The 288358-nt window shown below is 42.8% G+C and overlaps 3 protein-coding genes, 1 non-coding gene and 1 pseudogene across 15 annotated transcripts; 4 read left to right on the top strand and 1 right to left on the bottom strand.

Moving 5' to 3' along the window:
- The first annotated feature begins 18989 nt into the window (after positions 1–18989).
- GNAL (G protein subunit alpha L) lies at positions 18990–189253 on the top strand. Its single transcript, XM_003406387.3, has 12 exons — positions 18990–19131; positions 19435–19507; positions 20237–20291; positions 20440–20559; positions 123397–123494; positions 164988–165042; positions 167032–167105; positions 169328–169386; positions 169779–169899; positions 171930–172060; positions 185423–185490; positions 189107–189253. Exons 1-12 carry the CDS (start codon positions 18990–18992, stop codon positions 189251–189253), a joined length of 1143 nt encoding a protein of 380 aa, XP_003406435.1.
- On the top strand, positions 71445–72261 carry LOC104845546 (MICOS complex subunit MIC10-like; annotated as a pseudogene).
- CHMP1B (charged multivesicular body protein 1B) lies at positions 155566–158209 on the top strand. Its single transcript, XM_010586858.3, has one exon. It carries the CDS (start codon positions 155677–155679, stop codon positions 156274–156276), a length of 600 nt encoding a protein of 199 aa, XP_010585160.2. The 5' UTR covers positions 155566–155676; the 3' UTR covers positions 156277–158209.
- LOC111749651 (U6 spliceosomal RNA) lies at positions 176768–176874 on the top strand. Its single transcript, XR_002784852.1, has one exon. It is a non-coding gene; the product is annotated as a U6 spliceosomal RNA (small nuclear RNA).
- Positions 189254–189576: 323 nt separating the features above from the next.
- MPPE1 (metallophosphoesterase 1) lies at positions 189577–220137 on the bottom strand. Of its 12 annotated transcripts, XM_064294738.1 has the most exons (13): positions 219530–219601; positions 218941–219081; positions 209686–209803; positions 208994–209075; positions 200904–201297; positions 199186–199294; positions 196604–196707; positions 195711–195785; positions 193858–193966; positions 193646–193717; positions 193443–193565; positions 192739–192945; positions 189581–192363 (listed from the first exon to the last, which is right to left on the bottom strand). In XM_064294738.1, exons 5-13 carry the CDS (start codon positions 201182–201184, stop codon positions 192181–192183), a joined length of 1263 nt encoding a protein of 420 aa, XP_064150808.1. In that variant the 5' UTR covers positions 201185–201297; positions 208994–209075; positions 209686–209803; positions 218941–219081; positions 219530–219601; the 3' UTR covers positions 189581–192180. The 12 variants fall into 12 exon arrangements, with proteins under 12 accessions (XP_023399766.2, XP_064150808.1, XP_023399757.2 ...); XM_023543989.2 differs by lacking the exon at positions 209686–209803; XM_023543990.2 differs by lacking the exons at positions 209686–209803; positions 218941–219081; positions 219530–219601 and adding an exon at positions 220035–220137.
- Between the last annotated feature and the right edge of the window lie 68221 nt (positions 220138–288358).

Below are 288358 nucleotides of genomic sequence, written 5' to 3' on the forward strand. Positions count from 1 at the left end.
CTAGCATAGCAGTGTTCCAGGCTTATTTTGTAGCTAGCCTGGTTCCTTTTAATGGTTAATAACAGTAAAGGCTAAGATCTGGGCACTAGGTGTGGTGGTTGTTCCTGAGGTGTCTTTACTTCTTGGCCTTTTCAGCAGACAGAGCTAGGAAAATATGCATGTATGTACACGTATACCTAGAAATATACATACGTACACAAATACACACATTTGTGCACATAAACATGAATATATACAAACCTATTTTAGAACGGAGCATCAGGATTGGAGGAAGACTCGTTAACAACCTGCGTTATGCAGATGACCCAACCTTGCTTGCTGAAAGTGAAGAGGACTTGAAACAATGATGAAGATCAAAGACCACAGCCTTCAGTATGGATTACACCTCAACATAAAGGAAACAAAAGTCCTCACAACTGGACTAGTAAGCCACATCATGATAAATGGAGAAAAGAGTGAAGCTGTCAAAGATTTCATTTTACTTGGATCCACAAACAACACCCATGGAAGTAGCAGTCAAGAAATCAAAAGACGCGTTGCATTGGGCAAATCTGCTGCAAAAAACCTCTTTGAAGTGTTGAAAAGAAAGATGTCATCTTGAAGGCTAAGGTACACCTGACTGAAGCCGTGGCATTTTTGATCACATCATATGCATGTGAAAGCTGGACAACAAATAAAGAAGACCGAAGAATTGACACCATTGAATTGTGGTGTTGGCCAAGAATACTGAATACATCATGGACTGCCAAAAGAACAAACAAATCCGTCTCGGAAGAAGTACAACCAGAATGCTCCTTAGAGGCAAGGATGATGAGAGTGCGTCTTACATACTTTGGATATGTCATCAGGAGGGATCAGTCCCTGGAGAAGGACATCATACTTGGTAAAATAGAATGTCAGCAGAAAAGAGGAAGACCCTCAACGAGATGTATTGACTCAGTGGCTGCAACAATGGGCTGAAGCTTAACAACGATTGTAAGGATGGCACAGGACTGGGCAGTGTTTTGTCCTGTGGTACATAGGGCCGCTATGAGTCGGAAATGACCCAATGGCACCTAATAACAACGTTTTTAGATATCATGACTTCATACTGATTTCTGCAATCCCAGGCCACCCCCATAGGGGTTTTTCTGGCCTTCCTGTATTGCATACTATATGTTCCTTTTTCCTTGGAGAATCCTGACTCTCAATAAGACCATCAACACATTTCTTCATTTTCTTAATGCCTGTAATACACCTAAAATTGTTTGGGATTTGCCTGTAATTAGAGAATTCCTTTTGAATATCAATCTTTAATTTATCTGTAGTTAACTCCATCAAACGGTTCCTACGTAACGATACATATAAACAACTAATAAGCTATATCTCCTTTGTTCCTTGTTAACAGCCCTCCCAGTTTTAGGATAAGCCATTTCAGTTTTTGTGAAAAATGTACATCCCATCTGTGATAGAACTAGTTTATGTTCTGTTTAATTTCATGTATAATTTAATATCTATTATAAGGAAAACTGTTGCTTTAAATTCTGTAACTAAGCCGAAGTCTTAAAAAAAAAAAAAAAAAAACAGTTACTAAGGCAACTGGACTAAGCGGTAATTAATTCATCAGTCATTATATGCGGATTAATCTGTATATCAAAGCTAGAAAGGAGGTAGGCTTGTTCGGTTTTCCTTTTGGAATTAGTGGAAGATAGAGTGGTGAGATTTTTTTTAATCTGGAGGGGACCTTTGCATTCTTCCTGGAAAGAGCCTCACTCTGAAATCAGACAGGTAAGGGAACAAATCCCCACTCCACAACTTTCCGGCCTGCGTGACCTTCAGACCCACCATGGTCTTATTGCAAGGTGTGGGTAATAATGTCCCTGCTGTAGGGTGCTTTTTTTTAAAGATTTAAGGTGAAGGGTGACTTACAAATGTGAGAATAAATTTCTCTAGGAAAGGAAATTATTTCTTTTTCTTTGCTTTTAGGACTAGCCGACCCCATACCCGTGTGCTCCTCCCGGGCCCTCTGCAGAGCTCTCCGAGGGACTCCGCCCCGTTCACTGGATCGCGCTTCGCGCTTCCCTTCTTCACTAACAGTCGCCCCCTAGCGGCCTCTGGCTCATGGCGGCCCTGTGTGTGTCAGAACAGGACTGTGCTCCACCAGGTCTCACTGACTGATTTTTCAGAATGAGATTGCCAGGGCTTTCTGCTGAGATACCTCTGGATGGGCTCCAGCCTCCAGCCCTTCAGTTGGCACCACCCAAGGTTTCATCTCCCTTTCTGCTAGACTATTAAATTGCTTAAGATCAGGGACAATGTCTCCTTTGTCCTTGTAGTCTCAAGGCCCAGCAACTTACCAAATATGTAAAAATCCAAACCCATTGCCGTTAAGTCGATTCCATCTCATAGCGACCCCGTAGGACAGAGTAGAACTGCCCTATAGGAGCGGCTGGTGGATTTGAACTGCTGACCTTTTGATTAACAGCAGAGCTCTTAAACCAACCACTGTACCACCAGGGCCCCTATCAGATATCTAAAAAAAAATAGGAGACGTTTAAAAAAATGACTTATGATGAATGAAAAATGGGCTGCTTTAAAGAAAGTATCCTTGGAGCCCTGGTGGCGCAGTGACTAAGCGCTCAGCTGCTAACCAAAAGGTTGGCAGTTCTAATCCACCAGTGACTCCTTTGAAGTGTTTTGGGGCAGTCCTACTCTGTCCCATAAGGTCGCTATGAGTCAGAATCCACTCCATTGTAACAGGTATTTTTGGTTTTTAGAAAGCATCCTTAGCCTCCACCTTTCTTCAGGCCCTAAATTGCCACCTGCTGGTAAAAAAAAGTACTTGCAGTAAGTGTTTCTCAGAACAATATCGTTTCACTTAACTATAACCAGAAAAGTCAGAACAAACACCCTGAAACCACAAATGTGTGCCGTCACCCCCCAGAAGATTTATGTCTTCCGACATAGTTATGCTGAAGATTTCGCATGTGTATTTCCAGAAGAAATACAACCAGCCTGCTCCTTAGAAGCGAAGGCGGTGAGACTTCAGCTCAGTCACTTTGGATACATTTTCAGGAAAGACCAATTGCTAGAAAAGGACGTCATGGTTGGTGAAGTTGGAAGTCAGTGACAACGAGGCAAACCCTCAATGAGATGGGCCCCAGTGGACGCCAGTGTACCAAGGATCATGAAGCTGGTATAGGACCAGGCAACAAACATTTCTTTCTGTTACACATGGGGTCGCCATGAGTGGGCGCAAACTTGACAGCAGTTAACAACGGTATGGCTCGTTGTCTTTATGTCTCCAGGCAGCAACTAGTACCTTGCTCAGCCTCACGTAGGTAGGTCTTAGCAAATCCTTGTTGAATATACTCTAATTAATTGCCTGTGTGTCTGCCTAGTAGAAAATCAGGAGTTCCTCAAGGACACCAACATGCTGCCTCATATGAAGGACAAATGAATACTCGTTTCTCAAATTAGTTTTGAATGATAAGAATAATTGTGCATTTATTGAGAGCTTATTACTTGCCAGGCACTATGATAAGATGAATTGATTCATAGACTTCTCACCACCACCCTATGAGGTGAATGCCATCTTTCTTATCAGTTTACAGGGAAGGAAACTGAGAGTAACGTAGCAAAAGGGTTTAAACCCAGACATTCTTACTCAACAGCCTGTGCTCTTAACCACCATACTACACACTTCATGTGAGAGGCTGTATCTTGAGAGAGATTGCCACACCAAGGATGTATATTTCCTGTGACATATCACTGGCTCACCCTACCTCTGAGAATGAATTCTCACTGTTTGCCCATCTTCCTACTATGCAATTCCAGTTCCCTCTTCTGTGCTTTTACTTACGCAGTTTTTCCTCAGCCGAGAAGTGCTGCTTCTCTCCGCATGCCCTGACCCCACCATTCTTCAAGACACACCTCAGATTCCTTCTCCTGATGAAACTTTTCCCAGTTCCTTGGATCCTCGTATATCCCTTTAATCCCTACCACATTGTTCAGCCCTTGGTTACACACACACTGCTATACCTTGCCCTCTGGATGATTGGAGTATATTAGTCTCATTTTTCTAACTGCTCAAGAATGTAAGAATTTGTTATCATTTTTTTGTAATACATCTCTATAGATGATGACCTATGGGTTGAAATACACATGTGTTCAATTATATGAATCTATTTTTTTTTATGTTGTATAGAGGGGGCATTGGTGGTTCAGTGGTAGAATTCTTGCCTTCCTTGCAGGAGACATGGGTTCAAATCCCGGTTGATGCACCTCATGTGGAGCCACTATCCATCTGTCCATAGAAGCTTGGGTGTTGCTAGGATGCTGAACAGGTTCAGATTAAGATAGAGTAGGAAGAAAGGCTTGGTGATCTACTTCTAAAAATCAGCCAATGAAAACCCTGTGGAGCACAATGGTTCAATCCATAACTGATCATGAGGATGGCACAGGGCCAGACACATTTCTTCCATTGTGCACAGAGAAACCACAAGTCCGGGAGTGGGGGGGGGGAGGCAACTTAAAGGCAACTAAGAACAACAAAAATGTTGTGTAAACATTGCATTCTGTTAACTGCCTTTCCTTACAGCATACTGTTACATGATTTGCTTAAAATAAGAAAACAGTTGTGAGGCAGGCAAGCATCACTGAAGTCCAACATTGAATCTCTGTTTTAATAGGATTCATGCTACTACGCCTCTTGCAACTCTAATATGCCACAAAGTCATCTCACTGATACCAAGAAAATATTTTTAACTAAAAATATTTTAATTAATATTTTAATATTTTTAATGCGTACCACATTGCTTGCCTTTCTTTTTGCTCCAAATCAAGAGTCTCTGTGGGGTCTGATTCACTTTATAAGAAAGTACGTTAGTGAATTTAGTTACGTGGGCACTAGAAGACTCATGATATATAGAACCACCTTGTCTTAGGCTGGGTTCTCTAGAGAAGCAAACCCAGTGAAATGTGTGTGTGTGTGTGTACCCATATATATAGAGAGAGATTTCTCTCAAGGAAATGGCTCACATGCTTGTAGAGGCTGGCAAATTCCAAGTCTGTAAGTCAGGCGTCAGGCTGGAGGCTTCTCCTGACTCACATAGCTGCAGCGGCTGACGAATCCAAGATCAGCAAGAATACAGCAGGCCGCTGGCTCAAGTCCCAAGAACTGGAGGTCAGATGATGATGAACCAGATGCAAGATCCAGAGTGAGCAAAAGCCAGGTAGCTTTGCCAGAACATCTAAATATATCGATGCAGACTGTACCCCCGAAGGAAACCCCCCTTACAACTGATTGGCTGATCACACCAATCACATCATGGAGGTGATTACATTATATCACAAAATAGAGGATAACTACATCATTACATAACTTCTAAGTGACATTATTATATAACTGCCAAACTACATCATTACATAACAGCCAAACCACTGAGAATAATGGCCTAGTTGACATACAACCTTAACTATCATAGTCCACCCCTTGTCAACTTGACACCTGTGCAAAATAAAGCAAACCAAACCCATTGCTGTTGAGTTGATTCCAACTCAAAGCAACCGTATAGGACAGAGTAGAACTGCCCCAAAGCATTTCTGAGGAGTGGCTGGTGGATTCGAACTGCTGACATTTTGGTTAGCAGCTGAGCACTTAACCACTGTGCCACCAGAACGCCTGTACACATCTCCTTAAGCCATACACAGTCTCTAAATAAAGACAGTTACAAAGTCATACTTGTGTCTAAAAAGATACAACTAATGTGCATCCAACAGAAAATGTACTACCTCCATTTACATCTTGTGTTTTATAAGTAAACAAAAATATTTGATGCACACATACAAGGAAGAAATACTCATAACAGTTACACTCCTTGTTTCTGCAACTGGTCACATGGTCGTAGCTGGTGTTTAGAACTGCCTTCTTCCACCACGGATTCCATATTCCCTTTACCCTCCACAAGCACTGGTTGTGGGTCTTTGCCTGGTAGGGTGACCCAAACCTTCATTTCTAAAGGGTATAGGCCATTAGTAGTGTCGTGCATTGAATTATGTTCCCCCCAGAATGTGTGTATCAATTTGGAGGGGCCAAATTCCCGGTATTTTGTGACTTTCCTGTATGTTGTAAATCCTGCCTCTCTGATGTTAATGAGGGGGGATGGGCGGCAGTTGTGTTATTGAGACAGGACTCAAATCTACAAAATTGGATTGTGTCTTGAGGCAATCTCTTGAGATATAAAAGAGAGAAGCGGGGGTGGGGACACCTCATACCACCAAGAAGGCAGTGCCAGGGCCTGAGTGCGTCCTTTGGACCTGGGTCCCTGCGCAGGGAAGCTCCCAGTCTGGGGAAAGACTGATAAGCAGGTGGACAGAGAGAGAAAGCCTTCCCCTGGAGCTTTCTTCCCCTGAATTTGGACTTCCAGCCTATTAGACTGTGAGAAAATGAATGTCTCTTTGTTAAAGCCATCCACTTGTGGTATTGCTGTTATGGCAGCACTAGATAACTAAGACAAGTAGTTGTGTTAGAATTGGATTGCTGCGGTTTTCCATTGACTTTAATCACAGGGCATGGTAGTAAGTATTCTGGACATACTTTTCTTTACTTCTATTATAAAACATCAATCTGATTTCTCTTTGGTAATAAGGATCAATCACACCAGCCAGCGCAGAAACTCGCTTTGCCTGTTGATCCAGAGGCACAAAGGGCCCAAAGTGGCCAGGTAGCGTTCTTAACTTCCAATTCAGTGGAATCAGTGTTGTCTCTCCTGGTGGGAGCATTCCTCCCTTTGGAAATAAGACCTCTAGACTCACAGTGCATAGGTTCGAAGGGACAGGAAGCAAAAATTTTGCTAGTGGGTCACTCGAGATAATAGTGAGTGGTGCCCCTCCCGTTTCCACTCATTGATTCTTAGACCCATGAATCCTGGGTATGGGAGAAATAGTACCATATATTGCATGCCGATTTAGAGCATATACAGCCTTCTGGAGAACATCGTCCCAACCCAAGGTACTGCCATCTAGTTGGCACTGTCATTGTGTCTTTAGAAGACCATCCCATCATTCTATCAAGCCAGCTGCTTCAGAAGATGGGAAGCATGGTGGGACCAGTGAATTTCATGAGCATGGGCCCATTGGCTCACCTCATTTGTTGTGAAGTGAGTTCCTTGATCTGAGGTGATGCTGTGTGGGACACCATGATGGTAGATAAGGCATTCTGTAAGTCCATAGATGGCAGTTTTGGCAGAAGTATCACATGAAGGGAAGGCAAATCCGTATCCACAGTAAGTGTCTATTCCAGTAAGAACAAAGCGCTGCCCTTTCCATGATGGAAGTGGTCCAATGTAATCAATCTGCCAACAGGTTGCTGGCTGATCACCTCAAGGACTGGTGCCATATCCGGGACTCAGCATTGGTCTCTGCTGCTTGGGCACTCAGCAGTGGCTGCAGCCGAGTTGGCCTTGATGAGTGGAAGTCCATGTTGCTGAGCCCAGGCATAACCTCCATCCCTGCCACCACAGCCACTTTGTTCATGAGCCCATTGGGCAATGGCAGGAGTGGCTGGGGAAAAAGGATGACTGGTTTCCACAGAATGCATCACCCTATCCACTTAATTGTTAAAATCCTCCCCTGCTGAGGTCACCCTTGGGTAAGCATTCACATGAGACAATATCTCCACTTCTTTGTCACATTTGGAGAGACCTAACCACATGCCTCTTCCCCATACATCCTTGTCTCCAATTTTCCAATTAGGTTCCTTTCAAGTTCCTGACCATCCAACCAAACCATTGGCCACAGCCCATGAATCACTATACAATCACACATTTCGTCATTTCTCCTTCCAAGAAAAGTGAACAACCAGGTGCACTTCTCAAAGTCTTGTGCATTAGAAGGATTTCCTTTTACCACTGTCCTTCAGGGAGGTCCCAGAAAGGGGCTGTAGTGCTGCTGCTGTCCACTTTCAAGTGATGCCTGCATATAGTGTAGAGCCACTTGTAAACCAGGCATGAGTTTTCTCTTCCTCAGTCAACGGATCATAGGGAACTCCCCATGAGGCCATAGGTGCAGACTAGGAGAGGGCAGGTAATGTGATAGGAGTGGAGGCCATGGGAATTTGGGCCACTTCCTCATGCAACTTATTTGTGCCTTCAGGTCCTCCTCAGGCCCAATCTTGTATATACCCCCTCCATTTAATGATGGAGTGCTGCTGTGCACATCTGACTTTATGGCTCTGTGGGTCAGACAATGCCCAGTTCATGAAGGGCAGCTTAGACTGCATGGTGGCTTGGTGACCCATGGTTAAGCATTCAGTCTCTGCCACGGCCAAGTAACAAGCCAAAAGCTGTTTCTCAAAAGGTGAGTCATTATCTGCAGAGGATGACAGGGCTTAGCTGCAAAATCCTAATGGTTTGTGCTGTGATTCACCGATAGGGGCCAGCCAAAGACTCCAAAGAGCATCTCTGTCTGCATCTGACACTTCAAGTACCACAGCAGCTTGCACAGCAGCCTGAACCTGTTGCAGAGCCTTCTCTTGTTCTAGGCCCTACTCAAAAGTAGCAGCTTTTCAAGTCACTTGATAAATAGGCCAGAGTAGCACACCCAAATGAGGGATATGTTGTCTCCAATATCCAAAGAGACCCACAAGGCACTGTGCCTTCTTTTTAGTTCACTTGAGAAGGAATATCTTGTCATGCTCTACACCAAGGGACCCCTAGAAATTTCACTGAGATGGAAGGTGCCTGAATTTCTGTGGGATTAATTTCCCACACTCTAGCAGACAAATGTTTTACCAATAAGTCCAGAGTCATTGACACTTCTTCCTTACTAGGTCCAATCAGAATCTCATCAATGTAATGGACTACTGTGACATCTTGTGGAAAGGAAAGGTGATCAAGCTCTCTGCTGACTAAATTATGACATAGGGCTTTAGAGTTGATATACACCTAAGGCAGGCCAGTGAGGGTGTATTGCTGGCCTTGCCAGCTGAATTAAAACATAACCGGAATTGAGAAAAAAAAGGCATTGGCCACATCAGTAGCTGCATACCAGATACCAGGAGATGTATTAATTTGCTTGAGCAATGAAACTACATCTGGAACAGCAGCTGTAACTGGAGTCACCACCTGCTTATGTTTATGATAATCCATTGTCATTCTCCAAGATCCATCTGTTTTTTATGCACAGGCCAAATAAGCGAGTCGAATGGGGAAGTTGTGGGAATTACCACCCCTGGATCCTTCAAATCCTTGATGGTGGCAGTAATCTCTGCAATCCCCCCGGGAATGCCATGTTGCTTTTGGTTTACTATTTTCCTAGGTAGGGGCAATTCTAATGGCTTCCACTTGGCTTTTCCTACTATAATAGCCCTTACTCCACTTGTCAGGGGTCCATTGTGGGAGTTCTTCCAGTTACTAAATATATCTGTTCCATTTATGCATTCTGGAACTGGGGCAGTCACTACAGGATGGGTTTCAGGACCCACTGGACCCACTGTGAGATGAACCTGAGCTAAGACTCCCTTAGTAGCCTGACCTCCATACACCCCTACTCTGACTGGTGAACCACAGTGATGTTTTGGGTCTCCTGGAATTAGTGTCATATTAGAGCCAGTATCCAGTAATCCCCTAAAAGTCTGATTATTTCCTTTTCCCCAGTGAACAGTCACTCTGTAAATCCCTTTGGGGAAGGCTGGGAGAAAGATTAACAGTATACATTTTTAGTAGTCTAGTGCAGTCATTCCTCAAGTGGACCCGGCCTCCCTCATTCAAGGGGTTGTGGGTCTGTTAACTGGCTCAAGTCTGGGAACTGATTGAGGGCCGTGTCTTAGTTATCTAGTGCTGCTATAACAGAAATATCACAAGTGGATGGCTTTAACAAACAGAAATTTATTCTCTCACAGCCTAGGAGGCCAGAAGTATGAATTCAGAGTGCCAGCTCCCAGGGAAGGATTTCTGTCTGTGTTGATTCTAGGGGAAGGTTCTTTTCATCAGTCTTCCCCTGGCGTAGGAGCTTCTCAGTGCAGGGACTCTAGGTCCAAATGATGCACTCTGCTCTCAGCGCTTCTTTCTTGGTAGTATGAGGTCCCTATCTTTCTGCTCCCTTCTCTCTCCTTTTATCTCTTTTAAGATAAAAGGTGATACAGGACACACTCCAGGGAAACTCCCTTTATATCAGATCAGGGATGTGACCTCAGTAAGGGTTTTACATCCCACCCTAATCCTCTTTAACATAACCTAATCTTGCTCTAACCACAGACAGAGATACAAAGAGGAAAATTACATCAAATCACAAACTGGAGGATAACCACAGAATACAGGGACTCATGGCCTAGCCAAGTTGACACATATTTTGGGAAGGCATATTTCAATTCATGACAGGCTATGACTTTCTAGTCTGGTGATTCAAGTTAGACTGTCATTCACTTAACCTAGAATTCTTCCGCTTGTTCAGATCAAGTAAATATTTAGCAGATTTAACTTCATCTTTCACTCCTAGGAACACCATGACTAAATAGCCAATGCCATAAGTCCATATGAGTCAGACTATTCTGATTACTGCTGTGACTCTGCTGTCCATTACGGTAACCATGCCAACCTTGTCTTTGTCGATTAAGTGCAGCCGCTTGGCCCCTACTACCACGGGGTCCAGTCAGCCCCACTGTAGTTAGGTGTCTTAATTCAATTAGGGCATTTACCACTGTCGAATCTGATTTACATAAAACAGCAATCACAGCAGTCTTCAAGGAGGCTGGAGCTCCCTTCACAAATTTGTTCCTCACAGTTGTGATAAAAGGTGTGTCCTTTGGGCACTCTGTGGGTTGGTCTATGAGTCTAACCTAATAAATCCACTCTAACATGCCAGTTTCCCTAAGCCTTTCTTGATTTACTGTAGGCCACCGCATTATCCATGCTTCAGCAAACCAACCAAATAAACTATTAGCTCCTTTCTGAACTTCCTGAGCTGAAACATTGAATGAAGAATCTGTGTTTGGTAGGCCCATATCTATAAACTCAGACTGATCCAATATTATGTTCCTTGCACCATTATCTCACAGCCTTTGTAGCCATTCCTATATATATCTCCCAGGTTTCTGTTTGTACATATTAGAAAAGTCAAGAAGTTCTTTTGGAGTGTAGCATACCTCCTTCTGGGTCACACTTTGCACTTCACCTTTTGGGGCTTTCCTGGACTTAAGTCTAGCTATGGTTCTAGAAGCAAAAATGGGTGGTGGGGATGTATTCTGAGAACATTCAGCAATGTCTTGTAAGGCATATGACTCAGGCAATGTCCCATGTGAGGACTCAGATGCTGCCCCAGGCTGTCTCAGGCAAAGGCTCTTCAGACACAGCTTGGTTAATTTCACGAGGTGGTGGTGGAGGAGCTAATGATTTTACTGGGGAGGGTGGCTTAGCAAACAAAGATGGAATAATCTCTTCCTGTGGGAGTGAGAGGGTTGGCTGTGTTGGCAGGAGTGATTCGGTGGAATTTAGGGGTTCGGCTTCCTGATTATCTGCCCGTATGTCCCCATCCCAAGTTTCAGGATCCTATTTCTTTTCAGTCGATATTCTCACTTTAACTTCAGACAGCATTCAAGGTTGGGAATCCAATTCACATTGTAATTCAGCCACTCTTATGATAAGACTATGGGTTTGGTTTTTGGCAGTATCAACTCTGCTACCACAAGACATAGGGTTTCTTTCAGGGCACAAGTGGCAACTTTGAGGTCATTTATGCTGTGCTTGAGTTGTGAGTCTGAAGCCCTGAGCTTATCTCTTTCTTTCACCGTTATGTCTAACAAAGATCAACCAACCAGCTTCCTTATACTTCTAGTTCTGACATAATTGTAGAAAAGTATCAAACATGCAACCACTCAGAGCCTTGCTTCTTTTCAATACTTGATTAATTGGTGGCAATTTCTATTGCCACATCATGCCATGGATTAGCAGTGCCCTCTTTAGTACTGAAGCAGATTTATTAATATCTTTAAGACTAAGCAGATTTGAGACCCAGTTTAGAAAACTCATCCTTACTATATATGTGTGTATATGTATGTATGTGTGTATGTATATATATATATATATATATGTATATATGTATATATGGAGCCCTGGTGGCACAGTGGTTAAGAGCTATGGCAAGCTATGGATGCTAACCAAAAGGTCAGCAGTTTATATATATATATAAAGAGAGAGAGAGAGAGAAAGATTTATCACAAAGAAACGGCTCACACCTCTGTAGAAGTTGGCAAGTAAGTCCCAAGTCCATGGGTCAGGCCTCAGGCTGGAGGCTTCTCCTGACTCATGTAGTGGCAGAGGCTGATGAACCCAAGATCAGCGGGTCAGATGGCAGGCTGCTGGCTCACAGGCTGCAGAGGCCGATGAATCCCAAGATTAGCAGTTGATATAGCAGGCCACTGGCTCTAGTCCCAAGAACCGGAGGTGAGATGATGACAAGCCAAATGCAGCCTCCAGAGAGAAAAAGCCAGCGAGCTTTGCCAGAACGTCCGTATATATTGATGCTGACCACACCCTGAGTAAACTCCTCTTATATCTGATTGACTTGACCACATCATGGAGGTGATTACCTTATATCACAAAATGGAGAATACATAATTATATAACTGCCAAATTACATCATTATGTAATTGCCAAACTACATCATTACATGACAGCCAATCTACATTATTACATAACTGCCAAACAACTGAGAATCATGGCCCAGCCAAGTGAACACACAACCTTAACCATCACACACCTGTAAGTGCTGAAACTATTTTTTACCATAAAATATTCCTTAAGATTTTTTTTTTTCTGATATTTGATCATTAGTAATGAAATACATTTCCTTGACACGGGTTGACTATTTTTGAAACTTCACATCAGTATTAAAACCTACCAATTAAACGTGTACTTGGGTATTTGCTACGGTACAGTATTTTGCTAGGCTATTTGAGGTTAAAAGGAGGGCAGTGGCGGCTCGGGGGAAGAATTCTCGCCTCCCCTGCAGGAGACTCGGGCTGGATTTCCAGCAGATGCACCACGTGTGCGGCTGTAGCCATCTGTCACTGGAGGCTTATGTGTTGCTAGGATGCCGAACAGATTTCAGTGGAGCTTCCAGACTAAGACAGACTATTTCTGCTTCCAGTCTACTTCTGAAAATCAGCCAACAAAAACTCTGTGGATCACAACAGTCTGGCCTGATCGCCGCTGATCATTAGGATGACACAGGACCAGGCAGCGTTTAGTTCTGTTGTACGTGGGGTTGCCATGGGTCGAGGCCAGCCTGACCGCTGTTAACAACAAGATTTCAGGTTAAAGTGCAGAATTACATAGGTGGGGATGCCAACTTAACTGTTGCAAATGTGGCCTCCTGCTTTTCCTTTAACTTCTTGTTTGATCTCTGGTTTTTAAGTGTGTCTTAAATGCAGTTCTGATGTGTGCGTTTTCTACTGCTATACACTAACAATTCAGAGACCTGCCTTTGCTGACCACCCCTGCCTCATAACCTTGCCCAGTTTGATGGCCTTCACTTATTTTTGAACTGTAATATATTCAGTGGCATCACTGTGGGGTGTGGGGGGTGCAGAATGTACTGGGTGACACTGTCAGGTGGGTGACACTGTCAGGTGGGTGACACCAAAATGAAACACTGCATACTGAAACACTGCAGTGTTTCAACAAAAATTTATTATTTTTTGTAAAAAATACCCCTGTAGTTAGTTATAACAACAACCAAAAGTTTTGTAAACCCAGCTTACGTGTATCAATACACCTACAAACCTAAATAAACATCTTTGCTAATTTACTTTTTGCACCTTCTGATGTGCTCCAATCCGAGCTGTCATTATTATCCAATTACAGTGACGCTTCCAATCACGTGGTTTCATCTGCCTGCACTACAAGCACATGCTGTTGTTTTCGTTGCTGCTGGTGTTTTTATAGTCTCTGACTTTGTCAAAATTGCTGGTGTTTTACCTACAATAGGGTGGTAATTAGCATGGGGGGTGACACCATGATTTACCACACTGGGTGACACCAGTTCTAGTGATGCCACCGAATACATTGGTGGTTTCATTCTGTTTGCAGATTTCACTTGTTCTGCTTTACAGCTTTTTGTATTTTTGATATTTTTTAAACATATTTGGTAGCAAATTTTAATATAATAATTAAACTCTTACCTATGACACTGAGTGGAGTATTCTAACAGGGATATATCAGGCCTGAGTTTTGGGCAAAGGGTAGAGTCAGAGACAATCTGCCTTTCCTCCTGATCCATTGTCAGGCTGGTGTTGAGAGCTGTTGTTAGTTAATCAAGGCAGCATCGCTGTCCTTTATGGAAGGCATTTCTGAAGGCTCTTTAATGTTACTTTGGTTGAAGTAATATTTCCTGGATTGAATTGTGTCCCCCCAAAATATGTGTCAACTTGGTTAGGCCATGATTCCCGGTATTGTGTGGTTGTTCTCCATTTTGTGAACTGATTATCCTCTATTTTTTGTGTTGTAAATCCTGAACTCTGTGTGTTAATGATGCAGGATTAGGTTATGTTAATGAGGATTAGGTTATCTTCATTATGTTAATTAGGCAGGATGCATCATTCTTGCTTAAGTCACAGCGTTTATTTTATAAGAGATGAGAGAGAAGGGAGCAGAGAGGGACCTCCTACACCAGGAGCCAGGAGCGGAGCACATTCTTTGGACATGGGATCTCTGTGCTGAGAACCTTCCAGACCCAGGGGAAGACTGATGCCAAGACACATGGAGATCTTCAGTGCTGGACCCACAGATGCTGAAGGAGACAAGGACCTTCCCCCAAAGCCGACAGAGACAGAGACAAGACTTTCCCTAGAGCTGGCACCCTGAACTCAGACTTCTAGGCTCCTAAACTGTGAGAGAATAAATTTCTTTTTGTTAAAGTCACCTACTTGTGGTATTTCTACTATAGCAGCAGTAGATAACTAAGATAGAGTAGGTCCCTGGGTAGCACAAAGAGTTTACCCTCAGTTACTAACGGAAAGGTTGGTAGTTTAGATCCACCCAGCCGTGCTGTGGAACAAAGTCCTAGTGATCTACTTCCATAAAATCACATCCATTGAAAACTCTATGGAGGGAAATTCTACTCTGAAACTTAAAGGGTTGCCATGAGTCAGAATCGAATCAAAGGCATCAGGTTTTTTGGTTGGTTGAAAGCGTAAGAAAAAAGGGGATAAATTATTTCAGTAAATTCTGGAATATTTACTAGCAGAGTATTGTGTATAAAAGGGGGGGAAATTTTCAAAATTTCCCTGCTCTTTTTAAAAAATGGAAAACATTTACCACGCTATTTTTAACATGTATTGTAATTAAGTCATTGAGTGGTTTCTGCTGCTAAAAATAGAAAATAGTCTACAGAGATTATTTCTAGGAGGCACTGAGAAGGAAAAAAGATAAAAATTGTTGTTATGCGTGAGCCCATTGTTCCAGCTACTGTGTCAGTTCATCTCGTTGAGGGTCTTCCTCTTTTTCCCTAACCCTCTACCTTACCAAGCCTGATGTCCTTCTCCACAGACTGGGCCCTTCTAATAACATGTCCAAAGTACATGAGATGCTTCTAAGGAGGTGTACTCCTTCCAAGGCAAATTTGTTCTTTCTTCTGGCAGTCCACGGTGTAGTCAATGTTTCACCGGCGCCATAGTTCAGAGGCATCAGTTCTTCTCTGGTCTTCCTTATTCATTGTCCAGCTTTCGCATGTACATGAGATGACTGAAAATACCATAGCTTGGGTCAGGTGCACCTAAGTCCTCAAAGCGACATTTTTGCTTTATTAATTTACTGGGTATATTAAGGTATGTTTTTCATTATACCTGTTTATCCTGCTGAAATTCCAAATATAAAAATTACCTTTAACCTTAACTGCAGATCTGAACAGGCAGACGTCTTCTGCTCCTTTTTTACAGTAACTGAGTATCAGTGTGACTTCTGGGGTCTAACTTCATTCTCCCTTTATAAGTTTTCATGGAATTTGTTTTGTCCTCTTTTCTTCCCCTCAACAACTTATAGAAATCTTGGCAGAAAGATTTTTGACAAATTCTCATAAATATCCTGCTACGCTGCTTTTTTAATATCCTTTTCTCTCACCTGCCGAGTGCCCATCAGGCAGAGTGCAGGCTGGGTTGATATCGCCATGTGTGAATCTAAGTGTTACCACAGTCATGTGGTGAGAGGTGTGATAACCCTGCTGAGCAGTCTTCCACAAAGCTGCAGATTTTAACCTAGCTCAGGGTAGAGTATGACAAGGTATGTTTGCTTCTGCCTATGTCAGAAGAGTAATTTATTGCTTTTGTTTTTAAAATGTATTTGCATTTTCAAAATAGCACTAAATTGGACAAATATTTTATGAACCTAACACTTGATTATGAAATTCCTTTCATGAGCCTCCACACCTGAGCAGGATGTATCGTTGGCTTTCTGGAGTTCACTCACCCATTTGGGAAACATTCGCAGAGCACCTTCTGCCCCCAGGCTCTGACCTGGGCACAGGTCTGCGTTCAAGGACAGCCCAGCCCTCTAGGAGCCCACAGTCCAGCCATGTTCTGACAGAGCAGTGAGCAGATTGCTACTGCATGAGTGATGGCTGAGATGGTGGGGTGCACTGCGGCACTAAGAAGGGGTGCCCAACCGCAGCTGTGGAGGGAGTGGGGGTCAGCTGGGGGCTGGAAAGGTCACTGAGAACTAGACAAGTGAAGAAGGGGCAAGGCTGTCCTCTAGAGAGGAGCAGTGTGTACTGCGCCCCAAGTTGGATCTAGGTATTCAGGATAACTGCAAGTAGTGGGGCGGTGGGGGAATGCAGGCACTGGAAAGAGGAGAGACGTGAGAGCTGAAGCTGGGAGATGGACAGTCACCCAGTCTTGAAGGACCATGCCTGGGGGGTGTCTAGATGGCGGGGACAGTGAAGTGGCTGGATTTGTAGTGTCACTGGCAACACTGTGCAGGGCTGGGCCACTGCTGACATCCCGGTTAGAAGTAGTGAGCTTAGGCCAGACGGAGGCAGGCGGGTGGAAGGGACAGGACAGATACTTAGGAATAAACCCAACAGGGCACGTATCTGGGTTTGTCAGAGAAAACGGAGTCTAGAATGACACCCTAGTTCTGGTTTGAAAATTGCAGCCCTGTTTCAGAGAGAGCAGAGAGAAGGGGCAGGTTGAAGGTGGGGGAGTGGAGGGTGAGCTCAGCCAGGGCAAGCTGGACTTCAGATCCCTCTGCAATGTGGTGGCAGAGGTGTGTGTGGCAGCAGTGCAGTGGACAGGAGAGTGAGCTGGGCTGGAAATCTGAGGTGGACGTAGTAAGGCTGTGAGGAGTGGGAGTGCACAGCCCACCAGGAGAGCTGTGCTGGGAAGAAAGGCTGTAGAACCAGAGGGGCTGGAGATCCACTGGCCAGACAGGGAACCGGACAGTTGTGGAATCTCAGCTAGGCGCCAGGGCCTCTCCACAGAGGTCAGGTGGGTGAGGACCACAGCTCACTGACAAGCCTAGCCCCTGGGAGAGGATCTGCAGTATCTGGTGTGGGTCCAAGCCAGGCTGCCTGGTGGAGGTGTGAACAGCAGGTTAGGAAATGCAGGCCAGCGCGGACGACCTTTCCGTCTCCGCTGCCTGGCAGCTGAGCCAGCATTGAAGGCGTTTGTTTGCTGGAGGAAAACAAGGCAGTCTGAAGACAGAGGGGATAACAGGAGGCAGGAGAGGAGCAGCCAGAGGTGGGCTGTGAGGGACCACTCCCCTAGCACAGGTGGAGGGACATCTGGCCGCGGGGAGTTTTGGGTAAGAGAGTTCCTAGGGCTGTGTGGTCTCTGAGAAGGCCGAAGCCAGGCCACATACTGAACGCGAGGAAAGAGGCTGACGTTTGGAGAAAAGCCGAGGGATTAGAAGGAAAACAGCGCTGGAAGGTGGGCAGTGCGGAGTGCCCGCGGAGCGCAGGGACCATTCATTTGTGCAACAGCAATCCACACGGAGGAGCGACTTCTCCTCTGCTCAGCGTCCGCGACTTCGGAGTCATCTTCTTGGTCCTCCCCGGGATTCCAGCAGAGGGAAATCAAAGTGCCTGGCCGAGGCGGCCCGTGCCGTCGACCGGTCTAGGGCTGGTGGTGGCCTTCACGGGACTGGCCGCCCAGTAGTAACGACTGCGGACAGGCATCAACCTGTTGCTGGCGCGGCCGTCCACCAAAATGCCACGTTCGAGGCCACAGTGACTTCTAGAAAGAAATGGAGCTGTTCAGAGAACTGCAAAGGAAAAGCGGGGGCTGGAGGTGAAGACAGGAGGCTCAGGGAGGCGGTGGCGTGGGTGAGCTGGAATTGTCAAGAAAATTACCAGAACAAAGGCTGACTGGCAAACCTTTTACAGATCCTCCTCCCTCATAGAATATGCATGACCCGCGCGCGCCCTCACCTGCCCGTGCCGAGGCGGCCGCGAGGCGCAGGCCCAGGCAGCGCCCGGAACGCAGCGGACCCCTGCAGCACCCGGGTCAGTGCCATCACCCGGGGCCCGACAGGCGCGCGGGGTGGGCGGCCGTCCGGCGGCAGGGACGCGCGGCGGGCAACCCTGGCGCTCCAGTTCACAGCCGGAGGAGGCGGTGCCGAGTCGGGCTGGGGGCGGCACGGGGCGCGCGGGGCGGCACGGGGCGGGCGGGGCGCGCGGGGCGGAGAAAGCGGCCGCCCCCTTGCTGCACAGAGCCCGGCGCGCTTGCCTGCGTCTCCATCGCTGTGCCCTGTCTGTAACGGTCCAGCACGTTTATTAAAAATTCTCCTTCTGAAGCGTGTTCCCTGGGCATCTTCCTTCCATTCCGCGGTCGGGAGTTTGCGGCCGGGACGGGGAGGGCGGGGAGGGGACGCCTGCGGCGATCCAAAAGCGCCCAGAGACCGAAGCATCTCTTTCAGCAGCGAGTAGAAAGGAGCCGCTGCGGGGACCCACAGGTCTCCACCGATCTGCTGCACTTTGCACGAGTTCCTAACTGTGCCTGACGTCCGACGGAGCGGGCAGATATGGGGTGTCTGGGCAACAACAAGACGACAGAAGACCAGGGTGTCGATGAGAAGGAGCGGCGGGAGGCCAACAAAAAGATTGAGAAGCAGCTGCAGAAAGAGCGACTCGCTTATAAAGCGACCCACCGACTGCTGCTGCTGGGTAAGGCGGGGGTGCCAGCCGGCCCCGCTCCCAGGGCGCAGCACAGGCACCCGGAGCGCAGCGCCGGTACCTGGAGCCGGACCGGAACCTGAGAGGGGCGGGACGGGGAGGGGAGGGACAGCTCGGAACCAGCCACGGCAACCAGGGGCAAGTCCCCCAAACCAAGAATTAGCTCCGACAATGTATGTACAGTGTGTCAGTAGCCCCAAATCGGGGTAGCATAACTGCTCGGTTTGGGTTGGCAGGGAGAGATGGCGACGGTATGGAGATACAGATTGCAGCGTTCTTTTTGTTCCTTTGCAGGGGCAGGTGAGTCTGGGAAAAGCACTATCGTCAAACAAATGAGGATTCTGCACGTCAATGGATTTAATCCAGAGTAAGGAATGATTTTGCTTCCTAACTGCATACAAACTTTGTGACTTTTCTCCACATCCTTCCCAGACAGAAGGGCTTTCTCGAAACAGTTAATTTCACAATTGAATAGACCTTTGTTGGGGTGGGGTGGAGAGTTCTTGTTGGATTTGGTATATTTAGACAGATCCTTTTTTGGTAGTGTCTAGTTCCCCCTCGAAAATAAAAAAAAAACACTTGTTTAACAAAATATAATTTATTAGATATACTTGGGGTATTGGTCTTGCTCTGAGCACTTTTCTAATACCTCAACATATACTTTTTCATATAATATCATTTGTTTGCATTTATTTAAATTCATAGCTATCAACATATGGATAGATTCAAATAAAATATATTTGCAAGTGTTACTGTATAGTTGTTTTTATAGGCAATATTCATAACAGTTTCACCATGTTTGTGTGTAAACTGTGTGGTTGTTTAAAACTGTAGGTTATAATGTGTGCATTCAACTTTTTTAAGCTGCGCTCAAAATAGAACCTGTGAAAATATGCTCGGGAAATAAATGAGTACAAACTGGAAAAGGCGATGGTTTCCTCTCCCAGGTAAAAACTTTGCAGATGCTGACGTGGGGGTCGTATTGACCTCCTGTGAAGCCACTGTAGCCGGTTCCTGCAGCTAGAGATTAAGATCCCACTCAGCTGATTCAGGTCAATGCTAAAGATAAATTAATAACAATTCTCCTTTAATACAGGGAGAAGAAACAGAAAATTCTGGACATCCGGAAAAATGTGAAAGATGCTATCGTGGTAAGGACTTTTATTTTTAATGTTTGTTTACTAAAAAAGTTAAGTAGTTTGCTCTAGAACTGTTCAGACAGAAATTACATATTTTAGATTATCATACAGAAAGCCTAAATGTTATCTAAATATGTATTTTCTCTTTATTCCATTTTAGACAATTGTTTCGGCAATGAGCACTATAATACCCCCTGTTCCGCTGGCCAACCCTGAGAACCAATTTCGATCAGACTATATCAAGAGCATCGCCCCTATCACTGACTTTGAATATTCCCAGGTAAGTAAACCCTTACAGAAATATTTTAAATGGTGAAAAACAGAACTTCTGATGAAGTTGCTTACTGAGAATCAGTGCTAATACTAATTCATTATTAGTGTCCCTTGAAATCCAGCTCTCTGAATGCTTAAGTGAAATGCTTCTTCCATGCCAAAATATTTCACTTGTGAAAAAGACTAAGAGCAATAGGATTGTAGGAAATGCTTTTGTGAATGTGTTGGTGAGGTTGATAATCAGTTTCACAGATGACAAAAGAGTAGAAATTACAGGAGTGGAGAAAAATACCTATGTTGTATAATTGCCTCCATGGGAATAATACAAAGAACAGAACTGGTTTATTCAGGCCATGTACACCCTTCAGTCAAATAAGAGAATGGTGCTATAAATAGTAACATGGACCTCTTTGTAATGTTTGTTCTATAATGATAAAAATGCAGTTTTATTCACACCTGTGTTATTTAGGACCATTTTCCTAATCACTTTGATGGCAGTATTGCTTAGGCAAAAGGGATATATATGTATATGTTTTCTCCTCAGTGGTGGATTTTTTTTTTAACATTGCTATTTAGTAGCTTGATAAAGCATGTATATTTCTTAGAAAATTATTTTGTTACAGTTGTGCCAAAAGATACTTGTACACGTGTATGTGTGCACCTGTCATTGCCTTTGTTTCAGAGTTGTTATTGCCTAGCATAATGGCTTTGGGACATTTTCCACTCTCAGACTCCTGTCTGTGAAGGAAAGTTTATGTGCCAACAGGCAGACGCTGTCCCCGCTCGGACGGAAGAGGGGTCACCGCCTGCTCACCTTGCTCTCTGCAGCAGCCCAGGGTTGTCCAGTGGGCTCTGTATTGGGGTGACGGATAAAGAATTACTATTTATAGAAAGCTTTCGTTCGCATCTTCTAATGTGGTTTTGCTTCTGTTACGCGTTCCAGTGGAGCTAGAACTTCTAATTTCTAGAATATCTGAAAAGCAGGGGTAAGGGGTAGCAAGCTGGCTAGAAGAGGGGCCCAGGCGTCTGGCTTGACGTGATGTTGTCCCAGTGGGTGAATTGTTTTCACTAGCGTTGGAGCCCTGGTGGCGCTGTGGTTAAGAGCTCAGCCGCTAACCAAAAGGTCAGCAGTTCGAATGCACCAGCCACTCCTTGGAAACCCTACAGGGCAGTTCTACGCTCTCCTGTAGGGTTACTATGAGTCAGAATCCGCTTGACGGCAATGGGCTTTTTTTTTTTTTTTTTTTGGTGTTTAACTGGAGTGACCTGGAGGAGGGTAAAGAGATAACTTGGAGGCCAGGGAAGGGAGGATGGGCAAAACACAGCCCCACCACACCCTGCAGTGTCTACAACAGAGCTGGGAGGTGTCCTCCAGCACTGTGTAATATTTTACATACTGGAGAAGCCACCTGAAACTGCAGAGCCCTAACTGCAAGCAGGAATGACAGCCCCATTCAGTTTCACATTGGGACATTTATACAACATGTATCTGAGCAAACATGTTATGTTTGCTCAAAAATCACCTTAAAACATCTCACATGTGGTTCTGATATAGAAAAAGTTATTCTTAGCATACAGCGAGAAATTAGAATTAAGATGTATTAATGAGTCCCATAGGAGCTCCAGTGGTACAGGGGTTGAGCGCTTGACTGCTAACCAGAAGGTCTGTGATGCAAACCTACCAGCTGCTCTGCAGGAGGAAGATGTGGCAGCCTGCTTCCATAAAGATTTATAGCCTTGAAAACCCTGTGGGGCAGTTGTACTCCGTCTTACAGGGTTGCTCTGAGTCAGAATCGACTCAATGGCAACTGCTTTTTTTTTTTTAATTAGTCTCGTATCGTCTTTTGTTCACGACAGATTCACAGGTGATAAGGAATGCCATATTCAGTCCAAAATTCTGAAACAGTAGGTAACTCCCATCAGTTTATTACCTAAAGAATCTAAAACATCTTTTTTGTGAAAGTGGTTTTCGAGCTTAATCGTGAATTTTTTTAATAAAAAATAAAACTCAAGAAACCATTTCCTTTGGATGCACATATTTTCATAGATATGTTAAGGCTACTTAAAAAGGATTATCAGAAACTACAATTAATTATCAGTAAAATAAAAGAAAATTGGGAACCAGCAGATACAAATATGACAATAATGCTTTTTCAGAGGTAATACTTTTTTTTTAGTTTTATTGGTATTTTTTAAGCCTAATCGTCTGTTGTCTTATGTACCTATGTTCGTGTCAAATGAGAATGTGTTTCATTTGTCACATAGCCTAGAGTTACTTAAATAAGAAATTTAATGTCTAAATGTAATCTTCCTTCTGAAATGCTATTTCTTATTTTAACATGCACACAATTTTCAGTGACTTTTATCCTATGGTGCGCTTAAATGTTCTTGTCACTTGTATTATTAGGTGACATTATTATAATCTCATAATAATAGTATAGTTATATCATAGCATTATTGTTGTTGTTAGTTGCTGTCAAGTTGATTCTGACTCATGGCAACCCTGTGCTTGCAGAGTAGAACTGCTCCACAGGGCTTTCAAAGCTGTGACCTTTTGGAAGCAGATTGCCAGGCCCATCTTTTAAGACAACTCGGTATAGCATTTAACTGTTTAAGCCACCCAGGGGCTCCTACAGCTGTATAGATATATCTATAGATATAGAGGAAACGCTTGTGGCATAGTGGTTAAATGCTACAGCTGCTAATCAAAAGATGATCAGTTTGAATCCACCCCGCGCTCCTTGGAAACTATGGGGCAGTTTTGCTCTCCTATAGGGTCGCTATGAGTCAGAATCAACTCAGTGGCAGCAGGTTTTTTTTTTTTTTTAATAGATATAGATATACCTTGGAAAAAATATACATGTACACATACACATGTATATATGTATCCAAGAGAACTGAAAATATATGTTCACACAAAAACTTGTAGATGGGTAGATTTGAACCGCCAACCTTTCAGCTAATAGTTCAGCACGTAACTGTTTGTGCCACCCAGGATATGATAATAATATGGGAACTATATTGTATAGTATAATGATGTAATTATCATGATTGGATTTACATTTTTCTTATCGTCACTAAGAATGATGACAAGACAAATTTGACTATATACTAGTGACATAGGTACATTTGGAAAAATTAATTTTTATTTAAAAGAAATGTAAGTTTTCTGTTAATATCATAAAAATAGAGCTAAATCAAGTATTTTAATAGTAAACATATTATAATGCTAATTTACTAAATACAGTACTTCTTTGAGATTGATTTCTTAAGAAAATGTTTGAATATCACAATCCAATTCTTTGAGGGTCCTAAGTTTATTTTCCTATAGATATAAAATAACTTTTGAACCCAGTATATCTTAACATTAAAATTTAATTTCAGAGTTCTTCAATTTAAGAAAGGAAAAATTAGAAAAATATTAATTTAGAATTTGAAATAAGATAGTTCATTGTGAAAAAGTCTAAATTTAAGAATTCACTTGACGGATACCAGGCATGTGGTAGATACGTGCCCTGTCTGGGCAGAGGGGCGGCACGTGGGGGCATCCCCCAGGACCTCAGATCTGCGTGGCCCTGGCGGCCAGCTGGGGCCTGAGGCCAGCACTGCCTGTCGTTTGCCAGGTGAGCTGACACAGATGATTTCGTCGCTGTCTGTCTTTTCATCCGTAACCGGGCCGATCCCAGCTTCATGAGGTGGTTACGAGGAAGAAGCATGTTAATACCTACAGCAAAGCCTGGCCCCGGAGGTGCTTGATGAAGTCCTAATCACTGTTCTGTGGGGGAAAGCAGAGTGGGCAAGCAGCCTCCCCACCCTCTTGCCCCCGTGCTGACTCTGCCCACCCAGGCCTCCCCTAGTCCATCTGCCCAAGACCCCAGGGGTCTGAGTTGAATGCCAGCCAACCACATAGGCCGCTCCCTCTGGTTCACTCCCACCCGATCCCACACTATGCCCCTGTCTCAAAATCCATTATAGAAATATCTTCTGGTCCATGCCTAAGAGCTGAAGTCCCTAATACCTCCAGCATTCCTGGTGGGAGCACCCCAGTTATCTGAAAGGGAGGCCACGCCATTGACTGCCCCCCGGCTGGAGTCTTGCAGTCTCTTTGCCTCTCAGAGCACAAGCCCCAGGTGAGGGCTCTGCCAGGCATCTGGGCTGGCTGACTTGGACCTGATCTCCATCAGCAGCAGCCCCTGTTTTGGGCCCTCTTCCTCCTCCTCTCCTTGTTTTCAGTCAGGTGTTCTTACAGTGACCTTGGTCATCCTCGTTTCCCCCATCCTGGCCGATCCTTGTCCCACCCTTCTGACATTATGATCTACCTACCACAGGTGCTCTGAGGCTGCCTAGAGCTAACCTGGATTGGCTGGATCTTTTCTTAGTTTGGGTTTTTTTTTTTTTTTTTTTGCTTGCTCCCTGGGGCTTGAGTGTCTGCCCCAATTTTGCCACGAATTCTGGCATATTTCTGGCTAATTCTTTGAACCCAGTACTCCCCCCAGCATACCCTTGCTTCCTGCCATCTAGCAATGGAGAGGTGAGCCATATCCTAAAACCCTACCCCCAAGGGGGGCTGACACTGGGGCACTTCACATTTCGGGTAATAAGTGGCTTCTCAGGAAGGTTATCAGCATTTTGAATTTTGCAAATAAAATAAATGTCCTAGGATATGTTCTCTGGTTTAAAAAAAATTGTGGGAAAGACTCTTTTTAAAGTGAACAGTATTTTTTTTTTCTCATTTGCACATCTGGTTTCTTATCGTTTCTTTCTTTTTGAGGTTTCCTGGAAGTGAAGAGTGCCTGTATTTAGACTCAAAACTGCCATATTGGTTCTACAGGGCATTGTAAAAGTAATGTTTTAAAGATTCGCACATTGGTGTGTGTTGGAAACACACTGCTATAGAGGCCCTAGAGGCATTTTAGTCTGATGGCCACTGAGGACCTGCAACGACAGGAGTTTAGCCAATTCTGAATCATGGCTACCCTGTAGGATGGAGTAGAATGGCCCCATAGGGTTTCCAAGGCTGTAATCTTTACAGAAGCAGGCTGCCACACCTTTCTCCCACAGAGCGCCTGGTAGGTTTGAACCGCCAACCTGGTTAGCAGCCGAGTGCTTAACCCCTGCGCCACCACGGCTCCTTGGTTTTCATGACAAAACCAAAAACCCAAACCCATTGCCATCAAGCGAATTCTGACTTATAGGGGTCTCTATGGGTCAGTTTTCACAACAATAGTCTGTAAATAACAGCCTGAATGGGATTGACGATCTTCCAGGCTTTGATTCCTAAACTAAGGATGAACGTGCTGTTGTGGACCGAGCAAGAAAGTCAGGCTGACTTGTGAGAGGGCCCTTTAGCCCCTTACAAGCTTCTTCAGTACTCAGTCCACAGATTTACTGAGTGTCTGCAGACAGCGAGGTGGCTGAGGAACAGTGCTTTCTTTCAAAGTGCTTACTGTCTGCAGAGGACTTACAAACCAAGCAAGGTGATGCCTCGATAGTGCTACATTACAGGTGTTTACAGGAGCTTTGGGAGCACAGAGAAGGGCCACCACCCAACCAGCTTCATCCTGAGCTGAATCTTACTTGGGTGAAGAGAAGAAGTGGGCGTAGAGATGTGTACAAGCCCTTGCAGGGGGAGGACACCTCCCATGAGGGCTGAGTGCAGGTAGGGATCGACCATGGATGCAGAGTGGGCCAGATTCAAAAGGGCCTGTATGCCTGGCCCGGGAGTGAGGACCACTCCTTCAGGGCGATGGAGGGGGCACTCAGGTATCAGCCAGGCAGCAACACATGCAATTTCTCTTGGAAAGATGACTCCTGGCTTCCTAATGAGGCTGCTCTTGTTATCTGCCGCTGGAATGGTGCTCTGGGAGTTTGTCTTTGGACAAAGGACATTTTCTCTGCCAGTAACCTGCTTCCAGGCCTCATGTGGCCAGTGTCAAACTATTAGGGGGGACGAAACTCCATTGGGAGTTACTACCATGCTTATTATGCTGCACATCTGGTATACTAAAAGGAAGTTTTATCATTATAATAAAGTATTTTGAGTTAGATAAATCAGCCATACTAGAGCATCGATAAAGATACTTTATTTTAAATTCTTCTTTTTTCCTTTGAAATATTATCATAATGGCATTATTAATAAATGTTAACTTTTTATTTTTACTTTATTAACTTAGAAAAAAATGCAAGAATAATAAAAACTCCCGTATATTCTTCACCCAGATTCATCCATAGCTAACATTTGCCACATTCACTATCTCAGTCTGTCTATACTGGCACATTTTTTTTTTTTTTTAATTTTTATTGTGCTTTAAGCGAAAGTTTACAAATCAAGTCAGTCTCTCACATATCAACTTATATACACCTTACTATATACTCCCATTTACTCTCCCCCTAATGAGTCAGCCTGCTCCTTCCTTCAAGTCTCTCCTTTCGTGACCATTTTGCCAGTTTCTAGCCCCCTCTACCCTCCCATCTCCCCTCCAGACAGGAGATGCCAACATAGTCTCAAGCATCCACCTGATGCAAGTAGCTCACTCCTCATCAGCATCTCTCTCCAATCCATTGTCCAGTCCAATCCATGTCTGACGACTAGTCTTTGGTAATGGTTCCTATCCTGGGCCAACAGAAGGTTTGGGGACCATGACTGCCAGGGTCCTTCGAGTCTCAGTCAGACCATTAAGTCTGGTCTTTTTATGAGAATTTGGGGTCTGCATCCCACTGTTCTCCTGCTCCCTCAGGGGTTCTCTGTTGTGTTCCCTGTCGGGGCAGTCATCAGTTGTGGCCAGGCACCATCTAGTTCTTCCGGTCTCAGGATGATGTAGTCTCTAGTTCATGTAGCCCTTTCTGTCTCTTGGGCTCATAATTACCTTGTATCCTTGGTGTTCTTCATTCTCCTTTGCTCCAGGTGGCTTGACACCCATTGATGCATCTTAGATGGACTCTTGCTAGCATTTAAGACCCCAGATGCCATGCTTCAAAGTGGGATACAGAATGTTTTCTTAATAGATTTTATTTTGCCAATTGACTTAGATGTCCCCTGAAGCCACAGTCCCCAAACTCCTGCCTCTACTTTGCTGTCCTTCGAAGCATTTAGTTTATTCAGGAAACTTCTTTGCTTTTGGTTTAGTCCAGTTGCGGCATGTTTTTTTAATGAATCAATTCAGAGTCGGTTATAGACGTAATGCCACTTTGTCTGTAAATACTTCAGTGTGTATTTCCTAAGAAAAAAGAGATCTACCTATATAACCGCAGTACAGTTATGGGAATTACTAACATTAATACAATACTGTATGTAATTTTTTTATATGTAATCTACAAACCTTTTTCAGATTTCACCAATTGTCCCAATAATATAGTTAAATAATAGTGCCAAAAACGAGGATGATATTTCTGATCAGTGACCCAATTCAGCATCCCGCACCACATTTAACTCTTCTTTCTCCTTTACCCTAGAGCAGCTCCTCAGCCTTCCTTTCTCCTGTATGACATTGGCCTGACATCTGCTTTGTAGAACGCCCTCATGATTAGCTTTGGTTCACAGACTTTGGTAGGAATAGCATGAAGGGATATGGTGCCTTCTCACTGTACCTGTTACATTAATGCTGATCGTTTCGTTAAGGTGGGGCTGCAAGGCTTCTCCACCGTTAGGGAACCTTTTTCCCTTTGTAATTCATATGTAAGTTTGAGGAATATAATTTAAGACAATAAACATCCTGTTCTTATCAGAACTTTTACACATTAGTTGTAGCACACTAATATGTTTATCCATGATAAATACTTAAGGGAAAAAGCTATTGCCCAATTCTTCTGACTATTTTTAAATGCTATAATGAAAATAAAATGGAGTGTGTGTCAGTCGTGATGCTGCTTTACATGCCATCAAAAGTGTATCATTCCATACTCCAAAAAAAGCCTGTGGAAGATTAACTGTCCCATCTTCATCGGCACACCAGGAAACTGGAACTTGATACAGAACAACTTTACCTCGTAGGAAATAAAACTTAAGGATCACAAAGTAACTAAGGCAACATACTTTTTTAACTCCTTGAATGAGATGTCATCAAAACTTCAGATCCTTTGAAGACATGAGTCTTAACAAAAAAGACTTCTCTTCAAAGTTCACTTGAATTTGAGTGTTGAGGACATCTGTTGCCTGGTTCACCAAAGGAGACGCTCACTTCTAAGGACACTTGCTCTTTTCTGAACAAGTGGCATTAAAAATATCTTAGTATGAGAACATTTTGTTTTTATCATTTCTAGTTTTATGTAATTCCGAGAGAAAACATTTTGAACTCTTCAGCTCTCTCTTGGAAAGTAGTAGAAGCAGTAGTGTGAGTAGGCTATTTTTATGCGAAATTAAGACTTAAATGAGTCAACACTTGCGGTTTGTGACAACAGTCACTCAGGTTTCAAGAGACAGAGATGAATTTGCTCCTGAGAGGTTTCTTTCAAGCATTGCCTCTATTTATTTTTAGTTTTGCATGAGAATGTCATCCATGAAAGTGTTTTATGCTTACTTCACCCCTTAAAACAATTCCTCACTTCCTTTATCGTGTCGATTATTATGGCAGATAGATTGATTTCAATCAACTCTGTGCATAAATTCTTACTGAACAGAGAGATTTCATTTTTCCAGTTCTGTTTCTTTTTGTTTAAATAGAAAATATCTGTATGTGGTGTAAAACCTGACCATATAAAAGACTGGAACGAAGACACTCCCTTTTGCTCCCAAGCCCAAGCCCACCAGTTCCCATCCCCGGGGGGCCAGCCAGTGTGGCACCACAACTAGCAGAGTCCTTAAAGACAAATCTTTTTAACATATTTTTTATCTCCTACTCTCTTTTACTCGGTACGAGTCAGTTATAAAGTGTCATTGCATGTAATCTTATTAGTATAGTGACATTATCTAGCCTGAATTGCCAAGTAAATATTTATCAAATAAAATTTGACATTAAAATCAATGTTATGGAAACTGTTTCACTGCTGAGACAAAATGCCAGCATACTTAATGATGGCAGTGTGGACTGTTTGTAGCAGGCAGGATGATGGCAGTGTGCACTGTTTGTAGCAGGCAGGATGATGGCAGTGTGGACTGTTTGTAGCAGGCAGGATGAGGGCAGTGTGGACTGTTTGTAGCGGGCAGGGTGATGGCAGTGTGGACTGTTTGTGGCAGGCAGGATGATGGCAGTGTGGACTGTTTGTGGCAGGCAGGATGATGACAGTGTGGACTGTTTGTAGCAGGCAGGATGATGGCAGTGTGGACTGTTTGTAGCAGGCAGGGTGATGGCAGTGTGGACTGTAGCAGGCAGGATGATGGCAGTGTGGACTGTAGCAGGCAGGGTGATGGCAGTGTGGACTGTTTGTAGCAGGCAGGATGATGGCAGTGTGGACTGTTTGTAGCAGGCAGGGTGATGGCAGTGTGGACTGTTTGTAGCGGGCAGGGTGATGGCAGTGTGGACTGTTTGTGGCAGGCAGGATGATGGCAGTGTGGACTGTTTGTGGCAGGCAGGATGATGACAGTGTGGACTGTTTGTAGCAGCCAGGATGATGGCAGTGTGGACTGTTTGTAGCAGGCAGGATGATGGCAGTGTGGACTGTAGCAGGCAGGGTGATGGCAGTGTGGACTGTTTGTAGCAGGCAGGATGATGGCAGTGTGGACTGTTTGTAGCAGGCAGGGTGATGGCAGTGTGGACTGTAGCAGGCAGGATGATGGCAGTGTGGGCTGTAGCAGGCAGGGTGATGGCAGTGTGGACTGTTTGTGGCAGGCAGGATGATGGCAGTGTGGACTGTTTGTAGCAGGCAGGGTGATGGCAGTGTGGACTGTTTGTAGCAGGCAGGACGATGGCAGTGTGGACTGTTTGTAGCAGGCAGGGTGATGGCAGTGTGGACTGTTTGTAGCAGGCAGGGTGATGGCAGTGTGGACTGTTTGTAGCAGGCAGGCTGATGGCAGTGTGGACTGTTTGTAGCAGGCAGGACGATGGCAGTGTGGACTGTTTGTAGCAGGCAGGACGATGGCAGTGTGGACTGTCTGTAGCAGGCAGGGTGATGGCAGTGTGGACTGTCTGTGGCAGGCAGGATGATGGTAGTGAGGACTGTCTGTGGCAGGCAGGATGATGGCAGTGTGGACTGTCTGTGGCAGGCAGGACGATGGCAGTGTGGACTATCCATAGCAGGCAGGATGATGGCAGTGTGGACTGTCTGTGGCAGGCAGGATGATGGCAGTGTGGACTGTTTGTAGCAGGCAGGACGATGGCAGTGTGGACTGTTTGTAGCAGGCAGGGTGGTGGCAGTGTGGACTGTCTGTGGCAGGCAGAATGATGGTAGTGTGGACTGTCTGTGGCAGGCAGGATGATGGCAGTGTGGACTGTCTGTGGCAGGCAGGACGATGGCAGTGTGGACTGTCCATAGCAGGCAGGATGATGGCAGTGTGGACTGTCTGTAGCAGGCAGGGTGATGGCAGTGTGGACTGTCGGTAGCAGGCAGGACGATGGCAATGTGGACTGTCTGTAGCAGGCAGGATGATGGCAGTGTGGACTGTCTGTAGCAGGCAGGACGATGGCAGTGTGGACTGTTTGTAGCAGGCAGGACGATGGCAGTGTGGACTGTTTGTAGCAGGCAGGACGATGGCAGTGTGGACTGTCTGTGGCAGGCAGGACGATGGCAGTGTGGACTGTCTGTAGCAGGAAGGATGATGGCAGTGTGGACTGTTTGTAGCAGGCAGGGTGATGGCAGTGTGGACTGTTCGTGGCAGGCAGGATGATGGCAGTGTGGACTGTTCGTGGCAGGCAGGATGATGGCAGTGTGGACTGTTTGTAGCAGGCAGGACGATGGCAGTGTGGACTGTTGGTAGCAGGCAGGACGATGGCAGTGTGGACTGTTTGTGGCAGGCAGGGTGATGGCAGTGTGGACTGTTTGTAGCAGGCAGGATGATGGCAGTGTGGACTGTTTGTGGCAGGCAGGCTGATGGCAGTGTGGACTGTTTGTGGCAGGCAGGACGATGGCAGTGTGGACTGTTTGTGGCAGGCAGGACCATGGCAGTGTGGACTGTTTGTGGCAGGCAGGACCATGGCAGTGTGGACTGTTTGTAGCAGGCAGGACCATGGCAGTGTGGACTGTTTGTAGCAGGCAGGACGATGGCAGTGTGGACTGTTTGTAGCAGGCAGGACGATGGCAGTGTGGACTGTTTGTAGCAGGCAGGGTGATGGCAGTGTGGACTGTTTGTGGCAGGCAGGCTGATGGCAGTGTGGACTGTTTGTAGCGGGCAGGATGATGGCAGTGTGGACTGTTTGTGGCAGGCAGGATGATGGCAGTGTGGACTGTTTGTGGCAGGCAGGGTGATGGCAGTGTGGACTGTTTGTAGCAGGCAGGCTGATGGCAGTGTGGACTGTTTGTAGCAGCCAGGATGATGGCAGTGTGGACTGTTTGTAGCAGGCAGGCTGATGGCAGTGTGGACTGTTTGTGGCAGGCAGGACGATGGCAGTGTGGACTGTTTGTAGCAGGCAGGACGATGGCAGTGTGGACTGTTTGTAGCAGGCAGGCTGATGGCAGTGTGGACTGTTTGTAGCAGGCAGGCTGATGGCAGTGTGGACTGTTTGTAGCAGGCAGGGTGATGGCAGTGTGGACTGTTTGTGGCAGGCAGGATGATGGCAGTGTGGACTGTTTGTGGCAGGCAGGATGATGGCAGTGTGGACTGTTTGTGGCAGGCAGGACGATGGCAGTGTGGACTGTTTGTAGCAAGCACGACGATGGCAGTGTGGACTGTTTGTGGCAGGCAGGACGATGGCAGTGTGGACTGTTTGTAGCAGGCAGGACGATGGCAGTGTGGACTGTTTGTGGCAGGCAGGACGATGGCAGTGTGGACTGTAGCAGGCAGGATGATGGCAGTGTGGACTGTTTGTAACAGGCAGGATGATGGCAGTGTGGACTGTTTGTGGCAGGCAGGATGATGGCAGTGTGGACTGTTTGTGGCAGGCAGGATGATGGCAGTGTGGACTGTTTGTAGCAGGCAGGATGATGGCAGTGTGGACTGTTTGTGGCAAGCAGGATGATGGCAGTGTGCACTGTTAGTAGCAGTCAGGATGATGGCAGTGTGGACTGTTTGTAGCGGGCAGAATGATGGCAGTGTGGACTGTTTGTGGCAGGCAGGATGATGGCAGTGTGGACTGTTTGTAGCAGGCAGGATGATGGCAGTGTGAACTGTTTGTAGCGGGCAGGATGATGGCAGTGTGGACTGTTTGTAGCAGGCAGGATGATGGCAGTGTGGACTGTAGCAGGCAGGATGATGGCAGTGTGGACTGTAGCAGGCAGGGTGATGGCAGTGTGGACTGTTTGTAGCAGGCAGGGTGATGGCAGTGTGGACTGTTTGTAGCAGGCAGGGTGATGGCAGTGTGGACTGTTTGTGGCAGGCAGGATGATGGCAGTGTGGACTGTAGCAGGCAGGATGATGGCAGTGTGGACTGTTTGTAGCAGGCAGGATGATGGCAGTGTGGACTGTTTGTAGCAGGCAGGATGATGGCAGTGTGGACTAGCAGGCAGGATGATGGCAGTGTGGACTGTTTGTGGCAGGCAGGATGATGGCAGTGTGGACTGTAGCAGGCAGGATGATGGCAGTGTGGACTGTTTGTGGCAGTCACTGATGATGGCAGTGTGGACTGTTTGTAGCGGGCAGGATGATGGCAGTGTGGACTGTTTGTGGCAGGCAGGATGATGGCAGTGTGGACTGTTTGTAGCAGGCAGGATGATGGCAGTGTGGACTGTAGCAGGCAGGATGATGGCAGTGTGGACTGTTTGTGGCAGTCACTGATGATGGCAGTGTGGACTGTTTGTAGCGGGCAGGATGATGGCAGTGTGGACTGTAGCAGGCAGGATGATGGCAGTGTGGACTGTAGCAGGCAGGATGATGGCAGTGTGGACTGTTTGTGGCAGTCACTGATGATGGCAGTGTGGACTGTTTGTAGCAGGCAGGATGATGGCAGTGTGGACTAGCAGGCAGGATGATGGCAGTGTGGACTGTTTGTAGCAGGCAGGATGATGGCAGTGTGGACTAGCAGGCAGGATGATGGCAGTGTGGACTGTTTGTAGCAGGCAGGATGATGGCAGTGTGGACTGTTTGTGGCAGTCACTGATGATGGCAGTGTGGACTGTTTGTAGCGGGCAGGATGATGGCAGTGTGGACTGTTTGTGGCAGGCAGGATGATGGCAGTGTGGACTGTTTGTGGCAGGCAGGATGATGGCAGTGTGGACTGTAGCAGGCAGGATGATGGCAGTGTGGACTAGCAGGCAGGATGATGGCAGTGTGGACTGTTTGTAGCAGGCAGGATGATGGCAGTGTGGACTAGCAGGCAGGTTGATGGCAGTGTGGACTGTTTGTAGCAGGCAGGATGATGGCAGTGTGGACTAGCAGGCAGGATGATGGCAGTGTGGACTGTTTGTAGCAGGCAGGATGATGGCAGTGTGGACTAGCAGGCAGGATGATGGCAGTGTGGACTGTTTGTAGCAGGCAGGATGATGGCAGTGTGGACTAGCAGGCAGGATGATGGCAGTGTGGACTAGCAGGCAGGATGATGGCAGTGTGGACTGTTTGTAGCAGGCAGGATGATGGCAGTGTGGACTGTAGCAGGCAGGATGATGGCAGTGTGGACTGTAGCAGGCAGGATGATGGCAGTGTGGACTGTTTGTGGCAGTCACTGATGATGGCAGTGTGGACTGTTTGTAGCAGGCAGGATGATGGCAGTGTGGACTAGCAGGCAGGATGATGGCAGTGTGGACTGTTTGTAGCAGGCAGGATGATGGCAGTGTGGACTAGCAGGCAGGATGATGGCAGTGTGGACTGTAGCAGGCAGGATGATGGCAGTGTGGACTGTTTGTGGCAGTCACTGATGATGGCAGTGTGGACTGTTTGTGGCAGGCAGGATGATGGCAGTGTGGACTGTTTGTGGCAGGCAGGATGATGGCAGTGTGGACTGTAGCAGGCAGGATGATGGCAGTGTGGACTAGCAGGCAGGATGATGGCAGTGTGGACTGTTTGTAGCAGGCAGGATGATGGCAGTGTGGACTAGCAGGCAGGATGATGGCAGTGTGGACTGTTTGTAGCAGGCAGGATGATGGCAGTGTGGACTAGCAGGCAGGATGATGGCAGTGTGGACTGTAGCAGGCAGGATGATGGCAGTGTGGACTGTTTGTGGCAGTCACTGATGATGGCAGTGTGGACTGTTTGTAGCGGGCAGGATGATGGCAGTGTGGACTGTTCGTGGCAGGCAGGATGATGGCAGTGTGGACTGTTCGTGGCAGGCAGGATGATGGCAGTGTGGACTGTTTGTAGCAGGCAGGACGATGGCAGTGTGGACTGTTGGTAGCAGGCAGGACGATGGCAGTGTGGACTGTTTGTGGCAGTCACTGATGATGGCAGTGTGGACTGTTTGTAGCGGGCAGGATGATGGCAGTGTGGACTGTTTGTGGCAGGCAGGATGATGGCAGTGTGGACTGTTTGTAGCAGGCAGGATGATGGCAGTGTGGACTGTTTGTGGCAGTCACTGATGATGGCAGTGTGGACTGTTTGTAGCGGGCAGGATGATGGCAGTGTGGACTGTTTGTAGCAGGCAGGATGATGGCAGTGTGGACTGTTTGTAGCAGGCAGGATGATGGCAGCGTGGACTGTTTGTAGCGGGCAGGATGATGGCAGTGTGGACTGTTTGTAGCAGGCAGGATGATGGCAGTGTGGACTGTTTGTAGCAGGCAGGATGATGGCAGTGTGGACTGTTTGTAGCAGGCAGGCTGATGGCAGTGTGGAATGTTTGAAGTAGCCACCCATTAAGTCTGAATGCTCTCCAGTATGGAGGCTGCAGACCTCCTCACTCTGAGGAGGATCACAAAGGTGCCGTTGACCCGTGCAGATGAGCCACTCAGAGCACTTGGAGAGCATTTTGACCCTCCGGTTCAGTCTGGCAGGTCTTTGGGATGATTCTGGGGTCCATGCTACAGGTCCTCTTTCTCACTTTGCAGTGTGCTCTAAGAGACCGCACACAAGGTTCCTGTTGATTCTGTACCCGTTGTCTATCCTTCCCTCCTGGCTTTAAGCCATTCTCTTCCTACCACTCGTATTCTTTTTTCACAGATCTGCTTTGAGTTTCTACCCAAGAAAGACCTGTAGTTTCCCTCCTGGGTGATATGCTTACCTGTGCACCACATCCTTGGCCCCCTTTTCTGCCAGCCCATGCTCTACCTCCTTTAAAACCCATCCCCCTGCTTCTTTTCCTCTACCTGAAGAACCAAAATCCCCAATAACACACTATGTATGCTGTATTTAAGTATTGTCCTTATTTAAATATTCATTTGCAGAAGGTTACTCTCAAGCACTTAGTAACCATTCACTTAATGCTGATTGATTAAAATGACTAAGGAAACATGTTATTTGTCCCTTTTTAAGTCCCTCCAATTAACAAGGCTAGACTCACTTAGAAAGCAGATTTGTGTGTCATAATTTGAAATGTTTGTTTTTTATTCTTTTATTCTGAAAGTTCACATGGTGATTAATCATGATAAACTTTGCTACTAACCGTGCATTTATTGCAGTTAGGACCCTCCTCATTGCTTGCCACGGCATTTAGCGTGTAGTTATGCTGAACACATGTGTGTTAAAATCAAGTCTTCACACATGCCCAACACAGTGCTTAGGATAATGAGTTATACAGAGAGAATAAGTTGTGATTGTTGGCCTCAAGAAACTTATGACTCAGTAAAAGAGACCAGATGAATATGTAACGTAGAGTTAATGAACACTAGGCATCATGTAATTTAATGCTAACTTACGTGGTAAAGACTGGAAATTCTGTAGCCATTTAGAGAGAAGATGACAGTTGATGTGGTGGATCTTCCTGGGTGCATAAAGTTTTCATAAGCTAAGCAGCAAGAACTAAGGATCATGTGGGAAGAAACCAGCTTAGCTAGAGAAGAAGGTGGATGTTGGGAAGTAGATTGAGACTTAAGAGGTGGGACATAGACCACCCAATCCAATCGAAATGTTTTTATTCATTAAAGGGGAGTGGGGGGGGGCACACTGCAGGTTTGGAATATGGACTGGCAGGCCCTCGAATTGCTCTCGGACTCACCTTGTAGAACACCATCCTCATCACAAAGGCAGGATCCATTCTCTAGGATAGCAGCCTCATTTCATGTCTGAGGGAACAGTAAGCTTTGGCTAGAATTCAGGATGGACCCTTATTCTACAAACTCAATTTCACAGTGTTAGAAAAACAGAGAATGTCATTTTTACCTTAAATTGTTAGTTTGCTACAGACATACATAATTGTTGCTGTTGTTAGGTGCTGTCAAGTCTGTTCCAACTCATAGCGAGCTCGTGTACAACAGAATATAATATTGTCCAGTCCTGCACCATCCTTACAATCATTGTTATGCTTGAGCCCATCGTTACAGCTACTGTGTCAATCTGCTTAATTGAGGGTCTTCCTCTTTTTCACTGACCCTCTACTTTACCAAGCAAGATGTCCTTCTCCAGGGACTGGTCCCTTCTAATAACATGTCCAAAGTATGTGAGATAAAGTCTCACCATCTGTGCTTCTAAGGAGCATTCTGGCTATACTTCTTCCAAGATAAATGTGTTCATTCTTCTGGCCAAACCAAAAAATAAAACCAAACCCAGTGCCGTTGAGTCGATTCCGACTCATAGCGACCCCGTAAGACAGAGTAGAACTGCCCCATAGGACTTCCAAGGAGCGCCTGGCGGATTCAAACTGCCGACTCTTTGGTTAGCAGCTGTAGCACTTAACCACTATGTCACCAGGGTTTCCTGGTTTTCCAGGTTTCTTCTGGCAGTCCATGGGATATTCAATATTCTTCACCAATACCATAAATCAAAGGCATCCATTCTTCTTCGATCTTCCTTATTCATTGTCCAGCTTTCGAATGCATGTGAGACGATTGAAAACACCATGGCTTGAGTTAGGGACACCTCAGTCCTTAAAGTGACTTCTTTACTTTTTTTAAACAATTTAAAGAGGTACGTTGCAACAGATTTGCCCAATGCAGTGTGTCATTTGATTTTTCAACAGCTGCTTTTATGGGCGTTGATTGTGAATCCAAGTAAAACGAAATCCTTGACAATTTCAATATTTTCTCCATTTATCATGATGTTGCTTATTGATCCAGTTGTGAGGATTTTTGTTTTCTTTGTGTTCCAATCCACCAGGCGCTCCTCGGAAACCCTATGGGGCAGTTCTACTCTGTCCTACAGGGTCGCTATGAGTCGGAAACAACTTAACAGCACTGGGTTTGGTTATGTTTTTTTGTGTGTGTGTTGAGGTGTAATCCATGCTAAAGGCTGTAGTCGTTGATCTTTATCAATAAGTGCTTCAAGTCCCCTTTGCTTTCGGCAAGTAAGGTTGTATTATCTGCACCTCTCAGGTTTAATGAGCCTTTCTCCAATCCTGATGCCACGTCTTCTTCATATAGTACAGTTTCTCAGATTATTTGCTCAGCATACAGGTGGTATACATACATAATTACTTAGTGTTAAACTCATTGTTAGTAGTGAAAAATATGTTCAGGTTGTCTTTTTTTTTTTTTTTCCTTTTATAAATTATAAATTTAGGGCAAAAATAGATATTTGTTGCTTCATTCATTTCCATTTGAACTTTCTCGTTCCAAGTTGAGGTAAAAAGAAACTTAACAAAACTTTGTTCATCCTATTTATTTATCAATATACACTTATGAAACACACACACACACACATACACACGAAGGCTGAATCATATGCAAAATGTTACTTAAATCATGAGCAGTGTTTTTTAAAAATTACCAAATTCCAACACTTAATTCAATGATTATTCTTCAAAAAATATCTAAAAAGAGTGAAAGATTTTTTTTTATAGCAAAAGCTATTTTCAGAATCATTTCTAAAAAAGAAAAAGGGAAGGCAGATATTTTCCTTGACTGTTCTCTCCTACTACCACGAGCCATCAGATATGAGAATGGTATTCAGTTTCTAAACTGAGTTTTATTATCCATTGTTCTTTTTTTCCTGTGCTTTTAGGTAAAGGTTTACAGGGCAAACGAGTTTCCTGTTCAATAGTTTGTACACAAATTGTTCCGTGACATAGGTTGCACTCCCCACACTGTATCAGCACTCTCCCCATTACCACCCTGAATCTCCCATCTCCATTCGTCCAGTTTTTCTGCCTTCTCATCTTTGTTTTTGGGCATATGTTGTCCTTTTGGTCTCATGTAGATGATTGTTCTAAGGAGCATTTTCCTCATGTGTATTATTATTGTTTATAGGCCTGTCTTTTGTTTGACTGAAAGGTGATCCCTGGGAATGGGTTAAGTTCCGAGTTAGAAGGGTGTCCAAGGACTGAAGTTTTAGAGATTCCTACAGTCTCTCTCAGACCAGTAAACCTGATCTTTTGTGTGCATTTGAATTTTCTTCTACATTTTTTCCCCATTCTAACCGGGACCTTCTTTGGTGATGTGGGTCAGAGCAGTCAGTGGTGGTAGCAGGGCACCAAATAGTTTTTGTTCTCAGGCTGATGGAGGCTATGGTCCATTAGTCCTTTGAACTGATTGTTTCCCTGAGTGGTTTTCTTCACTCTCCTTTGCTCCAGATAGAAAGATACCAATAGTTGTATCTTACATGGCCACTCACAAGCTTTTAAGACCCAAAAGCCACTCATCAAAGTAGCCATTCATTGTTCTTCATTGGTTTCTAGAACCATATATGCAATCACAGTCAGAGGAGTAATTTTTAACCAGCATATTTCTGGAAAAATGGCAATTGTTATTTGAATTTTCATTTTTATAAAAATTAATGTTAAATGTTTTGTGGGTTATTATCAGGTTGTATTTCTTTTTATCCATATCAGTGTATTCATTATCATAAGGAATACCTTTTGCAAGAATACTATGAGTAATCGATTTGAGGAATTATTGGAAGGCCCCTCTCTCCTTTTTCTCAAGTTTCTACTCCTAACACAAGTCCGTCAGACTTCAGACATTATCAGAATGTTGTATTGCTCTATGTATTAAATGATGGCGTATCATTTCAAGATATTTGGGTTTAAATTTCTGAAGGTTGTTTTTAATAGTTCTTAAATCATTGTATTTTTGTTTTTTTTGTTAAACTGTATAATTGGCTACCAAAGAAACTAAAGTGTCAGCAACTAGCATCTTTAATTGCCTGAAAGAATTATGCCAATAAAGATTATCATCAGTGTTTCTTATTTCTTCTTTTAAAATGCTATAATTAATATGTAGTACATCATGTCATGTGAATTTCTATAATTTATTGGAAGTTGATATACTTCAAATGAACTGTTACCAGCTTTGTGTGAATAGGTATTAAATCCAATTAAAAAAAAACAGTTACCTGGTATGTGCCAACGATTGTGTTAAGCATTGGAAATACCAAGATGAATTTGTGTCACATGCTCACAAGAGTTCTAACAGGGAACCCAGAGCTAAATTGTTACAGTAGGTTGTAACATAGGTGCTAACATACCCTCTGAGAGCAGGTAGTTACACTTTCCCTGAAAACGTAAGCTTTGACCTCATCGGTGGAGAATGAATGCATTCACCATGTAGACCAGAGGCAGAGGGAGGGTGGCACAGCCAGAGGATCAAAACCAAAAAGCCAAACCTGTTGGTGTTGAGTCGATTGCAACTCCTGGTGACCCATGTGTTACAGAGTATAACTGAGCTCCATAGGGTTTCATGGCTGTAGTCTTTATGGAAGCAGATCTCCAGGCCTTTCTTTCAGAAGTAGACGAGAACAAACTGTGCTACCCAGGGACCCACCAGAGGAATGCCAGGTGCAAAATGTGTCACTTCAGAGGGGTTTTTCTCAGAACCCCTTAATCTTTATGGAGAATTCAGAAAGGAGCAGCGCCCTGCAGAAAATCATGGAGAGACGTTCGTAGAGTCATGCTCTATGAAGCCAATTTTTAGGTAATTCAACTGGAGCCTTTGAGACTTACTGCAGTGTGAAAGTTTATGGTGTGAATTCAGTATGAATTTTGAGGTAGAAATAAGCAAAAGCACCAGCACAGAATACAGGAGAGAGTCACAAGAAATTCAGGAGATTTTGGGGCTTTAGTAAAAAGATTGCTTTAAATTATCCTAGTTGATTTTATTGATGGTAAATTTGAAACTACTTAGTATTTAAGTCAAATTACCATCCATGCTTCTCTTGTAGCTGTCTTTACCAAGAAATTGGGGAAGCTGAATCTTTGCAGGTTTTCTGCTTCAAGTACCTCCTCTTGACCCATCTGTTAGCTCTAGCCACTCCTGTTGCAGTGGATCCTGGGGTCATACACAGTAGGACTTTTCCACCTCATTTGGCCATGCCTCCTTTACCTACAGTCTCGCGGTGACTTCTTAGTCTTAGCGTTTCAACTGAAAGTAGACTCAATGTGTCTGGTCCCAGACTTGCTTTACAGACGAGCAGGCTGCGGCACCGGAAGTGGAAGAGCCTTGTCTAGGGCTGTCCAGTAGCCACAGGCCAGGTCAGGACTAGAACCCCGGGTCTCCTAATGCCTCGTCTAGTTCCCTTGTGTCATTTTTACCCATGTATGGCTCACATCCACCTTTATGCAGAGGAGTTTTACTATCTGTGAGGTTGAACTATAAGAAATTGTCAACATTTGGCTGTTTTTTATTTGCAATATGACAGTTCCATGTGGTTCACCTTAGAATTCCATGTCCCTCGTCAACTTTTTGTGACGGTCCCTGAATCCCTGTTTCTGGGAGACTGCCTTGCATCTGTGTGAGGTGTCGGCAGGGGCCAGCCCTGCTGTCACCACTGTAGCTGCACTCGCCTTCCCTTCTGGTGTCACAGGTCCTGTCTCCTTTGACCTGCCTGTCTGCTTTACTTTGATCCCCTAAGGTCTACTTGGACCCCTTGCCTCTGACCCTCTACCTCTGAGGTGTTTCTCCTCGCACCCTTATCCTCCTCATACATTTGTGCGCAAACCTTTAAACAAGACATTTCTCCTGGGCAGCCTGCCCACCTGTGAGATGAGAGGAGATGAATTCTACCCAAGCCACACACTGACCACAGGCATCGTCTGATCTCCCGCCCATGCGTCCACCTGCTGGGTGGCCGCTGCCGTCCACTTGCCCCGCCCACTCCCGGAGTTTACTCGGTGTCTGTGCTGCTCCAGTGCTTGGTAATTAAAAGTTACGCACTTCCGGTGGCTGAGCACATTGACGTGTTTGCTTATCTACAGTTGTAATGACTATAAGTCTAAAATGGTCTGTTGAAGGGTTTTGTGTGGCATCGCCCTCAAAGATATTCAGCATATGTTGGGGGAGGGAGATAAACAGGATGACACTCTATGTGACCCGCCTGTGCTTGATATTGTTTCTTGGGGATTTTTGTTTAAAAGAAAGGAAACAAAATAGTGCCAAAAATCTAGTGGTTTCACACATATAATTATATCGAAATAATTATATCTGCGTAATTTTGGTGGCTAGAGTAAAGTTTAACATTATAGTTAAGAGTACAAGTTTTATAGTTCTAGCCTCAGCCCTACCTCTTACTATCTTTATACCTCGAGTTAGTTAATTAATACCTCTAGGCTCAGTTTTCTCATCTATAAAATGGGGTAATGATAATAACTGCCTATCACATGAAGTTGTTACGAGAATTAAATACAATAATTTAAAAATTATTGTAAAAATTAAAAATATTTCAAGTGCTTAGCACTGTGCCTGGCACACTGTAAAATGTCCAATAAATGTTAGCTTTCGTCACTGTCGCCACTTTAACATGATGTTAATAAAGGTGTGTGTACTGCCTTCTTAGGTTTGGCCAACTCAGTCTCACTCTGCAGTCCCGGTTCAGCCAGGAGCAAGCCCAGCTGTGAGTACAGGATAGGGTTCAAGCTGGGTCAGATTCTGGGTCAGGCCACGGTGTTGGAGGGTCTTGCTCCACTATCTGTGCCTCTTCAAGGCTTGGGGTTGCGTGGAAGAGTCCGAAGTACCATATTCTCCAGAAATGTTTTCAATTCGGGTATCTCTGAAGGCCTCGTGACAAGCATTCAGAAACTAATACTGATTTAGTATCATAATGCTATGTGTTCAGAATACTATAGATGCCTGCTCCTTGTCGTGAGAACTAGATCAGAGGCATTAAACAGAGAGATATTAATCTTCTCAGCAGCATCTTCATTTGAACTGTGCAGGTGGAATGTAAAGAGGATGTTGATGAAAAGAGGTTTCAAATCTTAGTAAGGATCATGAGATAAGAGAATAGTTTATCTTTATGTCTATAATATAATTAGCACCGTAAATTGCTGTACTTCATGCCTTTCGTCATGCTCTTCTCTGCAAGTCATTTAGTCAGAATCGAGTGGATAAGCTGGGTGGACGCCCACGTATGGTAGAAGGTTGCCAAGGATTCCAGCCTCCTCAGAGAGTAGACACACAGCATGCATCCCCACTGCACACTTCAGAGGGATGAGCACACTAATCCTCCAGCACCCCATTAGGTGGAGATGAGAGTGTTCTGTCTCCTAGAAGAGGAAGCCACAGTGCAGAGATGAAGCTCAGAGAACTAGTGGAGGCAGGTAGCGGTTTTGAGCCCATTTTCCGACTCTGGGGCCTGCTCTTCATCCCCTGGCTGTGCAGCATCTGAGCACGGACTCTATACCTTCTTGACAGCTGGTCAGGGTGCCTAAAATTTCTGCTACTGGATTTTTCCCCACAGTACTATGTTGCCTCCAAACATGGGTTATTCAGGAAGGGGCTCTCACACTACATGTATACTGTGAATAGTGACTGTTGAGGCAAGAAGGAGTGACAGTTGTTTGATGACCTGCCTCAAGAGTTGAAAAATTTTTCTTTTGGTCTCTTATGATCTCCACCCCTGAAACAGATGGCCATAGTGGAAGATCAAAGAATAGTTAATGTCTTTGGAATATACAAACCATGACCCATTCATGGTTTTATAGATGAGGTTTGCTTGTATGTTCATGTTAAGTCCCATTTATTTCTCCTATTTTACTTCTTTCTTCCAAAATGGTTTTGGCTGCAGACTGAGTAAGTATCCTTAGAGCATCAGAAGTCTTCAGAGTCTGGAATGAAATCTGCAGAGGCATGTGGTGTTACAGAAGAAACGCTGTAAGCCTGAGTTCTGCCTTCTCTCCCCTTGTTGTGTACTCATGGTGAAACCTTGGGAAATGTTACCCAGTATCTGGGGCTGTAGCTGCATCATCTGTAAAAATGAATGCTAGGCAAAATAATCTCTGCAAAGGACATTCTAGCTCCACCAACCAGCATAATTATGGCAATACTATTATTTGATAAATGCAGTGAGTGCATTGCTGAAAATTTGTACATAAAGTAAAAATCCCTCTTCTCAAGAACCTATTTTGCCACAGAAGAAGATATTCTTTGATGGTTACTAGGGTGGGGAGGGAAGAAAGGGGTATTCACTAATTAGATAGTAAATAAGAAGTATTTTAGGTGAAGGGAAGACAACACACAATACAGGAGAGGTCAGCACAACTGAACTAAAAAAACCAAAAGCAAAGAAGTTTCCTGAATACAGCTGAATGCTTTGAAGGTCAGAGCAGCAGGGGCAGGAGTCTGGGGACCATGGTTTCAGGGGACATCTAGGTCAACTGGCATAATAAAATCTATTAAGAAAACATTCTGCATCCCACTTTGGTGAGTGGCATCTGGGGTCTTAAACGCTAGCAAGCAGCCATCTAAGATGCATCAATTGGTATCAACCCACCTGGAGCAAAGGAGAATGAAGAACACCAAAGACAAGGTAATTACAAGCCCAAGAGACAGAAAGACCCAAAACCAAACCCAGTGCCATCGAGTCGATTCTGACTCATAGTGACCCTATAGGACAGAGAACTGCCCCATAGAGTTTCCAAGGAGCACCTGGTGAATTCGAACTGCCAACCCTTTGGTTAGCAACTGTGGCATTTAACCACTATGCCACCAGGGTTTCCAAGAGAGACAGAAAGGGACACATAAATCAGAGACTACATCAGCCTGGGACCAAAAGAACTAGATAGTGCCCAGCTACAACCGATGACTGCCCTGACAGGGAACACAACAGAGAATCCCTCATGGAGCAGGAGAGCAGTGGGATGCAGACCTCAAATTCTCATAAAAAGACCAGATGTAATGGTCTGACTGACCCCAGACCTTCTAACGCCCAAGACTGGAACCATTCCCAAAGCCACCTCTTCAAACAGGGTTTGGACTGGACTATGGGATAGAATATGATACTGGTGAGGAGTGAGCTTCATGGCTCAAGTAGACACATAAGACTGTGGGCAGCTCCTGTCTGGAGGGGAGATGAGAAGGCAGAGGGGGTCAAAAGCTGGCTGAATGGACACAGGGAATACAGGGTGGAGAGCAACTAGGAGTACATCACAAGGTGTATATAAATTTTTATATGAGAGACTGACTTGGTTTGTAAACTTTCACTTAAAGCACAATAAAAATTAAAAAGAAAATACACACACACACACACACACAAAATAACCTGTTTTGCTGTTAGTTCCCATCGCTGTAGGGAGATACATTCTAGTAGGAACAGTTGGAGACTGCTGAAAGGACCAGAAACAGTATAGAGAGGCAAAAGAGGGGCCAGTTCCTCCTAGTCCCATCACAGTGGCATGTGGAGTAGAGAAAAACATACTGTGGTTTGGAAGATGGGCCTCCTATAGGTCCAGATAGAATACAGGAGATCACAAGCAATAGTGGTGGTAGAAGCAACTTTCTTGTTGACCAAATGTGTGCCTTCCTCCTAGTTGTCATTGCACCTAAAGTTTCTATTCTTAGTTTTCTTCCCACAGGTTGCAATGTCATTTCCAAACGTGTTATTTGGAAAGGATATTTCACAACTGCACATTACGTGCATTTTGTGATAGTGACTGTTGAGCTAGGGTGGAATCACAGTTGTTTGATTACCTGCCATAAGACTGATGGATAGACTTTCTTACAGAGGAGAGGAGCCTGCTGACGGGAGCTTGTGCGGCAGTGGTTAACCTTTACGGAGCAGCCAGAAAAGGGGTTTGCCCCTGACCTGAACTTGTAGGATGTTCTTTCAATCTGCTGTGATCATTGTCCATAACATCCTCGACGATTCTGTAAGGAATCAGACCTAGTAGTATGCTCCATTCCTTTAGGAGTTAAAACGCGATTAGATGAAAATGGAAGCGTGGTAGTTAACCGGATCCTCCGCTCATTGGAGCAGAATTTCTAGAACACTTACTTTGTTCTAGGAGTGGACTAGAAACTGGAGTACCACAGTGAGGAAGGTGCAGGCCCACCCCGGTGACACCATTTAGAGACCAGCCTCATGCAGAAAGTCAGCCGTTTTCACTTGAATATGCTTGCATTTTATGCATTTCCTTGCATCACCCTATAAAAATGTAGTGGTACAGTCATTAACAAACTCCGTATGGACGATATTAACCTGGGGTTATTTTTTCCACTCACAGCAAGAAGACTCCTGCAGCTTGCTGAGCCAGTGAGAGGCGTCTTTAGTGGTGTGTTGTTTTAGTAGTATATATGCCATCAGAACATGGTACTACCTTTTTACAGCTTTTGGTTTTATACTCTTTTTCTTTCTTCTCATCTCAGCCCTGGTGGCGCAGTGGTTAAGAGCTTGGCTGCTAACCAAAAGGTCGACAGTTCCAATCCACCAGCTGCTCCTTGGAAACCCTACGGGGCAGTTCTACTCTGTCCTATAGGGTCGCTATGAGTCAAATCAACTCGATAGCAGTGGGTTTGGTTTTTTCGGTTTTTCAGGTGGTTTGCGTTACAGTTCTCAGATGTAATATAAAAATGTCTCCGTTATAGTTTCTTTCTTTTTTTTAAAGCTCTTTGTATGCAGTGTCACTTAAAGCCATTCTATAGGCATGTGAAACTGATCCCTTGTGTGCTGTGTGCTGTTTTTATATATTTAGTTGCTGATAAATAAGGCCTTCTTTCAAAGTGAATATCTCAAGTTTTTATTATGTCATATATATATTATACATATATATGATATATATATACACACACACATATATTTTTGATCAAATTTAGAACCTGCTAACTCTGGATCCTTAAATATTTTAAGGTCTTCAAAAAGTAAATGCTTACAGTTTGATTGCAGGAGCATCTCTGGCTCATTAAAAGTGTTTCAGCTATAGACTGGCGGATGGGTCCTCTGTCTGAAATAGTTTCTCAGAGTTATTCCACACAGCCCCAGTGAAGTGTGATGTAATGAAATACTTTGGAGCGTGGCCAGACACGGTCTCTTATCCAATCTGCCTTTCAGTTTTCCCATCTGGAAAATGGGAGTGTTAGTACCTACCTAGTGGAGTTGCTGTGAGGAATTAATTAGATCGCATGTGTGAAAAGGCTTGGTAAGTTAAAAAACACAATAAATGTGAATTATTATTGTTATTACCAGTGGCCAAGTTCAAATATTAGAGCTAGAAAGGGACTTGAATTACAGTGAAACACTGAAGACTTTGATATACACATTCTTGATCACTGTACCCCTAACCCCATCAGGACCTAAGTCACATTAAGGTATAAATGACTGATAATGTTTATCTGACTGATAATACGGTCACCCTACCAGGTGTATTTGCGTTTTAATGGACTCCAAGCCTCTGATGGAAGGATGGATGTTCTACAAGTTAAATTTTAAATATTAACCAGTAAAGGAGGACAGTTAGGACATAAAATGTTTTATGGCTGTTTCAAATTAAGACTTCGAATATAGGGAAAATATGTTTTATTTTCCTTGTCTGCATTTATACTATATGTGTCTTTTCAACAAGCCATATCTGTAGTAACTGCAAATAAAGCATTCCCAAACTTACAAATAAGAAATTGGACCAAAAATCCTAACCACTGACCTACAGTTCTGAACAACTCTTAAGGTTCTTTTGTATTAAGCTAGGAGATCTGAGCCTTGGATTGAGAGGTCCTTGATTAAAACAGTTAGAATATCTGAAATTGGGACATAACAGGGCTCCATATCTTAAAATAGATGTGCACAATTAATGAGAAGGCGTTTCTCCTCCCATACACCTCCACACCTTCAAAACTGTATTATTAAAGTGTTGCTACGTCTATAATCTGTAACATTTTAGAGTGGAGGATATACAGTGTTTTGTAGGAAATTAAACATCATATTGCTTCAGGAAGAGAGAAGAGAAATTGTAGACATTTCCTCGGCTAATTGCAGAATTCTTATAAATGGCCTTTTTTGTAATGAACAAATTACTGACTGACAATAAACCTTCTCTTTGTGAGAATGATAAACTTCCGTGGGTATTGAATCATTATATTTATATTTATAAAATAACAGTTAGAGGGGCTGAAAAACAGTATTGGGTAAGTATCCCGTGAAAAGGAAATTCTAAATTGCATATACTAGAATCATCATTACCAGGTCTTTGTTTATTCCACCACATTCAGGGAGAACCTAGGAGATGCCACTGCCAGAAGGGTGGGGGTTACAATGGATTTCAAAATCGAATTTGTTTAAGTGAACTAAATGTTATCATTAGGAATGTATAACAAGAAACACTTTCAAGAATACTCACAGTGGCGCTGTTTTAAAAAACAAAACACTGCAAGCAACCAAAGTGCTCATTAATAGGAAAATGGATACCCGAGATGTGGCCTATTCACGAAGCGAGATACGATACCGATACCGCAGTGAAATGAATGTATCACAGCTACGGGCAACACCACAGATGGATCTCAGTGTCTGAACGTTGAGTGAAGTACTCAAGCCTTGAAAGATTGTATATAATAGAACAGCCTTTTATAAAGTTCAAAAAAATGTAAAATTAAATACTGTATAAGTATACATATGTTTGTGATAAGCTTTTTAAAAACAGAACAGTATGATAATCCCAGCGTTCAGGCTGGTAAGCAGAAGGGGAGGTGGAAAAGTGTATAGGTAAATGTCAGTTAAGGACAGTGTCTAGTTGGGGGAAGGAAGGTGGCTTATGGGTATTTGTTATATTACTGAGCAAGTAAATAATAAAAGAAGACAGAGCAAGGACCCGGGAGGACCAGGTGTCGTCCACTCCGTTCACCTGCAGTCCACATGAAAAAGAAATTAGCATTTTCTGATTTGTTAACGTAAACACAGAGCTTCTTTGTGCCACATCCTCTTTTGAGGGAAAAATGTACATATTGAAAGGGCTATGTAAGCATAGTGAGTAAAAAAGAGAAGTGCAAATCTCAAGAGTTTTATTCAAGATTTGTATTTATTGGGATGGATATCCTGCTTTAAAATTTGCTGCCGAAAATTATTCAGTTTATTACCTCCATGAAGACATACTCTGATAATGCAAAGAACATAGTAGAAATGAATAAACATTTGTGAAATCAGTTAGCACTATTAACGAGATGGATTGACACAGTGGCTGCAACAGTGGATTCAAACATAGCAACAATTGTGAGGATGGCGCCAGACTGGCAGTGTTTCCTTCTCTTGTGCGTGGGGTCTCTATGAGTTGGAATTGACTACAACATTACTTTGGAAATTTCGTATCACATTCCAGCAGTTATTTTTTTTTTTTTTTAATGTGCTTTAGGTGAAAGTTTGCAGCTCAACTTAATTTCTCGTACAAAAATTTTTACACACATATTGGTATGTGAAATTAGTTGCAATTTCTACAGTGTGACAGCACACTTCCCGTTTCCACCTTGGGTTTCTTGTGTCCTTTCGACCAGTTCCTGTCCCGTCTTGCCTTCTCCTCCTGCCTCAGGACAGGAGCCGCCTATTTGGTCTCATGTGTCTGATTGAACTAAGAAGCACACTCTTCATGAGTATTACTTTTGGGGAATGGTTTTAGTTCTGGGTTAACAGTGTCCGGGGGCCATAGTTTGAGAGGTTTCCTCCAGTCTCAGGCCATTAAGTCTGATCCTTTTACATGAATTTGAGTTCTGCTCTGTACTTTTCTTCCACTTTGTCAGGGCCTGTCCTCTGTGTTCCCTGTCAGGGCAGTCGTTGATGGTAGCCAGGCACCATCTTGTTCTTCTGGTTTCAGGCTGTTGGAGTCTCTGGTTTATGTGGACCCTTAGTCTCTTGGACTAATATTTTCCTTGTGTCTTTGGTGTTCTTTGTTCTCTTTTGCTCCAAGTGGGTTGGGACCAGTTGATGCATCTTAGATGGCGAGCTTTAAGACCCCAAACGCCACTCACCAAAGTGGGACGCAGAACATTTTCTTAATAAACTTCATTATCCCAGTTGACCTAGATGTCCTCTGAAACTATGGTCCCCAGGCCCCAGCCCCTGCTACTCTATCCCTCAAAGTGTTTGGTTGTGTTCAGGAAGCTTCATAGCTTTTGCTTTCATCCAGTTGTGCTGATTTCCCCTGTATTCTGTGTCGTCTTTCCCTTCACCTAAGATTAATCTTGTCTAGTTTTTTTAGTATCTAGTTAGTGCATTCCCCTTTACCTCCCTCCCCACCATTGTAACCATCAAAGAATGTTTTCTTCTGTGTTTAAACCTTTTCTTGAGTTCTTGTAATATTGGTCTCATACAATATTTGTCCTTTTGCAGCTGACTAATTTCACTCAGCATAATGCCTTCCAGATTCATCCATGTTATGAGACGTTTCTTGGGTTCATCATTGTTTATCATTGCTTCAAATTCTGTTGTGTGTATGTAACACAATTTGTTTATCCATTCATCCATTAATGGCCACCTAAGTTATTTCCATCTTTTTGCTATTGTGCACAGTGCTGCAATGAACATGGGTGTGCATGAATCTATTCATGCGACAGCTCTTATTTCTCTAGGATATATTCCAAGGAGTGGGATTGCTGGATCACATGGTAGTTTTATTTCTAGCTTTTAAAAAAAAAAAAAGCTTTTTAAGGAAGTGCCAAATCATTTTCCAAAGTGGTTGTACCATTTTACAATCCCACCAGCAGTGTGTAAGTGTTCCAGTCTCTCCACAGCCTCTCTAGCATTTACGATTTTGTGTTTTTTGGATCAACGCCAGCCTTGTTGGGGTGAGATGGTATTTCGTTGTAGTTTTGATTTGCATTTCTCTAATGGCTAATGGTCATGAGCATTTCCTCATGTATCTGTTGTCTTCTTTGGTGAAGTATCTGTTCATATCCTTTGCCTATTTTTTAACTGGGTTATTTGTCTTTTTGTTGTTGAGGTGTTGCAGTATCTTATAGATTTTAGAGATTAGACCTTGATCGGATGTGTGGTAGCCAAAATTTTTTTCCCAGTCCATAGGTTGTCTTTTTACTTTTTTGGTGAAGTCTTTTGGTGAACATAAGTGTTTGATTTTTAGGAGCTCCCAGTTATCTAGTTTCTCTTTTGGTGTTTGTACTTTGTTAGTTATGGTTTGTATACTATTTATGCTATGTATTAGGGCTCCTAGCATTGTGCCTATTTTTTCTTCCATGATCTTTATCATTTTAGATTTTATGTTTAGGTCTTTGATCCATTTTGAGTTAGTTTTTGTACATGGTATGAGTTATGGGTCTTGTTTCATTTTTTTGCAGATGGATATCCAGCTGGAAACCCTGGTGGAGTAGTGGTTAAGTGCTATGGCTGCTAACCAAAGGGTCGGCAGTTCAAATTCACCAGGCGCTCCTTGGAAACCCTATGCGGGCAGTTCTATTCTGTCCTATAGGGTCACTGTGAGCCGGAGTCAACTCGATGGCACTCGGTTTGATTTTTTCTTGGTTTGGATATCCAGTTATGCCAGCACCGTTTGTTAAAGAGACTGTCTTTTCCCCGTTTAATGGACTTTGGGCCTCTGTCAAATATCAGCTGCTCATAAAAAGACCAGCTGCTCATAGGTGGATGAATTTTCATCTGGGTTCTCAATTCTGTTCCATTGGTCTATGAATCTGTTGCTTTACCAGTACAAGGTTGTGGCAATATAATAAAAAACCAAAACCCGTTGCTGTCTAGTCGATTCTGACTCATAGCAACCCTATAGGACAGAGTAAAACTGCCCCATAGGGTTTCCAAGGAGCACCTGATGGATTTGAACTGTTGACCTTTTGGTTAGCAGTCGTAGCTCTTAACCACTATACCACCAGGGCTTCCATGGCAGTATAATAGGTTCTAAAATCAGGTAGTGTGAGGCCTTCCACTTTGTTCTTCTTCCTCATAATGCTTTACTTATCTGGGGCCTCTTCCCTTTCCATATGAAGTTGGTGATTTGTTTCTCCATCTTGTTAAAAAATGCCATTGGAGTTTGGACTGGGGTTGCATTTTATCTGTAGATCACTTTGGGTAGAATTGACGTTTTCACAATGTTGAGTCTTCCTATCCATGAGCAAGGTATGTTTTTCCACTTATGTTGGTCTCTTGGTTTCTTGCAGTAGTTTTCTTTGTATAGGTCTTTTAAGTCTCTGGTTAGGTTTATCCCTAACCAGAGACTTAAAAGGGGCCTATTGTAAATGGTATTGATTCGGTGATTTCCTCTTTGAAGTTCTCTTTGTTGGTGTAGAGGAATCCAACTGATTTTTGTATGTTTATCGTGTATTCTGATACTTTGCTGAAATCTTTTATTAGTTCCAGTAGGGTTTTTTTTTGTGTGGATTCTTTGGGGTTTTCTATGTTTAAGATCATATCATCTGCGAATAGGGATACTTTTACTTCTTCCTTACCACTTTGGATGCCCTTTATTTCTTTTTCTTGATGTATTGCTCTGGCTAGGACCTCCAGCACAATGTTGATTGAGAGTGGTGATAAAGGGCATCCTTGTCTGGTTCCTGTTCTCAAGGAGCATGCTTTCAGACTCTCTCTATTTACAATGATGTTGGCTGTTGGCTTTGTATAAATGACCTTTATTGTGTTGAGGAATTTCCCTTCTCTTCTATTTTGCTGAGAGTTTTTATCATGAATGGGTGTTGGACTTTGTCAAATGCCTTTACTGCTTCAATTGATAAGATCATGTGGTGCTTATCTTTTACTTATGTGATGGATTACATTGATTGTTTTTCTAATGCTGAACCATCCCTGCGTACCTGATATGAATCCCACTTGGTTATGATGAATTATTATTTTTTTTATTTGTTGTTGAATTCTATTGGCTAGAATTTTGTTCAGCATTTTTGTGTTTATGTTCATGAGGGCTATTGGTCTATAGTTTTCTTTTTTTGTGGTGTCTTTACCTAGCCTTAGTATCAGGGTTATGCTGGCTTCATAGAATGAGTTTGGGAGCATTTCATCCTTTTCTATGCTCTGAAATACCTTTCATAGTATTGGTATTCGCTCTTCTCTGAAAGTTTTGTAGCATTCTCCAGTGAAGCCATCAGGGCCAGGACTTTTTGTTGTTGTTGTTGGGAGGTTTTTTTTTTTTAAATCACCTCTTCAATCTTTTCTTCTGTTATAGGTTTATTTAGTTTTTCTACCTCTGTGTTAGTTTAAGGTAGGTAGTGTGTTTCTAGAAATTTGTCCATTTCCTCTAGGTTTTCAAATTTGTTGGAGTATTATTTTTCATAGTATTCTGTTATGATCCTTTTAATTTCAGTTAGGTCTGTTGTGATATCACTTATCTCATTTCTTATTCAGGTTATTTACTTTCTCTTCTGTTTTTCTTTTGTCTTTTTGGCCCATGGTTTATCAATTTTGTTAATTTTTTCAAAGAACCAGCTTTTGGTCTTTTTGAGTCTTTCAATTGTTTTTGTATTCTCTATTTCATTTATTTCTACTCTAATCTTTATTATTTCCTTTCTTTTGGTGCCTGAGAACTTATTTTGCTGCCCTCTTTCTATTTGTTTGAGCTGTGGGGTTAATGTTTTGATTTTGGCCCTTTCTTCTTTTTGGGTGTGTGCTTTTATTGCTATAAATTGACCTCTGAGCACTTCTAGTAGTTATTCTTGCAATTAATCAGACTGTAATTCCAGGGATGGGGCATCTCCCATTTCTTTTGTATTATAATTCAGGTTATTTATAAAGTATTTGTTGACTACCTTACATTTGGAACCCTGGTGGCATGGTGGTTAAGAGTTCAGCTGCCAACCAAAAGGTCAGCAGTTCAAATCCACCAGCTGCTCCTTGGAAACCCTTTGGGACAATTCTACTCTGAATCAGAATCGACTTGCCAGCAGTGGGTACCTTACATTCAGTATAAATGGGTGTGGAAGGAAGGCTGCTCCCTGGAGCCAGGCTACCTGATTTCAGATTCCAGGTCTGCCCTCACAAGTGGCAGCACTTCAGTGTGCCTCAGTTCGTTCCCCTGTAAAATGGACATAGTAATGGTACCTACCTCACAGAGTTGTTATAAGGGTTAAATGAGCTACCGTATGTAAGATAAGGAGCCTGGTGGTGTAAGGATTCAGCATTCAGCTGCTGACCAAAAGGTCAGCAGTTGTAACCCACTGAGTGTCTCCACAGGAGAAGGACCTGGCGATCTGCTCCAGTAAAGATCACAGCGCCTACAAAACTCTATGGGGCAGTTCTACTCTGTCACATGGAAATGCTTGAATTGAAATCAACCCAATGGCACCTAACAACAACAACATAAGGAACATGTTAGGCTCCATGTTTGCATGTAGTAAGTACTCTGTACTAGCTAGTGGAAGAAAAATGTTTTTAAATCAAACTTTTTTGTTGTGTTTGGAAAGCTGAGATTATCTACTGATATCAAAGTGACTGTTTCAATGCATGAAACTGTCACCAGTACTTTGTAATGAAAAAATTCTGTCAACCAGCACTGACCAAATATAAGGGAGGAGGTGGCAGACCTTGAAGAGCCACTCTGCACCTGCTCTCTTGGGGACCGTCCCTCCCACTTGCCCGAGGCCACCAAGTGATGGCGTTACCTGAGGGGGGCCTGCACCTGCCTCCCCCGGCCCACAGTAGGCCCTGCTGGTGCTGGGCAGCTGTGCCTCCCCCTCATGGGGACCAGGCTCACTTGTCCATGGTCCCCCTCATGCTGATAAGGACCACTTGTTCTTCCAGAGCCTTCTCTGCAACTCTTTTCTAGGTCAGTGGGGGAGGTATCCATTCCAACAGGTGTGGCTCCCAATCCAGCTGATTGCTTCTGGATCTCCCGTCTCCTTCAGTGAGGCCTGAACATGGGACTGAGTCCACCCACATGGTCCTTCTCTGTCTTCGCAGGATCCAGACAACCATGTCCTTGGTGTGTGCAGCAGGTGTGACTGAGGAGACTTTGCCTCCACATCTCTATAAAGACACCCCTGAGTCTAACACTCTTGGCCCTCTGCTTTTTAAACATGTTCTCCTTGATACCTTTGCTTAAAAAGAGCTATGTGATCATGTATGGCTCAAGCAGGAACAGATGGTGTCATTTTGTTCTTTTTGTTTTCTTTTATGCCTGCACTTTTTAAGGCATTTTGTAATGCACTGAAAACATACAAATTAGCGTTTTTACTTCTGAGCCAGGAAATTGGCACTGACCCGTGTGTATTTAAAAAGACCACATTATTGATCCTGGGCAGTATACTTAAAGAAGCATTCTCTTTCAGCCTCAGTGGAATGAAAAAAAGCAAACCCCTGATTTCCTGAGCCTTAGATGAAGGGACTCCCTATGCATGTTCTGCTGGATTACAAGGGAACTGTGTGGGCTGGTGATCCTGTGCAGGAGAGAGTCAGAAAAGTGGGAGGAAACATGTGAATCATGGTGTACAAAGAAGTCAAGTTTAGAAAAGGGGAATAAACAAAGAATTACTTAGTCACTGCTATTTAAAACTGGAAATCAGAAGACAATTAACACAACAGTGTTTGAAGAGAGAAAGTTTCAGATACTATACTAACATCTTCAGTTTCTCCCAAATCTGGATTCCTGTGATTCATACTTTTTGTCAGTCTCACTCTCAGGTTTCACCCCCTGGTTCCCAGCCCTTGAAGGAAGCCCTGTCCCCAGCCCCAGTCAGTCAAGTCGTCTACACAGTGTTATACAGCCTTTGCCCCACTGGAATTTGGGAATGAATCTGGAAAGCTGAAGGTTGAGAGGGTGCAATGAAAGGGAAGATAAAGCTGAGACAGGCAGATCTGGGTTCTTCACCGTTTCCTATAGTATCAGCTGCTCGGAGAATCGCTGGAATCTGCAGGTGATATTTGTGCCAGTAGACGTGTGTGGGACACTGTAAACTGGTTCATAAGCACGCATGCCTTGAAGCCTCCCAAGGTCCTTGGAGAGCATCTCTCAGCCTTTTTAAGGGTTTTGTTTTTTTCCTCTCTCTAGCCCTGGTGTGTGGTAACCAAGAGCTCGGCTGCTAACCAAAAGTCGGCAGTTCGAATCCATCAGCTGCCCCTTGGAAACCCTATGGGACAGTTCTACTGCTCTGAATTGGAATCGACTTGACAGCAATAGGGTTTTTTTGGGTAGCATATGGTGAGCTATTTTACATAAAGGAAATCATTGCTGGTGAATTTTCAAGTGAGTTGCCATTGCACTTTTTTTTTTTTTTTTTTTGGTAACGTGTCTTTCCTAGATTGACACGAAGTTGCTGTATGAGCCCAGAAGGGATAATTCTGATCAGAGACCCTCTCCAGCAAAATATCAAAAAGTGTTTCGGCTCCAAATGGGTTACATCACAAGCTCTTCTAGCTCAGTTCTGTGTCAAGCTGTTATTGAAGGGCTTTAAAGATTTCCACCCACTTTCTTCCCACTCTCCTGGCAAATGAAAGACACATGAATTCCTCTCTCAAGAGAGAAAATTATTAAAGTGAAAGAAAATGACTGTTCCCTGTTCTAGAAAGAAGAGAGAGGCTGACTAGTGGGCCTACCGCTCCCTTGTCATCCCTTACCTGTGAAGGAGCGCTGTTAGAAGCTGGGTGAAGAGCTGACTCCAAGGAAGCAGGGGAAGGGGATGTTTGTCCCACCTGCCTTCTCTATGCTTATTTCAGCTTATAAATCAGTGAACTGAAATGCAATGCACATTGCAAAACAAAGTATAAGCTAGCACTGGAGGAAGTAACAATGGTTAATAGGGTTATGTCCTCACAGAGCCGTTCACTCAATGCTCCAGAATAGCCAGAATACAGAGAAGGACATGAAAGGGGAATATAAGCTCAGCTTATTTTTTCCATCTCTTTGAGCAGTAAATCGCCCACGGGATGAATCCATGTTGGGGAGGCAGGCATACATAAACAGTAGTGTTAGCTGACAACTCTTACACGTGGCCAAAGAAGTGGAACGTGATGGATTTTTATAAATTTCACTCAAGTCCTTTTATATTTTATGAATGTCATTTCATAATTCAATTCATCTTTATATCCCACGTTAATGAAACTATTTGCTCAACAACGCTCACTTAGCTATAGAAAGGGGTGCAGCATTGGAAAGGTTTTTAAAAGAATCCCTGTCTAGGGTTTATGGCCTAAATAGAATGATAGGGTCAAAACTGATGAAAAGCTAAAGATCAGGAGATCATAGAATTTAACTAAGTCCTTGTTTAAAATTGTTCTACTTCCATAAACAAACATAAAGGAAAATAAGACTCCGACTCACTCTGGCGACAGTCTATTCAGTGCAGGTTTCAGGAGAGTGGATTTTACATCTCTTTAAGACATTCCGGGATGAGAATGAAACTCTCTGGCAAAAACAAATCACTTTTTTGGCAATGGCTATACTATACTTTTTTGGCATACAGCCTTCAGTATGGATTATACCTTGACATAAAACAAAAATCCTCACAATTGCACCAATAAGCAACAACATGATAAATGGAAAAAAGATTAAAGTTGTCAAGAATTTCATTTTATGTGATCCGCAACCAACACCCACAGAAGCAGCAATCAAGAAATCAAAGGATGTATTACATTAGGGAAATCTTCTGCAAAAGACCTCTCTGAAGTGTTAAAAAACAAAGATATCACTCTGAGCACTAGGGTGCACCTGACCCAAGCCATGGTGTTTTCAGTCTCCTCATATGCATGCGAAAGCTGGACAATGAATAAGGAAGACTGAAGAAGAATTGATGCATTTGAATTATGATGTTGGCAAAGAATATTGAAATACCATGCACTGCCAGAAGAAGGAGCAAATCTGTCTTGGAAGAAGTAATAGCCAGAATGCTCCCCTAAGAAGCACGGATGCCAAGAATTGGCCTCACGTACTTTGGACATGTTATCAGGAGGGCCCAGTCCCTGGAGAAGGATATCATGCTTGGTCGAAAGTCAGTGAAAAAGAGGAAGACCCTCAGGGAGGTGGATTGACACAGTGGCTGCAACAGCGAGCTCAAGCATAGCAAAGATTGAGGATGGTACAGGAACAGGGAGTGTTTTGTTCTGTTGTACATTCTGAGTGCAGCCCAGCTTGGGAATAACATAATTATCCCGGCTAAGGAGGAGTTCTCAGGGCTGCCTAAGATCCAGAGGGCATTATTATGTTCATGGCTTCAGGCATGGTCAAGGATTAATTTACTTGGGACAGCAGGAAACAGAAAAGGGAAGTTTGAAGCAGGAAATTGGCAATGTCAATAGAGCCAGGTGCCCAAACTGACTCGACAGTATCTAACAACAATAACAATGATTGTGCCTAGAAACAAGGATAGGATGTTCAGTGGCACAGCTGAAGGTGGGTTCTCCACAGTTACTGCACTGCCATTTTATCATTGGTGGCTTTTGGCAGCATTAGCTTACAGCTTGGATACAGAGCATTTCAGAAAGCCTGATTAGATGACAGAAACCCTGGTGGCATAGTGGTTAAGTGCTATGGCTGCTAACCAAAGGGTTGGCAGTTCAAACCCACCAGGTGCTCCTTGGAAACTTTATGGGGCAGCTCTACTCTGTCCTATCAGGTCGCTATGAGTCAGAATCGACTCATTGGCAGTGGGTTTGGTTTTTTGGTTTGATTGAATGATTACCTGTGTCTGCGATCTGCCTGCCTCAGTGAGTTTTATTTCATGAAGTTTTAATGTGTATTTAGGGAACATCTTAATAGGACCATGGGCAAAGTGCACTGGACTGGCTGATAATAAAGAGCTACACTGGATTTGGGCACCTGGTTCTATTGGCATTGCCAGTTTCCTGCTTCAAACTTCCCTTTTCCATATCCTGCTGTCCCGAGTAAATTAATCCTTGACCATGCCTGGAGCCGTGAATATAATGATGCCCTCTAGATCTCAGGCAGCCCTGAGAACTTCTCTTCAGCCGTGGATAATTGTGTTTTTCCAAAGTTGGGCTGCACCTCAGAATCACCTGGGAGTGATCTTTTCAAACACGATCCTTCAGCCCTATCCTCCGAGATTTTGATTCAGGAATTCTCAGTTGAAAGTTTGAGGAATCTATCTTTAAAGCTCCCCAGGAGTTTCTAATGCACTGTGAGGTTTGGCAGTAATGACAGAGCACCTGGCGTGGCACTCAGCTGAAGGAAGACACCGTCACGAAGGCACAGTTAATCCCTGTGATGACCGGTGCTCTGCTTTAAATGGAGCACCCAGTTTCTCTGCAGTTACCCTGCATAGTCATTGTAATAACTGTACTTCCCTAGAGGACTTTTTTTTTCTTTAATTTTTATTCTTTAAGTGGAAGTTTACAAATCCAGTCAGCATCTCATATAAAAATTTATATACACCTTGCTATATACTCCTAGTTGCTCTCCCCCTAATGAGACAGCACACTCCTTCCCTCCATTCTCTATTTTCCTGTCCATTTGGCCAGTTTCTGACCCCCTGTGCCCACTCATCTCCCCTCCAGACAGGAGCTGCCCTACATAGTGTCATGTGTCTACTTGATCCAAGAAGCTCACTCTTCACCAGTATCATTTTCTATCCCATAGTCCAGTCCAATCCCTGTCTGAAGAGTTGGCTTTGGAAATGGTTCCTGTCTAGGGCTAACAGAAGGCTGTGACCTCTGGGGTCCATCTAGTCTCAATCAGTCCATTAAATCTGGTCTTTTTATGAGAATTTGATGTCTGCATCCCTCTGCTCCCGTGTTCCATCAGGGATTCTCTGTTGTGTTCCCTGTCAGGGCAGTCATCAGTTGTAACCAGGCACCCCGTAGAGGACTTTTGATATTTAAGTCTTGATCCACTAGAAGTTATTTATGTATTTTTGCTTAAAAACAGAATGTGTGTGTCTAAATGTAAAGTATTGGTTTTAAAAAGGACTTGATATCACAAATACTGTCTCTAGAACTTTCTTGGTTTAGGCACCTGTCCCCACCCCTGAGTGGGTCTTCCATCTTCGAAGCCTGTCATATCGGCTCCAACCCCAGCCCCCCTGCTCCCTAGAGGTGCCATCAGCCCTGCAGGGCCCTTGGGCTTGGTGAAGCAGGGTTTGCTGTGGCGCTCTAAGTCAGGATCGTAAGCAATGTGGCATTGTTTCGGACTGCTAAAAATTAGTCACAGCTAGCCCAGGCAAAATCATGGAGCCCAAGAAAAAATGGCCCAACACCTCTTTTCTTTCCTGGTTGCTGCCAGTTAATCGTGAGTTAAGCCTGAAAAAAAAATTTTTTTTTTTTTTTTAAGCAATGAGTGATAAAAGAAGCTTCAAATGGCTTTTAAAATTTTGGCACCAGCAACTTCCTCCAGTCTTAGAGACTGACTGATAGAATTCCCCCTGCCAGCATCATATGAAGGTGGATTTGCAGACCTACTTGTGTGTGGTAAAATATATATAACAAAAGTTGTCTCTGTAACTATTTTAAGCATATAATTCAGTGGTAATAACTATATTCACAGTGTTATACAAAGATCACCACTAATCTATTTCCAAAATTTTTTTTTATCAACTCAAACAGAAGCTCTGCACCCATTAAGCAGCACTTCTCATTGGTTACCACTAGCCTCTGGTAACCAGTAATGTACTTTCTGTCTCTATGACTTTGACTATTCTAGACATTTTATATGAGGGTATTATATAATATTTGACCTTTTGTGTCTGACTTATTTCACTCAGTATGGTGTTTTCAGTGTTCATCTGTGTCATACCAAGTGTCAGTGTAATTTATCTATTTCTTCCTTTGTTGTTCATGATTTTGGTATCATATCTAAGAATCCGTTGCCAAATTCAAGGTCCTGAAGATTTACCCTTACGTTTTCTTCTAGGAGTTTTATAGTTTTTAGCTATATTTAGATGGTTGATCTATTTTGAGTTAATTTTCATATATGGTATGAGGTAAAGCTCCAACATCCTTCTTTTGCATGTGAGCGGACCCACTTCCGCATGTGAGCATTTTCTCACAATTATTTAGCACACTTGGGTGACTCCATGTACACATAACTTAAGGTTGTGGTACCTGTGAAGCATATTCTGTTGGAAGGATCGTGATCTGTAGGGAATCTTGATTCCCCATACCTGTTGCCATCAAGTGGATTCCAACTCATAGAGACCCTAGAGGACAGAGTAGAACTGCCCCATAGGGTTTCCAAGGAGCAGCTGGTGGATTCAAACTGCTGACCTTTTGGACAGCAGTCAAACTCTTAGCCACTGTACTACCAGGGCTCCAATTCCCCGTAGATCATGTAATAAAAATATTCGTTTTATGGATTACAAACATAAACATAAGTGAAATTTTTTATAAAGTACTCTGAGTTTCTCTTTTTATCCTACTTCAATTATGTCTCCATGTCTTGGCATTTGCTACTGTAATTTGGAAGCAATCTTAGATTGGCAGAGTGTTACATGCTACTTATACGAATAATGCTTATCTGACTTGCAGAGGAAATATGCAAAAAGTTTACACTCAGAAGCCATAAAATGGCCCAGGAAAGGTTTTCTTGTTTGTTTTAATAATGAGAAGCCAAATATATTCAAACTAAAAATTGAAGTAGAATGGTTTCTAGTAGTTTGAACATAAGTCACACAAACCATTCTTGAAGTGAGGAGTTAATGGCTGTATCCTTCATGCGTGTGTAGGATAGGGAGATCCTGGGGTACACTCAGAGCCCTGTATTGTGCCTGTGAGGGGCAGGGGATCCTGGGGTACACTCAGAGCCAGTACTGTGTGTGTGAGGGGCAGGGGATCCTGGGGTATGCTCAGAGCCCTGTATTGTGCCTGTGAGGGGCAGGGGATCCTGGGGTACACTCAGAGCCAGTACTGTGTGTGTGAGGGGCAGGGGATCCTGGGGTATGCTCAGTCCCGTATTGTATATGTACGGGGCGAGGGGTCCTGGATTATGCTCAGGGCCGAGTACTGTGCCTGTGAGGGGCAGGAGATCCTGGGGTACATTCAGACCCCTGTATTGTGCCTGTGAGGGACAGGGGATCCTGGGGTACGCTCAGAGCCCAGTACTGTGCCTGTGAGGGGCAGGGGGTCCTGGGGTATGCTCAGAGCCCAGTACTCTGCCTGTGAGGGGCAGGGGATCCTGGGATAGGCTCAGAACCCAGTACTGTGTCTGTGAGGGACAAGGGATCCTGGGGTAGGCTTAGAGCCCAGTACTGTGCCTGTGAGGGACAGAGGATCCTGGGGTATCCTCAGAGCCCTGTATTGTGCCTGTGAGGGACAGGGGATCCTGGGGGTATGCTCAGAGCCTGGTACTGTGTGTGTGAGGGGCAGGGGATCCTGGGTACACTCAGAGCCCAATACTGTGCCTGTGAGGGACAGGGGATCCTGGGGTATGCTCAGAGCCCCATATTGTGCCCCTGAGGGATAGGGGATCCTGGGGTACACTCAGAGCCCAGTACTGTGTGTGTGAGGGGCAAGGGATCCTGGGGTACACTCAGAGCCCGGTACTGTGCCTGTGAGGGGCAGGGGATCCTGGGGTACACTCAGAGCTCAGTACTGTGTGTGTGAGGGGCAAGGGATCCTGGGGTACACTCAGAGCTCAGTACTGTATGTGTGAGGGGTGAGGGATCCTGGGGTACGCTTAGAGCCTCGTATTATATATGTACGGGGTAAGGGGTCCTGGAGTATGCTTAGAGCCCAGTGCTGTATGTGTGAGGGGCGGGGGATCCTGGGGTATGCTCAGAGCCCCGTATTGTAATGTATGGTGTGAGGGGTCCTGGGGTACACTCAGAGCCCAGTACTGTGTATGGGAGGGACGGGGGATCCTGGGGTATGCTCAGAGCCTGGTACTGTGTGTGTGAGGGGCAGGGGATTCTGGGGTACACTCAGAGCCCCATATTGTGCCTGTAAGGGGCAGGGGATCCTGGGATACACTCAGAGCCCAGTACTGTACCTGTGAGGGACAGGGGATTCAGGGGTACGCTCAGAACCCAGTACTGTACCTATGAGGGGCAGGGAATCCTAGGGTATGCTCAGAGCCCCGTATTGTAATGTATGGTGTGAGGGGTCCTGGGGTACACTCAGAGCCCCATATTGCATATGTATGCAGTGAGGGGTCCTGGGATAACTCAGAGCCCTATATTGTGAGCAGTGGGGGTCCTGGGGTATGCTTATAGCCCCGTATTGTGCCATTGTTTCACTGGAACATTACAGCAAGATTGCAGGGACTGAGGAACGCTCCCAGGGCATTGATTAGCTAGCCAGGCTCTGAGCTCTGTGACGTCATTGTGTCCTTAGGGATGTGTTGTTTACAAAAGTGTGGCATTCACACTCAGAAGATAGGCTTTGTTTTTAATGAAGATTCATCAAGGTTTTTTAACACATTTTTTTTAAAAACAATTCTTAATATGGAAGTGGGGCTCAGGGTACCAGGACTTGGAAGCGAGTCTATTTGCATGTTCCATTTTGATCTCTTCAACCCCTTTGAGTGGCACTTAACATAATGGAAAACCCCGAAGCTTGCAGCCTGGGTATACTGATTTTTCTATCAAAGCTGTTTCAACACCTAGAATTTACAGAGCAGGATGCCCTGATTTGGGGTCACCAGCTGGGAGAGTTCTCCCAGTATGGTGGTTGTCATTGTTGGATGGTGCATGTGGATTCCTGAGCCCCCACTAGGACCCTAAGGAAGGATTCCATGAGAGTGGTATTGAAAACCTAAAGAGACCTGATGGCCACACTTATTGTTACGATTCTCTGCCTGTTTGTGCCTTTGTTGCTAGCCACAGGAGTGAGGACGACTAACTGTTTTTCAGTAGCCATAACAGAGCGGGCTCCCTTGCTGAGCCAGAGAGACACCCAGGCGGGAGGGCTGAGAACAGGGAAGCCTCAGGGACACTATTTGCCTTCTAAACAGAAGACTGATTATCCAGAGATCATGCTTGTTTGTTTGAGATAAATGAGCTGATTTCTCTCCTGGGTGTTTCTCTTGGTAAAATATTTTAAAAGCTTATAACAAGAGAAGAAGAAAACTATAACCAACTCCACACTATCTAAATAAGATCTTATGTTCGTATAGTATACAAATACACACAAACCAACCCGCTAATGCTGCGATACATCTGGGTAAGACATTTTCACTAGAGAGTAGCGAGGTTAGCTTGTGGGTGCGATCACTTGGACTGGTCACCTGCATCAGTATAGCGTAACGATGAAGCACTGTGCTCCACTGGGTTTGATTCCAAGGATTCAGAGACATAAGAGCCCAAGGACTTTGACTGTAGTAGCTTTCCCACGTGCTTCTCTGCAGTCATCCAGGTGTGCAAAAACTCACATGGCCTTCCCTGTCCCCACCGTCAGTACAGGTCCACGGCTCCCTGGCATGTATTTCTCCAGCCCAGTTAAGCCAGTCTGTTCAAAGTCTCCTGACCATTATCACTTTCACTTTCCACTCTTTCTTTGAGTTCAAGCCTATCTCCTTTTGATGCCTTTCCAATCTGTTCTGAAATCAAGTGATCTCTCCATTTCCTGAATTCCTGTGGTTTCGTAACTGGCACCATACCTTCAGCCACCATGTTATATCCAGTGCTGCCAGTATTGGCACTGCTTTGTGAACCTTGGCCATGGTCATTCCTGGAGAACAGAGATTGCAGCTTCCACTTGTGGTGTGTCTCCACAGCACCCACCCTGTGCTGGGTACGTGTCTGCAATACCACAGGCTGTGAGCACAGGCACCACTTCTTTCTCACTCAGGGTGTATCCCCAGTTCCTAACACAGTGCCTAACACAGTGCCTAGCACAGAGTTGGAAAGCAATGTGAAATATTTGCTGAATGATTCATATTGTTAGTACTTAGGGATTACTTGGGTATTGATGGTAAGTTTTGAAAGAGAATAAGCCTTTTTCTTAAATTGCCTTTGACAAACTACCATCAAGGAGATTCTTCATATGCCAGTTGTGGAAAAGAGGGCACAATGACATCCCTGAATAAAATTAGACATGTTTGTGTAGTATGGCTTTGTTATCGTATTAAAACGTGTTGTTTTCTAACAAAAATCTGTGTGAATTTGAGAAACAGTGTAGATTGAACTAACATTAAAAGCTATACATAACCTCACATCACATATAAAAATTAACTCAAGATGAATCAGCAACCTAAATATAAGAGCTAAAAGCTATAAAACTCTTACAAGAAAACATAGGAGTAAATCTTCAGGGCCTTGGATTAGCAATGGATTCTTTTGATACAACACCAAAGGCACAAGCAACAAAAGAAAAAAGCTAGATAAATTAAACTTCATCACAGTTAGAACTGTTGTGTATCAAAGGCCATTATGAAGAAAGAGAAAAGGGAAGGAGAGTGGATGGCAGACGGAGCCAAGATGGCGGAATAGACAGATGCTTCTGGCGAGCCCTCTTTACAACAAAGACTGGAAATAACAAGTGAAACGAGTATATTTGTGACAAGCTGGGAACCCTGAGCTTCAAAGCCAAGCTCAGAAAACGAACTGAGGGGCATGGGGAGGAAGAGACTGTTCAGAAGCGGAGAGGAGTTAGCAGACCTGAATCGCGGAGAGTCCTCAGGTGCCATGCCCGGAGCGGCAGCAGCGGGCTGGTACTAGCGTTCGGCCACAGTTTCCTCAGGGAGAAGCAGCCAGCCACACAGCCTACTCACACCTCCGGAACCTGAGGAGAATGGCGCTTTCGGCAAAAGCTAAGTACTTGCGTATATTTTAACGCGCCCTCCCACCCACAAACCAGCTTCAGTGGCTCAATGCCCTGGGCCTGAGATAGGCACTGTTGAGCACCTGGAGCCATCCTTCTGGCCTTGGGGAAGGAAAAAATTTGCGTTTGGGGGAAAAGATAATTTGCTAGCTCCACTAACTGTGGGAGCTCAGGACAGAAGCAGCTCCTGTCCAGGCATAAACCGTCCGTGGACTTTAAGCACCTTTCCCTTCTTCATGGACCTGTGTGGGCCTATTTCCGGAGAATAGGCCCTTGTTGGCAGGCTCCAACCATTTCAGCTGTGCAGTGGAGAGGTGGGTGTTTGATGTTTGACATTGCTTTGCCTATTAAACAAGGTCCTCACCTACCCACATCAGGGACCTAAGGACTGGTAGCTCCACTCACGTCACCCAGCCACCCGTGACAGGGGTTCAGAGATAACTGGTACCTCCCAGGCCTTACAGCCAAAAACTCTGGGTGCCCATGCTCCGTCTCCAGAACCCATCCACCTGCACGCTCTAGGAAACAGGGACGTGCTTTCGTCAGAGACACTCGGGGGTCAGTTCTCGGCCCCCTACCTTGTTCCGAGCGTGACCCCCTGCTGCAATCAGATACCGGTATATACATCAATCACCTCTGCCCCTCTAGGACAGAGCCTGCACCACACACTTGATGATCAGCTACCTGGAAATGAGAGCTGAATTCATACAAGAAAACTGAATGGACTCCTAGACTGATATACCTGATCACAGCTCTAGCCATCTGGGGACAGGACGTCAGAGCTCCAAAGGCAAAAATAATCAAGCTAGCTCACTCGAGCAACCCATTTTGGTATACCAAAACAAAACAAAGCAAGAAGCTACGACACGGTAAGCAAGCATAAACTAATACAATAACTTATTGATGGCTCGGAGACAAGAGTCAATATCAAGTCACATAAAGAAACAGACCATGATCACCTCAACAGGCTCTCAAAACAAAGAATCCAGGGATCTTCTAGATGAAACTGCATTCCTGGAATTACCAGATGCAGAACACGAAGGTTTAATATACAGAGCAACCAGAAGTCAACCCAGATGGAGAAATCCAAAAAAACAAAGCAATATTATATTAAAAAAAAAGCAAAACTCAAAACAGGTTAACAGTTATGTTATTATATAAAAGAAGAAAACTTTAGAATAATAAAGAGAGACTAAGAAATGTAATCATACACCTCCCATATGCAGAAGAGGATACAATGATACAAAGAAATAAAAGTTAGGTTTAAATTTAGAAAAATAGGGGTAAATAAATAATAATAATAAGGTAACCACAAAGGAGAAAAACTATCCTACACATCAAAATAAAATACAAGAAAAAAATAGAGACTCAGGAAGAAGAAAATCAACAACAACAAATATGAGGAAAGGACAATATATGAAGATAATCTACTAGCACATAAAATTAAGTGGGAAAAAGAAACTGTCAACAACACACAAAAAAAGACATCAAAATGATAGCACTAAATCATACCTATCCATAATTACCCTGAATGTAAAGGGACTAAATGCACCAATAAAGAGACAGAGAGTGGCAGAATGGATTAAAAAACCAGATCCGTCTATATGCTGCCTACAAGAGACACACCTTAGAGACACAAACAAACAAAAACTCAAAGGATGGAAAAAAATATATCAAGCAAACAACAATCAAAAAAGAGCAGGAGTAGCAATATTAATTTCTGACAAAATAGACTTTCAAGTTAAATCCATCAGAAAGGATAAGGAAGGACACTATATAATGATTAAAGGGACAATACACCAAGAAGATATAACCATATTAAATATTTATGCACCCAATGACAGGGCTGCAAGATACATAAAACAAACTTTATCAGCATTGAAAAGTAAGATAGACAGCTCCACAATAATAGTAGGAGACTTCAACACACCACTTTCAATGAAGGACAGGACATCCAGAAAGAAGCTCAATAAAGACATGGAAGATCTAAATGCCACGATCAACCAGCTTGACCTCATAGACATACAAAGAACACTCCACCCAACAGCAACCAAGTATACTTTCTTTTCTAGTGCACATGGAACATTCTCTAGAATAGACCACATTAGGTCATAAAGCAAGCCTTAGCAGAATCCAAAACACTGAAATATTACAAAGCATCTTCTCTGACCATAAGGCTATAAAAGTAGAAATCAATAACAGGAAAAGCAGGGAAAAGAAATCGAACACTTGGAAACTGAACAAGAGTCTGCTCACAAAAGACTGGATTATAGAAGACATTAAGGATGGAATAAAGAAATTCATAGAATCTAATGAGAATGAAAACACTTCCCATCAGAACCTTTGGGACACAGCAAAAGCAGTGCTCAGAGGCCAATTTATATCAATAAATGCACACATCCAAAAAGAAGAAAGGGCCAAAATCAAAGAATTATCCCTACAACTTGAACAAATAGAAAGAGAGCAACAAAAGAAACCCACAGGCACCAGAAGAAAACAAATAATAAAAATTAGAGGTGAACTAAATGAAATAAAAACCAGAAAGACAATTGAAAGAATTAACATGACCAAAAGCTGTTTTTTTTTTAAAAATCAACAAAATTGATAAACCACTGGCCAAACTGACAAAAGAATAACAGGAGAGGAAGCAAATAACCCGAATAAGAAATGAGATGGGTGATATTACAACAGACCCAACTGAAATTAAAAGAATCATATGACTATGAAAAATTGTACTCTAACAAATTTGAAAACCTAGAAGAAATGGATGAATTCCTAGAAACACACTACCTACCTAAACTAACACAGAGGTAAAAAAAAAAAAGATTTTTTTTTTTTTTTTTGTAGAACAACTAAATAGACACATAACAAAAGAAGAGTTTGAAAAGGTAATCAGAAAACTCCCAGCAAAAAAAAAAGCCCTGGTCCAGATGGCTTCACTGCAGAGTTCTACCAAACTTTCAGAGAAGAGTTAACACCACTAGTACTAAAGGTATTTCAGAGCATAGAAAAAATCGGAATAGTACCAAACTCATTGTATGAAGCCACCATATCCCTGATGCCAAAATCAGGTAAAGACACCACAAGAAAAGAAAATTACAGACCTATATCTCTCATGGTTTTTTCTTTTTGGGTTTTATCTCTCATGAACGTAGATGCAAAAATCCTCAACAAAATTCTAGCCAATAGAATTCAACAACATATCAAAAAAATAATTCACCATGACCAAGTGGGATTCATACCAGGTATGCAGGGATGGTCCAACATTAGAAAAACAATTAATGTAATCCACCATATAAATAAAACAGAAGATAAGAATCACATGATTTTATCAATCGATGCAGAAAAGGCATTTGACAAAGTTCAACACCCATTCATGATAAAAACTCTCAGCAAAATAGGAATAGAAGGAAAATCCCTCAACATAAGAAAGGGCATTTATACAAAGCCAACAGCCAACATCACCCTAAATGGAGAGAGCCTGAAAGCATTCCCACTGAGATTGGGAACCAGACAAGGATGCCCTTTATCACTGCTTTTATTCCACATCGTGTTGGAGGTCCTAGCCAGAGCAATTAGGATAGATAAAGAAATAAAGGGCATCCAGATTGGCAAGGAAGAAGTAAAATTATCTCTATTTGCTGATGATCTTATACACAGAGAACCCTAAAGAATCCTCAAGAAACTCCTGAAACTAATAGAAGAGTTCAGCAGAGTATCGGGATACAAGATAAACATAAAAAAAATCAGTTGGATTCCTCTACACCAACAAAAAGAACATCGAAGAGGAAATCACCAAATCGATGCCATTTACAGTAGCCTCCAAGAAGATAAAAATACTTAGGAATAAATCTTAACCAGAGATGTAAAAGACTTATACAAAGGAAACTACAGTATACTTCTGCAAGAAACCAAAAGAGACTTAACGTAAGTGGGAAAACGTACCTTGCTCATGGATAGGAAGACTTAACGTTACAAAATGTCTATTCTACCAAAAGCAATCTATACATTTAATGGAATTCCGATTCAAATCCCAACGATATTCTTTAATGAGATGGAGAAACAAATCACCAACTTCTTATGGAAGGGAAAGAGGCCCCGGATAAATAAGGCATTACTGAAAAAGAAGAAAGTGGGAGGCCTTACTTTACCTGATTTTAGAACCTATTTTTTTTTTTTTTTATGCCACCACAGTAGTCAAAATAGCCTAGTACTGGTACAAGAACAGATACACAGACCAATGGAACAGAATTGAGAATCCAGACATAAATCTATCCACATATGAGCAGTTGATATTTGACAAAGGCCCCAAAACAGTTAAATGTGGAAAAGACAGTCTTTTTAACAAATGGTGCTGGCATAACTGGATATCCATCTGCAAAAAAATGAAACAAGACCCATACCTCATTCCATGCACAAAAATGAGCTCGAAATGAATCAAAGACCTAAATATAAAATCTAAAATGATAAAGATCATGGAAGAAAAAATAGGGACAACGTTAGGAGCCCTAATACATGGCATAAACAGTATACAAAACATTATTAAGAATGCAAAAGAAAAACTAGATAACTGGGAGCTCCTAAAAATCAAACACCTATGCTCATCCAAAGACTTCACCAAAAGAGTAAAAAAACTACGTACAGACTGGGAAAAAGTTTTTAGCTTTGACATTTCTGATCAGCGTCTGATCTCTAAAATCTACGTGATACTACAAAAAGACAAATAACCCTGTTAAAAAATGGGCAAAAGATATGAATAGACACTTCACCAAAGAAGACATTCAGGCAGCTAACAGATACATGAGGGAATGCTCATGATCATTAGCCATTAGAGAAATGCAGATCAAAACTACAAGAGATTTCCTCTCACTCCAGCAAGGCTGGCATTAATCCAAAAGACACAAAATAATAAATGTTGGAGAGGCTGTGGAGAGACTGGAACACTTATACACTGCTGGTGGGAATGTAAAATGGTACAACCACTTTGAAAACCGATTTGGCACTTCCTTAAAAAGCTAGAAATAGAACTACCATACGATCCAGCAATCCCACTCCTTGGAATATATCCTAGAGAAATAAGAGCCTTTACATGAACAGATATATGCACACCCATGTTTATTGCAGCACTGTTTACAATAGCAAAAAGATGGAAGCAACCAAGGTGCCCATCAACGGATGAATGGATAAATAACTTATGGTATATTCACACAATGGAATACTATGCATCGATAAAGAACAGTGAGGAATCTGTGAAACGTTTCATAACATGGAGGAACCTGCAAGGCATTATGCTGAGTGAAATTAGTTCCAAAAGGACAAATATTGTATAAAACCACTATTGTAAGAACTTGAGAAATAGTTTAAACTGAGAAGAAAACGTTCTTTTGTGGTTACAGAGGAGCGAGGAAGTGAGGGTGGGAGAGGGGTATTCGCTAAATGGATGGTAGATAAGAACTACTTTAGGTGAAGGGAAAGACAACACACAATACAGGGGAGGTCAGCACAATTGGATGAAACCAAAAGCAAAGAAGTTTCCTGAATAAACCGAATGCTTCGAAGGCCAGTGTAGCAGGGGCAGAGGTTTGGGGACCATGATTTCAGGGGACATCTATGTCAATTGGTGTAATAAAATCTATTAACAAAACATTCTGCATCCCACTTTGAAGAGTGGTGTCTGGGGTCTTAAATGCTAGCAAGCAACCATCTAAGAGGCATCAGTTGGTCTCAACCCACCTGGATCAAAGGAGAATGAAGAACACCAGGGACACAAGCTAATTAGGAGCCCAGGAGACAGAAAGGGCCACATGAACCAGAGACTACATCATCCTGAGACCAGAAGAACTAGATGGCATCCGGCCACAACTGATGACTGCCCTGACAGGGAACACAACAGAGAACCCCCGAGGGAGCAGGAGAGCAGTGGGATGCAGACCCCAAATTCTCATAAAAAAACCAGACTTAATGGTCTGACTGAGACTGGAAGGACCCCGGTGGTCATGGCCCCCAGGCCTTCTGTTGGCCCAGGACAGGAAGCATTCCCGAAGCCAACTCTTCAGACAGGGATTGGACTGGACGATGGGTTGGAGAGGGATGCTGGTGAGCTTCTTGGATCAGGTGGACACATGAGACTATGTTGGCATCTCCTGTCTAGAGGGGAGATGAGAGGGTAGAGGGGGTTAGAAGCTGGTGAAGTGGACACGAAAAGAGAGAGTGGAGGGGGAGAATGGGCTGTCTCATTGAGGGGGAGTAATTGGGAGTGTGTAGCAAGGTGTGTATAAGTTTTTGTGTGAGAGACTGACTTGATTTGTAAACTTTCACTTAAAACACAATAAAAATTATTAAAAAAGAAAAGGGAAGGAGAGCTAGAGCTGCAGGTGGGAAACATGTCAGATTCAGACCTCAGCAGGAAGTGGGACCGGTGCTTGGTGGATGCAGTCGTGAAGATAGGTACTGGTTTTGGATTAGGAATTGTTTTCTCACTGGCCTTATTTAAAGGAATGTGGCCATTAGCCTTTGGTTCTGGAATGGCATTGAGAAGGTTACTCCAACTGTCAGCAGAATTTCCAGGCTCCATATCTTCTTCAGGGAAAATATGTCAGAAAGCGGCGACTTAGGCCTGAGGACACCTCAGGGGGAGGTAAAGAGAAGTCGTGTTTATTCCTCAGGGTTACCGGAGTCCCCGGGAGTAAACTGACATTCTTCTGCAGCAGTGTTGTCGGTAGTGCTTTATAATCTGGCAACTGTTCATGTATTTGAAACCAAGTCTGTTTATTGTTGTGTATTTTCTCTTTGGAAATTGCAAGGAGATAGTCTTAAAGAAAATAAATCAAACAAAAATAAAACCAGAAACAAAACCCATTGCCGTTGAGTCAATTCTGACTCATAGCGACCCTATAGGACAGAGAGGAACTGCCCCATAGGATTTCCAAGGCTGTAACTTTTATGGCAGCAGACTACCACATCTTTCTCCCACAGAGCAGCTGGTGGGTTCGAACTGCTGACCATTCAGTTAGCAGCCCAGCACTTAACCACGGCACCGACTGTCTATGAGAATATTATCATATGACCCAGCAGTTCCACTTCTAGTTATGTACCCAAAAGACTTGAAAACAGGTACTCCAGTAAATACCTGTACCTGAAGTACAAATACTTGTACAAATACTGCTGTTCCTAGAAGCATTATTCATAATAGCCAAAAGGTAGAAACAACCCAAATGCCCATCAGTAGATGAATGGATAAACAAAATGTGGTATGTCCGTACAACATATACCACAAAAAGGAATGAATTTCTGATACATGCTACAGTATGGACGGACGAACCTTGAGAACATTATACTAAGTGAAAGAAGCCAGACACTAAAGGCCATATATTATATGATTCCATTTATAGGAAATGTCCAGAATAGGTAAATCCACAGAGACAGAAAAACTGGTAGTTCCCAGGGATTAGGGGGAGGGGAGATGGGAAGTGACTGCTTAATGGATAGAGGGTTTCTTTTCTGGGATGAAAACGTTTTGGAACTAAATAGAGGTGGTGGTCCTACAGCATAGTGAATGTGCTAAATGCCACTGAGTTGCACACATTAAAATAGCTAATTTTATGTTACGTGAGTTTCACCTCAGTAAAAAGAAGCATTAAAAAAAGACATACATAAACAGGCATCTTACACTGTTTGTGCCCTTCATTACTAAAAAGTAGCCTTTTTCAGTTTCTCTTTTGTGAAAAACAGATAATTTATAAGTGTCGCAATTTTATCAAGTATTATTCATGCTAAACTATAGATTTATGGATAAACGGTGATAAAAGAGCAGATGTAATGAAAAGGTTTTGTACTTATGATACGAAAAAGTTCATTATGAAAAATGTTTGGCTGAGACCTTTTTTAGGTAGATGCTTCCTTGACACTTGAGTAGTGTGTTATTTGAGGCCCCGGTCCATGTGTCTGGCCTCCTGGCCACGTCACAGCAAAATGGCAGCGGGCTCTGGTGCTGCTGTCCAGGCCTCTGGTGCCCTGTACCTGTGCACCTGGCTGTGTCTGGGTTTCCCCTGGTTCCTTGGATCTCATCAAGCTGCACTAAGGAGACGAACAGCCTTGTCTAAGGAGAAATGGCCTTCCCGTGGCTTCAGGGTAAAAAGTTCCCATTTCGTCAGCTCCAAGTGACTGGAGAGAGGGCTCCCACAGACAGCAGGAATGGAGGGCCCAGTTACAAGATTCATCAAAGCTGGGCTCACCTAAAGGCACCAGAGCCCTCACCCATTCTGGTTTATCCTGTTAAATAATTCTGTACAGGTATGCCATATATTTAGAGATTTGTATAATAAGCATAAAGGCAGTGAAAGGTGACCCTTGGGCACAGAGGCACTGTTTAACATGCCAGTTGTTTCTATTGTTGTTAGCTGCAATGAAATCAGCCCCTGACTCTTGGCAACCCCATGCACAATGGAACTAAACACTACCCTGTCCTGCACTATCCCAGTGATCAGTCGTGGATCAGACCATTGTGCTCCATAGGGTTTCATTTGCTGATTTTCAGAAGCATATCATCAGGCCTTTCTTCCTAGTCCATCTTAGTCCAGAAGCCCTGCTGAAACCTGTTCAGCATCCTAACTCAGAAGACTCCACAGACAAACAGATAGTAGCTCTTCACAGGCAAATTGCCTGGGAATCAAACCTGGGTCTCCCCCATGGAAGGCGAGAATTCTACCACTGCACCACCAGTGCCTCACAATGTGACAGTTGTTAGGTGCTGTCCATTTGGTTCCAACTCATAGCCACCCTGTGTACAACAGAATGAAGCACTGACCCATCCTGTGCCATCCTCACAATCATTGTTGCAGCCACTGTGTCAATCCATCTTGTTACGGGGTCTTCCTCTCTTTCGCTCACCCTTCACTTTACTAAGCATGATGTCCTTCTCCAGGGCTTGGTCCTTCCTGATAACATGTCCAAAGTATATGAGACTTAGTCTCACCATCCTTACTTCTAAGGAGCATTCTGGCTGTACTTCTTCCAAGACAGATTTGTTCATTCTTCTGGCAGTCCATGGCATATTCAATATTCTTTGTCAACATCATAATTCAGGTGTATCAATCCTTCTTCAGTCTTCCCTATTCATTGTCTAGCTTCTGCATACATGTGAGGCGATTGAAAATACCATGGCTTGGGTCCCACTGCTGCCGAGTCAGTTCTGACTCATAGCGACCCCGTAGGGTTTCCAAGCCTGTATATATCTACAGAAACAGACTGCCACATCTTTCTCCCACATTGCTCCTGGTGGTTTCAAACTGCTGACCTTTTGGTTAGCAGTCGATTGCATTAACCACGGCACCACCCGGGCTCCTTGTGCTTGGGTCAGGTGCACCTTGGCCTTTAAAGTGTTACCTTTGCTTTTTATCACTTCAAAGAGGTCTTTTGCAGCATGGCAGATTTGCCCAGTGCAATACATCATTTGATTTCTTGACTGCTGCTTCCGTGGGCATTGATTGTGGATCCAAGTAAAATGAAATCCTTGACAACTTCAATCTTTCCTCCATTTGCCATGATGTTCCTTATTGGTCCAGTTGTGAGCATTTCGGTTTTCTTTATGTTGAGGTGCAATACGTACTCAAGGCTGTAGTCCTTGATTTTCATCAGTAAGTGCTTCAGGTCCTCTTTGCTTTCAGCAAGCGATGTTGTTTCATCTGCATATCCCAGGTTGTTAACGAGTCTTCCTCCAATCCTGATACCATGTTGTTCTTCATACAGTCCAGCTTCTTGGATTATTTGCTTAACATACAGATTGAATAAGTGTGGTGAAATGACACAATCCTGATGCACGCCTTTCCTGATTTTAAGCCGTGTAGTATCCCCCCTTTTTTTTTTTTGTTTAGTATCCCCTTATTCTGTTTGAAATACTGCCTCTTGGTCTCTGTACAGGTTTCTCAGGAGCACAATTAAGTGTTCTGGAATTCCCATTCTTTTCAGTGTTAACAAATTGCGGGTAACGCTGCAAATACTTTCCTACAGAAAAGATACAATGAGCAAATATTGTCTTCTAGAGCCTTTGCACAGTCAATAAAACACAGATAAACATCTTTGTGGTATTCTCTGCTTTCAGCCAAGATCCATCTGACAACAACAGTGATATCCCTCGTTCCACATCCTCTTATGAATCTAACTTGCATCTCTGGCAGTCCCCTGTTGATGTACTGCTGCAACCATTTTTGAATGATTTTCAGCAAAATTTTACTTGTGCATGATATTAGTGATATTGTCAGTAACTTCTGCGTTCCATTGGCTTACCTTCCTTTGGAATGCACACAAATATGGATCTCTTCGAGTCTGTTGTTCAGGTAGTCTTCCACATTTCTTGGCATAGACGAGTGAGCGCTTTCAGTGCTGCATCCATTTGTGTAACATCTCAGTTGGTATTCCTATAGTTCCTGGAGCCTGGTTTTTCACCAATGCCTTCAGTGCAGCTTGGACTTCTTCCTTCAGTACCATTGTTCTTGTTCATCTTGTTCATTTGCTGCCTCCTGAAATGATTGATTGTCGACCAAATCTTTTTGGTACAGTGACTCTATGTATCCTTTCCATCTTCTTTTGATGCTTCCTGCATCGTTCAATATTGTGCCCATAGAATCCTTCAAAATTGCAACTCGAGGCTTGAATTTTCTTCAGTTCTTTCAGCTTGAGAAATGCTGAGCATGTTCTTCCCTTTTGGTTTTCTATCTCCAGGTCTTTGCACATGTCATTGTAATACTTTGTCTTCTTGAGCCACCCTTTGAAATCTTCTGTTCAGCTCTTTTACTTCATTTCTTCTACTCGTTTTAGCTACTCTATGTTCAAGGGCAGGTTTCAGAGTCTCTTCTGACATCCATTTTGGTCTTTTCTTTCTTTCCTGTCTTTTTAATGACTTTTGCTTTCTTCATGTCTGATGTCATCCCACAATTTGTCCAGTCTTTGGTCATTAGTGTTCAATGCATCAAATCTTTTCTTGAGATGATATCTAAATTCAGGTGGGATATACTCAAGGCTATACTTTATCTGTTGTGAACTTGTTTTAATTTTCTCCAATTTCAACTTGAACTTTCATATGTGCAGTTGATGGTCTATTCCATAGTTGGCCCCTGGTCCTTGTTCTGACTGGTGATATTGAGCTTTTCCATCATCTCTTTTCACAGATACAGTTGTTTTGATTCCTGTGTTTTCTATCCGGTGAGGTCCACATGTATAGTCACCATTTTTGTAGTTGAAAAATAAGTATTTGCAATGAATAAGTCATGAGTCTTGCAAAAGTTGATCATGCTATCTCCAGTGTTATTTCGGTCACCAAGGCCATATTTTCCAACTACCAGTCCTTCTGTTTCCAACTTTCTCATTCAATCACCAGTAATTATCAATGCACCTTGATTGCATGTTTGATGAATTTCAAACTGCAGAAGTTGGTAAAAGTCTTCAATTTCTCTATCTTCAGAATTAGTGGTTGTTGGGTAAATTTGAATAATAGTCAAATTAACTAGCCTTCCTTGTAGGTGTATGGATATTATGCTATCACTGACAGTGTTGTACTTCAGGATAGATCTTGAAATGTTCTTTTTGACAATGAATGTGATGGCATTCTTCTTCATTTTGTCATTCTCGGCATAGTAGACCACATGGTTTTCCCGTTCAAAATGGCCAATACCAGTCCATTTTATCTCAGTAATGCCTAGGATATGGATCTTTATGTGTTCCATTTCATTTCTGATGACTTCCAACTTCCTAGATTCATACTTTGTACATTCCACATTACGATCTTTAATGGATGTTCACAGCTGTTTCTTCTCATTTTGAGTCATACCACATCAGCAAATGTAGGTCCCAAAAGAACTCCATCCACATCATTAAGATCAGCTCTACTTTGATGAGACCACTCTTCCCCAGTCATATTTTGAGTACTTTCCAAGTTGAGAGGCTTATGTGCCAGCACTGTATTTCACTGCTGTTCATAAGGTTTACACTGGCCATTTTTTTTTTAAGTATATAACCAGATCCTTTTTCCTAGTCTGTCTTAGTGTGGAAATTCCACTGAAACCTGTCCACCATGGTGACCCTGCTGGTATTTGAAATACTGGTGTCATAGCTTCCAGTGTCACAGCAACATGCAACCATCACAGTATGACAAATTGACAGATGAATAATGTGACAGTACTATGTGTTTATTGTGGGTTCTTTTTTAATATAGTGCCGTGAAGGAAAATAAAGTCTTTCCATAATCCCATAGGCCAAATAAACAGTACAAACATTTGGTAATTTCCTTCCAGTATCTTATAGACAGGCATACGCATTTTTAGTTAATTGAGATCTTAGCATAGATACTGACTTACAGTCTGCATTTTAAACTTATAAACGTTTTTCATGTCAATACATATGCCTCTACACCTGAATTTTAGTGGCTACATAGTATTTCATCATATAGGAATCCCATTACTCATTTAGCAAATTCCTTATTGTAGACATTTAATTTTTTGCTAGTATAAATAATATTGCATATATATGTAATTTTATATGACTCTCTGATTTTTTTTCCCCCCTCTTAGGATAAATTCCTGGTAGAACTGCTTGGTTAAAAAGACACTCCATTTAGGCCTTTTGATTTATATTGTTATACTGCTTTTTTGGACTAACTTAATTTTAACTCTTTTTTATGGTCAGATAAAATGTTTGTTTCATCTCTTGTTTGTTTCATAACTCTTTTGGACAATGTTATTATAAAAACAAGCTTCCTATTGAGTTTAGAAATGAATCGGTCAGAATCTGATATGTATTTTTTCAAACAGGCCCATTTGCAGAAAGGAAACACGAAAAGATCACAGTGTTTTCTGATTAGCCAGTGAACTAATGTTGTCGCACAGAGTTGGAGAGAGAAAAAGAGTGAGTGGTGAATCACACAATACTAGGGTGCACATTATAAGTTAAATGAGTAAATTAGATTTTTGTACAACAAACATATGCCAACAAATACTTTCCTACAGAAGAGATATAATGAGCAAATACTGTCTTCTAGAGCAAACATGTAAAACACTGGTTTATTGATATTCATGGACTATTACAGTCCCCGAGCATTGCTATCAAATCCTTATACTTAGCAACAGATTGTCACAGGAACACTTGCTGTCCTCATTAAACAAATTGGACAAAAGTTCAGTTTCATGGTGGCAAGACACACAGTGGGAGTAGATTTAACCTTCCCCTCACCAAGCTAGTGCTGTTTATTCTTTGCGCCTTTGAAGTAATTAGTGCTTAACTGTTCTCCAGTCTTCTCTCTTACCTTTGCAGTAAAAGGCAAACACAGTCCACTTTCTCAAAGATTATTTAGCACTACTTATATCATAAAATGGAAACCCTGGTGGCAGAGTGGTTAAGTGCTATGGCAGCTAACAGTTCGAATCCACCAGGAGCTCCTTGGAAACTCTATGGGGCGGTTCTACTCTGTCCAGTAGGGTTGCTGTGAGTCGGAATCAGCTCGACGGCAGTGGGTTTTTTTTTTAATATTATAAAATGGAATGTTTATAATCAAATATGGATGCTGAATCATAAGCTAAAAACACATAAGTAGTTTAACATGTTTTAAATAACTCTACCCTTTCTAACAACGTCTTTGGAAATTAGCCTCAAACTAAGGAGCACCAAGATCCTATGCCTATGTCTCTAGCCACAGAAGTGTCTATGCTTTGGGTTCTGTGCCTCTGGGGCTGCACTTTCAAAAGAGAATATACTACAATATCCTTAGACCAGAAATATGGTAGGTACTCTAACACGTCCATTATCTTCTTAGGATAAGTATAACAACATCAGTTTTAAATGCCTTGTGTGAAATCTTTTAATTGCTCTATCTTAAACATAAGGAGTCCCTGGGTGATGCAAATGGTTAACATGCTCAAATGCTAACCAAAAGGTTGGAGGCTCAAGTCTACCCCGGAGCACCTCAGAAGAAGGTTCTGGTGATCTATATCTGAAAAATCAGCCATTGTAAACCCTATGGAACACAGTTCTACTCTGACACACGTGTGTCAGGTTGAATTGATGGCAACTAGTTTTGGTTGTTTTTAGTTGCTGATTCCAACTAATGGAAACTCTGTGTGTGCAGAATAGAACTGCTCCATAGGGTTGTCAAGGCCGCGAGCTTTCAGAATCATATCACCAGCCCTGTCTTCCTAAGTGCCTCTGGGTGGATTTGAACCAACAACCTTTCGGCTAATAATCAAGCGCCCAACTGTTTGTGCCACGCAAGACTCCTTTGGTTAAACATAAAGATTAAACATAAAGGTTCTGTTATTTTTTTTACAATGAGAAAAAATGCATTGTTTCATTGGCTTCATACAGTAATGCAATGATATAACAGGATTGACGTCCAGCCCAGTGGCACACTGCTGCATTGGGTTTGTTATCAACCAGCCATCCATAGTCATTACTACTTTTGCATACAGCTCTAAAAAAAAAAAATAGGAGCACCACTTTTATTTCAGATTACAGTGACACAATGTACAAATATCCCCCTTCATCCTTTTTGTCAGGTGTATGTTTCCATGGAAGCCCCCATATTTGTTTCCCAGGGCTGCTGTAAAATACACAGCAAACTGAATGGCTTATAAGAACAGAAATGTATTCTCTCACAGGATATCAACTGTGTCGATTCCTTCTGGAGGCTCTGAGGGAGAATCTGTTCCATGCCTCTCTCCTAGCTCCTGATGACAGCCAGCAACCTTGGTGTGCCTTGGCTTTTGGGCACTTTAATTTCTGCCTCTGTCTTCACATGGCTGTCTTCCCTGTGCGTGTGTCTGTGTCTCTTCTCCTCCTTTTGTAAGGACACCATTCATGTTGGATTAGGACCCACCCTATTCCAGTATGACCCCACGTTAATGTAACTGATAACATCTTCAAAGACCCTATTTCAAAACAAAATCACGTTCGCGGGTACTGGGGGTTAGAACTTCAATATCTTTTGGGGGAACACAATTCAATTCATAACAGTTTGCCTTCTGACCCCCAAAATTGTATGTCCTTTCCACATGCAAAATATGTTCACTCCATCCCAGCATCCCCAAAAGTCTAAACCCATTCTACTATCAACTCTCAAAATCTCATCTTCTAAATCAGGTATGAGTGAGATGGTCCATCCTGGGGCAAAATTCCTCTCCATCTGTGAAATTTAGAAAATAAATTATCTATTTCTATAATATAATGGTGGAACAGGCATAACATAGACATTCTCATTCTAAAAGGGAGAAATTGGAAGTAAATGGAGTCACAGGTCCCAAGCAAGTCCAAAACACTGCAGAGAAAATTCCATTGGATTTCAAAAATTGAAAATGATCCTCCAGAACCCTACCATTTGTAATCCAGGAGGCAGCAGTCCCAAGGGCCTGTACCCTTTAGGGCAGTGGTAGCAACAGGGCTGTTTTTTGCAGCCTAGTAGCTCTTTTGACTCATTTTCTGTCTGTAGAATTCCAACAAACAGTCTTCCATCATTTTGTCCTGTCTCTGTCCCCTTCAGTCCAAGCCTTTCTGCTAAGATGATTGATTGGATCCATAAAGTGAACACATAACGTCTTTAGCAAATGATTGTCCAGAATCCTTGGTATTCTCTCTGGAGCTTGCTTTTTCAATATTTACGATATAGACAGTCCGAGAATTTCCAGAATCTCCAAGTTATGATACCATTTTTCTCAGTTTATTTTGCAATTTATCCCTTTCTTCTCATATTTTATGTAAGCAGCAAGGAGAAGCCAGGCTGCACCTTCCACATTTTCCTTAGAAATCTCCTCAGCTAAATAGCCAAGTTCGTCACTTACAAGCTCTACTTTCCACAAAACATTAGAACATAATTCAGCCAAGTTCTCCAGCACTTTATAACAAGGATTGCTTTTTCTCCAGTGTCCAATAAGATGCTCATCATTTCCTTTTTAAGCCTCACCACAAGCCCATTTAATGTCCACATTTCTAGCAACATTCTGTTCGTGATGATATGGTTTAATGGTAGAATTCTCACCTTCCATGCAGGAGACTTGGGCTTAATTCTTGGCCAATGCACGCCACGCACAGCTACCTCTCATCTGTCAATGGAGGTTTCCGTTGTGCTATGATTGCTGAACAGTTTTCAGGGGCACTTCCAGACTAAGACAGATAAAGCCTGGCAATCTATGTCCAAAAATTAGCTGATGAAAACTGTTTAGATACAACAGCCTGATCCCATTGTGCATGGGTTGCCATGAGTCAGGGGCCAATTAACAGCAGCTAACACCAACAATAATACATATATGATAGAAGCTTTCTTTATAGCTTTTCTCACTTCTTTTTGAGCCCTCATCAGAATCACTTTTAACATCCATAATTCAACCAACAGTCTTCTCAAGTCAGTCTAGGCTTTTACTATGAAGCAGCTCAAAACTCTTCCAGCCTCTACACATAACCCAATTCCAAAGTCATTTTCACATTTTTAGGTATTTGTTACAGCAAATCTCATGGGTATCAAAATCTCATACAGCAACTCTAGTGCAAACTGGGTGGCTTAAAACAATAGAAACATATTGTCTCATAAATCTGGAGGCTAAAAGTTTGAATTCAGGGCTGTATTTTTTTCTGAGTTGTGTTATGGAGAATCTGCTCCACTCCTTTGTCCTAGTTTTGGGTGATAGCCAACAATCCTTGGAATTCCTGGGATGCATCACTTTAATCTCTGCTCTGTTGTGACATGGCTTCCCTATGTGTCTGTCTCTATGTCTCCTATCCTGTTTTATGAGGATATCACTCAGGTGGGATTAGGACCCACCTGCTCCAGTGTGACCTCATGTTAACTGATACCTTCTTCAAAGAGCACATCTTCAGGCGGAGCCAAGATGGCGGACTAGGCAGACGTTACCTCGGATCCCTCTTACAACAAAGACACGGAAAAACAAGTGAATCGATCACATACATAACAATCTACGAACCCTGAACAACAAACAGATTTAGAGACGGAGAACGAACTAATACGGGGAAGCAGCGATTGTTTCCAGAGCCTGGAGCCAGAGTTCCAGTCAGGTACGGCACAAGCACAGAGACCTGCTCCACCCCCCTGAACTAACCCCGGGAGGGGGACCAGCCGGTTCCACGGGTGGCGTGGGACGCAGCCGGTAGGAGAAGTCCCCGGGAGGCAGTGACTGATCTTGGAGCAGAAAGAGCAGCATCCGAGCCGGGGAATCGTCCCGCAGGGATTTGGACTGCACGCAGGTACGCCATAAACATGGAGAGTTGCTCCACCCCCTGAACTAACCCCGGGAAGGGGACCAGCCGGGTCGCGCGGGCGGCGTGGGACGCAGCCGGTAGGAGAAGTCCCAGGGAGGCAGCGACTGGTATTGGAGTGGGGAGAACAGCGTTCCAGCCGGGACACTCGGTCGCGGCACAAGCACGGGGAGCTACTCCACCCATCTGAACTAACCCCGGGAGGGGGCCCACCTGGTTCACGGGGGCGGCACGGCCACGCGGCTGGAGAGACGAGAAGTCCCCGGGAGGCAGCGACTGATTTTGGAGTTGAGAGTGCACCGTTCCAGTAGGGGAGCCTTGACGCTGGGCGTGGGGCTGGAAGCGGAGGATCTGACCGTGACTCCAGCGGGCCAGACCCCCTGGGGGCAATCTCCACACAGCCAGCACACATAGGCGATGCGCCCGCGGGAATCTCAGATATAACAGTCATTCCAAGCAAGACAAGCAACTCTGGCTATATTCTGAGGTGCTACTCTCCTATCTCTCTGTTCCCTCCCCCACCCTCCCCAGGCGGCTTCATTAACATCTGAATAGCCGGAGCCAGAGGGAGAACTCTGATAGGGATCTGACTGCAGTTTTTTTTTTTAGCGGATTTTCTGGAAAAACTAGTTTCCCAGTGATGGCTCGGAGACAACAATCCATATCAAACCACTTAAAGAAGCAGACCGTGACAGCTTCTCCAACCCCCCAAACAAAAGAATCAAAATCTTTCCCAAATGAAGATACAATTTTGGAATTATCAGATACAGAATATAAAAAACTAATTTACAGAATGCTTAATGATATCACAAATGAAATTAGGATATCTGCGGAAAAAGCCAAGGAACACACTGATAAAACTGTTGAAGAACTCAAAAAGATTATTCAAGAACATACTGGAAAAATTAATAAGTTGCAAGAATCCATAGAGAGACAACATGTAGAAATCCAAAAGATTAACAATAAAATTACAGAATTAGACAACACACTAGGAAGTCAGAGGAGCAGACTCGAGCAATTAGAATGCAGACTGGGACATCTGGAGGACCAGGGAATCAACACCAACATAGCTGAAAAAAAATCAGATAAAAGAATTAAAAAAAATGAAGAAACCCTAAGAATTATGTGGGACTCTATCAAGAAGGATAACCTGCGGGTGATTGGAGTCCCAGAACAGGGAGGGGGGACAGAAAACACAGAGAAAATAGTTGAAGAACTTCTGACAGAAAACTTCCCTGACATCATGAAAGACGAAAGGATATCTATCCAAGATGCTCATCGAACCCCATTTAAGATTGATACAAAAAGAAAAACACCAAGACATATTATCATCAAACTCACCAAAACCAAAGATAAACAGAAAATTTTAAAAGCAGCCAGGGAGAAAAGAAAGGTTTCCTTCAAGGGAGAATCAATAAGAATATGTTCTGACTACTCAGCAGAAACCATGCAGGCAAGAAGGGAATGGGACGACATATACAGAACACTGAAGGAGAAAAACTGCCAACCAAGGATCATATATCCAGCAAAACTCTCTCTGAAATATGAAGGCGAAATTAAGATATTTACAGACAAACACAAGTTTAGAGAATTTGCAAAAACCAAACCAAAGCTACAAGAAATACTAAAGGATATTGTTTGGTCACAGAACCAATAATATCAGATATCAGCACAACACAAGGTCACAAAACAGAACGTCCTGATATCAACTCAAATAGGGAAATCACAAAAACAAACAAATTAAGATTAATTAAAAAAAAAAATACACATAACAGGGAATCATGGAAGTCAATAGGTAAAAGATCACAATAATCAAAAAGAGGGACTAAATACAGGAGGCATTGAACTGCCATATGGAGAGTGATACAAGGCGATATAGAACAATACAAGTTAGGTTTTTACTTAGAAAAATAGGGGTATATAATGAGGTAACCACAAAAAGGTATAACAACTCTATAACTCAAGATAAAAGCCAAGAAAAACGTAACGACTCAACTAACATAAAGTCAAACACTATGAAAATGAGGATCTCACAATTTACTAAGAAAAACGCCTCAGCACAAAAAAGTATGTGGAAAAATGAAATTGTCAACAACACACATAAAAAGGCATCAAAATGACAGCACTAAAAACTTATTTATCTATAATTACCCTGAATGTAAATGGACTAAATGCACCAATAAAGAGACAGAGAGTCACAGACTGGATAAAGAAACACAATCCATCTATATGCTGCCTACAAGAGACACACCTTAGACTTAGAGACACAAACAAACTAAAACTCAAAGGATGGAAAAAAGTATATCAAGCAAACAATAAGCAAAAAAGAAGAGGAGTAGCAATATTAATTTCTGACAAAATAGACTTTAGACTTAAATCCACCACAAAGGATAAAGAAGGACACTATATAATGATAAAAGGGACAATTGATCAGGAAGACATAACCATATTAAATATTTACGCACCCAATGACAGGGCTGCAAGATACATAAATCAAATTTTAACAGAACTGAAAAGCGAGATAGATACCTCCACAATTATAGTAGGAGACTTCAACACACCACTTTCGGAGAAGGACAGGACATCCAGTAAGAAGCTCAACAGAGACACGGAAGATCTAATTACAACAATCAACCAACTTGACCTCATTGACTTATACAGAACTCTCCACCCAACTGCTGCAAAGTATACTTTTTTTTCTAGCGCACATGGAACATTCTCTACAATAGAACACATATTAGGTCATAAAACAAACCTTTGCAGAGTCCAAAATATCGAAATATTACAAAGCATCTTCTCAGACCACAAGGCAATAAAACTAGAGATCAATAACAGAAAAACGAGGGAAAAGAAATCAAATACTTGGAAAATGAACAATACCCTCCTGAAAAAAGACTGGGTTATAGAAGACATCAAGGAGGGAATAAGGAAATTCATAGAAAGCAACGAGAATGAAAATACTTCCTATCAAAACCTCTGGGACACAGCAAAAGCAGTGCTCAGAGGCCAATTTATATCCATAAATGCACACATACAAAAAGAAGAAAGAGCCAAAATCAGAGAACTGTCCCTACAGCTTGAACAAATAGAAAGTGAGCAACAAAAGAATCCATCAGGCACCAGAAGAAAACAAATAATAAAAATTAGAGCTGAACTAAATGAATTAGAGAACAGAAAAACAATCGAAAGAATTAACAAAGCCAAAAGCTGGTTCTTTGAAAAAATTAACAAAATTGATAAACCATTGGCTAGACTGACTAAAGAAATACAGGAAAGGAAACAAATAACCCGAATAAGAAATGAGAAGGACCACATCACAACAGAACCAAATGAAATTAAAAGAATCATTTCAGATTATTATGAAAAATTGTACTCTAACAAATTTGAAAACCTAGAAGAAATGGATGAATTCCTGGAAAAACACTACCTACCTAAACTAACACATTCAGAAGTAGAACAACTAAATAGACCCATAACAAAAAAAGAGATTGAAACGGTAATCAAAAAACTCCCAACAAAAAAAAGTCCTGGCCCGGACGGCTTCACTGCAGAGTTCTACCAAATTTTCAGAGAAGAGTTAACACCACTACTACTAAAGGTATTCCAAAGCATAGAAAATGACGGAATACTACCCAACTCATTCTATGAAGCCACCATCTCCCTGATACCAAAACCAGGTAAAGACATTACAAAAAAAGAAAATTATAGACCTATATCCCTCATGAACATTGATGCAAAAATCCTCAACAAAATTCTAGCCAATAGAATCCAACGACACATCAAAAAAATAATTCACCCTGATCAAGTGGGATTTATACCAGGTATGCAAGGCTGGTTTAATATCAGAAAAACCATTAATGTAATCCATCACATAAATAAATCAAAAGACAAAAACCACATGATCTTATCAATTGATGCAGAAAAGGCATTTGACAAAGTCCAACACCCATACATGATAAAAACTCTTACCAAAATAGGAATTGAAGGAAAATTCCTCAACATAATAAAGGGCATCTATGCAAAGCCAACAGCCAATATCACTCTAAATGGAGAGAACCTGAAAGCATTTCCCTTGAGAACGGGAACCAGACAAGGATGCCCTTTATCACCGCTCTTATTCAACATCGTGTTGGAAGTCTTAGCCAGGGCAATCAGGCTAGACAAAGAAATAAAAGGTATCCGGATTGGCAAGGAAGAAGTAAAGTTATCACTATTTGCAGATGACATGATTATATACACAGAAAACCCTAAGGAATCCTCCAGAAAACTACTGAAACTAATAGAAGAGTTTGGCAGAGTCTCAGGTTATAAAATAAACATACAAAAATCACTTGGATTCCTCTACATCAACAAAAAGAACACCGAAGAGGAAATTACCAAATCAATACCATTCACAATAGCCCCCAAGAAGATAAGATACTTGGGAATAAATCTTACCAAGGATGTAAAAGACCTATACAAAGAAAACTACAAAGCTCTACTACAAGAAATTCAAAAGGACATACTTAAGTGGAAAAACATACCTTGCTCATGGATAGGAAGACTTAACATAGTAAAAATGTCTATTCTACCAAAAGCCATCTATACATTTAACGCACTTCCGATCCAAATTCCAGTGTCATATTTTAAGGGGATAGAGAAACAAATCACCAATTTCATATGGAAGGGAAAGAAGCCCCGGATAAGCAAAGCACTACTGAAAAAGAAGAAGAAAGTGGGAGGCCTCACCTTACCTGACTTCAGAACCTATTATACAGCCACAGTAGTCAAAACAGCCTGGTATTGGTACAACAACAGACACATAGACCAATGGAACAGAATTGAGAACCCAGACATAGATCCATCCACGTATGAGCAGCTGATATTTGACAAAGGACCAGTGTCAATTAACTGGGGAAAAGATAGCCTTTTTAACAAATGGTGCTGGCATAACTGGATATCCATTTGCAAAAAAATGAAACAGGACCCATACCTCACACCATGCACAAAAACTAACTCCAAGTGGATCAAAGACCTAAACATAAAGACTAAAACAATAAAGATCATGGAAGAAAAAATTGGGACAACCCTAGGAGCCCTAATACAAGGTATAAACAGAATACAAAACATTACCAAAAATGATGAAGAGAAACCCGATAACTGGGAGCTCCTAAAAATCAAACACTTATGCTCATCTAAAGACTTCACCAAAAGAGTAAAAAGACCACCTACAGATTGGGAAAGAATTTTCAGCTATGACATTTCCGACCAGCGCCTGATCTCTAAAATCTACATGATTCTGTCAAAACTCAACCACAAAAAGACAAACAACCCAATCAAGAAGTGGGCAAAGGATATGAACACACATTTCTCTAAAGAAGATATTCAGGCAGCCAATAGATACATGAGAAAATGCTCTCGATCATTAGCCATTAGAGAAATGCAAATTAAAACTACGATGAGATTCCATCTCACACCAGCAAGGCTGGCATTAATCCAAAAAACACAAAATAATAAATGTTGGAGAGGCTGCGGAGAGATTGGAACTCTCATACACTGCTGGTGGGAATGTAAAATGGTACAACCACTTTGGAAATCTATCTGGCGTTATCTTAAACAGTTAGAAATAGAACTACCATACAACCCAGAAATCCCACTCCTAGGAATATACCCTAAAGATACAAGAGCCTTCATACAAACAGATATATGCACACCCATGTTTATTGCAGCTCTGTTTACAATAGCAAAAAGTTGGAAGCAACCAAGGTGTCCATCAATGGATGAATGGGTAAATAAATTGTGGTATATTCACACAATGGAATACTACGCATCGATAAAGAACAGTGACGAATCTCTGAAACATTTCATAACACGGAGGAACCTGGAAGGCATTATGCTGAGCGAAATGAGTCAGAGGCAAAAGGACAAATATTGTATAAGACCACTATTATAAGATCTTGAGAAATAGTAAACCTGAGAAGAACACATACTTTTGTGGTTACGAGGGGGGGAGGGAGGGAGGGTGGGAGAGGGTTTTTTACTGATTAATTAGTAGATAAGAACTGCTTTAGGTGAAGGGAAAGACAACACTCAATACATGGAAGGTCAGCTCAATTGGACTGGACCAAAAGCAAAGAAGTTTCCGGGATAAAATGAATGCTTCAAAGGTCAGCAGAGCAAGCGCAGGGGTCTGGGGAACAAGGTTTGCGGGGACTTCTAAGTCAATTGGCAAAATAATTCTATTATGAAATCATTCTGCATCCCACTTTGAAATGTGGCGTCTGGGGTCTTAAATGCTAACAAGCAGCCATCTAAGATGCAGCAATTGGTCTCAACCCACCTGGAGCAAAGGAAAATGAAGAACACCAAGCCCACATGACAACTAAGAGCCCAAGAGACAGAAAGGGCCACATGAACCAGAGACCTACATCATCCTGAGACCAGAAGAACTAGTTGGTGCCCGGCCACAATCGATGACTGCCCTGACAGGGAGCTCAGCAGAGGACCCCTGAGGGAGCAGGAGATCAGTGGGATGCAGACCCCAAATTCTCATAAGAAGACCAAACTTAATGGTCTGACTGAGACTGGAGGAATCCCGGCGGCCATGCTCCCCAGACCTTCAGTTGACACAGGACAGGAACCATCCCCGAAGACAACTCATCAGAAATGAAAGGGACTGGTCAGCGGGTGGGAGAGAGATGCTGATGAAGAGTGAGCTAATTATATCAGGTGGACACTTGAGATTGTGTTGGCAACTCCTGCCCGGAGGGGGGATGGGAGGATAGAGAGAGAGGGAAGCCGGCAAAATTGTCAAGAAAGGAGAGACTGAAAGGGCTGACTCAAGATGGGGAGAGTAAGTGGGAGTAGGGAGTGAGATGTATGTAAACTTATATGTGACAGACTGATTGGATTTGTAAACGTTCACTTGAAGCTTAATAAAAGTTATTATAAAAAAAAAAAAAAAGAGCACATCTTCAAGGTCACATTCACAGCTACTGGGGGGGGGGGACACAGTTGAATCCATAACACCCTCTAAGTCCTTCTCTTTGCCCCTCTTTCTCTCTCCCTTTCTTCCCCTTGCTCTTCATTTGACACTATCTTTCCCCATATGTGCCTGTTTCCTCTGTTCCCTTTCCTTTTTTAAAATATCTCTCTGCTCTTCACAGACCATGAAACTAAAGTGTCATTGTTACTATGATTATTAGCTTTATTTATTACATTGAATCTTATTATGCCATGTAGTTTTTTTTCCCTCTTGAATCAGTGGCCTTTAACCAAACAATGACAACTATGTATGTATAGATATATATCCATACGGTGGTGGGGTTTTTTTTACATATATTTATTTCAAACATATGTGTACGTGATTGATTGAAGAAGTGACAAACAGCTAGTGTCCAATCAGCACCTACAGTAAAGCCAATTATTTAAGGATCATGTGGGTGTAATGTTATAGATAGCATGAAAGTAGAAATTGAGGTAATAACTGAACATGTTGCTTAATATCCTTGATTATCACCAGTCATAATTAAGAATTCTACAAGCATGAAATAAATCGTTCATTACAGATACTCTGAGAAGGAGTATAAGTACCAGAAGGCAGTTTACTGCTCTGTAGAAACAGCATTAGGTGAAAGGAGGAGGGAGGAGGGCATCAACCCTAGCAGAAAGCTAAGGAAAGAAAGTGGTCACTGCTTTGGTAGAATGTCCTCCATCCATGAGCCCAGATTGATTTGTTCTCTGCCAAATTCTATGCCATTGCCTAAACTCCTCAAGCACATAATGAACTGCACAAAGTCAGAGCTCTTAGATGAGGACATGGCCAGGTGGCTTTGTATCCAAGATGTGTGAGGTGTGTTGGGGGGTGAAAGGGGTGATGGCTCTTATACGGAAAGCATTTTGTCTTCAGCTGATCTTTTCTGTATAGAAAAAAAAAACTTTTTACATTTTAAAAAAAGGCTTTATATTATAAATTACATGAATTATTTGTGACTTTCTAAGTTTAAGTATGTTCTCAGACCTCAGAAAAGTTATTTTTTCAGCACAGAACCTAGAGAAACATGACTTTAAACATCAACATATAAGACTCACCTGTAGACACAAACCAGATTCCCACCAATTCAAAGTTGCTAACAAGAAATTTATATGAATTTTCAACTCACCTAATTAGAATTAACTTTTGGTGTGAAGGTGAAAATGTGCAATAATGTAGAAGAGAGAGTGAGAGAAGAGGAGAAGAGCAGACACCTTGGAAAAATGTATCCACCCATCCATTCATGAAGCAGATACTTAGGGAGCCCTTCAATGTGTCAGGGACTATGCTAAGTCCTTGATGCACATCAGGGAACAAAGCACAAAGATCCCTGCCCTCCTCGGGGCTTACAGTCCAGAAGAGATACAGAGAATAAGTAAAACGTAATAAACAAAGAAATTCTGGATTATCTTAGAAGGTGGTAAGCACTATAGAGAAAAGGACCACTAAGGGGCATCGGGCTTGTAGGAGAAGGGGCCTACAGTTTTAAAGAGGATGGTCACTGAGAAGGGGGATTTGAGTAGAGACCAGAAGGAGGTAAGGCAGTGAGCAAAACAGGTACCTATGGAAAAGACAGTTGAGGCAGAGGGAACAGCCAGCACCAAGGCCCTGCCGCTGAGGTGGGAGCCTAGCTGGGGCATTGGAGGACAAGAGGAGGCCAGTATAGCTGGAGCAGAGTGTGCAGGAAGGAAAGCAATGAAACATTGTTAGGTAATGGAGAGAAAATGCCAGAGAGGCGACTCTCAGAGGTCACTGTAAGAACTCTGAGTGGACAGAGACCCATTGGAGGATTTGGGGCTTACGAGGACCTGAGCAGACTTCATGTGAAAAGCAGCATCTGTCTGTTGTTTCAGAATGTGCTATAGAGAGGCCAGGGGCCGGTTAGGAGGCTATTGCAGGAATCTAGGTGAGATATTGGTGTCCGAAACCAAGGTGGTAGCAGTAGAGGTGGTGAGGTGCTCAAACGTGGATCAGTCCTGGAAGTAGATACACTGGTGCATTAGCTGTGTCATGTGGAAGAAAGATAAGCGTCAAGGATGATTTTTGTGGGTTGGTCTAAGCAACTGGAAGGACAAAGCCGTGAACTGCTGAGATGACACAGATGGCAGCAGTACGACAGATGTGGGAGTCAGGAGCTCAGCTCAGGCCATGGTGAGTTTAAAGATACCCAGATAAAGGTGGCATTGACTGCTCTGCACTATCTGTAAGTAACAGGTTATCTTGAGGAAAGTGCTGCCGGAAAATACAAAGACTTTTCTCAGATAACGAGTGATAAATGCCAAAAAGATCCCAGGCAGGCCTTCAAAACAATCATAGTAATAATCAGTGCTGTGACTATCATATATGTAACACGTAACTATCATATATGGCTTTTATTTTGCCAGAAGTTTTTCACATATGAACTCAGTCATCTGTTTTCCTGAAAGATTAGGAACATTTATCTTGGGCAATAAGAAAAATGGATGTCAGGAAAGATTACGAGGAAAATACTTCTTCCTGTAATATGTCAGCTGCCTTAATTCATTCCCTCTTGGCAGAACACCGGTGCTCATTTTCTTGATATTTATGGTCAAGTTGTCAAGATACTGATAAAACAAAGACCATGCTTCTTATGGACTCCTCCCACCCCAATTCTGTCACTGCCCACTGATTTTATTGTTTGGCGCTAAAGGACTGATAAGAGAATAGGAACTAAAACCATCCTGTTTATCAAGTCTCTTGTGTCATGGCAGCCCCTGGAAGTTGTTTTAGGGTTGAGCTAGTTGGAAGGTAGTTGTCTATCACACCCTTTGTTCCTGTGGGTTTTTGCTTTTACCCTGATAGTATTGCTGTGTTGCACCTTGGCCACTGCCCTGCCCCCACACTGACTTCTTGCTTTACTTTTTACATTGCTGTTCTTCTCCAAACTCTTGCCTTCCTTCTCCAACCCTTTAGCCTCCAAGTATAGGTGTCGTCTGCGGTCCTGTCCTGTCCTTTTCTGTCTTTCTTTCCCTTTTCTCACCACGTCTCTCCCTTAGCAGGCTTACTCAGTGTTATGACGTACCTCATCAGCCTCACACAGACCCTTCCCAACACCATCTGCTCTCCAGCTCTGGCCCTAATTGAATTCCAGCCTTGCATCCATCCATACCTCCCTGCTAGACATGCCTCAGTCATCCCACCAGCAACCCAGCTTGTGTAAATCAAACTTGCCGTGCCTTTCAGAGCATATTACCACGGTACCCTTCAAACTGGTCTTGCTGCATGTGGTGTCTTGTCCTGCCAGTCCCCAGCCTGTCATCTCTGGATTCACATACCTAAAGCAGAGCTTACAGACTCTCTTGATCAAAAATATCCACTGTCTTCCTATGCGTTCTATAATGATTTATTGACTATTCATATGCCAGGCATAATTCTAGGTACTGTGGATACAATAGAAAACAAGACGGGAAACTCATGGAACCTACATTCTCGTAGTGGAAGCAAGGCGGCAAACTGAGGAATAAGTAAGCGTACAGTCTATTGATGACTGTTGGGGAGAGTGAGAAAGAATAAAGGGAGATAGAACCTGCCAGGGGAGCTGGAGATGCTTTTTTACAGAGGGAAGGGCATGGGCAGTGGGCTTGAGGGGCCAAGTTCTTGGCATGTTCAAGAAACAATAGTCCAGTGTGGCTGGAAAGGAGCAAGCAGGGACAGAGCGGGTGGGAGATAAGGTCAGCGTCTTAGGCTGGGTTCTGTAAAGAAGCAAAGCCAGTGAAATATATATATAAATATATAGAGATTTATCTCTAGGAAATAACTCACACAGCTGTAAAGGTTGGCAACTCCCATATCTGTGGTACAGGCATGAGGCTGGAGGCTTCTCCTGATTCACATGCTTGCAGGAGCTCTTGAACCCAAGATCAGCAGCTCAGATGACAGGCCATCAGCCTGTGGGGCTACAGAAGCTGACAAATCCCAGAATTGGCAGTCAGATGGCAAGCTGCTGGCTCACAGGACAACAAAAGCTGATGAATCCCAAGATCTGCAGGTCAGGCAGAAGACTGCTGGCTCACTTCCCAAGAGCTAGAAGTCAGAGATCCAGAGCAAGCGAGTAAGCTTTGCCAAAATGTCCATGTATACATTGGATGCAGGCCACACCCCAGAGGAAACTCCCCTTACAGGTGATTGGCTGGTCACATCAGATCACATCGTGGGGGATGACTACATCATTACATAACTGCCAAACCACTGAGAATCATGGCCCAGCCAAGTTGACCATCATAGTCAGGGAGGTAATGGGGGTGGTCAGATAATAGGAAGCATTGGACTGTTTTGAGCAGAAGTGTTGCATGGCCTGACATATTTTAAAAGAATTACTGACTGTTGAGTTGAGTAGACTGGTAAAGAAGGGTAGAAACAGAGCAGAGAGGAGGCGATGGCTTCAGTCGGGAAAGTCACAGTGGCGGGGGCAAGAAATAATCAGGTGTATTTTGAAGGTACCCATAAAAAACCAATCCCATTGCTATTGAGTTGACTTTGACTCATGGTGGCCCCATGTGTGTGCAGTACAACTGCTCCATGGGTTTTTTTTTTGGCTGTAATCTTTATGGAAGCAGATCACCAGCCTTTTCTTCCACAGCACCACTGGGTGGGTTCAAACTGCCAATTTTTGGTTAATAGTTGAATGCTAACTATTTGTGCAACCCAGGGGTCTTCTGAAGGTACAGCCAAGAGGATTTTCTCAAGGGTCGTGTTTTGGTATAAGAGGAAGAGAGGAGTCAAGGAGGACTCCACGTTTGGGGCCTGAAAGATTGAATAATGGAGTTGCCATTTACTAGGGAAAACTTCAAGTAGAACATGTTTGGGGGGCAGGAGTTCCATTTTGGACTTGCATGTCATAGGTGCCCCTTAAGATTCAAGTTCCATGTCAGCCAAGTCCCAGGTCAGAGGAGAGTTCTGAGTTGGAGGTGGGACTTCGAGTCATTAATCTACTTATTATATTTAGCCACAAAACGGGAAGGGTCACCAAGGAAGGGGACTTATACAGAGAAGAGGTCCCAGGACTAAGCAATGAGGGTGCCCAGCTTTAGGAGGCTGGGAAGAGAGAAGGACCCTTGAAAGAACACTGAGAAACAGGGGTTGTGGGCTAGAAGGACAACCAGGGGAGAGGGAAGACTTGGAAGCAAAAAATAGAAAGGATTGCAAGGAGAAGTGCGATCAGCTGGGCCAGGTGCTGCTGGTAAGTCAGGTAAGGCGAGGACTGAGAAATGAGCATTGAATTCAGCAGCCTGGAGGTCATTGGTGACCTTGACCGTTACCTGCAGAAGAAAGTCCACACGTCCTTGCCTGGCCCAGTCTCCTTTTTTTGTTTGTTTTTTTAACTTAGTTTGCCCCTACTTTGCCCCCCCACACAAATCTTACCTGTGTCAGGCCCTCCGTAAATATTTGCTGAATGAATAAATGAATGGCATGCCTTGTTTTGACGGAATCTACTATGAGATGGCCCTCACCCATACGTAAAGCATTCCACACTTGCTCCATGTAAGTTCAAAGGAGAACTGCCTGCCTTTTTTGCTTACGTCTTCTTTTCTAGCACAGTGTGGGGCCAAAGGACGCTCAGGGAGTGGCTGTTGCTTGAGCCAAAAAACAAACAAGAGGGCCAGTGGAGAAGCTCGGCAATCAGATCATCGTTGAGCTTTCTGGTTTGTTTGGAATTGTCAGGAATGCCAAGAATACCAGATCTATCTGCATTCAGATTTTTTTATATATAATTGTATTTATTTTGTTGTTGTCGTTGTTGCGGATATACACAGCAAAATACACATCAGTTCAACAGTTTCTACGTGTATCATTTAGTGATATTGATTATATTCTTCAAGTTGTGCAACCATTCTCACCCTCCTTTTCTGAGTTGTTCCTCCTCCATTAACATAAACTCACTGCCCCCTAATGTTCCTGTCTAATCTATTGAATTGCTGTTGCCAATTTGATCCCATATACTTAGTTCTTAAAAAAGCATAATACTCAAGGCAGACCTTTTTTACTAGTTAAGCTAAACTATTGTTTGGTTTTAAAATGACTTCAGGGGATATTTTTAGTTTAAGGTTTAAAAATTATCTTAGAGCAATAGTTTCAGGGGTTCATCCAAACTTCATAGCTCCAGAAGTCTAGAGTCCATGAGAATTTGAAATTCTTTTCTGCATTTTCCCACTTTTGATCAGGATTCTTCTAAGGAATCTTTGATCAAAATGTTCAGTAGTGGTAGCTGGGCACCATCCAGTTCTTCTGGTCTCATGGCATAGGAGGCAGTTAAGCCACATACTCAGTTTCCTCCACCTATTCCTGACTATTCTTTTCCTCTGTATTTCCAGGCAAATAGAGACCAATTGTGCCTTGGTTGGCCACTTGCAAGCTTTTAAGACCCCAGACTCTACGCATCAAACTAGGAGGTAGAACAGAAGTACTAAACATATTATTAGATCAATTAACTGGCATGTCCCATGAAACCATGACCCTAAACCTCCAAACCAAGAAACCAAATCCCATGAGGTATTTGGTTGTACATAGCAGTCTCAGCAGCCACTCTTTTTTTGGTCACTGTTGGTAATATATCTATCACACAACTTTGCCAGTTCAACTTTTTACAGGTGTACAACTTACTGACAGCAATGACAATATTCAGCTGTGCAACCCTACCATTAATCAATGCGATTTTTCCATCACTATTAATCCCCTTTTTCCCCCTCCCTTCTGCCCCTGGTAACTACTAATAAACTTTGGTCTGTGTACATTTGCCTTTTCTTGTCTTTCTAAATAAGTGAGGTCATACAATATCTGTCTTTTTGTGGTTGGCTCTTTCTCTCAGGAAACCCTAATGGCGTAGTGGTTAAGAGCTACGGCTGCTAACCAAAAGGTCAGCAGTTTGAATCCACCACGCGCTCCTTGGAAACTCTATGGGGCAGTTCTACTCTGTCCTATACGGTCGCTATGAGTCAGAATCGACTTGATGGCAATGAGTTAATTTTTTGAGTCTGAGTTATTTTGCTCAGCAAAATGTCTTTAGGCTGCATCCATACTGTAGCACATATCAAGACTTTATTTATCGCACTGGCTGAGTAGTAGTCCACTGTATGTATGTACCAAATTTTGTTTACCCATTCATCTGTTGATGGGCATTTGGGTTTTCACTCTTTGGCTATTGTGAATAGTGCTGCAATGAACATTGTTGTACAAGTCTGTGAGTCTCTGCCGTCTAGTCTTTTGGGTATACTCCTAGGAGAGGAATTGCTGGGTCATATGGTAGTTCTACTTTCAGTTTTTTTGAGTAACCACCATACTGTTTTCCCACAGTGACTGTACCATTTTGCATTCCCACAGTGACTGTACCATTTTGCATTCCCACAGTGACTGTACCATTTTGCATTCCCACCAGCAATGGATAAGAATTCCATTTTCCCTACATCCTCACCAACATTTGTTATCTTCTTTTTCTTTTTAAAAAAAAAAAAAAAATTTTTTTTTTTTTTTTAACGGGAGTGAAATGGTATCTCATTTTGGTTTTGATTTGCATCTCTCTGGTGGCTAAGGATGCTGAGTAGGTTTTCATTTGTCTTGTGGCCATTTGAATGTCCTCTTTGGTGAAATGTCTATTCAAGTATTTTGTCCCTTTTATGATTGGGTTGTCCTTTTGTTATTAGGTTGTCAAAGTTTTATATATATTTTGGTTATTAGATTCTTGTCAGATACATGGTTTCCAAAGATGTTCATCCAGCTGGTAGCTTTTCACTTTTTTGATAAAGTGTTTTGATGAACAAAAATTTTATGAAGTCCCATGTATTTATTTTGTCTTTCGCTGTGTGTCCTTTTGTCATTATATTTGATAATCCATTGTTGAAAACTAGGCCCAACAGCATTGCTCCTGCATTTTCTTCCAAGAATTTTATGGTTTAGTTTGCACATTTAGGTCCTTATTCCATTTTCAATTTGTTTTTGTGTATGGTGTGAGGCATGAATCCTGTTTCATTTTTCTGCATGTGGAAATCCAGTTTTCCCAGCACCGTTTATTGAAGAGAGTCTTCTTTCCCCATCAACTGTACTTAGCACCCTTGTCAAAAATCAGTTGACCATAGATGTGTGGGTTTATTTCTAGACTCTCAGTTCTATTCCATTGGTCTATGTGTCTGTTGTTATACCAGTACCAGGTTGTTTTGATTCCTGTGGCTGTAACGTATGTTGTAAAATCAGGAAATGTGACTCCTACTTTGTTCTTCTCTTTCAACATTGTTTTAGCTATTCATGGCCTCTTGCCATTCCATGCAAAGTTGAAGATCAGGGTTTTTTTTTTAATTTCTTTAAGAAGGCTGTTGGAATTTTAATCAGGATTGCATTGAATCTATAGATTGCTTTGGGTAGTACTGACACAATACAAAGTCTTCCAATCCATGAACATGGAACATCTTTCCATTTATTTAAGTCTTCTGTAATCTCTTTCAGCAGTGTTTAATAGTTTTCATTGTATAAGTCCTTCACGTCCCTGGTTAGATTTAGTTCTAAGTATTTTATTCTCTTAGATGTTACTGTAAATAGAACTGTTTCCTTAATTTCCCTTTTAGATTTCTCATTGCTGATGTGTAGAAACCCGACTGATTTGTGTTTGTTGACCTTGTACCCTGCAACTTTGCTGAATTCCTCTATTAGCTCAAAAGTTTTCTTGTGGACTTCTTGGGATTTTCTATACATACAATCATATCATCCACAAATAGAGATAATTTTACTTCTTTTCCAATTTGGATACCTTTTATTTCTTTTTATTCCCTTTTATTTCTTCTAAGAACTGTCTATATGATATCAAATTGATAACAAAAACTCAAAAGATTAGATAGGAACCTTAGGGGGGCATTGAGTTAATGAGGGAGAAACAGCTCAGATAAGGAAGGTGAGAATGTCACAACTTGTGTCATTAAAAACAAAACCTGCTTCCAACCCAGAAAACTTCCCCACAAATGTGGAAGAGAAAGAAAATAGTCTTATCATAGAGTAAGCATTAAACCAGAATGTAATGCATCGCAGGCAGTCAGCTATAAGAGGTTGCAAAGTCAGAAAGGACCTTCACCCTATCTATAAAAAAAAAAAAAAAATCTATAGCCAGGCAAAAAAAAACATTGCCATCGAGTCGATTTCGACTCATAGCGACCCTATAGAACAAAGTAGAACTGCCCTATGTGGTTTCCAAGGAGCACCTGGTGGATTCGAACTGCTGGCCTTTTGGTTAGCAAACATAGCTTTTAACCACTACGCTAACAGGGTTATAAGGACCTATTTCATACATGTTCTCAAGATAAACAGTAACTAGTGCACAGGTAGGAGGACTTAACAGCAGCATTTCACACACAGAAACCAAACCAAAAGCCATTAATGTCGAATCAATTCCAACCTATAGTAACCCTACAGGACAAAGTAGAACTGCACCCATAGGCTGCCCAAGGAGCTGGTGGATTCAAACTGCTGACCTTTTGGTTAGCAGCTGAGCTCTTAACTACTGCGCCACCACAGAGCTCACCCTAAGTTTATCTAGTAATTGGGGTGGTCACCTCTGTTTAATTGCCTTTATTCAAAGGAAAAGTAAACCTCTCATATCCTTATGACAGGAGATAGTTTTGCAACTTGGACCAAGGCACCTGCTGTAGGTTCCTGCACTCCCAAGGAAACTGGGAAACAGGGATGCTATCTTTGCAGATGATTCCATTGCAAGGAAATGGCTCCCACGTCCTTGAAAAAGACATCCTTGGGTTGTAAAACTGGCAAGAACGTTGTTTAGGCTTTTAAAAAGGATTTATATACATTTTAAAAGAGGCAGAGAAAGAGTTGACAAGTTTTTAAAAGTACAGATAGTCCTTGACTTATTACAAGGGTCTATCTGACGACTCCCTTGTAAGTCAGTTCTGTTTTCTTTATTATTGCCTTTTATTATCAGTATCTTTATAATTCTGATCTTTATTTGTCTTTGGGGGCTGGAAACATTACAAGATGTAAACTTACAGATGTATTTTAATACATATATACATACATTAAAAAAATTCACAAATCATAAAAATGTACCCCAGCGATGAAGAAGAGTTGGACAACATTGGTATTTTATCAGTTGTGGTAATAATTCCACTTGCGGAAGGTTCTGGATCACCTGCATTATCGCTGGGAACGGGGGTGGTGTTTCTAGTCAGAAAAGTAGTGAGAGTTGTCTGTATGGTTTTCTTTTTTTCGTCATCCATTCCACAGTGACCTCTCACTGCTTCCCGAACCTGCCTGTCGACTTTAGCAAAGCCATCAGTGTCTGGGTCCATGGTCAAGCAACTGAATTCCCTGACTTAGCTTAGAAAAGTAGATCTATCCGGCAGTGTTTTGAAGAGTAAATCATAAAATTGAACATATGCAAGTGAACATCTGAGAATGATAACATCCAGAAATCACATGCTGCACTGTTCTATGTGGTACATGTTACTAACAGTTCAAACCAAACCCACTGTCATCCACTTGACTCCAACCCTAGGCAATCCTATAGGACTGGGTAGAACTGCCCCACTGGGTTACCAGAGCTGTAAATCTTGATGGAAGCGGATTGCCACATCTTTCTCCCGAGGAGTGGCTGGTCGGTTTGAACCCACCCGGCCTTTTGGTTAGCAGCTGAAGACGTTAACCACTGCGCCACCAGGGCTCCATTACTAACAGAAGTATAAAAAACAAAAACAAAAACTGGACGGTGTAAGTGTGGTTCCTCCTATCTGAATTTGTGATAAATCAGAGACTACCTGTAAATGATCTAAGGAAAGGGGCGGAGCGGAGTCCCTTTCATTTTTTGCACCACAGAAAAAAAACATTTTTTCCATTTGAATTTGACCTTGCCCTAGAGGAGCAGCTGCTGCAGACTTTGGGTGGAGCTCAGTAGCAGCCCCTGCAATCTTTTCTTTTCTGTACCTGTAGAAACTTGCATCACCTTTTCCTTCCAGTTCAGTGCTCGGTTTTAAGTTTCCTGCAGCTGTGACTTGTGCTGACGAACCGCAGAGCCACCACGGAGCCAAGGGGACTGCGTTTTCATGCCGCGACCTGTTTTGTTTGTACCCGCTGAGGGCCTCATCTGCTGGGTTTAGGTGTGGGGGGTCCATGCTGCTGCCCCACTATCAAGATGGGTCTCCGGGCAGGGGTCCCACTCGCAGTGAGCTACTAGGCGGGCAGGCGCTGTGGTCACAGCGGCAGCGGGTGAGGCTGGGTCAGCCCCACTGTCCTTGGCCGAGCCAGGTGGCGGCTGCCTTCCTGGACCCCTGCCTGCGTCCTCTCCGCCACCCACCGTGAAGGCGCCCTGGGGGTCGTGGCGCCTGTCTGTGGCCACCCCTGCCCTGCCCCCGGGCCCTGCAGTGGGTTTTCTTAGTAATCTGTCTCAGCTCGCTACCCCCTCACCAGAGACTAAGTGTGTAACTCTGGACATTAGCTTGGGGGCCTTTCCTGAAATGTCTGAAAGCCTGTGGCAGATCCGGGAATCGAAGGATGTGGTTGGAGGTTGAGACAGGCGTGGGTAAGAGTAGCCGTGTGTGACAACCACACCCCTTCCAGCTAGTGTCCGCTTGCCCCTCGAGGCACTGTCAGGCCATGCTCTGCCTTGCGCACCTGCTCCCTGCCCTTTGGAAGCCTGAGTCCTGCCCTTCGGAAGACTGTGCCCTGCCCTTCGGAAGCCTGTGCCCTTGATTGGATCCCCAGCACCTGTACTGGTGCTTTGTGCTCAGCAGGCATCCTGTAAATGTTTCTAGAACTCAGCTCCCAAGCTTCCACAGTGACCGTTTCCTCACCACGTGTTTCTTTCTTGGCCTGGGGACAGCTGGCCAGCCTGGCCACAGTTTTACCAACACTGCAGTGTCCTGTCCCATGTACCTGCCTTCCTCCAAAGCCGAAGGATCCTTTCCTGAGTTGCTCGCCAGGAGCCCACACCTGCATGCCGCACTGTTGTTCCCACGGTTGACTGCTGAGCTTCTGACCTTGTCTCCCATGACATTACTCATCTTGTCTTTCACCACCCCTCATTGTCCCCTTCACTGCCGTCCACTGCCTCTCTCCTCTGCACTTCTGCACTCACCTGCCTTCACGCATCACCTGTATACTGGTCAGTCCCATGGAGGGCGCAACCTCTGCCCGGAAGTACTGCTGAGACCTCTTGGAACGGAAGAGGAAGCAGAGCCTTAGTAGTCACAGTTAGGAAGCTGCACAGCTGGAATTTGAATCAGCACTCAAGTATCAAAAGCTGTGTTCAGGCCCCTGTCAATATTGTTTTTGATTATTCATTAGACATTTAAATTTCCCCAAGGAAACATGCATCCAATTCTACAATAGTCATCAATAGGAATATAGTGAACCCACTTTTACAGATGTTTGTCCCCAAAAAGAGGGAATCTCCTTTTCCTTGTAAAGCAGAAAGGAATCAGAGTGACTAAAAAGATCAAGAATAATGCCTTAAAATTTTATATAATTCGTGCTCAGTGTTCCAAGGAGAATGTTTGTCAGATAATTTAGAGCCTTGTCTGGAAGGAAAGGCTACAGTCGTGATTCTTTGAGTCTTTTTTTCCTAATGAAAATACCTAATTATTTTATTTCTGTTCCCACACAAATAAGTTTCTCTTGTGAGCCTCTTTGGTGTGCTCCAAGTGCACAGTTTTCTCTGAGAAATGGGATTTTACAAGGAGACTCAGGAATACGAGTGGGAGTACTGTGACGAAAAAAATCAAAAGCTAAAAAATTGATTTTGTGAAGGAAAAAAAAGACTTGAAAATTGTATGTTCCCATCCCTATGGGGTAGATTTACATAATTCTGTAGCATGATTTATCACAGTTGTTTTATGAGATTATAATTTGGAAATAAAAGATGAAATTCCTATACAAGTCTTAAGGTATCTTTTTAAAAAACCCAAAGTGTAAGAGCAGCAGAAGCCACTAAACATGACTGCAGTGGGCACGAGGGCTGTCTAGCTCCATATCCTGGGCCTTGAAATGCAGGGTGGTTTTCCCTCTGCCCCGCCCTGTGTGTCATGCCTTAGTGAAAAGCAGAGGGGCCAGAGCCATGGAGCAACTATTTCTGTACATGGCTACATGGGAAAGAGGTAAAAGCTGCTAGAACTAAGTGAAATTAGCAAAACTGCAGGATACAAGATCAAAATGCAGAAATCAATTGTATTTCTATGTACTACCCCATTGCCGTCAATTCTGATTCATAGGACGGAGTAGAACTGCCCCATAGGGTTTCCAGGGAGTAGCTGGTGGATTTGAACTGCTGACCTTTGGTAAGCAGCCAAGCTCTTAACCACTGTGCCACCAGGACTCCAATGTACTAGCAATGAAAAATATACCAAAAAATTTTAAAAGGCCATGTACATTCATATTAACATCTAAAAAATTACTTATGAAAATGTTTAACAAAAGAAGTGAAGATCTGTACACTGAATGCTATAAACATTATTAAGAGAATTTAAATAAAACCTAAATAAACAGAGAAAGAGATATGTTCAGGGTTCGGAAGACTCAGCATCATTAAGATGGCAATTCTCCCCAAAGTGACATGCAGGTTCAAGAGAGTCCTAACTAAAATACCAGCAGAATTTTTTTCTAGAAATTGATAAGCTAATTCTAAAATGTATGTGGAAACTCAAAAGGTCTAGAACAACCAAAACAATGTTGGAAAAGAAGAACAAAGTTAGAAGACTTAACTCTACCTAATTTTAAGACTTACTATAAAAGCTACAGTAATCAAGATAGTATGGTATTGGAATAAAAAAAAAAAAAAAAAAGGACGTATAAATCAGTGGAACAAAACTGAGAGTCCAGAAATAGACTTACACATATATAGTGAATTTCAACAAAGGCATCAACATAAATCAATGGAGAAAGGATGTTGCTGTTGTTAGATGCTGTCTGAGTTGACTCCAACTCGTAGCAATCCTATGTGTAATAGAACAAAACACTGCCTGGTCCTGTGCCATCTTCACAAGAGTAGTTGTGTTTGAGCCCATTGTTGCAGACACTCCAATCTCATTGAAGGTCTTCCTCTTTCACTGACCCTCTACTTTACTAAGCATGATGCTTTCCTCCAATGATTGGTCCTTCTTGATGTTGTGTCCAAAGTAATTAAGACAAAGTCTCGCCATCCTCCTTTCTAAGGAGCATTCTGGCTGTACTTCTTCCAGGACAGTTTTTTTGTTGTTATTGTTCTTCTGGTAGTCCATGGCGTATTCAGTATTCTCTGCCAGCACCATAATTCAAATGTGTCAATTCTTCATTCTTCCTTTTTCATTGTCCAGCCTTTCATATGCATATGAGAACCAAAAATCCAAACCCATTGTCATCGAGTCAATTCTGACTAATAGTGATCCTACAGGACAGAGTTGAACTGCCCCATAGGGTTTCCATAGGCTGTAATCTTTACAGAAAGCATACTTCTCATCTTGCTCCCTCAGAGCAGCTGGTAGGTTCAAACCTTTGACCTTTCAGTTAGCAGCCAAGCATTTAACTACTGTGCCACCAGGGCTCCTTGCATGCATATGAGGTGATTGAAAACACCATGGCTTGGGTCAGGTGCACCTTAGTCATCAAAGTGACATCTTTGCTTTTTAACACTTGAAAGAGATCTTTTGTAGCAGACTTGCCAAATGCAGTAGATCATTTGATTTCTTGACTGCTGCTTCCATGGGCATTGATTTTTGATCCAAGTAAAAAAAATCCTTAACAACTTCAATATTTTCTCTGCTTATCATGGTGTTGCTTATTAGTCCAGTTGTGAGGATTTTTGGGTTCTTTATAGTGAGTTGTAATTCATACTGAAGGCTGTAGTCTTTGGTCTTCATCAGTAAGTGCTTCATGTAGTCGCCTTCACTTTCAGCAAGCAAGGTCATATCACCTATATATCACAGGTTGTTAATGAGTCTTCCTCCAATCCCGACGCACTCTTCTTCATATAGTTTAGCTTCTTACATTATTTGCTCAGCATACAGATTAAATAAGTATGGTGAAAGGATAGTTTTTTCAATAAATATGCTGGAAAAACTGGATATCCCTATGAGAAGTGAACCTTGATCCTGGACTCACAAGGACCATACCAAAACATTAGCTCTAGTGAATCATAGACCTAAATATAAGAGCTAAAATTATAATACTTTTATAAGAACAATTGGAGGAAATGTTTTTTATTTTAGGTTAGGCAATGATTTCCTGGAACATACACATACACAAAAACATAAATCCTAAAAGAAAAAATTAATTGGATATCATCAAAATTTAAAACTTTGCTCATTGAAAGACATTGGTAAGAAAATTAAAATGTAAGTTACAGTTTGGGAGAAAATATTTGCAAAACATATCTGACAAAGAATTTAAATACAGAATATATATATATATTTAATTTTCACTAGAAAATAAGACAATAATAAGAAGACAACTCACCCAGTTTTAAAAATGGGTAAAAGATTTGAACAGACACTTGACAAAGAATATATGCAGGTAGCCAACAATCATGAAAAGATGGAGTATCACTGGTCATTAGAGAAATGCAAACTAAAACCACAGTGAGATACCATTACACAACTACTAGAATGATTAAAATTAAAAAGACCGACAAAACCAAGTTTGGTGAGGATGTGGAAAAATTAGAACCTTTAGACCTTGCTGTTGAGAATGTAAAATGGAATAGCCACTTTGGAAAACAATTTGGCAGTTTCTTAAAGTTAAACATACACTTACCAGGTGTCCCAGCAATTCCACTCCTGGGTATCAATTCAAGAGAAATGAAAATAAATGTTCACACAAATACTTGCACGCAAATATTTCTAGGAGCACTGTTCATAGTAGCCAAACCTGGAGATAAACCAAATGCCCGTCGATGAACAAAGTGTGGTGTATCCATACAATGGAATAGAACTCAGCCATAAAGAGCACACCGCTAACGTACATGACGAAATAGATGAGTCTGAAAAATATCGTGCTAAATAAAAGAAGACAGACACAAAACACTGTATGATTTCATTTATATGGAATCTAGAAAAGGCAAAACTATACAGATGGGCAGTAGACTAATGGTTATCTGGGACCAGGGATGGGAACGGAGCTGGACTTCCGTTTTTGAGGGGATGGAAGTATTTTAAAACTTTATATTGTTGGTGGTTGTATGACTGTATAAGTGTGTGAATTTTAAGGTATGTAAATTATACCTCAAAGAGCTGTTAAAAATGATTTTGAAAATAGTTGAAATAAGCTGAAGTCCTAAGGGAAGAAAACAGAGTATGGTGTACTTTCTAAGTTTGTACTTGCCCCTCACTAGTCTTCCAGGCCCAGAGAGTGAAGAAGCTGCTAGAATCGAAGGCCCAGAGAGTGAAGAAGCTGCTAGAATCGAACGAGGAAGCTGCTAGAATCAGAACATGCTTTTGAATCCAGGTTTTACCACTCCCTAGTCAGTGAACTTGGGCACATATGCTTGATCTTTGTCATTTTACTATCTGTGAAATGGGAATTAAATCACCTTCCCAGCAGGGTTGTTTGAGACTCAAATGAAATGTGTCTAAAACACTTAAAATACTGCCTGGCATATAATAACCAAAAACCTGTTCCCATTGAGTCAACCCCAGCTCATGATGACTTCACGTGTGTCAGAGTAGAACGTGCTCCATAGGGTTTTCAATGGCTGATTTTTTGGAGATTGCCAAGGCTTTCTCCCAAGGTGCCTCTGGGTAGACTCAAACCTCCAACCTTTCATTCAGCAGACAAACACATTAACCATTTGCACCACCCAGGGACTCCTGGAGCATAACAGGTACTCAATAAATATTTTTTTGTTTGTTTAGTTGTTGTGGTTGTTGCCGTTGGGGGCTGTGCTTTGTGTCGAGAAAGGCATGGTCACGGAGTCTACAAAAGGTTTTTAATGAGAATGAGTTTCTTTAGCATAGTTTCCAAAACCATTCCTAAGTAGAATTTTAGACAAATTGTATTAAATTAGATTGAGGATAGACAGAGATTATAAATAACCAGATCATAGTGTTGCCAGGCAGGGTAGATCCACACAGATTTTCAACTTGATATTCACCGGAAAAAAGAAATGAAGAACCTACTAGCTCATTCTATTAACAGAGGGATAAAGCTGAGTAGGAGTACTTTAAGTTAATCAGACCAAAACTTGTAGAAACTTCATTTTAAATAGCTGCTGACCTGAACCTGCCTGTTTCTAAGGGTTCTCTGATTATCATAGTGCACCTTATTCAGCCTGCTCCTGTAAAAGTTACAGTAAGCATTTGTTTATGTTCAATTTGCTTCAGGAAGGATGTGGTGCTGCTCACAAAGTTGTAATACAAGTTAACAAAATAACAGTGAAATGAGTAAGGAAATTGCAATAGAATGAAGATAGGAACGAGAGACAATCACGTGGAGCCAGGCGTGAATGGCGTGCAGTGCATCAGGGAACACCCCATGCTGCTAACCAAAAGGTTCCCCGTGACCTTTCTCTCTGTATGTATACGTGTGTGTGTGTGTGTGTGTGTGTGTACACATTTCACTGATTTTGCTTCTCTAAGAACTCAGCCTAAGACATTTGGTACTGAGAGTGGTCCTAGAGAAACCGAATTGTAAGGATGAGTTTTCTAAATTGGTTCTTAAGTCTGGTTAGTTAAAGATGTTGATGACTCTGCTTCCAGTAGTAAAGAGGGCACTGCTAATCCATGGTATGAGGTGGCAATTCAAATATGCAAAATATCACCACCAATAGATCAGGTATTGGTGAAAGGCAAGGCTCTGTGTGATCGCATGTGTGATACCTTTCTACAATTTTTTCAGAATGAGAAGTTTAGGGAAGCTGGTTGGTTGATCCTACTTTCACTAGACAAAGTGTTGGAAGAAAAGGATGAGCTCAGGGCTTCAGAATCAAAGCTCAAGCACTGCATAAACGAACTCAAAGTTTCCACTTGTGCCTTGAAACAAAGCCTTAAGTTTTATAGTAACACAGATGATATTGCCAGAAACCACACCCAGGGTCTTATTGTAAGAATAGCTGAGTTGAATTCCCAACTTTGAATGGTATCTGGAGTTAAACTGAGGGGATTGATTAGGAAGAAGTGGGATCCTGAAACTTGGGATGGGGACATATGGGCAGATAATCAGGAAGTTGGGGACACTGAGCCCCTAAATGTCATTGAATCACTCCTGCCAATGGAACCAGCCCCCTCACTCCCATCTGAAGAGATTATTCCATCTTTGCTAAGCCACCCTCCCCACTAAAACCATTAGCCCCTCTACCACCATCTGATGAAATTAACACAGCTGTGTCTGAAGAGCGTGTCTCTGAGTCATCCCTTGGGGAGGCATCTGAGTCATTGCCTGGGGCATTGCCTGAGGCATATGCCTTACAAGATGTTGCTGAATGTTTTCAGAACACACCCCCACCACCCATTTTTGCTTCTAGGCCTATAACTAGACTTAAGTCCCAGAGAGTCTCAAAAGGTGAAGTACAAAGCATGACTGTGGAGGAAGAACACTGTACTCCAAAAGAACTGTTTGAGTTTTCTAATATGTACAAACAAAAACCTGAGGAATATATGTGGGAATAGGTACTAAGGGTGTGGGATAATTGTGCAAGGAACATAAAGTTGCATCAATCTGAGTTTATTGATAAGGGCCCACTAAGCACAGATTCTTCCTTCACTGTTTCAGCTCGAGAGGTTAGGAAAGGATCTTAAAAGTTTATTTGGTTGGCTTGCTGAAGCAGGGGTTATGCAGTGGCCCACAGTAAATCAAGTTGAAGTGCCAGACCTGCCTGGGTATGTTGTAGAAGAAGGTATCCACAGGCTTAGGGAAATTGGCATGTTAGAGTGGATTTATTAGGTTAAACCCACAGACCCACACATGGAGTGCCCAGAGGACACACCTTTCACCACAACAGTAAGGAAGAAATTTGTGAAGGGAGCCCCAACCTCCTGGAAGACTGCTGTGATTGCTATTTTATGTAAGGCAGATTTTACAGTGGGAACTGCCCTAACTGAATTAAGATACCTAACTTCAATGGGGGTGATTGGACCCCTGGTTCTGGGACCAAGTAGCAGCACTCAATCAGCAAAGACAAAGTGGGCATGGTTACAATAATGGACAGCAGAGTCAAAGCAGTAATCAGAATAGTCTGAATCATCTGGACTTATGGCATTGGCTACTTAGTCATGATGTCCCCAGCAGTGAAATAGATGGTAAATCTACTAAATATTTACTGGATCTGTACCAGTGGAAGCATTCTAGCTCATGTTTACGGCAGTCTAATTTGAATCATCAGAATAGAGAGTCCCGGCCTCTCAATCAGTTCCCAGGCACCCAGTTTACAGAACCACAACCTCTTCAATGAAGGGAGAAGGAACCTCATTACACTGCCGAAAATTTATACTGTTAATCTTTCACCCAGCTTTTCCCAAAGGGATCTACAGCCTTTTAAGAGAGTGACTGTTCATTGGGGAAAAAGAAATAACTGGACTTTTCAGGGATTACTGGATACAGGCTCTGAGCTGATACAAATTCCAGGAGACCCCAAGTGTCGCTACAGCCCACCAATCAGAGTGGGGACATATGGAGGTCAGGTTATTAATGGAGTCTTGGCTCATGTTCATCTCACTGTAGGTCCAGTGGGTCACAGAGCCCATTTTGTAGTGATTTTCCCTGTTCCAGAATGCATAATTGGAATACATATACTCAGAAACTGGAATAACTCCTACATTGGATTCCTGACAAGTGGAGTAAGGGCTATTACGGTAGGAAAAGCCAAGTGGAAACCGTTAGAATGGCCCCTATCTAGGAAAACAGTAAACTAAAAGCAATAGTGCATTCCTGGAAGGATTGCAGAGATTACTGCCACCATCGAGGACTTGAAGAATGCAGAGGTAGTGATTCCCACCACATCCCCATCCAACTCGCCTATTTGGCCTGTGCAAAAAACAGGTGGATCTTGGAGAATGATAGCGGACTATCAAAAACTTAACCAGTTGATGACTCCAATTGCAGCTGCTGTTCGAGATGTGGTTTTATTGCTTGAGAAAATTAATACATATTCTGGTAACTGGTATGCAGCTATTGATCTGGCTAAGGCCTTTTTCTCCATACTTGTTTTAAAGGACCACCAGAAGCAGTTTGCCTTCAGCTGGCAAGGCAAGCAATATGCGCTTACCATCCTAGCTCAGGAGTATATCAACTCTCTAGCCCTATGTCATAATTTAGTCTGCAGGAAACTTGATCGGCTTTCCCTTCCACAAGTTATTGCATCTGGCTGCTCCGAAAACTAAAAAGGAGGCACAATACTTGATGGGCCTCTTGGGTTTTGGAGGCAACATACCCCTCACTTGGGTGTGCTACTGTATAGCCTATTTGTCAAGTGACTTGAAGAGCTGTGAGTTTTGAGTGGGACCAAGACCAAGAGAAGGCTCTGCAGCAGGTTCAGGCTACCATTGGGCTATATGATCTACTAATTCAACGGTGCTTAAAGTGGCAGATAGAGTTGCTGTTTGGACTCTTTGGCAGGTCCCTATTGCTGAATCACAGAGCAGACCCTTAGGGTTTTGGAGCAAAACCCTGCTGTCCTCTGCAGATAATGATTCTCCTTTTGAGAAAGAGCATTTGACTTGTTACTGGGCCTTAGTAGAGACTGAACACTTAACCATGGGCTGCCAAGTCACCCTGCAGCATGAGCTGCCCATCATGAACTGGGTGTTGTTTGACCCACAGAGCTGTAAAGTTTTATGTGCACAGCAGCGCTCCATCATTAAATGGAAGTGGTATATACAAGATCCGACCTGAGCAGGACCTGAAGGCACAAATAAGTTCCATGAGGAAGTGGCCCAAATTCTCATGGTCTCCCCTGCTGTCAGATTATCTGCCCTCTCCCGGTGTGTACCTATGGTCTCATGGGGAGTTCCTTATGATCAGTTGACTGAGGAAAACTCATGCCTGGTTTACAGGTGGTTCTGCACCGTACGCAGGCACCACTTGAAAGTGGACAGCGGCAGCACTACAGCCCCTTACTGGGACCTCCCTGAAGGACAGTGGTGAAGGGAGATCCTCTCAGTAGGTAGAATTTTGAGCAGAGCATCTGGTTGTTCACTTTACTTGGAAGGAGAAATAGCCAGATGTACAATTGTATACTGATTGATGGGCTGTGGCCAGTGGTTTGGCTGGATGGTCAGAGACTTGGAAGGAATGTAATTGGAAAATTGGTTACAAGGAGGTATGCGGAAGAGGTATGTGGATGGGCCTCTCTGAATGGGCCAAAGAAGTGGAGATATTTGTGTCTCATATGAGTGCTCACCAAATGGTGACCTTGACAGAGGAGAATTTTAGCAGTCAAGTGGATAGGATGATGAGTTCTGTGGAAACCAGTCATCATCTTTCCCCAGCTACTACCTTCCTTTTTTAATGGGCTCATGAACAAAGTGGCCATGGTAGCAGGGATGGAGGTTATGCATGGGCTCAGCAACATGGACTTCCACTCACCAAGGCCGACTTGGCTACAGCCACTGCAGATCGCCCAGTCTGCTAGCAGCAGAGACCAACACTGAGTCCCCAATATGGCACCATTCCTTGAGGTGATCAGCCAGCAACTTTTGGCATATTGATTACATTGGACCACTTCCATCATGGAAAGGGCAGCATTTTTTTCTTACTGGAATAGACACTCTGGATTTGGATTTGCATGCACTGCTTCTGCCAAAACTGCCGTCCATGGACTTACAGAATGCCTTATCCACCATCATGGTATCCCACACACCATCACCTTGAATCAGAGGACTCACTCACAGCAAATGATGTGCTGTGCAGCAGTGGGCCCATGCTCGTAGAATTCAATGGTCTTACCATGTTCCCCATCATCCTGAAGAATATGGCTTGATAGAATGATGGAATGGCCTTTGAAAGATCCTATTACACCAGCTAAGTGGCAATACCTTTCAGGGTTGGGGCAGTGTTTTCCAGGAGGATGTATATGCTCTAAACCAGCATCCAATATATGGTGCTATTCCTACCATAGCTGGGATTCATGGATCCAGGAATCAAGGGGAGTGGCATTATCACTATTGACCCAATCGCAGATTTTTTGCTTCCTGTTCCTGCGACACTATGATCTGTGGATCGAGAAGTCTTAATACCAAAGGGAGGAATACTCCCACCAGGAGACACAGCACTGATTCCATTGAACTGAAAGTTAAGAATGGCACCTGACCACTTTGTGCTCCTCATACCTCTGAATCAGCAAAGAAGGGAGTTACTATATTGGCTGGTGTCTTAGTTATCTAGTGCTGCCAAAACAGAAATACCACAAGTGGATGGCTTTAACAAACAGAAATTTATTTCCTTACATTTTTTTATTTTTAGTAGGCTAGAAGTCCAAATTCAGGGCAGCAGCTCCAGGGGAAGGCTTTCTCTTTCTGTCGGCTCTGGAGGAAGGTGACTTCTCATCAGTCTTCCCCTGGACTAGGAACTTCTCCATGCAGGAATCCCAGGTCCAAAGGACCCGCTCTGCTCTGGTGCTTCTTTCTTGGTGGTATGAGGTCCCCAACTCTCTGCTTGCTTCCCTTTCCTTTTATCTTTTGTAAGATAAAAGGCAGTGCAGGCCACACCTCAGGGAAATGCCCTTTACATTGAATCAGGGATGTGACCTGAGCAAGGGTGTTCGTCCCACCCTAATTCTTTTTAACCACAGGCAGAAATTGTGATTTATAACACATAGGAAAATCACAAAATGGAGGACAACCACACAATACTGGGAATCATGGCCTAACAAAGTTGACACATACTTTTGGGGGACACAGTTCAGTCCGTGACAGCTGGTGTGATTGATTTTGATTACCAAGAGGAAATCAATCGATATTACATAATAGAGGTAAAGAAGAGTATGCCTGTAATACAGGAGATTCTTTAGGGCATCTCTTAGTACTACCACACCCTGTGACTAAAGTCAATGGAAAACTACAGCAACCCTATCCCGACATGACTACTAATGGCCCAGACCCTTCAGGAATGAAGGTTTGGGTCACCCCACTAGGCAAAGAACCATGACCAACTAACTGAGGTGCTTTCTGAGGGTAAAGGTAATATAGAATGGGTGGTGTAAGAAGGCAGTTCTAAACACTAGCTACAACCATGTGACCAGTTGCAGAAAAAAGGATGGTAAATGCTAACCAGTGTTTCTGCTTTGCATGTGTGCATCAAATATTTTTGTTTTCTTCAATTATAAAATGTAAGATGTAAACAGGGCTAGTGCATTTTCTGTTGTATACATGTTAGTTGTATCGTGTTAGGCACAAGTATGACTTTATAATTGTCTTTATTTAGGGATCGTATATGGTTTAGGGCCCCCACATGTCTGTCAGTTTGTCGTACTGTGGGGGCTTGTGTGTTGCTGTGATGCTGGAAGCTATGCCACCGGTATTCAGATACCAGCAGGGTCACCCATGGAGGACAGATTTCAGCTGAGCTTCCAGACTAAGACAGACTAGGAAGAAGAACCCAGCAGTCTACTTCTGAAAACCATTAGCCAGTGAAAACCTTATGAATAGCAGCAGAACATTGTCTGATATAGTGCTGGAAGATGAGCCTGCCAGGTTGGAAGGCACTCAAAAGATGACTGGGGAAGAGCTGCCTCCTCAAAGTAGAGTCGACCTTAATGACGTGGATGGAGTAAAGCTTCCGGGACCTTCATTTGCTGAGGTGGCGTGACTCAAAATGAGAAAAAACAGCTGCAAACATCCATTAATAATCAGAACCTGGAATGTACGAAGTATGAATCTAGGAAAATTGGGAATCATCAAAAATGAAATGGAATGCATACACATCAATATCCTAGGCATTAGTGAGCTGAAATGGACTGGTGTTCGCCATTATGAATCAGACAATCATATAGTCTACTATGCTGGGAATGACAACTTGAAGAGGAATGGTGTTGCATTCATTGTCAAAAAGAATGTTTCAAAATCTATGCTGAAGTACAACACTGTCAGTGATAGGATAATATCCATAGGCCTACAAGGAAGACCAGTTAATACAACTATTATTCAAATTTACCCACCAACCACTAGGGCCAAAGATGAAGAAATAGAAGATTTTTATCAGCTGCTACAGTCTGAAATTGATCGAACATGCAATCAAGATGCATTGATAATTACTGGTGATTGGAATGCGAAAGTTGGAAACAAAGAAGAAGGATCAGTAGTTGGAAAATACGGCCTTCCTGATAGAAACAATGCCAGAGATCGAATGATAGAATTTTGCAGAACCAACAACTTCTTCATTGCAAATACCTTCTTTCACCACCATAAATGGTGACTATACACACGGATCTGCCCAGATGGAACACACAGAAATCGAATTGACTACCTCTGTGGAAAGAGAAGATGGAAAAGCTCAATATCATCAGTCAGAACAAGGCCAGGGGCAGACTGTGGAACAGACCATCGATTGCTCATATGCAAGTTCAAGCTGAAACTGAAGAAAATCAGAGCAAGTCCACGAGAGCCAAAATATGACCTTGAGTATATCCCACCTGAATTTAGAGACCATCTCAAGAATAGACTCGATGCACTGAACACTAGTGACCGTAGACCAGATGAGTTGTGGAATGACATCAAGGACATCATCCACGAAGAAAGCAAGAGGTCACTGAAAAGACAGGAAAGAAAGAAGAGACCAAGATGGATGTCAGAGGAGACTCTGAAATTTGCTCTTGAGCGTCGAGCAGCTAAAGCAAAAGGAAGAATTGATGAAGTAAAAGAACTGAACAGAAGATTTCAAAGGGCCTCTTGAGAGGACAAAGTAAAGTATTACAATGACATGTGCAAAGAGCTGGAGATGGAAAACCAAGAGGGAAGAACACGCTCGGCGTTTCTCAAGCTAAAAGAACTGAAGAAAAAATCCAAGCCTCTAGTTGCAATAGTGAAGGATTCCATGGGGAAAATATTAAATGATGCAGGAAGCATCAAAAGAAGATGGAAGGAATACACAGAGTCATTATACCAAAAAGAATTAATCAATATTCAACCATTTCAAGAGGTAGCATATGATCAGGAACTGATCGTACTGAAGGAAGAAGTCCAAGCTGCACTAAAGGCACCAGCGAAAAATGAGGCTCCAGGAATTGATGGAATATCAATTGAGATGTTTCAACAAACAGATGCAGCGCTGGAGGTGCTCACTCATCTATGCCAGGAAATATGGAAGACAGCTTCCTGGCCAACTGACTGGAAGAGATCCATATTTATGCCTATTCCCAAGAAAGGTGATCCAACCAAATGTGGAAATTATAGAACAATATCATTAATATCACACACAAGCAAAATTTGCTGAAGATCATTCAAAAACGGCTGCAGCAGTATATCAACAGGGAACTGCCAGAAATTCAGGCCAATTTCAGAAGAGGACGTGGAACCAGGGATATCATTGCTGATGTCAGATGGATCCTGGCTGAAAGCAGAGAATACCAGGAGGATGTTTACCTGTGTTTTATTGACTATGCAAAGGCATTCGACTGTGTGAATCGTAACAAACTATGGATAACACTGCAAAGAATGGGAATTCCAGAACACTTAATTGTGCTCCTGAGGAACCTTTACATGGATCAAGAGGCAGTTTTTCAGACAGAACAAGGGGATACTGATTGGTTTAAAGTCAGGAAAGGTGTGTGTCAGGGCTGTATTCGTTCACCATACCTATTTAATCTGTATGCTGAAGAAATAATACGAGAAGTTGGACAATATGAAGAAGAGAGGGGCATCAGGATTGGAGGAAAACTCATTAACAACCTGCTTTATGCAGATGACACAACCTTGCTTGCTGAAAGTGAGGAGGACTTGAAGCACTTACTAATGAAGATCGAAGACCACAGCCTTCAATATGGATTACACCTCAACATAAAGAAACAAAAATCCTCACAACTGGACCAATGAGCAACATCATGATAAACGGAGAAAAGATTGAAGCTGTGAAGGATTTCATTTTACTTGGATCCACAATCAACACCTATGGAAGCAGCAGTCAAGAAATCAAAAGACGCATTGCATTAGGCAAATCTGCTGCAAAGGACCTCTTCAAAGTGTTGAAGAGCAAAGATGTCACCCTGAAGACTAAGGTGCGCCTGACCCCAAGCCATGGTATTTTCAATCGCATCATATGCATGTGAAAGCTGGACAATGAGTAAGGAAGACTGAAGAAGAGTTGACGCCTTTGAATTGTGGTGTTGGTGAAGAATATTGAATATAACATGGACTGCCAGAAGAATGAACAAATCTGTCTTCGAAGAAGTGCGGCCAGAATGCTCCTTAGAGGCAAAGATGGCGAGACTTCATCTTACATACTTTGGACATGTCGTCAGAAGGGATCAGTCCCTGGAGAAGGACATCATGCTTGGCAGAGTACAGGGTCAGCGGAAAAGAAGAAGACCCTCAACAAGGTGGATTGACACAGTGGCTGCAACAATGAGCTCAAGCATAACAACGATTGTGAGGATGGCGTAGGACCGGGCAGTGTTTCGTTGTGTTGTGCATAGGGTCGCTATGAGTCGGAACTGACTCGACGGCACCTAAGAACAGCAACATATGGTTTAGGGAGATACGTATGGGTGCCAGGTTGAGAAGGGGTGGACTGTGATGGTTAAGGTTGTGTGTCAACTTGGCTGGCCATGATTCTCAGTGGTTTGGCAGTAATATAGTTTGGCAGCTATGTAATGATGTAATCACCTCCATGATGAGATCTGCTATGAGCAGCCACTCAGTTGAAAGGGATTTTCCTTGGGGTGTGACCTGCATGCAATGTATGTGGACTTTCTGGCAAAGCTAGGGGCTTTTGCTCCCTCTGGATACCACAGCTGGCTCCCCATCTGACCTCTGGTTCTTGGGACTTGAGCTAGCAGCTTACCTGCCGATCTTGGGATTCGTCAGCCTCTGCAATCTGTGAACTAGAGGCCTGCTGTCTCACCTGCTCATCTTGGTTTTCCCAGCCCCTGCAGCTATGTCAGTCAGGAGAAGCCTCCAGTCTGACCCATGTTGTACTGATTTTGCTTCTCTAGAGAACCCAGCCTACCACAGGGACCTAGCTACATTCTATCCAACGTCTTTATGTTTACCTATGAGGAAGCAGATGTGAAGGGAGACTGTTGCTCTTGTGTTTCTTTGGTATTATCCAAAGCATCTATTTTAAAATCATGGTGTCCACAATTCCTGTTTTACTATTACTGTCAACCCATACCCCAAAAATTATGTATCTTGATTTTAGGTTCAAGCATTTCTCTGCAAGGCTGTTCGAAAGATTTCAGCTCAGACCGGGAGTTTTCTCCCCAGTGAAGTGGCTGGAATCTTCACCAACGGATCATCCCTTCATGCAGGTTAAGGCTTATCCCATGAACTGAATTCAGAGAGTCTCGACAGTTCATTTTTTAGTTGTTGGAGAACAATGTAATTTACTGAGTTTACTGACCTCCAGGAATCCTCATGAGAATCTTCTGTGTTGTTTTATCAAGGTACCTTGTACTAGATCCCCTGTGTTTTGTTTATCCAATTAAGAGTGGACTTGCTAAAATAAGTTATTTTGACGTTAGTAGTGGCTTCCAAAACTCCAGCAGAGAATTAGAGAACAGAACATTATTTAATATAAGTAATAACAGTGATAGTGTAGAATCAGGGTTAAAAACACAGGTTGTGGCGTAAAACAGGCCCACCCTCTAGTACCAGCTGTGTATCCTTGGGAGTTTTTTTTTTTTTTTTTTCTAAATAGAGAACCACTCAGGGAAGTCATTTTATTTTACACATAGGTCTATCACTCATTTTTGGTAATTTTGTGAAAGGTCCATGAACATCCAATTGTTCCAGCACCATTTGTTGAAAAGACTGCTCGTCTTCCAGTTGAATTGCCTTTGTGTATTTGTCAGATCAGGTGGCTATATTCGTGTGCCTCTGTTTCTGGGCTCTCTATGCTGCTCCATTGGTCTGTATGTCTGTTTCAGAAATAGCAAGGCGTCTTGATTGCTGTAGCTTTGTATCTTGAACTTGGGTAGTGTGAGTTCTTAGAATTTGTTCTTCAGTATCGTGTTGGTTATTCTAGCTGTTTTGCCTTTTCACATAAACTTTAGAATTGATTTGTTGATGTCTACAAAATAACTTGCTGGAATTTTTATTGGGATTCCATTGCATCTATAGTTCAAGTTGGGAAGAACTGACATCTTAACAATATTGAGTCATAGTGTTTTGCAGTTTTCTGCATACAGATTCTGGATATATTTTGTTAGATTTATACATAAGTATTTTATTTTTTTACTGTTAAAATTATAAATGATTTTTTTTAAGTTTCAAATTCCAGTTTTTCATTGCTGTTATATATGAAAGCATTTGACTTTTGTATACTGATCTTACCAGACTCACTTATCAATTTCAGAAGATTTTTGGACATTCTTTTGGATATTTTACATAGCCAATCATGCCATCTGCAAATAAAGACAACTTCGTTTCTTCCATTTCAACTGTATACATTTTGTTTCTTTTACTTTTCTTATTACACTAGCTAAGACTTCCAGTATGGTATTGAATAGGAGTGGTTGAGAAGGACATCATTGCTTTGTTCTTGATCTTAGGGGAAAAACATACAGTCTTTCACCATTCATTAAGTACGATGTTAGCGGTAGGATTTTTTAGATGTTCTTTTTCAAATTGAGGAAGTTATGCTCTATTTCCAGTCTGTTGGAAGTTTTTAACATGAATGGGCGTTGGATTTTGTCAAATGGTTTGCGTCAGTTGATCATGTGACTTTTCTTCTGTAGCCTGTTGATATGGTGAATTACATGTATTGATTTTTCAAGTGTTGAGTCAACTTTGTACACCTGAAATAAATACCGCTTGGTTGTGGTATATAATTCTGCTTGTACATTGTTGGATTCTATTTGCTACTATATTGTTGAGGATTTTTGTATCTATCAGTAGATACATGTTTGTAATTTTCCTTTCTTGTAATGTCTTTATCTGGTTTTGTTATTAAATAATTCTTTGCTGTCAGTTGCCACGGAGTTGGCTCTGACTCATGGTGAGCCCGTGTATGACAGGACAGAATGCTGCCCGATGCTGCAGCATCTTCATGACCATTAGCGTGTTTTCCATTGCTACAGCCGTTATGTCATTCCCTCTCAGTGAGTGTCTCTCTCCCTCATCTTCACAGGCCCTCCACTTTACCAGACATGATGATCTTCTCCACTAATCAGTCCTACCTGTTGACACATCCAAAGTGAATGTGTTAAGTCTCAGTCAATATTAAGTAATCCATAGGATTTTCACTGGCTAATTTTTAGGAAGTAGGTCACAGGCCTTTCTTTCTAGGCTCTCTTGGTTTCGAAACTCTGCTGAAGCCTGTCCACTATGAGTGACCCTGCTGGTATTTGAAATACCAGTGACATAGCTTTCAGCGTCATAGCAACATACAAGTTACACTAGTACAACAAACTGACAGGTGGTGGATTAGGATAATGCCGGCATCATAGACTGAATTAGTAAGTGTTCCCTCTGCTTCTATTTTCTTTCTTTCTTTTATTACACTTTAGGTGAAAGTTTACAGAGCAAATTAGTTTCTCATGAAACAATACACATATTGTTCGTGACATTGGTTGCCAACCCTGCAATGTGTCAACACTCTTCCCTTCTCAACCTTGGGTTCCCCATTTCCTTTCATCCAGCTTTCCTATCCCTTCCTGCCTTCTCCTCCTTGCCCCTGGGCTGGCATGCCTATTTAGTCCCATATATATGGTCGAACTACCTGTATTACTGTTTGTTTTATAGGCCTGTCTAATCTTTGGCTGAAGAGTGAACCTCAAGAGTAACTTCAGTACTGACTTAAATGGGTCTCTAGGGGCCATACCCTCAGGGTTTCTCCAGTCTCTGTTGGACCAGTAAGTCTGGTCTTTTTTTGTGAGTTTGAATTCCTTTCTACCTTTTTCTCCAGCTCTGTCCGGGACCCTCTATTGTGATCCCTGTCAGAGCAGTCAGTGATGGTAGCCAGCCACCATCTAGTTGTGCTAGACTCAGTCTGGTGGAGGCTGTGGTAGTTGTGGTCCATTAGTTCTTTGGACTAATCTTTCCCTTGTGTCTTTGGTTTTCTTCATTCTCTCTTGCTCCAAATGAGGTGGGACCATAGACATGTCTTAGATGGCTGCTCACAAGGCTTTAAGACCCCAGATGCTACTGACCAAAGTAGAACATTTTCTTTATAAACTATGTTATGCCAATTGACCTAGAGGTCCTCTGAGACCATGGTCCCCAACCCTCAGCCCCAGTAACTTAAATCCTCAGGGAGTTTGAATGTGTCTATGAAGCTTCTGTAACTTTCCCTTGATCAAGTTGTATTGAATTCCCCAGTATTGTGTACTGTCTTACCCTTCACCACAGTTACTACTTATATTTTGCCTAGTTTCTGTGTTTCCCTCCCTATCCCTTCCCTCTCTGGTGACCATCAAAGATTGTTTCTTTCTGTATGTAAACCTTTTCATGAGTTTTTATAATAGTGGCCTGATAGAGTATTTGTCCTTTCATTGTTGACTTATTTCATTCATCATAATGCTCTCCAGTTTCATCCACGTTATGAGATGTTTCGCAGATTCATCAGTTTTTTATCATTGCGTGGAATTCCTTTGTGTGTAGGTACCACAGTTTGTTTATCCATTCATCTGCTGGTGGGCACTTGGGTTGTTTCCATCTTTTTGCTATTGTGAATAGTGTCGCAATAAACATGGGTGTACATGTGTCTATTTGTGTGACACCTCTTATTTCTCCAGGATATATTCCTAGTAGTGGGATTGCTGGATCATTATGGTATTTCTATTTCTAGCTTTTTAAGGAAGTGCCATATTGTTCTCCAAAATGATTGTACCATTTTGCATTCTCACCGGCAGTGCATAAGATTCCAATTTCCCCATAGCCTTTCCAACATTTGTTTTTTTTTTTACTAATGCCAGTGATGTCAGGGTGAGATGGTACCTTGTTATAGTTTTGGTTTGCGTTTCTCTAATGGCTAGTGATCAGGAACATTTCCTCATGTGTCTGTTAGCGTCTGGGGAGTTTCTTAACTGCTCTGAAGATGAATGATAATAGCTGCTCTTCAGGTTGTTGTCGTAACTGAGATCATATGTCTTAAATAAAGTGTTTTGTGCAGAATCTTCAACAAAATGAGCTATGAAATAAAAACTAAATAACTAAATGGTAGGGATTGTTATCTTACTACAGTCCTTATTGTGACATGTAGGAGTTTAACACAAAATGAGTTGAGGAGGGTGTTGTGAAGGAAATGAGAAAACAGCAGGCATGAAAGGAGTGACACTGAGGCCGGAGGGGTGCTGAGGACCCCCCCAGGAGGGCCGTGTTGGGGAGCTGTGGGAGGGACAGTTCCCAAGGAGGATGCTAAAAGACAAGGAGGAATTTTGAATTGGTGTTTTGCAGGAGCAACGTTCCCCAGTAAATGTTCTTGGCCCAGGACAGGTGGCACAAAGGTGGTTACACACACTGCCTGCTTTCCTGCTCCCTGCTCAGCTCTCTTCGGGCTGCACCTGGCAATCACTGTCATGGTTGCCCCCCAGCCCTCACCCCCGCCTCAGGTCTCCGGTTCCAAAATGAGTTGAAAACCAAGGGCTTCTGCCCAAGCCTCAGTTTCGTCACTTCCACAGGGAAAATGAAAACATCTACGTGGAACGCTCAACAGAGCGTCGGGTCCTCACAGCGGAGACGTCTCTGCAGGCCCGAAGTCAGGGTCTGCTCCAGAGCCGGCTTGGCCGCGGGCATGCTGAGCGCTAGGCGGGCAGGAGGATCAGCTCCACGGGAGTCAGCTCTGGGCAGGTTGTGAGCCTGAGTGCCCACGGCGTGTGCCTCGCGTGTTCTCGGCCTGCCGTGGCGGGGAGCCAGCCCGAGGCACCACATAACCACCTACTGACTAAGGACTTGAGGTGTTTTCCTCCGCTCACATGGACACAGCCTTTCCTTGTTCTGAGAAACCACATAAAGGAGCTCAGTTGTTTCTTTTCTTTTACTGACCTGGTTTATTTAGGCTGATCTCTAACCTTAGCCATTTTTTAAACTGCCATTTAGAAACTATTATAGTGGATAGTTCTTATATGAACTTTATAAAACGTAGCATATATGGTTCCCATATTTGAGTAAATCCAGCGAAAGTGATTTTTATGTATAATAAGTATTGTATGGAGAGAAAATATATACCCCAGAGACAGCAACTTGCAGGCATGAGATGGGGGTGGGGGGGTCAGTGTGTCTGTGTGTCTCTTGGTCTGGCTCTTACAAGAAAGTTATTGTTAAGAAAGTCTACAAAGTCCCCTAAGGTAGTGGTGGGAGCCACAGTAGTCGGTTCCAGAAGGAAACAAATATTGGGGACAAGATTAAAAACTGAGGGGCTCAGCCCCTCTTATTCTTGTGAGATTGTTCCCCTTCGTTGTCAGCTGAGGGAAGCCTGGATTTAATGATGATGACGATTAATGGGTGGACACAGGTATAAATATCTGCCCTAAGTTAAAGATGGTTCCTGATGCAGAGAAGTTAGAATTGGATTATTGAGACACTAATAAAGCTTAAACTTAGAGCCCCTCACTTCTCACCTTCCCAGGCCTGTACCTAATTTTGTATTCATAATTTTGTTTTCTTTTTTCACAGAAAAAAAAAAAAAAGTTACCCAAATTATGAAGGCATTAGGCTCCACAACACTTGAGCCCACTTTTGTACGGACTTGTGAATCTCTAAGAAAAAGCACCGATCCTTTATTTTTTTTCTCCAAAGAGTTTAAGATGATTCTTAGGAAGTGTGGTAGCCAAAGCAAATCTGAGGGAGGGAGTCAGCTGCCTGCCACCAGCTGTGTGGCTGGAGAACCCTCCTGTGGGCACAGAGACGGAGACAGGGCCTTCCGGCCCCGTAGTGAGGGGAAGCAACCAGTGTCGAGAGGTGTGTACATATTCTCACAAAACAGTAGGTGGAAACTTACGTAACTTCCGTTAGGTTTAGCAACTAATCTATCTTCACTGGCTTCCACAGCATTGTTATTACATTTTGGTCACTGGGGACATATGAAGTCATCATCCACCTTTTGCTTTGAGATGAGGAAAGTTCTTGTTTCAGAGAATGGAATCAAGCGCTACAACCTCGTGGCATTGAGTGAGCCAACGAGCACAGTCCACACTTACCTCAAGGTTTTAAAAATGACAGAAAATAATAAGTTACTATTCTAAAGCACACAATGCTAAGGTTTTCCTTTCTCAACCAAATTTAATACGTTTCTCAACCGTGTCTATTCATAATCATGGCTTACATAGAAAATTTAAAAGATAGCAGCTAAGACAGAACTTACCGCTATAAAATACACGCTTTTAATCGCTAGGGTGGTGGCTCAGCTGGTTCAGGGACCCAGCACTGAGACACTTCCCGTCGTGCTTTCAGTTGCTTTTGCAGCAGATGAACGTCATTAACTTTTGGCTTATAATTTTTATTTTGGGGAACTTTCCGAAGTGATAAAAATGCTTTGTAACTTGATTTGAGTGCTGATAATACAGACGTTTACATTTTTTATCAAACTGAACATAAAACCTGTGCGTTTTACTGTGTGCCAACTATACCTCTGCAGAGAAAATAAAAATTACTTGCTACTTGCAAACTGTTTTTGCAGATTTTTTTTACTTTTAGCTCTTAAAAGGATTTTTGCACATGCGTTTTTTTATTTGTAACTTTTTCAAATTCTAGGAATTCTTTGACCATGTGAAAAAGCTTTGGGATGACGAAGGTGTGAAGGCATGCTTCGAGAGGTCGAATGAATACCAGCTGATCGACTGTGCACAATAGTAAGTGTGGTCTTGTACACACGACACATCTCTGAAGAGTCTGGTCGTGTTCAGGATGACGCACTCCTCCTCCCAGGATTACGTCAGCATCTTGAATGCAAGGAGCAAATAATTAACATCCTATCACATTTAACATTAATCAGCTTCAAATGTGAGACATGTTTAGTAGATGAAGAATTAAAAATCCAGGAGAAACCAGGTTTCAGGAAGTGCCAGAGCCATTTCATTCATCTCATCCTGATTATTGTTTTCAGTTCTTTTTTTTTTTTTGCTTTTTATGGAGTCAGAGCCCTAGTGGCACAGTAGTTAAGAGCTTGGCTACTAACCAAAAGGTCAGCAGTTCGAGTCCACCGGAAACCCTGTGGGGCAGTTCTACTCTGTCCCGTAGGCTAGCTATGAGTCCAAATCGACTGGACAGCAATGGGGTTTTGTTTTTGTTTTTTTGATGAAACCATACACATATTTGTAAATTATAATGTGCTTAAATATTCACTGTTATATTTTAATTTTGGAACTCGTTGTTGTTAGATGCAATCAAGGCAATTTAGACTTGTAGTGACCCACATGACAGAGTAGAGCTGCCACGTAGGGTTTTCTAGGCTATAATCTTTACAGGAGCAGATTATCAAGTCTTTCTTCCTTGGAACCACTGGTAGGTTCGAAATACCAACCTTTTGGTTAGCAGCCAAACACTTAACCACTGCATCACCGGAGCTCCTTAGTTTTGGAGCAGGGACCGCTGAATTAAAATTTTTAAATAATAGCGTTTGCAATCAAGTCCAAGCTCTTCAAGCAATAAGTGATTCTCCCATATACAACAGAAGCAGACTAGAGCCTTGAAAACAGAAGGTAAGGAATAAGTTTGATTAAAAAGTTTAATAAATAGAAAAGACCCTGGTGCCTAAAGTGGCCCATTGTTTTTCCGTGAAACACATATTTTTCTTTTTTCTTTTTTTCCCTGCTGTTATAGTCCATTCTAGTGCTGTTAGGGAATAATGGTACCCAGAAAAATGTCAAATGACCAATATGTTTACCATTTTTGCTAACAAAAATTGGTAACAAGAGATTCCATAAGCATAAAATTCGAGAATTCACACATTTGAAAGGAGTGGAGAAGAAGGCAGTCGTGTGACCACCCCTTCTGTGCCTGTCCTGACCCCTCTTCGGGCCTGGCCCCATCACCGTGGTTGGGCATACAGAGGCCCCCCACTCCACCTTTTGCAGGATGGGCCAGCCTGCGGTGGCAGGTAAAGGGAAGGAGTCACAGCGGTGAGGCCAGTTCCTGCAGGGTGCCGAAGGCCACACAAGGAGCTGGGATGCTGTCCCAGACGCGAGGAGCAGCCATTGCTGCAGCTGAGTGAGGCGACTCACGCCGGGTGTGGGGGCGGCCCTGGCCGCTGTTGGTGGGAGGAAAGGAGGATGTGGGGCTGGCAGCGGGAGCACAGGAGAGGAGCTGGGGACCAGCGTAGTTGGGGGGGGGTGGGCCAAGAATGACAACTGGGCAGATAATGGCACCTTTGTTGAGATGGGGAAGCAGGGAGATGATGGGTTTGTAGCGGTATAGGGGAGGATATCCAAGCAGAGATATGAGCGGGCAGTTAGTTAAGATACCAGAGGGAGACAGAGAGGTCTCCTGAGGTTGGTTTCTGAGGGAGGAGGAGGAGCCTAAAAACAAGTCACAGAGAAGAGGGTGGGGAGAGGGGTATCCCGGGAGACAAAAGGGGGCGGTCAGGGAGGAGCCTGGGGAGAGGCTAAGAGGAGGCGGGCTGCTAGTTGTTACCAAAACCAAACCCGTTGCGCTTGCGGTGGAGTTGATTCCGACTTATAGCAACCCTATAGGGCAGAGTGGAACCGTCCCACAGGGTTTCCAAGGAGCGGCTGGTGGATTCGAACTGCCGACCTTTTGGTTAGCAGCCCAACTCTTCACTGCTGTTCCTGAGAGTGTGCCTAACCTCCTTGGGTGGCTGCCCCAGCGGGCCCAGGAGCCCAGTCGGCGCCCGTCGGCCCCGCCGACGCGCGGGGCGGCCTCTGGTGCGCATTGCGGGTGTCTTAGAGGGCAGCGTCCTTAGCACAGACTTGTTTCAGACACCCAAAAGTCGGCACAGGAAGCTTCAGTGATCCTCTCGTACATGCCAAGAGGACTATTTATAAAAAGTTTAATTAACCAGAAAAATATTTTAAAACTTGTAATTTCCCGCCATGCATAACAGTTCTTTCAAGGCATGCTTTTCATCAACATTCTCTCTTTAAATTGGCCGTGACCTTTACATTGGCGAAGACGTTTTTGTGACGAGCCTCGTGTCATTTCACGTATTCGTGTTCAGTCCACGACGGGTGGACTAGCTCTTGCAGAACCAGACCTGCTTCGGCTGGGAGTGCGACCCCCGGTGGCGCTGGGGCAGCCTGGAGCGAGAGCCATTGGTTTGCTCTCTTGCTCTCGGTCACTCTTTCCCTTACATTTTCTTTCGCAATCATTTAAGTCGCCACAGAATTGGGTTTTAAATCACAGTGCTGTATGGAGGGGACAGGGAAATGGGGACAAACTGCTTAATGGGGAAGGGGTTTTACGTTGGAGCGATGGAGGTATTCTGGAACTGGATAGAGGCGGTGGTTGCGCAGGTGAATGTACTAAATGCACTGACCCGTTCACGTTAAAATGGTTAGTGTTACATTAATGTCACCTCAATGATTTTTTTTAATCATGATGCTGTAGAGGCGGGAAGCATATACCAGGAAAATGCTAGCAACTAGGACTTCCGGCACAATTTGCAATAATATTAAAATATTTGCATTTGAAGTTGATGTGGGATGCGTGCTTTGTCACAATTTTCCGGTATTTCTTCATGCAAGTCTAGCCTTGGGGGAATACCACAGTGGCGTTCAATGCTATATTAGGGATTTCTGTTTTTTAAGGAAAAAAAAAAAAAAAAACAGAAGCAGACTTTACTGATTTTTCTTGTCACATCACCAGGTGATTAAAATTAAAGATTTAACTTAAAATAGGAATACGCAAAAATAAATTTTAGAAGAAGTAGCAGCATGAGCTTTGGCAAAAGTAAGATTGGAGTTCAGATCCTAGCTCTGCCCTGACTGTGTGTGAGCCTGCAGGCAAATTACTTTAATGGGAAAAATAACAGGATTTATGCTCATGTGGCTGTAGGATTAAAAACAAAAACAGATATCCAGACATAACAGTGCCTGGCACATAGTAAGCACTGGACAAGTGTTAGCTGTGATTTTTATTTCACCAGTGCAGAAGCTGAGCCCCAGGAGATAAAATATCATGCCTAAAGTCTCACCATTTCCAACAGCCAAATTTGCAGTTTTTTTCAGTTACGTCCTTTCAGATTACAGAGAGTCGCTGATAAAAACTGCTTTGTGAGTGAGGCTCTGGGGCATAATGTCAAGGCCCCCGTGTCAGGCTCACTGGGAATAAGAAACCAAAGCCTCTGTCAGGGCGTTCTTAGTGCTGGCCGCGGCCCTCCACACCACACTCTTCCAGGTTCCCACTTGTTTATTTTATCTGATTTAATACATATGAGAATCAATAGCTTTTGTCTCTTAGTAACTATTTTGTTACCTCTTCAGTCAGATTCTTGGATTTGGGGGCAAGGAATTTTAAGGGAACAAGTAGCATGTCAATAAAATTTGTTAGGTCCACATTTGGTTGCCATATTTTTTATGTCACCAAATAAGATGTAGAAAAATATAAGTTGCTTCCATGTCTCATCATCATCACTTCATAAAGGACATTCAACATCAAACAAGTGGAAGGACAAATCTCAGAATTAAGTATTCAGATTTGAGGTTCTTTTGTCCACCCCAGGAGATTTCAAATTCTGAGAAGGCAGGAATGTACCTTGTTCATACGTAAATGTCCCACTCTTAGGTTGGTGATCTTGCGTGAAATGGGTGCCCAATAAGTGCTATTTGACCAAAGGAATGGACAGAACAAGAGCACCATGTTCAATCTGGTGCTGATAAGAAAAGCTGACCCTTATCTCCTTTTTAGAAGTCCATACTCACACCCAACAAGTCTCTCACACTTAGGCACTTCTCTCCTTGGCCCTTGCAGATACCCAGTATTGTCACAGATTTTCTTTATTCCCTTCCTCAGAGTTGCTTTCAGAAAAGGATCTGATTTACATATTGGTGTGACTAACATCACTGTGTTACCTAGCTCAACAGCACTGCATTGTGAATATCAGTGTTTGTTATGAAGGTAGCAATTCTAAACCCTGTTCAAGTAATTTCTTCCGTGGCAGAAATTGTGGTAGTGTTTTGGGGAAGAGGAGCTTCTCAGTGACACTAAAATTCTGTTAGGGCCTCAGGAGGCTGGGCTACCCATTAAGAATCTAGGGAGAGTTTGGCAGGTCCTTGGAAAGTTAAACACAGAGTTGCCGTATGTCTCAGCAATTCAACTCCTAGGTATGTACCCAAGAGAAATGAAAACGCGTGTCCGTGCCAAAGCTTATAAACCAATGCTCAGAGCAGCATAACTCATAATAGCCAATAAATAGAAACAAGCCAAGTGTCTATCAAATGATGAATGGGTAATCAAAATGTAGTGTGTCCATGCAATAGAATATTATTCAGTCATAAAAATGAAGTTCTCATGTATGCTACAAGGAGGATAAGCCTTGAAAATATTATGCTAAGTGAGAGAATCTAGACATTAAAATCATATCATATGATTCCATTTATTTGGGATGTCCAGAAAAGGAAATCCATAGAGACAGAAGGTAGATGAGTGACTTCCAGAAGCTGGGGGGAGGGAGGCATTACAAGGGACTGAAAGGGCTGCTGGATTTCTCTTTGGGGTAAGGGAAATGTTCTGGAATTGGATAGTAGTGATGGTTGCACAACCTTGCAAACATCCTAAAAACCATTGAATTGTATACTTCAAAATGAATTTTATGTTATGTGAATTACAGTATATGTCAATTTAAAAAACATAAAAGAGTAGGGGAGGATTGGGAGGGGAAGAAGGTAGGCAAGAGAAGCAGTAGAAGTTGTAGTCATGATGGGCCATGAGGACAGCCTTGGTGGGGACTCTGAAGAGGAGGAAGCTGCCTTGCCTCTCAGCCCACTTTGCTGAGTAGGGGCCCTCTTCTCAGCCACAGACTAGGGTCTAAGGAATGTTGCGAAGCCTTCTTCTTCATACCGAACCACCAAACCACTTGCCACTGCTCCACACAGCCTGGCCTGCAAACTCACATTTTCCCATGAGACCTCCAAAAATGACAAAGCACATGTGGTATAAAAGTAAAAAGGCTAGTAAGATCTACGTTATGCTATTTGATTTGTGAGGAACTTGCCCAGATGACTTCCGGAAAAGACAGTTTATTACGAGGATACCCAGGAGGTAGTATTCGGCCAGAGGCTTCTGGTGACCGTCTCTGTTGTGTCTTGCTCTTGGCATCCTACTGTGCTTTACCTATCTGCTCTTGCTGGACTGGCAAGTCCACTGCATAACCTGCAGGCCGGACTCCATGTGGAGCCAGGAGGGCGGGTTTTGCTAATGGCCAGGCCTTCAGTGTAGCCTTCAGTCCCCAGCCCAGCCCTCGGCCACTGCTGCATACCGAGCAGAGGCTGTGGGTAAGGCAAGGCCAACCACAGGGCTGCTGTGATCAAAGGAGTAAATACTAGTTGCCATCTAGCCGATTCCAACGGAGGGCGACCCTGTGTGTGTCAGAGTAGAACTGTGCACCGTAAGGTTTTCAATGGCTAAGTTTTCAAAACCAGATCACTAGGCCTTTCTTCCAGGGCACCTCTGGACTGACTCAAATTGCCAACCAGGGGCAGATTAGCCAATAGGCAAGGTAAGCGGAGTGCTCACCTTGCTTACCAGATCATCTGTAGTGAACAATTTCATATTTTTCACCACATCCAAGATTCTGTTTCTAGGTATGGCTGGTACCTGTCTCTCTCCCAACCCCATAGCACCTTCCTACAGAATCAAAGCCTGTTTTCTAATTTACAAATGCTGACAGCGGTGGATGACCCAGTAAGCAAGGCAAGCACAGGCTTACTTCTGCTTACTTGCTAACCTGTAGTGAATAGTTTCAAACCCATGTGAAATTGTTCACTATAGATGATCTGGTAAGCACCATGCTTACCTTGCCTGTTGGCTGATCCTCACCTGCCACTAAACTTTTGGTTAGTAACTGAGCACGTTATCCATTTGCACCAGCAGGGACTCCAATCAAAGGAGTAAGGGAGTAACAATTACAGTCGAGCCTTAAATATTTTGGACTCTTGGTAAAAATGAGTGTCTTTGTAACATCAAGCAAGCTCATGAATTACCAGAGATTATATTTTATACAGAACTTCCAGTCCCAACTGTAAAAATTAAAAAACAGTCTCTGCTGAACTATACCCCAAAATACATTTCTTGTAAGTCCTAATAATAAGTGATTGTGTTACTATGGTAATAGCTATTTTGGGAGGAGAAAATTGAATCTTTAGAATAGCTTTATAAAATCAGACTTTGCTTAATGTAACTCTCAGCTCTACTGCTCAGAGAGTATAGGTTCTTTAATGCTTTGTACCACTATTTTACATGATCAGCTCCTATAGGAGTGCATTCATTTGAATAATTGGTTTTAGAATACTCTTGAAGAGAGAGAATATCCCAGAAAAACAAAAGAACGGTGAGGAAGGCAAAGTAATTTTCTGCTACCATCACATATCTGCTTTTTATTACCTGTAGGAGTGTCCATATATATGTTACTGTTGCCCATTAGCACTGTAGCTGTCGTGTCCTGGAATGGTAGCTTTCAGAATAATCTGGAAATTATTAGCAAAAATCAAGTTTCAACTTTAAAGTTGAATTTTGGCTAGTCATTTTTAACATAAAAGAAACTAATTAAAATACGTATATTACTATATACTGTTAAAAACCAAAAACCAAACCCACTGCCATTGAGTCGATTCTGACTCATAGTGACCCTACAGGACAGAATAGAACTGTACCGTAGAGTTTCCAAGGAGTGCCTGGTGGATTTGAACTGCCCACCTCTTGGTTAACTGCCATAGCACTTAACCACTACACCACCAGGGTTTCCCATATACTGTTACATTCATTAAATATGTACTGACCACCTCGATGTACACACGCATTCTTCCTAACTCTCATTTTGACCTTTCCAGCCCCACCCAGTGCTGTCTTCTAGCCAAATTTACTGACAGGTTTATTTCTTAGATCTGCAAAACTGGAGGTGTTCCTTTTGTCCTAGAAGGGAGCAGTAAGGTATCTGCTACTAAAACCCCAGTTTTAATAGTTTAATAATTTCACTAGAACCCAAAACCAAACCCATTGCCATCAAGTCAATTCAGACTCATGGTGACATTATAGGACAGAGTAGAACTACCCCATAGGATTTCCAAGGAGTGGCTAGTAAATTCGAACTGCTGACCTTTGGGTTAGCAGCCAAGCTCTTTAATCATTGCGCCACCAGGGCTCCATAGTTTTACCAGAAGAGGTTAAAAAACATCTTTGTTTCCATGCCATTTCAAAATCATGAGCAATTCCATGTGCATATTTCAAATCTGTAAAAATTTTCATGGACTATTCCTTTAGCCAGTTTACATGCTCAGGTAAGCGCAATAGCTTGGCTTCTCGAGCTGAAGTAATTTTGGAGAGCGGCTGGCTTTCAAGGACTTTGGGAGAAGTTGTAAGAGCATAGCCAGCTAGATAGTGAGAACTAGGAGTTGGTTTCAAATAAGAGCCATCTACAAATAATATCGTATTGGGGTTTGCCAAAGGAGTGTCTTTTAAATCACTCCAGGGGTCAGAAACTGCTGTCAACTCCAGGCAATAATGGAAAAGACAGTCATCTTTATCAGCTATAGAAGGGTAACCAAAATCAAACCAAACCCACTGCCATCAAGTTGATTCCAACTCGTAACGACCTTATAGGGCAGAGTAGAACTTCCCCATAGGGTTTTCAAGGAATGGCTGGTGGATTCAAACTGCCGACCTTTTGGTTAGCAGTTAAGCTCTTAACCGTTGTGCCACCAGGGCTGTAAAAAAAAAAAAAATATTAGCAGATGCCAAAAGAAGCACTTCATGAGAACTGAGTCTGCTAGCAGATACACATTGAGTTAAAGCAGAATTAGGTAATGTGGATACAACATGGGGTACATATACATTTAAAAGGTTTCCCAAGATTATGTCTGCTGTGTTTTCTGCTGACTTTGCTGTAGTGGCCACTGCCCTAAGACATGGGGAGTAGGCTCTGGCTATGAGGTTAAGCTGTAAGCTAATATAACCCACAGGTCTATTTTGTCCCCTGTGTTTCTGGGTGTCTTAGTCATCTAGTGCTGCTGTAACAGAAATACCACCTGTAGATGGCTTTGACAAACAGAAGTTCATTCTCTCACAGTTGAGTAGGCTAGAAGGCCAAACTCAGGGCATGAGCTCCAGGAGAAGGCTTTCTCCTCCTGTCAGCTCTGGAAGAAAGTCCTTACCATCAATCTTCCCCTGGACTAGGAGCTTCTCAGTACAGGGACCTGGGGTCCAAAGGACACAGTCTTCTCCTGGCACTATTTTCTTGGTGGCTTTAGGTCCCCATATCTCTATGCTTGTTTCTCTCTTTTATATCTCAAAAGAGATTGGCTCAAGACACAATCCAGTCTTATAGATTGAGTCCTGCCTCATTAACGTAACTGCTGCTAATCTCATCTCAACATCATAGAGATAGGATTTACAACACGTAGGAAAATCACATCAGATGACAAAAGGGTGGACGATCACACAATACTGGGAATTGTGACCTAGCCAAGCTGACAGGTGTTTTGGGGAGACACAATTCAATCCATGACACTGAGTAAGAATACCTAATGCATTACCTGAAAACTTCATGGACAAGAAGTGTGAAGCCTAAATGATAGTTGGGAAGTCCTAAAGCAGACATCTTAATCAACACTTCTTTTAATTTAGTTATTGCCTATTGATCTTCAGGGGTAAGATGGAATGGATCAGGCTCAGAGGCTTTCAAATATTTATGTGAAGCTGTGTCATTAAAGAATAATTAGAAATCCAAGCTTGACAGTAACCGCAAAGACCCAGAACTCCTCTTGTTTCACAAGGGAAAAGTGGTGATAGCCTCTTTTCTCTTGGGGTTAATAGAAATGCCTTCTGCACAGATTAAATGACCTAGATATTTCACAGAAGGCTGAACTAATTGCAGTTTTTCCTTTGAAACTTTATGTTCACCAAGGCCTAAATGTTTTAACAATTCAATACTATTTTCTAAACAAGCCTGCTAAAATATTGAACACACCAGTAGATCATCTACATACTGTAACAATTTTATTTGAAAATTGCAAACATTGTAAATCTGCATGAAAATTTTGAGAAAAATAACTGGGAGCCTATGTATACCCCTGGGGCATGACATTCCAAGTTATTTGTTGATTTTCCCAAGTCACAGCAAACAGATATCTACTTTGGGGGTCAACAGGAATGCTGAAAAATGCGCTAGAAAGGACTATAAGAGTAAATCAATGACTTCAGAGGGAACATTAGAAAGTAGCAGGTGCAGACTAGGGACAATGAGTTACTTAGGAATAACAATGTGATTTATTACACATAGATTATGAACAAATATCCATCCCATTCCATGAGATTTTTTAACTGGAAGGATAGAAGTGTTGCAAGGGCTAGTGCAGGGGACAAGTAATCCTTTAGAAAGAAAGTCTTTAATAATAGGAGTTATCCCTTCTTTTGTTTCTCATTTAAGTGGGTGCTATGGGATCTTTTTTTTTTTTTTTTTTTTTTTTGGATCTTAGGTAAAGGCTGAGATGTGTCCACTTAGATTTTAATAGGTTCAGCAGGCAAAATTTTACCAACATCTATATGATTTATGGCCCAAAAGTTTCGGGGACTTTAAAAATAACTTCAAGGGGAAGAGGAGCTACTGGAACAGTATTTTGAAGAAGCACTGTAAGGGCTTGCATATGGCAAATAACCTCTTCCTTATGAGTGTTGTCTATTCCTGAATTTTGATTAATAATATTTCCCCCTTTTCATTGAATTGTAGATGGCAGTTCCATTTAGATAAAATATCTCTTCCTAATAAATTAACAGGTATTTCAGGGCTCAGCAGGAAGGAATGAAAATCTTCCGTGGAGCTAAGAGAGATTAGTACAGGCTGAGAATGAAATAGTGTTTGTTTTTATTTGTAACTCCCACTAGAATTGGTCTTTTTACTCCAGGGCAGTGCCTTTTTAAGCAAGTGGAATTCATCGCAGATAACATAGCCCCTGAATCAATTAAAAATTACAAGGTTCTTCATTAATATACATAGTTGTTTCTCCTCAAGAGTTTAGAGCTACCATAGGAAAGTCCCTGTTTTGTCCCTGGAGTCCCTTCAGTCTGAATCAGGGGAAGGAAGAGCAGCTAAGGTGGAAACCTCCTGTTTATTCTTTAACTTAAAGAATTTGTTTTTCCAGTCCAGAGTTTTTACAGTAGTTGCAGAAACCAGTTTTGTTTTTTGTTTTTTGTTTTTTTTTAGGACTATTGGAGGGTTTAAAACCATTTTTATGAGTCAACCCATGTAGCTGTTGTACTGGAGAGCCATCAGCTTATTTGTTAGTTTTAGCAGTCTGCTTTGTCTCTAAAGTCTGGGCAAGCTCATGAGCTAGTTAATTCCTTAACGGAAGCTGCTTTCCAGTCTAAGCTATGCCTGTTAACTAACGCTGAAACTTCAGGCTTGAGGCCGGAAATAAATACGGCATTAAAAGCTCCTTTCTTTCCTTCATCTGATAAGTTTAATGTTCCAAGAACTTCTGAAATAATCTGGGCTGATAATCATAAACACTGTCATCTCTGTAGTATGTTTAAGAATGGACTTTTGTCTAGTCAGTTTTTGGAGGAAAGGGCTTAGGGGTTGTGTTTTGCAGCTCGTTGGCTTTGTCTTTAGCTTCTTTGAGGACATTATTGAAGGAATGAACCGTGGGAAAGCATGCTCTCAGTTTGGCTGTAACGGGATGCTCTGCCTTACAGGCAAAACGCAGAGATACTTAACAAGTAGAGGAAGTACAGGTAACAACTTCACATCAAGGCAATGACAGGAAAGGAGTGAGATTTACAAGGGTGGCAGTTAACTGTGAAACTTTTGCAAAAATTTCTAGTCTAACACAAATTCTCATACTTGATACAATTTAACTAAGGCAATATTTCTAAAATGAAAAGTATAAACAATTTCAACCTGAAAGTTTAGTGATGTGGAAGTATAGGGATATATTTGCAACTGGACCAACTTAATTGGAATCTTTGGATACAGAACTGACCATTAGTTTAAAACAAACAAACAAACCCATTACCGTCAAGTCAGTTCTGACTCATAGTAATCTTATAGAACTGAGTAGAACTGCCCCATAGGGTTTCCGAGGAGCAACTGGTGGATTTGAAATGTCAGCCTTTTGGTTAGCAGCCAAGCTCTGAACCACTGTGCCACTGGGGCCCCAGACCATTAGTTAGAAATGTGTAAATAAACTCTGCTTATTTAGCTGAGAGAAGAGAGAATGCCTAGGTTCTTGCTGAGAACTTCTTTAAGGTAGTTAAAACAACATGTTTACCTATAGGCTCTAATTTACTTTAACAACTCGGTGAAGCCTTTTCTAAGGCCAGCTGTGGGAACACTTAACATGCCTGAGCTGTTTTTCAAACAGCAAACTTTAACCGAAGGTGAATGGTTATCAGGAGTGTAGAAGTAAAACCCTCAGTTTAATTTGAAAATAGAGTGCTTAGTTTTAGTTTTGAAATCCCCCCAATGAGACCTACCAGCACCTGAAAGTTTAAAAGTTGCTCACAACATTTATGGGCAGTACAGTAATTTTTTTAGATATGAAGTGTAAATTTAGTGGGGGGCAAAACAGGAGAACAAGCATCTTGGTGTGACTTGGTCAGTCCCAGGTTCTCCATTTTTACAACCCTTGTTTGAAAACCCCTGCTCAGAGGCGCCTGAAGAAATTTCAGAGGACTTCATACAAATGTTTCTGCATGAAAAGTTTTTTCTAACCTCTTGGTACAGCTACTCCCTTGAGTGGAGGCCATTGTCCGTAAGAGAATTCCACTGGGCCTGTCCTGATCTGACTCAATACTCAGCCTTCCTGTGAGTGTCTGTGCCCCGGCCCAGCCTTAATGCTAGTTTCTGGTGCAGTTCACCGTTCATCACATACCTTAGATTCATTTTGAAGGCTGCAAAAATCAGCCTCTTTGATTTACAGTAAAAAAAAAAAAAAAGAACCTCCACATTTTTAATGCCTTAGAGCTGTGCTTTTCCAATTATCTCTTAGAAGTGCAAACTTTGTCAGACAGAATCGCATGTGGACGTCAGTATACGAAGAGGTGAAGCTAGGCCTCTCCCCTTCAGTGGGACACCGGGCTCCATAAAGCCCCGTCAAAGGCTAGGACCTGTTTTCAAAGTTTTTAGCTGACACATGGGAGCTAACCACAGAGTACAATGTGGCACAGAAGACATTTGAGCACGTGAAGTTTTTTTTTTTACCGTTCTTTTAGGTGTTTGCTGAATTCTTTGAAACACTTCCAAGGAACCCAGGGAATTTAAATTGAAAACTAGTAACTACTATTTATGAACTGTGTGTTTTCAGAATAATTTAAGAGGCATACTATAGTTCTTAGCTTCAAAGGGTAGCTACAAAATAAAAAATAGCTCCTATTTATTAAAACTTAACATATGGGGGCACTAGTCTATGTACATATAAACCAAAACCAAACGCGTTGCCCTTGAGCCGATTCTGACTCATAGCGACCCCACAGGACAGAGTAGAACAGCCCCATAGGGTTCCAAGGGGCAGCTGGTGGATTTGAACTGCCAACATTTTGGTTAGCAGCCAAGCTCTTAACTAGGAATTAAAATATTAATCCTCACATTAACCCATTGAGTTTATCTCTCTGCGTTTTACAGAGGAGGCAACAAAGATTACCCAAGACTCTACTCCATAAGACTATTAGTTGATTTATCTAAGATTTTGAATTTTAAACCTCAGTGGCGTGGGAGACAATTTTAGGTTAAAAGCTCAGCAAGCATTATGTGAGAGTCAAATGTGGGCCAAGAGCGCCAGATGCTAAGTTACCAGGATGGCGAGCATGGCCCTGAGTGTCTAAGGAAGCAGCTTGTCACAGAGGTACGCATTTTCTCAGATTCTGAAGTCACTATCGTGAACTTTTCCATTTCCATCCAATTCATATCTTGGTCGTAGTTTGCAAATGCAAGCCAAGGTAGTTGTTTTTTTAATAAAGGTCCTGATTTGTAAAAAGTGGATGGCTCAAGAAAGCAAAAGGAAAACCCACAGAGTGGGGTATTTGTAAACCATATGTCTAGTATAAGAACCTTGTATCCAAAATATATAAAGAACTCATTAATCTCAATAATAATAATAAAATTATCATTTAATAATTTTGTGTAATAATAATTTTTTATTCAGTAATAATAAAAAAGCAAATAACCCAATTGAAAAATGGACAAAGGATCTGAATAGACATTTCTGCATAGAAGATATACAAATAAGCAATAAGCACATGAAAAGATGTTTAACATCGTTAGTCGTCGTTGTTAGTTGCTGTCATGTGGCTCCAACTCATGGTGGCCCCATGTACAACATTGCCCAGTCCTGTGCCATCTTCATAACCATTGGCATGTTTAATTCCATTGTTGTGGCCATTGTGTAGTTCCTTCTGACCCTAGGGGGTTCATCTTCCAGCTCTATATCAAACTATATTCTGTTGCAATCCATGAGGCTTTCATTGGCTGATTTTTGGAAGTAGATTTCCAGGCCTTTCTTCCTGGTCTGTCTTAATCTGGAAGCTCTGCTGAAACCTGTCCCACATGGGTGACTCTGCTGGTATTTGAAATATCAGTAATATGGCTTCCAGCATCACAGCAACACATGTAAGTCACTACAAGCCACCCCAGTAGGCAAAGTGACAGATTGGTTATGGAAATGCAAATGAAAACCACAGTGGAATACCATTTCACACCTACTTATTTTTTTTTTAGGGTGGCTATAATCACAAAAACAGATAAGAACAAGTGTTGGCAAGGATATGGGGAAATTGGAACCCTCATACGTTGCCAGTAGGGATGTAAAATGATATAGCCACTGTGGAAAATAGTTTTGTGATTCCTCAAAAAGTTAAACATAAAATTACTGCATGACCCAGCAATTCCACCCGATATGTATACTCAAGAGAATTGAAAACGTACACGCACACAAACTCTTGTACCCCAACGTTCAGTCCAGCATTATTCAGAATAGCCAAAAGGTGAAAACAACCCAAGAATCCATCAAGAGATGAACAGATAGACAAAATGTGGTATATAGTATAATGGGGTATTATTCAGCCATGAAAAGGAATGGGGTGCTGATACCTGCTGCAACGTGGACAGATCTTGAAAAAGAACCCAGACACAAAAGGACAAATATTATATGATTCTATTTATGTGAAATATCCAGAATAAGCAAATCCACAGAGACAGAAAGTAATTAGGGTTGCATAGGACTGAGAGGGGCTCAGGGCCATGAGGAGTGCCAGCTTAGTGGAAATGGGGTTTCTTTTAGGGGTGCTAAAAATGTTCTAAAAGTGATCATGGGATGGTTGCAAAACTCTGTAAATATATGAAAAACAATTAATTGTGTACTTTAAATGGTTTTAAGTTGTATAGTATATGAATTATATCTCAGTAGAGCTGGGTTTACTTGTTTGTTTAAAGTGAATGGCACCAGACCAATTAGGAACCCCATTGCAACTGGCTTGCTGTTACGTTTTAACTTGGACCCATCAGTAAAATTAATTTGAAGACTGTTGATATTTGGGTCTGCCTAATTTCAGGGCCTTTTTATGTAATACTTTATAGGTGAAAATAGACACTTCCTAGATAAAAACAGCGTTAAGTCCAATACCCAAAATGTGAGGATTAGTCACATCTCCCCTTTCCCACTTCTCGGTCATCTCTGAACAACAGCCACCCAGAGCGAGGGCAGATCTCAAAGTTGAAAGGACACCATCCTTCAGACAGCCACAAGCTCAGTAGTATGCATGACACCCTTACGTCTGACCTGCTGCCCGCAAATGCACAGATTTCTCTCTACCCCTTCAGGATGCCAGCTGCAAACTCAGAGGCCTCCCCTGGGCTCCCTCACTTCCACCTACTCTCTCCCACTACTTCTTGGAGTTCAGTAATTCACAGGAATGACTCACTCAGAAAACTCACAGAAAGTACTATACAGTACTTGCAGTTATAGATTTATTACTTGAAAAGGACACAGATCATGATCAGCATAAAGAAGAGACACATGGGGCAAGATCCAAGAAGGTTCCCAGCCCAGAGCTTCCATGCCCCAAAAAGGGTGTGCTACCCTCCCACTTGCGTCAGTGTCTTTCACCAACCAGGAAGTTCCTGGAGCTTCCTGGTCCAGAGCTTTTATTAGGTTCATTGCATAGTCACGATTGAATCATGCTCCTCTCCTACCCCAAGGTCAGCTGATATCATGCCATGAGGTGATCCTTCTGGCTTCACCAGTCCCTCACTCATTAGTACAAATCCTCAGGTATAGTCTTTAGACCTAGATAACAAACAATTACTCAGGAATTCCCAAGCTTATCTCTCAGGATCCAAGGACAAAGGCCAAATTACTCTGTAAGGTGATTCATTACTTCACAAATACCAAGTAAATAAACTGAAAGAGAGCCTGGATTCAGAAGTGTTGAGCCAATTGCTCAGTAGAAGTTAAATTTTCCTTAGCTATAAAATGAATGCTGTCTTGCCAGTGTGCTGGCTGAGAGCGTGCCCTGTGAAAGCCACAAAATGTCACATTTTACATATTCTTACTTTCTCTTTTTTTTTTAATCAATTTGTGAAAAAGGAACAAATAGAAAAGCAGAAGTGCTGACTCAAAATAGAGTTCCCATACTGAAAATATTTCTTAAAATCTCTAAAACATAATCCTTGTGGAAATTGGCAGATGAGTTTATGAGGAGTTATTTCCTCAAGGATTTTGAGTTGTTCTACATGCAGTACCTGACATAGTAACATCTCATTAAATGGTTGTTGAATGAATAACTCAATCTAATCAAGCTTGTAAAACTCAGCACTGGATGGATTAGTGTGTCATTGCTGAATACTAACATGGACTGTTGTTTACCACTGTGCCTGGGACAATGCCTGGCACATAGTATGTGTTCAGGAAACGTTTGTTAAATGAATGGATTTTTGTGTTATAGCTGCTCTTTTTCTGCTTCCTCTACCATTCATAGTAAACCATCCTCATGTATGCAAAATTAGTTTTTTGATAAAGCTCAGATAGTTAAAGGCACAATACCTGAACCACTTCTTCCCTCCTCCCAGTAAACAATGAGAGTATGTGTTCACAACATCAAAAAATGTGACTGAAGATTTTAAAATAGAATTTGGGAAGTACCATTCAAAAAAGAAGAAAACTCTTCCTTAGAACACTGCACACAGCAGTGGTTAGAATTATATATCATTATCACACGGAACCCCACTGATCACATAGTATATGGAATCCATGAGATCAACAAAAAGCTATCTTTGACATATAAGCTGTACTCTAGTATTACATTAACTTAAGGAAATGTAAGTACAAATAGAATTTCTGTTTGCTTACTGATAATTTTATTCACATGCCAGCAATTAAGTGCATGGCAGGCCCTTGTGTTTTATTCTCTTTGGCATGAATGTAAAGCACGTGTTACAATTCATATAAATCGTGTGTCACACATCATTTCTGCGATAAGGAATAGAAGATCCTGTATACCAGCTACCTGAGATGTGCAGCAACAGCTAAGAAGGAAATTACTTTGCTATGGCTCTCTATTAAGACACATGCGGTGACTAAATATATCTTCTTGAAAAATAGACAAGACTTAATAGATCATATTTCCAAAAAAGGAAATTTTTTATTATCCTCAATTGAACGTGTTTAATGACATTTCTGATCTCTTCTAAAATAAGGAACTCAGCATAAGGTGAACATAGACTTAGAGGTCAGTTTCTCTCATTGCAGTCCTCTTCAGGCACATGGCCTCAACAATTCACGGGTCTGGTGTTTAGAAGAGAGTAGAGTGGCTCACTGGGTGCCCTCTTCATCTATAAGTCCTCGGAGCTTCCTTCTCCACCTCTATCAACCACAGGCTTCTTTTAAGGGTCCAAGAGAGGCCTTGGGGACTTACTTGGGAAATGATCACTAGGACGTATAAACACGGACAGTGGGACCTGCTTGGGAAATGATCAATAAGTCATATAAACACAGACAGTGGGACCTGCTTGGAAATGATCACTAGGACGTATAAACACAGACGGTGGCAAAGAGGAAACACCAGAACTCTGCCAAGAACAAGAAATGTTGAATGCAGTGTTCTTGTTTCTCTGTTTTATTTCATTTAAATGACATAAAGAATTTGCAAAGCTTTGCACATTAAAGTAAGTTGATATTCAGTTAGCTTTGAATTCTCTTTTAACCTCTAAAACAAACAAACCTGTTGCCCTCAAGTAAACTGTTCTAAAAATACATTTTCTTTCTTCTAAAATATGCTAAGATTTACTATTAAGTATTGTTTACCAGATTTCAGTCTTAGCTGAGATTTATTCTATTTAGGACATGGTTTTTTTTTTTTTTTTAAAGATACCGTAGTGACTCCTAGAAAAGGAATACCTGTCCAATACCCCTGTGCCTCAATTGTGGAGAAGCTTCCATGAGGAGAAACTGGGGGTAATAAATGACCTCTGGCTTTATAGAACAATATATGATGCACCGTGTTTGCCTGTTACTTACCATCTCCTTACACTGCCCATCCCCTAGCCTCGAACTCAGTAAATATTTGTGGCATACATGTGCGAAGTGGAGGATTCTGGCCCAATTCTTGTGGAAGAGTAGAACAAGAAAGCATTTCCGTTCTATTTCAGTTCAGTTAGTTCATATCTGATGATTTACTTCAAAATCATTTTAAAGTTCACACTTTTTAAAAAATATTTATCTTTGGTCTCCTTTAGAGTAGGAGTCTTAATAGTTTCAGAAAACTGAAAGCTGAAATGGTGCCTTGTATAAGCGTACAAGTAATGAGAAATATTCTGCTTTGTTGGAGGATATTTTTATACTCTAAAAACTGTTTCTAGTAGGACTTAATCAGTTTTTGATTTGCATCTCTCTAATGGTTAATAATGTTGAGCATTGTGTGTTTGTGGCCATTTGGAAGTCTTCTTTGAAGAAGTGCCTCCTCCATCTTGTAATTGGGCTATTTGTCTTTTGTTGTTGTTGTTAATTTGACAAAGTTTTATATATATTTTGGTTATTTGATTCTTAACAGATATATGGTATTATGGATTGAATTGTGTCCCCCAGAAATATGTGTTACAAATCCTGACCTCTATACCTGTGGTTATAATCCCTTTTGGGAATGGATTGTCTTTGTTATGTTAATGAGAAAGGGTATATCTTGAGTCAATGTCTTTTGAGATATAAAAGAGATTAAACAAGCAAGAAGTGAGCACAGATGGAGAAATATTAATTCTGTCTTCGTTATCTAGTGCCACTATAACAGAAATACCACAAGTAGGTGGCTTTAACAAACAGAAAATTATTTTTTTCACAGTTTAGGAGGCTAGAAGTCCAAATTCAGAGCAGTGGCTTGCAGGGAAGCCTTTCTGTCTCTGTTGGCTCTGGAGGAAGGCCCATGTTGATCAGGACAGCCTCTTCTCAGCCGTGTCCAAAAGCAGGCCTCTCTCTGGCTCTTGGCCTTTCGGCCCCTCTGCACCTCAGCCCAGTCTCTGCCTTCCTCAGGCAAGTGTTAACAAAGCTCTTTAGCTCTGCCAATAAGTGCCCAGAGGCACCCCACTCTGTCAGGAAGCCTCTTGCCTGAAGGCACTGAGTTCTCTCTCACTCTGGCTCCTGCATCCGGTTCATCATCTCCTATCAGCCTGTTGTCTGACCTGCTGAATTTGGGGTTCACCGGCTTTCATGACCCTCAAGCCAGCTGGGATTCACCAGCTTCTGCAGTCCCATGGGTCAATAGCCTGTCCTCTGACCTGCCAACGTTGGGATCATCAGCCCCTGCAAGCACATGAGTCAGGAGAAGCCTCCAGCCTGACACCTGACCCATGGACTTCGGGACTTGCCAGCCTCCACAGCTGTGTGATCTCTTTCCTTAAGATAAATCTCTCCTTGTGTATACATATATATACATATGTGTGAGTGTGTATATATATACACATACATATAAACTCTTCACTGGTTTTGCTTCTCCAGAGAACACAGCCTAAGACAGATGCCAAGCCACATGGAGATTTCCAAGGAACCAGGAAACAACCTGATGACACAAGGACCTTCCCCCAGAGCAGACAGAGAAAGAAAGCCTTCCCCTAGCACTGGTGCCCTGAATTCAGACGTCTAGCCTCCTAAGCTGAGAGAAAATAAATTTCTATTTGTTAAAGCCACCCACTTGTGGTATTTCTGTTATAGCAGCACTAGATGACTAAGACAGAGTTCAGTACCAGAAGAGAGAGATGCTTCTCTCACAGATACCTAAAATATGGAAGTGGTTTTGGAAGTGGGAAATGGGTAGAGGCTGGAAGAGTTTGAAGGTTTTTTTTAATGGTAAAAGCATAGATTGCCTTGAAGAGACTGTCTGTAGAATTTGTAGACTTCAAACACAGTTCTGGTGCGGGCTCAGAAGTAAGTGAGGAAAGCTATAGAGAAAGCCTCTATCGTCTTAGAGAATACATGTGGGGCCAGCAACAGAATGTTACTAGAAATGTGGATGTTAAATGTGCTTCTGATGAGGCTTTAAAAGAAAATGATGAACATGTTATTGGACAATGGAGGAATGGCAATGCTTTTCATGCAGTGGCAGAGAACTTGTCTGAATTATGTTCAAATGTTTGGTGAAAGGCAGAACTTGTAAGTGATGAATTTGGATATCTGTCTGATGAGATGTCTAAACAAAATCTTAAAGGGGCAGCATGGTTTCCTCTTGCTGCTTATAATAAAATGCAAAAGGAAGGAAATGGGCTTAAAATTGAACTACTCCCAAGAAGACAAAATACTTAGGAATAAATCTTACGAGAGACGTAAAAGACCTATGCAAAGAAAACTACAATACACTCCTGCAAGAAACCAAAAGAGACCTACATAAGTGGAAAAACACCTAGCTCATGGATAAGAAGACTTAACATTGTAAAAATGTCTATTCTTCAAAAAAAAGTGATCTATAAATACAACACAATTCTGATCCAAATTCCAACGACATTTTTTAATGAGATGGAGAAACAAATCACCAACTTCATATGGAAGGGAAAGAGGCCCCAGATAAGTACAGCATTACTGAAAAAGAAGAAAAAAATGGGAGGCCTCACTCTACTTGATTTTAGAACCTATTATATCGCCACAGTAGTCAAAACAGCCTGGTCCTGGTACAACAACAGATACATAGACGAATGGAACAGAATTGAAAATCCAGACATAAATCCATCCACATATGAGCAGTTGATATTTGACAAAGGCCCCAAATCAGTTAAATGGGGAAAAGACAGTCTTTTTAACAAATGGTGCTGGCATAACTGGCTATCCATCTGCAAAAAAATGAAACAAGACCCATAGCTCACACCGTGCACAAAAACTAACTCAAAATGGATCAAAAACCTAAATATAAAATCTAAAACAATAAACATCATAAAAGAAAAAATAGGGACAACTCTAGGAGCTCTAATACATGGCATAAACAATATACGAAACATAACTAACAATGCAGAAGAGAAACTAGATAACTGGGAGCTCCTAAAAGTCAAAGACCTATGCTCATTCAGGAAACCCTGGTGGCATAGTGGTTAAGTGCTACGGCTGCTAACCAAAGGGTCAGCAGTTCAAATCTGCCAGGTGCTCCTTGGAAACTTTATGGGGCAGTTCTACTCTGTCCTATAGGGTCGCTATGAGTTGGAATCGACTCGACGGCGCTGGGTTTGGTTTTTTTGGTTTTATGCTCATCCAAAGACTTCACCAAAAGAGTAAAAAGATTACCTACAGACTGGGAAAAAATTTTTAACTATGACATTTCTGATCAGCGTCTGATCTCTAAAATCTACATGATACTGCGAAAACTCAACTACAAAAAGACAAATAACCCAATTAAAAAATGGGCAAAGAATATGAACAGGCCCTTCACTAACAAGACATTCAGGTAGCCAACAGATACATGAGGAAATGCTCACAATTATTAGCCATTAGAGAAATGCAAATCAAAACTACAATGAGATTCCATCTCACTCCAACAAGGCTGGCATTAATCCCCCCCCAAAAAATAATAATAAATGTTGGAGAGGTTGTGGAGAGACTGGAACACTTATACACTGCCGGCGGGAATGTAAAGTGGTACAACCACTTTGGAAATCGATTTGGTGCTTCTTTAAAAAGCTAGAAGTAGAACTACCATACGATCCAGCAATCCCATTCCTTGGAATATATTCTAGAGAAATTAGAACCTTTACACAAACAGATATATGCACACCCATGTTCATTGCAGCATTATTTAAAACAGCAAAAAGATGGAAGCAACCAAGGCGCCCATCAACGGATGAATGGATAAATAAATTATGGTATTTTATATTCACACAGGGAATACTATGCATCGATAAAGAACAAGGATGAATCCCTGAAACATTTCATAACATGGAGGAATCTGGAAGGCATGCTGAGTGAAATTGTCAGTTGCAAAAGGACAAATATTGTATAAGACAACTATTATAAGAACTCGAAAAATAGTTTAAACAGAGAAGAAAATATTCTTTGATGGTTACGAGAGCAGGGAAGGAGCGAGGGAGAGGGATTTTCACTAATTAGATGGTAGATAAGAACTATTTTAGGTGAAGGGAAAGACAACACACAACTGGACTAAACTGAAAGCAAAGAAGTTTTCTGAATAAGCTGAACATTTCGAAGGCCAGTGTAGCAGGGGTGGGGGCTTGGGGACCATGGTTTCAGGGGACATCTAGGTCAATTTGCATAATAAAATCCATTAAGAAAACACTCTGCATCCCACTTTGGAGAGTGGCATCTGGGGTCTTAAATGCTAGCAAGCAGCCATCTAAGATGCATCAATTGGTCTCAACCCACCTGGACCAAAGGAGAATGAAGAACACCAAAGGCACATGGTAATTATGAGCCCAAGAGACAGAAAGGGCCACATAAACCAGAGACTATCAGCCTGAGACCAGAAGAACTAGATGGTGTCTGGCTACAACCGATGACTGCCCTGACAGGGAACACAACAGAGAACCCCTGAGGGACCAGGAGAGCAGTGGGTTGCAGACCCCAAATTCTTGTAAAAAGACTAGACTTAATGGTCCAACTGAGACTAGAAGGACCCCAGAGGTCATGGTCCCCAGACCTTCTGTTAGCCCAAGACAGGAACCATTCCCAAAGCCAGCTCCTCAGACAGGGATTGGACTGGACTATGGGATAGAAAATGATACTGGTGAAGAGTGAGCACCTTGGATCAAGTAGACTCATGAGACTTATGTGGGCAGCTCCTGTCTGGGGAAGAGATGAGAGGGCAGAGGAGGGCAGAAGCTGGCTGAATGGATGTGAAAGTAGAGAGTGGAGGGAAGGAGTGTGCTGTCTCATTAGAGGGAGAGCAACTAAACCAGTGCCATCGAGTCGAGTATATAAAACTCTCACTGCCATCGTGTGGATTATGACTCATAGCAACCCTATAGGCCAGAGCAGACCTGCCCCATAGAGTTTCCAAGGACGGCCTGGCAGATTCAAACTGCTGACCTCTTGGTTAGCAGCCATAGTACTTAACCACTACGTCACCAGAGTTTCCTAGGAGTATAAAGCAAGGTGTATATAAGTTTTTGTATGAAAGACTGACTTGGTTTATAAACTTTCACTTAAAGCACAATAAAAATTTAAAAAAAAGAAATTGAACTGCATAAAATGAAACAGAATTTGTTGGAAACCTGTTGGAACTTGTTTGGAAAATTCTGTTGTACAAACTAAGGACACTTGTCCTAGAATGTTCACAAAAGACATGACTACGCAATCTTTTGTTTAAGAAATTAAGCCTGTGACTGATGGGTCTAACCAACTACCACAGCAGAAAACCTATCAGCTTAGACTGAAGGGGAGAGCTAGAGAACGAAAGGAAAGAATGCTATCTGCCTCTTGGAATTCTACAGGCAGGAAACAAACCAAAGTAGCTATATCCATTGTCCTTCAAGAAAAGAAAAGTATCATCCCTGGAGCAGCTCAAAGATCACCAGATCTGTTGGAAGAAGCATGAGAAGCAATGCTTTTTTGGTTTCAAAGGATGGGTCTACGGTCTTCTGAATCTCAGAGGGTGGGACACAGCCTCCTAGGTGTTAAAGAATATGATCTTTGCCAGCTTGGTTCTGGAGTGTGCTGTACCAGGGGGATAGGGCTGCTGCCCAAAGCTGAGGGAATAGGGCTGCCATACCCAAGGAGCAGAAGAATGGGGCCAGCCAGGGCCAAGAAGGTGGGATCACCACTCAGATGGACTAGGAGAATGGGGCTGCCCAAAGTGAAGGGAACAGAGTTGCCATCCCAGTGGGCCTGGAAAGCAGAGCTGAAGCCCAGGGCCGAGAAGCTTCCACCCAGAATCCAGATGGTGTGGCCAACACCCAGAGTCTTGAGGGCAGATCCATTGCCCAGATGGTCTCGGAAAACAGAGGATTATTTTCAAGCCTTGAGAGTTAATGTAATTTGTTCTGCTGGATTTTGGACTTACTTGGTTCCATTACCCCTCTTTCACTCCAATTTCTCCCATTTGTAATGGAAAGGTCTGCCTTATACCTGCTCCACCATTGTACTTTGGAAACAGATAACTTGTAATATAGATTTCACAGGTTCACAGATGAACAGGAATTTTGCCCCAGGATGAAATATACCTAAAGTCTCACCCATATCTGGTTTAGATGATTCAGAAGATGAGATTTTGGGGAGTTGATTTAGGACTTTTGGGATGATGTGATGGGGTAAATGTGTTTTTTTATGTGGGAAGGACATGAATTTTCTGGAACGAGAGGGTGAAATGTTATAGATTGAATTGTGTCCCCCCAAAATATATTTTAAATCCTAACCTCTATGCCTGCTGGTTGTCTGATTCAAAATGGCCAATACTAGCCCATTTCAGCTCACTAAAGCCTAGGATATCGATGTTTATGCGTTCCATTTCCTTTTCAACGATTTCCAATTTTGCTAGATTCATACATTCCAGGTTCCAATTATTAATGGATGTTTGCAGCTGTTTCTTCTCATTTTGAGTTGTGCCACCCCAGCAAGTGAAGGTCCTGAAAGCTTTACTCCTCCACATCATTAAGGTCTACTCTACTTTGAGGAGGCAGGTCTTCCCCAGTCTTTTTCTGAGTGTCTTCCATCCTGGAGGGCTCATCTTCTGGCACTATATTAGACAGTGTTCTACTGCCGTGCATAAGATTTTCACTGGCTAGTTCTTTTCAGAATTAGACTGTCAGGTCCTTCTTCCTATTCTGTCTTAGTCTGGAAGTTCAGCTGAAACCTGTCCTTCATGGGTAAGCTTGCTGGTATCTGAATACCGGTGGCAAAACTTCCAGCATTACAGCAACACACAAGCCCCCACAGTACAACAAACTGACAGACACATGGGGGCAATTATATACTCTACTATGCCGGGAATGACAACTTGAAGAAGGATGGTGTTGCATTCATCGTCAAAAAGAACATTTCAAGATCTATCCCGAAGTACAATGCTGTCAGTGATAGGATAATATCCATACACCTACAAGGAAGACCACTTAAAATTTACGCACCAACCACTAAGGCCAAAAATGAAGAAAGTGAAGATTTTTATCAGCTTCTGCAATATGAAATTGACTGAACATGCAATCAGAATGCATTGATAATTACTGGTGATTGGAATGCGAAAGTTGGAAACAAAAAAGGATCGGTAGTTGGAAAATATGGCCTTGGTGATGGAAACAATGCTGAAGATTGAATGATAGATTTTGCAAGACTAACAACTTCTTCATTGCAAATATCCTTTTTCACCAACATAAACAGAACTATACACATGGACCTCACCAGATGGAAACACACAAGAATCAAATCGACTACATCTGTGGAAAGAGACGAAGGAAGAGCTCAATATCATCAGTCAGAACAAGGCCAGGGGCCGACTGTGGAACAGACCATCAATTGTTCATATGCAAGTTCAAGCTGAAACTGAAGAAAATCAGAGCAAGTCCACAAGAGCCAAAATATGACCTTGAGTATATCCCACCTTAATTTAGAGACCATCTCAAGAATAGATTTGATGCCTTGAACGTTAATGACCGAAGACCAGACGAGTTGTAGAATGACATCAAGGACATCATACATGAAGAAAGCAAGAGGTCATTGAAAAGACCACGATGCATGTCAAAGGAGACTCTGAAACTTGCTCTCGAACATCAAGCAGCTAAAGCAAAAGGAAGAATTGATGAAGTAAAAGAACTGAAAAGAAGATTTCAAAGGGCAGCTCAGGAAGACAAGGTAAAGTATTATAATGACATGCGCAAAGAGCTGGAGATAGAAAACCAAAAGAGAAGAACATGCTCGGCGTTTCTCAAGCTGAAAGAACTGAAGAAAAAATTCAAGCCTCGAGTTGGAATAATGAAGGATTCTATGGGGAAAATATTAAACGATGCAGGAAGCATCAAAAGGAAATGGAAGGAATACACAGTCCCCATACTAGAAAAGAACCAGGCATGAGGATTGGTGAAAGATTCATTAACAGCCTTCGTTATGCAGATGACACAACCATGCTTGCTGAAAGCGAAGAGGACTTGAAGCACTTACTAATGAAGATCAAAGACCACAGCCTCCAATATGGACTACACTTTAACATAAAGAAAACAAAAATCCTCACAACTGGACTAATAAGCAACATCATGATAAACAGAGAAAAGTTTCAAGTTGTCAAGGATTTCATTTTACTTGGATCCACAGTCAACACCCATGGAAGCAGCAGTCAAGAAATCAAAAGACGCATTGCATTGGGCATATCTGCTGCAAGGGACCTCTTTAAAGTCTTGAAAACCAAAGATGTCACCTTGAAGGCTCAGGTGCACCTGACCCAAGCCATGATGTTTTCAATCACATCATATGCACATGAAAGCTGGACAGTGAATAAGGAAGACCGAAGAAGAATTGACGCCTTTGAATTGTGGTGTTGGCGAAGAATATTGAATATACCATGGACTGTCAAAAGAATGAACAAATCTGTCTTAGAAGAAGTACAACCAGAATGCTCCTGAGAAGCAAGGATGGCAAGACTACGTCTTACATACTTTGGCCGTGCTGTCAGGAGGGATCAGTCCCTGGAGAAGGACATCAGGCTTGGCAGAGCACAGGGTCGGCAGAAAAGAGAAAGACCCTCAATGAGGTGGATTGACACAGTGGCTGCAACAATGGGCTCAAGCATAGCAATAATTGTGAGGATGGCGCAGGATGGGGCAGTGTTTTGTTCTGTTGTGCATAGGGTTGCTATGAGTTGGAGCCCACTGGATGGCACCTAACAACAACATCCCTGTGGTTATAATCCCATTCGAGAATGGGTTGTCTTTGTTATGTTAATGAGGCAGGATTAGTTAAGGTGTGTCTTAAATCAGTCTCTTTTGAGATGCGAAAGAGATTAAACAAACAAGTGAAAGAAGCAGAGACGGGATGCCAAGCCACATGAAGATTGCCCAGGAGCAGAAGCTCAGAGACAAGGACCTTCCTCCAGAGCTGACAGAGAGAGAATGCCTTCCCCTAGCCTCCTAAACGCCTAGCCTCCTAAACTTAGAGAAAATAAATTTCTGTCTGTTAACGCCATCCACTCGTGGTGTTTCTGTTATAGCAGCACGAGATAACTGAGATACATGGTTTCCAAAAATAATCTCCCAGTCGGTAGCTTGTCTTTTTGCTTTTTTGATAAAGTAGTTTCATGAACAAATGTTTTTAATTTTCATGAGGTCCCATTTATTTATTTTGTCTTTTTTGTTTGTGCTTTTGCTATTTTATTAATCCATTGTTAAAAGCTAGACCCGAAAGCTTTGCCCCTGCATTTTCTTCTACAAATTTTATTGTTTGTACATTTCGGTCCTTAATTCATTTTGAATTTGTTTTTATGTACGGTGTGAGGCATGGATCCTGTTTCATTTTTCTGCATGTAAAATCCAATTTTCCCAGCACCGTTTATTGAAGAGACTCTTATTTTCCCATCAGATGGACTTAGCACCCTTGTCAAAAATCAGTTGACCACAGATGTGTGGGCTCGTTTCTGGACTCTCAATTCTATTCCATTGGTCTAGTGTGTATTGTTATACTGGTATCAGGCTGTTTTTATTACTGTAGCTGTATGTGTTTTAAAATCAGGAAGTGTAAGTCCTCCCACTTTGTTCTTCTCTTTCAACATTGCTTTAGATATTCAGGGCCTCTTGCAATACCATATAAAGTTGAGAATTGGTTTTTACATTTCTGTAAAGAAGGCTTTTGGAATTTTCATCAGGATTGCATTGAATCTATAGATTGCTTTCGGTAGTAGACATTTTAACAATATTATGTCTTCCAATCAATGACCATTTATTTAAGTCTTCTTTAGTTTTTTCAACAGTCTTATATAATTTTCACTGTATAAGTCCTTCACATCCCTGGTTAAGTTTATTCCTAAGTATTTTATTGTCTTATTCTAGTGACAGTAGTATTTAGATTTAATGTTCAACCTGTCATGAAATTGATAAATTATTCAATGCAGAAAAGGAGAAATAGAATCCCTGCAAATACAGTATTATATGTCAGATTACAATATCCGGAAATACGGAAGTCATGGTTCTCATTACAGTATTAGCTCAGCACACCACACACGGGGAAAATAAACCATATTTTTAAGTGCATATGGAGTGATCCAGAATTCTGTTTATGTGCTACTTTTCTGTTTCCTTCTCTTGTTTTCATTTTTAAACTTTGACATCAAGTTAACATGATATATGTAACGTATTCCTTGAAATGGTAACCAAGCGCATATATACATGTCCAATGTCATTTCCTTTGGACATTCATATATCCAACAGGAGTTTTTTGAGCCTCCGTTGTGTTCCAGAAGTAGAGCAGTACCAGGTACAAAGTCATGAACCAAAATGTCACATTCCTGACCTATCTAATAGGACAGGCTGTTACTTAGTGAATCAACACAAAGAAATGCACAAATACAAATTGTGAAGGAAAAGCTGTGTAAGAGAATTTGAGGTATAATATCCCAAAACCACGATGAACATACCTCTAAGAATTCCGTGGTATTTTAATATACACAATAAAATTATTCTTCATATCTTTTATTTCCTTTTTTTAGTGTCTTTTTAGCAAATTATTCTCCCCCAATGAAGTCATCCACATGGCCTACTTGAATATCTCAAGTTTAACCACTTGTATTAGTTCAAAGTAAGAAAGGAAAAGAAATGGACCATATTGCCAAATTCTAGTATATTTTTCTTTTCCCAATTTATAATAAAAATAGTTTACTGATTTGACTTACAGCTTTCTAGGAATGTCTGCCTTTTAATCAAAATTGCCTTTCAGTCCCTAAGAAAAAAATTTCTACTTTGGCTGTGGGTGTTATTGCAGTAGTTCTATCGCAGTGATTGTAAATTGCACGTTCTCTTTTCACACCGTGCATTGAGTCCAGAAGGTTCTCATGTGCAGTTTTCCTAGATAATGTTTCATAAACCCAAAATAATCTCTGCCTTTGCTACGTACAAAAAAGAAAAGGAAAATCTGAGACAGATCCTGAAGGGACTGTCACCCTCAATGGACTGTGAAGAATGGAAAAAACTTACAGATGGGTTTAGTGCAGGAGATAAGGGGTCGTCGAGACCCTTTCTAAGAACCAACTTAACAACCAGGTGAGTGGGAGGGGGGACGAGCAGGTTCTGTGTGACAGGAGACAGTTGAGCGTGTGAGTCTAGAGCTTAGAAGACACTTGCTCTAGGAACGTAAAATTGAGGTTAGGTATACAGTGGCCCAGGGGTGTTGGTAGAAGGAAGATGAGGTAGGGCCTGGGGAAAAAAAAAAAGGCTGCCATATTTACCAAGCTCAGGAGAGGGTGCACCTGTCACAGGCCACATTGTCCTTCTTTTCTATGCTCTCTCTTAAAATATGGCTCCTAGAACCCTGCCCAGTCCCCTAGAGTGGAGCCCTGCCATCATGCAGTGAGTATAAAACCAAATGCATTGTCAACTCATAAAGCCCCTATAGGACAGAGTAGAACTCTCCCACAGGGTTCCCAAGGAGTGGCTGGTAGATTCAAACTGCTGATTTTTTGGTTAGCAGCCAACTCTTAACCACTGCACCATCAGGGTTCCCGCAGCGAGTATAAAAAAAACAAAAAAACAAACCCAATGCCGTGGAGTCGATTTCGACTCACAGCAACCTTATAGGACAAAGTAAAACTGCCCCCATAGAGTTTCCAAGGAGCACCTGGCAGATTCGAACTGCAAACTCTTTGGTTAGCAGCGGTAGCATTTAACTACTAACGCCGCCAGGGTTTCCTCAGTGAGTATAGGGGACGTTATTTGAGGCACCAGACTTTAGCTCATGTGAATCTTGCAGTCACCATGTCCCCTTGATCTTCACAAAAGAGCTACTGCTGCAACAGCTTTTTTTTTTTTTTTAAGCGAAATGACAATCGTTCTCTTCTTGTTAACTTTAACCTTCTTGGATTTTCAGTTGTTTTATTACTGGATTACTGATGTACCTGTGGAAACCCATGTCTCCTTGTATCAGATGTGTGTTGCTGGCCAAGCTATTTAACTGTGCTTCCGTTTCCTTGCCTATAAAATGGAGATGTTAACAGAACCTACTGTCAAATGGCCAGAACAATGCCTGGCACGTAAGTTCTCAATGTTAGTTGTTGTTAGCACCATCATCTATCAAAGTAGCTGGTAATCATGTTCCAGACCATCACGCCTACTTAGACAATCATCATGAAGCAAAATACAGAACACGACATGAACCCTGGTCAAGAAACTGGTTTGCAAAATGCAAGGAAGGCCAGGAACCTGAAAGAGTAGAGTGGGGTGGAGCGGGGGATGAGCAGAGAAGGGCGCTGAGGCCCCATATCCCACTCCAAACAGATTTCTTCTCTTTTTTTATGGTGTTGTATATTTAGTTTCTAGAAATATTTCATTTGAACAAAGAATTCTGCTTTCAGGAAAAAAACAAATGAATCTTGGCTAAACTGTTGCAGGATAATGTCCTAGTCCCTCAACAATTGCTAAATGTTGGAAGCTGATTGGAGACAGTGCCTGCTATGTGCAGAACACTTCCTGGGCACCAAGGTGACAAAGAAGAAGAACGTGCTGTGCTGCTAAGTGCTCCTCAGTGTAACAGGCGGCAAGGGCACCATCTCTGTGCCAGGATTTACATGCTGTGCTATGCTCTGGCAACCAGAAAAAAAATCAAACCCATTGCCGTCAAGTCGATTCCAACTCATAGTAAACCTATAGAACAGTGTAGAACTGCCCCATAGGGTTTCCAAGGAGCACCTGGTGGATTTGAACCATCAACCTTTCAGTTAGCAGCCATAGCTCTTAACCACTACGCCGCCAGAGTTTCCGTTATGCTATGGTAGAGGTGCAGAGTACAGCAGCAGCAGCAGCAGCGGCACAGAGGAGGAAGGTGCTGGCAAGGCTTCTTGAAGAAGGGAGCTTTTGAAGGCTGGTGGGGATCTCCAGAGGAGAGTTGCAGGGAGCAGGAACAGTGCACACAAGGCAGGAGCGTGTGCCTCATTCTCCGTTCCAGTCAAGTGACACAGATGATGCCTGGCTTTCATGTTTCTGATTGGTGAGTGGGAAGGAAGGCACTCTGGGCACCCAGCTCCAGCAGCTTGGCTACTGTTGGGAGGATTTAGCCTTGATGCCCCATTTTGAGCACCGGTCTGATAGTTAGAACTGGGTCTGAGGAAGATGATCATGACACACCACATCCCTGCCATGGGTGGTAGGAAACTAGTCTGCAGCTATCCCAGAGGCCCAGAAAGAGAGAGGGAGAGTCTGAGTTAAAATGATCTGTAAGCAGAATTTTATTTTTTTAATGTATGAACAGCTGTCAGTATTGGGTTGTATTCGAGTAACTGGTCTGACAGAGTTAAAGCGCTCACGGCTGCAGTTTGAAAGTCTGAAGGGTGTAGTACTTACTGACTCCATCTATGGGGGGCGGGTCCCTACACTTCTCTATACATTCTCTGCCTGCAGAACTTAAAATTACAGTGTATACAGTGTAGCCTGTCAGGCTTTAAATGTGACTGAAGTTCCTTGGATATCTACAAAACATCAAACAGAATCGTGTCAGCAAACTGTGGATCTTTTTTATCTAAGCCACGGGAGAGAATTTATGGATGATAATTGCTGGTAACTCGCCTATGAGGTGAACTCTCATCCACGAATAAACCTGCTGGTGCTCTGGTTTTGAAGGTATTTTCACCCACTGCAATATAAGGGTATTACAGAAGACCAGCACAGATCGTAGTCAAAGACACAGGCCAGTGATACTACTTTTGTTTCTTAATGTATTAACTGCCCGAGGTTTCAGGTTTCCCTGAGAAAGTGGAGATCACCTCTGCAAATAAAGGACGCTTTAGTGCCCTGAACTGGTGTGTGGGGAGCTGGTTTTCAGCCCTCTGGCCAGATACCCTTAAACCGGCCCGGTTTGGAGTTTGGGTTTTTTACTACGTGCAAAAACAGCGGTAGCATATTCTACTTCAGTACACATATTCCTAAGAAAGTGCGTGGGCACTAATTTTTGTGAATTTAATAACGTTCTAAACATTCTGCAAAACGCTCTGGAACGCGGCGCAGAAAGCGAGCGCAGGGATCCCGGCGCCCGCCCGGCCCCCGCCCGGCCCCCGCCCGGCCCCCGCCCGGCCCCGCCCCGCCCCGCCCCGCCCCGCCCCCGCCCCCGCCCCCCCCCGGGCGCAGGTCTGTGACGCCACCGCGTGCGCCGCGCGGCAGAAACAGGAAGTGGAATCAAAACAAAGGAACCGCGGCCGGGAGCGGACCTTCTTCCTCCTTGTTCCCTGCGGCGCTGATTTCGACCCCGGCCGCAGACCCCGAGAAGCCCCCAGACCATGTCCAATATGGAGAAACACCTGTTCAACCTCAAGTTCGCGGCCAAAGAACTGAGCAGGAGTGCCAAGAAATGCGATAAGGAGGAGAAGGCCGAAAAGGCCAAGATTAAAAAGGCCATTCAAAAGGGCAACATGGAAGTTGCGAGGATACACGCCGAAAACGCCATCCGCCAGAAGAACCAGGCGGTGAATTTCTTGAGAATGAGTGCGCGGGTCGATGCGGTGGCTGCCAGAGTGCAGACGGCGGTGACGATGGGCAAGGTGACCAAATCGATGGCCGGTGTGGTTAAGTCCATGGACGCGACGTTGAAAACCATGAATCTGGAGAAGATCTCGGCCTTGATGGACAAATTCGAGCACCAGTTTGAGACGCTGGACGTCCAGACGCAGCAAATGGAAGACACGATGAGCAGCACGACGACGCTGACCACTCCCCAGAACCAGGTGGATATGCTGCTCCAGGAGATGGCAGACGAGGCCGGCCTCGACCTCAACATGGAGCTGCCGCAGGGCCAGACGGGTTCCGTGGGCACGAGCGTCGCCTCGGCGGAGCAGGACGAACTGTCCCAGAGGCTGGCCCGCCTGCGGGATCAAGTGTGATTGCAGAAGCCGCTCTGCGGCTGAGGGGCCGTGCCGCCTTCTGGAATGCTCTCTGTCTGTTAGAGAGATCTACTCACTGGAGACTGAGTATGCCAGAATGCTGCTGATAATGCTCTTTATTTTAGACGCGTCTACCTTTGGGCTTACATCGCTGTCCAGAATGACAAGCTTTCTTCTCTCTCCTGAATTTTATAGTTCTGTATAACTTGTGATGTGTATTTTTATAGCTGCCTTTTGACATAACTAGTTAATTTGGGGTATATAATATTTCTTTAAAATTTGGTCAAAACTCGAGTTCCCGTGTACTCAGTTTTATGTCCAGGATTATCGAATTGAAGGTGTGCGTGTGTGAGAGAGAGAGAGAGAGATTGATAATACCTACAATGACAAAGAGAATGAGTACTTATTTTGATTACATAGCTATTAACACCACATTCAGTGCTATTTTTGTGCTACTTCTGTGTACCTTTTGCTTTTTTTTTTTTGCCACCAAAGTGAGACTACAATTGACTAATAATCTGTTCTCATAATTTAACCTAAAATTATCCTGGCACTTTTTTCCATAATAATCTCTGTTTAGGGTCTGTAAATTTTTTTCATGTGATAAGGTCTTTGTATAACTGGAAAAAATGCCACATAACTTCATTTATGGCATTTTTGCTCGTTTTTCTGCTTGCTAAATGGAGTTTTTAAAAGACAAGGCTTAACATTTGGCACTTCCTTGAGATGAGCTTCCACACATTTTGAGTTATTTTCCTATTTCAATCTAACTCTTTAGACTTCTTGTAAAGTATGTTAATTAGCACGTCAGTCACATTACTCAGTTTAACATTGCCAAAGAACTGTTTAGGAAACCCTGGGACTGTGTGTGTGTGTAGGTTTTGTTTTGTTTCTTAACAGCCAAAAGTAGAAATAAAATTAGAACTGCATTCTAAGTTCTAATTTTTTGCATTAATTATTTTGTGTCTTAATAACTCGTAATGTTAGAAATGAAAGATGAAATGTTTTGTTTAGCCATGCAAATAACTGAAATGTATATCCGGCCAGCTGGAAGCCTGGGAAGAAGGAGAGAGGTAGGATTGGACAGCAAGCTTGCTTTTAAGACTAGAGCCTAGCTGTCCTACCTTTTTTCATCTTCCTAGGAATGGCAGCGGTTTCTCTGGCTGGAAAGCAGGGTACGCTGCCACTGCTTTCTCATGGCTTCAAAAGATGGAGAACAGCAACTTGCTTTGCCTTGGCGCATACATTAATCTAAGTGAAATACTTATAAAGGTGTTTTTTAATTCCTTCTCTTCCCTCCCTGGCAGGTTTCTCTGAGAGAATTCCAGTGTTTCAGAAAAATAATTATAGGGACTCTTTCAAGTCCTTGGGAAGATTCTTAACCAAGTACTTATGATTGTACTGTTTTCTAGTGTGGATGACTAGGCTTTAAAAACAAAAAATACAATTAATAGGTGTCCGCAGATAGGTTGGAGCCTCATATTTAAGTTACTTGATGTTTGTTGTTCAGAAGTTTTCCTTGAGGGACACCTGTTGATCATCTGCCCCACATCTGTTTTCTAGAATCCCCCCCTCCATACCTTCTCTTGTCCACATGGTTGCCCCAGAACCAGCCATGTGAGAGCATAGCAGGGTCTTAGCCCCTCTGTAGACTGGAAAAAATAATTACAGTTGAAAAATAACTTAGTGTTGAATCCTTTGGCAAATTAAAGACCCTTTTTTAGTGCAGGTATTGCCAACAAAATTAATATATTTTGTGAGATTAACAATGTTTGTATATGCTTAAACTTTCTTAAAATATGTTCATTTCAAACCATCTGAATGTACATTTTATGAACCGTAAATATTATTTTCAAAAGCACACCAGACGCATGAATTATTTCCTCACTTTTGCAGTTGATGAAATATGCCAAATAAATAATTTTAAACTGCATGTTGTAGCATATGAGTGTGCATCCTGTTTAAAAAGCTATTTAAGAAAGAATTCCAAAGTAGATTTGGTTCAGAAAGCATGGTACTTTTCCAACTCACCCTCAGCCTTACCATTCAAGTTTTTGTTTGGTTAGCATGGTATTTTTATGCATATTTCTAGTAATCCTGGCTATTTCTTACTGTAAATGTTGCTTCACCTCAACAAGATTCTTTTTAATTTTGAAACTTGTCTAGGCTAAACAGATGTAATTTACAAAAGGATCCAAGTGAAACATACCAGGGAAATATTTAATCTTCCATGCAACTATAGTGGTACTTCTATTTCATCCCCCTCCCCCCTTTTTTTTCCTGCCTTCAAAATGCACAATTTCTAACATGAATTTAGAATTAATGAAAAAAGAAAGATAAACTTTCGGTTTATTTCAGGTCAGGAACCCAGGTGATTTGTGCATGCACTATGCAAGAACTTCCTTAGTAAAACTTCTTCTTTGGTTGTGTCAGGGTAACCCCTTCCTGGAAGAGTGTTAATGCAGCACGTGTGTGCTCAGTACAGGTGTGCTGTGAGGCGGAGGCCCTGCTGTGTGCTGCCCTGTCATCTCCGACTTGGAGAAGAGCCCCTGAAATAAGCACTAGTCTGCTAACCTGCTTACTTGAACATAGCGTCAGGGTCAGCCGGACGAGCACACACTCTCAACTGGAGCGAGGGACCTTGTAGTCTGGATTCTTCCTCTGCAGTACACACGACACCCACTTGGAGGCATTGTTGGAGCCCAAATCCAAAGCTCGGAACCTTTGGTACACTTTGCAAAAGCTGCAGGCCAGTGGACAGTAAACAAATGAGCGAATCCCTGTAATTTCTCTTTTTAATCAACAGACTGGAATTAGCAAAACGCCTGCCCAGTATACCCAGTTAGGTTTGCTATAGCTAGATTGTAAATTCCACCTGGGTCAGGACCAGACAGTATGTATCTTGGTCACAATTAACATCCCTCAGGCCTGATGTCGTGCCCAGCACAGAGTGCAGGCTTGTGATAGGCTTCTCTGGAAAGAATGCCTGCCTAGAGCGCTCTAGTAACAGTTCACACAGTAGGTCATGGGGTGGGGGGGACAGAGCCCCAGTTACGCCCAGAAGCAGTGTCCTCTTCCTTCTTCCAGACTCCAAATCAAATCTGCTGCCATCAAGTCGATTTCGACTCAGCAACCTTATAGGACAGAGTAGAACTGCCCCATGGAGTTTCCAAGGAGCACCTGGTGGATTCAAACTGCTGACCTTTAGGCTGGCAGCCGTGGCTCTTAACCACACACCAAATAGAAATGTTTTCCTCTGCTCTTCAGGGTTTGTGCATCTTGGCTCTCTCCTAAGCAGTGTCAGGACTCGGCGCAGCACAGCTCATTCACGATGACTGAATACACTGACAGTTTAAGGAAAGCATCTCGGGCTGGCTAGGTGGGGTTTCTTTCTAGAGATGAAAGGTGGCTCTGCCCTTAAACAGTATTCAGATAGGATGTACACGGGAAAGGTAAGTGGATACATATGTTAACCAATCATCAAGCTGCACATTCAAGATTAGTGCACCTTACAAGCTTTTATGCATTTTATACTTCAGTTTTTAAAATTAGGAGGCTGCATAGACAGGATAATCCAATCATGAAACTGTATAGGGGAAGAGATTACCAGCTTCTTAAAGGAGGTGGGGTTTAATTGGAAAAGGGATTTAAAGGGCCTGAGGCCAAAAGCTACTGTGAGGGATTTGGAGGCCAGATTAAAAAGTGCGGACTTCACCCCAAGGAACGAAGGAGGAAGATGAGTCATCAGGAACTGTTGCCCAGGGGAAGAGACATTAGGACCTAGATCAGGAGGCTGTGGGACAAGAGGCAAAGGTGGGCTTGCCCAACTTCAGTGGGCACAGGAATCCCTGAGGCCCCTGGGGATGCCGCCCCGTCAAGGCTCTGCCGTTGTAGCAAGATGCAGCTGACCTGAGGACTGCCTCTGCAGAGGGTGGGTCTCAACGCTGGCTGCACTTTACCACTGCACAGCTCATGTTTTTCTCACCGGTGTTTTCGTATCATGTAGGTATCTACTAACTGAATTTCAGTTTCACACTGAGATTTTTTCCTTGCCTTGGCAGAGTTCAAAGTTGCCATGGTTTTCACAAAAGTAGATAATTTTAAATACATTTTAATTAAGTTTTAAAAAACCCAGTGCATTTAGCTGGTGCTTTTTCTCCGATCCACTTGTTCACTTATAAAGGCATTGAACAGATCAGCTTTCATCTTTTAGTGACTCTCCTTGTCCCCTTTCTTGATGTACTACATGGTGGTCGGAGCGCTGATATTCGCATTATGTCAGTGAAGTATCAGACCTTAAGAGGATATAATCAATGAATTGTTCTTTTATGCCGACATCAGACACAAGGGAGGTCTAAATGGTGAGACTAAAAATGCTTCTGCCAACGTGAATATCTTAAACTATAGCACGAAATACTAAAATCAAGTAAACTGCTTTTTAACTATTTTTAAAGTTTGGTATTGTTTTGCAACTCTGTATCAACTGTCAGAGTGAACAGTCTGCAAGGAATCTTAACTGCTTAATTTTTCTGCTTATTACCCAGTGGCATGTTTCAGGAGACAGTGTTACTAACCCTTTAAAATGCAGTTATATGCAAGGGAAGGCCCTTTTAAAGCATCTCTTATGTATAATGTTGTTGTTAGCTGTCGGGTCAGCCTCCAATTCGTGGTGACCCCATGTGAAACAGGATAGGGTCGTTGTCATCCACAGGGTTTTCACAGGCTGATTTTCAGAAGTAGATCAGCAGGCTTTTCTTCCTAGTATGTCTTAGTCTGAAAGCTCCACTGAAACCCGTTCACAGTGGTTCAGGTGCTCAGCTGCTAACTGAAAGGACGGCAGTCAAACCCACCAGCCACTCCACGGGAGAAAGATGGTGACAGCCTGCTTCTGTAAAGATCATAGCCTTGGAAACCCTGCGGGCTCTACTGTGGGGTCACTTTGAGTTAGAATTGACTTAAATGCAACGGGTTATAATATTAGGAGCCCCAGTTTGAAGAATACTTCTGCAACGTGCTCGGAATGTACAGATGAAACCAAAGGTCAAGGCCAGAGGCTGGCAGTGCAGGCCCCGCGACCCCTCGGCCGGAACTCCTCGGCCGTGCAGGCCCGCGGCCCCTCGGCCGGAACTCCTCGGCAGTAAAGGCCCACGGCCCCTCTGCCGGAACTCCTCGGCCGTGCAGGCCCCGCGGCCCCTCGGCCGGAACTCCTCGGCCGTGCAGGCCCCGCGGCCCCTCTGCCGGAACTCCTCGGCAGTAAAGGCCCGCGGCCCCTCGGCCGGAACTCCTCGGCCGTGCAGGCCCCGCGGCCCCTCGGCCGGAACTCCTCGGCCGTGCAGGCCCCGCGGCCCCTCGGCCGGAACTCCTCGGCCGTGCAGGCCCCGCGGCCCCTCGGCCGGAACTCCTCGGCCGTGCAGGCCCCGCGGCCCCTCGGCCGGAACTCCTCGGCAGTAAAGGCCCGCGGCCCCTCTGCCGGAACTCCTCGGCCGTGCAGGCCCCGCGGCCCCTCGGCCGGAACTCCTCGGCCGTGCAGGCCCCGCGGCCCCTCGGCCGGAACTCCTCGGCCGCACGCGCCCGCGGCCCCTCGGCCGGAACTCCTCGGCAGTAAAGGCCCGCGGCCCCTCGGCCGGAACTCCTCGGCCGTGCAGGCCCCGCGGCCCCTCTGCCGGAACTCCTCGGCCGCACGGGCCCGCGGCCCCTCGGCCGGAACTCCTCGGCAGTAAAGGCCCGCGGCCCCTCGGCCGGAACTCCTCGGCACTGCAGGCCCGCGGCCCCTCTGCCGGAACTCCTCGGCCGCGCGGGCCCGCGGCCCCTCGGCCGGAACTCCTCCACTGTGTTCTTTTTTCCTTAAAGTCTCTCCAAGAATGGGGTTCCCATTCACATCCAGTAAAAGTTTTACATTTTATTTTCATTGCACAAACTTGAAATCCATGGACTCAAGTCAGTACCACTCAGCATCAGTACCACAGAGAAGATGCTCCTGGAGATGCTCCTGGCTCCCTTTCAGATCTCACTTAGACGTTCCGTGTCAGCACTAGAGCGAACGCTGGGAAAAGATAATTAGCACCTGACTTCGCTTCCTCTGTCCTCCACATCTCAGAACCACTGATTTTTAACAGCATTATGGAAGGTACTCCCACCACTTCCCCTGGAAGGCAGCTTCTAGTCACATTTATCAAGAACTTTAGATGTATTTCTGGTTAACCATATTACATTCTTTCTACTTATACTAGCTATTACCATCTGAATAGACTCGCCCACCAGCCTCCACCCTATTTGCATCCTAATTAAAGTGGTTGCTTCCTAAACTCTAACCATAGGCAAAGGCTTCACACTCAGCTTACTTTTCAGCCTTCAAGCCCTTTAATCAGAGATGACAGTTTCTGTCCTGTGTGTCCTGTGGAGACGACAAAGCTGTTCTGAAGTAAATCAGCATTGCACATGCAGTGCCAGGGGTCAGCCCCAGATCCCTTTCTTCATCACAGCCTTGGGCTTTTCATGTCCTTCCTGCTCAATGGTTGGGGCTCAGTGTGCACCTCCACGGCACCCCACTGCACCAGATTCAAGGGCAGCAATGGCTGAGCCCCAACTGCAGTCTGATTTCCCACCAGGTTCACACAGGGCTGGCTCCCCTCGAGCTTCCTTCCTTTCTCAGTGTTGTCACTGTGCCCAGCTCCCCTCTTCAGGCCCCCTGCTATGAAGGAGCGCCAGCCAGGTGGGCAGTGCCTGGGCCAGCATGGCCACTGATAGATGCCATGATTGGCATCTAAGCCAGCCATGTCCTGTGGGTCATAGACTGCAGTCCCTCTCCAGGATCTGCCAGCTGTCTCTAACAAGTATGTCAGGTGGTGCAGACAGACCCCCACAGCCCCCTCCCGGGTGTGTCAGGTGGTGCAGAGACAGACCCCCAAGCCTCCTCCTGGGTGTGTCAGGTGATGCAGACAGACCTCCACAGCTGCCCTCCCAGGCAGGAACTAACCTTGTCATTTTCCACATTTCTGAGAAGCCACAGTTCTCCAGCTGCAGTGACTCCATTCCTGAGAGCTGAGGTCTGGCTGCCCTCTTAAAGGACCTCCCTCACACCCCAGATCCTCGCTCACCCAGGCACACGCTGTGCTCTCGTTGCAGCTCTAAAAAAAAAAAACAGGTTTTTATTCTGGAGCAGCTGAGTCTGGGCCAACTGAAGGACCATGGATGGCTGTAACCCCAAATGTAACCCCCGTGCCAGGGCCCTCATTTTACGTCACCAGGGGTTATCTTTAGCTTCCCAAGAGGAAGGAAACTCTGTGTCTCTGGTCCTCCCACCCCTTCGTTCCCCACCCCCCCCAAAAAGACCGTTGCTGTGGAGTACACTCCAACTCATAGCAACCCTACAGGACAGAGCAGAATTGCCCCATAGGATTTCCAAGGAGCAGCCAGTGGGTTCAAACTGCCAGCATTTGGGTTAGCAGCTGAACTCTTAACCACTGTGCTAATGGCCCCACGCCAAAAAAATCACAAAGGTTGCAGTGTGGCTGGCATGGCGGCACATGGAGGCGGGGTGTGGCCGGCAGAATCCAGCTGGGCACTTCCTCACCACCAGTCTGATGAGCAGTGCAGGCGCTCACCCTCCCCTGCCACTCAGCCCCACGTGGACACTTCATGGCCGGGAGAGAGTAGGCCACACAGACCCCTCTCTTCCTCACACCATCTCCTCCTTCCTTGCAGAATCCCTCCCCTCCCCTCCCCCAACTTTCTCAGGAAGCAGTCCTTGCTCAGCAGTTAGCAAGCCCCCATCTCTTTACGTGACTTGGAACTCTTCGAAGCCTCCACTGTGGGCTAGGCATCTTTCCACTTGCTCTAGTACCTCCTTCAGCTCCTAGGCGAGGAGAGGGGACATTTATTTATTCAAGGAATACTTGCAGGGGCCAGAGCTCTGGGTGCTGGGGTGCTGGGGTCAGCAGGACAAGGACCTGCCCTGTGTGTCTCACATGGGAGTGGAGGAGAAAGACAGTAAACCGACAGATAGATACAGACTGTGCAAAGAAACAGAGGAAGGTCCACGTAGAGATGGACAGGGCACTGTTCTAGATAAGGTAGACAAGGAAGGCCTCTCTGGGAGGTCACCTTCAAAGTGGGATGGAAGCACCCTTCAACTGGCCAGGGCTGTTACATGGGAGGAGCTTGACGTGTTTGAAACAAAGCACACATTCAGACACACCGTGGTTTCCCTTCCTTCAGTTGATTCTCCCTCCCTGTATTTTTTCCTGAGTTTCTCAAGAAAATCTAGCATATGGGACGCTGGGATTATCTTTCACAGCACATGAGATTAAGTCTGCTGATACACTGAGACACTCACATGCACATAACTTTTGGCTCTTACTGGAACGTCTTCTGCCACTGCAGCCGTGGAAAGGAAGGCTCTGCCCCTTCCCAGTTTGTGAGTAGCCCCTCCCCAGCCATAATGGCAGTGGGTAAGAAGGAAGACAGCCCTGGCTGAGTTCATAAAGATAAACATGTGCAGTCTTTTGCCCCTTGGTAACGCACAGGACTTGCATGCTGTTCAGGCAGGTGCATATTCAGGAGAGAAAGTGGGAAGTTACTCAGCTTCTCTCCCTGCTGCCACTCAGCAGGACGTACTTGAACCTCGCCCTCACTGTATTTGTGTGAGTACCCCATTAATGTATACAGCGCCCCCAAGAGAGTATCTCACCATGTGCTGGTTTTCTTTTCAGCTTCCTCGAAAGAATCGACAGCGTCAGTTTGGTTGACTATACACCCACAGACCAGGTATGTGGGATCTAGAGCCTGTGACCGCCCATTGAAATATTTGAAACATGGCCCACTTCCAAAATTGCCCAGTGGTTATTTTAAAAAGAGTTAAGGAAAATTTTCTTAAAATAACTACTTGCAAATTCTTTGTGCTGGCCCTGTGTGAATTAAACCCTGGTGGCACAGCGGTTAAGAGCTGTGGCTACTAACTAAAAGGTCAGCAGTTAGAATCCACCAGGTGCTCCCTGGAAACCCTATGGGGCGATTCTACTCTGTCCTATAGGGTTGCTATGAGTCTGAATCGACTCTTTGGCAATGGGTTTGGTTTTTGTTTTTTGTTTTTTTTGGTTTTTGTTTTTGTGTGTGAATATGGTGTGTTTGCCAAACACTGTGGCCTTGCTCCCATGCCTTAGTTCTCTGAAACTTTTTACCAAAACACGAAAATCCAAACTCATACCCATCAAATCTACTCTGTAAGACAGAGTAGAACTGCTCCGTAGGGTTTCCTAGGCTATAACCTTTACAGAAGCGGACTGCCACATCTTTCTCCCATGGAACAGCTGGTGGGTCTGAATGGTTAATCACTGCGCCACTGTGACTGCTTATCTAAAACTTATTAGGTATCTGAAATTGCATATATCAAAACATTTCATCTGCAGAATGTTGTTGGTAGGTGCTGTTGAGTAGCTCCCGACTCAGGATGACCTCACGTACAACAAATCACCACCAGGTCCTGCACCATCCCTGTGATTATTTGCAGATCAGACCACTGTGTTCCATAAGGTTTTCAGTGGCTGATTTTTGGAAACAGATTGCCAGGCCTTTCTTCCCAGTCAGTCTTAGTCTGGAGGCTCCACTGAAACCTGCTTAGCATCATAGCAACACACAAGCCTGCACTGACAGACGGGTGGTGGCTGCACATGAGGTGCCTGCGTGGAAGGTGACAGGTCCACCACTGAACCACCACTGTCTGTCTGCAGAATACAAGTGTGCAGCTCTTATTGTGCCCAGAGCTATCAACAGAAAAGCTGAGCCTTCCATTCCCAGCTTCAGGAGCTGTGCGTGGCTTCTCCTGGCCCCATCACAGGTCAGGTCCCACAAGCAGTTTCCAGGGGTGATCCACCCCACTGCATATTTGTAAAAGCAGAGAGGGACACTGTGCCTCCCTAGGACCACTGACCCTTGGCATCTGCAGAGACTTGCTCATTCAGGGAGCCCCTAGCCCCTTCTAGAGCTAGTGAACTTGAAAGAAGTCAGGGCATCTCCATCCAAACTGGACACTGTGATACTTCCCCAGTGTCTGTACCCCTGGAGGAGGGTCTTTGGGCTTGGGCCCCTTCTGGAAGCTCACTCTCTTCCTCTCTGTCTCTCCTGGAGGTGTGAGGTCCTCTCTCCTCTGCAGTCCTCTCTCTGAGGTTGACTCCAAGAGTGTAAAACTATTCGATGAACTTGGAGGCATCCTAGTCTAGAGTCAGGTGCTCCAGGCTGTCCTAGCTTTGTCCTCCCCTTTGCAGAAAGACTGCCCAGTGGCTGCTTCTTCAGCATCATAATGATCAGAAAGCCACCCTGATTCTTGACACATGTTCCGGGAGATGTCAGCATTGTGAACCTGAGTTGTGCTCTCATCCCTCATGCTTTGTACTGTTTGGCTATTTTACTCCAGCATCCTTTATCTTGGAGAGAATAGAATATCAGCTAGCATCCAGGCCACGACACCCATGATTTATGAACACAGAGTTCTCCTTCCTTTGGTTTCTCACCTATATGATTCTGAATTCAATTGGAACAGGAGGCTCCAGCCATTCCAGCTGTAGTGCACTGGGCTCTGTGATGTGGCTGTTAGGCACACAACAGTCAGATGCATCATAAACGATAATTATTATTGTTTCTTTTACAATTGGAGAAAATTTTTATTTGAAAAAACTCAGTTATTTTATTATACTGAGGCCTTTAATTTTGAAAGAAAACAAAGATATAACTTGATCCGTTCTCTTTTCTTGCCTTCAGGACCTTCTCCGATGCAGAGTTCTGACATCAGGGATTTTTGAGACACGGTTCCAAGTGGACAAAGTGAACTTTCAGTGAGTCTGTGGTTAAGAATGCGTCCCTCCATAGAGCAGGGGTAGGGTCCCCCGTTTGCTATGCCGTGGCACCCATGGAGCTGCAGGGAGTCAAGCTTGGAGGTGCTCAGCCGCATGGTCTGCAGCACTAACAAGCAATAATGGCAGCTTCAGCTGAGTTTTGAACTCCAGAAACAGTTGAAATGTTGATGTCTACTGCTTGCTTTAAAGTATAAAAGAGAACACCTAAAAGGAAAACGATGTTTTCATCCCAGATGTAGATCTGGCCAGGCCTTCTGTCAGTCAGGAGCCCCATCAAATTAATTCTTCTAACATTTGTATCTTTGGGATACATGGTCACAGTTTGACGGCTGAAAGTAGCATCTTCTTTTTGTCTCCAGTAGGGTCTTCTGGGCTGACCAAGCACAAACTCCAGTGAATATGCTTACTTTCTTTATTTTCTGATTAGTAATAAAATGGTTAATCCTCACTCCAGAAAGCTTCTTCACCATACGCTCCTCTGCCACCTCCCCCTGATGCCATTACCCTAGCTCCCACCCTTCCTCCCCCAGACCATGGCCACCTGTCTCCTGACTCGCCTATTTCAGGCACCCTACTCACTGCCCTAAATGAGTCTTCCAAAGCATAGCTCAGATCATGTTACTCCTCTGCTGAAAGAGGTCCAGGGGTCCACCATTGCATCTGCACCCCAAGTCCCGGCCTTCCACCACGTGACCCAGACCTTCCCCTCTGCCCCCTCAGCCCCCGTGCCTGTATCAGCCTTACCAGACTGGACAAATGGTGGGGTCCTTCCTCAGCCTCCTCAGCCCCCATGCCTGCATCAGCCTCACCAGACTGTATGACTGGTGGGGTCCTCCCAGCACAGCCGGCCTCTCCCGCCACTGAGCTGTGCTCATCCTGTTCTCCCAGCCCCAGTGCTGCCCAGGTGTAGACAAACCCCACACATCTACCAAGCTGTCCTTCAGATCTCACCCCCAGGGACTTCCTGAGGTTTCTGTAGCCCCTACTGTACAGCCTTTCTGCCTTTCCCAAGTTACTTCTGGCCTGTCCGTTTTAGCTCAGCATGCAGACAATGAGGGCCCGTACAGCAGGAGCCCCCTTGGTCTTCTGCTTGTTCTGAAACACCGCAGTTCCTAGCAGCCTCCTCAGAACACAGGCAGTTCACAACCACTTCTTGATTTATGGAGAGCCCACCATAAAGTGGTGGCAGGGAGGCAAGCCAGCGGTCTCCGCACTGTTGTGAACTGTGGAGTTTGCATGTCCTTTGGAGTCCCTGGCATGGGAGAGCTGTTAACAATGACATTTTACTCTGCAGTAGTGCTTTTGTTTGAAAGTATTTCGCTAATCACCTCATAAATTTTTATCAAGCACCTTCTGAATGTCCTGCGTGTGCTAATGTACAGCATGGACTAAAATCCGGTAAGGTCATTGCTGTACATGCCCCGGATGGTTAAATACAGACGGGGTGGTCCTAAGCACATGCAGTAAGTTTAGGGATGGGAGAAATCTGAGTGCCAGGGACGTGAGACAGGAAGGCCAGGCAGAATTTGAGGGGGTGCAGAGGATAGTGACCCCCAGTAGAGAGAGAGAGTTCAGTAAAGGGGTACCCTGAGCCCGCAGCGTGAGAAGAGGGCAGGAGCTCGGCTGTGTACCCTGGAGAAGTCTCTGGGTGTGCCTACCTAGAACGCAGGGTGGGGGTTAAGAAAACCCCTGGCACGTCCCTGAGCAGAGGCTAGTCAGATAGCAGATAGCAGCAGGCCACCTAGAGGCCTTTTTATCAGTTGGTTAAGGGACAAGCATGAGGTAGTCAAAGAGGTAGGACACACGATATCCTGGGACTGGGACACACCTTAAGAGGGATCTTTCCCAGGCATGGATTTCGCATGTGCTCAGAGAGGCAAGGTGTGGTTTAAATTAGTAACAGCTGTGCTTATTAAGCACCTACTGTATAACCCAGTACACTGGGGCAGCTGCTGTATGCATTATCTCTGATCCTTACACCCATCCTGCAGACTAACAATGAGGGGACCGAGGCTGGGAGAAGCTGAGTAACTGGTAGCCCCAGGTCACACTGCCTGGTTCCAGTCCAGGCTGGGGTATGTGACTCAGGCCCAATCCCAATGCCCACATGTGGATGGCTGGAGCCTTTTTATCAAAAAAGTGTGCAGTCGTACCGTGGTTTCTCCCAAATTAACATAAGGACCTTTCGGTTGCTCCTCCAGCATGTTCGATGTCGGTGGCCAGAGGGATGAGAGAAGAAAGTGGATCCAGTGCTTCAATGGTAAGTGGTGAGCTGTGAGGAAGGCGGCTGCAGGCCCGCCACTCACCACCGCTGCTACACTGACCGGTTCTTGAATGAGCTGTGCTGCAGTCTAATTAGCATGTAAAATGCAGCCTTCTACAGAAGCTTGTTGTGCCATAAAGGTGAAGCTCATAAACAAGGGATCTAAGTGTCCCAGATTCACATTTGTTCTTTGCTAATGTGTGCAGCCTCCTCTTGTACACCCTGGGACAACTCAATGACAGATACCGTGATTATTCAAGTCACTCTTATGGTCACCGAGTGGTCATTTCCATGGAAAGGAGTAGCTGTTGGGTGTGTACTTTATCACAGTCCCCCAGTGAACATCTGTGTGTAACTAAAGTGCTTCCTTTTCTCTTGGTCCCACTAAGACGTCACTGCCATTATCTACGTCGCAGCCTGCAGCAGCTACAACATGGTGATTCGTGAAGACAACAACACCAACAGGCTGAGAGAGTCCCTGGACCTTTTCGAAAGCATCTGGAACAACAGGTTACGCACTGCATTGGCCATTTTCTTTTATTAAAAATACCATTCAGCTCACGTTCATCTTCAGATATAGTCTTTCCTTACTGATGAAACCCAAACCACAAGAGGGGTCTCTCTCTTAGTCCGTCTGATGCGTAGACACACTTGGAACGGGGCACACTGCTGGTGACGCTCTAGGAGTGCTTTGTCAAGAACACTTACATCTCTGTTCTGAAAGCCTTAGGACTCAAAATTGGTTTTATTCGATGCTTAAAATTTAAGGACACACACTAATAACAAGATGGTCTCTAAGATACCTTACAAAATTACAGCACAATCATGTTTGAGACTGCTTGTATTGCAAAGTAGCAGGTCAAGTGACTGTTTCAGAAAGGAATACCCATCAAAACACACACAGTACATACATGTACGTATATAGTTTAAAATCTAATGTTTTTTCTGAATCACTTAGAAAATATCACCAAGGAGGACAGGAACAGATCAGATCAAGCAAACATAAATTGACCCTGCAAAAGGTTTGGATAATCAGTAAAAGTATTTCTCTATCAAGCATTCACCAACCCCTCTCAGTTTTATAGTATTATGATAGTTATTAGGAAAAAAAAAAGGGGCAGGAAGAAATAAGAAATACTGGGTATACAGAGTAATATTATAGAGCTATAAATTTATACACACACACACATATATATCGCATGAGAAAATGACCACAGTATTGTTCAAAAAGCAGATTAAAAAAAAAACCATAATCTTAATTTTATAAATATGTGTGAGGATAGAAAAAAATCTGGGAGTAAAAACATAAAAATTCTTAAAGTGATTGTCTCTGGATAAATTTCATTAGGTTTTTTTCCTCTATATATTTCTAAAATTTAGACTAGTTTTTATAAGGATAGTATATTTTATAATTACACCTATTCCTCACTTACCGACTTTCTCATTATCCAACATTTCGCATTTACAACAATAGTAAAAAATCTACTATCCAATATTTTGCACATGAATGATGTACATCTGGCACTAACGAATGCTGAGGTCAGAGGCCAGAGTAACACTGGCTGTGATGGTTAAGGTTATGGTTCAACTTAGCTGGACCATTGTTCTCAGTGGCTTGGCAATTACGTAATGGTGTAGTCTGACAGCTATGTAATGATGTAATTTGTAGTCACCTTCCATTTCGTGATCTGATGTGATCGTCTTCCATTTCTGCATAACACCAATTTTTGCTTAATGACCTGATCTTTGAAACTTAACCATGTCGATAAATGAGGAGTGGGTGTAGAAACAGAGATGCTATTTCCATTTGAGGGGAAATGGATTGTGTTTTCAATTTATATTAAGATTCCTGAGTACTATCAGTCAGCTTGTTTCCTTTGAAGTGATGTAATTTCCATAGGCTTTGCTGATTTGCACAGTTAAATGAGTTATAAGCCAACCCTCATCTCCTGTTTAACAAGCACAGAAGGAAAGAGCAGAGACCTGTTCGTGTTTCACCTTCACTGCAAAAGTGTGCTTGTCATGGAAAGTGCAGTGAATCTGCATCTGATGCACAGCATTTCTGGATTTGGAGACCCTTAGGCTAGGGGGGAAAGGACCTGTTCAGAGGAGGCTGGGGAGGAGGAAGAAGAACCAAGCCAGCCACAAATTAAGTTCTGTGTGATTAATTGAGGAGTCAGGCATTTTGTTAACTCTTTTTAACTTCTTCTAGATTAAGTGTTCTGAGCCTTACACATCACAGCACAAAAATCCCAGAGTATTTATTATGTAAGTAAATCTTAGCTTTGGTACCAATAGATTTGTATCCACAGAGCAGTTGAATTAGAAAGTGCTGAACTGCTAAATTAACCTAGCTATATTTGTTTTAGTATTATAAAAATATCTTGTTTACAGATGGAATGGAGGACTGAGATATTGGTCAGACAATCCTGTACATTTCAGGAAGATGACAACATTCTCCTTTCAACTTAATTTCCATGCTAGAGGAAACATCACACCGTAGTGCATGTGAAATGTGCATGTTTGCTTCTCTTTTTCAGGTGGCTGCGGACCATTTCTATCATCTTGTTCTTGAACAAGCAAGACATGCTGGCAGAAAAAGTCTTGGCAGGGAAATCAAAAATTGAAGATTATTTCCCAGAGTATGCAAATTATACTGTTCCTGAAGATGGTAAGATTATCAAACGAGTTTCTGCTGGATTATGGAATAAAAATGTTGTTTTTTTTTTCCAATAGTCCTGTGACTATAACTCGCACAGTTCTGATGAGTCCAAGGACTTTAGTTCTTTAAATCAGTCTTCTCTTTCAGTCTTCTCCTTCACTGCCCCTATTAGGGTGTATTCTGTACTGTTGTACATAGGATGGCTATAAGTCAGAACCAACTCAATGGCACCTAACAACAACAGCAACAATCCTAAAATACCAGAGTATTGCTTATGTACAACCAAACACCTCATGGGATTTGGTTCCTTGGTTTGGAGGTTTAGCGTCACGGTTTCATGGGACATCCCAATTAATTGGCCTAATAGTGTGTTTAGTGCTTCTATTCTACCTCCTATTTTGTTACATAGTGCCTGGAGTCTTAAAAGCTTGCAAGTGGCCATCGAGGGCACAACAATTGGTCTCTATTCACCTGGAGCAACAGAGGAAGAAGGAGTGTCAGGCATAGGAGGAGGAGGATATAGAATGTGTGGCTAATTGCCTCTGTGAAACCAGAAGAATTGGATGGTGCCCTGCTACCATTACTGAACATTTTCATCAAATATTCCACAGAAGAACCTTGATCAAAAAGGGGAAAACACAGAAAAAAATTTCAAATTCTCATAGACTGTAGACTTTCTGGAGCCAGCGAGAGTAAATGAACCCCTGAAACTGTTGCCCTGAGATAATCTTTAAACCTTAAACCAAAAATATCCCCTGAGTCTTCTTGAAACCAAACAGTAGTTTAGCTTAACTATTATCAAAGGTCTGCCTTGAGCATTATGCTCTTTTAAGAACTATCTATATGGGATCTAAGTGACAACAGCAACTCAAAAGATTAGATAGGAACCTAAAGGGCCATGAGTTTATGTTAATGTGGGAGGGACAATTCAGAAAAGGAGGGTGAGAATGGTTGCACAACTCAAAGAATGTAATCAATGTCATAATTGAACATGTAGAAACATGTTGAAACATGTTTTGCTGTGTATATTCTCAACAACAAAATAAATAAATAAAATTTAGGGGGGAAAAATCCTATTTAGGATTCCAGTTAAGAAAGTGCAGCTTTGGGATGAGGGTATCAGTTCTCTGACTGACTCTTCTGCGCCCCCCAGTTGAGTGTGTATTGTGACCTGGGTGCCTCGTTAAGACCTTTACATAGACTTTCTCACTCAATCCTCATAATAGCCCGATATGGTCATTTTTGCCATTCTTGTTCATTGTTCCAACGCCGTGCTTCTGTCCACCAGGCTTGCCTGCTCTTGTGTGCAGCTTGCTCTTCAACTACAACAGCAGTGGTTTCCAGTGAGGAGGGCCACCATCCTGGCTTGCCTGAGACTGAGGGGACCCACAACATGGGACTTTCAGTGCTAAAGCCAGGAAAGTCCCAGGAAGCTGGAAAGAGCTGGTCACCCTATTTCCCACTGACACTCATTAGTTTTTCAGTGTACACTGGGTCCACCAGATAGAAGTGTATTTTAAAGGGAAAATAACACCACTTCCTCTTAAAATTTGAGTCCCAAACTAGATAAAGCACAATGAAAGGGACTTCCCTAGAAATTTCAGTAAAAATTGTTGGAATTTTTTTTTAATCCATGAAGAAAAAAGAAAAACGTGGCATTTTAAATTAATTTTTGCTCCTTAGGTTCAATTTCCTTTTCTCCATAATGGTAGAGGCTTTATATATTCATAGTAAAATCCTGAATCACGTAGGATCTTTTAACAAAGCCCTGCCGCTAATTATTTTCCTCATTCCTATAAAAAAGGTGAAAATTTGCATTGCGCTAGCTCTTCACTAAACCCCCATACTCATAAACACCCCGTGCAGTATCTGTAATTTACAGCAAAGTGGGCCACAGTGTAGTCGACAAGAGTTAGAGGTCCAGGCTCTTTCTGAGGGTCAAATCATTCATAAATCCATTGAAATTCATCGTAGTCTCTATAGTGAACTGCGTTAGCCTGGTAATATACTTCCTGAGACTAAGATAGGTGCTTCTTACCTGAGGGAAGTCATCAGTCTTCCCTGCTACTGGTGTTTCCATTAGCTTTTCCCCATCACCACCTCTCCTACCACCAGATTCTGTCACCAGCTCAAAATGCCCACCTTCCCAGGCTCTTCCTTCTTCTCTCCTCACAGCTGTGGTCCTGGCCTTCTTTCCCCTCACCTCAGCTGCTGCTTCAGCTCCCTGCTGACCACTCTGTGTCTGATCACTCACCTTTCCAGAACATTCTGTGAACTTCTGCCAAAGTCATCTTTCTGGCACACAACCATACTCTTTCATCTCACTAACCACATCATAGAGCAGGTCTGCCCTGACCAGGGGTATTAAAGGCAGTGACTGAGGGGCTGCATTGCTGGCCATGTTGACAGGCCTAGTGGCTGAGCACCTGCGGGCTGTGGGACACTGCACCTGCTCCACATTGCCTTGGGGGCCGTAGGATGGGGGCTCCTCCCAGACCCCCTGATCCTGCTGCTGTGGATGCGCCTACTGCATCCGGGACAGCAAGGCCCCTGCTACAGCTGGATCCACATCCCACTCAACACTCTCAACTCTGACTTACTCAGCAATAACAAGGAGAGAACTACTGGTCATTTTAACAGCATGAGTGAAATGCCAAGAGGCTACTATTCATCTGTTAGTTTGTCATACTGTGGTGGCTTGCATGTTGCTGTGATCATATGGTCTACTATGCTGGGAATGACAAATTGAAGAGGAATGGCATCACATTCATCATCAAAAAGAATATTTCAAGATCTATCCTGAAATACAGCACTGTCAATAATAGGACAATACCCATGCACCTACAAGGAAGACCAGTTAACATGACTATTATTCAAATTTATGCACCAACAACTCATGCCAAAAGTGAGAAATTGAAGATTTTTACCAACTCCTGCAGTCTGAAATTGATTAAACATGCTAATCAAGATGCATTGTTAATTAGTGATGATTGGAATGGTACTTGGAAAATATGGCCTTGGTTGATGCTGGAGATCACATGATAGAATTTTGCAAGACAAACAACTTCTTCATGGCAAATATCTTTTTTCAACAACATGAGCTGCGACTGTACACGACATGAACCTTGCCAGGTGGAATAAACAGGAGTCAAATCAGATCTGTGGAAAGAGACGATGGAAAAGCTCAATACTATCAGTCACAACAAGGCCAGGGGCCAACTATGGAACAGACCATCAATTGCTCTTATGCAAGTTCAAGGTGAAGCTGAAGAAAATTAAAAGAAGCCCATGAGAGCCAAAGTATGACCTTATGTATCTCCCACCTGAATTTAGAGACCATCTCAAGAATAGATTTGACACACTGAACACTAATGACCAAAGACCAGACGAGTTGTGGAATGACATCAAGTACATCAGACCTGAAGAAAGCAAAAGGTCATTAAAAAGACAAGAAAGAGAGAAAAGACCAAAATGGATGTCAGGAGAGACTGAGTGTACATTACCTAAAGTGAGTGGAAGAAATGTTGAAATAAAAGAGCTGAACAGAAGATTTCAAAGGGAGGCTCAAGAAGACAACGTACTATAAGGAAATGTGCAAAGACCTGGAGTTGGAAAACCAAAAGGGAAGAACACACTCAGCGTTTCTCAAGCCGAAAGGACTGAAGAAAAGTTCAAGCCTAGAGTTGCAATAACGAAGGCTGCTATGGGGAAAGTATTGAATGTCGCAGGAAGCATCAAAAGAAGATGGAAGGAATACCCAGAGTCATTGTACCAAAAAGAATTGGTTGACATCCAACCATTCAGGAGGCAGCATATTGTCAAGAACTGATCATACTAAAGGAAGACGTCCAAGCTGCACTGAAGGCATTGGCAAAAAGCAAAGCTCCAGGAGTTGAAGAAATACCAGTTGAGATGTTTCAACAAACAGATGCTATGCTGGAAGTGCTCACTCGTCTATGCCAAGAAATTTGGAAGGCAGCTACCTGGCCAACTAACTAGAAGAGATCCATTTTTGTGTCCATTCCAAAGAAAGGTGCTCCAACAAAATGTGGAAATTATCCAACAATATCATTAATATCACATGCAAGTAAAATTTTGCCGAAGATAATCGAAAAATGATTGCAGCAAGGAACTGTCAGAGATTCAAGCTGGAGTCAGAAGAGGAAGTGGAACAAAGAAAATCATTGCTGATGTCAGATGGATCTTGGCTGAACGCATAGAATAACCGAACGATGTTTTGTTCGCCTGTGTTTTATTAACTATGCATGGGTAACATATTGAAGAACGGGAATTCCAGAACACTTAATTGCGTTCAGGCAATTGTTTGAACAGAAAAAGCGGATATTGCTTGGTTTAAAATCTGGAAAGGTGTGTGCCAGGGTTGTTCCCATTAACTATACTTATTCAATTTGTATGCTGAGCAAAATAATCTAAGAATCTGGCCTATATGAAGAAGAAGATGGCATCAGGGTTGGAGGAAAGCTCATTAACAACCTATGCTATGCAAATAACAACCTTGCTTGTTGACAGTGATGAGAACTTGAAGCACTTTCTGATGAAGATCAAAGACAACAGCCTTCAGTATGGATTACACCTCAACATAAAGAAAGCAAAACTCCTCACAACATGATAAATGAAGAAAATATTGAAGTTGTCAAAGATTTCACTTTACTTAGATCCATAATCAACACCCAGAAGCAGCAAGATATCCAATGAGTGCTCGCTTCGGCAGCACATGTACTAAAATAGGAATGATACAGAGAAGATTAGCATGGCTCCTGCACAAGGATGACACTGAAATGCATGAAGCATTCCATATTTTTACAGAAAATACAGAGAGAACTGTTGAAGATTTGTTGCCAGAAATTTTCTCTGATATCATGAAAAATGAGAAGATGCTCACCGAACACCACACAAGGTAGATCCCAAAAGAAAACCACCAAGTCATATAATCAAACTTACCAAAACCAAAGATAAAGAGAGAATTTTAAGAGCAGCTACAGATAAACGAAAAGTCATCTACAAAGGAGAGTCAATAAGACTAAGCTCTGACTATTCAGCAGAAACCATGTAGGCAAGAAGGCAATGGGATGACTTTTATAAAGCCTTGAAGGAAAAGAATTGCTAGCCAAGAATTATATATCCAGCAAAATTGTCACTCACTTGATGGCAAAATTAGGGCATTTCCAGATAAAGAGAGGTTTAGGGAATTTGCAAAAAACCAAACCAAAATTACAAGAAATACTAAGGGGAGTCCTCTGGTTAGAAAATCAATAACATTGGATAATAACCCAAGACTGGAACACAGGACAGAAAAAACAGATATCAACCCTGATAGGGAAGTCACAAAAATAAAGTTAAAACACTGAAAATAGGGAAACAGAAACATCAATATGTAAAAGATGACAACATTAAAAGAAAAAAAAGAGGAACTAAAAAATGTAGTCATAGATCTTTCATATGGAGAGGAAGTCAAGACAATGTAAAGAAATAAAAGATTGGTTTAAACTTAGAAAAACAGGAGTAAATATTAAGGTAACCACAAAGGAAACTAACAATCCTACACATCAAAATAAAAAACAAGAAAAACATAAAGACTCAGCAAATGCAAAAGCAAAAATATGAAAAGAAAATGCATAAAGAAAAATGACTCAGCACAGAAAATTAAGTGGAACAAAGAAACTGTCAACAACACACACACACAAAAAAATAACATCAAAATGAAGGCACTAAACTCATACCTATCAGTAATTACACTGAATGTAAATGGACTAAATGCACCAATAAAGAGACAGGGCACAGTGGATAAAAAACACAATCCATCTATATACTGCCTACAAGAGACACATCTTAAAGACACAAACAAACTAAGACTGAAAGAATGGAAAAAATATATCAAGCAGACAACAATCAAGAAAGAGCAAGAGTAGCAATGTTAATCTCTGAGAAAATAGATTTTAAAGTAAAACCCACTACAAAGGATAAGGAAGGACACTATATAATGATTAAAGAGTCAATATACCAAGAGGACATAACCATAACAAATATTTACCCACCCAACGACAGGGCTTAAAAATACATAAAACAAACTCTAACGACATTGAAAAGAGAGATAGACAGCTCCACAATAATAGTAGGAGACTTCAACACACCACTTTTGCTGAAGAACATCCAGAAAGAAGCTCAGTAAAGACAAGGAAGATCTAAATGCCACAATCAACCAACTTGACCTCATAGGCATATACAGAACACTCCCCCCCAACAACAACCAAGTATACTTTCTTTTCTAACACACAGGGAACATTTTTCAGAATAGACCAAAACAAGCCTTAACAGAATCCAAAGCACTGAAATATTACAAAGCATCTTTTCTGACCATAAAGCTATAAAAGTAGTAATCAATACAGAAAAAGCAAGGAAAAAAAAATCAAACACATGGAAACTGAACAACACCTTGCTCAAAAACTACTGGGTTACAGAAGAAATTAAGGACAGAATAAAGAAATTCACAGAGTCAAATGAAAATAAAAACACATCTTACCAGAACCTTTGGGACACAGCAAAAGCAGTGCTCAGAGGTCAATTTATAGCAATAAATGCACACATCCAAAAAAAGAAACAGCCGAAATCAAAACATTAACCTTACAACTCGAACAAATAGAGAGCAGCAAAAGAAGCCCTCAGCCACCAGAAGAAAGCAAATAATAAAAATTGGAGCAGAATTAAATGAAATAGGACTAGAAAAACAACTGAAAGAGTTAACAAGACCAAAAGCTGATTGTCTGAAAAGATCAACAAAATTGATAAACTATTGGCCAAAATGGCAAAAGAAAAACAGGAGAGGAAGCAAACAACCCAAATAAGAAATGAGATGGATGATATCACAACAGACCCAAATGAAATTAAAAGAATCATAACAGAATACTATGAAAAATTGTGCTCTAACAAATTTGAAAACCTAGAGGAAATGGACAAATTTCTAGAAACGAACTACCTACCAAAACTGACAAAAACAGAGGTAGAAAAACCAAATAAATCTATAACAAAAGAGGAGATTGAAAAGGTAACTTAAAAACTCCTGACAAAAAAAAAAGCCCTGGCCCTGATGGCTTCACTGGAGAATTCTACCAAACCTTCAGGGAAGAGTTAACAACACTACTATTAAAGGTATTTCAGAGCATAGAAAAAGATGGAATACTCCCAAACTCATTCTGTGAAGCCAGCATATCCCTGATACAAAACCAGGTAAAGACACCACAAAAAAAAAAAAGAAAATTACACACCTATATCCCTCATGAACATAGACACAAAAATCCTCAACAAAATTCTAGCCAGTAGAATTCAACAACATAGCAAAAAAAAATAATTCATTATGACCAAGTGGGATTCATACCAGGTATGCAGGGATGGTTCTATATTAGAAAAACAATCAATGTAATCCGTCACATAAATAAAACAAAAGACAAGAACCACATGATGCAGAAAAGGCATTTGACAAAGTCCAACACCCATTCATGATAAAAACTCTCAGCAAAATAGGAATTGAAGGGAAATTCCTCAACATAATAAAGGGCATTTATACAAAGCCAACAGCCAACATCATCCTAAACGGAGAAAGTCTGAAAGCATTCCCCTTGAGATCAGGAACCAGACGAGGATGCCCTTTATCACCACTCTTATTCAACACTGTGCTGGAGGTCCTAACCAGAGCCGTTAGGCTAGAAAAAGAAATAAAGGGCATCCAAATTGGTAAGGAAGAAATAAAAGTATCTCCATATGCAGGTGATATGATCTTATACATAGAAAACCTCAAAGAATCCACAAGAAAATTGCTGGAACTAATAGAAGAGTTCAGCAAAGTGTCAGGATACAAGATAAACATACAAAAATCAGTTGGATTCCTCTACACCAACAAAGAGAACTTTGAAGAGGAAACCACCAAATCAATACCATTTACAATAGCCCCCAAGAAGATAAAATACTTAGGAATAAATCTAACCAGCGAAGTAAAAGACCTATATGAAGAAAACTACAAAACACCACTGCCAGAAACCAAAAGAGACCTACGTAAGTGGAAAAACATACCTTTCTCAGAAATAGGAAGACTCAACACTGTGAAAATGTCAATCTGCCCAAAGCGATCTACAGATACAATGCAATCTCCATCCAAATTCCAATGGCATCTTTTAATGAGATGGAGAAACAAAATCACCAACTTCATATGGAAAGGGAAGAGGCCCCAGATAAGTAAAGCATTACTGAAGAAGATCTAAGTGTGAGGCCTCACAGTGCCTGATTTTAGAACCTATTATACTGCCACAGTAGTCAAAACAGCTTGGTACTGGTACAACAACAGATACATAGACTAGTGGAACAGAATTGAGAATCCAGACGTAAATTCATCCACCTATGGGCAACTGATATTTGACAAAGACTCAAAGTCAGTTAAATGGGGAAAAGACAGTCTCTTTAACAAATGGTGCTGCTGAAAAATGAAACAAGACCCATACCTTACACCATGCACAAAAACAAACTCAAAATGGATCAAAGACCTAAATATAAAGATCTTGGGAGGAAAAACAGAGACAAGGCTAAATGCCCTAGTACATGGCAGAAACAGAACACGAAACATTACTAACAACACACAAACACCAGAAGAGAAACTAGGTAACTGCGAGCTCCTAAAAATCACTTATGCTCATCAAAAGACTTCACCAAAAAAATAAAAAGACAACCTATAGACCAGGAAAAAAAAAATGGCTAATGAACAGGCACTTCACCAAGGAAGACATTCAGGCAGCTAACAGACACATGAGGAAATGCTCTCAATCATTAGCCATTAGAGAAATGCAAATCAAAACTACGAGATACCATCTCACCCCACCAAGCCAGCATTAATCCAAAAAATACAAAATAATAAATGTTGGAGAGGTTGTGGAGAGACTGGAACCTGTATACACTGCTGGTGGGAATATAAAATGGTACAACCATTTTGAAAATTGATTTGGTTCTTCCTTAAAAAGCTAGAAATACCATCTGATCCAGCCATCCCACTCCTTGGAATATATCCAAGAGAAATAAGAGCCCTCACATAAATATGCACGCCCATGTTCATTGCAACACTGCTCACAATAGCAAAAAGATGGAGACAGCCTAGGTGCCCATCGACAGATGAATGGATAAACAAATTATGGTATATTCACACAATGAAATACTACACAACGATAAAGAACAACGATGAATCCTCGAAACATAACATGGAGGAATTTGGAAGGCATTATGCTGAGTGAAATTAGTCACAAAAAGACAAACATTGTATGAGACCACTATTATAAGAACTCAAGAAAAGGTTTAAACACAGAAGAAAGCATTCTTTGATGGTTACGAGGGTGCAGAGGGAAGGAGAGGAATATTCACTAACTAGACAGTTTTTTTTTTTAGACAGTAGTTAAGAATTACCTTAGGTGAAGGGAAGGACAACATACAATACAGGAGAGGTCAGCACAACTGGACTAAACCAAAAGCTAAGAAATTTCCTGAATACAACCAAACACTTTGAGGGAAAGAGTAGCAGGGCTGGGGGCCAGGGGACCATGATGGACATCTAGGTCAACTGGCATAACAAAGTTTATTAAGAAAATGTTCTGCATCCCACTTTGGTGAGTGGTGTCTTGTGTCTTAAAAGCTAGCAAGCGGCCATCTAAGATGCATCAATTGGTCCCAACCCACCTGGAGCAAAGAAGAATGAAGAACACCAAAGGCACAAGGAAAACATCAACCCAAGAAATATAAAGGGCCACATAAACCAGAGACTCCAGTCTTAGATCTGAAGAACTAGATGGTGCCTGGCTACCATGATGACCTCCCTGACAGGGAACATAACAGAGTCCCTGACAGAGCAGGAGAAAAATGGGGTGAAGAGCTGAAATTCTAGTAAAAAGACCAGACTTAATGGTCTGACTGAGACTGGAGGGACCCCAAACCCTGTGTTAGCCCAAAACTAAAACCATTCCAGAAGGCAACTCTTCAGACAAAGATTAGACTGGACTATAAGACATAAAATGATACTTGTGAAGAGTGTGCTTCTTAGCTCAAGTAGGTATATGAGACTAAATGGGCAGCTCCTGTCCAGAGGAGGCAGAGAAGGACAGGAGCTGGTTGAATGGACACGGGAAATACAGGGTAGAAGCCAGGAGGGAGGAGTATGCTGTCACATTATAGGGAGAGTAACTAGGGTCACATAGCAATGTGTGTATAAATTTTTGTATGAGAAACTGACTTGAACTGTGAACTTTCACTTAAAGCACAATTTAAAAAAAATATTGCTTTAGGCAAATCTGCAAAAGATCTCTTTAAAGTGTTTTTAAAAAAAAAAAAATTTGTCACTGAGGAATAAGGTGCACCCGACCCAAGCCATGGTATTTTCAGTCACCTCATATGCACGCAAAAGCTGTACAATGAATAAGGAAGACCAAAGAAGAACTGATGTCTTTGACTTGTTAGAGAACGATATCGAATATACCATGCACTGCCAGAAGAACAAACAAATCTGTCTTGGAAGTACAGCCAGAACGCTTCTTGGAAGCAAAGATGGCAAAACTCCACCTCATGTATTTTGGACATGTTATCACTGGGGAAGGACATCATGCTTGGTAGAGTAGACAGTCAGTGAAATAGAGAAGACCCTCCATGAGATGGATTGACACAGTGGCTGCAACAATGAGCTCAAACATAGCAATGATTCTGAGGATGGCACAGGACTGGTCAGTGCATAGGGTCACTATCTGGACCAACTCAATAGCACCTAACAACAATATGCTGAGTGAAAAGAGCCTTGGTGGCGCAACAGTTAAGCACTTGGCTACTGACCAGAAGGTTGGCATTTGGAACCCAGGGAGAAACTCCAAGCGAAAAAGAGCTGGCAATCTGCTTCCATAAAGACTGTGGCCAAGAAAACCCTATGGAGCAGCTCTACTGTGTCACATGGGGTTCCTATGAATCGAAAACAGCTTGACGGCGCCTAACAACAACAACATGCTGAGTGAAAGAATCCAAGCAAAAAAGCCAAGCCAGCCAGTTGCTGGTGAGTCAACTCCAAATCATGGTAACCCCACATGTGTCAGAGTAGAACTGTGCTTCACAGGGTTTTTAATGGAGGATTTTTTGGAAGTATATAACCAGGCCTTTCTTCAGAGGTGCCCCTGGGTTAGGCAACAGCTGAGGGTGTTAACCCATTGCACCACCCAGGGACTTCAAGGAAAATACTGTACATGCTACATGAACCCATTTATATAAAATTCTAGAAAATGCAGACTAATCAAGAGTGACAGAAATTGTATCCATAGTTGTCTGGGAATAGGGGGAGAGAGGAGATTGTGAGAGAGAGATGACAATGGTGGATGAGCGGTATGGAAACTTGGGAAAGTGCTGAAATGTTTGTTATTTTGATCCTTGTGATGATTTCACTATATCAAAACTCATCAATTCTGCTATTTCAAATGTATCCCATTTATTGTATGTCAGTTACATCTCAGTAAATGCCGATGCCCAACTCCCTCCCCAGGTGGGTTACTTGAGGTGCTCTAGGTGTTCAGTACTTCAAATCTCCCCACCCATTCACCCACCCCATGATTCCAGCAAGTGGCCCAGGCTGAAAACCAGAGGTCTCGTGCCTTGGCACACTTAGGTGATACTGAGCTTCTCCCCAGAGCTCATCCCTCTCCCCCATGGCTGATCCCTCCTTCTATGGCCCGTACCTCCTCCTCACATCTGCCCCTCCTCCCCATCTCCATCCTTCCTCCCACAGCCTTTCCTCACCACAGCCTGATCCTCCTTTTCACACCTGTCCCTCCTCCCCTCAGCCTGTCTTCCTCCCCTCAGCCTGTCCCTCCTTCCCCTGCCTGTCCCTCCTCCCCGTGCCTATCCCTCCTCCCCATGCCTGTCCTACCTCCATGGCCTGTCCCTCCTCCCCTCAGCCTGTCTTCCTCCCCTCAGTCTGTCCCTCTTGCCCTCAGACTGTCCCTCCTCCCCTCAGCCTGTCTCTCCTCCTATGGCCTGTCCCTCCTCCTATAGCCTGTCCCTCATCCCCATGCCTGTCACTCGTCCCCATGCCTATCCCTCCTCCCCATGCCTGTCCTACCTCCATGGCCTGTCCCTTCTCCCCATGCCTGTCCCTCCTCCCCTCAGCCTATCCCTTCTGTCATCAACCTGTCCCTCCTCCCCATGCGTGTCCCTCTTCCATGGTCTGTCCCTTCTCCCCATGCCTGTCCTCCCATAGCCTGTCCCTCCTCCCCATGCCTGTCCCTCGTCCCCATGCCTATCCCTCCTCCCCATGCCTGTCCTACCTCCATGGCCTGACCCTTCTCCCCATGCCTGTCCCTCGTCCCCATGCCTATCCCTCCTCCCCATGCCTGTCCTACCTCCATGGCCTGACCCTTCTCCCCATGCCTGTCCCTCCTCCCCTCAGCCTATCCCTTCTGTCAACCTGTCCCTCCTCCCCATGCGTGTCCCTTTTCCATGGCCTATCCCTTCTCCCCATGCCTGACTGTCCTCCCATTGCCTGTCCCTCCTCCCTATGCCTGACCATCCTCCCACAGCCTGACCCTCCTTCTCAATGCCCGTACCTCTTCCCCATGGTTTGCAGAAGGCCTGCCCAGTCACTGCTCTTGGGGCCACATGACAGGCCTCATGTCAGGCCTGACATAGCACTGGCCAAGGCCCCAACCTCCTGTACCCATGTGAACAACTGTGTCATCATAGAAGGTGCAGCAAATGGAAGAGGGTGATGAGAACACTCAGACATGTTGCCAAGATTTCAGGAAAACAGATCTCATGAGGTCACAGAAAATACTGGAATGATTCCATGACCTCTGCCAGGGAAAAGGTCTGCAGAAGGACCTGAGTCAAAATGCATCTTCTCCAGCGGGTTTTCACCAGGGATGCCAAGGTCTAAGTTGGTAGGTAGTAGGAACTGGAAAGGGGATCTTCCTAAGAACAAACTTCATGGAACCGGAGAGCGCAACCTAGGTTAGCAAGCTTGGTGCTGAGTCAGCTCCAGTGGTCACGAGGAAAATCTGCCTGCTAGCCATGGAGGCGAAGACTGCACTAGAGTTTGGTATAGTCCCTTTCCAACGTTTCGAGTGGCAGTTATCCCTCCAAAAATAAATTTTATCAGTGCTATACATATTAGAAATAAAATTATTTGAGAGGAGAAGCGGGGAATGAAAATTCCACTTTAGCTTTTTGCCTCACCATACATGTCTTTTAATGCTAACAATATACATAGTCTATTTTAATTCCTTTTATGTTTTCCATAGAGTTGTATCTTTGTTTCACATTGCTTAATTAAAATTCCATCTTTAATTTCTGCAGCAACACCAGATGCAGGAGAGGATCCCAAAGTGACAAGAGCCAAGTTCTTTATCCGGGATCTGTTTTTGGTAAGTAATTTTCTTAACCTTTGTCTTCCTACTACCTAAGAGTTGTATTTCTCTTTGTAATTTGCACAATTCTTAAGTTTACCTGATCTTATTTAATCTGTCCCCAAAACTCTCAGAGGTGAGAGAAGGTAGAATCACCTTCATCTCACCACAGAGCAAACAGGCCCACAGAGGTTAGGTGTCTTTCCTAGGCCACACAGCCTCCAGGCAGCAGGTGGGGTCCAGGGCTTGCTCTGGAGCTCCGTAGGCCTGGACCACTTGTGTTTTCCAAGAAGGTCCTTGGGCAGAGTCTGCAGTACGAGCCCCACACTTTAGGGCCACACCTGCTCCAGGCAGAAACTCTCACAGGTCATGTCAAAGTGGACCAGCTCAGATTCAGACATTTTCCCATTCTTCAACTTTTTATTGTGAAATAATTTCAAAATTATATAAAAAATGAAAGAACAGTACAAATAACTCCCATAGACTCTTCACTCAAGTTGGCCAATTGTTAAGATGGTGCTACCTTTGCTTCATCTACAGATATGTATATATATGTCCGTATTTTTATATATTTCTTTTTAAAAATAACCTGGAGTGTGTAGCCAGCCACGAGGTGTTGTTAGCTTGAGACAAAAGGTGACAAGACACAGCCAGCTGACTACTGACTGCTCCAGGGGACAGGAGCCCCATTCTGTCTGCAGCAGGGAGTCTGGGGCCTTGGAGGCTGATCAGACCCTCTTGCCACATTCAGGACCCCCTCTCCCGCCTTCTCCCCAGTGCAGAGGCCATGAGGGCTGCCTCTCTCATCCCATACTGAGTTAGACTGTAGCAATGATGAGAAATCACGTCTCTTTGAGATGTTCCCCAGGGAATTTCAGGTAGTGCTGGGAAAGGGTTCTGCAGGTAGATACAATTGGGAAATGCTGTGTTAATAGTGAGACCGGTTTCCTTCTCACAAGGCTTCTCAGAACCTTCACCGTCCTGCTGCACATCGAGTCTCTTCAGTAAGGGAGTTTAGTCTGCAGTGTCTCAAGGGATCCCTTTCTAGAGAAGCATCTTGCAAGACTAAAAAAAAAAAAAAAAGCCAAACCCATTGCCACTGAGTCAATTCTGACTCATGGCAGCCCTGTGTGCTACAGAGGAAACTGCTTCATAGGGTTTTCCTGGCTGTAATCTTTATGGAATCAGATTGCCAGGCCTTTCTTCCATGGTATTGGTGGGAGGTTTCAAACTGCCAACGTTTAGATTAGTAGACAAAGGTTTCTCTCTAGGTTTGAATGGTGGCAGCAGGAGCATTCATTTTGTGGTAGTGAGGTGTGGCTTACATTCTGATCTTTGGTCTAAATGCCCAATGTTTACACAGCTTCTCAATACTGAGAAATCAACCAGCCGTGTTAAGTGTTGGGCAGTTAGATCAAAGATTAGAATCTGAGTTACACACACCACCAAAAATGCGTAGTCATGCCACCACCATTCAAACCCTAGAGAGAAACCTTTTTTCCAGTAACTTCTGTGCAGCCTGCAAGTCTGGGTTACAAAGGCATAGGAGGTATCTACCTACACTGAATTTTGGGATTTGCCTGGGGCAGCGAGCATGTTCTGAGAAGTCTGGTGTTAGAACCTGTCACTCCAGACTTAGAGGCAGCCAGGAGTGCAGTGGAATTATTTTCAGCACTGAGTCTGCACAGGAGCAAGTCTTGGGTAAAACAACAGCTTTGGTAACACAGGTGGGGGGCATGATAAATGGAGAGGGAGAGGCAGAGTGGCAGGACACCCGCTAGATGAAGAGAAGCAGGTGCTGCTGGGAGAGGGTGCACTGAGAAGCCGACTCTGGAAAAGGGCCACTTGTGTCTGTGTCCTTAAATGGATGTCACAGCCATGGCCTAGGAGAGGCACTGACTACCGGGGAGGGGTTGTCCCAGATGAGGCCACCTCCCCACTTAAGAGGAGGCATGAATCATCTCTGAGGTAAAGCTCAGAGCCTGATCAAGCGGGAGGGGGCAAGCCAGGTCACCTGAGACCTGCCAGTCACCAGCACCTGCCATGTCCCTCAAACTGGAGAGCGGCTGCCGGCCAGAGCTCAGACCTGGGCCACCTTCTCCAGGGTGGGCATCCTGAACCTTTTAAAGCAGAGGACAGTGATTGTGAGGCCACAGCTGTGTCTGAAAACTCTACCGTGTGTCAGAGGCCTTCGTGTTTCTGGCTGGCTTCTGAGTGTTTTACAAGAGGATACCTTTTACCTTGAACATTACCTCCTATGAGAGGGCCACAGGGAACCTGGGGCTGCCTGGTTTTCCTACACAAGTTTATTTCTGTCATTTTTAATGAAAATCAGTGGAAAACCAGGTGTGATTAAAAATTTAAACTGTTTGAAGTTTGCCAATTGTGACAAACTGTACTGACTCCATTTCCTAAATTTTTGTTGCCCCAAGCAGGGCCAACAGGTCAGATTATTACAAAAGAAAGCCTGATTTCATTCATTCATTCACTAAGCACTTAACTACACCAAATGTCTCACGTGGTGCTTCAGGGTTAAAAAGAAATATAACCTACATACCCCAGTGTCTCTAAAATTAAAAAAGAGAAGAAAAAAAACGTTTAAAGAAGCCCAACTATTGCTAAAAATAGGTCTGCCCATCTGGGAGGCATTTCATAATCTAATGAGCTTGTTCACAACACCTCTCTATTATGTCAGCATTTCTCCAAAGTACAGGGCGCTTTGCAAGAAAAAACAAAACAAAAGGTGCTTTGCAGAAAAAGAAGGGGTGGGAGTGGAGGGGACAGGAGGAGGAATCCAGGGACTCAGGGAGTCACATACAAGCAAAGCACCATGCTTTAGCTTCACAATGCACAGGAACATGCCATTCCAGAGTGTCCTAACGGATCAAGACTGAGGACATTTAACCCAGCGTTTCCCAAAGTTATTTGAGGACCAAAAAAACCAAACCACACCCATTGCCATGGAGTCGATTCCGACTCATAGTGGCCCTATCGGACAGAGTAGAACTGCCACCTAGGGTTTTCAGGGAGCGCCTGGTGGATTCAAACTGCTGCCCTTTTGGTTAGCAGCCATAGCTCTTAACCATTACTCCACCAGGGTTTCCTATTTGAGGACAGAACACCCATAACTCCCGTGAACATCCCACTGCTAAACCCGGAGACGCCCCTCAGGAAACGCCGCCTCTGAAGGAAGGCTGTCCAGTGTGGCGCCACCGCGCATACGTGGCTATTTAGATGTAAATTTAGGTCAAACTAAAAACTCAGATCCTCAGTCACTTCAGGTGGTCATAGTGGCTATCATGTTGGACAGGGCAAATACTAATATTTCCATTGTTGTAGGCAGTTCTATGGGACGGTGCTGGTTTAGACTCCATTTCTGGAAAATCTTACCTTGAATTTAAATGTATTTCCTGTCTCTTTGACTGAACTTCGGGCTTCCTGTGGCAGGAGATAAGCTTTAAGGTTCTTTGGGTTTCCAGCACAGCATTCAATATTTAAACAATTCCTATGTAAAACCAACAAGAGGGCCACAAAAACCCCGAGTCTGAGTCTAAGCAGGCGCAGCCTGAGCTCTGCAGACCAGGAGGTGGGGGCGCTCCGGCGAGAGGCCCCCGCAGACGCCCCTGTTTTGCAGAGGATCAGCACAGCGACCGGCGAAGGCAAGCATTACTGCTACCCGCACTTCACCTGCGCCGTGGACACGGAGAACATCCGCCGAGTGTTCAACGACTGCCGCGACATCATCCAGAGGATGCACCTCAAGCAGTACGAGCTCCTGTGAGGCCGCGCCCGGCGCCTCCGCCCGCCCGGCAGCGAGCTTGTGCCGGGGCTGCCCGTCTGTGCGCCCCACGCCAGGCAGAGGTAGTGCGCCTCGCTGCGTCCTGCCGCTGCCTGACGACCTGCTGTGTCCGCGCCACGCCAGGCAGAGGTAGTGCGCCTCGCTGCGTCCTGCCGCTGCCTGACGACCTGCTGTGTCCGCGCCACGCCAGGCAGAGGTAGTGCGCCTCGCTGCGTCCTGCCGCTGCCTGACGACCTGCTGTGTCCGCGCCACGCCAGGCAGAGGTAGTGCGCCTCGCTGCGTCCTGCCGCTGCCTGACGACCTGCTGTGTCCGCCCGGAGTGACCACCAAGCCTCTGGCTACCTCTGTTCCCCTCGGGTTTGGTCTTGTAGCTTTCGTTTCCGAAACATCCTCAAACCCCACCAACTGTGTCCCTGCAAACGTCAACTCTCCTTTGGCGACGATGCGTGGGGCTTCTCTTAGTCATCCATTCGTTCACTTGTGGATTCATCAGGAAGAACTTGGTAGACTGGGAGAAAGCACTTTGCTTCCAGTAGAGCATGATGGCGGAAGCATAGGAGCAGCGTAGCGAGATCTTAGCTTCATGTCGCCGCCGGCTCACCGCGCGCGCTAACTGCCCCCAGACTTAGAGTAGAGCCCAGAGACAGTGAAGGGAAACGTTCCAGTTACACTTAGAGTCCCTGCCAGCCTCACACACTTGTGCTACCTTCAGGCAGAAAACCTACCACATTCACCGCTGCAAAATGTGTCCTGTCTAAAAATGGTTCTCCACACCTTCACTATACTAGGCCAAGGGTCTTCTTCCAGAGTCTTTTATTGTTTTGTTGCCAGTTTACCATACTGTACAGACCACAAGATGTAATATTATTTTGTATAACTACTAAAGAAAACTCTTTGTAGATCTCTGTGCCTTGATTATGGCTGTACCTGTAAAAGAAATGTTTTCATTGTGAACAGCTTAATGTCAACATCACCTACTGCTTGTTCTGAAAAGGGAATGAATGGTATCTGTAGTATGCAGCATCTTTTATCAGGCTGGTACTTTTTTTTTTTTTTTTTTAATGCTCCTTGGCTAAAAAAAAATTATATATATAAATATGACTCTTGTAACATCCATACCTTTCCACGCAGAGCTGTCACAGCCACCTGCCTATGCTTACCTGAGCCTCAACTTTAAACACTGACATCAACTCTAGTGTACAAATGGTAATCTCATCTGTTTCCAGGAAGCCAAGGATTTTTTTTTCTCTCCGAGACAATGTTTCTTACTTATTTTGCTATTTACAGGCTTTTATATACTACCCTTAGTGGGAGCAGGTCCCATCCGCTTAGTCAAAGCTTGGGAACCATTCACTGACCCACAGGTTCTACTGTACAAGTAAACATCGAGAAGAACAGCCAACTGGTATCAACATTTGTGTCTGATTAAGAGCCCTGGTGGCGCAGTGGTTAAGAGATATGACTGCGAACCAAAAGGTTGGCCATTCGAATTTACCACCCGCTCCTTGGAAACCCTATGGGGCAATTCTATTCTGCCCTATAGGGTCGCTACGAGTCAGAATCGACTGGACAGCAACAGGTTTGGTTTTTTGTTTGTTAAGATAATCCAAGGATGGCGTCTTCATTTGTCTTTTTGAAGAAGAAATTTATTGAAATATTTTGAAGAAAACATTTTTTGAAATAGAAAGTCAAAATACATGGCTATTTCTCATGCTTGAAAAAGCTGTACAAACGCAGTCTCAATAGTTAGGGTGCAATATCTAGAAAGCACAAATCTCCTCAGAGGTGAGGCTTCATGTGCTTTCCAGACCCACAGCCTTGCAGGACTTTTCCTATAGGGGTCTAAGCTAGCCTGTACAAGATGTCAAAAATTACATCTTCAGTAGTACAGATCCAGAGAAGGGATAGTACTTCGCTTTTAGTCATTAATTTGCTTTTAGTTTCTTTGTTTAATGTTTTAAAAGTTTACTCTATAAATCAGCATTTTGCAAGTCCTTATAAACTCATCACTGTCTAGCTCATCCTTACCCGCTTTATAAAGCTCTCAGTTGAACTGAGACATATAAAAGGGAAATTGTTTTCATTTCCCCTTACATTTTCCGTGTAAAACATGAAAACTGGAGACACCTCCTCTGCCCAAAAAACTAAGCTGTGTATTGTTATATTCCTTATTAATCAACAGTTCCCCACTAACTTTCTAATTTAAAAGTTTGATTACAGAATAAGCCAGACTCTGAGAAAGAAGAACAAGAATACATTTTATCTGCCATTGAACTATCAAGGCGTGTTTTTTACATTATCAGGGGCCATTTCCTACTCCTTTTTCAACTGTCTTCTGATAACAACAGCACTCAATTCAGATTTAGCAACTTGGTCTGCTGGAGAGAAAATTCACGCTGATTTAAGGATCTGGTCCCTTAGTTTAACACAGACAGGAGTCTATGAAACAATGTTGCTGCTTGTAGCATCTGTATCTTTCAAGTGTACAGCTTTATAACAGGGATCTGAGCCACTTCATAGGAGGGCAGAGCAAACCCAATATTCCTACAGACATAGCACCTCCCAGGTGTCGGGGTGCTGCAGATCCCTCGGGGCATCAGGACGCGTAGTGCATGCAAATGATGAATTAGTATTTACATACTGTACAAAAACAGTCTCTGTTATACATCTATTTGTTAAAAATGACGAAACAGATCTGCTGTAGAATACGTGTCCATTTTCATAGCATGAGAAGAGTTCAGTCCACGTTTTCTAAAGTGATTCACATCAGCGGCTGAGAATACCTCTGATGTGCCTCAAGATGGCCTACGTTTGGATTCATCAGCTACTTGATTCTAACATGAGAACTGCCCCAAGTTCCGTTTCTTTGGCTTTGACATTAATTACTAAATGCAAAAGTTTCCTGCTTTTCATATCCTCTTATGCTTCCTAAGCAGGTTCCAGCCACAAAGGAAAGGCAAAGCTAAAAGCTCAAAGTGAGCCAGTATGAGGGCCAAGAGGATCCCAGCTGCTCCGCAGTAGGTGGCCAGGACCGTGCCCTCCAGGGGAAGGTAGCACTTGGAGAGGGAATAGTCTGTGGCTGTTATGCTGCCCTGGAAAAGAAAGGAGAACGGTAGGCTAGAGCACCAAGCACAGCTGGGACAGGACCGACTTCCTGTCCCGCCCCCGACACACAGACACACGCACACACACCACTCACACGGGGTCTAACATCCGAGACCACTGGACCCCCCTGAAGGATGAAATACCCTCCGTAAGCTCCTCCTCCCTCACCGCGCAGTTACTCCAGGAGCAGCGTTCTGTGTGTTCTCAGAGGGGGGTTTCCAGAGGGCAATGTTGCGGGGTGGGGGGTGGTTTACCTACGGCTTTTCTATACTATTACACATTGCAGCAATTCAGTAGTTGATTACTGGTGTTGACTTAATTATTTAGGGAAGCTTTCAGACAAAAATAAACTTCAACGTTACCATGATAAAACTGGGGTTGTTTCTGTTCCTCCAACTGAAGGACGGGACGCTGAGCTCCGGCACGCCCCCGCCGTGGATCACCTGGCAGGCGCTGTGGGTGTGGCCGCTCAGCACCAGGCGGGGCTGGAGCCACCACAGGAGCTGGGGGGCCGGGGGCTCAGTCAGTCGGGTGCCAAATGGTTCATCTGGAGGGCTGCTTTGTTTTTGCTTAGAAATCATTTGGCTTGTTTATGCAATATCAAAGGTAAGGCCAGCCTCTCAGAATCTATTCTCCTCCCAGATTTTATATATACATATACCCAAAACAAAAATATATCTATATATATAATTATAGACATGTGCATTATATATATATATATATATATATATATATATGAAAGCACATTTTAATTAAGTCTCCAAAAAGTTAAAACTCAGTGCCATTCACATTTCCAAATATATTTAAACTGGTGAAAAAACTGAGTAAAGAATAGCTGAGACTATTAACTTGATATTGGGAAACAAGTAGATTTACTGAAGAAAGAAAATAATAAAAAGAAAATCTGGGATCGTGCCAAAACCTTGCCCTCCATCTTCCAGTTGATAACTAGTTATAGACCGAGTTATCCGTCTTTCAGTGAAAATCTACTCTGTTCTAACAAGAACAAAAACGCCAGCCAATGAAAAGGTCACCGTGGCATTAACATCACGGTGCACCTGCAAACCTTGTATGAAGCCTCCCGAGAAAGCACGTCGTATTTCTCCTTGAATGGGATGTTCTTTTCCTCCGGGGGAGCAGCATCTTCCCCAGAACAATTCGCATCACTGCTGCGGTAAAGTGGATAATGCTGTTTAAAGACAGGCAGAAGTGACCGCACCACACCCTGGGCTGCGGGGCCTGGTGCACAGAGGCGCCCCGCCCCCTCACCTGCAGAAGGACTGGGGCTGAGTCCGGGAGCTGTTGCCCCGCTCCACACGGGCCGGAAAGGGGCGCCTGCTGCTGGGGAGAAAGCAGGCCGTTAGCCCGCCCAGCCCCAGGCTCACTAAATGGGGGACGGGGGCATGAACAACAGAGCAAGACATGCCACTGTTGATCACTGCCACATCAGGAGGTGCCGCGGTGTTCCAAGTGTCTCCTACCTTTCGGGAGCAGTTCAGTCTGTGAGAAAGCTCGATGAGTTTAGCTTCTGTTTCGGAGCAAATGCTGCAGCCGTCCCCTTCCAGGGCAACGCTGTTCACCATCACGAAGCTGAGGTGGGATCAAAACAAAGATCATGGCCACCCGGCTCCCTGTATTATTTCCCTTGTAATGTAGAGTCGCTATGAGTCAAGTCAGAAGGAAACTCTGGTGGTGTAGTGGTTAAGTGCTATGGCTGCTAACCAGGAGGTCGGCAGTTCAAATCCACCAGGTACTCCTTGGAAGCTCTATAGGGCAGCTCTACTCTGTCCTATAGGGTCTCTATGAGTTGGAATCAACTCAAAGGCAGTGGGTTTGGGTTTGGTTTTTGGATGAGTCAGAATCAACTCGACAGCAATGAGTTTGGTGTCTTTTGGTAATATTATCCCCATAAAATGAAAACTAGGCAACCACCGTGTGAAGAAACAAGCCCCAGAACAGCTATAAATCTCAACTAGGCTAATTTTCTATTTTTTTAAGTAAAAGGAGATATGACAAAATAGCACTACTAGGAGTTAAATCCAAGACATGGTAAAAGGGCTTTTAAATCTAAACTTGTGAGAAATCCCAGATTACAGAGCACTCTGAGGTCAGGCCACAGCGTCTAACACTTTGAACCATGCATCCTTGGGCACGTAACCTCCCTGTGCCTCGCCTGTAAAAACGGGAACAACAGCACACCCATGCGATAGACTTATTGTGAGAACTAAATGACACTACAGGGCACTGTGCTCAGAACACAGCCCGCCTCTAGAAAGGACTCCGTAAAGGGCAGACACGGCTATTACTGGGTAGCATGACCACAGGCAGGTTCATGAATGCAGGGTACTCTACAAGTGGGGCGGGGGTGACGCAGAACTAACTGGGTGTGGGTAATCCCAAACTAGAATAACAACAAAGTCAGCTATGGCTATTTACAACCACTGTATCAATAGACTCCCATTAAATAGGCTTTTATTTCCTAAGCACATACCAACTGGGCATGAAGAAGATACCTGCCAGTAAAGACCGCTTGAAATTTAAATCGTTTAAGGAATACAGGAGCTACCTAATCAAATGATCTGAAATAGGATAAACATCTTTAAAGTTTCCTAAACACTACACTTGCCGGGAAACAAACAAAATGTCTCCTTTCCACCTCAGTTCCCCTGAGGCCAGGGAGGGGTGGAATGGTTACACCCACAGAATCCTTGTCTCTCCAGTTTCACACAAGTGATCTCATTAAGCGCTGCTGTGGCCCAAACACTCTCCTCGCACCTTTTTTTGCCCACTTATGTGGAAACTAGGATAATATAGATAGTCTTGTCCGCTGTGCTGTCAGCACAAACACAGGCCAGAAAGGGTACAGCCATGGGACTGGTGCTGTGGGCAGGTGAGGCTGCTTTGTTCTCAAAGTTGATGGGGGTGCAGTGGAGGAGCCTCTCCCCCCACAGTGCGCCCACTTGCCAACAAACCCTAGGACATCACAGCTACAGGGCTTCCTTCATAAAGCAAAATGAGAAAATCTGGAACAATAAAATACTCCTTCACACAGAGACAGGTGGCATGCATATGCCCAGAGCCAGTCCACACAGAAATGCTGTACCCTCAGCAGCTGGGCACAGCCAGACTGATGGTTCACCATGGGCTGTTACTGAAAACCTGGGTGGCCCAGGGTTCCCATCTGCAACCTCCTGTGTTGACCACTGACAAAGACAGCCAAAGATGGTCAATCGGCCAGGGAGAGCAGGGTTCTGGCTCAGTCTGGTGGTCACCTTTAAAAACTTAAGTTTCCAAGAACTGAAAGTCTTCATAAGAATTCACAAATAATACTCACTTAATTCCTTTCCAAGAAAACAGCTTTTCAGAGTTGAAAACTTTCTCAAATCGTTTTATTTTGTATGTGTTCATCCTATATTCAATTGTAAAAAAGCATCTTTCAGAACAAGATATTTTAGAACCTCTTAGAGTTATCATGAATAAAGAAAGTAATTTTCAGGATTTGAGCACAGACAACCACAATTAATTAGTTCAGCGGTCCTGATTCCCAGCTCTACTACTGACTAACTACGAGACCTGGGGCAAGTTACTTAACCCTCCTGGCCCTCAGTTTCCCCACTGGTACAAGGGATAAAATAATAGGATAATGGTAAGGATTACATGAGTTAATATATGAAAGTAAAGTGCTTAAACCAGGCTGGCCATTCATCAGCACTACATAACAGTTATCTATTAAAGTCTAAATGGGCTTGTTTTATTCTGATTCCCAAATAAAATAATTGGCACAAAATGGCAGTTTCAAGTTATATATCTCCCAAGGACACATACAATTCATTCATTCAGCAAATATTTGCACCAAGACAAAATCCTTGCCCTTGTGGGGTTTATATTCCAAAGTTTACATCTTTTGAGGAAACACTGCCTCAATACAGCACAAATAAGGCTTTCCCCTGAATTTTAGCAGGTCTAAAATGAGAGTTAGCAAGGGCCCTCATGTGTAATAGGAGCCCTGGTGGTGCAGCAGTTAAGCGCTCAGCTGCTAACCGAAATGTCAGAGTTCGAGGGAGAAAGATGTAGCAATCTGCTTCCAAGAGAACGATGTGGCATTCTGTTTCCGTAAAGATTACAGCCTTGGAAACCCCATGGGGCAGTTCTACTCTGTCCTATGACGAGTCAGAAACGACTCAATGGTAATGGGTTCACGGTGCAATGCTTCAGGGAACTACTTACTGATAGTGGAAGCCAATGTCATGGTTTCCAGCAACCACCTTCAGCTGCACATGCTGTGGGTGTCTGAATATTTTCTGAAACCGCTCCACATCATTGGCCCAGGCCTGTGGGAAAAAAGGGTCACTGCTGACAGCCAGAGATCTTTCTCTTCCCTGTGACTAAAAATACAATCCCTGTTTTGATGAGAAGTTAATTCCCCTATACTAAATCAGCTGCTCATAAAGCTAATGTAGAACCCAGAATTTTTAACTGTTTAATATTTTTTCTGCAAGACTACACTTAATACCTTATTTAATCTGATACCAAATTTTAATTAATGGTATCCCCCGAATCTTAAGATATTAACTGACAATTCCCCCAAACATTTGGTATATACACCTATTTTAAGACCCCCTGAAGTGCATGCTTGGAACCAGGATGAGGATCACTTATGATGTGGACATGCTATAAGAACAGGCTCTTAGAAAATGCCAAGTCCTCCTGTGTCGAGACCAAGACAAGGATGAGACCGTCCTTCAGCACCACATTCCCCTTGTAGCTAACTGTGGGAACGAGAGCTGGTGAGACGTGGGAGGAAAAAAAGGACAGCAAGGTAAGCGACTTCAACAAGTATCTCCAGGTTATTCTGACACTGTCTTTAAATATTAAAGTTTGAGAATTATGTAAGTATAATTCCTATTTTTATTAAGCCTAAAAATAACAATTAGACAAACTCTGGGTGAGGCAGTCAACCTCTATTCTGAACAGTAATTCACTTTATCCTGAAAGCTTTAAATATGGCCCAACCTAGGGGAATATTCAGGGTAGAAAGTTCTTCAATGCACACACACAGACTTCACTTTAGCAGATATTATTTAAATTAGAATAACATGAAGTCAGAAAGGCCTTCATTTTATAAAAGCAACATAGGCATCCAGCCTCAGTTTACCACCAGTTTTTTCTTAAAAATAGGATTTCCATTACCTCATATTTAATTATAGCCTAGATTTTAACAAACACTACAATCTGGACCAAGACTTTATTTGTACATCTTTTGGATCATTCTGGGAAGTGCCAATGAATTTTTTTTAACTATCCCCATCCCCCAAACCATGAGGGGCTGAACATTTTTACCTAAGCAGCAAAAACAGCTCTTTTTTCATAGAAAAGAATCTTGGTAGCTAAGGTGAAAACCACCTTTCTCTGTGGTTTGTATACTGGCTTATGTCACAATAAAATAAAACCCAGTCAGGGACCCCAGCCCCTTAATGGCAAAGGAATTTCATACCAAACCTCTCACTCAAAAGAAACACAGAAAATAAGAGGAGAGAAGCAAGTAACTTCTGCACCAGAATTCTCATAATTTGATGTTAAAATAAGAGCGTGAAGTTAACTGCACTTCAATGCCTTCTGTCCTTTTGGTGACAACTGAACTAGCATCCATCAGGACTGATTTTCCCCCACAGGTTTCAAAGGAAAGTGCGTTCTGACATTCCACGATGTCTGGCTAATGAACATATTTCCTACAGACACAAACAGGCTAGCCAACCTAACTCAAGAGTACCATTAGACACAGGTCTTAAAAGTCTTCAAGGCAGACTGCCCATTTGTAATATCAGCACTCAGAAAACTTCCAGCCAAGCTGATGCTCAAGTCTATGAATTCTCTGGGTGCTACCTAGGCTCTCAGAGCAGGACTGGGGCACTGGTACTGAGACCAAAACCAAAAACCAAACCCAGTGCCGTCGAGTCGATTCCAACTCATAGCGACCCTATAGGACAGAGCAGAACAGCCCCACAGAACTTCCGAGGAGCGCCTGGCGGATTCGAACTGCAGACCCTTAGGTTAGCAGCTATAGCACTTAACCACTACGCCATCAGGGTTTCCAGTACTGAGACAGACAGGGTTAACTGTGCCGGTGGCTGAACAAAAGAGCTGTTAAAAGATTATCACCTAGAAGTTGGGTAAACAGGGAACCACACCCTATCGGGAGACAGATGGGGTTAACTGTGCTGGTGGAACAAAAGAAGTGTTAAAAAATTACTATCTAGAAGTTGGGTAAACAGGAACCCACCCTGTCAACAGGAGATAAGATCGAAACAACCCAAGAATTACTATCTCCTTCTTAGTGTTTTTCTAGTCCCCTCCTCCTTGACAGGCTCCGCATGTGCAGAAGAACAAAGTGTGACCGCTGTTTAACCTTCCTTAGCCCTCTGAAGACGGCGATGTGGCACCGAAGATCAAGTGCGCTTGCGCTGTATCCCATAATAAGTGATGCCAAGGGCTGCCAAGAGGACTCCATCTTGAGTATCAGCGGATACCATCTTAGATTCCAGATACGTGTGCAACCAAATTAACTCGCACTGCCATTCTGAGAAGTACCCACCCACCAAATATTCATTACTCTGTTGTCTCCACCCAACCCATACAAGCCCTGGCCTTGATTCCCTTTTCAAGTCAGTCTTTTGGAGAGGCTTAGCTCCTCCCTGACTCCTTTTGCTTCCTGAAGATAAGGTTTGCATTTCACGTGTATTCTTACTCGAGAAACGACAAGGGCCCTTTGTGTCAGATTGGCGACTGGTAACAGTACCACAGGGTCCTACCTGGGAGGAGCTCCACTTTCCTTCATCAAAGATATCCCCCAGAATAAAGACCACTTCAGGCTGCAACAAGCACAGAGCTGTCTGGAAGGCTCTCTCCATTTGCCATTCTCTACAGGTAAATAATAAAAAATAAGGATTCAGTTTGTTTCCTGGGTAGAGCCTGGTCTTAAAAACGAAAACCAAACCAACTGCTGTTGAGTTGATTCCGACTCCTGGCGACCCCATGTGTGCAGAGTATAATTGCGTTCCGTAGTATTTTCAAGGCTGTGACCTTTAGGAAGCAGATTGCTAGGCTCTTTTCTTCTGAGGCACCTCTTGTTTGCACAACCCAGGGACTCCAACATCTGTGTCAGGAGCCATTTAAAAAGTGCACTATGTGGCCCCACTCTCCTTCTGTGTCCTGCTCTTCCATTCTCTTTATTGCTTAGAAGGGCAAAAGAGTCTGGGTCTGGTTAAGTGTGGGATAAAGGCCCTAAAGGAGCTGGTGGGGGGCCACTCATGCACTTCGCACTAACTTCCCCCACACTGCCCTGAAGCTGTTGGGCCGTCAGGAGGGCCCTAGTGGTCTAAGTGAGTGTAATTCAATCTCCAAAGATGTCCAGTTTAGATGGACACTGCGCCATGTACAGGAGGGGCGAGTTTGGCTGAAGTCTCACTTCTGGAAGGGGCCCACTTCCCCCCTTGATTCAGAGTTGGGGAAGCTGATGAAAGAAATAGCCAGTACCATAAAGTAGCAGCCAATAAACATTAAATCTCCTAGATGTCACACAGACCAGTAATCACCCCGAAGGGAAGACAAACCAATAAAAAGAGGTCAGGGTCTAGAATCTGCTAGGCAACGGCAAAAAGCCCCAGCTCCGCCCATGACCAGCTGTGTGGCCTAGAGAAAGTTGCTTGCCCTCTCTATATTCACAGGACAGTTATAGGATCCAGATGACAGTGGTGGTAAGGTGCATGGCATGGCACTGACACACAACACATGCTCAAGATGCCAGTGCCCTCCACCCTAGCTGGCCTGATCCATGTCCTTCTCAGGGCCCCAGTTTTGTCCCCCTTTTTAAGGTGCCATCCTGGCTGCTTATCTCCTACAAAGGGGAATGCAGTGTCCTGAGGCATATAAACAGTGCTGCTCACCAAAAGGTTGGCAGTTAGAACCCACCCAGTGGCTCTGCAGGAGAAAAGACTTGGTGATCTGCTCCCATAGAGATTACAGCCTAGAAAACCCTATGGGGCAATTCTACTCTGTCACATTGGGTCACTATGAGTTGGATCAACTCAACTGTGACAGCAACAGCAACATGCTGGGGGGGGGGTGCTGGCTTGGAGAAACAGGACCTGACCCATCCCCAGTGTGCAATCTGCTTCTGCCCTCTCTCCTACCAGAGGGCAAAACTAAGTGGGCTCAAAACTGCACCCCAGTGAAAGTGTGAAGGGCCACCAGCCCCTGCCCAGGGGAGGGAGGCTCCCCTTCACTGAGCTCCACTTTGCTCCCCACACAAGCCCGTGAAGCTGCTGGTGTTAACAGACTTACAAGCGAGGAGGCAGAGGTGCAGAGGGGCCCTAGTGGCTTGTCAAGAGTCACAAAGCTAATAAATATAAATAGTAAGTTCAAGGAAAAATCAAATACCTCAAATGTCCGCCTTTGGGAGGAACATAACTAATGAGTACGCAAAGCCATTGAGCCGACCGGTGGGATAATTCTTGGCTTTAGCTCCTACCTTCGTAACTTGTCCAGCCAGTGGCCTCTCACTTCCCCAAGCAAGTGGGTATCCGCCAAGAACATGGCTCTTAGCACGGGCTCAGGAGTCCCCTGATCCCTGACCTGAGTTGGGGTTTTCAGCTCAGGCCAGTTACACTGGAAGATCACTAAATAATAGATTAAAAATTCACAAAACAGGAGCACGGCAAAGACAACAGCTGTAAGTTTCAACAGCAAAAAACTCCTCCTCTTTAATGGATGAAAATTCTGCCTTCCAAGCTCCAGTCTGATTGTCACCATTTCTCCTGTCCAGGAGTTGCCAGCAACAAAGAGTCAAATCCATCAAGAATTCAGCAGGAGAAAAGGTGGAATCCTGGGTAAGGTGAAGATGGTTTCCGGTCTTAGCTGTCTACCTAAAGGAAAAAGGAAAGGCTTGAGGTATATTCCTTAATGCCAGTATCACTAGTTCCCTTTATGAATAACTGATGAGTTACAGAATCCTATTGACATTCCCAAATTAACTAGTGTCCTGTAATTTTACACTGATAACAGATTATTGGTAAGGAAAACCACTTTGAACTAGGAGGTCTCTATACCTCCATATGCCAGAAAAATGCTATTTGAATGATCTTCCCACTAAGATGATAAGGTTTCTTAATACTCTGGTAACCATTAAATGGAAATCCATCAGAAAGGTATTTGTTAATACAGGAGACATAATAGGAAAAATGAACAAATCTTATGTAAGTGTAATTTAACTCACAGAAGGATTTACTCCCACATCCCTATGACCTTAAAATTCAACAGATCATAAGTCTCCTTTAATGTGTTGCCTTTTGTGTGAACACATTATTTTTTTTCACTCTGCTTTTCCACAAAAGGAGTAAATATTCATGGACAAGGTATTTTGATCCAAGCAATGGAAGATCCAAGATCCAAAGATCCAAGGCCTGGACTCTGAGGTCAGGAGTTCTGAGAGTCAAGCATGAACGCTGTGATCTGATTCTGTACGTCTTCATAGAAAAAATGTTTTGTCTTACAAGTTAGCCTCAAAACTCTGGCTGACATCTGATAAGACATTTATGTGCTGTGGCTTTTCTAGGGGACTGTCTTAGTCAAGACTTACTTAGTCAAGTAGTGTTGCTATAACCACAAGAGGATGGCTTTAACAAAGAGAAATTTATTTCGTCACAGTAACGGAGGCTAAAAGTCCAAATTCAGGGTGTCGGCTCCAGGGGAAGGCTTTTTCTCTCTGTTGGCTCTGGAGGAAGGTCCTTCTTGTTAATCTAGACACGCTCTGCTTCCAGTGCTTCTTTCTTGGTGGTATGAGGTCACCAACTCTCTGCTTGCTTCCCTTTCCTTTTATCTCTTAAGAGATAAAAGGTGGTGCAGGCCACACCCCAGGGACACTCCCTTTATATTGGATCAGGGATGTGACCTGGTAAAGGTGTTATGATCCTGCCCTAATCCTCTTTAACATAAAATTTACAATCACAAAATAGAGGACAATCACAAAATACTTGGAACCATGGCCTATCCAAGTTAATATACACATTTTGGGGGGGGACATAATTCAACACATGAGAGGGACCCCTTTGAAATCTGTACGGATTCATTCTGAATCTCAGATGAATTCTGCACCCTAGAAAGAAAGCATGCATTTTTGATGCATCTGAAGAGCAAGGCTGATGAACGATGGCCTGAGATGGGCTACGACATGGGATTTGGCTTCACAGTTTCTCGATATGGTCATCAAGATCTAAATGGCTGGTGACCTGGAGGCCATGGAAGAGCTCGGATATCAGAGAAGCTCCTGAAGTCTTGTGGGTGCTTGGGAACATGGAGACACTGACTGTAGATTCTAATTGAGCTGAAGAATAAAGAACATCATTTTAAGTTTCCTGAATAAACTGAATGCTTCGAAGGCCAGCGTAGCAGGGGCAGGGGTCTGGGAACCATGGTTTCAGGGGAGAGCTAAGTCAATTGGCATAATAAAATCTGTTAACAAAACATTCTGCATCCCACTTTGAAGAGTGGCTTCTGGGGTCTTAAACGTTAGCAAGCAGCCATCTGAAATGCATCAAGTGGTCTCAACCCACCTGGATCAAAGGAGAATGAAGAACACCAAAGACACAAGGTGATTACAAGCCCAAGAGACAGAAAGGGCCATATGAACCAGAGACTACATCAGCCTGAGACCAGAAGAACTAGATGGTGCCCGGCTACAACCGATGACTACCCTGACAGGGAACACAACAGAGAACTCCTGAGTGAGCAGGAGAGCAATGGGATGCACACCCCAAACTCTCATAAGACCAGACTTAATGGTCTGACTGAGACTAGAAGGACCCCAGTGGTCATGGCCCCCAGACCTTCTGTTGGCCCAGGACAGGAACCATTCCCAAAGCCAACTCTTCAGACATGGATTGGACTGGACAATGGGTTGGAGAGGGATGTTGGTGAGGAGTGAGCTTCTTGGATCAGGTGGACACTTGAGACTATGTTGGCATCTCCTGCCTGGAGGGGAGATGAGAGGGTGGAGGGGGTTAGAAGCTGGTGAAAAGGACACGAAAAGAAAGAGTTGAGGGAGAGAGTAGGCTGTCTCATTAGGGGGAGAGTAATTGGGTGTGTGTAGCAAGGTGTATATGGGTTTTTGTGTGAGAGACTGACTTGATTTGTAAACTTTCAACTAAAGCACAATAAAAATTATTTAAAAATAAAAAAGAACATCCTTTTTGGGGGAGGTGACTTTCTAAGATGAAGCTAGTAATCTTAACATGGCCGATAGACAAGGAATCAAGAACACTCTCACTTCTGTGGAATCTAAGATAATCTTTGTGAAGTTCAGTCTTCATAACTGGACACATTTGCACACAAGAATTAAAAATAAGCCCCAAACCAAACCAGTTGCCATCAAGTCGATCCCAACTCATAGCGACCCTATAGGACAGAGTAGAACTGCCCAACAGGATGTCCAGGGAGTGGCTGGCTGGTGAATGGAACTGCTGACCTTTTGATCAGCAGCCAAATGCTTACCCACTGTGCCACTAGGGCTTAATCTGGCACAGATGAGGAGGAAGTCACAATGTTTTTTTTGCTGTCTTCCACCTTGTCTGTAATCAAACTTTAGAATGATCGTATAAATTCACCAGTATGGTTAAGGGCATGGATTCTGTACTTGGATGATACTAATAAAAGATAAAAGGAGAGAGACTCTAAAGGATAATAAAAATATTCCTTAAAACCATCCAATCTGTTTTGTTTTCATCCAAACACATCAAAAACAACGATTTGGTCTTAAGATCTCATTTTCTTTCAAAAGGCCTAGAAGCTCCTAAAATTCTAAAAGTTAAGGCCCACAAAGCAGTTGACACTTCCTAAAGCCTTACGTTTCTTCAGGCTGTAAAGGACCATCTGAGAGAGAAGGAATCTTCTTGGGTTGGGTTTCAATCCTTCCAGTATATCGACCTTTGCTGTTTTATTGGTTCCAAGTTTCACAAGAGATGAAGTACCAGAATAGCAACTTAATAATTGTTCTTCTCCTCCCACTTGTTGTAATCAGAGAGAACCTTGTTTGAGCAGTTATCACGAAGAAGGGCAAGGAACACAAAGAGGGGTGAGGAAGCTGGAGACATGGAAGCCCAATGCTGCCCACACAAGACAGCCCAAAGAGTGATTCAGAGATCAGGAGGGGACACGAAGCTGTGGTCCTCACAGCTGCACTGGGCCACCAAGAGCAGAACGAATGACACAGAGACAGGGCACGTATCTGCACTCAGAGTGCATGAGGCAACGTAAGCTCCCCCCTGATCCTACTCCACATACACTTGTTCCCCTGAGCCCATTTAGCCTGACCTTGCCCCGGACACAGTACCTGACAAGTACACCACTGATAGGGAGAGCCACAGCACAAGGCAGACCAAAGGTGTGGGGTATCCAGCCCTTCCCACAATGTCCAGTTCTTTTTTCCACAAAGAAATAAAAAGTATCCTACACAGAGCCATTGTGCCAGAGAAAAACTTAGAAGGAAAAAGAGGAGGAAGGGAGGGAGGTAAAAAGAAAATGAAAGGACCAAAAGGAAGAGAAGAGGGGAAGGAAGAAAGGAAAGACCAAGTATGCTAGCTCATGCTGTTACATATTTTCTTGAGAAAACCGTAATATCACGTGAATCATCTTTCTAGTATAACATGATCATTACAAAAAAAAAAAAATTGAACGACTCATCAGAGGGAAAATCATATTTTGACACCTTCCAACACTAAATCCTCAAACAGAATTCTTTTCACTTAAATCTTGGAAAATTCCTTTTCCTCCTCTACTCAAAACTTGTAATACTCATCAAATTAGTATTCCCAACACTGTTTTCAGTTTTATGGCCAAAGTGAGTCCCCTTTCTTCTTCTGAAATGAAGACAGAGTCATCTGTAGAGCAGAAGGGGTAGCCTCAGAGGGATTCGTTCTCTCCCAGGAGAAAAGTGCATTCTTCCCTTCTGGACTAATGACAGGAGGGTCTGGCCTTCATCAGAACTGTGTGGGATACTACACTAAGCCCGCATGCAGCCAGCTCTTTATACTCACTCAAAAAATAAATGGGAAAAGGTGTCTTCATCTTGAATCACTGGATTGTAAAGCTAGGAACCAGGAGGGTTGGATAAAGAATCTATTCTGTGTGTGCCTTCCTGTGATTAAAGGATGAATAATTCTGTCTGCAGTAGGAGCTTTTCTTTGCATTAGGAGGTTTGGGTTGGAAAAATGACTAATTATTAACATTGTAAAAGTTACTAAGATATTATTGTTTTTGTTCCCCAAGTTCAATTTGTCAGTTTTATTAAGATTGTCAAATAACAATCCAGCAGGAAAACTATCCAGGCATCTCAACACGGTGCAGGCTGGCCTAGGATCAAAGGCTAGATGGGAATCTCTGCAGACTTCTCTTTACTTGGCCCTGAAGATCCTGGTGATGGCAGTGTTCTGATTTCTAGCATAAGAACACTTCTTTTTCCCAGACAGTGACTCTAAAAGTAACAACTGCTCTTCCAGAATTTCTGAAAAAGCTAGAAGAAACCCATTATTGACCCATGAAATCAGTTTGGTGAGTTGTGACCAAATTTTTAAAAATAGAATTAAGGAGAATATAAGAATATACAGAAACTAACATCCATCAGTGGTTACCAGGGATGGGGAGGCAGGGGGAGGGGGTGATTCACTCTCTAGATAGTACCGGTTGCAGTTGAGTCGATCCAAACTCATAGAGACCTTATGGGACAGAGTAGAACTGCCCCATTGGGTTTCCAAGGAGCAGCTGGTGGATTCAAACTGCCAACCTTTTGGTTAGCAGCTGAGCCCTTAACCACTGCACCACTGGGGCTGGATGGTAGACACTTGTTATTTTTGGTGATGGGAAAGATAACGCCAAATGAGGGTGAAGTATACACAGCTTGACAAAGGAAAACAATGTCACTAAAAAGTACACAAGAAAAAAGAACCTATTAGAAAAAAAAAAAAAGAACCTGTTGGTAATTACTATAGCATATATAATTTTGAAACAACAAAAACAACCAAAAAAAAAAAAAATACACATGCAGGTATACACATATGTATGTAGGTATATATGTGTATAAACCTGTTGCTGTCGAGTTGATTCAGACTCACAGCAACCCTACAGGACAGAGTTGAACTGCCCCATAGGGTTCACAAGGAATGGCTGGTAGATTTGAACTGCCGACCTTTTGGTTAGCAGCTGAGCTCTTAACCACTGCGCCTAGGAGTATACAGATGTATACACACCTGTGACTGTATGTACATATATTCATATACATAATAAAGCACATAAGGGGCACAGTTATTCATGCTTCTTAGATATAACCAAACACCTTGCAGGATTAGATTTCTGGGTTTGAAGGATTAGAACCAAAGTCTTATGAGACATCTCAGTCAGTTGGCATAACATAATTCATAAGGTGATGTTCTATATCCTAGTTTGGTGAGTAGCATCTGGGGTCTTAAAAGCTTACGAGCACTCATCTAAGATACAACTGCTGGTCTTTGCTCATCCAGATCAAAAGAGAATGGAAAATAAAAAAGAATGAAACCAAAGACTCAGAGAAGAAACCAGTCTGCGTGACAAATAGTCTACACAAACCACGAGACTAGAAGAACTAGATGGTACCTGGCTACCACAACCGACTCCTCAATTCTGGGCCACAATACATGGACCTTGATGGAATGGGAGAAAAATGTGGAATAGAATCTCAAATTCCTTTAAAAAAAAAAAAGGCACACAACAACAAATAAAAGAACAGACTTACTAGACTGGTTGAGACTAGAGGACTCCCTGAAACTATTGCCCTGAAATATTCTTCAAACCTTGAACTAAAACAAACCCCTGAGTTCCCTTTGTAGCTATATAACAAATTGGCTCAAAAAATAATGAATATCACTTGTAAGTACTGTGCTCCTTTGAAAAATCACCCATATGAGACCAAACAGTCAACAATTACTTTAAAACGAAGAGGAGACTGTAAGGGGGCAGGGTAACTAGGTGAAAGGAAATGGAACAACCAGAAGAGAAATAATGAGAATGTTCACACACTGTGAAGAATGTAACTAATGTCACTGAACAACTTGTGTAGAAATTGTTGAATGGGAACCTAAACTGCTGTGTAAACCTTCACCAAAAACACAATATGATTAAAACAAAAAACAACGTAACATATCAGCCTGTACTGCACAAAGGCAAGGGTTACTTCATTAAACGTTTGTTTCCATTTTTATATACATATATCTGTGTGTCCTGATATAAAATGTACTTCTTACTGCACCAGGTTGTGAGCACCCTCAAGAAAGGGACATTGTTTTGTTCATCTTTACATCCCTGAAGCCAGCGTGATGCCTGCACACAGTAGGTGCTCAACAAACAGCTGCTGAATGAACAGCTTACACTTCATCTCACATTCCCAAACATTTTAGAATCACAAACATAACATATTCTCATTCCTTTGTCCTATTACTGGTCTCAAAATCCTTAAAAGTCATAGCAATAGGAGGACAAGACGCACAGTTGTTCTTGTTTGCCTTTGGCAGGAGTTTAAAGACTGGCAAATAGGGACCCCAAACACATTTTCTCACCAGTGCCCACATGGAACTCTTACAAAAGGAAAAGCCCAGTTTACTCTCTGCTTAGATGGAAGTAATGACAATCTTCCCTTGAGCCTCTCTGGAGAAAACAGTTTTCTCTTAAAAAGAGTAGAACTGTACCCAGACATGTTTGATGGCTCCTCATTTCTCCCCTAGGCCTCCTGAGGTTGGTTGATCCTGGCAGCCTGGAAAGTCTACGCCCCAGCTCTGGGGATATCTACACTCCAGCTCTGTTACACCTGGGTGATCTAGGCAAGCAACTCAAAAGAAGAAAAAAATATATAAAAAGAATCTATACTCAAGACCCTAAAAGCTAGCAATGTCCTATATCTTAGTCTAGGTTCTCTAGAGGAGCAAAACCAGTGAAGCACACATAGATACACAGAGAGGAGAATTTGCTTCAAGTAAACAGCTAATGCCACTTGTGAGGAAATAAATGGCTCCTGCAGTCATGGGGGCTGGCAAGTCCCAAATCCGTAGGTCGGACAACAGGCTGAAGCCCTCTGCTGGCTCACACAGTTGCAGGGGCTGATAAACCCAAAATCTTCAGGCAGGTGGCAGGCTGGAAGCCTCTGCTGACTCATGGTGTTGCCAGGGTTGCCAAACCCACAATCTGCAGGTCAAGTGGCAGGCCAGAGATTTCCGTAAGCTTACATCTCAAAAACCGGAGGACAAGAAGAAGAATACAGGGTAGAAAAAGAGTGAGCTTTGCCAAAACATCCAGTTATATACTGGAGGCAGGCCACACCCCCTTTCAACCGATTGGCTATTCCAAACCACTGGAGGCAGGCCACACCTCCTTTCAACCGATTGGCTGTTCCAAATGCATCACAATGGGACGTGATTACACAGTGTCTGCCAAACCACTGAGAATCATAGTCTAGTCAAGTTGATACATACCATTAACCATCACATCCTGTAACACAGTCTTGGGAGCGATACTTTGAAAAGTATCACTGAGTCACCCTCTTACCTTTTAAAGAATGCTTGCTGGCACATGGAACCAGTACTGCGGTCTAAGTCGGCATCTGCTCCCCAATTCAGAGTATGTTCATCTGAAATAAAACAGGAAATGGGTGATTTGCTGCCTAAAGATCCTGCAGTAGGTTTGCCATTATTCAGGTGGAAAATGCGCCCCTTCCTGGAAGGTTCAGGGTCAGCTGCCTGCAGCTCACGGAGAAGGACTCTGACCTTTAAGATAAAAAGAAGCTGACAACCACACAGCTAAGGAAAAGCAGCTGACATTATGTTATTTTTCAAAAATAGGTCATTTAAATTATAATTAAAATATTTATAAGGTGTGGCCAAGATGGAGGAATACCCAGACACTTCCTGCAAACCCTTTTACCACAAAGACCCGAAAAAATGAGTGAAACAATTATATTTAAGACAATCCAGGAGTCCTGAAGGAAACCCTGGTGGTGTAGTGGTTAAGTGCTATGGCTGCTAACCAAGAGGTCAGCAGTTCAAAGCCACCAGGCACCCCTTAGAAACTCTATGGGGCAGTTCTACCCTGTCCTATAGGGTCGCCATGAGTCGGAATTGACAGCAGTGGGTTTGGTTTGGGTTTTGAAGGAATCCTGGACATCAAAGGCAAACTAAGAAAACGGACCGAGTGGCAGGGGGAGAGAGAGATGGTTCAGAAGCGGAGAGGAGTTACCGGACCTGAATCACAGGGATTCCTTAGGCACCATTTCCAGAAGTGGCTGTGGTGGGCTGGTAGTACTGTTCAGCTGCAGCTTCCTCAGGGAGAAGCAGCCAGCCACGCAGCCTACTCACACCTCTGGACCCAGAGAAAAATGGCGCTCTCAGCAAAAGCTAAGTACTTCTGAATATTTTACCGCGCCCCCCCACCCCCGCCCCCAAGCCAGCTTCAGTGGCTGTTGATTTCCCTGGGCCTGAGATAGGCCCTGTTGAGCACCTGGAGCCATCCTCCCACCCTTAGAGAAGGAATAAATTCGTAATTAAGGGAAAAGAGAGTTTCCCAGCTTCACTAACCTGGGGAGCTCAGGACAGAAGCAGCTCCTGTCCAGGCATAAACGGTCCATGGACTTTGAATACCTTTCCCCATTGCATGGAACTGTGTGGGCCTATTTCAGGAGACTAGACCCTTGTTGGCAGGCTACAACTGTTTCAGCTGTGTGGTGGAGAGGTGAGTGTTTGATGTTTGACACCACTTTGCCTATTAAACAGGGTCCTCACCTACCTACATCAGGGGCCGAAGGACTAGTGGCTCCACTCAGGTCACCCAGCTAGGCATGAAAGGGGTCCAAGGATAACTGGTACCTCCCAGTCCTTACAACCAAAAACGTTGGGGGCCCATGGTCCGTCTTCAGAACCCACCCACATGTACGCTTTAGGGAACAAGGATGCGCTTTCCTCAGAAATACTTGGGGGATGACTCTCAGCCCCCTGCCTTGTTCAGAGCATGACCCCCTGCCGCAACCAGACACCGGTACCTACACTCATCACCCCTGCCCCTCTAAGACTGTAGGACAGAGCCTGTACCACTCCCTTGATGACCAGCTACCTGGACACTTGAGCTGAATTCATACAAGAAAAGTGAATGGACTTCTAGACTGATATACCTGATAACAGCTCTAGCCATCTGAGGACAGGATGTCAGAGCTCCAAAGGGGAAAATAATCAAGCTAGCTCACTCAAGCAACCCATTTGGGCATATCAAAACAAAACAAGAAGCTCTGATACAGTAAGAAAACATAAAATAAACTAATACAATAATTTATACACGGCTCGGAGACAACAGTTAATATCAAGTCACATAAAGAAACAGACCATGATTGCCTCAACAAGCTCTCATAACAAAGAATCAACGAATCTTCTGGATGAAGGTGCCTTACTGGCATTACTGGAAGCAGAATTCAGAAGATTAATACACAGAACTCTTCAAGACATCAGGAATGAAATTAGGAAGGAGATCAGGCAATACGCAGAACAAGCCAAAGAACACACAGATAAAGCAATTAAAGAAATTAAAAAAGTTATTCAAGAACATAATGAAAAATTTCATAAGCTGCAAGAATCCACAGAGAGACAGCAAACAGAAATTCAGAAGATTAACAACAAAATTAAAGAATTAGAGAACTCAATAGAAAGTCAGAAGAGAAGAACTGAGCAACTGGAAGGCAGAATTGGTGAGCTTGAAGATAAAGCACTTGGCACCAATATATTTGAAGAAAAATCAGATAAAAGAATTTTAAAAAATGAAGAAACCTTAAGAATCAGGTAGGACTCTATCAAGAGAAATAACTTATGAGTGATTGGAGTACCAGAACAGGGAGGCATAAAAGAAAACACAGAGAAAACTGTTGAAGATTTGTTAGGAGAAAACTTCCTTGATATCGTGAAAGATGAGAAGATATCTATCCAAGATGCTCATCAAACTCCACATAAGGTAGATTTTAAAAAGTAAGCCACCAAGACATAATCAAACTTGCCAAAAGCAAAGATAAAGAGAGAATTTTAAGAGCAGATAGCGGCAAATGAAAAGTCACCTACAAAGGAGACTCAATAAGAATAAGCTGGTACTACTCAGCAGAAACCATGAAGGCAAGAAGGCAATGGGATGACTTATATAAAAAATTAAAGGAAAAAAATTGCCAGCCAAGAATCATATATCCAGCAAAACTGTCTCTTAAATATGAAGGTGAAATTAGGACATTTCCAGATAAACAGAAGTTTAGGGAGTATGTAAAAACCAAACCAAAACTACAAGAAATACTAAAGGGAGTTCTTTGCTTAGAAAATCAATAATATCAGGTACCAACCCAAGCCTAGAACACTGAGCAGAGCAACCAGATGTCAACCCCGATAGGGAAATCACAAAAATAAATCAAGAGAAAAAAACACTGAGAACAAGGAAACGGTGAGGTTATTATGTAAAAGAAGACAACATTAAAACAATAAAGAGGCACTCAGGAATGTCGTCATAGATCTTTCATATGGAGAGGAAGACAAGGTGATATAAAGAAATAAAAGTTAGGTTTAAATTTAGAAAAATAGGTGTAAATATTGAGGAAATCACAAAAGAGACAAACTATCCTACACATCAAAATAAAATACAAGAAAAAAAATAGAGACTCAGCAGAAACAAAAGCAACAACGAATATGAAGAAAAGACAATATATAAAGAGAAACTATTCAGCACAAAAAATTAAGTGGGAAAAAGAAACTGTCAACAACACACACAAAAAAAAACATCGAAATGACAGCACTAAATTCATACCTATCCATAATTATGCTGAATGTAAATAGACTACATGCACCAATACAGAGACAGACAGTGGCAGAATGGGTTAAAAAAAACACAATCCATCTATATGCTCCCTACAAGACACACCTTAGACTTAGAGTCAAAACAAACTAAAGCTCAAAGGATGGAAAAAATATATATCAAGCAAACAACAATCAAACAAAAGCAGGAGTGGCAATATTAATTCTGAAAAAACAGACTTTAAAGTTAAACTAACCACAAAGGACAAGTAACGACACTAAGTAATGATTAAAGGGACAGTATACCAGGAGGATATAACCATATTAAACATTTATGCACCCAATGACAGGGCTGCAAGATACATAAAACAAACTCTATCAGCATTGAAAAGTGAGATAGACAGTTCCACAGTAATAGTAGAAGACTTCAACACACCGCTTTCGGTGAAGGACGGGACATCCAGAAAGAAGCTCAATAAAGACGCAGAAGATCTAAATGTCACAATCAACCAACATGACCTTATACATATATACAGAACACTCCACCCAACAGCAGTCAAGTATACTTTCTTTTCTAGTGCACATGGAACATTCTCTACAATAGACCACATATTAGGTCATAAAGCAAGCCTTAGCAGAATCCAAAACACTGAAATATTACAAAGCATCTTTCTGACCATAAGGCCAAGAAAGTAGAAATCCACAACAGAAAAAGCAGAGAAAAGGAATCAAACCCTTGGTAACTGAGCAACACGTGCTCAAAAAAGACTGGGTTATAAAAGACATTAATGATGGAATAAAGAAATTAATAGGATCCAAGGAGGATAAAAACAGAACCTTTGGGACACAGAGAAAACAGTGCTGAGAGGTCAATTTGCATACATAAATGCACACATCCAAAAAGAAGAAAGGGTCAAAATCAAGAAATTATCCCTGCAACTTGAACAAATAGAAAGAGAGCAACAAAAGAAACCCTCAGGCACTACAAGAGAGCAAATAATAAAAATTAGAGCAGAATTAAATGAAATAACCCCAAAACCCATTGCTGTCAAGTTGATTCCGACTCATAGCGACCCTATAGGACAGTGTAGAATTTGCCCATAGAGTTTCCAATGAGCACCTGGCGGATGTGAGCTGCAGACCCTTTGGATAGCAGCAGTAGCGCTTAGCCACTATGCCACCAGGGTTTCCAACATGAAACAGAAAACGGAAAAACAATTGAAAAAATTAACAAGACCAAAAGCTGGTTCTTTGAAAAAATTAACATTGATAAACCACTGGCCAAAGTGACAAAAGAAAAATAGGAGAGGAAGCAAATAATCTGAATAAGAAATGAGATGGGTGATATTACAACAGACCCAACTGAAACTAAAAGAAACATATTGGATTCCTACGAAAAACTGTACTCTAACAAATTTGAAAACCTAGAAGAAATGGATGAATTCCTAGAAACACACTACCTACCTAAACTAAAACAAACACAGGTAGGACAACTAAACAGACACATAACAAAAGAAGAGATTGAAAAGGTGATCAAAAAAAACTCCCAACAAAAAAAAAAAAGCCCTGGCCTGGACGGCTTCACTGGAGTTCTACCAAACCTTCAGAGAAGAATTAACACCACTACTAATAAAGGTACTGCAGAGCATAGAAAAGACAGAATACTCCCAAACTCATTCTATGAAGCCAGCATATCCCAGATACCAAAACCAGGTAAAGACTCCACAAAAAAAGAAAATTAAACACCTATATCCCTCGTGAACTTAAATACAAAAATCCTCAACAAAATTCTAGCCAACAGAATTCAACAACATATCAAAAAAATAATTCACCATGACCAAGTGGGATTCATACCAGGTATTCAGGATGGTTCAACATTAGAAAAACAATTGATGTACTCCATCATATAAGTAAAACAAAAGACAAGAAATCACATGATTTTATCAATCAATCAGAAAAGGCATTTAACAAAGTTCAACACCCATTCATGATAAAAACTCTCAGCAAAATAGGAATAGAAGGAAAATTCCTCAACATAATAAAGGGCATTTATACAAAGCCAACAGCCAACATCATCCTAGATGGAGAGAGCTTGAAAGCACTCCCCTTGAGATCGGGAACCAGACAAGGATGCCCTTTATTACCACCCCTATTCAACATTGTGCTGGAGGTCCTAGCCAGAGCAATTACACTGGGTAAACCAATAACGAGCAGCCAGATTGGCAAGGAAGAAGTAAAAGTATCTCTATTTGTAGATGCCATGATCTTATACACAGAAAACCCTAAGGAATCCTCAAGGAAACTAATAGAAGAGTTCAGCAGAGTATCAGGATACAAGATAAACGTACAAAAATCAGTTGGATTCCTCTACACCAACAAAAAGAACATCGAAGAGGAAATCACTAAAAAGCATTTACAGTAGCCCCCAAGAAGATAAAATACTTAGGAATAAATCTTACCAGAGTTGTAAAAGACTTATACAAAGAAAACTACAAAACACTTCTGCAAGAAACCAAAACCAAAAGAGACCTACATAAGTGGAAAAACATACCTTGCTCATGGAAGACTTAACATTGTAAAAATATCTATTCTACCAAAAGCAATCTATAGATTTAACTCAATTCCGATCCAAATTCCAACGACATTTTTTAATGAGATGGAGAAACAAATCACCAACTTCATATGGAAGGGAAAGAGACCCCGGATATGTGAAGCATCACTGAAAAAGAAGAACAAAGTGGGAGGCCTTACTCTACCTGATTTTAGAACCTATTATACCACCACGGTAGTCAAAACAGCCTGGTACTGGTACAACAACAGATACATAGACCAATGGAACAGAATTGAGAATCCAGACATAAATCCATCCACATATGAGCAGTTGATATTTGACAAAGGCCCCAAAACAGTTAAATGGCGAAAAGACAGTCTTTTTAACAAATGGTCCTGGCATAACTGGATATCCATCTGCAAAAAAATGAAACCATATCTCACACCATGCACAAAAACAAACTCAAAACGGATCAAAGACCTAAACATTAAATCTAAAATCATAAAGATCATGAAAGAAAAAATACGGACAACATTAGGGGCCCAAATACACGGCATAAAAAGTATATAAAACATTACTAACAATGCAGAAGAGAAACTAGATAACTGGGAGCTCCTAAAAATCAAACACCTATGCTCATCCAAAGACTTCGCCTAAAGAGTAAAAAGACTACCTACAGACTGGGAAAAAGTTTTCCCCTATGACATTTCCAATCAGCGCCTGATCTCTAAAATCTACATGATACTGCAAAAACTCAACTACAAAAAGACAAACAACCAAATTAAAAAATAGCCAAAAGATACGAACAGGCACTTCACTAAAGAAGACATTCAGGTAGCTAACAGATACATGAGGAAATGCTCACAATCATTAGCCATTAGAGAAATGCACACCAAAACTACAATGAGATTCCATCTCATTCCAATAAAAAAAAAGTAAATTCCAATAAGGCTGGCATTAATCCAAAAAACACAAAATAATAAATGTTGGAGAGGTTGTGGAGAGACTGGAACACTTATACGCTGCTGGTGGGAATGTAAACCGGTACAACCACTTTGGAAATTGATTTGGTGCTTCCTTCAAAAGCTAGAAATAGAAGTACCCTAGGAACCAGCAATCCCACTCCTTGGAATATATCCTAGAGAAATAAGAGCCTTTATACAAACAGATATATGCACACCCATGTTCACTGCTGCACTGCTTACAATAGCAAAAAGATGGTCACAACCAAGATACCCATCAATGGATGAATGGATAAATAAATTATGGTATAGTCACACAATGGAATACTACGCATCGATAAAGAACGGTGATGAAACTGTGAAACATTTCATAACATGGAGGAACCTGGAAGGCATTACGCTGAGTGAAATTAGTTAGTTGCAAAAGGACAAATATTGTACAAGACCACTATTACAGGAACTCGAGTTGTTGTTGTTGTTAGGTGCTGTCGAGTTGGTTCCGACTCACAGCGACCCTATGTACAACAGAATGAAACACTGCCCGGTCCTGAGCCATCCTTACAATCGTTGTTATGCTTGAGCTCATTGTTGCAGCCACTGTGTCAATCCACCTCATTGAGGGTCTTCCTCTTTTCCACTGACCCTGTACTCTGAGCAGGATGTCCTTCTCCAGGGACTGATCCCTCCTGACAACATGTCCAAAGTATGTAAGTCACAGTTTTGCCATCCTTGCCTTTAAGCAGCATTCTGGCCGCACTTCTTCTAAGACAGATTTGTTCGTTCTTTTGGCAGTCCATGGTATATTCAATATTCTTCACCAACACCACAATTCAAAGGTGTCAACTCTTCTTCGGTCTTCCTTATTCATTGTCCAGCTTTCACATGCATATGATGTGATTGAAAATACCATGGCTTGGGTCAGGCACACCTTAGTCTTCAGTGTGACATCTTGGCTCTTCAACACTTTGAAGAGGTCCTTTGCAGCAGATTTACCCAATGCAATGCCTCTTTTGATTTTTTGGCTGTTGCTTCCATGGCTGTTGATTGTGGATCCAGGTAAAATGAAATCCTTGACAGCTTCAATCTTTTCTCCGTTTATCATGATGTTGCTCATTGGTCCAGTTGTGAGGATTTTTGTTTTCTTTATGTTGAGGTGCAGTCCATACTGAAGGCTGTGGTCTTTGGTCTTCATCAGTAAGTGCTTCAAGTCCTCTTCACTTTCAGCAAGCAAGGTTGTGTCATCTGCATAATGCAGGTTTTTAATGAATCTTCCTCCAATCCTGATGCCCCATTCTCCTTCATATAGTCCAGCTTCTCATATTATTTGCTCAGCATGCAGATAGAATAGGTATGGTGAAAGAATACAACCCTGACACACACCTTTCCTGACTTTAAACCAATCAGTATCCCCTTGTTCTGTCTGAACAACTGCCTCTTGATCTATGTAAAGGTTCCTCATGAGCACAATTAAGTGTTCTGGAATTCCCATTCTTTGCAGTGTTATCCATAGTTTGTTATGATCCACATAGTTGAATGCCTTTACATAATCAATAAAACACAGGTAAAGATCCTTCTGGTATTCTCTGCTTTCAGCCAGGATCCATCTGACATCAGCAATGATATCCCTGGTTCCACGTCCTTTTCTGAAACCAGCCTGAATTGCTGGCAGTTCCCTGTTGATACACTGCTACAGCCGTTTTTGAATGATCTTCAGCAAAATTTTGCTTGCATGTGATATTAATGATATTGTTCTATAATTTCCACATTTGGTTGGATCACCTTTCTTGGGAATAGGCATAAATATGGAACTCAAGAAATAGTTTAAACAGAGAAGAATATATTCTTTGATGGTTATGAGAGGGTGGGGAAGGAGGGAAAGGCATACTCACAAACTAGATAGTAGATAGAACTAATTTAGGTGAAGGGAAAGACAACACACAATACAGGAGAGGTCAGCACAACTGGACTAAACCAAAAGCGAAGAAGTTTCCTGAATAAACGGAACACTTCAAAGGCCAGCGTAACAGGGGTGGGGTTTTGGGGACCATGGTTTCAGGGACATTTAAGTCAAGTGGTATAATAAAATCTATTAAGAAAACATTCCGCATCACACTTTGGAGAGTGGCTTCTGGGGTCTTAAACACTAGCAAGCGGCCATCTAAGATGCATCAATTGGTCTCAACCCACCTGGACCACAGGAGAATGAAGAACACCAAAGACACACGGTAATTATAAGCCCAAGAGACAGAAACGGTCACATAACCAGAGACTACATCAGCCTGAGACCAGAAGAACTAGGTGGTGTTTGGCTACAATAGACGGCTGCCCTGACAAGGAACACAACAGAGAACCCCTGAGGGAGCAGGAGAGCAGTGGGATGCAGACCCCAAATTCTTGTAAAAAGACCAGACTTAATGGTCTGACTGAGACTAGAAGGACCCTGGTGGTGATGGTCCCCAGACCTTCTGTTAGCCCAAGACAGGAACCATTCCCAAAGCCAACTCTTCAGATGGGGATTGGACTGGACTATGGGACAGAAAAAGATGCTGGTGAAGAATGAGCTTCTTGGATCAAATAGACACATGAGACTACATTGGCATCTCCTGTCTGGAGGGGAGATGAGAGGGCAGAGGGGGTCAGAAGCTGGCTGAATGGACACAAAGAGAAAGAGTGGAGGGAAGGGGTGTACTGTTTCATTAGGGGGAGAGCAATTAGGAGTATATAGCAAAGTGTGTATAAATTTTTGTATGAGAGACTGACTCGATTTGTAAACTTTCACTTAAACAACAATTAAAATTAAAATATATACATATAAAATATCTATACAATATCGGGAAACCCTGGTGGCGCAGTGGTTAAGTGCTATGGCTGCTAACCAAGAGGTCGGCAGTTCGAATCCGCCAGGCGCTCCTTGGAAACTCTATTGGGCAGTTCTACCCTGTCCTGTAGGGTCGCTAAGAGTCGAAATCAACTGGACGGCAGTGGGTTTGGTTTTGGTTTATACAATATCATTCTGTACTGCCCAACACATAGGAATAACAGCTGCAATCCCTACTTGGGAACAAAAGACTTTTTCCACTGACTGATTTTTTAACTTCAATGCTATCGTTAAATATCAAGTTTTCCCCCAAAAAAGATAGTATGAAAAAGAATTAATATTTAATATGTGCTGACCTGTCGTTTTTTCTTTTATTAGTTCATTATGCTGAAGATATACCAGGATCCCATCAATGGCTATTTGCATGTGAAGTTTTCCATTTTAAAATGGATTTTTTTTTTTCAGTCTACATCAGTAAATTAGGGTGTGGGGGGCCGCTGCAATCAAATACATGGGCTTTAAGTAATTGTGATTTTACAGCAAATAACTGAATTTCCCAAATACTGATTTTTTTTTTAATAGGCTAAAAAAAAAACTATAGACTACTGTTTTTTTAATAGGGCAGGGAGGTCCCATTTTGCAGTGACAAGAAATTGAAATTAACCTTAAAAAAAGTCCTCACTGAACGCTCAGCACAACGAACGGAGCTGGAGTAACAGCCCACAGGCAAAGCAAACCTACGTGAATTACGCGCCGCTGCTCTCGCCGGGCCCCGCGTCCGCCGGCGGAGAGAGGAGGTCGCAGTGACCTTGACCGCGCCGGGGTTTGCCGCCGCTTCCTGCTTCCGCAGCGCCGGCCCCGCCCAGCCGCCCAGGCAGGCTGGGCGCCGCGCCTGGAGTCCCAACCCGCCCCGGCCCTCCCACCCCCAGACCCGGCCCGTCTCACCGTGCCGCGCCCAGCCTCCGGGACCCGCTCGGACTCCGGACCCCACTCCGCACCCGAGCCCTCGGCCCCTCTCTGCGCTCAGCTCCCTGACCGGGGGCCCGCACCCGCGCGGGGCCCTGGCCTGCGTCCTCCGGAGAGGAGGAGACCTATAAAACTGAGAATAACGGGTACAAATAAAGGCAAAGCACACTCTTGGCTGTCTCTTCCTCAGCTCTCGCTGGCTCTTCTGCCATCCTTAAAATGGGTCCTAGGCTTCTCCATCTCCCTGAATCCTTAGTGCGGTGGCGGCGTTGGAAAGCCCGGGCAGAAGAGACCTTTCGAGCGCGCAGGGAAGAGGGCGCGCGTCCGCGCGCGGGGGAGGACGCTGTGGGACGAGAGTCGGCGCGCACGCCTGTGTTGGCGAGGCGGGGACGCGGCCGGGGCCGGTGACGGCTTGTCCCCCGGGGGCTCTGAGCTCGAAACCGCCCAAAGCCAGAAGGTCACCTATGAGACAGAATGAACCCACCAGACCAGAGGAAGCTGGGCGCTCAGAGGTGGAATTGCTGCCCTGCCTCGTCTCCCCTAGGCAGGTGGTGATGCATCGCTTTGCCCGCACTAGCCCGCACTTCTTGAGGACCGAGGCTATCTTCTCCCTCGCTCAAGAGACGTGTGATGGCTAAGTGACAAGATCAGAGTAAGTCCATATTCACGGCGGGCTTGTTTTTTGACTAATACTTTGCGTTTGCACAGCACATTACACTTCTTAAAGTGCTTTCATTACTCTAATTACTGCTCAGAGTGAGAGCGGAATCACGATCCTGGTTTACAAGAAGTAAACTGAAAGGGGAGTAACCCCCGTAGAGTCCTCCTACCAGCCAATTCTGTTATGTTTCTGCAAGCCCTGGAGAAAGGTTACTATATCGAGATGTACTGTGAGAAACCACACAGAAAGCAATCGCAAAATGGCTGGTATCAGTAAACATTCGGTACCTGGTAGTCATTACTACCAATTAAGAATATTGTGGTCTTTTCAAATACTTCCAGGTGTACAATTTTCTGTTGTTGTGATCCATACGGTATTTTTGTTTGGTTTTGTTTTTTGTTGTTGAGAATATAAATAGCAAAACATACACAAAGTCTGCATTAAGGTAGACTAACTGCCTCGTGTATCACTGCCTCTATATCCCAGATAGACAGTTCTTAAAACAGCATAATGCTCAAGGCAGACCTTTTCACTAGTTAAGTTAAACCATTGTTTCGTGTTGAGAAGACTTTAGGGGATATTTTTTATTTAAGGTTCAAAGATTATCTTAGGGCAATAGTTTAAGGGATTCATTCAACCTTCATGGCTGCAGGAAGTCTGGAGTCTGTGAGAATTCACAATTCTGTTCTTTATTTTTCCCTCTTTTGATCAAAAAAAATTTTTTTTTTCTTTTGATCAGAATTTTCTACAGAATCTTTAATCAAAATGTTCAGTAATGGTAGCCAGGCACCATCCAGTTTTCTGGTCTTATGGCAAAGGGGGCGGTTGTTCATGGAGGCCATTAGCCACATTCCATATCCTCCTCTTATTCCTGACTCTCCTTCTTTCTCTCTTGTTCCAGGTGAATAGAGACCAATTGTGCCTCGCATGTCCACTTGCAAGCTTTTAAAACGCCAGGCACTAAGCAGCAAACTGGGAGGTAGGACAGAAGCACTAAACATGTTCTTAGGCCAATTAACTGGGATGTCCCGTGAAACCATGACCCTAAACCAAAAAACCAAATCCTGTGAAGTTTTTGGTTGTGCATAGGCAGCCTCAGGAGCTACTCATTTTTTGTTGTTGTTGTAAATATATCTCACAACTTCTGTCAGTTCAACTTTTTACAGGTATACGACTGTTGACAGTAATTACAATAATTGACTCTACAACCATACCCTATCAATGCGATATTTCCATCACTGTTAACCCTGTCTTTCCCCCTCCCTCCTGCCCCAGGCAACCACTAATAAACTTTGTTCTCTATACATTTGCCTTTTCTAGTCTTTTTATATAAGTGAGGTCTTACAATATTTGTCCTTTTTGTGACTGACTTATTTCACTCAGCATAATGTCTTCCAGCTCTATCCACATTGTAGCATATATCAAGACTTCATTTCTTCTACTGACTGAGTAGTATTCCGTTGTGTGTATGTACCACATTCCGTTTATACATCCATCTATTGATTGGCATTGAGGTTGTTTCCGCTTTGGGGCTATTATGAATAGTGTTGCAATGAACATTAGCGCACAAGTCTCTGTTTGAGTCTCTTCTTTCAAGTCTTTTGGGTATCTACCCCGGAGTGGAATTGCTGGGTCATATGGTAGTTCTGTTTTCAGTTTTTTGAAGAACCACCACACTGTTTTCCACAGTTGCTGTACCATTTTGCATTTCCACCAGCAATAGGTAAAGATTCCAGTTTCTCCACACCCTCACCAACATCTGTTATTTTCTGGTTGTTGTTTTGTTTTATCTTAGCCATCCTAAAAAAAACAAACCTGTTGCCCTCAAGTCGATCCAACCCATAGCAACCCTAGAGGACAGAGTAGAGCTGCCAACAGAGCTTCTAAGGAGCACCTGGTGGATTCAAACTGCCAACCTTTTGGTTAGCAGCCGAACTCTTAACCACTGTGCCACCAGGGTTTTGAGTTTGGCTGCTAACCAAAAGGTCAGTAGTTCAAATCCGCCAGCCGCTCCTTGGAAACTCTATGGGGCAGTTCTACTCTGTCCTATAGGGTGGCTATGAGTTAGCCATCCTAGTGGGAGAGAAATGGTATCTCGTTTTGGTTTTAATTTGCATCTCTCTGATGTCTGACACTGAGTGTCTTTTCATGTGTGTGGTGGCCATTTGAATATCTATTTTGGTGAAATATCTACTCAAGTCCTTTGCCCATTTTTTTTGATTGGGTTGTCTTTCTGTTAAGTTGTCTAATTTATATATTTTGGTTATTAGATTCTTGTTGGTTACATGGTTTCTGAAGATATTCTAGTCTGCAGCTTGTTTTCTCACTTTTTGGTAAAGTCTTTTGATGAACGAAAGTTTTTAATTTTTATGAGGTCCCATTTATTTAGTCTTTTTTTTGTTTGTGCTTTTGTTGTTAGATAATCCATTGTTGAAAGCTAGGCCCAAAAGCATTACCCCTGCATTTTCTTCTAAGAATTTCATGGTTTTACTTTGCACGTCTGGGCCCTTAATCCATTTTGAATTTGGCCTTGGGTATGGTGCAAGACATGGATCCTGTTTCATTTTTCTGCATGTAGAAATCTAATTTTCCCAGCCCCGTTTATTGAAGAGGCTCTTATTTCTCCGTTGAATGGACTTAGCACCCTTGTCAAAAATCAGTCGACCACAGATGTGTGGGTTTATTTCTGGACTCTCAATTCTATTCCATTTTTCTCTGTGTCTATTGTTATACCAGTGCCAGGCTGTTTTGATTACTGTGGCTGTATAGTATGTGTTTTAAAATTGGGAAGTGTGATTCCACCTTTGTTCTTCTCTTTCAACATTGCTTTAGCTATTTGGGACCTCTTGCCATTCCACGTGAAGTTGAGGATTGGTTTTTCTATTTCTTTGAAGAAGATTGTTGGGGGTTTCATCGGATTGCTGTGACTCTATGGATTACTTTCAATAGTATTGACATTTGGACAGTTTCACATCTTCCAATTCATTTATTTAAGTCTTCTTTTATCTCTTTTAGCAGCGTTTTATAGTTTCGCTTTATAAATTCTTCACATTGCTGGTTAGCTTTAGTCCTAGGTGTTTTATTCGCTTGGATGCTACTGTAAGTGGAATTGTTTCCCTAAATTTCCTTTCAGATTTCTCATTGTTCGTGAACAGAAACCCAACTGATTTTTGTTTGTTGGTCTTGTACCCTGCAACTTTGCAAAATTCCTCTATTAGCTCTATAAGTTTTCTCGTGAACTCTTTGGGATTTTCTGTATGTAGGATCATGTCATCCACAAATAGAGTTAACTTTACATCTTCTTTTCTAATCTGGATATGTTTTACTTCTTTTTCTTGTTTTATTGCTCTGGCTAGGATTTCTATATTGAATAAAACTGGTGGAAGCGGACATCCTTGTCTTGTTCCCAAATTCAAGAGGAAGCTTTCAGTCTTTCTCCCTTAAGTATAATGTTGGCTGCTGGCTTTTCATATATGCCCTGAATCATGTTGAGGAATTTTCCCTTCTATTCCAATATTCTTTAGAGTATTCAAGAAATGGTGTTGAATTTTACAGAAGCTTTTTCTACATCGGTAGAGATGATCATGTCATTTTTTTCCTTTGTTCTATTGATGTGGTATGTTACATGGATTGATTTTCTAATGTTGAACCATCCCAGCATTCCTGGAATAAAGCTCGGTTGGTTGTGGTATATGACTCTTTTAATACACTGTTGGATTCTGTTCGCTAGTATTTTGTTGAGGGTTTTTGTTTCTGTATTCCTAAGAGATTAGGTGTACCGTCATAACATCACTTAGACTAGGACAACCAGACTCTATATGCACGCTGGTACGATACAACAGGAAACCCTGGTGGCGTGGTGGTTAAGAACAACAGCTGCTAACCAGAAGATGGGCAGTTTGACTCCACCAGGTGCTCTTTGGAAACTCTATGTGGCAGTTCTACTCTGTCCTATAGGGTCGCTATCAGTTGGAATCAACTCAACTGCAGTGGGTTTGGTTTTTTGGGTTTTTCTTTTTAATGATGCAGTAGGACGTATGCAGCATCACCTTGGAAGTATGCTTGCTAATGAAAAGAAAGAACCAAAATCCACTTAAGCCTAGAACTCTAACTACAAATTTACAGGACATACAGGGGTTAAATGAACATGCTAAACTATACTAAGGAGCCCTGGTAGCACAGTGGTTAAAGAGCTCAACTGTAACGAACGGTCAGCAGTTCAAACCCACCAGCTGCTCTGTGGGAGAAAGATGTAGCAATCTGCTTTCATAAAGATGTATAGCCTTGGAAACACTTTGGGGCAGTTCTTCTCTGTCCTAAAGGATTCTTATGAGTCAAACTAGACTCAAGGGCATGGCTTTGGTTTTTGGTTTTAAGCTATACTACCATAAGACATTTGGTGGTTCAGTGGTAGAACTCTTGCCTTCCATGTGGGAGACTCAGGTTCGATTCCTGGCCGTTACAGCTCACGCACAGCCACCATCTGTCTATCACTGGAGGCTTCCGTGTTGCTAGGATACAGAACGGGTTTCCGCAGGGCTTCCCAATTAAGACAGATAGGAAGAAAAAAGGCCTGGCAATCTGCAACCAAAAATCAGCCTGTGAATCACAGCGGTCCAGGGTGGCCAGGTCGTGGGGATGGCGCGGGTCAGGCAGGCTTTCGTCCCGTTGTGCCTGGGGCCGCCTGGAAGGCAGCTGACAATAACAGGAAGCAATCTGTTGAACCCAGAACATGGGAAATTCAGCAGAACAAATGAACTAATTTCTTTTTTAAACAAATGACATCAGAAAAAAAGGGAGGGGGTGGGAGGAAGAGTTGTTATAAAGGAGACTTGAGAGACAAATTAACCAAATGCAATTTGTGGCCTTGTTTGGGTCCTGATTGGAAAAAAACTAACTTTTTTTTTTTCTTAAGACATTTTTTAAAAGGTTAGAAAGTTTGAACATGGACTGGATGTTGTTGTTGTTGGTTGCTGTTGAGTTGATTCCTACTTGGGGCAACCCCACATGTGCAGAGTAGAACTACTCCGTAGGGTTTTCAAGACCGTGACCTTTCAGTAGCAGATCAAGCCTGTCTTCCAAGGCACCTCTGAGCAGGTTTAACCACCAATCTTTTGGCTAGTAGTTGAGCACTTAACTGTTTATACCACACAGGGACTCCTAGACTGGATGGTAGGTAATATTAAAGAAAATAGGGAAAATAATGGCCCCGCAAAGATGTCCGTGTCCTAATCTCAGGAAACTGTGCATGTGTTACCCTACGTGGTAAAAGGGATTTTGCAGCTGTGTTTAAGGATAAGGACTTTGAGGTGGGGAGATGATCCTGGCTTATCTGGGTGGTCCCGATGTAATCATCAAACCAAAAACCAAACTCATTACTGTGGAGTTGATCCCAACTCATAGCGACCCTATGGGACAGAGTAGAACTGCCCCATAGGGTTTCCAAGGAGCTGCTGGTAGATTCAAACTGCCAACCTTTTGGTTAGCAGCTGAGCTTTTAACCACTATGCCATCAGGGTTCCTAATGCAATCACAGGAGCCCTTAAAAATAGAGGACATTTCCTGATTGTATCAGACTCAGGAAGATGCGACCTGACAAGGACTTGACCCGTTGTTGCTGATCTTGAAGATGGAGGAAGGGGCCACAAGCCAAGAAAGTCTAGCAAACACCCTCTACAAACTAGAAAAGGCAAAGAAACAGGTTTTGTCCTAGAGCCTCCAGAAAAGAACATACCCTGATGACACCTTGATTTTAGCCCAATGAGAATACTATGCAATGAATTACTTCTAACCATGCATGGTCTTTTAACTCCCACAAAATGATTGGGTGGGACTATGCAAATAAGACATTTGTGGCCCACCAAGGGGATTGGACAGCCTGCTGATAGTGTATATAAGGTACATGAAATCCTTGTGGGGTAGGACCAAGTAAGTAAGATATATGGCAACCTAAAGAGAGGATTGGTCAGCTTTGCCATCCTCCTAAGCTTAAAGGGAGCCAATCCCAGCAGCAGAAGGAAGGGAGCCTCACTACCATCAAGAAAGAAGAGCCAGGAGTCGAGTACATACATCCAGGGTACCTGCACTGAGAACCTCCTAGACCCAGGAGACAGAGAGAGCTATAACATCGGAAACAGCACTGGATGGTGAGAAGCAGCAGCAAGTACAGCAAAGAAATGGCAGTGGTAGAGCCAGAAGAATGGTGCAAGACAGTGCAGTGGGCTTCCCGGCCCAAGGAGCAAGACGGCTACATTGGACATGCTGACCCACGGAGTGAGAGAGCTGAGCACCCCCAGGCAGGAGGCTTGCTGGCAGAGCGGGGTATCTCTGGACACTAATCATAGAAGATAGACTTGCCAACCCACGGAATGAGAGAGCTGAGTGCCTTTGGGCAGAAGGTTTTCTGGCAGAGTGGGGTGCCTCTGGGCACTTGTCGGAGGAACTGAAGCACTTCATAACACTTGACCAACCAGGGCAGAGGCCAGGCCAAGGGCCAAGAGAGGAAGCCTGTCTTGAAGGAGCCAATAGGAGACTGTCCACAGGGGCTGAGAGGAACCCTGCACAGCCAAGAGGAGCTGACAAAGCTGTCCTGTACTGAAGAAGGGAGACTTTGCCTACAGGCTTCCTGATCCTGATCCTGAGTTGTAGCCTGTTGATCCTGATCCCAAGTTGCAGCCTGTTACTTCCCTAATAAACCCCAAAACTGTGAGTATGGTCTGTGAGTTCTGTGTGGCCATTGCAACAAATTATCAAACTCAGCAGAGAAGTAGTGAGTGCAATGGGAGGGATGGCTGATGTCAGAATTGGTAAAAAGATTGGAGAGAGGAGGCATGTCTGACCTCCACCTCATAGGAATCAGCCTAGAGCTGATGGTGATGGTGATTCTCCCCCTTCATGAAGTTAGACGAGGTCAGGGACCCCCACACCATTTTTTACAGAGACTCCTGTCAAATGTCTAACTTACAGAACTGTAAAATAATGAATTTGTGTTGTTTTAAAGTACTAAGTTGGTGGTAATTTATTATGGCAGCAATAAAAAATTAATGCATTCATTATATTTCTACTTTTGCGTATGTTTAAAATTTTTTATAAAATATTTTTAAGTCCATAAAATATAGACCTAACTAAGAAATACATTTTTCAAGGTACTTCATTTACACCTGAGGAGCAGCAGAATCGGACCTAACATAGACTTATACAGTACATTTTAAATCAAAGAAAAATTTTATGCCGTAATTTCCCTTTAAAAAGCATTTTAAGAGAATAATTATTAAAACAACATTGATTTTAAAAATCACAGGAAAAAAAAAAGACATGGTGTAACCTATTCCCAACTTTAGGGTTTGTTTATCGAGGCTAATTTCTATCAAAACCTTCATATTGATATGCCTTCAAGAATGTTAACTCTAGGAGCCCTAATACGTGGCATAAATAGCATACCAAACATAATTAAAAATTCACAAACACCAGACAATAAACTAGATAAATTGAACCTCCTAAAAATTAAACACCCAGCTCAACAAAAGACTTCTCCTGAAGATTAAACAGATAACTGGGAAAACTTTTTTGGATACAACTTCAACTCAACAACAAAAAGAGAAACAATGCAATTTAAAAATGGACAAAAGATACGAATAAACACTTCACCAAAGAAGACATTTAGGCAGCAAACACATGAAGAAATGCTCAAGATCATTAGCCATCAGAGAGATGCAAAGGAGAACTACAGTGAGATACCATGTCACCCTGACAATTATGGCACTAATCAAAAAAAAAAAAAACAGAAAACAACAAATGCTGGCAAGGTTGTGGGAAGATTGGAACTCTTATACACTGCTGGTAGGAATGTAAAATGGTACAACCCCTATGGAAAACTATATGGTGCTTCCTTAAAAAACTAGAAAGAGAAATACCATATGATCCAGCAATTCCACACCTAGGTATATACCACAGGGAAATAAGAGCCATGACATAAATAGACATATGCACTTCCGTGTTCATTGTAGCACTATTCACGATAGCAAAAAAGATGGAAACAACCTAAGTGCCCAACAATGGATAAACAGATAAATCTTGGTACATACACACAATGGGATTGTACACAATAAAAAAGAACAACAATGAATCCACAAAACACCTCACAACATGGATGAACTTGGAGGACGTTATGCTGAGTGAAATAAGACAAATATTGTATGAAACCACTATTATAAACAATCAAGAAAAGAGTTACACACACACACACATACACATTCTTTGATGGTTACCAGGGGTGGGAAGGTGAGGAAGGGAAAATCACCAACTAGAAAGAACCGTGTTAATACTGGTGAAGGGAAAGACATTACATAACAGGGGGAAGTTAGCCCAGCAGGACCAAGGCAAAGGAAGGCACTGAGAGGAACGCAAGGGTGAAGAGCAATCGCAGTAATTACTATAGCATAGACAACCCTACGACAATAGTATTAACAAATAACCTACGAGTGGATATATAGGTAGAGAGGTACGCTAAAGAGGAGTGGGAGGGTGCAGGGTTGTGGATATTACTACACACACATTTGTAGATGCTGCATGTACATTAAAACAGACAATAGAACAGACAAGGGCCATAGTCATGAAAACTTCCTAGACATAACCTAACACCTAACGGGGTGGAGTTACTAGGCTTGGAGGCTGAGGACCATAGTCTCAGAGTATATCTAGCTCAATTGGCATAACATCGTTCATAAAGACAATGTTCTACATCCTACTTTAGTGAGTAGCATCAGGAGTCTTAAAAACTTGGGAGTAGCCATCTAAGATACAATTGTTGGTCTCCTCCCATCTGGAGCAAAGAATAGTGGGAAAAAACGAAGACTCAAGGGAGCAATTAGTCTAAAGGACTAATAGACCATGTGAACCACAGCCTACATGACCCTGAGACCAGAAGAACTACAACTACAATTACTGGCTACAACTACCAACCACTTTGACCAAGATCACAATAGAAGGTCCCAGGCAGAGCCAGAGAAAAATGTAGGACAAAAATCAAATCCATAGAAAAAGACCAGACTTACTGGTCTGACAGAGACTGGAGAAACCCCTGAGACTATGGCCCTAAGACATACTTATAACATGGAACTGAAGCCATCCCCTGGGAGACCATCTTTTAACCAAACAATAGGCCTACAAAGTAAACAATAACACCTGAGAGGAATGAGTCCCTTAGAATAATTAATTACATGAAGAAGGGTTCAAAAGGGCAAAATCTGCCCAAAAGCAAAGACGAGGAGGCAGGAAGGCATAGAAAACTGGCCGAAAAGTAATGGGAACCCAGCGCGGAAATGAGGAGAGACGGTTAAATTGAGGGGACTGCGACCAATGTCTTGGAACATTCTGTTTACAAATTGTTAAATAGGAAACTATTTTGCTCTGTAAACCTTCACCTAAAGCCAATAAAATATGTATTTTTTTAAACTGAGAAAAAGAATGCTAACACTTATGAATTTTCCTATTAGCATATATTACTTTCAAGAAACAAAGCAATGAGTAAATAAAATTTATAAAATTGAGTTAAGAAAAAACTCCCAAAATATACAAAAGTAAAATAGTTTAAATAGTATCCAATATTTTAATTGTGATTTCTCATTTGCAAAAAAAGTACATGAAGCATTTGCTATTATCCATTGCCCACATTTTGTCAAATTTGCTGTAGCAAATAATAGCTATTAAAGGAAATTTTAACTAATTTGATTAGTTGAATTTAACACCATTAATTAATTTTAATACTTTAGAGCACTCTTTAAACATTGGTTTTCTCTAAAAGTCTTGAATTTCATATTTTATTTCAGTCTTATAAATTATTTTTGTGTAGAAGAAGCTATAATGTATTAACACTATTACAGTAGTTTAAATCTCCTCACTATCTTACATGAAAAATCCCTGGGAAACTCCCTGTCTTAGTCGTCTAGTGCTGCTATAGCGGAAATACCACAAGTGGATGGCTTTCACAAAGAGAAATGTATTTTTTCACAATCTAGTAGCTAGAAGTCCAAATTCAGGGCGTTGGCTCCAGGGGAAGGCTTTCCCTCTCTGTCGGCTCTGGGGGAAGGTCCTTGTCCTCAATCTACCCCTGGTCAAGGAGCTTCTCAGGTGAAGGGACCCCAGGTCCAAAGGACATGCTGTGCTCCCAATGCTGCTTTCTTGGTGGTATGAGGTCCCCAACTCTCTGCTTGCTTCCCTTTTATCTCTTCAGAGATAAAAGGTGTTGCAGGCCACACCCCAGGGAAACTCCCTTTACATTAGATCAGGGAGGTGACCCGAGTAGGGGTGGTGGTACAACCCCACCCTAACCCTCAACATAAAATTACAATCCCAGAATGGAGGACAACCACAGGATACTGGGAATCATGGCCTAATTAAGTTGATACACACATTTTTGGGGAGGACATAATTCAATCCGTGACACTTCCCCTTTTGCAATATGAAATGGTGCATGAGAACCTCAGAAGACAAAGTTGAGTGTTTCAACATATTAACCATGATTACCCAATAGACAGATGTTTACCTGCGTCCCGGCAGTGACAGCACTGAAGGGAGGTGACTCTTGTGAAACCCAGTGCTCCAGAACCTCCCTGTTCACCTTCTGGATGCCATCACTTGTGCCACAGACAGGCAGTAAGCCTTGCTGTGTTCCAGGTATTAATAGTATCTGACAGCTGTTTTCAAAGATCATTCTAGGGATGTGCTCTGGAGATGGAGGTAAAGCTGGGGAAAGGGAGTAGGAATACTGAAATTCAAGAGAAGAGCTGTAAAGACATAATTGGTTGATTAGTATTCATTTTCTATTGCTGTGTAATAAATTACCACAAACTTAACCTCACAGTTTCTGTGGCCAGGTGTCTAAACATGGCGTAGCTGAGTTCTTTGCTGAGCGTCTCACAGGCTGTAGTCAAGGAGTTCCCATGGCCCCCCTCCACATTCACTGAGTGTTGGTAGAATTTAGTTCCTTTCAGTTGTAAAACTGAGGTCTTCGGCTCTTAGAGGTGTTCCCTGTCACCTGGCCTCTGCACAGCATGGCAGCCACTTCTCCAAGGCCAGTGGGAGAGCATCTGCTGCTTCAATTATCTCTGACTTTTTTTCATCTCTGATTTCTAGACTCACATTTAAAGGGCTGACCTGATTACATCAGGCCCACCCAGAATACTTTCCATTTTGATTAGCTTAATGTCAGCTCATAATAGACTCTAACTTTTTCCATATAGCATAACTTAATCATGAGATTGACATTCCATCATATCCACAGACCCCATCCACACTCCAGGGGAGGAGATTAAACACTGTGTATGGGGTTTAGAATTCTGTCTACCATATGTGATATTCCACCCTCACTCCAAGAGAAAAGCCAAAATCCAGAGAAGTCCCAGGGTTTGTAACATAGCTGACTTCTGATCTGAAAGTCAATTATAATGAACACTTTATAGAAAATCAAACAAGAGACCAAAACCAAGTTGTGAAAGGGAAAAAACGAAATGTTGTGCAAAAAGAAAAACAAGTAAACCATCAATTTAAAAAAGCAGAATGAGAGTTCACTATCAAAAGGAAATACCTAGTAAACAATTTTAAAAATTAAAGAATTATTTGGTTATAAACAATTCTTTTTTTAATAATTTTTATTGTGCTTTAAGTGAAAGTTTACAAATCAAGTCAGTCTCTCACATAAAAACTTATATACACCTTGTTACATACTCCCAATTACTCTCCCCCTAATGACACAGCCCGCTCTCTCCCTCCACTCTCTCTTTTCGTGTCCATTTCACCAGCTTCTAACCCCCTCCACCCTCTCATCTCCCCTCCAGGGAGGAGATGCCAACACAGTCTCAAGTGTCCACCTGATCCAAGAAGCTCACTCCTCACCAGCATCCCTCTCCAACCCATTGTCCAGTCCAATCCCTGTGTGAAGGAAGAGTTGGCTTCGGGAATGGTTCCTGTCCTGGGCAAACAGAAGGTCTAGGGGCCATGACCACCGGGGTCCTTCTAGTCTCAGTCAGACCATTAGGTCTGGTCTTTTTATGAGAATTTGGGGTCAGCATCCCACAGCTCTCCTGCTCCCTCAGGGGTTCTCTGTTGTGTTCCCTGTCAGGGCAGTCATCGTTTGTAGCCGGCCACCATCTAGTTCTTCTGGTCTCAGGCTGATGTAGTCTCTGGTTCATGTGGCCCTTTCTGTCTCTTGGGCTCGTAATTACCTTGTGTCCTTGGTGTTCATCATTCTCCTTTGATCCAGGTGGGTTGAGAGCAATTGATGCATCTTAGATGGCTGCTTGCTAGCATTGGATATAAACAATTCTTATTCCCAATTTATCTGTTTTATAATCTTGATTTGACACATTAGTTCTTGTATAAGGTGGTGAAGGACTTGAAGAAATTATTTTTTTTTCTACCTAAATTATACATTTGGAATTTAGTTTAGTTCTTAGACCTTTGCAGTTTTTTTCTGGGGTAAACTTTGTGTGTATCTTGTTTTAGATTATGATGTCCAAGGTCAGAAATAATACGCACTCTATCCAGTTTTCTTGCCTCAAAGGAATGTATGCAATGTGATCTTAATCAATTATAGAGAACTAGGAGGGAGGAGTGTCACATGATACATTATGGTTGATCTGCCTGGAGTTCTTAAATGATTGATACATTTTATATAACTGCAATTACAGGTTACTTTTGCACCACTTGTGTCAGATATCCCAGCCAGATTAGAAACTCTTTGAGGGGAAGAACAATGCTTTATATTTATTTATATCCAGAATAGCATTTAGTAGAATACGCAACACATGCCCAATCAAAATTTATTAAATGGGTAGAAAACATTATGGTATGTTAAGTATTTGTCTGAGATTGGTTTACAGAACTTTGATATAATTATTTTTAAGGATAAAATCAAATCAAATTTGTTGTCGTCGAGTCGATTCTCACTCATAGTGACCGTACAGGACAAAGTAGAACTGCCCTATAGGGTTTCCAAGGAGTGGCTCGCGAATTTGAACTCCTGACCTTTTGGTTAGCAGCCATAGGTTTTAACCACTGCACCACCAGGGCTGTATTTTTAAGGGTAATTACTTTTAAGCAGCTTGATTAAGGGCTTTCCTGGGAGGGTTACTTTGTTTTGTTCTACATTAATGTGTTTAGTTCAAGTCAGAGTTAAGAGCTTACGTCAATGAGAATGACTCAATAAATTTTTCCTGAAAGACATGGATCAAGGGCCACGTATCCATTAGGTGCTGTGGATTGAGCAGCTAGGTAGCAAAACCAAAAGCCCACAAAAAACATTTGGAGCAGAACTAGGTGACAAATTTCCCCACAAACCCCGAAATGTAAGAGGCAGTGAAGATGAACCACACCAAACCAAAGAACCACAGACTCCTATAATACCTTTGCGGTATCAGCGTGAGTGCAAGTGGAAGCAGGAACAATGGAGTGCCTGATGGACCTGAGGACAAGAACATTAGAAAATAATTGAGGACAAATACCATACAAAGTTATTACCAGAAAAATAAATTAAAAAAATACGGGCATAGAATAAGATTTCCACGGACAATGAAAACATGTCAGAAGGACATGCCTGCAAAACAGATCAAACTGTAACCTATTTCAAAACAAGCTAAAGACACTGAGAAAATGATAGATGAAAGAACATCCTAAATCAGAATTAAGAAAACTAAGAAATGAAGTGACAACTCAGGAAAGACTTAAGAGAAAATAATTCAAGAAATAAAGACAACTAAAATGAATATAACAGAAACTAAACATAATACATTAAGAAAAATAGAAGGTGACAAGAAGGGAAAAAAATTAAGTCAATGGAAGTGAATAACCTCCTGAGACTGTGGCCCCAGATACTGTGCTAACTCAGAACTGAAGCCACTCCCAAAGTCCACCTTTCACCCAAGATTAGACGGCCTACATTAGTCACTGTGAGTCAGAATCACTTACATTAGTCACTGTGAGGCAGAATCGACTCAGTGGCACCAGGCAAAGGGTTATAAAACAATAACACATGTAAGGAAAGTGCTTCTCAGTTCAATCCAGTATACAAGACCAAATGGGCAACACCTGCCCAAAAGCAAAGATCAGAAGGCAGGAAGGGACAGGAAAACTGGACGAATGCACACGGGGAACCCAGGGTGGAAAGGGAAGAGGGGAGAGTGCTGACACATTGCGGGATTGCAACCAATATCACAAAACAATTTGTGTCTAAATTTTTGAATAAGAAAGTAATTTGCACTGTAAACTTTCACCTGAAGCACAGTAAAGTTTTTTAAAAACAGTTAATTCGCAGAGACTACATCAGCTTGAGACCAGAAGAACTAGACGGTGCCCAGCTACAACCGATGACTGGCCTGACAGGGAGCACAACAGAGAACCCCTGAGGGAGCAGGAGAGCAGTGGGATGCAGACCCCAGATTCTCGAAAAAAGACCAGACTTAATGGTCTGACTGAGACTAGAAGGACCTCGGTGGTCATGGCCCCCAGACCTTCTGTTAGCCCAAAACAGGAACCATTCCCAAAGCCAACTCTTCAGGCAGGGATTGGACTGCACTATGGAATAGAAAATGATGCTGGTGAAGAGTGAGCTTCTTGGATCAAGTAGACACATGAGACTATGTGGGCAGCTCCTGTGTGGATGAGAGATGAGAGGGCAGAGGGGGTCAGAAGCTGGCCGAACGGACACTAAAAGAGAGAGTGGAGGGAAGGAGTGTGCTGTCTCATTTGGGGGAGAGCAATTAGGAGTATATAGGAAGGTATATATAAAATTTTATATGAGAGACTGACTTGATCTGTAAACTTTCACTTAAAGCCAATAAAAATTTTAAAAAAGCAAAAAAAAAATGCAGTTAATTTAGACAATAAATGCAATAAAACATTGACTTTAATTGCAAAAAAAGTTTTTAAATAAGTGAATAAAGATAAAATGAATTAAGAGACTATGACAAATATTGAAGAGAGACAAGAATATTTGACACATAATAGGAGTTCCTGAAGATGAAAACTAACACAACAGAAAAATTCTAAAACCTATAATTCAAGAAAACTTCTCTGAAATAAAAAAGTACATATTTGAAACATATTAAAAGAATACCCTGTATATCTAAGAATATTAAATCAGACTGCTCAATACCAGGTAAAACTTTGGGCTTTAAAGAAAAAATATCTTTGGGCATCTAGGCGAAAACCTACACCCTACCTAGTGCCGTCGAGTCAATTCCAACTCATAGGGACCCTATAGGACAGAGTAGAACTGCTAGAGGTTCCAAGGAGCGCCTAAAAGAGCAGGTAATTTATGAGGGAATAAAGTTTAGATTACCGTCAGACTCGGACAGCATTCTTCATGTACAAAGAAAGCAGAGTAACATATTTAAGATAGGCAAACAAAGAAAACGTGAGCCAGGGGTTTTATGTCCAGCGAAACTCAAGTGCAAGTATAGAGGGCATAGGCAATTTATCAAAATGCGAGAACTCAGGGAATATAGTTTCCATGAGCCCTTCCAGAGCAATTTGCAGGAGAATAAGCTTCAGATGCTCAAAATGACCAGAGACACGGCCATAAAGACCAGTGGTGAGCACTAGAGATACAATTTCTCCTGAACAAAGACCAATCACAGTTAAAAGGGAGAGAGTGTGATATGTAATAATTATATGCTCCAACAAAATAGATGTAGTGCAAGTTTTTCTTTTTTTAAATGGGGAAGGAATGGGGGCACAAATGTAAAAGAAGTTTTCTGTTTTCAGTGAGCATATTTGTAGTAATATTATTTGTATCTAACACTGTTGATTATGTAATGAGAATAAAACAGTAAGTATGAGATATTCTAATTCTGTCAATCCCTGGGTCCTTGACACCCGGACTCTGTGGTGGAAAGCAAGTAGGAGACAGTGGGTGCTGGCTTCACTCCAGCTGGCTCAGTGGAGCCAGCTACAGCTCCTCCCAACTCTGCCTGTAGTGGTGTCACATGCAGAGAGCTTGCGTCTGCCACTGTGGGTTACTTCTGCCTGTCCCTGTTGCCCTGGAGTTGATTCCAATTCATAGTGACCCTATAGGACTGAATAGAACTGCCCCATAGGGTTTCCAAGGAGTGGCTGGTGGATTCAAACTGCTGACCTTTTGGTTAGCAGCCAAGCTCTTAACTATTGTGTCAGCAGGGCTGCGTGGTAGGGTACCTACACCACGGGATTTTGCAAACGCTGTAAATCATGAATATTTGGTTGTTAGAGATTTACTAACACATTACTGGGTACTGATGTAACATTAAAGAACTTAAAAACACTGGAATGATACTCAGTTGGAAGTATCTCTATTGTGAGGTATCCTTGTTTCTTTCAAACGACAGCTTCTTGCTCTATGTACAGATTCCTCATGAGCACAATAAGTGTTCTGGAATTCCCATTCTTCACAATGTTATCCATAATTTGTTATGATCCACACAGTCAAGTGCCTTTTCATAGTCAGTAAAACACAGGTAAACATCTTTCTGGTATTCTCTGCTTTCAGCAAGGATTCATCTGACATCAGCAATGACATCCCTGGTTTCACATCCTCTTCTGAATCTGGCTTGAATTTCTCCTGCAACCACTTTTGGGTGATTTTCAGCAAAATTTTACTTGTGTGTGATACTAATGGTATTGTTCAATAATTTCCTCATTCTGTTGGATCACCTGTCTTTGTACTGGGTACAAATATGGATCTCTTCCAGTTGGTTGGCCAGGTAGCTGTCTTCCAAATATCTTGGCATAGATGAGTGAGTACTTCCAGTGCTGCATCTGTTTGTTGAAACATCTCAGTTGGTATTCTGTCAATTCCTGGAGCCGTGTTTTTTTTCACCAATGCCTTCAGTGCAGCTTGGACGTCTTTCTTCAGTACCACTGGTTCTTGATCTTTGATTGAATGTCAACCAGTTCTTTTTGGTACAGTGATTCTGTGTATTCCTTCCATCTTTTTTAAAAAATTTTTATTGTGCTTTAAGTGAAAGTTTACAAATCAAGTCAGCCTCTCACACAAAAACTTATATACACCTTGCTACATACTCCCAATTACTCTCCCCCTAATGAGACAGCCCGCTCCCTCCCTCCATTCTCTCTTTTCATGTCCATTTCACCCCCTCTACCCTCTTTTTTTTTTTTTTTACCCTCTTATCTCCCCTTCAGGCAGGAGATGTCAACATAGTCTCAAGTGTCCAGCTGATCCAAGAAGCTCACTGCTCACCAGCATCCCTCTCCAGCCCATTGTCCAGTCCAATCCCTGTCTGAAGAGTTGGCTTTGGGAATGGTTCCTTCCATCTTTTTTTTTTTTTTTTTTGATGCTTCCTGCATTGTTTAATATTTTCCCTGTAGAATCCTTTAACATTGCAACTACACGAAAAAAAAAAAAAAAAAAAAACCATTGCCTTTGAGTCGATTCTGACTTTTTTCATCAGTTCTTTCAGCTTGAGAAATGCTGAGTGTGTTCTTCCCTTTTGGTTTTCTATCTCCAGGTCTTTGCACATTTCATTATAATACTTTACTTTGTCTTCTCAAGCAGCCTTTTCAGATCTTCTGTTCAGCTCTTTTACTTCATCATTTCTTCCTTTTGCTTTAGCTATTCTACTTTCACGAGCAACTTTCAGAGTCTCTTCTGACATCTGCTATTGTGAGGTATTTTATCTAATATATATATATACCATAATGTTGTATAGTGTGCTGGCATCTGTGTGTGTGTGTGTGTGTGTGTTTACTTGTTTGTTTCCTAACTCTGTCACTGAAAAGGCTTATCCAAGACTGCTAGGATTGTAGCTAAGAGCAACTTCAAGAGGCTTCTACTAGCCAAAGATTGGAAAATTGGGACCCCGATAAAGAGAACAATTGCAATGGATTAAAACCCATCTAATATGTTTAATTCCATGAGTTTGTATTAGTACTTAAAAAACAACAACTAATTATTGAACTGTACTATGAATATACAATAAAACTAGAAAACAAAAGGAAAGAATAAAAATTTATCCTGCCTTTCCTATCACCAAGTTACTAAATAGTTGATTACGGAATACTTTATTGAAGTATTCCAACTGAATAAATAAGAAAGAATTGATGGAAATAGAATGTATCTATTTTGTAACTCTTGGTGAGTTGTGGATTTAAGTAGTGAATAGTGATAACTCCTGTCGTTACAAAGCAGGCATCAGGTACCTTCCCATGAAAGAACACACCCCCTCCTGGAGTCTTGCCGAGGAGAAGAATCTGACAATTTTCATGAACTACTGAGGAGAGAAAACCCTGGTGGCATAGTGGTTAAGTGCTATGACCACTAACCAAAAGGTTGGCAGTTCAAATCCAACAGGCACTCCTTGGAAACTCTGTGGGGCAGTTCTACTCTGTCCTATAGGGTCACTATGAGTCGGAATCGACTTGATGGCAGTGGGTGCTGAAGAGAGTGAAGCACATGAGTATGCTTTCAGCGAAGTCCAGGCCATAGGACACTCTACAGGACAAACTCTTAAGGTCTTCACCAGGCTAATTATAGGAAAGACAAGGCGGCAATAAAGAGGGAGTCCTTAAATTAAAAAAAAAAATTCAAAAGGCATATGAAAAATGGGCAAGATCAAACTCTATTGTCCACTTGGGTAATAAAACTATAAGGAAACAATGTGATTACCATGAAAGTGAGGATAGTGGTTACTTTTGAAGGAGGTCCTGTGATTCCAATAGGGCACATGGGAGGATGTCTTAGTCATCTGGTGCTGCTATAACAGAAGTGGATGACTTTAACAAAGAACTTTATTTCTTAACAGTAAAATAGGCTAAAAGTTCAAATTCAGGGAAAGAAAGCTCCAGGGGAAGGCTTTCTCTGTCTTTCAGCCTTCTCATCAATCTTCCCCTGGGCTAGGAGCTTCCCTGAGCAGGGACCCTGGGTCCAAAGGACAGGCTCTTCTCCTGGCTCTACTTTCTTGGTGGTTTGAGGTCCCCGTCTCTCTGCTTGCCTCTTTTATATCTCAAGAGATTGCCTCAAGACACAATCCAACCTTGTAGGTTGAGTCCTGCCTCACTAACACAACTGCCTCCCATCCTCCCTCATTAACATCATAAAGGCAGAATTTACAACATATAGGAAAATCATACAATACCAGGAATCATGGCCCAGCCAAATTGATGCACACATTTTGGGGGGGACATAATTCAATCCATGACATTCCACCCTTTGGCTCCCCCCAATCACATCCTTGCAACATGCAAAACATATTCACCCCATCATATCATAGCAAAAGTCTTAACTCTGAGTCCAAAGTCCAAAAATTCCTCCTTATCTGTGAAATCTAGAATATGTTATCTGCTTCCAAAGGTACGATGGCAGAACAGCCACAAGCTAGACACTTCCATTACAAATGGGAGAAACTGGAGGAAAAGAAGGGATAACAGGCACCAAGCTAGTCAGCAGAACACATTAGCCCTCAAAGCTTTGAAAATAATCGTCTGTTCTCTGAGACAATTTACACAATGGCCCTGCCCTCCAGACTCCAGGCATTGGCCACACTCTCCAGATTCTGAGTGGAGGCCCCTGGCTCTGGGCTTCAGCTCTACCTTCTGGGCCCACTGGGCTGGCAACTCTGCTCCTTCTGGCTTTAGGTGCACCAATCTCCTAGTCCATCTGAGTGGCAACTCCACCCTTAGAAACACCAGAGGCTATGGCTCCACCCTTTGAATCCCCAGAGGTCATAACCACACCTTTTGAGACTGAGGCAGCTTGGTTTCTTGTCTCTTCAACATTTCTTCCTGATTTCTTGGCCTCTTGGGCTCCTTGAGCCTCACACCCACATCTGCCCTGCTGTGACAAGTGTTACAAAGCTCTGCAGCTCCACCAATAAGTACCCAGAGGCAGCCCACTCCGCCAGGAAGCCTCCTGGGCACAGGCACTCGGCTCTCTTGCTCCGTGGGTTGGCTCCAGTGCCTGGTCTTCTGGCTCCGCTGCTGCAGTTCACTGCTGCTGCTGGTCCTTTACCTCTACCTCTCCTGTATCCAGTCACAGTTTCAAAACCACTTCCACACTTTAGGTATCTGTTAGAGCAGCACCCTACTCTCTTGGTACCAAATGTCTTAGGCTGGATTCTCTAGAGAAGCAAAACTGTAACCAAACGCCACTCAGGTTCTTGTCTGCAGGCAAGACTGCAAAGTTTCTCCTGATTCACGTAGCTGCAGGGGCTGGTGAACCCAAGACTGGTAGGTCAGAGAGCAGGACTTTTGCTCCCAGGCTGTGAAGATCGATGAATCTCAAGATGGACAGATAAGCTACTAGCTCGAGTCCCAAGAACTGGAGGTCAGACAAGAGACAGCTCCTGGATCCAGAACAAGCCAATAACCTTGGCAAGGTGAGCAGGAAGGAAGTAGGCAGTGGACGGCGGAGAGATGAAGGCTGAGGGGGTGGTGAGCCGCCACAGGCCACAGGCCACCCCCGCCTGTACCACTCAGCAGATTCCATCGTGGAGGTGATCACATATCACGTTTCAACAGGGAAGTGACCACAACATTATACAACTGACAAAGCACTGAGAATCATGGCCCAGCCAAGTTGACACACAATCTTAACCATCACAGAGGGCCTTCTAGGGTGGCTGGCCAAACTTGTATGTCTTGACCTGGGAGTTGACAAGGGTGTTTGCCGAATCAAATCATTAATCCATACATTCATTCTCTGGGAGTTCTTGTGCCTGTTTTATTTCACAATTAAAATGTTTAAAATATGTATGCTCCAAAATACAAAAAAGAATACTGCGAAGTCGAAATGAATATATTTAATTCGCAATATAAAATGTAGAAAATTTATTAATTATAAAATTGAGTATTCATAAAAACATTATTGCATTTGAAAACAATCTTTTTCTCACTTTGGTCAAACTCCTGGTGGTTGCCAAGAAATGAGAGTCATGTAAACTATTATTCAAGGCTAAATCATTTCAAGAGCAAAATTATTGTTTTTAAAATCCTTCTAAGTGTGTTGCAGCAAAAATATAAATACATATATATATTTTTTTTTAATGTGGCTATGGGGGCATTTTGATATGTTTAACATAATGTGTAGTGGGACCTTCAATTCTAAAGAAGCCTGCAGCTTACAAAATTCTTGATGTGTTCCCCCCCCACCCCGCCCCGCCCCGATGAATGCAACCTGACAGCCTGGAGTGGGGTATAACCAGGTGTACCTCTGTGCATCTGGGCAGCTTTCCGTATGGTAAGCAGCTGGGTACTTCAATTCTGGGGCTAACTTCCTGGGTTCAAGTTTCAGCTCCACCATTTAGTTACTGTGTGGCCTTGAACAGGTTACTAACGCTCCGTACAATGGCTTCTTCATCTGTAAAATAGAGATAATAGCTGTTCCTACTTCACTGTGTTGGTGTGAGCAAGTGCTCAGCACGATGAGTTATAATCATTATTTTTATGTTGGATAGGACCACGAACTGAGGGGGACATCCCATGGGGATTGTATTATCTGCCTCCACCTTCCCCATCCAGAGCTGGAGAGCAAACTCCTGCAGTGGTGGGGATGGAGATTGAAATGACTGTTCCTTCTCAAAATGCATGACTGTGGCCCTGGGTCTCTCCTCTCCCACCAGCTCCACTCAGCTTCTACCAAACGCTAAGCACGATTTTTCCCCCAGTACCCATTTCTTTCTTTTTACCCATCCTCGGCAACCACATGCACATACCCCTCTACGTCATGGGCACATCCTTTTAGAATAGTCATTAGCCCTTACTCTGCACTCTGACACATCCTAATATTCTGTTCTGAGGTTAAGAGAGAATTTAAGCAAAACTGATCACAATACATATATTAGAGACATACACTAGCACCCATTTGTCAGCTTGTCTTACTATGGCGGCTTGTATCCTGTGATGCTGGAAAGTATGCCACTGGTATTTCAAATACCAGGAGGGTCACCCATGACAGACAGGTTTCAGTGGAGCTTCCAGACTAAAGGAAGAAAGGCATGGTGACCTACTTCCAAAAATTACCCAATGAAAACTTTATGGATCACAAGAGAATATTTTCTAATATAATGCTAGAAGATGAGCCCTGTAGGTTGGAAGGCACCACACAACAGCCATAACAATGGGTTCAAACACGCTGACAATCATGAGAACAGAGGAAGACCAAGCAATGTTTTGTTATGTTGTGCGTAGGGTCACCATGAGTTGGAGCCCACTCAACAGCAACTCACAACAGAGACTTACTAACACGTTACTATAACAAACAATAAACAATCAAACTCCTACATATTTTGAGCAACCCACAATGTAGAAACATGATCCCTAGGTTGTTTTTACTTAAATTTGAAATTTTTGTGACTTTTTGATTGCTGTATATTTTTAGGACTATTTTTGACTGCTGTCTTAAACATCCTATGAATTTCAATGCATTACAAATATATACTTTTTTCTTTTTTTTTCCTGCAGGGAGCTGTTAAATGACTTCTCTTTGCTTTTTTCACCAGTGTTTTCTACTAATCCTACATCAATATCCTAGTCCTGGACCCATTATCAGGACCTCTCTGGGGCTCTAGGAAAGAGCTGGAGAAAAAAAACCTGGAGAACTCAGCTGTCAACCGAGCAGAGGGTATAGCATTTCCATGTCCTACACAGGTAAGGCATCTAAGGGCAAGAATGTAGACTCATTCATCAGATCAAGGTCTGTCCTAACAGGCTTGGGATGGGTAAAATCTAAGAAGTCATGGCCTGCCTTGGAATTCAAGGTCAGCTGGGAAAGACTTGAAATGACCAATGTAAAAAAGACAAAAAAAAAAAAAGGCAGTTTTCTTCCTCCCAGCTGCCACAGAACAGTCCATCACACTAAAAAATGATAATCTGATTTCTGTCTCCTAACTGTCCCCGGATGGTGCAATTCACACCAAAGGTGCCTTGGAAGAAAGGCCTGGTGATCTACTTCAGAAAAATCATACACTGAAAACCCTATGTGCACAGCTCTACTCCGACACACATAGGGTCGCTATGGGTCAGAATCAACAGCAACTGGTTTTTCTTTCTTTCTTTTCTTTTTGTTTTTTGTTCTTCCAACTGAGCCTCAAACTTGTTGGGTTTTGCTTATAAGCGGCCACTCGAGGTACACAACAATTGGTCTGTATTCACCTGGAGCAACAGAGGAAGGAAAGTCAGCAACAGGAGGAGGAAATGGAATGTGTGACTGATTGCCTCCGTGAATTGCTGCCTCCTTTGCCCTGAGAGCACAGTTGGATGGGGCCCAGCTACCATTACTGAATACATTGGTCAAAGATTCTGGGGATGAATCCTGACCAAAAGGGGGAAAATATGGGACAAAATTTCAAATTTTCATGGAAACCAGATTTTCTGGAGCCATCGAGGCTGAGTGAACCCCCAAAACTATTGCCCTGAGGTAATCTTTTAAACCTTAAACCAAAAATATCCCCTGAAGTCTTTTATAAACCAAACATAGGTTAGCTTACTTAGTAGGAACGTCTGCCTTGAGCATTGTGCTCTTTTAAAGAACTACCAATATGGATCAAATTGACAACAGCAACTTAAAAGGTTAGTAGGAAGATTAGAGAGCAGTGAGTTTTTGTTAATAGGGGAGGAACAATTCAGGAAAGGAGTCTGAGAATGGCTACAGAACTCGAAAAATGTAATCATTGTCACTGAATTGTACATGTAAAATTTTTGAATTTGTGTATGTTTTGCTGTGTATATTTTCAAGAACAACAACAACAAAGAAAAACTTGCTGAGTTTCCAATCCTGCAAAGATATACAATCTTTTTTCAAATCTTTAGCCCAGATCCTGCCAGGTATAGACTCTCTCCACATCCTGTCTATGCCACATCCCCCCTGAGCCTTCCTCAGCCTGGCTGCCTGCACATCACACATTCTTGCTCCTGAGGCAAGCACCACCCCCTCTGAGCTGGGGTCAGAACAGCAGTTACTGTCTGTGTTATCTGCTTTTATTCCTCTGTGAACAGCATAAAGATTACATGAATGAAATAGGCGGAGTTGGGGTCCCTAGTTTCCAATTCCTGTGTCACTGACTCTGATATATCATTAATATGTTCTGGAAAAAGGCAAAAGGAATAAATGTCTAACTGAGTGTTATGGATTGGATTGTGTCCCCCCAAAATATCTGTCAACTTGGCTGGGCCATGATTCCCAGTATCGTGTGATTGTCCACCATTTTGTCATCTGATATGATTTTCCTATGTGTTGTAAATCCTACCTCTATGATGTTAATGAGGCAGGATTGGAGGCAGTTATGTTAATGAGGCAGGAGTCAATCTACAAGATTAGGTTGTGTCTTAAACCAATCTCTTTTGAGATACAAAAGAGAAAAGCAAGGAGAGAGGCAGGGGGGACCTCATACTGCCAAGATAGTAGAGCCAGGAGAATAGGACCTTGGGTCCCTGCCCTGAGAAGCTTCTCGAACATGGAAGATTAATATCAAGACCCTTCCCCCAGAGCCAACAGAGAGAAAAAGCCTTCCCCTGGAGGTGGCACCCTGAATTCGGACTTCTAGCTTCCTAGATTGTAAGAGAATACATTCCTCTTTGTTAAAGCCATCCAATTGTGGTGTTTCTGTTATAGCAGCACTAGATGACTAAGGCACTGAGCAAACTTAAGTGTTCACAGTTTATTAAGACATGGAAGATTTCCCAGTTATTATACATCCACAGCCTCCAGGAAAATGCCCATCAAATTAGGAAACCCTAAATCACATTCCGTGGTATTCTGGTTGGAAGAATCACTGTCATGTCAAGAATTCCGTATATCCACCCCATGGAGAAGATTTTACAAGGTTAGAATAAACACAACAGCCTTGTCAGCTTGACAGTTATTTTATGGAGATGTTCCAATTGACCTCTCTGAGTTCTCTTTCCTCCTCTTGACCTCGTTCAGTCTAAAATGACCCCATAAGTATTACCACTGAAAATTGGTCTAAACTTGTCAGTCCACAGCCTACAGAATTATTTCCTCATCAGAACTAAACTTATCCAAAGTAGATTTCTAGTGTTATCAGGTATTTATACAGAGGACTTAGAAGCTGGAAACCCGGAGTTGAAATTCTAATTAGCTGTGTAACTTTGGGCAATTCAGTGCCCTTACTGAAATCCTTAGGTCCTCCCAAACCAGACTAGGGCAAATAACCTGGTCTCTGGGGCTGTGTTCATCATTACCCATCCCTGTGGCAATCCAGAGTAATTAAAATAATTTCAGTTATAAACTATGCCAAAGTCCAGTTATTTTTCATGTGTAGACCCAACCAGATTTTCAGAAGAAAATAAAGTGCATTTCAACTTCATTGAATGAATCAGAAGGAAAAAACTACTCCTGGTTCCAATATTGTAATTATCCTTTTATTTTTTTTAATATTAGCTTCTTGTTTTGTTATTCACATCATTTTCCTCTGCTTTTCCTCTTTAATGATAATATTTTCCTGGGTGTATTCCTATCCCCACTATCACTTGGGAAAAAAAAAAAATCTCTGTAAGATTAGGTTAAGCTAGCAAGTGGCCATCTAAGATGCATCAATTGGTCTCAACCCACCTGGATCAAAGGAGAATGAAGAACACCAAAGACACAAGGTAATTATGAGCCCAGGAGACAGAAAGGGCCACATAAACCAGAGACTACATCAGCCTGAGACCAGAAGAGCTAGATGGTGCCCAGCTACAACCAATGATTGCCCTGACGGGGAACACAACAGAGAACCCCTGAGGGAGCAGGAGAGCAATGGGATGCAGACCCCAAATTCTCATAAAAAGACCAGACTTAATGGTCTGACTGAGACTAGAAGGACCCTGGTGGTCATGGCCCCCAGATCTTCTGTTGGCCCAGGACAGGAGCCATTCCCAAAGCCAACTCTTCAGACATGGATCGGACTGGACAATGGATTGGAGAGGAACGCTGGTAAGGAGTGAGCTTCTTGGATCAGGTGGACACTGGAGACTGTGTTGGCATCTCCTGTCTAGAGGGGAGATGAGAGGGTAGAGGGGGTTAGAAGCTGGCGAAATGGACATGAAAAGAGAGTGGAGGGAGGGAGCGGGCTGTCTCATTAGGGGGAGAGTAATTGGGAGTATGTAAAAGTAGCAAGGTGTATATAAGTTTTTGTGTGAGAGACTGACTTGATTTGTAAACTTTCACTTAAAGCACAATAAAGATTTTTTAAAAAGTGTAGGTTAAGATCCTTAGTCACCATTATATATATCCCCAGCACTTAGCACTGTGATTAATTGAGCCACAGGTAACTGAATTTGGATATTTCTTTAAAAAAAAAAAAAAAAGCTAACAACTCACCTGGTGTGGATTTGTGGTGCCTGCTTTCCAGCATGCACCTTGAGCCCTCCAGGGGACACAGCTCCACTAGCCTGGCCTCTTTCTAAAACCCTCTGCGCTTCCTATCTGTGAACACAACTTCAGTGTCATCTCAGTGCTTCCTGGACATAACTCTGCTCTTCCCAAGTAGAATATGTTCTCCTTACGGACGGCAGCCACGTCTTACCCACCTTGTCCTGGACTAATCCAGAAGGAAATGATTAAACACCTAAAGGTGTGTGCTCACAGGAAACTCTGAAGTTTTCATGTTTAGTTATATACATGTTTTCATGGAGACAGCAATAAACGACTTTCAAGAATAACCATGTATAATGGAAATATGATTTCAAGATTAAAAAAAAGTTAGAGTTCTGATTCTGAAGAGCTCATTTTTTTTTTTTTAATGTATGGAGATGGGTATCAAATTACTACCCATTTATATTTCATTGGATACGTTTCGTCAAATATAACAGTTTATTTTAAATGTGTAAATATTTACAATACCAAACCAAAACCAAACCCACTGCCATCGAGTCGATTCCAACTCACAGCGACCCTGTAGAACAGAGTAGATCTTGCCACACAGGGTTTCCAAGGCTGTAAATCTTTACGGAAGCAGATTTCTCCCACGGAGTGGCTGGTGGGTTTGAACCGCTGACCTTTCTATTAGCCAAGCACTTTAACCACAGTGCTACCAGAGCGCCTTTTCTACAATATGCTAGCAATTAAATTCTTTGCAACTATTTAGACTTATGAAGAAAACATTATAGGACAATTTAAGATGGGTGAAGAGGTACATAGTTTTTTGAAATTGCTTTAAGGTTATATAAGTGAAAAAGTTGAAAATCACTGTGGTAAGTGAGAGGAAACACTCTTTCCACGCAAAATAAATGCGTACATGCTCTAGTTTTATTCTCAGAAATACAGTTTGTATGCATCACACAGCTTCTAGGGAAAAACATTGCATTTCATTCTCAGTCTTAGTTGAATCAGACGTATGTTCAGGATATTTACACAGAACAAATAAAATTCATCACACACTCTGTACACTACAAAACCCATATCATACAACTTCACTATAAGAAAAGTTACCTGCTCCATCTTTATTTTTCATTCAGTAGCCAATTATTAAGTACCTTCAATGTGCCGGTATTTGTTAGCTTGTATTAGAGAATACATCCTCAAGAAATGTTAACTGTAGTTGAAGAGCAAGACAAAATGAAGGAAACAATGTAATGTCAAGGTAGGTAGTCTTTGTATAAGGTAGAGAAGTAGGGTGCAGTCCAGCATGAATAAGACCAAGATTAAAATGGTACCTGTATCAGCTTCCTTTGGCTGCTGTAACAAATTATCACAAACGTAGAGGCTTGAAACAGCACACGTGTAGTAGCTTGAAGTCTGGTAGACCAGAAGTCCTTCTGAATCTGGCTGGGCCAAAGTCAAGATGCTGGTGTGTGTTCCCAGGGGCTCTAAGAGGAACATGTTTCCATGCCTTTCTCAGCATCCACAAGCCACCTGCTTCCTTGGCTCAAGGGCCCTTCCTCCATCTTCAGAGCCAGCAATGGTGTTTCGAGTCCTGCTCTCCTGGCACCACGCCCACCTATTCTGCTGTCCTACATTTAAAGATTTATGTGATGACACTGGGACCACCCTGGTAATCCAGGATAATCTCCCCACTTTAAGGTCAGTTGATTAGCAATCTTAATTCCATCTGCAACCATCATTCACAGGTTCCACGATTAGGACATGGACATCATTGGGGGCCATTATTCCACCTACCTCAGTAGTTACAGCAACACTAAAGGAGTGAAGGTCGTGCTTAGGAAGCTTGGTGTAGAGCACCAGGGTGCTCAGATTGCAGGGTGAGCTGCCAGACTGGAGCTGCAGTACTGTATGAGGGTAATGGCACAGAAAGGAGAAAGGGAGGAGTCTGAGAGGCATTTACAGAGGGGAAAAAAATTATGCAATGAAATGGAATGCATGAAAATTGTTAGATTTTGTCCCACAATTAGTACAATAATTCTCTGACTGACCTAGTAAACACATCATGAGAATGTTGATGATCTATGCTAATTTAAAAATAACATAAAAAAGCCTAACCCTGTTGTTGTTAGGTGACATCAAGTCAGTTCTGACTCATAGCAACCCTATGTACAACAGAACGAAACACTACGTGGTCCAGTGCCATCCTTACAATTGTTGTTATGCTTGAGCCCATTGTTGCAGCCACTGTCACTCCATTTCATTGAGGGTCTTTCTCTTGACCCTCTACTTTATCGAGTATAATGTCCTTCTCCAGAGACTGAACCATCCTGAACACATGTCCAAAATGTGTGAGACATATTCTCGCCATCTTTGCTTCTAAGGAGCATTCTGGTCATACTTCCAAGACATATTTGTTCATTCTTTTGGCAGTGCATAGTGTATTCACTATTCTTCACCAACACCACAATTCAAAGCCATAAATTCTTCTTTGGTCTTCCTTATTCACTGTCCAGCTTTCCCATGCATATAAGGCGATTGAAAACACCATGGCTTGGGTAAGGCACAGATTAGTTTTCAAGGTGACATCTTTGCTTTTTAACACTTTACCGGGGTCTTTTGCAGCAGATTTGATTTCTTGACTGCTGCTTCCATAGTGTTTGTTGTGGATCCAAGTAAAATTAAATCCTTGACAACTTCAATATTCTTCTCCATTTATCATGATGTTGTTTATGGGTCCAGTTGTGAGGATTTTTGTTTTCTTTATGTTGAGGTGGTCTTCGATCATCAGTAAGTGCTTCAAGTCCTCTTCACTTTCAGCAAGAAAGGTTGTATAATCTGCATATTGTGGGCTGTTAATGCGTCTTCCTCCAATCCCGATGCCCCATTCTTCTTCATATAGTCGACCTTCTTGGATTATTTCCTCAGCATACAGATTGAATAGGTATGGTGAAAGAACACATCCCTGATGCACACCTTTCCTGACTTTAAACCACACAGTATCCCCTTGTTCTGTTCAGCTGCCTCTTGGTCTCTGTACAGGTTCCCCATGAGCATAATTAAGTGTTCTAGAATATTATCCATAATTTTATCCACATTATTATCCACAATATTATCCATAATTTCTTATTTTATCCACATTATTATCCACAATATTATCCGTAATTTCTTATGATCCAGGCAGTCAAATGCTTTTGCATAGGCAATAAAACACAGGTAACATCTTTCTGTTAATCTCTGCTTTCAGCCAGGATTCATCCGACATCAACAATGATATCTCTCTTTGCAAGTCCTCTTCTGAATCTGCTTGAATTTCTGGCAGTTCCCTATCGATATATTGCTGCAGCTGCTTTTGAATGATCGTCAGAAAAAAATTTACTTGCATGTGATATTAATGATATTTTTTAATAATTTCCACATTTGGTTGGTTACTTTTCTTGGTAATAGGCATAAATGTGGATCTGTCAAAAACCGTGAAGTTCATAGAAGGAAAAATAGGATCAACGGTAGAGGCCCTAATACACGGCATTAACAGGATACAAACCACAACCAACAACATAAGAGCTCCAGAGGATAAGCTAGATAACTGGGATCTTCTAAAAATTAAACACTTACTCTCATCAACAGACTTCACTAAAAGAGTAAAAAGAGAACCTACAGACAGTTAAAAAGTTTTTGGCTATTACCAAGCAGACAAAGTCTAATCTCTAAAATCTACAAGAAAATCCAACACCTCTACAACAAAAAGACAAATAATCCAATTAAAAAATGGGCAAAGGAAATGAACAGACACCTCACCAAAGAAGACATTCAAATGGCCAACAAACACATGAGGAAATGCTCACAATCTCTAACCATTTTGGAAAGCGATATGGTGCTTCCTGAGAAAGCTAGAAACAGAAATACCATATGATCCAGCAACCCCACTTCTAGGAATATATCCTAGAGAAATAAAAGTTGTCACACGAATAGACATATACACACCCACATTAATTGCAGCATTGTTCACAATAGCAAAAAGATGGAAACAACCTAGATGCCGATCAACAGATAAATGGATAAACAAACTGTGGTACATACCCACAATGGAGTATTACACAAAGATAAAGAACAATGCTGAATCTGTGAAGCATCTTATGACATGGATGAATCTGGAGGACATTATGCTGAGTGAAATAAGTCAATCACACAAGGACAAATATCATATGAGACCACTACTGCAAATACTCACGAAAATGTTTACATACAAAAAGAAAAAATCTTTGATGGTTACGAGGGAGGGGAGGGGTGGGGATGGAAAAACACTTAATAGACAATAGATAAGTGGGAACTTTGGTGAAGCGTAAGACAGTACACAATACTGGGGAAGCCAACACAATCCGCACAAGGCAAGGTCATGGTAGCTCCATAGACACATCCAAACTCCCTGAGGGACCGAATTGCTGGGCTAAGGGCTGTGGGGACCATGATCTCAGAGAACATCTAGCTCAATTGGCGTAACATAATTTACAAAGAATATGTTCTATGTTCTACTTTGGTGAGTAGCATCTGGGGTCTTAAAAGCCTGGGAGGGAGCCAAGATGGCGGAATAGACAGACGCTTCCAGCAAGCCCTCTTTACAACAAAGACCCGAAAAAACAAGTGAAACGAGTATATTTGTGACAAGCCGGGAACCCCTGAGCTTCAAAGACAAGCTTAGAAAACGAACTGAGGGGCGGCAGGGGGAGAGACTGTTCAGAAGTGGAGAAGAGTTACTGGACCTGAATCACGGGGAGCCCTCAGACACCATTCCCGGAGCGGCGGCAGTGGCGGGATGGTACTAGCGTTTGGCCACAGTTTCCTCAGGGAGAAGCAGCCAGCCACACAGCCTACTCACACCTCTGGAAACTGAGAAGAACACAGCTCTCAGCAAAAGCTAAGTACTTGTGTATATTTTACCACGCCCCCCCCCCCCAAGCCAGCTTCAGCGGCTGAATTCCCTGGGCCTGAGATAGGCCCTGTTGAGCACCTAGAGCCATCCTCCTGGCCTTGGAGAAGAATAAATTTGCATTTGGGGGAAAAGATAATTTGCCAGCTCCACTAACCAGGGGAGCTCAGGACAGAAGCGGCTCCTGTCCAGGCATAAATTGTCCATGGACTTTGAGCACCTTTCCCTTCTGCATGGGCCTGTGTGGGCCTATTGCAGGAGAATAGGCCCTTGTTGGCAGACTCCAGCCATTTCAGCTGTGCGGTGGAGAGGTGGGTGTTTGATGTTTGACATTGCTTTGCCTATTTAAAAAGGTCCTCACCTACCCACATCAGGGACCTAAGGACTGGTAGCTCCACTCAGGTCACGCAGCCACCCATGACGGAGGTCCAAGATCAAGTGGTACTTCCCAGTCCTTACAACCAAAAGCTTTGGGTGACCATGGTCTGTCCGCAGAACCCACCCACCTGCACGCTCTAGTGAACGGGGATGTGCTTTCCTCAGAGACACTCAGGGGTCAGTTCTCAGCCCCCTGCCTTGTTCAGAGCATGACCCCCTGCTGCAATCAGATACTGGTACATACACCAATCACCCCTGCCCCTCTAAGACTGTAGGACAGAGCCTGTACCACACACTTGATAATCAGCTACCTGGACACCTGAGCTGAATTCATACAAGAAAAGTGAATGGACTCCTAGACTGATATACCTGATAACAGCTCTAGCCATCTGGGGACAAGACGTCAGAGCTCCAAAGGCAAAAATAATCAAGCTAGCTCACTCAACCAACCCATTTGGGCATACCAAAACAAAAAAAAAAGCAAGAAGCTGCAACATAGTAAGCAAACATAAAATAAACTAATACAACAACTTATAGATGGCTTGGAGACAAGAGCCAATATCAAGTCACATAAGGAAACAGACCATGATCGCCTAAACAAGCTCTCGAAACTAAGAATCCAGGGATCTTCTAGATGAAAGTGCATTCCTGGAATTACCAGAGCCGGAATACAAAAGATTAGTATGCAGAATCCTTCAAGACATCAGGAAGGAAATGAAGCAATACGCAGAACAAATCAAGGAACACACAGATAAAGGAATTGAAGAAATTAGAAAGATTATTCAGGAACATAACGAAAAATTAATAAGCTGGAAAAATTGATAGACAGCAATCAGAAATTCAGAAGATTAACAATAAAATTACAGAAGTAGACAACTCAATAGAAAGTCGGAGGAGCAGAATGAATTGAGCAAGTAGAAGCCAGAATTTCTGAACTCAAAAATAAATTGCTTGGCACTAACATATTTGAAGAAAAATCAGAGAAAAGAATTAAAAAAAAATAAAGAAAACTTAAGAATTATGTGGGACTCTATCAAAAGAAATAACCTACAAGTGACTGGAGTACCAGAACAGGGAGGCATAACAGAAAATACAGAGAGAATTGTTGAAGATTTGTTGGCAGAAAGCTTCCCTGATATTGAGAAAGATGAGAAGATATTCATCCAAGATGCTCCTCGAACTCCGCATAAGGTAGATGTTTAAAAAAAAAAAGTCACCAAGACATATTCTAATCAAACTTGCCAAAACCAAAGATAAAGAGAGAATTTTAAGAGCACCTAGGGATAAACGAAAAGTCACGTACAAAGGAGAGTCAATAAGAATAAGGTCAGACTACTCAGCAGAAACCATGCAGGCAAGAAGGCAATGGGATGACATATTTAAAAAATTGAAGGAAAAAAATTGCCAGCCAAGAATCCAGCAAAACTGTCTCTTAAATATGAAGGTGAAGTTAAGACATTTCCAGGTAAACAGAAGTTTAGGGAATTTGTAAAAACCAAACCAAAACTACAATAAATACTAAAGGGAGTTCTTTGGTTAGAAAATCAATAATATCAGGTATCAACCCTAGACTAGAACACTGGGCAGAGCAACCAGAAGTCAACCCAGACAGGGGAAAAAAAAAAGATTATTAAAAAAAAACTCAAAACGGGGTAACAGCAATGTTATTATATACAAGAAACAACATTAGAACAATAAAGAGGAACTAAGAAATGTAATCGTAGATCTTCCATACGGAGAGGAAGATATGGCGATAAAAACAAATAAAAGTTAGGTTTAAATTTAGAAAAGTACGGGTAAATAATAAGGTAACCACAAAGGAGACAAACTATCCTACTCATCAAAATAAAATGCAAGAAAAAAATAGAGACTCAGCAGAAAAAAAATCAACAACAACGAATATGAGGAAAGGACAATATATAAAGATAATCTACTCAGCACATAACATTAAGTGGGAAAAAGAAACTGTCAACAACACACAAAAAAAGACATCAAAATGATAGCACTATATTCATACCTGGGAAACCCTGGTGGCGTAGTGGTTAAGTGCTACGGCTACTAACCAAAGGGTCAGCAGTTCGAATCCGCCAGATGCTCCTTGGAAACTCTGTGGGGCAGTCCTACCCTGTCCTATAGGATCGCTATGAGTTGGAATCAACTCGATGGCACTGGGTTTGGTTTTTGGTTTGGTTATATTCATACCCATCCATAATTACGCTGACTGTAATGGACTGAATGCACCAATAAAGAGACAGAGAGTGGCAGAATGAATTAAAAAATAAGATCCGTCTATATGCTGCCTACAAGAGACACACCTTAGACTTAGAGACACAAAAAAACTAAAACTCAAAGGATGGAAAAAATATATATCAAGCAAACAACAACCAAAAAAGAGCAGGAGTAGCAATATTAATTTCTGACAAAATAGACTTTAAAGTTAAATCCATCATAAAGGAAAGGAAGGACACTATATAATGATTAAAAGGACAATATGAGTCAGAATCGACTCGATGGCACTGGGTTTTGTTTGGGTATACCAAGAAGATATAATCATATTAAATATTTATGCACCCAATGACAGGGCTGAAAGATACATAAAACAAACTCCATCAGCATTGAAAAGTGAGATAGACAGCTTCACAATAATAGTAGGAGACTTCAATACACCACTTTTGGTGAAAGACAGGGCATCCAGAAAGAAGCTCAATAAAGACACGGAAGGTCTAAATGCCACAATCAACTAACTGGACCTCATAGACATATACAGAACACTCCACCCAACAGCAACCAACTATACTTTCTTTTCTAGTGCACATGGAACAGTATCTAGAAAAACAAAATCAAAACCCAGTGCCGCCAAGTCGATTTCAACCCTATAGAATAGACCACATATTAGGTCATAAAGGAAGCCTTAGCAGAATCCAAAACATTGAAGTATTACAAAGCACCTTCTTTGACCATAAGGCCATTAAAGTGCAAATCAATAACATAAAAAGCAGGGAAAAGAAATCATACACTTGGAAACTGAACAATACTGCTCAAAAAAGACTGGATTATAGAAGACATTAAGGATGGAATAAAGGAACTAATAGAATCCAGTGAGAATGAAAACACTTCCTATCAGATCCTTTGGGACACAGCAAAAGCAGTGCTCAGAGGTCAATTTATATCAATAAACGCACACATCCAAAAAGAAGAAAGGGCCAAAATCAAAGAATCATCCCTACAACTTGAACAAATAGAAAGAGAACAACAAAAGAAAGCCTTGGGCACTAGAAGAAAACAAATAATAAAAATTAGAGAAGAACTAAATGAAATAGAAAAGAGAAAAACAATTGAAAGAATTAACAAGACCAAAAGCTGGTTCTTTGAAAAAATCAACAGAATTGATAAATCATTGGCCAAATTGACAAAACAAAAACAGGAAAGGAAGCAAATAACCCAAATAAGAAATGAGATGGGTGATGATACAACAGACCCAACTTAAATTAAAAGAAACATATTGAATTCCTATGAAAAATTGTACTCTAACAAATTTGAAAACCTAGAAGAAATGGATGATTTCCTAGATACACACTACCTACCTAAACTAACACAGAGGGAGAACAACTAAATAGACCCATAACAAGAAAAGACATTGAAAAGATAATCAAAAAACTCCCAACAAAAAAAAGCCCTGGCCCAGACCCCTTCACTGCAGAGTTCTACCAAGCTTTCAGAGAAGAGTTAACACCACTACTACTAAAGGTATTGCAGAGCATAGAAAAGGACGGAACACTCCCAAACTCAATCTATGAAGCCAGCATATCCCTGATACCAAAACCAGCTAAAGGCACCACAAACAAAGAAAATTACGGACCTATATCCCTCATGAAATTAGATGCAAAAATCCTCAATAAAATTCTAGCCAATAGAATTCAACAACATATCAAAAAAATAACTCACCATGACCAAGTGGGATTCATACCAGGTATGTAGGGATGGTTCAACATTAGAAAAGCAATTAATGTTATCCATCACATGAATAAAACAAAAGACAAGAATCACATGATTTTATCAATTGATGCAGAAAAGGCATTTGACAAAGTTCAACACCCATTCATGATAAAAACTCTCAGCAAAATAGGAATAGAAGGAAATTTCCTCAATATAATAAAGGACATTTATACATAGCCAACAGCCAACATCATCCTAAATGGAGAGAGCCTGAAAGCATTTCCCTTGAGAACAGGAACCAGACTAGGATGCCCACCACTCTTATTCAACATTGTGCTGGAGGTCCTAGCCAGAGCAATTAGGCTAGATAAAGAAATAAAGGGCATCCAGATTGGCAAGAAAGAAGTAAAATTATCTCTATTTGCTGATGATCTTATACACAGAGAACCATAAAGAATCCTCAAGAAAACTCCTGAAACTTATACAAGACTTCAGCAGAGTATCGGGATACAGTATAAACACGCAAAAACCAGTTGGATTCCTCTACACCAACAAAAAGAACATCAAAGAGGAAATCACCAAATCAATACCATTTACAGTAGCCCCCCAGAAGATAAAATACTTAGGAATAAATCTTACCAGAGATGTAAAAGACTTATACAAAGAAAACTACAATACACTTCTGTAAGAAACCAAAAGAGACTTACATAAGTGGAAAAACATACCTTGCTCATGGATAGGAAGACTTAACATTAAACAATGTCTATTCTACCAAAAGCGATCTATAGATTTAATGCAACTCTGATCCAAATTCCAACGACATTCTTTAATGAGATGGAGAAACAAATCATCAACTTCATATGGAAGGGAAAGAGGCCCTGGATAAGTAAAGCATTACTGAAAAAGAAGAACAAAGTGGGAGGCCTCACTCTACCTGATTTGAGAACCTATTATAGCACCACAGTAGTCAAAACAGCCTGGTACTGGTACAACAACAGATACATGGACCAATGGAACAGAATTGAGAATCCAGACATAAATCCATCCACATATGAGCAGCTGATATTTGACAAAGGCCCCAGAACAGTTGAATGGACAAAAGAAAGTCTTTTTAACAAATGGTGCTGGCATAACTGGATATCCATCTGCAAAAAAGTGAAACAAGACCCCATACCTCACTCCATGCACAAAAAGAAGCTCAAAATGGATCAAAGACCTAAATATAAAATCTAAAACGATAAAGATCATGGAAGAAAAAATAGGGACAAAGTTAGGAGCCCTAATACATGCCATAAACTGTATACAAAACATTATTAAGAATGCAGAAGAAAAACTAGATAACTGGGAGCTCCTAAAAATCAAACACCGATGCTCATCCAAAGACTTCACCAAAAGACTAAAAAGACTACTTACAGACTGGGAAAAAGTTTTTAGCTATGACATTTCCAATCAGCACCTGATCTCTAAAATCTACATTATACAGCAAAAACTCAACTACAAAAAGACAAATAACCCAATTAAAAAATGGGCAAAAGATGTGAACAGACACTTCACTAAAGAAGATATTCAGGTAGATAACAGATACATGAGGAAATGCTCATGATCATTAGCCATTAAAAAAAAAACCCAGTGCCATTAGGCATTAGAGAAACGCAAATCAAAACTACACTGAGATTTCATCTCACTCCAACAAGGGTGCCATTAATCAAAAAAACACAAAATAATAAAGTTGGAGAGGCTGTGGAGAGACTGGAACACTTCTACACTGCTAGTGGGAATGTAAAATGGTACAACCACTTTGGAAACCGATTTGGCGCTTCCTTAAAAAGCTAGAAATAGAACTACCATACGACCCAGCAATCCCACTCCTTGGAATATATCCTAGAGAAATAAGAGCCTTCACATGAAAAGATATATGCACATCCCTGTTCATTGCAGCACTGTTTACAATAGCAAAAACATGGAACCAACCAAGGTGCCCATCAACGGGTTAATGTATAAATAAATCATGGTATATTCACACAATGGAACACCACACATCGATAAAGAACAGTGATGAATCTGTGAAACATTTTATAACATGAAGGAGCCTGGAAGGCATTATGCTGAGTGAAATTAGTCAGGTGCAAAAGGACAAATATTGTATAAGACCACTATTATAAGAACTTGAGAAAGAGGTGATCACATACCAAATTTCAGCAGGGAAGTGACCACAACATTATACAGCTGCCAAAACACTGAGAATCACAGCCCAGCCAAGCTGACACACAGTCTTAACCATCACATCCCCCTTCAGCCAAAGACTGAAGAGCCCCATGGAGCAAAAGAAGACTAACGGGGTGCACCAGCCCTGGAACAGGAACTGGAAGGCAGAAAGGAACAGGAAATCTGGTAAGAAGAAACCCAGGGTTGAGAAGGGAGAGTGTTGACATGTCATGGGATTGTTAACCAATGTCATAGAACAATGTGTGTACTAACTGCTTGATGAGAAACTACTTTGTTCTGTAAACCTTCACCTAAAGCTCAATAAAATAAATAATAAATGTGGATCTCTTCCAGTCAGTTGGCCAGGAAGCTGTCTTCCAAATCTCTTGGCATAGACAAGTGAGCACTTCCAGCTCTGCATCCGTTTGTTGAATCATCTCAATTGGTATTCCATCGATTCCTGGAGCCTTGTTTTTCACCAATGCCTTCAGTGCACCTTGGATTTCTTCTTTCAATACCATCAATTCCTGATCATATGCTACCTCCTGAAATGGCTGACATCAACCAATTCTTTTCGGTATAGTGACTCTATTCTTTCCATCTTCTTTTGACGCTTCCTTCACCATTTAATATTTTCCCTATAGAACCCTTCAATATTGCAACTCAAGGCTTGAATTTTTTCTTCAATTTTTTCAGCTTGGTTTTCTAATTCCAGGTCTTTGCACATTTCATTATAAGGCTTTACTTTGTCTTCTCGAGCCGCCCTTTGAAACCTTCTGTTCAACTCTTTTACTTCATCATTTCTTCCTTTTGCTTTAGCTATTCAAAGTTCAAGAGCAAGTTTCAGAGTCTCTTCTGATATCCACTTGGTCTTTTCTTTCTCTCATGTCTTTTTAATGACCTCTTGCTTTCTTCAGGTATGATGTCTTTGATGTCATTCCACAACTCGTCTGGTCTTCCATCATTAGTGTTCAACGCGTCAAATCTATTCTTGAGATGGTCTCTAAATTCAGATGATATATGCTCAAGGTCGTACTTTGGCTCTTGTGGACTTGTTCTAATTTTCTTCAGTTTCAACTTGAACTTGCATATGAGCAATTAATGATCTGTTCCACAGTTGGCCCCTGGCCTTGTTCTGACTGATGATATTGAGCTCAATAATTCTAGAGTCCCAGATTTCCTTGTTACCCTGGTGAAATCCCAAATGCCTCGTTTGCATTCCCTTTCTGCTCCTCCCTTTCACCCCACCTTGGCGCCACTGCTAACACTGGCTGCTGCTCATGGGGTCTAGGGGAGAGATGCAGACTGGAGACATGGTCCCACACAAGTATCCTGTTTAAAGGCCATCCTCCCCATGCTGCATTCTCTCCAGTGACTTAAATGACCAACCTATCATGATTAGTCGATGTGATTTATTTAAGCCCCAAGAATCCCCTGCCCACCCAGGTGATTAGAAATAAACATACTTTCCTCTGTGCCTGCCGAAGACACTTTTATAGGTTTCTAAGTCTCCAGCCATCCATAACCACTACAAACATCTCTAGCAGCACTTTTGAGGTAGAAAAATTGTACAATGATCAGCTGGCTTCAGCTGGTCAGTAATCACTGGCCTCTCTCTCAATGGCAAATGTGCCTCTGCATCTTCGTTTCCAATATTGTCACTTATTCCAAAGGGAAAGATCTTGACAGTTTCAGAAGCATGGTCAGAAGGAAAAAAAGACTGATCATGTAATTCTGGTGTGATTTAGGGAAACTACAATATTTCCTCAAATCTGAGATGTACCACCATTTTAGCTACCAATAAGAAAAAAGAGAATGCCTTATATACCGTTTTGCATAAGATACACACCAATGTATGTTTTAGAATATACCGCACTGCTGTGGAATTGACTTCAACTTATAGTGACCCTACAGGACAAAATAGAACTGCCCCGTAAGGTTTCCAAGGACTGCCTGGTGAATTCAAACTGCTGTCCTTTTGGTTACCAGCCATAGCTCTTAACCACTGTGCTTCCAGGGTTTCCATGTTTTAGAATAGATGAAATAACTTCTTATCATCAGCCTTAAAAAGAAGGCCTATTATTCCCGAGCGTATTGAGGATCCTGAGAGAAGGCACATGTGTGTTAACGTGTGAGTTATTGGTACGTGTGTTAGTTATCAACCGATGCGTAACATAACTCAGAACTGTAACAAATATGTACGGCCACAGTTTCTGAGGGTCAGGACTTAGGATTGGCTTAGCGGGGGGACCTGGTGCAGGATCTTCTGTGAGGTTACGGGTAAGCTGTCAGCCAGTCTGCAGCCATCTGGTGCCACAGAATCTACTTCCGGACTCATTCCCATGGGTGTTGGGTTCCTGTTCCGTCCTGGATGTTGGCACTTATCTCAGTTCCCTGCAAAGTGGGCCCCTCTGTTGGCAGCCTGAGTGTCTCCAAGACAGTGATTCAAGAGAGGGAGAACCTGAGGCAGAAGCCAGGGACTTTGGTAGCCTCATCTCAGAAGTGCCACACCATCACTTTAGGTCTGTTGTGTGGTCACGCGGAAGTGGTACAACATGGAAGGAGACTGCACAGGATGTGAGTACCAGGGGGAGGGGTCCTTGGAGCCTTCTTGGGGGCTGCTGACCACAATACCTGCTATGGAAAGAAACCTGAACCTAATATGCTTCCATAGGTAACGTTTATTGAGCACTTATTATGTATCAGGAGCCCTGGTGGCACAGTGGTTAAAGAGCTCGGCTGCTAACTGAACAGCCAGCTGTTTGAACCCACCAACCACTCTGCAGGAGAAAGATGTGGCAGCCTGCCTCCATATAAGATTTACAGCCTTGGAAACCCTGTGGGGTGGTTCTACTCTGTCCTATAAGGTCGCTATGAGTCAAAATCAACTCCATGGCAATGGTTTTTTTTGTTTGTTTGTTTGTTTACTATATATTGTTCCCCATGCTAAATACCAGTAACTTAATTTTCACAACAACCCTATGAAATGACTGTTAATATTATCTCTATTTTCCAGTTGAGGAAACTGAAGCTTGGAAAGGTTGACGGATCTACCCACAGGTAAGATCTACCTAGCTAGTAAGGGTGAGAGCTGGTGTTTCTGACTTATCACTAAAATGCTGTCCAGCCTTTGCTTCAGCGTATATCGTTGCAATATATCAGCTCCTTGAAATCTCGTAGAAGATTTACGAAAGGCTCTAAGATTCTTCATGTGTATACTATTGCCACCACCAGTTCATAAATAAGTATTCTAAAGGCAGAGGGGGACAGCAACTGGTTGAATGGACACGGGAAATACAGGGTGGAAAGGAAGAGTGCGCTGTCACGTTATAGGACGAGCAACTATCATCATGTAACGATGTGTATATAAATTTTTGTATGAGAAACTAACTTGCACTGTAAACTTTTACTTAAAGCACAATTAAAAAAAAGAAAGTACTGTGACACTTTTTAAGCTTTAGCCTATTTGCTTTGTGTTTGTGATTGCTAATAAAAGAGTCACGTGTGGTGAGCTGTGGCTCTGGTACTCGGCCACTTCATAGAGGAGACACAAATCTCGAGTACAGCTGTCTGCCTCCACCCTCAGCATCACCTTGAAAGGTACGCTAGAAAAATGAAATGAAGACCTTCAAGAAAACCTGAACGACTTCTCTGAAGACAGAAGAGTCTCAGTAGATAGAATTTAAAGTTATTTTCTCATAACTTTACAAAAGGAAATGTAAGACAAAACAGACTGTACTTTTTATTCTAACATGGAGGTATCAACTGCTGGTTATCTCGCACCTGAACAGAGGGAGGCGTGGTCACACAGCCTCTATGTTCAGGAACAGTGGAAGGAAAAAGTGATACAAGTTTTAGACGACTCTATGAGGAAAAAATAAATATGCAAGTCCTAACAACTCTGTAATCCCAGTGCTCATTGTTTCCGATAAATCATCCTGATTAGTTCTTGTGAAGAATCAGATCCAGAGCTTGTGAACTTAATTCATCAAGTTTCCAGTTCCTATTAACACAGGAATAGTCTCAAATTCCTTAAAAAAAAAAAACAAAAAACTCATTGAAGCCGTAACTGTGGAAAGGCTGCCGTGACATCGCAAGAAAACCAAGGGTTCAGCGTTATCGAGCAGGCTGGCTGCACTGAGCTTGGAATAGCAGCCAGTTCTAGACAAGCAGAGAAGGCAGCACAGCAGGTCTTCACAGGGAGTCGGTGTTCAATCCTTCAGAGAGGAGGGGCAGAGCGGGCTGAGCTCACCCATGGGCAGGGTCTGGCCAGGGTCCCAGATTTGGATGCCAGGCAACAGCAGGCCAGAGAGGCAAATAGTCAAATACCACCACACCAATGGAGGCGCTCCCCAGGGCAGGGTTGGGGCTGAGAGACTGGAAGGAGTGCAGGTTAGGGTGAAAGGCGTAGGGCAGGCAGGAGCCGAGCTGGCAGTAGAGAGTGCGGGAACCTGGCAGAAAGCAGGCTAGACAGTGGCCGAATACTTGACGTTGAGAGCAAGTAGTGAGGGCTGAGTTCTGGAAGTCCAAGACCAGGTCCTTGATTCCACCCTCTCTGTTTCTTTAGGGAGAAAATGTCCCAGCAGACTGGTAGTGGGGTGGTCCCAAACCCAACACTCAGGCATCCAAGACTCCTTCCTGACTCAGCCAGTTGTCTTTCCCTGGTACACATCACAGTCTTCTGCCATGATATTGAAAACTGGAGATTCGCCAGCTGAAGACACACACAGAGTTCCTTCACTTGGGGTTTTCTCTTCTGAGTGGGTGGCCACAGTATAACTTGTGTACCAATAGCAGTGTCATAGATTGAATTGTGTCCCCCCAAAATGTGTGTCAACTTGGCTAGGCCATGATGCCCAGTATTGTGTGATTGTCCACCATTTTGTCATCTGATGTGATTTTCCCATGTGTTGTAATACCACTTCTGCGATATTAATGAGGCAGGATTAGAGCAGTCATATTAATGTGGCAGGATTCAATCCACAAGATTAGGTTGTGTCTTAAGTCAATTTCTTTTGAGATACAAAAGAGAGAAGCAAGCAGAGAGACATGGGGACCCCAGACCCCAAGAAACAAGAACCAGTAGTAACCACATCCTTTGGGCCCAGGGTTCCTGCCCTGAGAAGAAGCTCCTCGACTGGGGAAGATTGATGACAAGGCCCTTTCCCCGGAGCTGACAGAGAAAGCCTTCCCCGGGAGCTGGCACCCTGAATTCAGACTTTTAGCCTCCTAGACTGTGAGAGAGTAATCTTCCCTTTGTTAAAGTCATCCACTTGTGGTATTTCTGCTACAGCAGCACTAGACGACTGAGACCAGCAGTACATGTTTGTCGTTAACTAGAGGGAGGGAGAGAAGGAGGAGGAGGAGGAGGAGAAAGGAGAGGAAGAAAAGGATAGGAAGGAAGGGAGGGAGGAAGGGAGGAAGGGAGCCAATGACATCAGTTTCGGGGGGACACACATACATGCACACTTCTACAAACACACATACCACGGTGATTGTCCTAAAGGAAGTAGCTATCTCCCAGCCATGCATGTTATCTTGTCCCTTCCTTGGGGCATCCTTTGAGGTAAGAGCAGGTAATGTTTGGAATAACTGTGTATGTTTTGGTTTAAAATTATTTTTATATCTGGGCTAAATTATGTTTGCTTCTCTCTGAAACATAACCTGAAAGATTCGAGGCAAATAACTGTCAGTCAGAAACACTGAAGGCGATCAGGTTGTGAACTACATTGAACCAGGCAAATTACCTCGCAAGACTGTGCAGGGATTACTAATGTCCCCAGCAGATGGCGCAAGCTGCCCTCTGCTGTGATGAGACGCAGCCACAGCGTGACCAATTTAGTAAAAAATTTAGTGGTAGAGTATTTTTGCTTCTTCCCGTGACAATTAGATGCTAACCAGGTGGGCTGTTGGGTTAGGACTGAAACAGTTCAATGGGATTCCAGGACAGGCTAATTAGGGAGGACAAAACCCGGTGGCTTTCTTTTCTCTTTCTAGTGTTAAACTGAAAACACGTATTTTTGACCTCATCCATATTGTTGTTCTATTCACATTTTTGGCTTAAAAAAAGCTAAAAATTCTTCCATGACAGTGTTGTAGATTAAGTCCCAAAGGACAACAAAGTACCAAAAATTAGGAGATCTGAAAATATTTTAATTATCTGGTAGGATAATTAGTAGTAGACACTGGAGACACATCTGACCAACAGCTTGTATCCGGAGTATACAAAGAACTACAAATTGAAATAACTAAATAGAAAAATGAGCAAGAGATTTGGACAGACACTTCACCAGAGAGGATACCCAGATGAACGATCTCAATTAGAGCCAGAATGAGTGTGGTGCCTTTAAACTACGTCCACAAATTCTTTGATACTTCCCCCTTCGACAGATGGGAGACTTGCTTCTTTAGAGCAAAGTAGACAGGAAGGCATGAGACTTCAGGTCACAAAAGGCGCTGCAGCTTCCTCCTTGCTCCCTCTTTTGGCTCACTCTCTCTGGGTGAAGCCACCTGCCATACCAGGGGACACTCCAGCTGCCCTATGGAGAGGCCCACATGGAGAGGAAATGGAGCCCCCTGCCAAGAGCCATGTGAGGGAGCTACCTTGAAGGCAAGCCTTCAGATGACTACAGCCTTACCAAACATGTTCACCAAAACTTCAGGGAAGACCCAGAGCTGGAAACCACCCAGCCAAGTCACACTCAAATGTCACCCAAAGAAACTGAGATGACAAATTTTTTTAAGCCACCAAGTTTTGGAATAATTTGTTATGCAGAAACAGATAATGTACATAGAGAGATGAGGAGGCTGGTGGTAACTTGGTTAAAGTGCTCAGCTGCTAACCAAAAGGTTGGCAGTTTGAACCCAGCAGCCACTCCGCAGGAGAAAGTTGTGTCAGCCTGCTTTCATAAAGATTGCTGTTGTTAGATATTGTCGCATCAGTTCCGACTCATAGGGACCCTACGTACAACAAAACGAAATGCTGCCCGGTCCAGCACCATCCTTGTTGCTATGTTTGAGCCCATCGTTGCAGCCACTGTGTCAATCCATCGCACTGAGGGTCTTCCTCTTTTTCGCTGACCCTCTACTTTACCAAGCATGACCCTCTACCAAGCAAGGACTGGTCCCTCCTGATAACATGTCAAAGTCCTTGAGCTTTGCCATCATTGCTTCTAGGGAGCATTCTGGCTGTACTTTTTCCAAGATTTGCTTATTCTTCTGGCACTCCGTGGTATATCCAATATCCTTCGCCAGCACCATAACTCAAAGGTGTCAACTCCTGTTCGGTCTTCCTTATTCAGTGTCCAGCTTTCGCATGCATATGAGGTGATTGAAAATACCATGACTTGGGTCAGGTACATCTTAGTCCTCAACGCGACAGCATTTTTAACACTTTCAAGAGCTCTGTTGCAGCAGATTTGCCTAACGCAACACCTCATTTGATTTCTTGACTGCTGCTTCCACAGGTGTTGATTGTGGATCCAAGTAAAATGAAATCCTTGACAACTTCAATCTTTTCTCTGTTTACTATGATGTTGCTTATTAGTCCAGTAGTGAGGATTTTTGTTTTCTTTCTGTTGAGGTGTAATCCATACTGAAGGCTGTATCCTTTGATCTTCATCAGTAAGTGCTTCAAGTTCTCTTCACTCTCAGCAAGCAAGGTTGTGTCATCTGCATAATGCAGGTTGCTAATGAGTCTTCCTCCAATCCTGATGCCCTGTTCTTCTACATACAGTACAGTTCCTCAGATTATTTTCTTAGCATTCAGATTGAATAGGTACGGTGAAAGGATACAACTCTGATGCACACCTTTCCTGATTTTAAACTGTGAAATATCCCCTTTTTCTGTTTGAACAATTGCCACTTGGTCTACGAACAGTTTCTGCATGAGTATAATTAAAAAAATAATAATAATTAAGTGGTCTATATTCGCATTCTTCACAATGTTATCCATAATTTGTTATGACCCACACAATCGAATGCCTTTGCATAGTCAATAAAATATAGGTAAACATCATTCTGGTATTTTTTGCTTTTAGCCAAGATCCATCTGACATCAGCAATGATATCCCTCAGTCCACGACCTCTTCTGCGTCCAGCTTGAATTTCTAGCAGTTCCCTGTCGATGTAACGCTGTAATTGTTTTTTAATTACCTTCAGCAAAATTTTACTTACATGTGATATTAATAACATTGTTCAATAATTTTTGCATTCCGTGGGATCACCTTTCTTTGGAATGGGCACAAATATGAATCTCTTCCATTCAGTTGGTCAGGTAGGTGTCTTCCAAATTTCGTGGCATAGACAAGTGAGCACTTCCAGCACTGCATCTGTTTGTGGAAACATCTCAACTGGTATTCCTTCAGTTCCTTCCTGGTGCTTTGTTTTCTGCCAATGCCTTCAGTGCAGGTTGGACTTCTTCCTTCAATGCCATCAGTTCTTGATCATATGCTGCCTCCCGAAATGGTTGAACGTCCACCAATTCTTTTTGGTACAGTGACTCTCTGTATTCCTTCCATCTTCTTTTTCATGCTTCCTGCGTCAGTCAACATTTTGTTTATAGAATCCCTCAATATTACAACTTGAGGCTTGAATTTTTTCTTCAGTTCTTTCAGCTTGAGAAACGTCTAGTGTCTTCTTCCCTTTTGGCTTTCTATCTCCAGGTCTTTGCACATTTTGTTACAAATACTTTACTTTATCTTCTCGAGCTGCCCTTTGAAATCTTCTGTTCATGTCTTTTACTTGATCATGTCTTCCTTTCACTTTAGCTGCTCCCCCCTGAAGAGCTAGTATCAGAGTCTCTTCTGACACCCATCTTGGTCTTTTCTGTCACCTGTTTTTTAATGGCTTTTTGGTCTCTCCACATATAATGTCCTCGATGGCACCCCACAACTCATCTGGTCTTCAGTCATTAGTGTTCAAAGCTTCAAATCTGTTTTCGAGATGGTCTCTAAATTCAGGCTGGATATACTATATATATACTAGGTCATACTTTGGCTCTCATGGACTTGTTTTTGTTTTCTTCATCTTCGACTGTTCTGGAGTTGACCACTGACCTTGTTCTGACTGATGATACCGAGCTTCTTCATTATATCTTTCTACAGAGGTAGGTGATTTGATTCTTACATATTCCATCTGGCAAGGTCCATATGTACACTCATTGCAAAAAGGTATTTGCAACAAATAAGTTGTTGGTCTTGCAAAATTCTGTCATGCAATCTCAGACATTGTTTCTGTCACCAAGGCCATATTTTCCAACTACTGATCCTTCTTTGTTTCCAGCGTTCACATTCCAATCCATTCCTGATTGCACTATTCGATCAATTTCAGACTGCAGAAGTTGGTAAAAATCTTCAATTTCTTCATCTTTGGCCTTAATGGTTGGTATGTAAATTTGAATAATAATCTTGGTAACTGGTCTTCTTTGTAGGTCTATGGGTATTACCCTATCACTTACAGCGTTGTACTTCAGGATAGATTTTGAAATGTTCTTTTTGTCAATGAATGTAATGCCATTCCTCTTCAATTTGTCATTCCTGGCATAATAGACTGTATGATCGTCCAATTCAAAATGGCCAGTACCAGTCTGTTTCAGCTCACTAATGCCTAGGAAATCAATTTTTATGTGTTTCTTTTCATTTTTTTTATTGTGCAAAGAACAAGTTTAATATATTCAAGAGCAAAAGTATGTACTTTGTGACAATTTCTGAATACCTTGGTCACCTAATTAAAAAACAAATCAATCCTAAAAGTATATACTTAATGTTAAATTAAATTTAGCTCTGTGTACTTCATTACACTTTTATTCATTTTACTTTCTAGAGAATGAGTATTTATCAATCTATTTGGCCAGTATTTAATAATGTAATGTTATAGGATGAGAGTCAGGCAATGGCTTTCTTGCCAACCTGGGTCACTTGCTTTTTTTTTTTTAATGTTTATTATGCTTTTTTAAGTGAAAGTTTACAAATCAAGTCAGTCTCTCATACAAAAATTTATACACATCTTACTATATACTCCTAATTGCTCTCACCCTAATGAGACAGCACACTCCTTCCCTCCACTCTCTATTTTTGTGTCCATTCCGCCAGCTTCTGATCCCCCTCTGCTCTCTCATCTCCCCTCCAGACAGGAGATGCCAACATAGTCTCATGTGTCTACTTGATCCAAGAAGCTCATTTTTCACCAGTATCATTTTCTATCCCTTAGTCCAATCGAAACCCTGTCTGAAGAACTGGCTTTGGAAATGGCTCTTGTCATGGGCTAACAGAAGGTCTGGGGACCATAACCCCCGGGGTCCTTCTAGTCTCAGTAAGACCATTAAGTCTAGTCTTTTTACAAGAGTTTGGGGTCTGGGTCCCCCTGCTCTCCTGCATCTTCCAATTTTCCTAGATTTATGCTTCATATATTCTATGTTCTGATTATTAGTGGATGTTTGTAGCTGTTTCTTCCCATTTTGTGTAATGACACATCAGCAAATAAAGGTCCTGAAAGCTTGACTCCACCCACGTCATTATTTTGAGTGCCTTCCAACCTAGGGGGCTCATCTTCCAGCACTTTATCAGACAATGTTCCGCTGCTATTCATACGGTTTTCACTAGCCAGTTTTATTAAAAGCAGATCACTGTGTCCTTTTTCCTAGTCTGCCTTAGTCTGGAAGTTCTGCTGAAACCTGTCCACTATGGGTGACTCTGCTTGTATTTGAAATACTGGTGGCACAGCTTCCAGTGTCACAGCAACACACAAGCCACCACAGTAGGACAAACTGAAGAAGAGTGATGGCTGTAAAGATTACAGCCTTGGAAGCCATATGGGGCAGTTCTACTCTGTCCTATAGGGCCACTATGAGTCAGAATTGACTCAACAGCCATGGGTTTGGGTATGCAATGAGATTCTTCTGCCACACATACACTAGAATGACTAAAATTTAAAAGTTTTGTGTATTAAGAATTGGTTAGAATGTAAGCAATGGAAACTCTTATTATGCTTCTGGTGGGAGTATAATGGCACAAGCATTCTGGAAAACCATTTTGGTATGATCTAGTAAGGCTTAATATACGAATATCATGTGTAAGTGGATGCAGGAATTCCATCTCTAGGGCACACGGACAGAAGTGTGTACACAGGCACCAAAACCTGTATAAGAATATTCATGGCAGCAGTATGACCCAAACCTGAAAATAACCCAAGAGTCTACAAACAGTCGATGGATTTAAAAAATTGTGGTATGTTCACACAGTGGACTGCTCTCTGTTATTGTTAGGTCCCATTGAGTTGGCTCTGACTCACAGGGGCGTATGTACAGCAGAACAAAGTGTTGCCAGGTCCTATGCTCTCCTCCCAGGTCCTATGCTATCCTCCCAGGTCCTGTGCTATCCTCCCAGGTCCTATGCTATCCTCCCAGGTCCTGTGCTCTCCTCCCAGGTCCTGTGCTCTCCTCCCAGGTCCTCTGCTCTCCTCCCAGGTCCTGTGCTCTCCTCCCAGGTCCTGTGCTCTCCTCCCAGGTCCTGTGCTATCCTCCCAGGTCCTGTGCTCTCCTCCCAGGTCCTGTGATCTCCTCCCAGGTCCTGTGCTCTCCTCCCAGGTCCTGTGCTATCCTCCCAGGTCCTGTGCTATCCTCCCAGGTCCTGTGCTATCCTCCCAGGTCCTGTGCTCTCCTCCCAGGTCCTGTGCTCTCCTCCCAGGTCCTGTGCTCTCCTCACGACTGCTGCTATGTTTGAGCCCATTGTTGCAGCCACCGTGTCAGCCCATCTCACTGTTTCCCTCCTTTTCGCTGAGCCTCTACTTTACCAAGCGCGATGTCTTTCTCCAGCTGTTAGTCCTTCCTGATGACAAGCCCAACGTATGTGAGACCTATCCCCATCCTTGCCTCTAAGGAGCATTCTGGCTGTACTTCGTCCAAGACAGATTTGTTCATTCTTCTGGCAGTCCATTGTATATTCAATATTCTTCACCAACACCACAATTTGAATGCGTCACTTCTTCCTCTGTCTTCCTTTTTCATTGGAGTGCTATAGAGTGGTGAAAATAAGCCACAGCTACATATAATGCCCTGGGATCTACTCACAGAAGGATGAATGAAAGATTTTGTAGGCAGGGTCCAGTCAGGAAGGAGAAACCACACCACTTATTCTAATAAAGGAAATATAATACAAGAATTGTTAACTAGGTATGAAGATGTTAACTAGATGACTAAAAAGTGAAAAAGAGGTATCAAGGAGGTAGCAACTACAGGGGCTACTACCCCTCAGGCTGGGGAACAAAGGAAACACTTGAATCCACTAAAGACTTAGAAACTTGGGGGAGGGGTCAGGGGCCCAGTACTCTGGTGCTGTTCCTGGTGTCTCAGTGCGGTGCCTTGGGGCTGGTTGTGCAAGTGTTGGAAAAATTACAAACTGGATTCAACTACTGCTACAGGAACTGCCACTGCTAGGGGGACAGTCAGAGGAAAGGGAGCCAACAGGAAGCAGCAAGTCCCCCGTCGCCAGGCTTTTGACTCTCTCTAGTCCTGTTGGCAGGGTCCAACAGTAGCAGGTGGCTGGAGAATCCCAGCCCCCACTTCACAAAGCAGAGGATAGAAAGGTGGGTTTGGAGCTCAGAGACCTTGCTAACTGGTACAGAGGCATTTATGAAAAGTAAAAAGAGCAATCCATGACCTTAATATCAGGATAGGGAAGGGGCCCAAGGGGAGCTGCTAGGATGCTGTACTATTTTGTTTGTTAAACTGGGTGACCAGCGTGTGCATGTGTTTATCAGGCTTAGCCTGATAATATTCAGCCTTCTGGTTCCAAAATAAACAAAGATTCCAGGAGGCTTAATTCACTGTTCTTAACCCAGTATGATGGTTAAGATTGTGTGTCAACTTGGCTGGGCAGTGATTCTTAGTGTTTATTTGTGATCTCCCCCGTGATGGGACCTGCTATGAGTAGCCAACCAGTTGAAAGGGAGTTTCGTTAGATGTGTGGCCTGCATCTGAATATAAGTGGACAGTCTGGCTTTTGCCTCGCTGGATCCTGCAGCTGCCTGCTGTTCGTCTGATCTCCAGTTCTTGGGACTTGAGCTAGCAGCTTACCTGCCCATCTTGGGATTGGTCAATCTTCACAGCCTGTGAACAACAGCCCTGCTCTCCCACCTGCTAATATCGGGTTCACCAGCCCCTGTGGCTATGTGAATCGAGAGAAGCCTCTATCCTGATCCACAGACTTGGGACATTCCAGCCTCTACAGTGGTGTGAGCCATTTCCTTGATATAAATCTCTCTATATATATTTATATCCTTTACTGTTTTTGCTTCTCTAGAAAACCCAGCCTAAGACACTCAGCAGATACTTAGAGAAATCTTATCTAAACTTTAAGATAGGCTTTTTAGGATTCTTCTCTGATTCCTTTCTCTGTCACTGGCCTCCTCTACCTCTGAAGTCTTAGAAAAAATGTAGTGTGGTTTTTCAGGGGACACCTAATTATGTAGACTCTCCCATTGTTGTGTATTACATCATATGTGCTAGTTTTGTCTTGCCTACTAGATATAAATCTTCTGAGGACCAGGAACCGATTTTATTCTTTTATAATCCTACATGGCATAGCCTAGCCCTGAATTTGGGTGTCCATAAATCCTGTTTTCTGATGGCTGATTTATGGGTCAGCTTTAAAACAAACTTTCATGTTAATGCATTAAAATAACTCCTTATTTGACAACAGACAATATATTAACTTATGAGAGATGGAATTCTTTTGGATTTCTTAAGATTAAAAGAGGAGACTAAACAAGGTGCCATGGCGGCCCAAAGCTCAAGAACTCAGGTGCTAACAGAAAGGATGGGCGGATGGGAACCATCCAGCACTACGCAGGGAAAAAGATCTGGCTCTCTACTCCCATAAAGATTTTTAAAAACAAACAAACGAAAACCATTGCCTGAGTCAATTTAGACTCACGGCAACCCTATAAGGCAGAGTAAAACTGCCCCATAAGGTCTCCAAGGAGTGGCCGATGGATTCAAACTGCTGACCTTTTAGTTAGCAGCCAAGCTCTTAACTGGTGGGCCACCAGGGATTCCCCGTCAAGATTTCGAAAGAAACCCAAAACCGTTGCCATCAAACCCAGCCAATTCCGACTCATAGCAACCCTGTAGGACAGAGTAGAACTTTCTCACAGAGTTTCCAAGGACCGCCTGGTGGATTTGAACTGCCAAATTTTTGGTTAGCAGCCATAGCACTTAACCACTACACCACCAGAGTTTCCCCGTAAAGATTAAAAAAAATTACAGCCTATAAAACCCTACAGGGCAGTTCTACCGTGTCGCATAGGGTCGCTGTGAGTAGAAAGCAACTCCGCTGGCACCTAACGACAAGATTTAAAAAGGGAAAGCCAAGGGGGATGTCGTCCTTGCACACTGGTCAAGGAAAAAAAATTTTTTTTAATCCTTTTATTTGAATCCTGTCTTTTTCTCTCAGCTTTGAGACGGAAACGACCTAACTGGGTCCCGGTGGCAGTGCAGCATCAGACTCCCGGGTGGCCGCGGGGACGGGCTGGGCCACCGCCGGCTCTTCTGGGCTCTGCCCGTCGGCCCACTTGCGGCAGAGCCGCGTCCACAGCGTGGAGGCGTCCCGCGACCGCTTTATGCCCTCTCCGTCCTCGGCCTTGGGCTTGGAAGGGCACCTGCCCCTCCCGGAAGGTGCTTTACACCACTCTCTACGCGTCAGCCGGGGTATTTTTAAAATCCCCTCCCTCAAGGTCCCCACAGCGGAGCCCGCTGGCTCGGGTCTTCGCCCGGTGTCTGCGCAGCCGGCCCGGAGGGTGGCAGCTCCCCCGACGCCCTCCCGGGAAGGGCCCGCCCCTCGCGCTCCTCCCGCGCCGCCGCTGGGCCCGGTGAGCCGCCAAGCGCCGGAAGCCGCGCGTCCGGGCGCCCGGCCCGCAGCCTGCCCCGCACCCGGGGCGCAGTGCTGGCCTCGCCGGCTGCCGGGCGCTGGGCTCGGGGCCGCGGACCCGGGTGGCCCCGGCCGGCCGACTCGCAGGGCCCTCCGGTGCTGAGCGGCCCTGGATCCTCACAGAAAACCGTCCAGCCCGCGCGGGCCCCGGGCCCAAACTAAGATCCTGCAGCTGGGCGGAAGTCAACTTGGTGTACAGCTCGGTGGTTACGAAGCTACTGACTGTGTATTTTTCTCTAGGGAGGAGAGCTGGGTTGCTGGAAGAGGAGGGTGGAGGCTCCAGAGACTGATTTTCATGTTTACCATTTTTACCCCTTGATTTTCATGACATATGCTAAATTATTACTGCTATTGTTATTACTAATATTATTAAAATAAAGCCTCTTGCTTTTTAACCTGGGGCTGGTTGCACAGGTATGTCCAGTCTGTGAAAAGTTCAGTGAGTTGTGCGATTAGGAATGTGTGTTGTACTTCCGTAAAAAGTTTTTTTAAAGTAAAATGAAGCCAGGGCGGAGAAGCAGGACGCCAGGCCCCAGCTGCCTGAAGGCACTGTGCTCCTCTAGAAGCCCCAGGATGAAGACCACCCAGCGGCTCAGGGCAGCTCCCCCCCGGCATCCCCCCCCCCCCCCCGCTGCCTCCCTCTCCCAAGTGTTTGTGCTTCTATCCAGCACATTCCTGCTATGACGCCAGGAAAGGCTGGAATGTTAGCACTTATATTTTGATGGAAAATCATTCACAGAAACTCAAACAGTTACGCAATACCTACTGTGTCCCGGATTCCTGCCTTTTAGTTCTAAGGCTTTCTTCACCGTTACAAGCATTTCCTGCTGCAGGACTCAAGTTAGTGGAATGATACCCACGTCTGAGCAAGGGCGCTTCTTCAGCTACAGCTTCTCTTCCTGGAAACAAGCCTGCCCTACTAGAGTGGTGGAGCAAGTGTGTAATCTCCAGGGGAGCAGGGGCCCAGGTCCTAGAGCAGTAGGTAGAGCAGTCCCTGGCACATACAGCAACTCAAGTACTTGTGGAATTAATGCTGCAAAATGGACTGGCCCAAAGTGACAGGGGCGGGCTTGGACTTGCCCTCTCGCTTTTCCTGCCATTGCTGGGCCTGGACATTAAAAAAAAAAAATTTTTTTTTTCTTTTGTACCAAAAATGAGAAGGCAAAAAGCAAAGTGTAGTCTGGTGTGCAAAATAGTATTCATTACTGTCATCTGTAAGCTGTTTAACATGTATGCCTAATTCTCATGAAGCATTGGGTTGATTTCATGTGTTGTGAGAGGTATTAAATGATATTTACTTTGTTGGTTTTCCAGTTCTGACCCCATAAGCTCTGGTGGTTGTCAAATGGAATCTCACGACGGCCAATGAGACAGGATCTAAAAGAGGAGGGGAATGTAAAAATGGCGTGGAGGTCGCGTCTGACCTCCTCTAAATTCACAAGGGGGAAGGAGAATCAAGATCAACAGCCCAACGCTGGTTAGTCAGGCAGATCAGATATGCCTCCCCTCTCTGCCACCTTTACCAACTCTGACACCAACCCCTCCCATAGCACTCTACTTCTCTGCTTGGTTCGATAATTCATTGCAGTAGCCACACAGAACTCACAGACAATACTCACACTTACGGGGTTCATTAGCAAAGTAACAGGTTACAATTCAGGTTCAGGAACACTCAGGAAACAGTTCTTCCATCAGGACAGCCTCTTCTCAGCCATGTTACAAGGCCCTTTTAGCTCTTCTGGTAAGTGTCTGGAGGCACCCCACTCCACCAGTAAGCCTCGGCCCGAAGGCACTCAGCTTTCTCACTCAGTGGGCCAGGAAGCTCACTATACCATCTCCTGCTTGTCTCTCTTGCTGCCATTTCTCTGCCACCACTTCTCACCATCTTTGGTATTACAGCCCTCTCTGTCTCCTGGTTCCAGGAACAAAGAATATGCTCTGCTCTTGGCTCTTCTTCCTTGGTGGTGATGAGACACTCCCTTCCCACTGCTGGGATGGCTCATTTTAAGCCTAGCAGGGTGGCAAAACAGACCAGTCCCCTTGGTGGGCCACAGTTACTCTGTTTGCACAGTCCCACCCAATCACTTGAGTGGGTGTTACAAGACCACAGCAAGAAAGGCCACACAAAAGCAGTCCATAGCACCACAGGGAATATAAGTGCCGCGCAGGTCAGGGCTCCGCGATCTAAGTAGGTGCACATCTGTATTATGGAAAGGTTAGACAATGTGATTTAAACACACGGTTGTGGAAAATAATATGTACTATGTGACACTGAAGTTACTGAAAGGATACGTCAGTGAAAGGTATGCCAGAGAAAAGAGAAATTGGTGGCTTAGGAAAGAGAAAGAAATATATTGAGAATCTTAGAAGAGGATTGCTTTAAATAAAAAAAGTTCTCAGTTAAGACGGAGGTAGATTAGGTACATAAATGTGAGATTTTACTAAAGAGACCTGACTCAGTGGTCCCTCTTCAGGACTTTTTAGCTGCTTTCACTAAGAGCAGCTGATTCTGTATCGTAGGAGAGGAAAAATAGAAATTGGTCTGACATAACCTATTTGCTGTAAAAACAGAGTATTTCAAGACTACCAAAGAGCCAGCTTATAAGGGATTCCTTTGGCAAAATTGTGACAATTTGAGCATTTAAAAGAAAATGATCACTCTGTAAAAAGCCACAAATCTGCTATGAATCTCCAAAGGGGCAAAGGGCATGAGATACGCTAAAGGCAAGCCATATGTGAATTTCCAGTGACAGATTCTAAAAACGCTGTTTATTGGTAAGCCCTGAGTATATACTCCGTTCACCTTTTGTTTGACAACTAAATTCATGCAACACAAATCGGGGGGTTATTTGCAGCAGTGCTGATGCTGGCTTTCTCTTTGGGGGAGAGGGCAGAGGGGGGCTGACGGTAATCAGAACACAAAAATATTGAGAGTAAAGAATCAGTTCAGGCACATGATTGAATTTCGGGGGGCAAGGAAAACCACGGGCTTGGGATTCTGCAATTGAGGGTCCCGGCCCGGCACAGTGCGTGTGGCTGCACTCCGGTATTCCTAGTCCCAGGCCCAGACTCTGCTGCAGGCCCTGCCCCTTAGCTGCGGGTGCCACAGCCCGGGGTGCGGGGGATCGGCTCTTGGTGTGGATTCTGTGAAGTTGTCGTAGCAAACTTTGTAATTATTGTGCTCTTTATGTATTTTTTTTTTTTTTTTAAGTATGCTTCCCTGCTGTTAGGACGCTTGGTAGGGTCTGGCGGTGTTTGGGTCTGACTTAGTAGACGTAAGGAGCTGCTTAAGTACGCAGGGAGATTTGCCGCCGGTTATGGTAAACCTGCCTAGTTATGCATTTGAAGTGCTTGAAAGAATTAGGTGTTACATTCATAACTACGGCTTGAGATGTCTAAGGTGATTTAATCAAGTTCACAAATAACGTTGTTTGGGGAAGTTTAATCTGCCAAATAGAGGAGAACTGAGGATTGATTAAAGAACGAGGGACGGTGTGGTCTTTTGAATACTACCACTACTAGATTGTTAAATAGATTGACAAGATTTATAAAATGAACAAAGGTGTAAGAAAATTTGCTTTCTAAATGTGTAAGTTTGGCTCATTAAGTATTGATACAACACAAGCTCTAAGTGTCCGTCTCTGTGCCCAGCACCTTGCTCTGCCCCTCACTCCGCCAGCAGGTCTCTAGCCACCAGTTTAGACAAGTGAGGGAAACGCAGTGCCCATGCCGTGGAAGATGTCCAGGCTGTTTTCTCTCCATGACCACATGATTTTCTGACTAAGGAGATTTCTGGAGTATTTATATGAAAGTAGTGTTTTCCAATTGACCTTTCTTTTCCCTCCTTCTGAACAGGCCTTGTAAAAGCTGGTTGAGTCTCAAAGGCCTGGGGATTTTCACCAATGGTGCGGTTTCCTGCTCCTGGTGGGCGAGAATGATCGCTGTCCCCTGGATGCCTTCCAGGTTTTCCCTTCTTGTTTAGGGGAAGACTGGAGAGTCCCCAGACTCCTAGAGTCCGGACACAGGCAAAACTGAAAAAAAAAAAAAAAAAAGGTTGTTTTTGTTTTGTCTTTAATGACCTACATAGGTCTGCCAGCCATTTATGCAGCCAAGTGAGAGAGAAAAAACAAAATACCTACCGTGTCCATCACAATCATTTCATTAAAGAAATTACATTTTAACAGTAACTTGCAGGAAGGACATTATTTCAGCTAAGGACAACTTTTTATATAAAGTAAACTTAGCTGAGAGAAAACCTCCTCACTGGTGTCCATGTGGTCTCACGTTGTAAACGTCACTGTGGCCAACCAGTGTCCAGGCTGGGAACCATGGCCCCAGAGACCAGGCTTGGGTGGCTGGTCCTGCCCCTGGTCAACCTGCCCAGGCTGGGGTGGCGGATGCTGTGCTCAAATGGAGCAACGCCTGCATGGAGCTGCACTTGTCCCCACTTCCCCATATGAGACCCAAGCTGCTGGCCCACTTTGCCCCTGTTAGGGGGAGACGGATCAGCCTCATTCTCTTTAAAGCATTGGGGCACCTGATCAGTGCGCCTTTCAAATTAGTGTTAAATTAGGATTATTTAGGCTTCCAAAGTTGTCACTGGGCCGATGGTGAACCAAAAAATAAATGAATAAGTTGGACACCTTCTGTTCTACTGTGAGCGACAGTAAGGGGAAAGCCCTGCTTGGGGAAGAGCAGCATCTTGGTGCTGTGCAGCTCGGGTTTCCTGGCAGGAAATTTACTATTATTTTGCTACTTATATTATCTCTGACAAAAGAATGACCAGCTTTCGTAAAGAAAATGTGACAGAAACCTTCCACGCTTAAAAACACTTCCTACTTTCAGACTATTGCATTGGGCAAATACGAGATGGATTGGCACAGGGGCTGCAACAATGGGCTCAAACATAGCAATGATGGTGAGGATGGCACAGGAGCAGGCAGCGTACCGTTCTGTTGCACGTGCGGTCACTGTGAGTAGGAACCAACTCCACGGCACCTAACAACAACTTTCAGACCACAAATATTTACCTGTGTTAAATGTTCCTTTATACAGAGGCGGAAGCTTTTAGGCTGCTGGGGAATAGATCTTACTGAAAAGCTACTCAGCAAGTTTGACTACTAGATGGATGTTATATTACTTAAGAAATTCTATAGACTAGCAAAAAAAATTAATTCCAGTATAATTCATTTTCCTTTAAAGATTTTAAATTTGTATGTTAATGTTTATACAACGTCTTACAATTAGAATATGAATGCCATAATTTGGCAAGCACTTAAGACACATTCATTCTATTCATTCATTCAAGTGCTTAAGTACTTACTGTGTACCAACCCCACAACTGACTTTGGAGACACAATAATGAAAACCCAGCCTTCTCCATCAAGGGGCTTATGAATTGCAGGGGGGTGGGGGGCAGAGATGTTGACAAATAAACGAACAAGCACAGTGGAGCGGAGGGAGGTAACATCAATTCTCCTCAGAGACAAGGAAGAAGCTTTACAGGGCAGCGACTCTTTGTGGGGCAGGGAGGTAGACAACAGCGAGGAGGCCAGGCTGGTCAGAGCCCAGCTCGTGGAGGCTGTGTAAGCACCCTAAGGAGCCTGGACTTCCTGTAGGTGGCAGGTGGTGTGCTGGTTGTTAAGCTGTTGTCTCTCAGCTCAAAACCACCTGCTATACTCTGCGGTGTGATGGTAAGGCTAAGACACTACAGATACCTTTCATGTTTGCCAGATGGCTCCCTATTAGGAGCTACCAATAGGGAGTGCTAGAAGGCAGGACAGGAGAGAGGGGACTTGCTTGCCTGCCGTTCTTGTCGGCATCACTCTGGCAAACTTATAGCTTTTCTCCAAACTCCCAAAACTGGTCTCACTGTCCCTCTCTTAGACCTCTCCTCAGAGGTCTCCTCAGAGGTCTCCTCAGAGGTCTCCTCAGAGGTCTCCTCAGAGGTCTCCTCAGAGGTCTCCTCAGAGGTCTAAGTGTCAGCTGCACAAGGTCCTTCTGCTGAGCTCCTCGAGGACCAGCCGTGACAGTATTCCCTCCACAGAGATCTGGGTCCTGGACCCATGATGCTCCTCCTCCTGCTTCTGGGTTCTGACAATCGTTGTTCCTCCAACCCTAAGGTTGGTAGCTGCTTCCTACAATTACTGTCTTCGTCACCTCGGCTTTCTGTTTTTGCCTATTTATCTGCTTAACCAATTTCTTCCATCAAATTCTCTCCGTTGAAATGCTTACGGCTGGTTCTGTTTTCCCGGCTGGATCATGACTGATGTCATGCTCGGTAAGTGTCCAAGATATGGACTCTCAAAATCATACTGTGGGATTGACATGGATGTGTCCTTGGCCTTGAGTACCGTGATAAGCTGTTTGATGACGGAAAGTGAAATACTTATAACCATGGTGTGTGGTGGCGAACAATCAGTCAGATATCCCCTGCACCATGGTGACATGTCTACTGGCATGCTGTGAAGCACCAAGTGACCGCTATACCTGGCCGTTACTGTAGCAATGGTGACTACAAGAATGGCGGGACTTGAAAGCACTTGGGGCCTTTAAACTCTCAGCTCAGGTACACTGAAGATTGTTGAGCAACGAACCCAGTATATGAGAGAATGGCTAGAGAAGTGGGAGACCAGAGTAATATACTAGGAATCTACAGCAAATTAATGACTGCAGCCATACATAGATAGGGAACTGCCAGAAGGTCAAGCCAGATTCAGAACAGAACATGGAACAAGGGATATCATTGCTGATGACAGATGGATCTTGGCCAAAAGCAGAGAATACCAGAAAGATGTATACCTATGTTTTATTGACTAAACAAAGGTATGTGACTGCGTGGATAATAAAAAATCATGAATAACATTTCATAGAACGGGAATTCCAGAACACTTCATTGTGCTGATGCAGAGACTGCATGGATCAAGAGGCAGTCATTCAAGCAGAACAAGGGAAGACTGCATAGTTCAAAATTGGAACAGATATGCAGCAGAGTTGTATCCTTTCACCTTACTTATTTAATCTGTATACTGAACAGATAGCCCCAAAAGCTGGACTATACAAAGAACACGTGATCATTAACAACCTGCAATACGCAGGTGACACGACCTTGCTTGCTGAAAGTGAAGAGGACTTGAAGCACTTGAAGCACTCACTGATGAAGACTGAAGACTGCAAATCTTCAATGTGCGTTACACCTGAACATGAAGAAAATGAAAATTCTCACAACTGGACTGATAAACAACACTATGACAAACGGCGAAGGCTTTGAAGTTGTCAAGGATTTCCTTTCATTCTTCTTGTATCAACAATCAATGCCCATGGAAGCAGTAGTCAAGAAATCAAACAACATATTGGACTGGGAAAATGTGCTGCAAAAGACCTCTTGAAAGTGTTAAAAAGCAGAGCTGTCACCTTGATGACTAAGGGGCACCTGACCCAAGCTACGGTCTTTTCAATCACCTCATATACATGTGGAAGCTGGACAATGAAAAAGGAAGATATAAGAAGAATTCATGCCTTTGAGCTGTGATGTTGTTGAAAGATATTGAATACACTGTAAACGACCAGAAGAATGAACAAATCAGTCTTAGAAAAAATACAATCAAAATACTCCTTAAAACTGAGAATGGTGAGATTTCAGTTCACTTACTTTGGACATGTCATCAGGAAAGACCAATTGCTAGAAAAAGACATCATGTTTAGAAAACTAGAGAGTCAGTGAAAACAAGGAAAACCCTCAATGAGATGGATTGACGCAGTAGCCAGAACAAGGGACTCAAAACTACAAGTGACCATGAAGACGGTAAGGGACTGGGTAACGCTGTGTTCTGCTGCACGCAGGGTCGCCTGAGTCACCGCTGGCGCTCAGCAACCAGCAACACTGCAAAGTAAACGCTGTAACTTCCTACTAGTTTCACAATATTTAAGAAAAAATCATTCTGAAATAGTGAATGCTTTTGAATATATGCTTTTATTACTTTAATAAGGCAATGTAAGCAAAGCTAACAAACTAATGCCTGTCTGGACTTGGGGTGCCTGCTAATATGTACAGAAAAAAAGGGGGCGGGTTAAAAAAAACTCGATAGTTTAGCTTAGGGATTTTCAATCCCGGAGTTGGAAGAGACCATCTAGTTCCTCTTACAACACCCTGAGTGATCATTCTGCCCTCACTTGGAGGCTTCTAGTGATATGATCACCAATTTTCTGCAGCCCATCCCAATTTTTAATAACTCTGCCTGGAAGGATTTCCAGGTCTGGAACAATGCTCTGCCTAACAGCAGTTTTCTGCTGTGAGTCCTAATTTTGTCCCACGGAGCTATGTCAAAAAATCCTAGCTCAAGGGTGGGTCCGGATTTAGTGGGACTAACCTTATTCAGGGGCCCTCGTGGTGCAGTGGTTAAGTGTTTGGCTGCTAACCAAAAGGTCATTAGTTTGAATCCAATAGCCGCTCCTTGGAAACCCTATGGGGTAGTTCTACTTTGTCCTATAGGGTTGCTATGAGTCAGAATTGAGTCAACGGCAAAGGGTTTTTTTTTCGGGGGGGGGAACTTATTCAATTTGGGGGACACTCTTTAAAAAAAGAGAATAACAATTATGAATACAAAATTAAGTTGAGGGCTTGGAAAAGGCCCATGCAAATATGAGGTCCTGAAGTCATTAGAAAAAAAAAAAAAAATTTTTTTTTTCTAAATTAGAGTCGCAGCAAATTCACCCTTGTTCTAGCCCTTATTCTTGAGAGTTCTTTAGCCACCTCACTTTCCACCACTCCCACTGACTCTTTCCTTCTTCAAGAGAAGCTCCCTCAGCCCATTCCATTGTTTCCTTGAACATACTGTGGGTTTGTCACAACGCTGTTAAGGCATGGTGTGTGAACAGTAATTTCCCTCTGAGGAGGGAAGGGGGGTGTATGGCCATGTGCCTGCTCAAATATGTAAATATATTTCATTACACATTTAAATAAATATATACTTTTAGGGCATTCCTGGAACTGAGCATGATACTTCGAGGATGATCCGCCCAGCCAGGGTGAAATGGTTCTACATGGTTCTAAATACCAGAGAGTCATAATACTTATAGATGTTCATTCCTATTTTGCTGTTTTTAGGTGCCATAGAGTTGGTTCCAACTCATAGTGACATATGTATAACAGAACAAAACATTGCCTGGTCCTGCACTATCCTCACTATTGCTGCTATGTTTGAGCCCATTGCTGCAGCCACTGTGTCAATCCATCTCATTGAGGGTCTCCCTCTTTTTTTCTGAGCCTCTACTTTACCAAGCATGGTGTCCTTCTCTAGCCATTGGTCTCTTCTGATGACATGTCCAGCATACTTGTTCAACATACAGATTGAATAAGTAAGGTGAAAGGGCACAACCCTCTTACACATCTTTTCTAATTTTAAACCACACAGTATTCCCTGTTCTGTTTGAATGACTGACTTTTGATTCATGTACAAGTTCTGCATGAGCACAATTAAGTGCTCTGGAATTCCTATTCTTTGTTACGTTATCCATAATTTTTTATCATCTACACAGTAGAATGCCTTCCAGTAGTTGATAAAACACGGGTAAACATCTTTCTGGTGTTGTCTGTTTTCACCATCCGGTCCATTTGACATAAGCGATGAAAGCCCTTGTTCCACAATCTCATCGGAATCTGGTTTGAACTTCTGGAAGTTCCCTGTGGATGGACAGCTGCAGAAGTTTTTGAATTATCTTCGAAATTCTGCTAGCATGTGATATTAATGATATTGTTCGATTATTTCTACATCCTGTTTGGTCACCTTTCTTTGAAATGGGCATGAATATGGATTTCTTTTAGTCAGTTGGCCAGATAGCTGTCTTCCAAAGCTCTTCCAGTGTTGCATCTGTTTGTTGAAACATCTCAGTTGGTATTCCTTCAATTCCTGGAGCCTTGTCTTTCACCAGTGCCTTCAGTACAGCTTGGACTTCTTCCTTCAACACCGGTTTTTTTTTTTTTTTTTTTTTTTAATTTATTTATTGTGTTTTAGGTGAAAGTCTACAAAACAAGTCGGACTCTCATACAAAGTTATACACACCTTGCTGTGTACTCCTAGCTGCTCTCCTCTTAATGAGACAGCACGTTTCTCCTCTCCACCCCGTATTCCCCATGTCCATTCGAACAGCTTCTGTCCCCCTCTTCTTTCTCATCTCACCACCAGACAGGAGTCGCCCACATAGTCTCATGTGTCTACTTGAGCCATGAAGTTCACTCCTCACCAGCATCATTGTTTATCTTATAGTCCAGGCCAATCCGTGTCTGTAGAGTTGGTTTCGGGAATGGTTCCAATCTTGGACTATCAAAGAGTCTGGGAACCATGATTGTCAGGGTCCCTCTGGTCTCAGTCAGACCATTAAGTCTGGTCTTTTTACAAGAATTTGAGATCTGCATCCCACTGTTCTCCTGCTCCATCAGGGATTCTTTGCTGTGTTCCTGGTCAGGGCAGTGATCAGCGGTAGCCGAGCACCATCTAGTTCTTCCGGTCTCAGGCTGATGGAGCCTCTGGTTTATGTGGCCCCTTCTGTCTCTTGGGCTCATATTTACCTAGGGTCTTTGGTGTTCTTCATTCTCCTTTGCTCCAGGTGGGTTGAGACCAATTGATGCATCTTGATGGCCACTTGCTAGCGTTTAAGACCCCAGACGTTTCTCACCAAAGTGGGATGCAGAACGTTTTCTTAATACGTTTTGTTACGCCAATTGACCTAGATGTCCCTTGAAACTATGGTCCCCAGACCCCCGTCCCCGTTACTGTAGCCTTTGAAACATTTGGTTGTATTCAGGAAACTTTTTTGCTTTTGGTTTAGTCCGGTTGTACTGACTATCCCTCCTGCAATGGTTAAACATCGGCCATTTCTTTTTTGGTACAGTGACCCTGTATATTCCTTCCATCTTTTTTTGATGCTTTCTGTGGTATTCAACTTTTGCCCATAGAATTCTCCAGTATTGGAACTTGTGGCATGAATTTTTAGCTTGTCCTTCCCTTTTGGTTTCCTAATTCTAGATCTTTGCACATTTCATTATAATACTTTACCTTGTATTCTTGAGCTGCCCTTTGAAACCTTCTGCTTAGCTCTTTTACTTTATCATTTCTTCTGTTTGCTTTAGCTACTCTGCACTCAAGAGTAAGTTTGAGAGTCTCTTCTGACATCCATTTTGCTCTTTTTCTTTCTAATGACCTTTACTTTCTTCATGTATGATGTCCTTGATGTCATCCCATAACTCTTCTGATCTTCAGTCATTAGTGTTCAATGCATCAAATCTATTATTGAGATGGCCTCTAAATTCAGGTGGGATGTATTCAAGGTCACACTTTGACTCTCGTGGACTTGTTTTGATTTTCTTCAGCTTCAACATAAACTTGCAAATGAGCAGTTGATGGTCTGTTCCATAGTGGCCCCTGGCTTTGTCTTAACATAATATTGAGCTTCTCCATTGTCGCTGTCTGCAGATGTAGTTGATTCGATTCCTCTGTATTCCATCTGGTGAGGTCTATGTGTATAGTTGCCATTTGTGTTGCTGGAAAAAAAAAAAAAAAGCATTTCTGATGAATAAGTCATTGGTTTTGCAGAATTATATTATGCAATCTCCAGCATTATTCCTATCACCAAGGCCATGTGTTCCAACTACTGATCCTTCTTTTTTGCTTCCAACTTTCACATTCCATTCACCAGTAATTACCAATGCATCTTAATTGCATGTTTGATGGAGTTTGGACTGCAGCAGTTTGTTAAAATATTCAATTTTTCATTGGCATTTGTAATTGGTACGTAAATATGAATAATAGTCCCATTAACTGGTCTTCCTTGTAGGCATATAGATATTAACCTATCACTGACAGCATTGTATTTCAGAATAGATCTTGAAATGTTCTTTTTAATGATGAATGTAATGCCATTCCTCTTCACTTTGCCGTTCCCAGCTTTAGTAGTTCATATGATTGTTGGATTCAAAATGGCTAATACCACTCCATTTCAGTTCACAAGGATATCAGTCTTCAAGTGTTCCATTTCATTTTTTACAACTTCCAACTTTCCTTGATTCATACTTGGTACATACCACGTTCTGATTACTAACGGGTATTTGCAGTTGTTCTTCTCATTTTGAGTCATGCCACATCAGCAAATGAAGGTTCCAAAGGTTGATTGCTGTAACTGTTATTAAACCATGTGTATCCCATTCTGTCCCTCTACAGTTACTGTTTTAGACTGAAATGGAGGATTTTACATTTAACTCAATGAAATTTTACTTTGCCAAGCTACCCACATAATTTTGTGAAGTCTTTTCTCTCATCCACTGTTAATTACCTTCTGTCATCTGAAAAATTGAAACATGCTTTCGTTCATTCAATTGTGAAAACATTAAGTGCCAACTTGATTCAAAGACAAAGAAAACCAAAAATTGCATAATATGATTATGTCAACTGCTCAGCTAGAGAGAGCTGAGCACCCTGACAGGTGGGGGTGAGATAGGGGGCTGGGCATGGACAAGTTCTGAGTACTAAGTCAGAGTGGAGAAAAGGGTCTTCAAGCCCCTCCTGCCCCCATATGGCAGTCTTGGCAGAGGTGCCTGAGAAAGGCTGCAATGCACTGGCTGTGTACCTAGTCAGGTGTCAGGGGTGGGGCTGCCTTCCCCACGAGGGTTGCCAGGTAAAGCCCTGTAATTGCCTCTGATCAGGCCAGAAAGATCACACATAGGATTTCAGCCTGGAGCTGGACTCCTCAGACTAGAGTTAAAATAAGACAGGGTTTCTCAACTTCAGCACTACTGATATTTGGGGCTAGGTAATTCTTTGCTGTGGGGGCTGTCCTATGCATTGACCCCTACTCACTAGATGCTAGTAATGGCTAGTCATAAGTTGCAACAGCAAAAATGTCTCCAGACATTACCAAATGTCTCCTGGGGGCACAACCATCCCGAGTTGAGAACCTTTGAAATGGAGGAACATGACGTCCTGCAATCTGAGATGCCTAAAATTCTATTTATGTAAATCAGCTTCATCTACCCACCTGCAATAATGTTCATCTCTTCTTCTGTATAGTAGCACGGCCATCCCATCACCTCCTCTGCAAAGCCTTTCCTAACCACGCACCACTCTATCCTCAGAGGGTCAATCCTATCTTTTACACAGCCTTCTTACTAAGAATTTACACTATATTTTAGTGACTCACTTGCAGTTGCCTTCTTCTCGCCGGACTGTGAGTTCTTTGAGGACAGACTGTGTCTTAGCATCGCTGTATCACATGGTAGGCTCACAGCAAATGTTGAAGAGAACAAACCTGGAACAAAGGGTGGGCAAAGAAAGAAGAGTTATCACAAGAGACTGAAAGAAGTCAGAACTGTGCAAAATATTTACAGCAGAGCCTAATGTCCTGGAAACAAACAGGAGAGAATGTCAAGGAGAAGCAATCCTCTGTGTGAAAGGCTATTGAGAATTCCAGTAGGAAAAAGACGGCCAGGCACAGCACTGCAGGCTCGAGGATCACAATCTGGGAGCACAGTGGGAAGGGCTGAAGGATGGCTGGGTGGTGCTGAGGAAATGCAGGTCTCATTCAATGAGCTCGGCCACAATCAGAAATGGGGAAGGTCTAACTAGAAGGGGTGCAATCTTGATGCGGGGAGCTAAAGAAAAGAGACCTCAGCTTGTTTATGGTTAAGGAAGAAAGAGGAAATAGTCCACTGAGGTGGATGTAGAGAATAAACATTCTGGAGGGAGGAGGTGTGGATGAAGTGAAGTCCTCGGGGACAAGGCAGGGATGGGTCCAGAGCACAAAGGGGAGGAAACAGGCTTGGGCCAGAGGACTAGAGCACCTCTTCTCCTGAAATGAGAGGAAAATAGGAACAAGTGAAGAGTGTCGTAAGTCACAGGGTGTTATGGGTTGAATTGTGTCCCCCAGAAATGTGTGTCTACTTGCCTGGCCCATGATTCATAGTATTGTGTGATTGTCCATCATTTTGTCGTGATTTTCCTACCACTGTGATGTTAATGAGGCAGGACTCAATCTACAAGATTAAGTTGCGTCTTAAGTCAATCTCTGAGATATAAAAGAGAGAAGAAAGCAGAGAGACATGGGGACTTCATACCATGAACAAAACAGCACCGGGAGCAGAGTGCATCCTTTGGACCCGGAGTTCCTGCACTGAGAAGCTCCCAGACCAGGGGAAGATTAATGATGAGACCTTCCCCCAGAACCAACAGAGAAAGAAAGCCTCCCCCTAGAGCTAGCACCCCAGACTTGGATTTCCAGCCTCCTAAACTGTGAAAGAATAAATTTCTGTTTGTTAAAACCATTCATTTGTGGTATTTCTGTTATAGTGGCACTAGATAACTAATATGCAGGGTGATGTGGGATACAGTACCTTCTGGCATCACTGAAACAAGAAGCATTATAAGAGGACAGGAAATTTGGACAGTGAGCAGAGAAGTTTTAGAAAAGGGAAGAGAGGGGAAAAGAGAGTTGAGCAAGAATAAGCAAACACATTGCTGAGAAGAACTGAAGAATGGAGCTGAGGGAGCCAGAGGCAGGAGTGGCAAACATTAGGGAGTACCTCCTGTATGCTAGCACTTCAAATATTAGTTCATTTACTTCTCCAAACAGCCCTATTATGGCTTGGAAACTCTCTGGGGCAGATCTACTCTGCCCTAAAGGGTTGTTATGAGCCGGAATCAACTTGATGGCAATGGGTTTGGTTGGGCTTTTTTTTTTTTTCCTAGCTGGGAAAGTGAAGACTGAAAGAGGGAGTCACTTGCCTGAGGTCCCAGCCAGCAGCACCCCTGAAATTTGAACCCAGGTTGGTCTGACACAGAAAGCCCACATCCTTTCCAGTATCCACTTATGGAGGCTTCGGGAAGAGTTAAGATGGCAGAAATGGTCCATGACAGAAAGAAGTATGGGCACCTGAGACCAGTGATGGAGTATTGGAGATTGTTCAGAGACGAAGGTGATGTTCAAGGGAAGGGCCAGGAACTGGGGGATGGAGATGGGCAGAAAAACACTTTGGAGACAAGGAGGCCAAGAATCTGAGCCTAGAGTGTGCAGCACATCACCCTTTTAAATGTCAGGAACAGTCTAGAAAAAGGGGGGGGTAGGTTGAGGTGGGGTGAAAAATTGTAAGCGAGGGGACAGAATCTTTGAGAAATGTGGATAATGACCTTGAAGTTGACAACCACAGGATATGAAATTGCAGAATGGCATGGGACTCCCATCAGGATTGGAGGAAGACTCATTAAAAACCTGCGTTATGCAGATGACACAACCTTGCTTGCTGAAAGTGAAGAGGACTTGAAGCCTTCAGTATGGATTACATCTCAACATAAAGAAAACAAAAATCCTCACAACTGTACCAGTAAGCAACATCATGATAAATGGAGAAAAGATTGAAGCTGTCAAGGATTTGATTTTATTTAGATCCATAATCAACCGCCATGGAAGCAGCAGTCAAAAAATCAGA

The sequence above is a fragment of the Loxodonta africana genome, chromosome 11, assembly GCF_030014295.1.
Source record: "Loxodonta africana isolate mLoxAfr1 chromosome 11, mLoxAfr1.hap2, whole genome shotgun sequence".
NCBI classification, from domain to species: domain Eukaryota; kingdom Metazoa; phylum Chordata; class Mammalia; order Proboscidea; family Elephantidae; genus Loxodonta; species Loxodonta africana.

Coding starts and splice junctions, on each gene's coding strand:
- GNAL (XM_003406387.3), top strand. CDS start 18,990: ATGGGGTGTCTGGGCAACAACAAGACGACAGAAGACCAGGGTGTCGAT. Junction 19,132..19,434: donor CCACCGACTGCTGCTGCTGG/GTAAGGCGGGGG, acceptor GTTCCTTTGCAG/GGGCAGGTGAGTCTGGGAAA. Junction 20,560..123,396: donor CTGACTTTGAATATTCCCAG/GTAAGTAAACCC, acceptor TTCAAATTCTAG/GAATTCTTTGACCATGTGAA.
- CHMP1B (XM_010586858.3), top strand. CDS start 155,677: ATGTCCAATATGGAGAAACACCTGTTCAACCTCAAGTTCGCGGCCAAA.
- MPPE1 (XM_023543990.2), bottom strand. CDS start 201,184: ATGGTGACAATCAGACTGGAGCTTGGAAGGCAGAATTTTCATCCATTA. Junction 195,786..196,603: donor GACATTGGCTTCCACTATCA/GTAAGTAGTTCC, acceptor AATTGAATATAG/GATGAACACATACAAAATAA. Junction 193,967..195,710: donor TTTTCTTGGAAAGGAATTAA/GTGAGTATTATT, acceptor ATCCCACCTCAG/CTTCGTGATGGTGAACAGCG.